At 41.0% G+C, this 288,358-nt stretch overlaps 3 protein-coding genes, 1 long non-coding RNA gene, 1 other non-coding gene and 4 pseudogenes across 9 annotated transcripts in view; 2 read left to right on the top strand and 7 right to left on the bottom strand.

Annotated features, from left to right (window-relative positions):
* LOC114692011 (zinc finger protein 431-like) overlaps positions 1–9,044 on the bottom strand; it is a 17,798-nt gene extending 8,754 nt beyond the window's left edge. Inside the window, exon 1 of the mRNA XM_028867629.2 lies at positions 8,931–9,044. Coding sequence (XP_028723462.1) covers positions 8,931–8,948 — 18 coding nt within the window. The 5' untranslated portion in view covers positions 8,949–9,044. The remainder of the gene's footprint in view (positions 1–8,930) is intronic.
* Positions 9,045–70,889: 61,845 nt separating this feature from the next.
* LOC114692012 (zinc finger protein 431-like) lies at positions 70,890–181,571 on the top strand. Of its 5 annotated transcripts, XM_037198145.1 has the most exons (6): positions 70,890–70,899; positions 73,330–73,449; positions 73,650–73,710; positions 74,872–74,955; positions 75,040–76,313; positions 180,158–181,571. In XM_037198145.1, the coding sequence occupies exons 1-6, from the start codon at positions 70,890–70,892 to the stop codon at positions 181,270–181,272; spliced, it is 2,664 nt and encodes an 887-aa protein (XP_037054040.1). In that variant the 3' UTR covers positions 181,273–181,571. The 5 variants fall into 5 exon arrangements, with proteins under 5 accessions (XP_037054040.1, XP_037054043.1, XP_028723467.1 ...); XM_037198148.1 differs by lacking the exon at positions 180,158–181,571 and having other exon boundaries at positions 74,872–74,942; positions 75,195–76,371; XM_028867634.2 differs by lacking the exon at positions 180,158–181,571 and having other exon boundaries at positions 74,872–74,942; positions 75,531–76,368.
* On the bottom strand, positions 85,486–86,781 carry LOC114692016 (annotated as a pseudogene).
* Positions 90,908–106,261, bottom strand: LOC114692018 (annotated as a pseudogene).
* LOC114692017 lies at positions 132,268–133,214 on the bottom strand (annotated as a pseudogene).
* On the bottom strand, positions 132,577–150,753 carry LOC114692015 (zinc finger protein 431-like). Its single transcript, XM_028867636.2, has 4 exons — positions 150,645–150,753; positions 138,622–138,748; positions 138,362–138,422; positions 132,577–134,412 (listed from the first exon to the last, which is right to left on the bottom strand). The coding sequence occupies exons 1-4, from the start codon at positions 150,660–150,662 to the stop codon at positions 133,212–133,214; spliced, it is 1,407 nt and encodes a 468-aa protein (XP_028723469.1). The 5' UTR covers positions 150,663–150,753; the 3' UTR covers positions 132,577–133,211.
* Positions 181,572–185,561: 3,990 nt separating the features above from the next.
* Positions 185,562–187,592, top strand: LOC114692043 (annotated as a pseudogene).
* An 18,538-nt stretch (positions 187,593–206,130) lies between these two features.
* LOC119086474 lies at positions 206,131–213,876 on the bottom strand. The gene is made up of 2 exons (XR_005089764.1): positions 213,552–213,876; positions 206,131–206,899 (listed from the first exon to the last, which is right to left on the bottom strand). It is a non-coding gene; the product is annotated as an uncharacterized LOC119086474 (long non-coding RNA).
* A 5,986-nt stretch (positions 213,877–219,862) lies between these two features.
* Trnaa-agc lies at positions 219,863–219,935 on the bottom strand. The gene has a single exon. It is a non-coding gene; the product is annotated as a tRNA-Ala (tRNA).
* Positions 219,936–288,358: the final 68,423 nt, after the last annotated feature.

Here is a 288,358-nt window from a genome sequence, read left to right as displayed (position 1 = left end):
AGACTGCTTATCTTGTTAATGTGAAGCCTTACCCCTTAAGATATTTAGGTAGAGAAGACTTACAGATTTATAGTCACCCATGCTTGCCATTTCTATAGTTATGTTAGTTAGGTTGTCCAGATTTACAGAAACATATGTCAGATGGACAGGTAATCTTCAAACACATCACAGACCTAGAGAATATGGCACTTAAATGTTTTGATAACTTAGAATTCTGTTGACAGAGACACAATAGCTCCTGACAGCACGAATCAGATCCTAAAAGAATGTTGGGCTTCTGAGACATTTCCATTTGGAAGTTTGTCTTCTTCTTGGCACAAAAGGGGCTGCCGAGCAAAGAACTGCCCTTGCCTTGACTGCCGACAGTATGAACACTTTCCTTTCCAGACAAGCAAAACATAAGGAAAAACAACTACTGAACCATGCCAACACAGGGAAAGATGTTCTTTCAAAATTCCTGATTCTGAAAATGGTCTGTCAGATATTCTAGGCCTGTAGCCTGTAGATGTAACCAACCATCTTATTAAATAAAAAACACAGAATCAATGCAAAGAAGAAAGCCAAGAGATCAGAGCTAAGAGCCTTACCCGCCTGCTACAGCTAGCCTCTTCAGCCAAGAGACCTCTCCAAAAGAGACCTACTTCCTGTCTGTTTATCTTTATATAGACTTTCTGTTCTGCCTTCTCATTGGTTGTAAACCCAACCACATGACTGCCTCATCACTGCCTATATGTACAGCCCTCCAGGTCTTCAATGGTATTGAGATTAAAGGCGTGTGTCTCCAATGCTGGCTGTATCCTTGAACACACAGAGATCTACCTAGCTCTGCCTACCAAGTGCTGGGATTAAAGGTGTGCACCACAAACACCAAGCTCTGCTATGGCTTGCTATTAGCTCTGACCCCCAGGCAACTTTATTTATTAACATACAAATAAAATCACATTTCAGTACAATTAAAATATCACCATAGTAGCCAAATTAGATGCCCCAACGATGCTGAGAAATTTTAGGTGACTGTCCAGGCTGCCAACTGTCTCTGTCTATTCTCACAAGAATTTTCAAAAATTGCTTGCTTGCATTTTCCATTTTCTCTGTTATTATTATGTTCCTTCTCAGGTCTTTGATGGAGTTGGAGACTAGATAATTACATTTACAATCTTCTCATATCTTAGCTAGAACATATTAAGTACTAGAGTTAGAATCTTCAGGAAAGGTCAGCTATTATAGTAATTTCAGTAATTTGTTATTTACCTATGATCTGGACATTCCTGAACATTTAGCATGTCTTTCTTGTTAGATGTTGTTCTTGTTGGTTGTAGTCCCATTTTTGTTTATATTACTACCCTTTGTTTTTCCAGGATAATACTTAATAATCATTCTTATTGCATATAGTTTGCATTAAGTTTACAACCTTCTTATTTAGACAAAAAGGGGAAATGTAGTGGTATCTGATCCACCCTTGACCTTGGGCTATAGGGCCTGAAGGAGGCGGTGCTTCTTGCCATTGTATGTGACCTTTTAAAAGAAAAGGGATGAGTCCCTTCTCCCTGCTGCCTGCCAGGTAGATTCATTCACTTCTGGTCAGTTCAGAGGACAACTTCAGCTGTCTACTCCATTCTGTCTTTGTGATTGTATTTCCTCAATTTACCCTAATAAATTTCCCTAATACTCCTTAACAGCCTCCCGTGGATTTATCACATTATCCAGAGCCCAACATGTGTGCTCCATTAGGAAACCTTCCTAGGCTTCAAATGCCGAGAGGGACCTTCTCTTTAATGGTGCTAAACTTCTCGAAATCTCCTGCCTCTGCTTCACCACAGGACTGCCATGTGAAAGAACCGAGTGCTGTTTCCCTCTACAAAACAAAATTTTCATTTCTTCCTGCACCACTTGTTTCTTTTCCATGGCAGACCCGAATGAATCCTCAGTAATAAACACCCAATAGAATCAATACTTTGTCCAAGAAATCAGCCAATCACTTTATAATTCTGCCTTACTCATTTTCTCAAGGAATGGAGAAAATAGGAATTATTCAGGGACAGAACACTATACAAATGCCCTCTAGCTACATTTTTCCTGGAGTCTATTTCCCACTGAAATCCCATGACCCTAAGCTCCACTGTCTACATTACTCTCAACACTTCCATATTCCTAGTCCCACAAGAAGAGCTGATTAAGCTCCGTGCGCAGCTTTCTATGGCTTTTGCCATCTAAAGTCCTAATATCTTCCACATTCCTCCAAAGACAACATTCCCACGTTCTACACAGCAACACAATCACTTTTGGTACCACGTGTTGTTTTAACTTTCTTGTTTCTGGCTGTGATTAAATTCTCTAACCAAAAGCATCTCAGGTAATGAACAGGTTTATTTGGCTGACATTTGCAGATCACAACCCACAATTGTGGGAGCTCAGGATAGAAACTCAAGCTAGGAACTGAAGGCAAAAATCAAAGGGAGACACTGTCATTGTTTCCTGGCTTTCTTTTTTCCCTGGTCTTATCCATCTCAGGCCCACTTGCTTCAGGTATTACAACCTCAGTGGAAGAGTCTTCCATACCAATCATCAAGCAACACAATTTTGCACAAACACAGTAACTAGTGATTCCGATCTGGGCATAGCCTCTACTGATATTCCCTCAGATGAGTGTAGGCTACACCATGGTGAAAGCTGAAGCTAATTAAGACAAAGAGACAATAATAATATAAGAGAAGATTTTAAAAATACAAAGTCAATATATTAAACATAACCATCTACCAAGCATCAAAAACACAAACATGAACATGGTAACAACTGGAAAACATAAATATGTCAAGAAATAAGGAGAAGCAAGCCTCTGAGATCAAGAAGAGAAAACTAAAACTGTCTCTCCACAGAAAGTTCCCAAACCAACAAAAGCTCAAGGAATTCACATGAAATTTTCTGAATACAAAGTTGGTGAAGGTCCATCATTTTCTAGAAAATGAACAGTATAATTAGATTACAATTAATAAAAATCAACAACATGGATGGTACAATTGACAAAACAAGACACAAAAACATACCTACATATATATATATATATATATATATATATATATATATATATATATATATATATATATAGGTGCCTCACACAAAAACGACAAGATTCTAATCAAAATCAAACTCCAAAAAGAAAAAAAAAACCACTGGCCATCACTCACCCTTTACCCACTCCAGTTCTCTACTTTATCAATAACAGAAAATGAGTTGGGTGAGGAGGGTGTTCCACCAAAATTGGAGAGATTCACATGAAATCTTCTGATGTTTTAACTTTATAGAAAATGGTTTTGATTGCTAAGAGGATCTCATTCTCTTATGGTAAAGAAAAGGATATCTGTAGGATCAGTGAGACACCATTTTGTATCCTATGATTGATAATTGCCTATAAGTCTGCATCAGAGTGAGTAAATGAAAACTTTTAATGAGGAAATGAAAACTTTTAAAAACAAAATGCAAGATAACAGATTTTTAAAGAATCAGTGTATGATTTGTATTAAATACCTAAGACAATTTGTTTTACTATAATTGCTTTATAAGTCACAGCAATTTTGAAAATGGGTTTATTGCTATTTTTTTGCATATGTTTGTGCATGATAGAATGTCTTCCATATGTATACAGGTGACACACAAAAAGAGGCTGTTAGAACCCTTGGATCTTAAATAGTAGACAGTTATGTGCCTCCCAACTTGAATGTTGGTATCTGAACTCATGTCATCCCACAAAAGAATATGTGCTGAGACACCTGCCAAGACCCATAATACCTTGTATCCAATAAACCAAAAGATCTGTCACAAATTAGCAACAACAAAGCCTAACTAAATAAAGAAGTAAAGAAATGACCCTTGGGTACATGAGGCATCAAAATTAAGATGTTGTAAATGATAAATCTGCAGAACAAATAGAATCCAATTATAATGCCCAACAATTTACAACAGGAAAGCTGATTCCAAAACTACACGCAAAGTGGAAACACTCAGGATATTCAATGGGATTATTAAAAAATAGTACACAGATTGAAATAATATGGCTTCTAAATTTAATACAATGATACAACAATCAAGAATGGGTACAATATTTGTAAAAGAATAAAGAGGAGAAAGAGAAAAAGCCAAGAACAAAAGAAGCCAACCTTTAATCAAAAACCAAAATAATAATAATAACGTAGCCAGTAAAAGTGTAATCTTGACCAATGTTACCCAGCTTCCTATGATTCAATGTGTATAGGAATTAAATAAACACAAACTTGACAACTTTCACAAAATTAACTCAAAGTGATCCTTATACTGTTGTTTCTGACCCTCCAGCTACTGATGGTTCATCCAAAGACAGAAGCCCCATGCTCTAGAGCTCTCTCTGAAAATGGAGGTGATCTCCTGCTATGGCTCTGCAGCCCCTTACGTCCCCTTGTGGTTTCAGGTAAACCCAGCCCCACTGATGCCAAATCCCAATACAACAAAGAAGAATAATTTATAAGCTCCTTCCTGCCACATTCATTATGGCACAAGATGTGGATTCTGCCCTATCAACCTGCCCAACACCATGCACAACTGAGAAATCTCTGCCGATCAGAAAGTCTTTAGTGCCCGAGAACTAAACTTTACTGAATCACAACACTGTGGCTGATGGTAACAGAAAGTTAAAAGCATTCTAAACATGTATTGAAGAAATATGATCCATATCACTACCTTTCTACCAGTTTCTAAACTGTTTGTAACATTCATAAGACAAACCTGAAAGAGGAATGCCATATTCAGAACTTCTAAAAGTCAGACCATCAGTTTCCAATCTCTCTTCCCACTGAACACCAAAAGCAGTGCCCTTGTGTGCACACCAGACAGTGATATTACCAGCATTATATCCTTCCATGCCAGGGCTGCAGTCTCCCCCTCCCCAGCAAGTTCAGACACAGGAAGGCTCAGAGGACAAAGGCCACTGCCCAGGTCACCACATGGATCAACAGATACACAGTCTTGCTCATGGTCCATCCAAATCCCAGCAGAAATGACAACACAGCAGACCTGCTCCAATACCCCATACTCACCATGGCATGGCTTGGGGTTCTTCCTAACAACTCCCCACAGAGGATGCAGAGAAGAATCCCAAAAAGTACCTGAAAGCTACTTGCTGCTGGTACTCCTGATAGATAAGCCTTCCCAGAGTGCCTCATTGGCTAGGGCCACCCAGCTGGGTCTCAGAATATTAGCAGCTCCCCTACTGGGTGATCTTAGGTCAAATGACTCAGACAGCACAAGGCTGCCTGCTCTGCCCTGCCAGCCCAGCAGGTAGAGCCCTACTCTAGAAAGTTTGTATTTTAGTAGACATTCTTCCACCCTCCAGAGCACCTCCTCTTCCTCATCCAAAGCACAGGGTCCTTTGTAGGCATATTCCATTACACACTCAATGTCCAGTGCCGCCAACCCATTGCCTCATAGCTGGGAAATCCTGCAGCCAAACACAGGTCACATTCACACAGTACATGTTTTACTGTGTAACTGCTGTTAAGGAAAAACAGGCCATGAGTTAGAAAACAATGAGGGGTCATGGCAGGGCTTGGTGGCAGGAAACAGAATGTGGATATGATGTAGTGATGATCTCAAAAAATTATTTTGAAAAATTGAAACAGGGTTTATGGCCACGTGCTCTAGAGACTAGGGATTTGTTTTAGAGCACATCTAAGATTTCTCATACCTCTTCTCTCAGGATGAACATCTTAAACTAGAAAATTAACAGTCCTGTTAGGCAGGGCCACAACATTTTACACAGACCTTCTATTGTGGTTGAACTACTATAACCATAGCAATTTGGTTTCATGATAAGGTTAGTCTTTTATCCAGATTCTAGATTGCCTTGGTCTGTGAAACCCAAGAAATGGCCAGTCAGGACATTATGGAGCATCTGAAATTGATGACCTAATTCCACATTGCTACTCTCAACTATTGTTGAAGTAGGAAAGCTCTCAGCCTCTGTCCTGCCTCTCCCTTTCTGCACTGTGACTCCACAAGCTCCACAGTTGGTCAATGAACTCAATTCTTGCACAGGTCCCTCCTCATTTATAAATCCTCACTAAAAGCCAGAGGTTGGAGGTCACTCATTAACTGGTCTATTTTTCCTCCTCACTGAATAGTCAAGGCCTGGATTCGAAGGAGCTGTAGGCCTGTCTTCCCAGCCCTGGGCAGCAGAGGCAGGATTAGGTGTTCAATGCAATTCTCAATAACACATCATGAAGGAAGCCTGGGCTACTGGAGGCCTTGCTCTACACAGAAATAAAAATCAACAGCACCTGAGAGAAAAGGATTGAAACTCTCCATTAGGCCTCAAAACTTCGGGGAACAGAAACCAATAGAGATAAGAGCAGTAATATAGAAAATATTAGAAAAATATTAACAATAAAAATATTAAAAATATTAACATTTAAAACATTAAGTGACTTATAAAATGATAAAAATAATGAATTTTTCAGATTAAAATAACTTAGCTATATTGACTTTGAAAAAGAGTAGGCCCTTCCCTAGCAGAGGGAATGTCATTAATAAGAGATAGATTGATTTTGCACAGATGCACATCTTGGCTGCTGAGTTCTGTTACCTGACATACAGTTACAGTCAATGGCCCGTTTCTCAAACCTCGGAGCTGACATAACTGTGTCAAGCAGAATTGACCATGTTTGCATAGGAGAGTTGACTAATTGCAAATTCAATATGCATTGGCTCAAGATAACCTTCCCAAACTGTACACCTACACAATCTGGTCAGTGTTCATCCACATGAGATGAATTAAAACATGCTGGGAAATAACAAAATTACTCCCACTCCCACAATCAGATCCTTTTTCATAACGGTGACTGCAGCAGCTGATTGCCTACCCTGTTTCCCCTGAGGTGTACCCAAGAACCTATTCCTCCTATCTGGTCTGAAGACAGAAGCAATGTTCCACATGTGGATCCTTCTCCTGTGACTACATTGTATAGTCCACTAAAATACTCAAATGAATAATTTTAGAACTCTGGACTTGTACAGTCATTTCATTTAAAAAAGAATAGTATAGAAGACAGCAAAGTCATTGCTCTGGAAATCAACAGACTGGAATCAAGGCCACCTGAGTCAACATAAGAGAGCTTGTCTCAGAAACACTTTTCTCAACAGGATGAAATGCAGGTGCTCTAGAATTAATATGCCTCCCAAGAAAAAAATCACTCCACACACTTAGGAGAATAATACAGAAAAATCTCTTTAAGGATAGTATGCCTCCATCTGTGGCTAATGCTCAAAGAGGAAACAGCCTAGACATATAGTGCATTCCACATATGCTGTCATCCTCAAGTGTCTTTTAGGTTCATGCTTCAGGTTAACTTTGAACAATCTAAACAGAGACAGCAAATTGTAAAAGTCTAGCTACTTAGACAGACGGGAGAGTTACACAGCAAAGATATTCCTAGAATTATTTCTTAAGAACACCAGTGACTTGAAATAGCAGACCCTTCTTCATAGACAGTGTCCTGAGGTGGAGGTGCCAGGGAAGAGAAAGCTAGGAAAAGTAGAAGGTTGAAAAGATAAAAGCTGTGGTGGGGAGGCCCTGCACGAGCTGTCTTATGCCAAGTAAGCTTCTTCTTAAGAAGAATAGCATCTTGTATACTACATTCAGGAGGGAAATGGAAGACAGTTGGAGACTTGTGTGAAGTCAACAGAAACTATCATAATATGAGACAAAATCAGGAGGAGACTAATTAAACAATACTGCACAAGAGGAACACAGGATATCTCAAGAACTTAACTGACAAAAGCCCACAGTGGCCTTGGAACTGATAACCATAGCTCCATGTGTTAGGAATAGTTGAGTTCTCAGCATTGCAGGAAATCCCTACACAAGGGCATTACCAGCATTGCCAAGCATATCACAGGCTTTGGGGAAGGAGCTCTGTTTTATTGCTAATACATGAGGCCCTTAGGAAAAGCTCCCAAGGCCTAGGCCCCAGGCCATTACTAGCTCTCCCAAGAATACTCCTCCTCCAAGGCTGAAGGTCTAAATGAAAGCCTTGCTTGATCAGGTAGGTCCTTAACACAACACTGATTGATATTTCAAACAGTGGCCGCCTGGTGTCATATTGGCCATTTTCCAGAACTACGCTTTTCTCAGGAAGAAAACTGGACCTTTCTGGCACACTGTGCCTTAAGGTTGGCTGTGACCCTGTAATGGCTCCTTGAGCAGCTTGTTAGAGGCCTGTTCTTTGATGTGGGCATGGGCCCAGTGGCTGGTAGTAAAATAGGGGTGGCTCCTTTGTAATAGTTTGGAGCCAAATGTCTGGACAGTCTTGGAAAACAAATGTGTATCCTACCATCCTTATCTCTAACAGGCCTGGTTAGCATACTTCTTATCTTTGGAGTGTTTCAGAGGCAGTCCTCCCTCAGCAAAGTTCTACTTTGAGTAATTGTTACATCCTAAATTTTTGTAAATGCTTTATATCACCAATTCTACTCTTCCACATGACAGCTTAGTAGTGCAGTGCTACCCAACACATGAGATGCCTTTTACAGCTTCCACAAAAACAACCATAAATGAGCTTTACATGTAAAAGTAAAATGCAAAATGCTGAATGTCTGGAAGCTACTGGAAAAACTATGCGTCTCTGAGTTTGGCAGCCTGCTTTCCAGGAATGTACCAAAAGCATGTTGAAGTTGACTACAAAGATCTTCCGTACTACGCACAGCTCCCTGCTCCCAGTGATCTGTGAGGATGCAGCCACAGAACAAAGTTATTCAGAGGCCTGCCCCTGCATCCAGGGAGTTGCAATGACCACTGGGACCTCACAGGACAGAGACTCTGGTTGCAAGATCCCACCTGGGACTGGAGAGGACCTGCTACACGGGCTCACAACCTCCCCATCTGGAGAGAGCAGACCCTCGCTCACCTGGTCACGGTTTCCCATGCTCTCCTCTCAGCTCCCCGCAGCAGCAGCACTCACAGCACAGCACACAGGACCTCTCCCGCCAGCTCCTCTTCAAAACAAAGCCTGAAGCCGGGAACCCGGAAGCGCCCTGCACAACTCATGACTGGCAGGTCGCCTGGAGGGCCTGATTGGCTAGTGAGTTCTGAGTGACAAGAGAACCTGCCATAGGGTTACACTATGCTTAAAGACACAGTACCATGGTTCCTGACCCTCCCTTCCACCTCAGACAAAGACATTTTCTAATTCAGTGGAGATATGCAATTTGATAGCATTTGCCTCCTGACTCCAATAGCCAACCCTGCTAACTTTTTGCTATCCATAGACACTTCCTCCTTTTCTCCTGGACACAATGTGGCTAGCTAGCTTGAGCAGCCCTTTGTACTATGTGGGAGAAGTGATTCCCTATCACAGAGGTGGAAGGGGGCCCATAATATTAACAACTAAAGGATTTATGGCCAAACACCCTAATAGTTGTGCCATAAACCCCATCCAAGGACTGAGGAATCTGGATGCAGACATCCACGGCTAGGCCCCTGGTGGAGCGCTGGGAGTCTAATTAGTGAGAAAGAGGAGGGTTTATATGAGCAAGAATTGTTGAAACCAAGGTTGGATAAAGCACAGGGACAAATAACCAAATGAATGGAAACACATGAACTATGAACCAAAGGCTAAGGGGCCCCCAACTGGATCAGGCCCTCTGAATAGTTGAGACAGTCGATTGGCTTGATCTGTTTGGGAGGCATCTAGGCAGTGGTACCAGGTCCTGGGCTCCTTGCATGAGTTAGCTGTTTGAAACCTGGGACTTATGCAGGGACGTTTGGCTCAATCTGGGAGGAGGGAACTGGACCGGCCTGGACTGAGTCTATCAGGTCGATCCCAGTACTCGGGGGAGACCTTGATCTGAAGGAGGTGGGAATGGGGGGTGGGCTGGGGGAAGGGGAGGAGGCAGGAAGGGAGAGAACAAGGGAATCTGTGGCTATTATGTAGAACTGAATAGTATTGTAAAATAAATACAAAAAAAAAAAAAAGAACACAAAAGGAGATGATGTTCAGTGGCTTCACACAGAGGTCAGGTGAAATGAAGGTACTTTTTACCTGGTTTTCACAGGGACTTCAGAGAACCAGGAAAGAAAAGCAGGGACCAGATCACAAACAAGATAATAGATCTTTCTCCCATCAGAAGGCTGGATGATGGTGCCATTAATTTAGGAGTTTTATTCCTGAACTTCAGAGCAAACTGTTGGCAAATGAGTAATAATAAAAAGAGTAGTCTTCATGGAAAGACAAATATTTAGGGAATAAAGGAGCTAGGAAGAAGGACTTTATGAGCACTATTGTTAGCCAGCTAATCGGGCAGGTTAAAAAAAAACAACAACAACAACAACCAGCTGCATTATTCAATGTTTTCCATATAAACATGACTAGTAGAATTAATTTCTAGATGTATGTATAAAGTCAAATTATTGGACTGTCTCACAAGCTGTGGCCCAGCTACTCCAACAGTGGCTGTCTACCAATGGAAATTTGAAGAAGACAGTAGTTGTTCAGTTCCTTTGACTGGATGTCTTAGCTCCTCTTCAGTATACAACAAAATTAAAAGGAAGTGGGCCCTAATGGTAGTAAAGGAGTGAACTTGGTAGCCAGAGCTAGGGCAAGCAAGCAAAGACTTCCTTCTTCAATATCCTTTATATATGTCAGCTGTTGCCAAAAGGTATGATCCAGATTAAAGGTGGATCTTATTCTTTGTTGATTGGTGTTTTGGTGTTTTCAAGACACGGTTTATCTGTGTAGCCCTAGAACTCATTCTGTAGACCAGGCTGGCCTCAAACTCAGAAAATCCAACTGTCTCTGCCTCCTGAGAGCTGTGGTTAATGGTGTGCACTGCCACCAAGCAGCTAAAGGTGGATCTTATCACCTCATATGATACAGAGTAAAGATAGCTTTTTAATTTCAAAACCTTTAAGGAACATTCTTCACAGATGTACTCACCTCTTTGGGTTTTAGTTAATTCCAAAGGTAGTCAGTCAGTTTGACTACCAAGAATGGCCAAGACAGAAAAATTAGAAAGATTTTTTACTTGAAGGAGGTAAAGAGAGCATGTGAGTTATTTCCAAAACAATGCCTTTCAACAAAGGAAGTATGTGGATTTTACTTAGGGAGTAAGAACATGCTCATGTAGAATTCTGAGTATTTATAAGCATGCGCGGTCAACAAATCTGCTTCTGAACATGATCACAATGTAAAAGCAGAGACATTCAGGGACATTCTTCTCTCAAAGTCATGTAAGAACATTCATAAATTATGAGAATGATGGAAAGAAATGCCTCTGGCAAGTTCATCTTGTACCACAAGGTCTTAGCTGAAAGTCAAGCAAATGACGCTGTGAAGGTAGACTGCTCTGGAGCCCATGGTGCCTGTCACTCTTGATGCTGGATCTAAAAGATAACTGTACCGATGCCACAGTTCTCACAGATACAAAAGACAGAGAACACACATAGAGAAAACATCCAGGAAAGTTCACCTAACAGCACTGTATACTCTGCTCTTAGATGAATGGTTATGATGAGCGCTATTAACCTCAGAACAAAGCTGCTTTTGCCTCTGAGCAGGCTGACTTGGCAATAGGCCACAACTGCTTCCCTGAAAGACCAGAAGGAGTTCATTTTAACTAGCCCTGGCTGCTGGCTGTCTCAGGCCTGTGACATCACTGTAGAGAATTCCATTCTTCCCTTTTTCTAACTTTTAAAAATAAATTTTAGTTATATCATGTTTTGCCTGCATGTTTCTGTGCATAGTACCAACAGAGGCCAAAAGAAAGCAAGAGATCCCTGGGAATGGAGTTACAGCAAATGGTTAGCTACCATGTGGGTTCTGGGAATGGAACCTGGGTCCTCTGTAACAACACCCAGTGCTCTCAATTGTGGAGCCATCTATCCAACCCCTGTTTTTTATTTAAAAGTTATTTCCATAAATGATTAATTAAAAGATATTGTATCACTGTCCCCTTTTATCTCTTCATTCTATCCCTTCCCAAATACCTTCCAAATTCTTCCCTGTTAAGTATCTTTGAATCAGTATGCTGAATACATGAATACAACCTGCTGTGTCCATTTGTGTTGTATATATTTCTGTTGTATATATATGGATAATGGGCTCACCACATAGTACTTGATAAACAATTAAGGAGCTCATCCTCAATTAACGGATTTCACAGAGGTGTGTATGCATGCTTCAGCTGCTAAGCCTGAAGTCATAAAATTGAAACACTAAAGCTTTAAAAGTATGGGTTCCTAATGAACTTAGAACCTGAAAAACAATACACACAGGACAGTTTGGGAGGGTTTTTTGGAAGTGAATGAATGAAGGAAATTTATTTGACATATCATTTTACTTTGAAAATATAAAGTAACTTAGACATCTTCAACACACAATCTCTACTGTGCTCTCCCTCTCACACAAAGCCTGTTATTTACTGGATACTTAATGATATTCACTTTCATTTTATGTTTGAAATATTTGCTAGGTTTCAGGGATTTTTGTGTGAGCATGAATTTGTAGGAGTTTTTTTTTGTTGGTTTGTTTGTTTACTCTTTGGGACCAACCACGCAGCTCCCAAATAAGTACACTGAGATTTATTCTTTTTTTTTCCCCCCTTTTGAGCTGAGGACCGAACCCAGGGCCTTGTGCTTGCAAGGCAAGTGCTCTACCACTGAGCTAAATCCCCAACCGAAATTTATTTTTAATTATGAATGTCTGGCATTAGCTTGGCTTGTTTCTAGTCAGCTTTCCTAACTTATATTATCCCATTTCTCTTTAAATACATTTTGCCTCTGGGCTTTTTACCTTTCCTTACTCTATATATCTTTATTTCCCTCTTACTCTGTAGCTGGCTGGGTGGCTGGATGGCTGGCCCCTGGTGTCCTCCTCTCCTTTTTTAGCTATCTCCTCCTCTTTATTCTCTCTGCCCATCAGCCCCACTCTTTTTCTCTCCTGTCTAGCTATTGGCCATTACTCTCCTTATTAGACCAATGAGGTGTTTTAGGCAGGCAAAGGAACACAGCTTTATAGAGTTAAACAAATGCAACATAAAAGAATGCAACACATCTTTCAGCATTAACAAATATTCCACAGCATAAGCACATGTAACATATGTTAAACTAATATTCCACAATATAGATTAGCCCATAACTTACTATAGATAAGACCTAAAATATGTGAAGTTTACTGTTTCTGAGCTATGTTATGTTAAGATGCATGTGTTATCTTTTGAGTTGTAGATCACAGTCTCAGGAAGAGTTGACTGTAACCGACTACTATCATTGATAAAGCATTATTGAGCCTAAAAAATAAATAATTGTAATGGCATTCTGTCTTTTGCTGATAAGCCAAATGTGTCTTGTAAATGGTCAATATGTTCTAAGTGGGATTTTAATGGCTTGCTGCAATGGTTAATAAGTACTGCAGAACTGTTTTGAGGGCCCAGGATCAACAGGTGGATAGAGCTGGTTCCCAGAGTGTATGTGAATTCAACCTGTGAGGAGCTCAGGCTTATCTCTGTAGTTATTTAATTAGAGTAAGTTAAAGTATCAGGTATGGTCTTGCTAACAAGTGCAGTATTTGGTAGGATAAGTAATATTGTGTCTTTTAATAAAATGTAAGCTCTCATGATTGAAAGCTTTTTGCATGACATATACATCAAGGATTACTTTGGGGATACATATGTATTTATTTAACAAGGACTCCTTCATCTGCTGGCTATTTGTTTTGTAATCATAATGTGTAATTTATATCAGTTTGAAAAAGTATTATTAAGTAGACAAGGGAGAAATATATTAACAAAGGTTGCATGCTTACTTACTGTTTAATTGGGGTTTTTTGTTCCTTATATTTCTGAGCTTTGGATAAAAATAAAATGGTAATATTTTTAAAATTAAATCATCCTTAAAACACAGCAAGGGAAACACCACTGACTTTTTATATTGGGTGTGTTGAAGTTACTTTCTGAAGATTTTTTTTCTGAGACAAATTTTACTCATATTAATTTCTTAAGACTCCGGTTAGTACATTATTGTATATTTAATAAAAAAAAAAAAAAACAAGAGTATTTTTTGATCGGCTTACTTATTTAAAGAGGTAAAAACTACCCAGATAAAATTTCTCTCCTTGAGAATTTTGGAGTTAGACTCTACAATGAGTGCTAATCAGTCCTACTTTTTTGTTTTGAGAATAGATTTCAGCATTCCCAAGCAAATGGGTGGACATTTGTTAGGTTAGAAAGAAAATAGTAAAAAGAACACCAGCCTGAATCTTTTGGGAAAGAAAATTCTTTGACACAGGGTCTCACAGGATACCTTAGCCTGCTTTAAAACTAGTGGTGATCCCCCTGCATCTGTTTGCTAAGTACTGAGTTGTGAGATGTGAGCTACCAAAATGGGCATTTATGATGTTTGTTTGCTTGTTTTGTTTTGAGACAGGTTCTTGCTAAGGAGACTAACCTGACCTGCAATGCAAAATCCTCTTGTCTCCATATTCAATGTGTTGGGATTACAGGTGTGGAACAGTGTGCCCCACTGAGATCTGGCTCCTTTGTCAACCTCTGATGGGTTTCAAAGCCCTCAGCCTTGCACTAGGAAGATGCTGAGAGAGGGAAATCACTTGCTGCCAAAAAGAGATGACCTCAGTTAAATCCCCTGTATCCATGTGGTTGAAAGGAGAATCAACTCCACTAAGTTGTGTTCTGACCTCCACACACATGCTGTTTTATCCTTATGCCCACAAACACAGACACACAGATACACATACGACACACACACACACACACACACACACACACACACACACACACACACACGGTGGGTAGGGGTAATAAATAAGAATTTAACAAATCTAAACAACATCAGTAAATCCTCTCCACATTGAGACCTGGTCTCACATGTCAGAAACTGGAGAAAACTACAGAAAACTCTGTTCTCAGAGAAGGGATGTTGAGACCTTAGGGCTCTGTTAGGATTCTTTCTTGTGAAATGTAGACTCTCTTTCACTCCAGAAATCCCTGAACTCTGCCTGGGTAAAGAGCTGCATTAGGGAATGACAGAATGTAAAGGTCCTGGCAGAGGTGAGAGGTGAAAGAGACAAGCTGTGGGCAGTCAGGCAGGCTCCTAGGCCTGAAATCCTAGTCAGGGAAAGGTGAGGCCTCAGCTCTCTTCTCCCCCATAGGCCCCAGAAAATACTTTAAACAACAGCACATCAGAAGCCCCCAGGTAGACTGGATGTCTGGGGTCCTCAGCTTGCTGAGAGGCTGGCAGCCTCTGGATTTATGAAGTGGTGTGTCCACCCTTAACTAACATGGAGGCAAGGAATGTAATGGAGGTCACATTCTTGGAGACTTAGGCAGGAAGCAGTAGTGAGGAATGGTCAGGAAATTCCCTTGGAAACCTAGCTGTCCCCCAGCAATCGGTTCCTTCTACAAGAGAGTTTTGCTCCCAGCACCATTCATCAATACACTGCCCTCCAGGGGACACTGGAAGGAGGACTTGAGATAGGAGGAGACCTGGGGAAAGCCAGGATGCTGACCCCTCTCCTATGCCTACCTAAGCTAGCATTGCCCAGTCACCCCTTCCCAACGTCAGGAGTCTAGATCTCCATGATGCTAAAAGCCCATCCTCTGCCTCTCAATGAAGACCCATGCCACAGTCTGACTTTCTTGGCTCATCAGGAACCTTGGATCCTCCTGGCTTCACCTCCTCTCTTCCTGCCTTGCTTGGTCTTGAAGAGGCCTAACTTAACATTAGTGCGGCCATGACAGGCTGCAGACTAATAATACTAGGATTAGGCTTCACCATTACAATAACCAGGAAAATCCACAAACTGTACCCTGCAGGGAACCAATCAGAATTGAGACAAACAAGTACTAAATGCTCTAGAACATAAAGGATCGCTTACATAATCTGTGTATAGATTTCCAATTTCCTTGCTGCAACGCCAGAACAATCCCTGTTTAACAAGACTTCTGTTACCTCACTCCTGCCCAATCAGGAGTTCAAGCTTCATCTGAATCTAGAATTCCCCAACAACCCTATCTTTTAGTCCTTAATACCCCTGCCATAACTGAGCTCAATGATCTCCCTAGTCCAACTGGTATGTCAGAATGGACCAGAGGCCCAAGACAGAGCTTGCAATAAAGGCTCTTTGTTTTTGCATACAGACTCGAACTCCTGGTGATCTCTAGTGGGCTCGTGATGAGAGCATTAACAGTCTATGCCTCCTTAGTGCGCTTCTCCCCAGTGCCATATTTGATCTTTCAGAAGCCCATGGACTACATTACGCCCGTGGCCTTCTCCAGGAGTTATCATTTCTCAGAACACAGACCACATTCCCTGCAAGAACTCTAAGAAGTATAACAGCTACTCCATGTCCTAACCCTTCTCTAATCCACAAATTCTGCAAAGAAGAATTCAACCATCCAGGGTTCAAAAGAAAAAGTGTATGTCTCTATTAAGCGTTGCACACACACACAGGCACACACACATCTTGGTAAATATTTTACATCATACTTGTATTGTAAATATGTAAAAACATATGATTTAAATTCTGTAATAGTGATTAACTACCCACACATATTCTACACTTTTTGTTCGTATTTTTGTATTTGTTTTGTGATAATCTAGAGATGCTATATACTTACCTGTAATCTGAGCTATTTAGAAAACCAAGGCAGAAAATCACAAATTGGAGGCATGCCTGGGTAATAGAGTGAAATATACTGTTTCAAACAGCAACCACTGCCTTGGTGCTCTTCTTTCTCTCCATGATCTGGAGTACACTGGTGAATTTAGCTTGTGTTTTGCCTCTTTCTTGTAGTATCTTAGTTTGAGTTCCCACTGACTCTACTGGACATAGTGAGATAACTGCTTGTATATGATTTGTCTGAAGACAATTTTCCCGTGAATAATTCATAACATTGGCTCCCAACGTGGGGCTGTTAAACTGATACCCTAGTCATCAAACAGCATCAGATATGAGAAGGATGAATTTGAGAAGTATTCATGTGTGGGGAACCGCCAGCTGTCCAAGCCTAGGTATCCCACGCTCGTGGGAAAACATGCTGGCATGCCTCTGTGGATGCAGCGGCAGTGGCGGGTGGACATTCACAACCCAGATGCTGCATGGAAATAAGTTTATTGTAATAGAGAGATGAAGGGAAAAATAGAAAAGAGTGGGAGAAGAGAGAGAGAAGAAGAAGAGAGAGAGAGTTCAAAGGTATGCACCTTCTGGGAGGAAAAGCAGAAGAGAGAGAGAGAAGAAAGGGCAGAGTTTTTTCTTAAAATGAGGATGCAGGGCAGCACCAAAGAGCAGGTCAGAATATTAACATCCTTTTTTAATTATTATTATAAAAAGGTGAGTTATGAATATTGAGTGGGGGAACATGGGCACTGAATTCCAGAGATTGCTTCAAGCTGACAAAGAGTGAAGTGGGGAGGGGGAAACCGGGAGTCCTGCCTGGCTGGAGATCTCAGGCACATCTGTTCCTAGAGGGAGCTTAGAAGGCAGGTTGCAGAAGTGATGTTCCAGGAGCTAAGGAGGAAATGGGAGGCCAAATCAGGAGTAGAGAAGTCATGGTATCTATTTTTCTGGAGGTTAGGCAGGAACAGTGATTCTGCTAAATGTGCTAAACAATTAGGTGGGGTCAAAATGGACTCTGGAGACTGTGAAGTTTTTATCAGACCAGGTTTCTTGATATAGTAGCAGAACCTTTCCCAGGAACCTGCAGGTATATGTAAAACAGGTGGAATAGATTTAGCAGGACTTTTTCTAGGAACCTGTAGGTATCTGTAAAACAGCTGGAATGAATTCACATCATAGAAGAAGGGTTAAAAGTACATAGAAATTTAAGAACTCTGTGTAGTGAACGTTCCATCAGTTTGTTAAAGCTGTATTTATGCCGGGCGGTGGTGGCGTATGCCTTTAATCCCAGCACTCGGGAGGCAGAGGCAGGTGGATCTCTGTGAGTTCAAGGCCAGCTTGGGCTACAGAGTGAGTTCCAGGAAAGGCGCAAAGCTACACAGAGAAACCCTCTTTCAAAAAACCAAAAAAAAAAAAAAAGCTGTATTTATGAGTATTAAAACTTTGAGCCTCTGGAGTTATATCTGAAACCAGTCTATCCTGTACCATGAAGTCTGGGGCTATTAAACTGATACCCTAGTCATCAAACATCATCAGATCCAACAAGGATACATTTAAGAAGAAGTGAGACAGCTTCCCAGCTACCTAGGCAGCAATCCCAAGTCTCTCTGTGGTTGTTGGGGGGGGGGCAGAGACCCCAAAGGCAGCACTTGCTCAGCTGATATGCACAGAAGATCTGACAGATTTTTTTCCTGTAAAGTAGAAATTTGAGGAGGTCATCCTACCTGTCTCGGTGGAGAGGACAACCTATCGCTATTGTTCCTTTTATTTACAATATGGACAGGATCTCAGCTTTTTGCTGTATGACCAACCTTGCCATATTCTTCTGCGGCCATCCATCTTCTTTGAGAAGATACAGGATGCTGCCAGGAGCCGATATGTCTCTTTATCATAAAAAGCTTTTATATTAAATGCCATATTCTCAGATCTCTACAGGTGCTTGAGGACTGGGGGACCAAAATCTCTTAGATGCATTTATAACTTTGAGAGCATATACATGACATAAATCTGAATATACAGGTTTCCCAGTTAGTTACAGCTTAATGAAGTTAGCAAGGACATGAAGACTCACATTCCTAAGCCTGAATAGACCTTAAGTAAGGAGAGACACTTTTTAAGCAGTTGGCAGTGATATCTGAATCTATTACATTTTAAGGACCTGTAGCTATAGTTCTGGTATTTGAGTACAGCCATATTATAATCCTGAATGACTTATATAGAAATAATTATTTCTTGGGGTTGGGGATTTAGTTCAGTGGTAGAGTGCTTGCCTAGCAAGTGCAAGGCCCTGGGTTCAGTCCTCAGCTCCAGAAAAAAATAAAAAAGAAAAAAAGAAAAGAAAAAAAAAATAATTATTTCTTAAGCTGTCTCCTGAGAAGGCAAAGAAGAGTGAGTGACAGGGGAAAGATCACAAGGCCAAGTGAGAACAGGAGAGAAGGAGCTTATGAGTCATGGTATGGTCCAACTTTGAGAAAAGAACCCTCTGAAGAAAGGAAAAAGACCTTCTTGGTGGACTCTTTGCCAGAGTTTCCATCCCTAACCTAGTCCTCCAGCCTGTCCTTGGAAGAGAGAGCACAGGACTAAGTATTCTCCACAGCTGCTTCAAGCTGAAACAGGGCACAGGTGGTCAGGAGGACTCTGGCTAGTTAAGAGTAAGGAGCTAACCCAGGCATGTGGTCATCAGACCTGGGTGTAGAGGCAAGGAACAATTACATTTGGATGGACTGGTCCTCATTACACAGACAAGAATCTCTGCTGGCATCCGTACCAGGGAAAGTACTGCAGGGTGTGGTCTACAACTACTGCTTTGATGTTTCTGCCAGCCTGCTGAAATATAGGCTGGAGACAAGAATTAAAATTTATGAAATCTTCAGGCCTGTAGTTTTGGTAATTGGAGACCAGGAAAGAAAAATGCCATCCTCAGGAACAGACAAGTGAGAAAGACTCCTGAACTGGATAAGGGATGGGACTTCTAAAAGCAGCAGTAGACTCATAAATATAGGTTTAAAATCTTGAGCTTATGACCCAAATAATATCAGAATTGTATTAATGTTAAAATCTGAAATTTAAAATCCTTTTTTTTTGGGGGGGGGAATGTTGAGACAGAGTTTCTCTGTGTTGCTTTGGAACCTGTCTGAAACTCACTCTGTAGACCAGGCTGGCCTCAAACTCACAGAGCTCCACCTGCCTCTCCCTCCCAAGTGCTGGGATTAAAGGTGTTCACCACTACCACCTGGCTTGAAATTTAAAATATTAAGCATTAGTGGTGCTACCCTATCCTGGCATAGAAGCATGGAGTCACTGCCCACATGAGTGGCCAGGGAGGAACGAAACAATGCACAGTAGGAGGCAATTCCCTAAATTCCCTCCATACTGAAGGCCTGAGCACCAGGAGCACTACCCATGCTGCCCTTAATAAAGATGGCAGCAAGGTCATATGACCTGTTTTGACCTTAGCCAAGATGGCGGCTAGACCACGTGGTTACCCTTATTTAAGATTGCTCCTTGATCATGTGGTTGCCCTTATTTGAGATGGTGCCACCTGATCACGTGACTGCCCCTATCAAATATGGCAGCTGACCATGAACAGATAAGGAATAGGTAAAGCGAAGCATCTAAAAGTTAGTCAGGCTGGGCGGTGGTGGCGCAAGCCTTTAACCCCAGCACTTGGGAGGCAGAGACAGGCAGATCTCTGTGAGTTCGAGGCCAGCCTGGGCTACAGAGTGAGTTCCAGGAAAGGTGCAAAATGACACAGAGAAACCCTGTCTCAAAACAACAACAACAACAACAACAAGTTAGTCAGAAATTAGTTAATGTGGCCATCTCTTAAGGCTCAGGAGCGGCAGCAGTAGTAGAGGAAAAACAGGCTGATGGAGGAAAGAGGGGTTTGGCTCTGAGCAGTGGTAGAGTAGACAGTGGGGTGGGGAAAGGCCCCTGCACCAAAGTCCCATGGGTGGAAGAGGAGGTCCCTTCAACAGTCAAGCAACAGAAAGAAAAGATTTAAGAGAGAGACTTATACACAGGGAGAGGAAGTAGAGACCAGGGCTGCACATGCCGCATAAAGAAACCTGGTGATAGGTGATAATGTAATTGCTTAGCAGAGGTTGGGGGGAGCTTGGGGGGGTAGGCAATGAGGAAAGAGCTGGAATGGGAGGGGTCGGTGCACTTTTTCCACAGTGAGATGTAAGACCCAACAGACTGACCTTCAGAGTCCCATAACGGCACACGATAGCCAACGGACCGTTGTCACAAAGGCGATGGGCCATGGGATTGAGTGGGCACAGGCTGTCTCTATACACCATCACATAGGCGTGGGGCTGAGGGGCTTAGAGCCCAAAAGACATGTGGTACCAGCAAGCAAAATGAGTCAAATCTGACCTTGCCACATCCTGCACAGCATGCCAGCATGTTTCCCCTCATGAGTGGGATACCCTAGCCCTGCCAGCTGGGGGTTCCCCATGCGTGAATTATTCATAACAGCTTCTACAAAACTCTGTAGCCTCAGCTGTGATCAAGCTTTCTGCATAATGAGAGCACTCTGTTCTAAGACTTCTTAGATCTTGAACACTTGAGCCATGTTGTGCAGATCCACAAGCAGTGGGAGATGTGCATGAAGGAGAGGAAGGACCTCCCTTCCCAAGACTTTCAGTAGGAATGTGTACTGTTTACCTTCTCACACTGACAGTTCAAATTCTCACTCTCTTGCTGTCTGCAGAACATGACTCCTGCTCCAGGCTTATCTCTTTCATACATGCAAATCCCTTTCTTTTTATCTTCTAAACCTAAATATGCAACTCTTCAATATGGTGAGCTCCCTTTCAAGAGAGGATATGATGAACTACCCTTGTGGATCTCTGCATCTGCTCCCATCTGTCACTGGAGAAAAGCTCTATGATGACAGTTAGGGTATTTACCGATCTGATAACTGGGGTAAGCCAGTTCAGTTCAGGCACCCTCCCCACTATTTCTAGTAGTCCAAGCTGGGGTCATCCTTGGGGATTACTGGGAACTTTCCTAGCACCCAGTTTCTCTCTGTCCCCATGATGTCTCCCTCTATCATGGTATCTCTTTCATTGCTTTCCTACTCCATCCCTGTTCCAGCTGGACCATTCTGTTTCCTTATGTTCTCATCCCCCATCCCCCATCCCCTACCCTCCATTGCCCACCCTTCATCCCCAGTTTACTCATGGAGATCTCATCTATTTCCCCTTCCCAGGGCGATCCATGCATCCCTCACTTTTGTATCTTTGTCAGCTAGTTACCAAAATACCATTGTTTTGAGTTTCAGAATGGAATGGACACTTGTTCTGCCCTACTTAATATTCATACGTTGACCACACAAAATGCCACTGACTGTATGCCTTAGACAGCAGGAATTCATTTTTTCCATAGCTCTGTAACAAGAAGGTCCAAGATCACATTTCCAGAGGGTTTTCTTCCTGTTTGAGAAGGGACTTCTCTGTCTCTGCTGCTTGTATTCACATGACTCTCTTGCTGCTAGCTTGCTAAGGGGGAGCTGGGGAAGGAATGCACTGATGTGTTTCTCTCTATAAGAACATTAATCCTACTGGATCAGGGCCCTACTCTCAAGATGTAATTTAATCTTAATTACTTCCTATGACCATTATTCCCAAATATAGCTACCCTGGACATTAGGGTTTCAGGTTGAGAACCACTGGTATATATCTATCTTGATTGCCAATCTTGTACTTTATGTGAAGTTAGCTGCATTTTAATCTCTCTTTACTGTTTCCTTCAGCCCAGTGTCTCTTCCTAATTCTGTATTGGATCCTAGGGTGACCAATTTTACAAATTCATTTAATATACATTTTCAGTGTTTATTTACCATATAGTAGGGTAAAGATTTCACTTTCCTTTTTATAATTGGAAAAAATTTATATATATATATATATATTATATTATATTATATAGATAGATGTAGGGTACAATTTATATGTGGAATATATTTCAATTAAGTTCTAAAATTAAGTGTATTTATATAAGGAGATTAAAAATTACCTTTAATTCTATTTCTATTTTTTAATTAGTCTTAATTTCCTGTGAGGTAAAGCCTGTTCATCTAAAAAAGTCCCTGATCCCTTGTGTGAGTATGGATCTGTCATGATTTTTGTTCAGCTAAGCTAAAGCCATATTGACTGTCACCAACAGGTCCAATGACAGTAGCGTTGATTAATCTCCATATGCACAGGCATCTGGTTTCAGAGCATTGCACATGGCACACTCAGTGCCAGCTCAGCCTTAGGGTGTTTAATGACTGATGAATACTGGATATGTGTAGCTAGAGTTTTCCTGCCTTGCCCACAGTCAGGACAAATCTGTCACCCGCCAGTCCCACAGCTGCTCAGACCCAACCAAGTAAACACAGAGACTTATATTGCTTACAAACTGTATGGCCATGGCAGGCTTCTTGCTAACTGTTCTTATAGCTTAAATTAATCCATTTCTATAAATCTATACCTTGCCACGTGCGTCGTGGCTTACCGGCATCTTCACATGCTGCTTGTCGTGGTGGCGGCTGGCAGTGTCTCTTCCTTCCTGTTCTTTCTTTTCTCCTCTCTGTTAGTCCCTCCTATACTTCCTGCCTGGCCACTGGCCAATCAGTGTTTTATTTATTGACCAATCAGAGCAACAGATTTGACATACAGACCATCCCACAGCACATATGCACATCCAGGATGGCCACAATGGAAGTACCCACTGTGGCCAGACATCTGGCTTTGCAGATAGACCTGATTTCTACACTTTGGTTCACCCAGCCCCCAGACCTGAGTTCTGCCCTGCAGTGAGCTGCTACATAGGCTGTTTCCAGGAGAGGAGGGGCAGGTGAGGGGCCGTGGCCCTTGCTGCTTCCTGAAATGACAGCAGGTGATACAGATAATTGTGCTGCACACACACTGTTTCTGCGGTTCTTGTTGACTGCTCTTACCCCCACCCTCTCCCTTTCTTCCCTGGGCTGACTTATTCCAAGTGTTCAGTGGTCTATCCTCATCTATATCACAATTTCAGAGGGAGGTTTTCTCCAGGAGTGTGTCACTATCATAACCTCTTTCCCCACATCTTCAGACCTGAGCCCCGGATATCACTGGGAATGAACAGGCCTGTTTCTTGCAGGGGTGTTGTATGTGATGCTCTTGAGTTGCTAACCTCACTTACCATCATCCCCATGCCTCCGGCATTCTGTGCCCAGGACTCACAAACATTAATGAGAGGGTTTACATAAATAATTTTCTCCTCAAGTTGAACAAGTCTTCTAAAACCCTCAAGTGGCATTTCATCAGTGCATGCATGCATAGAGTGGATACATTTTTATCAATTAGATAACTAGTTATTGAATAACTGGTACCAAATTCATTCACTGTTTGCTTTTCATTTAAAATTATTAGATAAATTCTAATACTAGCAAGGAGAAGATTTTTTTTTACCAAACTCAAATCTGTTCTCTGGAAATAGTTTACAAAACTGGTCCACAGTGGGGAAAGAAAAACTGAGATCCTTGGTGTTAAGTGATTTTATTCCACAGAACCTGACTGTGGATAATTGACATTTCTTTCTAAGATTACTTACTGAATGGAGCCTATTAATATGTGTCTTGCTTTGAAGTAATACCAGTAGGAATTAAATTAGCCTTATGTTGAGATGTTTATGGATTTTACCAGTTTTTAGGGGGAAAAAAGAGTTCACTGAAAATAGCAACTGCTTATAGGGAAGTTTTCACTGAATTTGAAAAGAGTCATAGACCAATTAGACATGGTTCCATCTTCTCAGTGTGCCTGGAACACTGTGTGATGTCAACACTCACATCCCTCCAGAAAGTTCCAAATTACAGTCCCCCCAAATTATGTCAAGACTTCCATATCATTTCTCAGCATCAGGGTAGCATTCAGCCTGGAAGACTTTTAGTTGATCATCTTTTATGCCTCTCACTCATTGGTTAAGAAATGATGATAAAATGATGAGCCATTAAAACTATAACTTAGCTTAAGGAAAGGACTGATATCACTTTAAAACATCTCATAAACCATCTACTTAGTTTAATAATAAAGTGAGAAAGCAATGAGCAAAAACAGAGAATAGAGTCTCGCAGAAGACAGGATTCTCAGCTTCAGTTTTACTGGATGGAGTCTATTTCCTACCTCCATTATAATGTAGTATAACTTGACAGGAAGAAGACATAAGTAGGTTCTAATGGTGTGTGTCCCCATGTAGTATGTGTACCTTGGGCAAGTCATTTTGAATAAGTGAAGGAAACAAATTATATCTTGGTTTCTGCTTCAGTACAATGAGAGCACACAGACCTGTTTCAGAAACGGACATGAAATAGCATATGTGATCCTTTCTGTTGTAATGCTCATCTCCTGTATTCTGAAGCATAATAGGTCATTAAAAATCCACCAATTTATTGGTCCAGGAGCTGGAGGAGGAGGCAGCCATTGGATTTCATGTAGAGAGACTGGCTTGGGTGATGCTTTTCTTATTTAAGGAACATGAAAATGTAGAACAGAAAGCCTATGTGCTAGGTTTGAGAAAATATCAGAGTGGATGCTAAAAAAAATGACTTCCCTTCTCTTTTGCATTAAGAAAATATACTCAGTCAAGGAGACTGGGATTTCTTGGCTTATTCATAAGACATTTTATTTCTAGTACGACTGTGTAGCATCTAGTGTATAAAGGTCAGAGAATCCTTTCCTAGGATGTGTGCATGTGTCATGTGGCTGTTATTTTTTCTGTTAAGATTGCAAATAAAATGAAATGGCCCATAGGTTTGGGAAGCCAACAATCAGAGTGTTCCAGAAACTGAATTTCATTGATTCTTGGAACAACCTTTTTTCAGCACAACAAGAAAATTGCAAACGCAGGAAAGCTAATTATGGATGATCATTGTGAAATTTATTTCTATTTTTACCAAAGCGAAGTGTTGAGTTCTGTATGTGCTTTGGTTGATTTTGTTTGGGGGCCAGAGATGGGGGTCTCATAGGGGAGTGTTTACAGCTGGGGAACCAATGCAGGCAGAACTTCTGACTGTTAACCCTTCCAATAAACCAGGCTCCCTCATGGAACATAATGATGAGAGGTGTATTTTTGGCAGACCCTCAATGGTTGGTGTTCCAGCATGCTACTGGGACCGCCATACCCTGGGACAAGAAGGAAAGGGTTGTGTTATCTTATATGGACTGTTCGTGCCTAAGCTTTTGGTACTTCTGTTATAGTTGCTGGGTTACATCTCTCATAAGTAAGAAGTGATGAGTTACATGGTAAGAAACGGGATATTTGTCCAAGCACATCAAAGAGATATTAAAGAAGATATTTGTTGGCACAATAAGAAATTTTTTTTTCAGTGACTGTCTTGCTTCTTAACCTCTTGTGGTATATCATTATCTTTTCCCACCTTAACTTCCCAGATGAGAAGATGCATGGGCTAGGTTCTAGACTTCAGCATCCTGAAGGGCTCCCATTGCTATTCAACCTCAAAATGCTCAGGACTTTTCTTTATCAGCTCTCTAGTGATAGGCCATTATGGTTTGCTCTCCAAGTACTGCTCAGGCTGAGCATCTGCGTTGACTACAGTCCCTCACATAGCCTGCTAGCTTATAGGAAGTCATTTCTCTCTCTTCTTTCAAATGTTCTACCTTCAAAGCCTGGAGATGACTTTGGCAGAGGCAAAGTGAGAGCTGTAGAGGTAACAGTGAAGGATAAAGTAAGAGCTCTTATCTATTGGTGAAATTAAGGCCATTCTACATAGTTAAAAGGGAGGTTTATTTAGTGGCATAACTTACAAATGAAGGGATAGGTAGGTTGCAGGGTCTGGGAAAGACACAGTGCAGTCCAGCGGTGCTCTCTAGAGAACTCTGCTCTGTCTACCTCCAGCGTCCAGGAACTAAGAGAGACAGCACATCCAGGTCTCGGGTCTTCAGGGTCCTCTCTTGGCCCCGCCTTGTAGGCGTGACAGTTACCGAAGCCTCAATGGGGGTTGGAACTTCTAGATCAAGATTGGAATGGCTACCTACTACACTTAATCAATTTGTGGAAAATGTTACTTTTACTATCACTCCCTGTGTATCTCCTTGGTCCAACTGGGATGGACCCATTGGTATACACACCTCCAATGAAGTTAGGGTGTCCTTGGGCTCAGTCTCTTGACTTCTGTTTTCCTGAATTGTGTTTGTACACATATCTTCATTTCTCTAATTGGTTATTTGTATCGATTCAAAGTGGTAGATTGTAAGAATAAATATTAGCTTATTAGCAAAAAAAAAGTAAGTGATTAATTTCTAGTTCTGAAGAGACTGGGCACTGGCTTTTCAGGGCGGGCAGTTTGCTATGCAATGCTACAGATAACAGCATTTCCTGTTGAACAGGCTCTCCTTAAGGAGGGGAGATTTGCTGGCTAGGAAACAGCCACTCATTCTAAGTAAGGACCGTGAAACCTCTTAGATTATAGAAGAACTATCTATGTGTGAATATTTATACACGTCTTCAGGGTCCTATGGGAAACAAGGCAAACAGGAATAAACTAAATAAATGCGTGGAGGTGTTTCAGGTTGATGTCTGGGATTCCTATGGCTGTCAGCTACGTGTAAAAGATCTCACTGAAGATTATTGAACCCACACCCATTCTTTCTCTTAGAAAAAAACCCATCATATTTAACACACTCCGATAGATACCATAGAAACACGGATGAGCACACTTCAAGTGGATTACTCATCATAGCTTTCTGGATTTAATGTTGCTTCTCCTTCAAAATCTGAATGTGCACACTGGTTTTCTTTTTCCTCTCACCATCTGTTTCCATAAGCTCATAGACAAAATATAGCTATAAATCAGAGTTATCAAATTTTACCCCTTTTGTCTCATGGGATCTATTCATGGGTGTATAATTTTGTGTGCTCATAAATTCTTAGTGTCTTGCATTCTCTGCATTTCTGCTAAATAAGAGGCAGACTAACCTCCTTTGGGTCATTATTACAAGCTTCAAACAAAGATAATGACTTTGAACTTCTGAAATAACCAGCGATCTTTAACTATCATAATTTTTTTTAAAGCAACACCTCTGTGATGCAGAGAAAGATGCATTTCTTTATCAGACTTCGTTTTCTTCTTTTTAGTAGAAGAGATCTGTCATTTCTGAGTAGACTTGTAGGAAAGGATAATTATGCACACTGACTGTGCTGACTCCTTGGAGGAGCGCATGTGCCTACTAAGTTGTTAACAGATATGTATCTTGGCCGTCAGTCTCCAAGAATGCTTATAACCTCATGTTTGTAAGGAGCTGTGTGAAAAAAAAAAATCAAAGTATTTTCCTATTCATTTAAACAGTTAACTCTTGATAAAGAACACTTTATCTCTGGTCACCAAAATGAATGTGGGGGAAAAAAATAATAACACTAGCAGATACCAACTGAGTATTGAATAATTTATTTAAATATTACCACTGAGCAATTGAAGATAACATCAGAACACACATTTTCATAAAACTTCCCACTCTCTGCAAACACTAACCCTTATCCTGATGTTAGCAAAAGTAGGATGTTTGTTAGCATTTCAGGCATCACCTAGCCAGCCCCAGGATCCTAAGGCAGCACGTGCGCTGTCAGTATTCAGATAAATGCTTAGTCAGCCCAGGGTCCTACTGTCCTAAGTCATTACATAATCTGTACTCATGCGCTGTGACTGAGTAGTCTCTGTGCGCATGCGCTAAATCCCTTTATTAAAGGCAAACCGGTACCCGTCTCTCTTTGTATGAGGCCGAGTCTGCACCTTCTCTTTCCCCCCTTTTCCAGTCTCTTCTTCCCTTCCTCTCTTCTTCCTCCTCTCTCCTCAGCACTACATCTCCAGAGGTACACTCTGCATCTCTTTCTACCCTCCCCCAATAAATTCTCCATATGAGTTCTTTTGTGTGGCATGACTTTCTAGGGTCCCCTGGCTCCAACCTGCCAAGGTCGCCTCCCAATGTTGTCACTAGAATTCTTTCCAATAGTCAGTAAATTGGAATTAATCAGTTTAACCACCGAACGACTCAAAGAAGTACATTTTCTAGTTTCTTTTTTCTTTTGGTTTTTCCAGACAGGATTTCTCTGTGTAGCTTTGGACCCTGTCCTGGAACTCGCTCTGTAGCCCAGGCTAGCCTCCAACTCACGGAGATCTGCCTGCCTCTGCCTCCCCATTGCTGGGATTAAAGGCGTGGGCCACCACCACCTGGCCATTTTCTGGTTTCTTAGAGAACCTATCAAAGGGATTGAGATAATGAGGCAGCTGAAGAGTTGGATGGAGTAAGGTAGGGTCTGGGGGTGGAGCTTCAATACACTCTATGCTGATACCCTTAAGCATTTCCACAGGTCAAGCTACTTACTAGAAGATCTCCAAGCTAGTCATTTCGGATTTCATGAAGGATTTGTTATTTAGACGTAATTTATTAAATCATTGGCCATTGGTGATCTCTTCAACCTTCAACCACAAGTCATATGTTAATGAAGACTTTTAAGTGCCAGCCTTTAAAAGCCTTCTCTTCAGGGTTCTAAAAAGGCACTAGAAGAAGCAAGGGGCAAGTAAGTAGTATCTGAGGGCAAAAGAATGAATCTGCTCACGTCATACATTGCTGTGTATCTCCTTATTCTGCTCTGTCTCCTTGCTCTTCTCTCTCTTTGTTCTTCCCCAAGTCTCTACAGTTTTCCGTTTTTATGCACTACACACAACCAGCAATTTTCTGACCAAAGCAAGGTCACAAGGCTTGAATTCTTTCAGGGTCATAAAAGCAGATAAGAACTGCACCAGGCTGTGACTGTCAGGCTTTCTTTAGGACTCAAGGTGGGGGTGACTTGTAAAAACCACAGTGAACTCTTAAAGGGAACGGGGTCAAATGAGAGGGAGATAGACTTTAAATCAAATAGAGAAGTCTAAGAAAAGAAAAGGGGAATTCGTGTGTAATACTACATTGCTAAATGTGGCTAGATCAATAAACTAAGGTAAAAGGTAGAAAGAGTTAAGTTTTTTTTTTTTTTTTTTTTTTTTAGGTTAATGTGGCAAGGTTAGCCTGGAGCAATAATTCCCTTATCTGCTGGCAGAGTGAATCCGGGGCCCTCTGCTCTTCCTATCTCTGGGGGCTACCAAACTTAGACAATTTGTAATTTTGTCCTTGGGCCTGTCTTGTGAGGGCCCCAATTGTGATCTATTGGTAGAGAGACTTTTTCTGACCAAATGTTCTGCCATGAAGATAATTGCAGGGGGCAGACTTCTAAGTTTATAATGGAAAATGGAACAAAGACCCGGTGGTGGGAAACAAAGGTTTGCACTGTGTGGTTGCTTTCACACAGAGCTGAGGTGGGTCGTCCAAAATACACCAATATGTGGGGGAAACTGTGCTCAATAAATGATCAAGACTGCTAAACTGTGGGAATAAACCCCAAGGCTGTAACAGATGGGAAGCACTGTAGCTCACAGGAAATCTTGCAGCCAGAACAGCTATCCATTCAAAAGGCCAAAATGCCCTGTGTGATGGTTTCCTCCAACAGAATCCATGTTTCTGATGGGTTGGCTTCAAAATGACAGCTGAATTCCTGCTGCATAATTCCGTGGCATGCAGCAATCTTTCATCTTCTTAAGGTATCAAAAATTTCTTTATAGTTCCAGATAATTGGAATGAAAGAGATTTGATAGGAAACTAGAGAGGAGAACCTATTGTCTGTCTGTCTACCTATCTGTCTATCTATCTATCTATCTATCTATCTATCTATCTATCATCTATCCATCCATCCATCCATCCATCCATCCATCCATCCATCCATCCATCCATCCATCCAAGATCCATAATTGTAAAAGCCACAGCATCAGACTTTGCAGTATATGGTACACCAGAGAAGCAAAACAAATGATCAACAATGAAAACTATTCTAGAAATATTTTCTTAAATAAGATGTTTTTTGCCCCGTTGACTAAAATATTACATCAAATCAATAAAAAGAAAACATTCTTAGTACATCCTAATGCTTTGAACTCTAGTTCATACCTTAGAAATCCAAAACAGGATAGATATATCATGAATGTTCCAAAATGACTTAGACTTCGGCTCTCACTTATCTCTCAGCCTCTGTTGGGTTCTTTATCATCAACAAGGCAGAACATTGTGTTGTAAGAATTACGCATTTCAGCCTGGCGGTGGTGGTGCATGCCTTTAATCCCAACACTCGGGAGGCAGAGGCAGGCGGATCTCTATGAGTTCGAGGGCATCCTGGTCTACAAAGTGAGATCCAGGAAAGGTGCAAAACTACATAGAGAAACCCTGTCTTGGGGGGGGGAGGGGAGGAAGAATTACGTATTTCAGCTTGAGCAGTACTTGTGTTTTCCTTGTGAGGATGCTGACTAGCCCCCACAATTTGCCCCAGAGGTAATTTCTCATTTTCTCACTGGATTCTCCATGAGGAGGCAGTCTTTTTTTTTTTCTCACACCTGCAACATCTGCTCCACCTTAGCTGTGCTATGGAATTCAAAAATTTAAATTCCTCTGTTTGAATATACAATTGTGACCTTTCTTTTTTATAGGAGACCTATTCTATATTCATCTTTGCTTGACACCCAGCATCTTCAGAAAAAATGAGGCTGTGACTTTTAAAATGCCACCAGTGAAGGCCTGTCACTTAGCATCAACACAAGATAATACAGAAGGAGTCACCATTTGGTTTCAAAAAAGCCGTCAAGTGAAAACCTACTTAAACAATTTATTCATTTTATTTTAGGGCAGTAGAGATGCGTGTGTGTGTGTGTGTGTGTGTGTGTGTGTGTGTGTGTGTGTGTGTGTTTTCATATTGGGGATGATAGTTATTATACTTAATCTTTGCTTTACATACAAAGAGAAAAATATAAAAGGTTTAAATTAGACCAAAAAATTTGGAATCATAAGCCATGCGGTGGTGGTGCACGCCTTTAACCCCAGCACTTGGGAGGCAGAGGCAGGCAGATCTCTACGAGTTCAAGGCCAGCCTGGTCTCCAAAGCGAGTTCCAGGAAAGGTGCAAAGCTACACAGAGAAACCCTGACTCAAAAAAACCAAAAAAAAAAAAAAAAAAAAAAAAAAATAGGAATCATAAACAGGCTAATAGACAGCAACCATGTTAACATTCTGGCCTTTTGCTACCCATGTGCCCCAAGAAAAATCAACCTTTCTGGGTCATGATTTCTTATCAATAACCTAAAAATAGTAATATCTGCTGAGTTTTTCTGGGTTCTCATATGAGATCATATTCTTGGAATCTGAAGGACTGCACAAATATGAGATGAAGGTATTTGAAAACTGAGCTAAGATTATTTTGACTAGAGGTAAAACAATATTAAAATTGATGTTTCTATCAAATTACTTCTCTAGTAATAAAAAAAAAAAACTTATCCTAGCACATAAAGTTAAACAACAATAAATGAGGATTGCTTGAGATGTGCATTTTTCTGACTTTGAGGTTGCTGGTTGCTAAAGTTTGAGTACTGAAAGTCTCTGGAGGGCTGAGATATTAAAACATTGTTCCCCAGGGAAGCTCTCTGCGGAGGTGATGGAACTGTTAGGGGCCTAAGGAAGGCTTTTAGGTCACCGGGACAAGACTTTTTGTGTATCATTTAACAAGTTTCTCATGCAAATCTGAAAATTAAAAATGCATGTCATCTCACTTTATCATTTTTATACACTTACTTCAGCAGGATTGTCATTTCCTGATATGTAAATGATACTCTCCATGTGATTATAAAGGTAGGTGTCTGCATGACATGCATGAGGGAAATTTCACAATTAGCAGTAATCAACTCATGTGTACACAGAGTTGTGCCACCAAGAGACAATAAAACAAAAGTAATTTTAATACGATGGTGCTGATTTTTCTATAGTGGAATTTCTTGCTCAGATGTACACTTCATATTTAAAGAATGGAAGTAGTATAGTGACTGGAAAGATTGATCAGCTGTTACAAACACTTGCTGCGTTTACAGAAGACCTGAGTTTGATTCCTTTGTCAAAAATCAAGTGTGTGGGTTAATGTCAGGGTCTTCAATTAGATTCCACTGGTCCATATGTTGGTTTTTAGGCCAATACCAAGCTGTTTTTTATTACTATAGCTCTATAGTAGAGGTTGAGGTCAGGGATGGTGATGCCTCCAAAGGTTGCTTTATTATGCAGGATTCTTTTAGCTATCTTGGGTCTTTTGTTTTTCCATATGAAGTTGAGTAATGTTCTTTCCAGGTCTGTGAAGAATTGTATTGGGATTTTGATGGGAATTGCATTGAATCTGTAGATTGGTTTTGGTAAGATTACCATTTTTACTAAGTTAATTCTAACTATCCATGAGCATGGAAGATCATTCCATATTCTGATATCTTTTTCAATTTCTTTCTTCAGAGACTTAAGGCTTGTCATACAGGTTCTTCACTTGTTTAGTTAGAGTTACCCCAAGGTATTTTATATTATTAGTGGCTATTGTAAAGGGTGATGTTTCTCTGATTTCTTTCTCAGCCCATTTATCATTTGTACATAGGAGGGATACTGATTTTTTTTTAGTTAATCTTGTATCCTGCCACACTACTGAAGGTGTTTATCAACTGTAGGAGTTCCCTGGTAGAATTTTTGTGGTCACTTATGTATACTATCATGTCATCTGCAAATAGTGAAAGTTTCACTTCTTCCTTTCCAATTTGTATCCCCTTGATCTCCTTTTGTTGTCTTATTGCTCTAGCTAGGACTTCAAGTGCTATATTGAATAAATATGGGGCAAGTGGACAGCCTTGTCTTATTCCTGATTTTAGTGGAATCACTTTGAGTTTCTTTCCATTTAATTTTATGTTGACTGTGAGCTTGCTGTAAATTGCCTTTACTATGATTAGGTATGTTCCTTGTATTCCTGATCTCTCCAAAAATCTTTATCAGGAAGGGGTGTTAGATTTTGTTGAAGACCTTTTCAGCATCTAATGAGATGATCATGTGGTTTTTTTTTTCATTCAGTTTGTTTATATGGTATATTATATTGTTAGGTTTTCATATGTTAAACCATCCTTGCATCTCTAAGATGAAGCCTACTTGATCATAGTGGATAATTTTTTTTATCTGTTCTTGAATTTGGTTTGCCAGTACTTTGTTGAGTATTTTTGCATCAATTTTTATGAGGGAGACTGGTCTGTAATTCTCTTTCTTTGTTGCATCTTGGTGTGGTTTGGGTATCAGGGTGTGTTGGCTGTTTTGTGGACAATGCAGCCAAGAAAGGCCAGCATACTCTTGTTCAGTCCTCGCCCTGTGCAGACATCAAGTGGCTACATGGTCCTCCTTCTCAGACACAGGCTGAGCTATGACTGAGTGGGTGGCATCACATTTCCTGGGAGCTGAGATCAGTGACAAACACCAGAGAGAGCTGGCCCAGGGGTGGCTGTGAGCAGCATCCTGTTAGGCTGTGGTGGTCTGGGAGGGAGGTGCTCCAGGTTCTGGGGGCTGGTGGTAACAATCTGAGTGCGGTCTGTTGTTAGAGATCATGGTGGAATGGCAGAATTGGTAACCTCAGAGCTGAGATTAGAAACCTGAAGCCAAGGTTCAGAGAACCAGAGGGACAGGAGGAGTCAGAGGAGAGGAATAGCACGGGACACTGGAGCCAACTGTGGGACACTGGAGTAGCGCCCAGTGAGCTTAGGTAGTCAGGGTTCAGCTGCCACCACCACCATCAACGTTGTCCCCTCCAACAGGAACAACAGGGTGGTGGTCTGGTGTTATTGCATGCATACATGTATCTGTATATACATATATATATTCCTAGATATTACCTGTTCAGTTGGTATAATGTTATCTGCATGTATGATTTCTGGGATCCCTGTTTAGCACAGGACAACCAGTTGGTGTTCTCTCCCCGGAGAGGCTCAACTCCTCCCTTATATGTCTGTTTTGTTGTTGTTGTTGTTTTTGTTTTTGTCCTGGATCTCGCTCTGTAGACCAGGCTGGCCTCAAACTCACAGAGATGTGCCTGGCTCTGCCTCCTGAGTGCTGGGATTAAAGTTGTGCACCACCACTGCCTGACTATGTCTGTTTATAGTGTTTATATCATCTTGGTTTCTTTCACTTTGATAGGTCAAATATATCAGGAAATTCATCTTTTTTTTATGTCTTCCAGTTTTGCAAAAAACAAAATTTTAAAATATGTCCTTATGATTCTGTCAATTTCCTCAGAGTCTGCTGTAAAGTCACCCCTTTCATTTCTAACTTCATTAATTTACATAATATCTCTCATTCTGTTGACTTATTTTGGCCAAGGGCTTGTCATCTTATTGATTCCTTTGAGGAAACAACTTTGCTTTTCATTTATTCTTCTTTTGGTTTTTGCTGTTGCTGTTTGTTTCTCTCTTATCCCTAATTTTTATAGCCTGGACTTTTCAGCCCTATTATTTCTTTACATCTACTCTTTTCAAGTATTTTTTTCTGGAGATTTCAAGTGTGTAATGTAGTTATTAATGTGAAATCACTCCAGTATTTTTATGTTGGCATTCATTGCTTTGAACTTGCCTCTGAGAACTGCCTTCATTGTGACCCATAGTTTGGATATGCTGTGTTAACATTTTCCTTGATTGCTGTCTTGATGCACTGTTCGTTCGGGCATGAGTTGTTCAATTTCCATGAGTTTGTATATTTCCTGTTGGTATAGTTGATATCCAGCTTTAATTCATGGTGTTAGGACAGAGTCCAGAGCCTTTTTTCAATTTTCTTATAACTGTGGAGACTCTTTTATTGTTTATTCATGGTCAATTTTGGAGAAAGTTCCATGCATTGTTGGAAAAAAATGAATATTATTTAGTGTTTGGTTGTTATATTCCATAGATGGCTGTCATGCCCATCTGATTCATGAGGTTATCTATCTCTAGTGGTCCTCTGTTTAGATTATGTCTGGAAGACCAACTTATTTGTGTGATTAGGGTATTGAAGTCACCCACTGTCACTGTATTAGGACCAATTTTAGCAGTAGTACTGTTTCTTTTGCAAACTTTAGTACCCTAGTACTTGGTACAAACATGTTTAGAACTGTAATATGTTCTTATTGTAGTTTCCCTTTAATTAGTATATATTGTCCTTCTCAACCTCTTTAGTTTAGTTTTGGTTTGATGTTTATTTTGTCAGATAGAATACCTATACCTGCTTTTTCTTAGATAGATTTCCTTGCATATTTTTTAAACCTTTTTAAATTAAGCAATGACTGGCCTTCATGGTGAAGTGTGTATCTTGCAGGCATCAGAAAGATGCATTCTGTTTTCTAATCCAATTTGTTAGTCAGTATCTTTTTATAAGGCAGTAAGACCATTAATGTCGAGAGTTATTAATGGGCAGTGTTTATTGATTTCTGCTATTTTGTTGTGGTGGTGTGTTTTCTCACCCCCTTTTGATGAACTGTTACAGGATTATTTCTCATTTCTGTCCTCTTGCATGCAGTAAGTCTTATTTTCAGACTGATGTTTTCCTTTTGTAGGCCTAGGTTTCCTGACAGAAATTGCTTAAAGTTGATTTTATCGTAAAAAGTTTCTCTTCTTTGATGTAAATGATACTTTTGCTGGGGATAGCAGTCTATTTTGGCATCTGTGGTCTGTGACAACTTGTAGAACGTACACCTAGATACCTCTGTATTTTAGAGCATCCATTGGAAAGTGGGGCATTATTCTACTGTACACAGCTTTTGGATGTGATGTGGTCTCTTTCCTTTGCAGCTTTTAGTGCATTCTTTGCACTGTACATTTAGTGTTTTCATTATTTATGTGTCATGCATAAAATGTTTCTTTTCTTGTCTGCCTGTTTGGTGTCCTGTATGCCTCTTGTTCTTTAATAGAGATTCCCTTCTTTAGATTGGGAAAACTGTTTGCATCCAAATCATATACAAGCAGTCATCTCACTATGTCCAGTAGAGTCAGTGGAAACTCAAACTAAGATACTACAAGAAAGAGGCAAAACACAAGCTAAGTTCACCAGTGTACTCCAGATCATGGAGAGAAAGAAGAGCACCAAGGCAGTGGTTGCTGTTTGAAACAGTATATTTCACTCTATCACCCAGGCATGCCTCCAACTTGTGGTTTTCTGCTTTGGTTTTTTAAATAGCTCAGATTACAGGTAAGTATATAGCATCACTAAATTATCACAAAACAAATACAAGGATACGAACAAAAAGTGTAGAATATGTGTGGGTAGTTAATCATTATTACAGAATTTTTTAAAAAAGATTTATTTATTTACTATGTATACAGTATTCTGCCTGCATGTGTCCCAGCAGGCCAGAAGAGGGCATCTGCTCTCATTATAGATGGTTGTGAGTCACCATGTGGTTGCTGGGAATTGAACTCAGGACCTCTGAAATAGCAGTCAGTGCTCTAAGCCATCTCTCCAGCCCCCTTATTACAGAATTTAAATCATATGTTTTTACATATTTACAACACAAGTACAATGTAAAATATTTACCAAGATGTGTGTGTGCACGTGTGTGCGTGTGCGTGTGCGTGTGCGTGTGCGTGTGTGTGTGTGTGTGTGTGTGTGTGCAGTGCTTAATAGAGACATACACTTTTTCTTTTGAACCATGGATGGTTGAATCCTTCTTTGCAGAATCTGTGGATAAGAGGAAGGTTAGGACATGGAGCAGCTATTATACTTCTTAGAGTTCTTACAGGGAAGGTGGTCTGTGTTCTGAGAAATGATAACTCCTGGAGATGCCACAGCTATGATATAGTTCATGAGCTTCTAAAAGATCAAATATGGCACTGTGAAGAGCAATAGGGAGGTAAAGACTGTTAAGCACTCACTTCAGACTGTGGCATGGGTCTTCATTGAGAGGCAGAGGATGGGCTTTTAGCATCATGGAGATCTAGACTCCTCAGGTTGGGAAGGGGTGACTGGGCAATGCTAGCTTAGGTAGGCATAGGAGAGGGGTCAGCATCCTGGCTTTACCCAGGTCTCCTCCTATCTCAAGTCCTCCTTCCAGTGTCCCCTGGAGGGCAGTGTATTGATGAATGGTGCTGGGAGCAAAACTCTCTTGTAGAAGGAACCGATTGCTGGGGGACAGCTAGGTTTCCAAGGGAATTTCCTGCCCATGCCTCACTACTGCTTCCTGCCTAAGTCTCCAAGAATGTGACCTCCATTACATTCCTTGCCTCCATGTTAGTTAAGGGTGGACACGCCACTTCATAAATCCAGAGGCTGCCAGCCTCTCAGCAAGCTGAGGACCCCAGACATCCAGTCTACCTGGGGGCTTCTGATGTGCTGTTGTTTAAAGTATTTTCTGGGGCCTATGGGGGAGAAGAGAGCTGAGGCCTCACCTTTCCCTAGGAGCCTGCCTGACTGCCCACAGCTTGTCTCTTTCACCTCTCACCTCTGCCAGGACCTTTAGATTCTGTCATTCCCTGATGCAGCTCTTTTGCTGTCTTCCCAGGCAGAGCTCAGGGATTTCTGGAGTGAAAAGGAGTCTACATTTCACAAGAAAGAATCCTAACAGAGCCCTAAGGCCTCAACATCCCTTCTCTGAGAACAGAGTTTTCTGTAGTTTTCTCCAGTTTCTGACATGTGAGACCAGGTCTCAATGTGGAGAGGATTTACTGGTGTTGTTTAGATTTGTTAAATTCTTATTTATTACTCCTACCCACCCTCTGTGTGTGTGTGTGTGTGTGTGTGTGTGTGTCTGTGTGTGTGTGTGTGTGTTGTATGTGTATCTATGTGTCTGTGTTTGTGGGCATAAGGATAAAACAGCACGTGTGTGGAGGTCAGAACACAACTTAGTGGAGTTGATTCTCCTTCCAACCACATGGATACAGGGGATTTAACTGAGGTCATCTCTTTTTAGCAGCAAGTGATTTCCCTCTCTCAGCAATCTTCATAGCTCAAGGCTGAGTGGGGGCTTTGAAACCCATCAGAGGTTGACAAAGGATCCAGATCTCAGCTGGGCACACTGTTCCACACCTGTAATCCCAACACATTGAATATGGAGACAAGAGGATTTTGCATTTCAGGTCAGGTTAGTCTCCTTAGCAAGAACCTGTCTCAAAACAAAACAAGCAAACAAACATCATAAATGCCCATTTTGGTAGCTCACACCTCACAACTCAGTACTTAGCAAACAGATATAGCAGGATGACCACTAGTTTCAAACAGGCTAAGGTATCCTGTGAGACCCCATGTCAAAGAATTTTCCTTCCCATAGGTTCAGACTGGTGTTTTTCACTATTTTCTAAATCTAACAAATGTCCACCCATTTTCTTTGAATGCTAAACCAATTCCAAACAAAAGAGTAGGACTGATTGGCACTTATTGTAGAGCCTAACTCCAAAATTCTCAAGGGGAGAAATTTCATCTGAGCACTTTTTACCTCTTTAAATAAGTAGGCCTATAAAGAAAATACTCTTGAATTTTTTTTTTATTAAATACCCAATGATGTAGTAACCAGAGTCTTAAGAAACTAATATGAGTAAAATTTGTCTCAGAAAGAAATTTCAGAAAGTAACTTCCACACACCCAATACAAAAAGTCAGTAGTGTTTCCCTTGCTGTGTTTTGAGGATGATTTAATTTAAACAATGTTACCATTTTATTTTTGTCAAAAGCTCAGAAATATAAGGAACAACAAGAACAAAAAAGAATTAAACAGTAAGTAAACATGCTACCTTTGTTAATATATTTCTCCCTTGTCTACTTAATAATACTTTTTCAAATTGATATAAATTCCACATTATGATTACAAAACAAATAGCCAGCAGATGAAGGAGTCCTTGTTAAATAAATACACATGCACCCCCAAAGTAATCCTTGATATATAAGTCATGCAAAAGCTTTCACTCATGAGAGCTTACATTTTATTAAAAGACACAATATTACTTATCCTACCAAATACTACACTTATTAGCAAGACCATACCTGATACTTTAACTTACTCTAATTAAATAACTACAGAGATAAGCCTGAGCTCCTCACAGGTTGAATTCACACACACTCTGGGAACCAACTCCATTCCACCTGCTGATCCTGGGCCCTCAAAACAGTTCTTCTGCAGTGCTTATTAACCATTGCTGCAAGCCATTAAAATTTCACTTAGAACATATTGACCATTTACACTATACATTTGGCTTAGCAGCAAAAGACAGAATGCCATTACAATTATTTATTTTTTTAAGTTCATTAATGCTTTATCAATTATAGTATTCAGTTATAGCCAACTCTTCCTGAGACTGTGATCTACAACTCAAAGAATAACATATGTATCTTAACATAGCCTAGCTCAGTCATGATAAATTTCTAAATCCTATGTCTTGTCTATAGTAAGTTATGGGCTAATCTATATTGTGGAATATTAATTTAAGATATGTTACATTGCTTATTCTGTGGAATATTTGTTAATGCTGAAAGATGCGTTGCATTCTTTTATGTTGCATTTGTTTAACTCTATAAAGCTGTGTTCCTTTGCCTGCCTAAAACACCTCATTGGTCTAATAAGGAGCGTAATGGCCAATAGCTAGACAGGAGAGAAAAGAGTGGGGCTGGTGGGCAGAGAGAATAAAGAGGAGGAGATATCTAAAAAAGGAGAGGAGTGAGAAAAGAAGGAGGAGAGGAGGACACCAGGGGCCAGCCACCCAGCCTCCCAGCCAGCTACAGTGTAAGAAGGAAAGAAAGATATATAGAGTAAGGAAAGTTAAAAAGCCCAGAGGCAAAATGTAGTTAAAGGGAAATGGGATAATTTAAGTTAGGAAAGCTGGCTAGAAACAAGCCAAGCTAATGCCAGGCATTCATAACAAAGATTAAATCTCTTTGTATTTATTTGGGATCTGGGTGGTGGGTCCCCAAAGTGTAAACAAACAAACAAAAACCCTATAAATTCATGCTCACACAAAAATCCCTGAAACCTAGCAAATATTTCAAACATAAAATGAAAGTGAATATCATTATGTATCCATTAAATAACAGGCTTTGTGTGAGAGGGAGAGCACAGTAGAGATTGTGTGTTGAAGATGTTTAAGTTACTTTACATTTTCAAAGTAAAATGATATGTGAAACAAACTTCCTTCATCCATTCATTTCCAAAAGAACCCCCCAAACTTTCCTGTGCATATTATTTTGTAGGGTTTAACTTCATTATGAACCCATGCTTCCTCCCACCCACCCCCACCCCTGCTTTGGCTTTTTGAGATAGGGTTTTTCTGTGTAGTTTTGGTGCTTGTCCTGGATCTCACTTTGTAGAACAGGCTGGCCTTAGACTCATAGAGATCTGCCTGGCTCTGCTTCCCGAGTGCTGGAATTAAAGGCATGTACCACTACTGCCCAGCTGAACCCATACTTTTAAAGCTTTTGCATTCCAATTTTATGTCTTCAGGCTTAGCAACTGAAGTATACACACATACTTCTGGAAAATCCATTGTCAGGATGATACTAGAATAAAGATCCCTCCATTTAGAAAGGGCTGTTAAATTTCATTCAGTACTCTAAATTTATTAATTTTTTTATATGCATTGGTGTTTTGTCTGCATGTGTGTCTGTGAGAGGGTGTCCAGTCCCCTAGAACTGGAGCTACAGATAGTTGTGAAACACCATGTAGGTACTGAGAACTGAACTCAGGTCCTCTGGAAGGGCAGTCAGTGCTCTTAACTGCTGAGCCATCTTTCCAGCCCATCATTCAGTCCTTTGACTACAATTCTAAATGGTGGCTTTAGGACTGGAGACAGAGTTTCATTTCTCCTTCTTTGGTGTTTGGAGCTTTGATGATGGTGTTTCCTCTTAAGCATCAATTTACTTAATTTTTGAATTTTAATAGGTTTAAAGAAAGATTAAATTAATAAATAAGTAGCTTTCTATTAAGTAACAAGTACCTTATCAACTTGATCAAAGCAAATAACCAAATCTTGCCATGTATCTAATGGCTCATACTATTTTATAAATTTTTCATCAATTATAAGAACCAACCCTATGGTTCATTCTTTCCCATATTCTTTAGCTTTATACAACAGGAAAGGTTGATTTCCGAAAATGAAATAATGTGGTGCTGAGGTATTTGCTAAGAGTGTTTCAGTTGTGTAGTTAGTATATAAATCAAAAATTAGGACCTAACAGTATAGAAATCTCATTGACTGGAAATCCCAGGGTATTAGTCAGGGTCCTCTAGAGTCACAGAACTTATGGAATGAATCTATGTTTCTTTCTTTCTTTCTTTCTTTCTTTCTTTCTTTCTTTCTTTCTTTCTTTCTTTCTTTCTTTCTTTCTTTCTTTCTTTCTCTCTCTCTCTCTCTCTTTCTCTCTCTCTCACTTTCTTTCTTTCTTCTTTCTATCCATCCACCCACCCACCTACACACACACACACACACATATGGATTCCCATATGTATGAAGTTATTGGAATGCCTTATAGGCTGCAGTCTAAAAATGGCTAGCGATGAATTGAATGTCCACGAATCTAGTAGTTGCTCAGCCCCATGAGGCTGGGCTTCTCAGGTATTTTTTTTTTTTATATGCTGGAATCTCAAGGAAGTAGGTTTTAATGCCACAGAAGGAATGGATGTGCTGACAAGGTGAGGGAAAGCAGACAAAGAACTAACATACACCTTCCCTCTTCCGTCATCCTTCCAGCAGCAGGGGTGACCCAGATTAAAGGTGCACCTTCCAGCTTCAAGGTCTGGATTAAAGGCTTGAGTCCTGCAGCCTCAGGATCTGGATCAAAGGCATGTTGTCTTCTTGCCTCAAGGTCCAGAGCACACCATGCCCTCCATTTCTGAATTGCAGTTCATTCCGGATATAGCCAAATTGACAACCAAGAATAGCCATCACAATCCACCCCTTGTCAACTTGACACACAATCACATTGCCTAATATCATGATTAATTTCCAAATGAAAAACAATAACCAGGTCATAATTAGCCTAAACATAACATAACTATCCCATATACAATTGCAAATGCATTATATATTTAGAGTAGTGGCAATGTCCCTTGGGGGACATCTTTCTATTATCTCAAGCTTACATCTGATAACCAATGATATTCTCTTAATTGGTGTTGCAACATATGATAAGGAAATTGAAAGAAAACATAAATGATTGTACAAATGCATTATTAACAAAATACAACAGAAGCACTCTTGTCGGTTATAATCCTCATTTCTGCAACTGGTCATATAGCCTTTGATGTTATTTAGAACTAGCTTCCTCTACTACCCATTCTGTACTTCCTCCACCCTCTGCAAGGGCTTCAGCAGGTCTTGGGCCTTCTCCTAGAGAGATGACCCATACCTACGTTCCTGATGGGTCTGTTTCATTTGTCATCCTTCCTGAATTAAATTGTTACAGTTTCCCATTAACTTTAATAACAGGGCACAGTAGTACAAAGAGAATGCACTAAAGGATCTCTTGCCCATGAGACATAATCCTTCTTATCTCCATTGTAGAGAGGCAATCCGGTTCTTCCATGCCAATCTGTATATATCAGCCTTCCTAACGCTGTTATTCCTTTCTTAGTCTGTTGGTCTAAAGGCATTTGAAGCCCAAAATAGCTACGGGGAAGTCTGAGTTTCCAGTTCAATGGAATGCTTGTTGTTGTGGTTCCTGACAGGCGCATTCCCTTCTCTGGAACCAAAACTTCTAGGCCAGGAGATTTTAAGGTTGCAAAAACACGAAGCAAAAATTTTCCTAGTTGGTCAGTAGGGGTGATAGTGAGTGGAACTATTCCCTTCTCCACCCCTTGATTCCTGGACACGTGGGTGCTGGCTATAGGAGAAACAGTATCATATATTGGATGCTAATTCAGAGCATATACTGCCTTCTGGAGAACTCTGCCCCAGTGCTCAAGATGCTGACATCTAATGGATGCCATAACTGTGTCTTCAAAAGACCATTCCATCTTTCTACCAAGCCAGCTGCTTCTGGGGAACAAGGTAAAAACAGTGGATTCCATGATTGTGGACCCACTGACATGCTTCTCTGGATATGAAGTGAGTTCCCTGGTTAAAAGCAAGAGTGTGTAGAATACTATGTCAGTGGGTGAGACATTCTGTAAATCCATCAATGGTGGTTTTGGCAGAAGTATTACCTGTAGGAAAGGCAAATCCCTAACCAGAATAAGTAACTACTTCAGTAAGGACAAAGAGTTTTCCTTTCCATGGAGGAAGTGGTCCAATGTAGTCACACTGCCAATAGATTGCTGGCTGGTCACCCCAGGGAATGGTGTCATATCTGCAGCTCAGTGTTGGTCTCTGCTATTGGCTGATCTGGCACTCAGTGTTATCTATAGCCAGGTCAACCATGGTGAGTGGATGTCCATGTTGTTGAACCCATGAAGAACCCCCATCTTCTCCAATATGGCCACTTTGTTCATGGGCCATTGGGCAATGGCATGAATGGCTGGGAAAAGAGGCTGACTGTCCACAGACAGTGTCACCCTATCTACCTGATTATTGAACTCCTTCTCAGTTGGAGTCACCTTTTGGTGAGCATTTATATGGGATACAAGTATCTGCATACTCTTTGCCCATTTGGAGAGATCTATCTGCATACTTCTTTTCCTAATGTATTTTCTCACTAATTTTTCAGTCATGTTTTTTCTAAGTCCCTGACCATCCAGCCAATCCATTGTCTACAGCCCATCAATCAGTGTTCAGTTGCACATTTGGCCATTCCTGCTTCCAAACAAACTGTATGACCATGTGTACTGTCCAAACTCCTGCCCACTGTGATGATTTCCCTTCACCAGTATCTTTCAGGGTTGTCCCAGAATGGGGTTGTAAAGTTGCAGCTATCCACTTCTGGGTGGTACCTACATGGTAGACAGGACCATCAGTAAACCCAGCCCTGGTCATCTCTTCCTCAAACAATCATCAAAAACACTCCATGTAACTATAGGTAGATGTTTGGCAGAAGAAGTATTATAACAGGAGAAGAAACCATAGGCAATTGGGCAACTTCTTCATGGAGCTTGCTTGTGCCTTCAGGACCTGCTTCAGCCTGATATCTTATATACCACTATCATTTTGATAACAGTTGCTGCTGTGTATGGCCTACTTTATGACTTGGAGGGTCTGATAACACCCAGCTCATGATGGGCAGTTCAGGTGGCATGGTAACTTGGTGGACCATTGTCAAATGTTCAGTTTCTCCCAGTGGCTGGAATTAATGATATGTGTTCACATGCTTAGCCATATTTACTTTTGAAAATGATTCTTTGGGCACCAGTGGCAGACACTTGAACTGTCTTTAAGAAGTATTATATTGTCCCAATTCTCCAGTGCTCCTTTTCTTTGTATATTATTTAGTTTTGTTCTTATTCTGTGTGTGTGTGTGTGTGTGTGTGTGTGTGTCTGTCTGTCTGTCTTTCTGTCTATGTCTGTGTCTGTGTGTGTATAGACTATTTAGCATAGGCTCTAAAACTGACAGTGATCTTCCTACCTCTGTGCCCATATTTCTGGTACTAAAAGAATGCACTATCACACACAGCTTGAAAAATAATTTTTATGGTGTAAGTATTCTTTTCTTATGGGGGCCAGGGAGACCAGGAGATGATGTCAGACCCCTGATACTGGAGTTACAGATAGTAGTGAGCTCCTATATGTACTGAGAATAGAAGCTAGATGCCCTGAAGGAATCTTCAGTGCTCATAACTGCTAAGGTATTTTCCAATCTAAGTGTTCTGTTTTTGATTCTGCTTCTTGTCCAAGCAAGGTCAGACACCTGATGCTCATTACAAAGTGGAATTCTCCTCTAGTTGAGAGAATTAGCCTCAGCCAGGGATGACCTCCCTAATTGGTTATCCAGTACAAGGTAGTCAGCCCATTATCCATATATGTACAACAGATATGTATACAACACAAATGGACACAGCAGGTTGTATTCATGTATTCAGCATACTGATTCACCCATACTTAACAGGGAAGAATTTGGAAGGTATTTGGGAAGGGATGGAATGAAGAGATAAAAGGGGACAGTGATGTAATATCTTTTTGTTTTGTTTTGTTTTTGTTTTTAGTAATTATTTTCATGTTTTTTATTTGTAGCTCTATCATACATGTGTATGTTCTTTTTTTTTCCTTTTATTTTATTTTACAATGCCATTCAGTTCTACATATCAGCCACGGATTCCCTTGTTCTCCCCCCTCCTGCCCCCCTCCCCTTCCCCCCAGCCCACCCCCATTCCCACCTCTTCCAGGGCAAAGCCTCCCCCAGGATTGAGATCAACCTGGTAGACACAGTCCAGGCAGGTCCAGTCCCCTCCTCCCAGACTGAGCCAAGCGTCCCTGCATAAGCCCCAGGTTTCAGACAGCCAGCTCATGCACTGAGCACAGGACCCAGTCCCACTGCCTGGATGCCTCCCAAACAGATCAAGCCGATGTAATATCTTTTAATGAACCATTTAATGAAATAAATTTTAAATAAAAAACAGGGGCTAGATAGATGGCCCAGCAATTGAGAGCACTGGATATTGTTACAGAGGACCCAGGTTCCATTCCCAGAACCCACACGGTAGCTAACCATTTTCTGTAACTCCAGTCCCAGGCATCTCCTGCCTTCTTCTGACCTCTGTAGGTACTGTGTACAGACACATGCAGGCAAAACACCATATAACTAACTTTTTTTTAAGTTGGAAAAAGGGAAGAATGGCCAAGCAGTGGTGGCACATGCCTTTAATCCCATCCTGGGCCGGGGGTGGGGGGTGGGGGGGTGGGGGGTGGGGGGTAGCCAGGAGGATCTCTTTGAGTTAAAGACCAGCCTGGTGTACAGAGTGAGATGCAGGACAGGCACCAAAACTACACAGGAAAACCCTGTCTCAAAAAAACCAAAAAAAAAGGAAAGAAAGAATTCTCTACAGTGATGTCACAGGCCTGAGACAGACAGCAGCCAGGGCTAGTTAAAATGAACTCCTTCTGGTCTTGCATGGAAGCAACTGTGGCCTTCTCCTGAGCCAGGCTGCTCAGAGGCAAAAGCTGTTTTGTTCTGAGGTTAATAGAGCTCATCATGACCGTTCATGTAAAAGCAGAGTATACTGTGCTGTTAGGTGAACTTTCCTGGATGTTTTCTCTATTTGTGTTCTCTGTCTTTTGTATCTGTGAGAACTGTGGCATTGGTACAGTTATCTTTTAGGTCCAACATCAAGAGTGCCAGGCACCATGGGCTCCAGAGCAGTCTACCTTCACAGCGTCATTTGCTTGACTTTGAGCTAAGACCTTGTGGTACAAGATGAACTTGCCAGAGGCATTTCTTTCCATCATTCTTATAATTTATGTATGTTCTTACATGACTTTGAGGTAAGAATGTCTCTGAATGTCTCTGCTTTTACATTGTGATCATACTCAGAATTGGATTTGTTGACTGAGCATGCTTAGGAATATGCAGAACTCTATGAGAACATGTCAAGATTCCCTAAGTAAAATCTGCATCCTTCCTTTGTTTAGGAAAGATTGTTTAGAAAATAACTCCCATGCTCTATTTGCCTCCTTCACATAAGAAATCTTTCTAATTTTTTTCTGTCTTGGCTGTTGTGATGGCTATTCTTGGTAGTCAAAATGACCACCTCTGGAATTAACTAAAATCTGAAGAGCTGGGTACATCTGTGAGGAATGTTTCTTAAAGGTTTTGAAATTAAAGACTAATCTGAATCATATGAGGTGATAAGATCCACCTTTAGCTGCTTGGTGGCAGTGCACACCATTAGCCACAGCACTGAGGGGACAGAGGCAGTTGGATTTTCTGAGTTTGAGGTCAACCTGGTCTACAGAATGAGTTCCAGGGCTACACAGATAAACCGTGCCTCAAAAACACCAAAAAAAAAAAAAAAACAAAAAAAAAACCCAATCAAACAAACAAGTTCTACCTTTAATCTGGGTCACACCTTTTGGCAGCAGCTGACATATATAAAGGATATTGAAGAAGGAAGCCCTCTGTCTTTGCCTGCTTGCCCTAGCTCTGGCTACCAAGTTCACTCCTTTACTAGCATTAAAACATAAGTTTTGGTAATTTTGTTGTATACTGAAGAGAAGCTGAGACATCCAGTCAAAGGAACTGAACAACTACTGTCTTATTCAAATTTCCATTGGTAGATGTTGTGCCCAGATCGTAACCCCCAGAGAGACCACCAAGGATGAGCATACCAGAATGAATGCAAAAGCAAAGTTTATCTGTTACAAATCATGACAGGGAACTCATCTCAAGCCATCTCAAGTGAGGCAGGGAAGAGTTACTCTTTTTTGGGGAAGTTAGTTTTTATAGGCAAAACCCATAAAATTTCTTAGAGGGGAGGGGGTTAGTACAGGTCCATCCTTGATTGGTCCAGTTTTTCCAGGGCCTGGACTTTACCTTTTTTTTTTTTTTGGTTTTTCAAGACAGGGTTTCTCTGTGTAGCTTTGCACCTTTCCTGGGACTTACTTGGTAGTCCAGGCTGGCCTTGAACTCACAGAGATCCGCCTGCCTCTGCCTCCGGAGTGCTGGGTGGACTTTATCTTATTCTAGCTTATCTGTTTGCCCTATCAGGAGTTTTACAACTCCTCTCCGGGGTCTGGTCATGTTATCTCCGGAGAGGGGCATCTCACGGTTAATTGGTTACCATCAGACATTCTGACTCTGTTCTTTTGTTCCTGGGGCTGGCACCATCATTTCTGGGGACTTGAAACTGGCCTGGGTCTATCTATATTGAGATAGCTTTGTCTAAGGCCCCCTCTTTGAGACAATAGAGTGAGGGTCTTGTTGTGCCTAGATCATGTCCCCAAATCCGCCACTGGAGACTTTAGGTACTGTGAGACCAAAATGAGCCATCTTAGAAATAAGACCAAAATGCTTTCACCCTAAAATTAAGGCCTAAGATTTCTCCTTTTGGGAATAGGCCATTAGTTACTAAAACCAGTCGGTTCAGATTCCAGAAACCAGGAAGTGTAAAAGTACAGAGTCACAAGATAGTCACGAGGTAATGCCTGCCAGACTATGGAATGTCCTCTCCCTGGTTTCCAGGGTAACTGACCACAGAAATGCCCCCACCTGAGGGCAGCCAATGAGAAATGGTGGCGGGCAACCACTCCCTTAGAAGTAATTTCTAGAAGTCCCTAGAAGTGAACCAATCAGAATTGTACCTGTACTAGCACCCCTAAATGATGTAACCTTGTGACTTTTCCCTTTAAAAACTGAACTTGCAGACAGGTGGGCACTTCCTCCAGCCTCCACTGCGTTGGATGTATTGGACAAAGTCCCTGCCTAGGCTTGTATTGCTTTTGGATATCCAGAATTAAACCTTGCTTTTGCATTCCAGCATGCTCGTCTTTAGTGGTCTCTCTGGGGGTCACGCTCTGGGCACAACAGTACAGAATACAAAAGTAAGGTGTTTCCTAAGTTTACAAGCCCCCAGGGAGGCTCTTCCAAATCTCTCACTCACAGCAGGGAGGTTGGAAGGAGAGCTCCCCTTTCTTTGTGAGGCTAGTTCTTAAAGGCACAGACCATATAATTTATTTTAACCCGCCTCCCTTTTTAGTCTTTTGGTCAAATATCCTAACTGTGTTTTCCAGAGTCCCTGTTGCAGATACAGCCACCTGGGGAAAAGGGGTCTAAGTTCTTATCTACACTTAGGAATCCTGGTTTAAGCTTCTCTTTGTCTGTAGGGGAGAGAGTGGGGGGTTTTTACTGAGGTATTGTTATGCCCAGATTTTGACCCCCCAAAGAGACCACCGTAGACCTTTGGATTTCCAGAATGCAACAGCAAGGTTTATTCTGCAGATACAAGTCTAGACAGGGACTCATTCCTACACCCAATACAGTGAGGCAGGGAGGAGTGCCTCTTTCTTGGGGAAGTTAGTTTTTATAGGCAAAACCCATAAAATTTCTTAGAGGGGAGGGGGTTAGTACGGGTCCATCCTTGATTGGTCAAGTTTATCCCGGGCCTGGACTTTACCTTATTTTATCTTATCTGTTTGCCCTGTCAGGAGTTTTACAACTCATCTCCGGGGTCTGGTCTTGTTATCTCTGGAGAGGGGCATCTCGTGGTTAGTTGGTTACCATCAGACATCCTGACTCTGTTCTTTTGTTCCTGGGGCTGGCGCCATCATTTCTGGGGACTTGAAACTGGCCTGGCCTGGATCACAGTCTCAAAGCTGCCACTGAATACTTTAGGTACAGAATGCAAAAGTAAGGTGTTTTCTAAGTCTCCAGGGAGGCTCTTCCAAATCTCTCACTCACAGCAGGGAGGTGGGGAGAAGGAGCCTCCCCTTTCTTTATGAGGCTAGTTCTTAAAGGCACAGACCATATAATTTATTTTAACCCACCTCCCTTTTTAGTCTTTTGGTCAAATATCCTGACTCTTTTCCAAAGTCCCTGTAGCAGATACAGCCACCTGGGGAAAAGGGGTCTAAGTTCTTATCTACACTTAGGAATCCTGGTTTAAGCTTCTCTTTGTCTGTAGGGGATAGAGTGGGGGGTTTTACTGAGGTATCACAGTATCACAGTAGACAGCCACTGTTGGAGTAGCTGGGCCTCAGCTTGTGAGACAGTCCAATAATCTGACTTTATACATACATGTAGAGATTCATTTTACTGGTCATGTTCATGTAGGGAACCTTGAATAATGCAGCTGGTTTTTTCTTTTTAACCTGCCCACTGAGGAAGATGTGCTGGCTAACAATAGTGCTCATAAAGACACTCTTCATAGCTCCATTATTCTCTAAGTATTCAACTTTACATAAAGACTACTCTTTTTATTACTCATTTGCTAACAGTTTGCTCTAAATTTCAGGAACAAAACTCCTAAATGAATGGGGCCATCATCCAGCTTTCTGATGGGAGAAAGATCTATTATCTTGTTTCTGATCTGCTTCCTACTTTTCTTTCCTGGTTGTCTGAAGTCCCTGTGTCGACAAGGTAAAAAATACCTTCAGTTCACGTAACCCCAGTGTGAAACCACAGAATAAACATCTCCTTTTGTGTCCTTAAATCCCTCTCTAGTTGTTAATATTCCAGGCCCCCTTTTACCTGAGTGATAGGGAATCACTCCACCCACAGAGCTAGCCACATTGTGTCCAGGAGGAAGAAGGGGAAGTGCCTGTGGAGAGCAGGAAGATGGCAGAGTCTGCTACTAGAGCCAGGGGCAAGTGCTATTGAAATGCATGTGTCTTGCTGATTTAGAAAAGGACTTTGTCTGAGGGGGAAGGCAAGGTCAGGAACCATTATGCATGTCACCCTATGGGAGGTGCTCTTGTCACTCAGAACTCACTAGCCAATCAGGCCCTCTAGGCAACCTGCCAGATGTAAGTTGTGTAGGGCACTTCTGGGCTACAGGCTTCTGTGGATGCTTTGAAGAGGAGCTGGCTGGAGAGGTCTTGTGTGCTGTGCTGTGAGTGCTGCTGCTGCGGGGAGCTGAGAGGAGAGCATGGGAAACCGTGACCAGGTGAGCGAGGGTCTGCTCTCTCCAGATGGCGAGGTTGCAGGAACCAGTGTGGTGGGTCCTCCCCAGTTCTGGGTGGGAACCTGTAGCCAGATTCCTTTGTGCTGTGAGGTCCCATGAGGTTCTTACAACTCCCTGGACTCAGGGGCAGGCCTCTGAATAACTTTGCTCTGTGGACTGCATCTTCACAGATCACTGGGAGCAGGGAGCTGTGTGTAGAAAGATCATTGTAGTGAACTTCAACGTGCTTTTGGTGCATTCATGGAAAGCAGGCTGTCAAACTCAGAGACGCATAGTTTTTCCAGTAGCTTCCAGACATTCAGCACTTTGCATTTTACCTTCATGTGTAAGACCATTTCTAGTTAGTTGTTTTTGCAGAAGTTATAAAAGGCATCTCAAATGTTGGGTAGCACTGTACTACTAAGCTGTCATGTAGAAGAGTAGAATTGGTGATATAAAGCATTTACCAATAATTAGGAGGTAGTAATTACTCAAAGTAGAATTTAGCTGAGGGAGGACTGCCTCTGAAACACCCCAAAGATAAGTAAGTATATGATATCCAGGCCTGTTAGAGATTAGGATGCTAGGATACACATTTGTTCACCAGGATTGTCCAGACATTTGGTTCCAAATCATTACAGAGGAGCCACCCCTATTTTACTACCAGCCACTGGGCCCATCCCCACATCAAAGAACAGGCCTCTAACAAGCTGCTCAAGGAGGCATTACAGGGTCATAGCCAACCTTAAGGCCTGATGTGCCACAAAATTCCAGTGTTCTTCCTGAGAAAAGCATTGTTCTAGCAAATGGGCAATCTGAAACCAGGTGGCAACTATTTGAATGTAAAGTAGTGTTGTTTATCTGATCAAGCAAGGCTTACCTTTAGGCCTTCAGGCAGGGAGGGGGAGCATTCTTGAGAGAGCTAGTTATGGCCTGGAGCCTAGGCCTTGAGAGCTTTCCCTAAGATCCTGATATATTTACAGTAAAACAGAGCTGCTTCTTTAAAACCAGTAATGTGTTTGGAAGAGCTGGTAATGGTATGGGCTCATGACCTTTGTGGAGAACTTGCTTCAGATCCTGAGAGCCCAACACTTCCCTCTATCTACATGGAGCTATGGTTAGCAGCCCCAAGACAGCTGTGGGCTTAGTAACGTTCTTGAGATACCCTGTGTTCCCCTTATGCAGCAGTGTCTGATTAGTCTTTTCCCTGGGTTGGTCCCATTGTATTATAGTTTCTGCTGATTTCATAGATGTTTCCCATTGCCTTCCATTTCCCCCTAGATGTAAGATACAATATGAATCTATTCTTAAGAAGCTTACTTGGCATCAGCAATAGCTCGTGCAGGACCTCCCCACCACAGCTTTTATCTTTTCTACCTTCTACTTTTCCTAGCTTTCTCTTCCCTGGCACCTCCCCCTCAGGACACTGTCACTGAAGAAGGTTCTGCTGTTTCAACTCAATGGTGTACTCAAGAAATAATGCTGGGAACGTCTTTGCTGTGTAACTCTCCCGTCTGTCTAAGCAGCTGGACTTTTACAAGTTGCCTGTCTCTGTTTAGATTGTTCAAAGTTAGCCTGAGGCATGAACCTAAAAGACACTTGAGGCTGACAGCATATGTGTACTACAGTATATGTCTAGGCTGTCCCTCTTTGAGCATTAGCCAGAGATGGAGGCATACTCTCCTTAAAGAGATTGTTCTTTATTATTCTCCTAGTGTGTTGAGTGATTTGCTCTTGGGAAGAGGTGTTAATTCTACAACAGCTGCATTTCCATCCTGTTAGAAAAGTGTTTCTGAGACAAGCTCTCTTATGTTGACTCAGGTGGCATTGATTCCAGTCTGTTGATTTCCAGGGCAGTGATCTTCTGTCTTCTATACTACACCTTCAAAATTCTTAAATGACTGTACCTGCCCAGAGTTCTAAAATTACCCATTTGAGTCAATTAGTCAATCATCCAATGCAGTCAGAGGAGAAAGATCCACATGTGGAACATTGCTTCTGTCTTCAGACCAGATAGAAGGAATAGGTTCCTGGGTACACAGCAGGGGAAACAGGGTAGGCAATCAGCTGCTGCAGTCACCATTATGAAAAAGGATCTGATTGTGGGAGTGGGAGTGATTTTTGTAATTTCCCAGCATGTTTTAATTCATCTCATATGAATGAAAACAGACCAGGTTGTGTAGGTGTACAGTTTGGGAAGGTTATCTTGAGCCAATGCATATTGAATTTGCAACTAGGCAACTCTCCTATGCAGATATGGTCAATTCTGCTTGACACAGTTATGTCAGCTCAGAGGGTTGAGAAACAGGCCATTGACTGTAACTGTGTGTCAGGTAACAGAACTCAGCAGCCAACATGTGCATATGTGCAAGATCAATCTATCTCTTATTAATGACATTCCTTCTACTGGGAGAAGGCCTACTCTTCTTCAAAGTCAAGATAGCTAAGGGTGTTTTTTTTTGGGGGGGGGTTCAAAATAAGTTTTCTCTGTGTAGCTTTGTGCCTTTCCTAGAACTCACTCTGTAGACCAGGCTGCCCTCAAACTCACAGAGATCCACTTGGCTCTGCCTCACGAGTGCTGGGATTAAAGGTGTGTGCCGTCACCACCCGGCCTTTTTTTTTTTTTTTTAAGATTTATTTATTTATAATGTATACAATATTCTGCCTGTATATGTCCCTGCAGGCCAGAAGAGGGCACCAGATCTCATTACAAGTGGTTGTGAGCCACCCTGTGGTTGCTGGGAATTGAACTCAGGATCTTTTTTTTTTTTTTTTTTAAAGATGGCAAATGAAAAGGATTCAACATTTATTGTATCTCTCCCTAAGTAACTCAGGGGTTTCTTTCTTTTTTTTTTTTTTTTTGTGATATATATTTTTTATTTTACAATATCATTCAGTTCTACATATCAGCCATGGGTTCCCCTATTCTCCCCCCTTCCACGCCCTCCCCTTACCCCCAGCCCACCCTCCATTCCCACCTCCTCCAGGACAAGTCCTCCCCCGAGGACTGTGATCAACTTGGTAGACTCAGTCCAGGGAGGTCCAGTCCCTTCCTCCCAGACTAAGCCAAGTGTCCCTGCATAAGTTCCAGGTTTCAGACAGCCAACTCATGCAATGAGCACAGGACTTGGTCCCACTGCCTAGATGCCTCCCAAACTGATCAAGCCAATCAACTGTCTCACCTATTCAGAGGGCCTGATCCAGCTGGGAGCCCCTCAGCCTTTGTGAACTCAGGATCTTTCTAAGAGCAGTCTGTGTTCTTAACCACTGAGCCATCTCTCCAGCCCAACTTTTTTTTTTTTTTTGGTTTTTCAAGACAGGTTTTCTCTCTGTGTAGCTTTGCGCCTTTCCTGGAACTCACCCTGTAGCCCAGGCTGGCCTCAAACTCACAGAGATCCATCTGCCTCTGCCTCCCGAGTGCTGGGATAAAAGGCGTGCACCACCACCACCACCACCACCACCACCACCACCACCACCACCTGGTTGCTAAGTGTTTTTTTTTTTCCTTTTATTTTATTTTACAATACCATTCAGTTCTACATACCAGCCACGGATTCCCTTGTTCTTTCCCCTCCTGCCCCCCCCTTCACTAAGTGTTTTTTTAATCTTAAATATACATTATTTTTATCACTTTATAAATCTCTTATTGCTTTAAGTGTTACATGTTAAAATTTTTAGAATATTTTCTTCAAGTGCATTACTGCTTTTATATCTATTGATTTCTGTTCCCCACTATTTCTAGGCCTAATGTTAAATTCACCCTTTTTTTCTCAAGAGCTGTTGATTATTTATTTCTGTGTAGAGCGATGTCTCATATATAGCCCAGGCTTCCTTCATGATATGTTTTGAGAATTGCTTTGAACACCTAATCCTGCCTCTGCTGCCCAGGGCTGGTAAGACAGTTCTTTAGCTCTTTCCATTCTGAGCCTTGACTGTTCAGTAAGAAGGAAAAATAGACCAGTTAATGAGTGACCTCCAATCTCCCTGCTTTTAGAGGTGACTTATAAATGAAGAGGGACCTGTGCAAGAATTAAGTTCATAAACCAACCTTGAAGTTGGTAGAGTCACAGTGCAGAAAGGGAGAGGCAGGACAGGTTGAGAGCTTTCCTACTTCAACAGTAGTTGAGATTAGCAATGTGAAATTAAGTAATCAATACTAGATACTCCATAATGTCCTAATTGGCTATTTCTTGGGGTCCACAGACCAGGGCAATCTAGAATCTGCATGAAGGACTGACCTTATCATGAAACCAAATTGCTATAGTTATAGTAGTTCAAAAAAAATAGATCTGTGTCAAAAAAAAAAATAGATCTGTGTAAAATGTTGTGGCCCTACCTAACAGGACTTAATTTTCTGGTTTAAGATGTTCATCCTGAGAGAAGAGGTGTGAGAAACCTCAGATGTGCTCTAAAACAAATCCCTAGTCTCTGGAGCATGTGGCCATAAACCCTGTTTCAACTTTTCAAAATAATTTTTGAGATCATCACTACATCATATCCACATTCTGTTTCCTGCCACCAAGCCCTGCCATGACCCCTCATTGTTTTCTAACTCATGGCCTGTTTTTCCTTAACAGCAGTTACACAGTAAAACATGTGCTGTGTGAATGTGACCTGTGTTTGGCTGCAGGATTTCCCACCTATGAGGCAATGGGTTGGCGGCACTGGACATTGAGTGTGTAATGGAATGTGCACACAAAGGATCCTGTGCTTTGGATGAGGAACAGGAGGTGCTCTGGAGGGTGGAAGAATGTCTACTAAAATACAAACTTTCTAGACTAGGGCCCTGCCTGCTGGGCAGAAACTGTGCTGTCTGAGTCATTTGACCTAAGATCACCCAGTAGGGAAGCTGTTAATATTCTGAGGCCCAGCTGGGTGGCCCTAGCAACAGAAAGGCTTATCAATCAGAAGTACCAGCAGCAGGTAGCTTTCAGGTACTTTTTGACATTCTCCTCTGCTTCCTCTGTAGGGAGTTGTAAGGAAGACCACAAGCCATGCCATGGTGAATATAGGGTATTGGAACAGGTCTGCTGTGTTGTCATTTCTGCTGGAATTTGGATGGACCATGAGCAAGACTGTGGTTCTGTTGGTCCATGTGGTGACCTGGACAGTGGCCTTTGTCCTCTGAGCCTTCTTGTGTCTGAACTTCCTGGGGAGGGGGAGACTGCAGCCCTGGCATGGAGGGATATAATGCTGGTAATATCACTGTCTAGTGTGCACACAAGGGCACTGCTTTTGGTGTTCAGTGGGAAGACAGATTGGAAACTGATGGTCTGGTTTTTAGAAGTTCTGAATATGGCATTCCTCTTTCAGGTTTGTCTTATGAATGTTACAAACAGTTTAGAAACTGGTAGATGGTGATGTGGATCATCTTTCCACAATACGTGTTTTGAATGCTTTTAACTTTCTGCTGCAATGGTTTGCTATAGTGAGGTTTAGCTCTAGGGGACAAAAGAAGTTTCTGATCGGCAGAGATTTCTCAGTTGTGCATGGTGTTGGGCAGGTCGATAGGGCAGAATCCACATCTTGTGTCTTAATCCACTTGGCAGGCAGCAGGTTTTAAATCATTCTATGTTGTTTTGGGATTTGGCATCAGTGGGGCTGGGTTTATCTTGAACCACAAGGGGGTGTAAGGTGCTGCAGAGCCATAGCAGGAGATCACCTCCATTTTCAGAGAGAGCTCTAGAGCATGGGGCTTCTGTCTTTGGATGAACCATCAGTAGCTGGAGGGTCAGAAACAACAGTATAAGGGTCACTTTGATTTAAAATTTTGTGAAAGCTGTGAAGTCTGTGTTTATTTAATTCCTATACACATTGAATCATAGGTAGGTGGGTAACATTGGTCAAGATTACACTTTTCCTGGCTGATTTCCTTTTGTCTTTTGATTAAAAGTTGAGTATATTTTCCTATCGAGGACTATGGGGGTCCAGCCCCTCGATAGTCCCCTCCCAGGGTCCGGGAAGAATCTACAACCAGCTGATAAATAATCTTTGATGAAAACAAATGAATCTATGTACATGAAACTCCTTAGTCCATATACTTTATTATTCTGTGACAGTTATAAGCTTATATTCTGCTCTCATATTTAGGTCATCTTTAGCCTGATTTCTCTCTACCCTTGTCTGCGATCCCCTCTAAGTTCTATCTTAATTCCTTCATCTAGTTCTGCCCCTTCTAGGTTCTCATCCATCTTGTTCCTTCCCATATCATTTCCTCTCCTGTCTCCTTCTCTCTCATCTGGCTCTTCCTCATCTTCCATCTCGTTCCTCTAGTACTCTTCTGTAGCCCTTCAATCTACTTCTTCCCTATCTCAGTTTGTTCCTCTCAAGTTCTTACCCATCTAGTTCTTCCATTCTCTTCTCTCTTCTCTGTCCTGTCGTGTCCTGGAAGTCCTGGTATATATACACTTACGAGCAGTATTCCCTTAGCAGTGCAAAGCCAGGCTTCCAGGGTCAAATGGATGGGTGATAAGAATCACACAGGGAGGCAATAACCGTTAATTATCATTTGCAACCCCAAAGGGAAGTGACCAATGGGAAATGGATTAACTAAAGGCTAAATTCAGGTAATATCTAAGAAGGGGGCTCTTATGTGCTCAACTATAATCTTAGAAAGTGTTAAGAATCTATAAGTTGCTAGGTCAATGGGAGAAAATAAAACTGTCTTCCTTTTTCCTGTGGCTCCTATCTGTCCAAGCTATCTGCCATTTTTCTGCAGGGTGGGGGAAAGTGTGCTCAGTCGCTAGGCAACCTGTGTACAGCTAGATGCCTCTGGTGATAGTTAAAGGGAGATCTGGAACTGGAGGTAAGGTTTGGGAAAGGAGGAAGTAAGGCTTAATTGGCACATCCGCCAGGCCTTCTCAAACAGGTAGCTTGGATGTTTGTCTATTCTTAGAAAGTATGGAGGTATCTCTGATAAGGTACTTTCCTCCATCTGGGGATGGACCTGGCCGGATGCTGCCAATGATGATAATTACAGGGAGGCTTGAACTGGGGTTCTGGCTGAGCATAGCTGTTAGCACAGAAGGTTATCTAAATATTCCTAGAAGTGGCTAGGTAAGTAGTTAGAGGTCTATAAAGTTAGTAAGGCTGTAAGAAAGGAGGGGTCTGAGCTAAATTGTATAAAGCTATTACTTAATGTCTACCTGACCTAGGTAGTGTCCCCTTGTGGAATTTACCTTAAGTCAGGAGATTCGCCTGTGGGTTGTTATCACTGTTAATCCTCGGAAATTGGGTGACCACCTGGGTGATGTCTCCTTTAGTCCTTGAAAGTGGCTAGGGGAGATATCTGATTCCAGAGAAAGCCTTTCCTGAGGCTGTTCTCCAAATGCCTGGAATGTGTATGTCTAGAGAGTGATCAGTCCACATTGTTAGCCCTTCTTAGGGAAAAATCAATTGGGAAAGCGATGAAGGCACACATGATTTTCATAACAGAAGACAGCTGATATATAACAAGCCAAGTAACACCAAAAACTCCTTGGGATTTGGCTTCCTCTGGAGGAATTCCCTGATTCCTCCAGGTAGTGACTTTGCCATAACCAGCTGAGTTCTTATGATATATTCCTGCGGCCCGCAGCATTTTCCTGCCTTTATTCTTGGCTTTTTCTCTCCATCCCCTTTTATCATTCACAAACATTGTACCCAGTCTTGATTGTTGAATCTATGTGGTAAGTATAGAAGTCATATTATGTCAGTCTGTGTACTGTTTTTTCCCAATCCCATTGAGCCTTCTGGGTGTTGCACTCTTATTGTAGCTTCATAATCAACCTTCCAGTTATAAATTGTTGGGCTGATTGGATGGTATTCATTTTATGGTGCAAATTTACCATACACAACATCTTAGTTTTGATGCAGCATGTTCCCAAGGATCATCTCTTCACTTCTTTATTTAGTTAGATTTTGTTGTTCTTATTGTTGTTAATCTATGAAAAACTTTAGGTTTACTAGATAAAAGGCATTATGGGTCTTGGCAGGTGGCAGAGCATATATTCTTTTGGGGGATGACCTGAGTTCAGATACCAACACTCAATTGGGAGGCTTATAATTATCTACTATTTCAGATCCAAGGGATCTAACAGCTTCTTTTTGTATGTCACCTGTATACATATAAGACATTCTCTTTTATGCACAAACATATGCAAAATATAGCAATAAACTTGTTTTAAAAAGTACTGTGACTTGAGCCAGGCGGTGGTGGCGCACGCCTGTAATCCCAGCACTTGGGAGGCAGAGGCAGGCAGATCTCTGTGAGTCTGAGGCCAGCCTGGTCTACAAAGGGAGTTCCAGGAAAGGCACAAAGCTACACAGAAAAACCCTGTCTCAAAAAACAAAACAAAACAAAACAAAACAAAACAAAACAAAACTACTGTGACTTATAAAGTAATTAGAGGAAAACAAGGTGCTAAAGAGATACACTGATTCATTAAAAATCTGTTACGTTGCATTTTATTTTAAAAAGTTTTTATTTCTTCACTCTGATGCAGACTTGCAGGCAATCATCAATCATAGGAAACAAAATGCTGTCTAAATGATCTTAACAGACTTCCTTCTCTTGACCATAAGAGCATGAGATCCTTTTAGTAGTCAAAACCATTTTGTATAAAGTTAAAACTTAGAAGGTTCCTAGTGAATCTCTCATATTTTAGCAGAAAAGCCCTCCTCGCCCAACTCATTTTCTAATTTTGGCAAAGGAGATAAACTGAGTGCATAGGATGAATGACAGCCAGTGAGTTCTTGAAGTTTGATTTTGATTAGAATCTTGTCCTTCTTGTTTAAGGGACCCTAGTATATATTGTAGGTCTGTCTTTCCGCCTTGTTGTAAGTGGTACCATCTGTAGATGTAACCAACTGTCTTATTAAATAAGAAACACAGAACCAACGCAATGATGAAAGCCAAGAGATCAGAGCTAAGAGCCTTACCCTGCACCTAGCCTCTTCAGCCAAGAGACCTCTCCAAAAGAGACCTACTTCCTGTCTGTCTTTATATAGACTTTCTGTTCTGCCTTCTCATTGGTTGTAAACCCAACCACATGACTGCCTCATCACTGCCTGTTTGTACAGCCCTCCAGGTCTTCTATGATATTGAGATTAAAGGTGTGTGTCTCCAATGCTGGCTGTATCCTTGACCACACAGAGATCTACCTAGCTCTGCCTACCAAGTGCTGGGATTAAAGGCGTGCGCCACGAACACCCAGCTCTGCTGTGGCTTGCTATTAGCTCTGACCCCCAGGCAACTTTACTTATTAACATACAAATAAAATCACATTTCAGTACAATTTAAATATCACCATATTTCCCCTTTTCTATCTTAATAAAAAGAGAAAAGGAAAAAGGTTATAACTAACATAAGAAAAACTATATACAAAAGTACAATAACTATATACAATATATACAAGTAATAAATACCTAAACAATGTCTAGTCCATTTGTATTTGACAAATTCAGAGAAAACAATTCCATTATCTATCCTATTTTGGTAAATCCAAAATGTACCTAATTCACTTTCTATCCTAACTAGTCTTCAACTATAACTAACTAATCTTCAACAATAACTAACTAATCTTCAACTCCCTCAGAGACCCAAGAAGGGAATAATATTAGCTAACAAAAATAAAAACAGGAAGTGCATGCAAGCAACTTCCAAAAATTTGTGAGTTGACAGAAACAGCCAGCTGCCGGGACAGTCATCTGAGGTTTCTCTGCAGTGTTGGGGCATCATCTTCAGCCTATAGGCTTAGCGTTACTGACAGACTCATTTGTGAAGTAGGATGTATCCAAGGTCAACAGTTCAACCTCACATTGGGTGAGAGCGGTCCATGTACCAGAAGCACCTGAATTCCACTAGTGTCATGTCATGATTCAGAATTTTAAATTCTGGAAATTGTTGATGTTTTTTTAATTCAGCTGTCCATTTCTCTTGGCTGTGTATATATGGCTTCATCTCAGCATCCCATTCTTCTCCACATCCCGCTATTAAATGCCAGTCTACTATTGAGAGGCGTGAGCTTAGTTACTCTTCAAGAATAACTGTTTTAGCAGCTGTTCCATTGCACATCAGAAGCCATCGGCCCACTGCCTGTTCAGCTGCCTTCAAGAAAAGGGCACTGTGCCGGGCGGTGGTGGCGCACGCCTTTAATCCCAGCACTCGGGAGGCAGAGGCAGGCGGATCTCTGTGAGTTCGAGGCCAGCCTGGGCTACCAAGTGAGCTCCAGGAAAGGCGCAAAGCTACACAGAGAAACCCTGTCTTGAAAAACCAAAAAAAAAAAAAAAGAAAGAAAGAAAAAAAAGAAAAGGGCACTGTGCCTTTTCTGGATTGAGAAGGCCACTTCAGGGATGGTGCCATATTGTCCTGGCCTCAGAAGATGCCTTTTGATAAAGCCATAACCACACTTGTTTTGGCAAGAATCAGTAGTCCTTTGTTTTGTGTCCTGTCTGTCCTGTTTGTCAACAGTTGGTTCCAGGATACTTTGTTGTCCAGTGGCTAACTTTTGCCACAATGCAAGTTAACTCCATATGCAGTTTCTTCAATGCCCATATTTTCTCTGAAGTAGATTGGTACTGCCAGGAACCGACATGTCTTATAGTCATAACAAAATAGAAAAATTTTCTAGGTTATTAAAACATTTTAAATGCCATATTCTGTAGATCTCTGAAGGGTTTGAAGATGACCTGTCTATCTAAAATATATCTGTTCAATTTTTAAAACATATCTAATATGACTACAAGTTCTATTGTAATGTCTAACTACTAACTTTTATTTCTTTATATCCTAATAGTTGGTAATAATAACATTCAAGGATCAGAAAATTGCATTACATTGTTAAATGAATGGTATAAGTACAATTAGAAATATACATATAGCATTTTCTAACAATATCAATTTTGTTAAATGAATGGTATAAGTACAATTAGAAATATACATATAGCATTTTCTAACAATATCAATTTCAAATTTGTATACAATATAAAACCAATCCAATGTCAAGTATTTATAACTAGTAATTGTCTTTTTCTTTTCTTTTTTTTTTTTAAACAAGAACCTTTAATCTAATCTCCTTTGCTTAGCCTTTTTCCTAACCCTTGACAACAACTTGTAACCAGCCCCCCTAAACAATAAAAATTATCCCAGACCCAAAACCCATTAAAAAGACCAAAAAAACACCAGCCCTACACCACCTCTTTGGGAATGTGGGCGTCGTATTCTTAACATTACTTACTGCTGGGTATGGGCGAAGTTGTCTTTATCCTGAAAGAAAAATTTTAGGCTAATTGTCAAATTCTAGGAAAGGCAACTATATGTTGTTGATTTTATTAATTATAATCTCATTACATTCATTTTTCTGAGAAATGGTGGACCTTCATCAATTTTGTGTTTCAAAAATTTCTTCTGAGCTCCCTGGGTTTTGTTGGTTTGGGAACTTCTTGTGGAGAGATGGTTTTAGATTCCTCTTCTTGATCTTAGAGGCTTGCTTCTCCTCATTTCTTGACATATCTGTTTTCCAACTGTTAACATCTTCGTGTTTGTGTTTTTGATGCTTAAATGATTGATATGGTTAGTATACAGATTTTGTATTTTAAAAATTGTCTCATAATATTGTCTCTTTGTCTTAATTGGCTTCAGCTGTCAACATGATGTGGCCTAGACTCACCTAAGGGAACATCAATAGAGGCTATGCCCAGATCAGAATCGCTAGTTACTGTGTTTGTATGAAATTGTGCTGATTGATGATTGGTGTGGGAAAGCTCCTCCACTGAGGTTGCAAAACCCTAAGCAAGTGGGCCTGAGGTGGATAAGAGAGCTAGCTGAGCACAAGAGAGTGACCAGGCAAGAAAGAAAGCCAGGAAACAACGACAGTGTTTCCCTGTGGTTTTTGTCTTCAGTTCCTAGCTTGAGTTTCTATCCTAAGCTCCCACAATTGTGGGTCGTGATCTGGAAATGTCATCCAAATAAACCTGTTCATTACCTGAGATGCTTTTGGTTAGAGAATTTAATCGCAACAAGAAACAAGGAAGTTAGAACAACATATGGTACGCCTAAAGTGGTCTTATTGCCATGTAGAATGTGGGAATGTTGTCTTTCGGAGAAATATGGAAGATTTTAGGACTTTAGATGGCAAAAGCCATAGAAAGCTGTACACAGAACTTAATCAGCTCTTCTTGTAAGAGTAGGAATATGGAAGTGTTGAGAGTAATGCAGACAGTGGAGCTTAGCGTCATAGGATTTCAGTGGGAAATAGACTCCAGGAAAAATTCAAATAAGTTCACTTGTATGATATTTTGTGCCCAAGTCATTCCTATTTTGTTCATGACCTGCGAAATTGAGTAAGGCAGAATTAAAAAGTTATTGACTGATTTCTTGGTCTACAGTGGAAAAGAAACAAGCAGTTCAGAAAGAAATTAAAGTCAGCTCCTTAGGGAAAAAAACAAGTGCACTAGGTAGTTTCACATGACAGTCCTGTGGTGAAACAGAGGCAGAAAACTTCAAGATGTTTAGCACCATTAAAGAGAAGCCTCCTCTCCGCATTTGAAGCCTAAGAAGGCACCCTAAGGATAAGACTCTATCCATCTCAGCATTCAGTTTATTCAAGGAATAGGCAACTTGATTCCTAAATCCCAAGGAGCAACTTCCTACAGAACATGCTGCAATTCTGGTCCAAGGTGGTACCATAAAGCACAACTTAGAAGACAAATTTTGGGGGGCTGGAATAACCCATGTTGATCTGGTTCTAGAAACTAGAAAGATGCAAAATGTATAGCTCATAGATTCTTCCTCTGATTTACACTTCAGCAATGGTGCACCCATCTATGTTTGGCAGAGTCAGAACCCAGTGAGGAGACTGAGAGCTCATTCCATGAAGCTGTGAAGATGAAGGCAGTGTTGTACTTTGAGATGATAGGATGTTGAAATACACAAATCATGAGACATCTGCCATGGTGAGCTGTGTACAAGGAGTGGAAATAGCAAAGGAGAGACATGTAGGAACATTTTCAGGCATAGAGCTATGGGAGACCTTGGAGAGTGAAGCCCTACTTGTCTTGTCTGAGTTGGAGCTACAGGATTTGTTGTTTGCCCTGCTGAGTTTCAGTCTTGCCTTGGTCCAATCTTGCCTCACTGTGTCCACATTCCTTTTTTTTTTTTCTTTTCTTTTTTTAAAAAATTTCTTCTTTGTTGGCCAAAGAATTAAAGAATCCCAGCACTCAGGAGGCAGAGGCAGGTGTTGGAATATTCAGGGATTGCTGTGGTAGGATAGCTGAATCTGGTGGTGACACATTGCTCTGGCTGTTGTTGATTGTGTTCTTATACTGGTGTCCAGGTATCTGAGTTTGCAGTGATTTATTTATTTATTTATTTATTTATTTATTTATTTATTTATTTTGTCTAGGTGCCAATTTCTCAGTTTAACCTTTTTGGATGAGAGTTTTGTTCCTTGGTGTCTATTTGCTCTGGTCTTCTGGTCTGTGTGTCCTATAATTGAACATGGGTTCTTCTTTTTTTTTTTTTTTCAACATGCGAATAAATTTATTTAGAAAACCAGAAAGACAAGGAAATACATTTTCATCTGTAGGGCAAGTTCTAGTTTGAAACAGCAATGAATGATAGTCAGGGAAGTGGTCAGCTGGGCACAGTGAGGGCTCCTGCAGTGTAGTGTTTGGGGGCAGAAGACGAGGCTTGCATAGCAAGTTCAAGGCCAGCCTGACCTAAGAAGTGAGAGAAAAGACAAAAGATACAAAGAAGCTTTCCTCATGTGTCACCGATCTGTACTGGCCTCTCCTGTGGCTCAAGGTAGACCACATTAGGAGGAGAAGGAGGCCAGGCCTCAGCAAGATATTGAACTTGGGTTCTTACCCCAAGTTGGGAAATATAAGTCTGGCATTAGGTGTGGCCTTTGTTCCAGCATGGAGTTTCTGCCCAAGTTCTGGGCTGAAATGAGAAAAGAAGAGGTAGCTTGGGGATCATGTTGAGAGGACACTGGAGAGTGGGAGAGATTTGAAGGCAGGTGGACTTCTAGCACCTTGTGTGTCCTTTGTTTGAGCAAGGGGTCCCAGCCTAAGTTGGAGGCTTTGACACAGATGAGGAAGGAAGTGGGATTGAGGATAGTGTTAGGGTTACTGAAAGAATGGAGGAGGACTGTAAGTGAGCTGCCTATGTGGAATTCTGATTAATGGCATGGCCTTTGGTCCAGCAGGGAGTCTTCACCTCAGTTTGCCTACTTGGCCTTGTGGCTGGTGTGTCCTGTACTTGAGCAGACGATATCCATCCAACTTGGGAGTGGGAACATGGATTTGGGGGTAACAGCTGTAGAGTTGTTGGGGGATCATGTCTGTGAGGATGTAAGGTGTGTGGAAGTTTTTGGGCTGGTGCCCTGCTTACCTTTCTTCTGACTGGTGTGACATGCACATCAGCAGAGAATATCTGCCTGAGGTGGAGGCTAGAACATGGCCATATTCTTCTTTTTCAGAATGAGAACATATCCTGTGCCATTGTATGTTGGAAATCCTTAATTTGTTTCTTGATTTTACAAGACGTGACAGTCAAGAGATTGTCTTGAGTGTTAGAAGAGACTTAGGACATTTGTACTGTTTGGGCTATTACATATTATGAGGATCATTGAAATTAGACTAAATGCATTTTCATTTTTTCCTTTTTTATTTATATTGATTCTTCTCTTATATGCATCCTGACAGCAGCCTCCTCTTCCACCACACCTTCTAGCTGCCCCCTCCAATCCCCATTCCCCCAGATACTGTTTCCCTTCAGAGAAAAGCAGGCCTCCCAAGGATATCAACCAAACACACCATAACAAGGTACAATAAGACTAGACACAAACCCTTATATCAAGGCTGGACAAGGTAACCCAATAAGGAGGAAAAGGGTCACAAGAAGAGGCAAAAAGTCAAGAGATACCGTGACTCCAACAGTTAGGAGTCCCACAAACACCCCAAGCTAAACAACCATATCATGTATGCGGAGGACCTGGCACAGAGCCTTGCAGGCTCCATGACTGCCACTTCATTTTTTTGTGAGCCCCTATGAGCCCTGCTTAGTTGATTCTGTGGGCCATGTTCTGGTTTCCTTAACACCTCTGGCTCCTACAAGCCTCACCCCTTCCTTCCACAGGATTCCTAGAGCTCAAGCTAATATTTGAGTAGGGAATCTGTGCGTGTGTTCCCATTAGGTGACAGAAGAAGCCTCTCTGATGACAACTGGGCTAGGCACACACACACACACACACACACACACACACACACACACACATATATATATGATTATAGCAGAAAATATTGACAAATCATTTCACTTTTTCTTCCTTGGTGAGTTGTATTTGGTTCTCTCCTAGTTCTCTAAGCCATTGAAGTTCTGGTTCCTGGTCATGTACACACCATCAAGCATGGGTTTTTTCTCACAGCTTGGGCTTAAAGTTAGACCAGTCATTGGTTGGCCATTACAGAAGCTTGAGCCACCAAGGCCCCAGCATGTCTTGCAGGCAGGACAAGTGTGGGTCAAAGGTTTGTAGTTTGGTGTCAAAGTCCCACCATTGGGAGCCTTATGTGGTTACAGATGTTGCCTGGTTCAGCCTTCATATTCTTGATTGCTAGGAGTCCTCAAGAGTGTCATCCTTCTTGGTTCCAGGAAGTTTGCACTCACTGTTACCGCACCCCACATGAAAGCTCCCCTATTCCAGCCATCTATCTCCTTCTCTCCCTCTGTCCCTTCCTTTTTCACCCAATCCTTCCTGTTCCCCCAACCTGCCTCCAGTACACCCACAACATCTATTCCATTTCCTCTTCCCAGGGAGAGCCATTCATCACCCCTATTACTGTTCTTGATACTGGGCCTCTCAGCATCTCTGGATTGTATGTACTGTGATTAACTGTGATGACTGTGACTGTGCTTCACTTAACTACTAATATCCACTTATAAGTGAGTATGTACTGTGTTTGTCTTTGTGCTTCTCGGTTGCCTCACTCAGGATAATAAAGAACTCAAGAAACTAGACAACAACAAACAAAATAATCCGATTAAAATGGGGTACACCTCTAAATAGAATTCTCAGCAGAAGAATCTAAAGTGGCTGAGGAACACTTGAAGAAATGTTCACCATCCTTTGCCATCAGGGAAATGCCTATGAAAACTACTTTGGGATTTCATCTTTCACCTGTCAGAATGGTTCAGATCAATAACAAATAACACAGGTGACATCTACTCCTGGCAAGGGCATAGATCAAGGGAATTCATTGTTTTGCAAGTGCAAACCTGTACAACCACTATGGAAATCAATATGCAATCCTCGAAAAATTGGGAGTCAACCTCCCTCAAGACCTAGCTATACCACTCTTGGGCATATACCCAAAAGATGTTTTTCCATCCTACCACAAGGACACTTGCTCAACTATGTTCATCAAGGCATTATTCATAATAGCCAGGAGCTGCTATGTCTGTGAGAGTCTGTGCTGGTTGATGTGGAAGGCTGATGTGGGAAGGCTCCTCCACTGAGGGTGGAATTTTCCCCAAGAAAGTGGGCCTAGGCTGAAAAGAGAGCTATCTGAGCATGAGAAGTGACTGGGCAAGAGAAAAAGCCAGGAAACAATCTTTGCCCATGGGTTTTGCCTTCAATTGTTAGCTTGAGTTTCTATCCTAAGCTCCCAAAATGGTGGCATGTGATCTGACAGAATCAGCCAAATAAACCTGTTCATTGCCTGAGATGCTTTTGGTTAGAGGATTTAATCCCAGCAGCATAAAATCACATTAGAACAAAAAATGGAACAGGAAACATGTTGTTGTTGCTAGGTAGAACCTGGGATGTTGTCCTTTGGAGGAATGTGGAAGATATCAGGACTTTAGGTAGCAAAAGCCATAGAAAGTTGTACATAGAACTTAATTGTCTGTTCTTGTAGGACCAGGAAGATGGGAATGTTGAGAGTAATGTCAGAAAGTGGAGGTTGAGATCACAGGATTTCAGTCAGAAATGGAGACTCCATAAAAAATTAAGCTGAAGGTCATTTGTGTGGTGTTTTGGCTCCAATTTTGTTCTTATTCTGCCTATACCCTGGAAATTTAGTAAGGCAGAATTAAAACATTATGGGCTAATTTCTTAAACAGATCATTGAATCTGTTGGTTGGTTATTACTGGTGACTCATTCAGGCCCACAGTAGAAAAAAAATAAAATCAGGCCGAAATAAATGAAAATGAAAAGGTAGTTTCAGATAGCAGTCAAGTGCTAAAACTGTCAGGAATTTTTAAGGAGTTTATCACCTTTATAGAGAACACCCTTGCTCTTGAATGGAAGCCTAGCAAGGTACCCTAAGGGTAAGCTCCCACGCAACAAAACCTTTAATTTATGGAAGGAGTAAGCAAAGTGATTTCTAGTCCCAGGAAGCAACTTCATACAAAACCTGCTTCACGAGGCCAGCCTGGTCTACAGAGCGAGATCCAGGAAAGGCACAAAGCTACACAGAGAAACCCTGTCTCGGAAAAAAAAAAAAAGATTACATTAAAAAAAAAAAAACCTGCTTCACCTGTGGTCCAAGTATGTTAGTGACCATCCCAATTAAGAAGTCAAATTTTGCATAATCACCTATCATGTGCTGGTCCTGGAAACAAGAAAGAATCAAAATTTAAGGGCATGGATTCTTAGTCGTAGAGTAACAGTTTACAGTTCAGCATTGTTACAGGCATCTCTGTTTGGCAGAGTCAGAAACCCAGTGAGGAGACTGTGAGAATGTTCATTCCATAAAGTTCTGGGGATTAATCTGGTATTATGGGTTGTTCTTTTTTTTTTTATTCTTTTGTGGGCCTGCAACCCAGCTCCCAAATAAATTACTTACATGGATGCTTATTCTTTCTTATAAATGCACAGTCTTAGCTTGGCTTGTTTCTAGCCAGCTTTTCTTAAATTATCCCATCTACTTTTGGCTTCTGGGATTTTATCTTTTCCTGTTCTGTGTACCTCTCTTTACTTTTTACTCCACGGCTTGCTGAGTAGCTGGTTGGCTAGCCCCTGGTATTCTCTCCCTCTTTTGACCCTCCTTCCTTTTTTCCCTCCCAGATTTATCCTCCCACATAATTCTGTCTGCTAGCCCCAGCTATCCTTTCCTGCCAAGCTATTGGCTGTTTATTATTAACAATTGGGCATTTTAGACAAGCAAAGTATCACAGCTTCACAGAGTTAGACAAATGTAACATAAAAAAGTAACACATCTTTGCATCATTAAAACATATGATCCACAGCATAAACAAGTAATCTTAAACTATTTCACAATATTTCCCCATTTTTGTCTAAACAAAAATGAAAGGTTTTAACTTTGACATAGTAAAACTATATATAAAAATATTATCAAATAAGAATTACAATTACAACATTCAGTTCATTTTTATTTTTTTATTTTTTATTTTTTTGGTTTTTTGAGACAGGGTTTCTCTGTGTAGCTTTGCGCCTTTCCTGGAACTCACTTGGTAGCCCAGGCTGGCCTCGAACTCGCAGAGATCCGCCTGGCTCTGCCTCCCGAGTGCTGGGATTAAAGGCGTGCGTCACCACCGCCCGGCACAGTTCATTTTTATTAAGAAAATTCATAGGAAACACTCCATCAACAATCTGGTCTTAGTGACTCTAAAGTTTAATACTTAATTTACTTTCATAACAATGTGAATCTGAAATTCTAATTATTTAGTCTTTAACTCCATCAACGATTGCAGATGGGATTAATATTATATAACAATAGAGGCATCTGCCCAGAGAGTCACCCAAAGTTTCTCTGCAACATGGCCATTTTCAGCCTACAGAGTATCTCGTAGACATTTTAGTAAAGGTGGAAATTTAAAGAATTGTCCTGCCTTGTATTGGGAAAGTTCAGCAGTCCTTTCCTTTTCCAGTCCTTTTCCTACGGCTGCTGCATGTCCAGTCTGCACAGCACACTGTCAAGCAGTTAAGGCTTAAGCAGTTTCTTGCCCAAATGGCTAACCTTGCCACATTGAAAGCAAACCTCTATGGAGTTTCTTCGATGCCCATCATCCTTTTATGAAGTAAAGTGGTCCTGCCAGGAGCAGATGTGTCTCATTGTCATAAAAAACTGTTAACAAAACATTTTAAGTGCCATATTCTTTAGGTCTTTGAAGCGATTGAAGACCATTTATCTATCTGAAATATACCTACTTAACCTTGAAAAATAACTAACATGACTACAAATTTAATTATTATAGATTAGCTACTAATCTCATTTCTTAATTATACATTGCATTTTTAACTGAGCTGCATAAGCTCCAAACAGTACTCCAAACTAGAAATATACATAAAGTATAACAAAATTAAGTTTAAATTTGTATGAATATACCAATGCAAGATTTCTGAGGTCAATAGTTGTTTTTTTAAATCTTATCTTCCCATATTCCCCTAAATGATAACACATGTCCATAACTCCCACACCTCTTTTGAGAATGTAGGCATCATGCTCTCCAAACTGCTGCCTCTTGTCGTTAGTGTCCCAGAAAGAAAATTTGAGATAATGGCCAAATCCTGGGAAGACCAGCTATAATCTCGGTTGGTAGAGATCACTGGTTAAGATTCTGGAGGTCTCCCCTGATCAAATCTGATGCATATCAACCTGGAAAGAATCCACAGCATCTTCTTTCCTGTGATAATAAACAAAGCAAAAAACTGTTCTTCTGAGCATTTTTGATTTTTCACTTGCCAGTTATATTTTTTGAGTTCCATTTTAAAGTTAAGATAGCCCTAAAGTATCTAGGTTGGTTCAATTTTGCAATCCTGTTCACAATCCCATGTCAGTCACCAGTTGTTTGCTCATCAGCATTCAAAAACTTCAAGCCGGGCGGTGGTAGCGCACGCCTTTAATCCCAGCACTCGGGAGGCAGAGGCAGATGGATCTCTGTGAGTTCGAGGCCAGCCTGGGCTATCGAGTGAGTTCCAGGAAAGGTGCAAAGCTACACAAGAGAAACCCTGTCTCGAAAAACCAAAAAAAAAAAAAAAAAAAAAAAAATCAAAATCAACACAATTGTATATAAGATCCAGACTCCCTGTGTATTTCCCATCTTTATGTGCATTTTCTTTATATTGCTTTTAGTGTCCCTTTAAACTGTCTCTTTTACTTTATTTTTTAAATCTATTTACTTCTCTCTATGACTATCTCTATTCATTTTCTTTTCTTTATTAAGCTTATACACATTGTAAAAAACACACTGCAACCTGTTTACAGGTTGTGGGTTTTTGTTTTGTTTTTTCTTGTTTGTTTGTTTGTTTTTTACTGCATGTCATTTAGGCTTTTTTAACCATGTGAGCAGACTAGCTCTGCCTCTGGCTTCTGTGGCTAGCTCTGCCCATTTCCCAAGTCATGAAAGCCAAGCCTAAAATTTTTTTTAATGTACCGACTGCCCAAGGGCTTGCTGTAAGACAGAAACTCCTAAAGGAGTCTTGAAACTTGAGCCTCACTTTGGTAGGCCAAAATGTTGTTGATTGTTATCATTCTCAGCTTTTTTGGTGTTTAATATTTTGGGGGGCCCATCACCCAGCTCCCCAAAACTATACAGCATTTTTTTTATTATTATGAATGTCCAGCCTTAGCTTGGCTTGTTTCTAACCAGTTTTGTTTAACTTAAACTATCCAATCTACCTTTTGCCAATGGGCTTGTATCTTTCTCTACTCTGTATACCATCCTTTACTACTTAGTCCATAGCTTGCTGTGTAGTGGGGTCTCTAGACACTGGTGTCCCCTCCTTTTCTTTTTTTTTCCCCCGAGAGAGGGTTTCTCTGTGTAGCTTTGCACTTTTCCTGGATCTCACTCTGTAGATCAGGCTGGCCTCAAACTCAGAGATCCACCTGCCTCTGCCTCCTGAGTGCTAGGATTAAAGGCATGTGTGCCACCACCGCCCAGCTCCCTCCTTTTCTTGCTCTGAGTTCTTTCTACCTTTTTTCTTTTTCTCCCCCCCTCCCAGGGTTTCTCTGTGTAGCTTTGCGCCTTTCCTGGAACTCACTTTGGGGACCAGGCAGGCCTCAAACTCACAGAGATCCACCTGCCTCTGCCTCCTGTGTGCTGGGATTAAAGCTGTGCACCGCCACCACCCGCCCATTTTTTTGTTTTTGTTTTTCTGAGACAGGGTTTCTCTGTGTAGCTTTGTGCCTTTCCTGGATCTCGCTCTGTAGACCAGGCTGGCCTTGAACTCATAAAATTTGCCTGCCTCTGCCTCCCGAGTGCTGGGATTAAAGGCGTGTGCCACCACCACCCAGCATTTCTACCTTTTTTCTTTGTTTGACTAATTTGTGCATGGGAGACAACATCATAATGTCTACTTCTGTGTGTCCTGGAAGCAATTGCATAGAGTAGGCTGGCAGTTTACAAGAAGCACACATGCCTGCTTCTGCCTTTTGAGTGCTGGGGTTAAAGGTACGAGCCAATGTACCCACCTTGCCCATCTTAGTCATGTAACATGAATCTTCAATGGTCTTATTAATAAAAAACAAACCCACAGCCAGGAATTGAGGTGAACACTGAAAGATCAGAGAGAAGCAGAACCAGCCGCTGCTTAACCTCACCTCGCCAACAACTTAGCCAATCCTGTTTCCTCAAACTGGAAGCCTCTGAGTCTTCATCCAAATGGATCACAGCTGAACTGCTGCTAGAAGCTTAAGAGCCTCTAGTTCCTGGTCCTCATGCCTTATGTACCTTTCTGCTTTCTGTCATCACTTCCTGGGATTAGAGGCATGTGTCTTTCCCACGCAAAGACATGAGATCTCAAGTGCTGGGATTAAGGTGTGTGTGTCACTGTTTCTGTTTCCAGTGTGGCCTTGCACTCATAGAGATCCAGATGGAGTTTTGCATTCCAAGTGATAGGAATAAAGGCCAGTGTACCACTATTTTCTGGCCTCTATGTCTAATCTAGTGGCTGTTCTGTTCTCTGACCCTCAGATAAGTTTATTAGGGTACACAATAAATCAATCACAAGGTTTCTTTTTTGTAGTTAGTAATCATTCATACAATTTCTCTCATTGTTTCCCACTGCTGATTTGGTTACTTGTCTCTCTATGTTTGTTAACAGGCATTTCTCTTGTAAGGTGATATGCCATTCATAGGATATGGAAATTGCAGAGGTGAACCTCCTATTCAGTTTCCTTTTTGAGTGACTTGTTGATTACATTATATATTATATAAAAGTGCATATATGTATATATGTATATGTATGTCATGGAATGAGTGTGGGGAGCACAAGAATTATATGACTGTGTTGTTAAAGAAGTATACATTTGCAATGTCATTAGTATCATACTTTCTGTTGTACATGTGTATGGGATATTTTAGAATACAGTGACCTATGATGATGTGCATGTTGACTTCACTTGCGAAGAGTGGACTTTACTGGATCCTTCCCAAAAGATTCTTTACAAAGATGTGATGCTGGAGACCTACAGGAACCTCACTGCTATAGGTAAGACTGAGTTTTCCTTTATGTTTAAAATAAGGAGAGAAATGTTCCTTGGTTAGTGATGCTCTTCTGTTGTTTGATTGAGAAAGAAGAAGATTGAGGTGAATAATTCAGGCATGGTTCTCAGGTTCACTGAAGATATTAAGTTAAATTTTGTCCAATTTTCAATAATATACCATATATTTTCTGGTACTACATTTTAGGATACAGTTGGGAAGACCATAATGTTGAAGAACACCATCAAAGTTCTAGAAGGCATAAAAGGTAATTTGCATATGCAAGCTGATACAAATATGCCTCTGAAGAAACTGTAATATGTTGTGGAAGTTTTAAACAAAAGCAGCAGTGTAAATAAGCACAGCTTAAAGTGCATGAATGACTATTAAATTCTCCCAAAGCCATATACCTCAATTTCAGGAAGGTGAATTGCATTTGCAAGACAGTCCTTTAAGAAAGAACACAAAAAACAATGCCTTAATAGATATCACCATTTGAGTCATTGTACCATGAGAGCTATGCTGTAGAAACTGCCAATCCATTTATTTCATACTACTCATATTATAAAAGGTAGACACATTGAAGAGGTCATTAGTATATTTCCAAAACCCTCTAATAAGCAAATAGTGCATAGTAAAGCTAGTGTTACTCATGAATTTGTTACTACAAAGTTTAGTGAGAGGCGCACTGAGAGTCAAGAGTCAAGGGGCAATTGTGGGAGAGAAACATTAATCCCTATATCTGTTCCTATGTCTATGAGGAACAGAAAGTCACACTCTGTGAATTCAATGTGGAAACACTTTTAGTTGTTATTCTTCCTTTACTAGGAATGTCATTTGTCACTCTAGATACAAGACATATGAGCATAGGGTTAAGGAGAGACGTAACATACTTTTCTCTCAGAACAATTAGAAGATATGGAGGAGTGCCCATGTTGAGTATACTTGTTGAATTTGATTCAAGTATACAAGTAATTGGTTTTCCAGCTTTATTGTTAATATATCAAAAAAGTGACAACTGCAAAAAAGCCCTGTGAGTATTAGGACTTTGTAAACACTTCTCTGCCCTATTTTACTTAGCACATTTAGTATGATTCACTGTTAAAGAAAAATTTATGATTGTAGGAAACATGGTAAAGCTCTGAGGTATTCCAGTTCTCTTGATATATATATGAAAAATCATATAGAAAACAGATTCTGTATATGTGAACCTTGTAAGAAAGGATCTTAACATCATAGGTATCTTCAAAGATGCAAAACAACCCTTCATGAAAGGAAAAAACATGAGTGCAAACTCTGTGATTAAAACGTTATGGTGTGATTCCTCTTTACAATTGGACCAAACTGCAAAATCACTTCATAGAGATGTAAAGATTCAATAGTGTACTGAATGTGCTAATGCTTTTACATGTGCTAATTTTCTTTGCAGGCATAAAAGAAGTCATACTAGAGAGAAACCTTCTCAATATACTCAATGTGTTAAAGTCTTTGCATTCGACAGTCATCTTCAAAAGCACGGAAGAACACATACTGTAGAGAAACCCTATGAATGTAATCAGTGTGCTAAAGCCTTTGTATGTTCCAGTAGTCTTCAAAGACATAAAAGAACCCATACTGGAGAGAAACCCTATAACTGTAATCAATGTGGTAAAACCTATGGAAAACAGGGTCATCTTCAAATACATAAAAGAACACATACTGGAGAGAAACCCTATGAATGTAATCATTGTGGTAAAGCCTTCTCTACACCAGGTATTCTCAAGTCACATAGAAGAACACACACTGGAGAGAAACCCTATAAATGTAATCAATGTGGTAAAACCTATGGACAACAGGGTCATCTTCAAATACATAAAAGAACACATACTGGAGAGAAACCCTATGAATGTAATCATTGTGGTAAAGCCTTCTCTACACCAGGTATTCTCAAGAAACATAGAAGAACACACACTGGAGAGAAACCCTATAAATGTAATCAATGTGGTAAAACCTATGGACAACAGGGTCATCTTCAAATACATAAAAGATCACATACTGGAGAGAAACCCTATGAATGTAATCATTGTGGTAAAGCCTTCTCTACACCAGGTATTCTCAAGAAACATAGAAGAACACACACTGGAGAGAAACCCTATAAATGTAATATGTGTGGTAAAGCCTTTGGACTAAATGGTTCTCTCCAAATACATAAAAGATCACATACTGGAGAGAAACCCTATAAATGTAATATGTGTGGTAAAGCTTTTACACAACAGGGTTCTCTTCAAATACATAAAAGAACACATACTGGAGAGAAACCCTATGAATGTAATCTGTGTGGTAAAGCATTTGGATATCAGAGTTCTCTTCAAATGCATGAAAGAACACATACTGGAGAGAAACCCTATGAATGTAATCTGTGTGGTAAAGCCTTTGGACAAAAAGATTATCTTAAAATGCATAAAAGAATGCATACTGGAGAGAAACCCTATGAATGTAATCTGTGTGGTAAAGCTTTTACACATCAGGGTTCTCTTCAAATGCATAAAAGAACACATACTGGAGAGAAACCCTATGAATGTAATCAGTGTGGTAAAGCCTTTACACGACAGGGTTCTCTTCAAATGCATAAAAGAACACATACTGGAGAGAAACCCTATGAATGTAATCAGTGTGGTAAAGCCTTTACACGACAGGGTTGTCTTCAAGTGCATAAAAGAACCCATACTGGAGAGAAACCCTATAATTGTAATCAATGTGGTAAAGCATTTGGATATCAGCAGTCTCTTCAAAAGCATGAAAGAACACATACTGGAGAGAAACCCTATGAATGTAATCTATGTGGCAAAGCCTTCTCTAGACAGAGTAGGCTCCAAGCACACAGAAGAACCCATACTTGAGAGAAACCATATGAATGTAATCAGTTTGGTAAAGCCTTTGTCTATGCTAGTAGTCTTCAAAGACATTTGAAAACATCATACTGCAAAGAAACCTTATAAATGTAGACAGTGTTGCAAAGCACTCTATACAGAAATAAACTTTTTGTATGCAATCAATGCATTAAAGCCTTTGATTATTACAATAGTATTAGGGGACCTGAGAAAAATACTGAGGGCTCCTTAATATAAAGTATTTGTTTAGATGTTTAGTCAACACACTTACATTCAGTTATACAACAGTATTTTGTAGAAAAAATGACAGTGTCAATCTGTTCAAGCTTTATGATATCAACTTTAATATTGTCTGCACCTGCAAACTCATGGAAAAAATAAATTTGTGAATTTATGAAGCCCTATATTTAGGGTAAAAGGGCCAGCCAAAGAAACAGACCCTGATGCTGATACCGGAGCCAGTGAAACACACACTTTGGTCCTGAAACCAGAGCCAAAGAAAAACACATGAGTAGCATGAAACCAACCAATCCTTGAGCAGGAAAGTCAGCCAATCCCTAACATGAAATCCAGCCAATCTCTAAGATTTTCCAAACTCAGAGTTTGAAATGAGACCAATTCCCACCCTGAAAGTCTTTTCAGTGGAAAAACTGCACCCCTAAGAAGCCCCATAGCCATGTGCATGTTCTTTGGCAGCTGCCCTTTTTTTTCAGCCACTCTCCTAGATTCCCTACACCCCCATGCCCCCCCCCATAAATACCTTGATGTGGTGGTATTGTGTTCCCCCAAATATTGTGAACCCGAATAAACTTATCTGGGGTCAGAGACACAACAGCCACAATATTAAATAAAGAAGTTAGGCTGTGGTAGCACATGCCTTTAATCCTAGCATTCCAGAGACAGAAATCCCTCTGAATCTCTGTGAGTTCAAAGCCACATTGGAAGCAGCCAGGCATGGTGACACACGCCTTTAATCCCAGAAAGCTGGCCTTTAATCCCAGGGAGTGATGGTAGAAGGCAGAAAGATAATATAAGGCGTGAGGACCAGGAACTAGAAGCATTTGGCTGGTTAAGCTTTCAGGCTTTGGAGCAGCACAGTTCAGGTGAGGTTCATTCTGGATGAAGATTCAGAGGCTTCCAGTCTGAGGAAACAGGACCAGGTGAGGAATTGGCAAGGTGAGATAGCTGTGGCTTGTTTTGTCTCTCTGATTTTCCAGTGTTCACCCCAATAACTGGCCCTGGGTTTGATTTTATTAATAAGAACTTTTAAGATTCCTGCTACACCTTGAATCAGTTTTGGGTGAGGACCTTCTTTCGCCATCATGGAGTTTAGTCTCTACTGGGAAACTCCCTAGTGGATCCAGGCAGAGAAGCAGTAGAACCCTCTGCAAGGAAACTCCCAAAGGGGAGCAGAGCAAAAGTAACAACTTCTTGCTAAAGCTGCCGCAGACTGTTACATTTCTGCAAGGGGTCTCCCCTTTGTTGTGTAAAGCAGAGAAGTAACAATTTGGGCAGTAATAAGAAACCATCATCTGTGCCGGGAAACTCCCTAATGGAACCGAGCAGAGAAGCAATGCACACCTCTGCTGGCAAAGTATTAGAAGAATATTGCAAAGTGTTAATTAACAGAGTGGAGGGGAGCAGAGCTGTGTTACAGGAATAAATGCTTTCAACAAAACTTTCAAATTTGCTTTTCTTTAAATGCACCACTGTTCTATCTCTTATTTGTTCCTATTCCACCATTGTTTCCAGGTCATTAAGAGGAAGCGGGTTCTGTCCTCTAACATCTTTCTGTGGTATAATTCTCACACTGGGAGTTTACTAAAACGCCTGGCCTCATGACAAGGCTCGGGTCGTTTATAGCTGATACTAGTTTCTGCCCAGGCCAGTGTGCTCACAGCAGTGTAGTTTCCATGCCAGATACTCTCAGCTCTGTTTACAGAGAACTTAAAGACTGCTTTTGACTCTGGAGCTCCAGAGAATACAGCTGAGCAGGATACTATTAAGTGTTAGGCAGAATGGGGGATTTAAATGGAAGATTTTCAATGTGAGAAATTCTCAGAATGGGGATTGATTCCATAGAGATTTTTAATTGGAGATGTCTAAAGTCGGGTGTAGGGAATTTCCATGTGTCAACAGTTTATTTTGGAGTTCCCAGGAGACCCTAGATTAGGGGCAGGAGGTGAACAGGTATAATGGTTGTGCCTTCAAATAGCTTGGGGCCTGGCCTAACTCCTCTCTCACCACCTGCTCCTTCACCAAGAGACACAAGAGCTTCCGGGAACCAGGGGCTGTGGTTGGGGCAGGTGTGGGAGTGGGTCAAGGACAGATTAGGGTCAGGTGTAGGATCAGGTCCATACCGCTGAGCTCTATGCTTTAGGCCAATAGCCTTAGACTCCAGCCAGAACGCTGGACAGTGAGCCGAGAGGCAGTAGGCAGAGGCCTCAGTTGGGAAGGCTGATGGGATGGGTGGAGCTCCTACAGCCATTGGGAGCCCAGCGACTTTTCCTCAACAGTGAGCAAAGTGTGGGCAGAAGCTGTGCTCAGAGGCAGAGTGGGAGAGCCTGTAGATCAGTTGAGGCTGCTATCCCAAGTCCGCCGCCACCTTCTCTTCTTTATCATCCTCTTCCGGTCTGTCTACCACACCCCAGCTTGGCTATGTCCAGGAGGCAGGTGCTGAGAGACACACAAATACTGGAGCCCCAGGTGCCCAGGCTCCAGTCATTGGGAAGGGAAAATCTATCATTACTGCTTTTCCAGAGAGAAGACTGCCTTGCAGGGGTTAAAATTCTTAGGCAAGATGGAAAGCCAAGGGTGTTGATTTATTGCCAGTTGCTTTATTTAACACATCCAGAGCCTGGAAACAACACAAGTGTCTTAGGTAGGTCCTACCTTTGTTCAAAGTGAATTAATAGACAGAACAAAATGAATAAAAACGTGTGTAAAAGGAGAGAGGGTGAAGAAACCTGGGGAAAAACAAACAAAATGTCCTTAGCAACCTGTAGACCTCAGATTGAAGAGACCGTTTACTGTGGCTGATAAAAGCCACAAATCTTGTGGAAAGATTTTAGTGTCCTTGGTGGAGGCTGTCATCTTCAGGCGCTGTCTCTACCCTACTTCCTCTAGCTGCAGGAAACTGACATACAGAAAGGCTAAACTGCCAGCCAGCCACATAGTAGAGAATCAGCGGGTGCCACTGCCACCTCCCTCTCAGACTTGTGGCTTTGGAACTCGGTTCCTCAGACCTACACCCCATCCTGTAAATGTGGTTGCTAGAAGTCCTAGGCAAAGCTGGTAATCTCCTTGATTAGCCCTTTGACATTGTTCATAAAGGACCGGCACCAGCAGCTACAATGATAAGGACTTCATCACATGACTTTTCCATTCTAATTGCTTCTATATATATTCTTTAAGGAAGAAATATGTTAAAGATCAGTTTCCAAAAGTCTTTCTGAAGAAGCACAGAACTTAGAGGGCAGCCTAGACCTAAAGAGACTAGTGGACACATTGCCACTTATTATGTCCACCCGCCATATCTGGCAGGTAAAGTGCTTGCCTGGTTTGACCTTTAAGGAGCATCTCCTGACCTCCAAGGAAGAATACACCATAAGGTGGAGATTCATCTTTAGGGCTGTGATTCCAAATCCCCAAATTTCAAAATTCTTAGAGTCAGTAAATCCACAGAGAAATAATTGCCAGTAAAGTGAAGCTTGTTTTATTTAATAGATTAGAGGAAATTGGGAATAGATAGAGGAAATTGGGATAGCACTTGTTATGGCAAGATAGCACGCAGAGGGACTTGTGGGCAGGATGACATGCTGTGTGGGTCCATGGGTGTCTGTGTCTCTGTAATATAGTGATGGGGCACACGGGGTTGGGCTCAGAAGGAAGCAGGAGCTCCCGCTCTGGGACTGATGTGCTGCTGCTGGGCATGGTATTCACAACTCACGTCTCTCTGCCTTGTGGCAACCCCAGTGTCACAGAGCGGGGTCTTAGCATCTTCATTACATCCAGGCCCCAGGGCCAGCATCGTACGAGAGGAAGAATTGATTTTAATGCACATTTCCAGGTTATAGTCCATCTTGGGGAAATCAAGGCAGAAACTCAGTCAGCTAGTCACATCACATCCATTGTCAAGAGGAGAGATTCGGAGGCTCCCATGCTGCCTGCTTGACTCTTCTTATGTACCAGGATTTTCCACTGATAAAGAGTTCAGGTCCCAGGTAATGAAACGATTCTGTCCATCTCAGTTAACAATCTATAAAACCCACAGCCATGCCCAGAGTCAACCTGATCAAAATGGTTCCTCATTTTGAGTCCCTCTTCCCAGCTGACTCTAGTCTGGCTCAATCTGATAATAAAATCTAACAAGCACACTGCCCCAGCATGGTTTCCAGGCTTAGAGCAGATTTGTGCCTAGACTCTGGAGTCTCCAATTGGACTGTAGACTGGATGGTCTTCTGCATGGAAAGACCTGCAAAATAATGTCCTGAACATCTTCTGCCCATAAGGAAACTCTTGTTATGTATGGCAGATTCCAGGTCTCTGGTCAGTACACAGCAAGAACAGATACTATGAACGACACCAAACAGTGGACACCCACCCAGTACACACAAGCTGACCACACAGATTTTAGTCACACTGACCATCTCACTCTTCTTGTTCTTGACTGTGCCAGCCTCTTCCTCTGACACAAATGCCTGGGCCATTGCTATATCCATCGTAAACCCAACAAGATCTATATATTTCCTTTTAAGAGGCAATAACCTGAAGTCTGTTCCTAGCATTTCTGATGGACTTTTCCTTGGTGCATTATATCCTTTTCTGTGCCCTTTCTTCTAGGACACAGATGGAGTCAGGCTCTGCAGTGGGTGCCCTTTGTGCAGAGTCTTGGTGAGCCAGGCACTGAGATGGCCCTGAAGACTTTCTACTTTACAGGAGTAGCCTCCATGATCATCACTGTGGATGTGCCTCTGATCCAAGACATCATGCACACTTCCACGGCCATCAGGTAGCTTCTCTCTGACTTGTTTCTAGAGGACCAGTAGTGCTTGTGCTCATGAATGCCTATGATATGTTACCTGGGCAATATGTGGTGTTCAGAGGGCAGGTTTGCTGTGTTGATCAGTGTTTGCATTTTTAGAAAGTTGTTAAAGTCAAACTGAATATAAGAAAAAGGAAATGTATGTTTTGGTTTTGGGGGGAGGGGCTACAATAACACGAAAGAGAAAATACTAAATGGGCTAGCAATATTGAGCAGTAACTGCTTCACAGACATTTCACCCTTGGTGTCATTACTCCATGACCAAATAGCCCTGAATCCTATTTCTCCTGCTTGGTTGGTGGCCATGCTCTGTAAGCACCTAGTGATTTAGTGCCCCAGGCAGCGGGGTGTCAATGGGGGCAAACCACCTGTGGGAGAGAATGAAAGGGACAGGGAGACATGAAGGAAGACAGCAAGACAGGGTTCTGATCAAGCTGCAAATTTTATTCTCCTCAGCAAGGCTTATATAGCATGGGAGGGGCAGGGGGCAGGAAGGAGGGAAGGGGTGCACGATGACATGCAGGTGAAGGAGGACGTGCAGCTGAGGGGGTCATGCAGGTCGTGAGGCTGCAGGAGGTTGTGCTAGGTGATCAGGTCACTGGTCAGGGCCCATTGTTCTGTTGCTATGCTACCTGACCACGGGATGTTCTTTATCTTTGAGGGCACCTGGTTTAGGGCCTGTGGCTTGTTCTCTGGCCTAGCTTGTACTTTTCCATGGTTCATGTTCGGTCCCTGACAATTTAGTCAGGTTTTCAAGAGACCTGTGATTAGAAGAACTAGAGATACAACAAATTGCTTTAGGGGTAACAATCATTTTACCTTTTCTTTTAAGTCTTGTGAAAGAAATGACATTAAATTAAAAATAGATGTTCTTTGTTATAGACCTGCAACTGTGAACATCCAGGGTTTTGGAAGCCTGCTGGCATCCTCCTGGTTAGTCAGATTAGCCCCAAAGGCCTGTGTTGAGAGGATGCTGTCCATTGAAGACAGAAGATGATAGAGGTGATCAGAGGGCAGGGGCAGAGCTGGCAAGGGGCAGAGGGAGGTCAAATGCACAGGAGAGGGTTCCCTGTGGAGAAGGATGTCAGCAAATGTTTTCAGGTCCAATGAGGATGAAGAAGGGCTCCCTCTGTCAGAAAAATTTTCCTTAAAATCTTCTCACTGCTGGAATGGGCACCTGGGGTCTCCTAACACCAGTTAGCCTCACTGAAAGCTCTGGAAGTCCTCTGTTGGAGGACTCACTCAGGGAGTAAAGTAGTCATAGCTGTGAGTAGCACTGATCTAATAAAGCAGTGCACTGCACACAGTCTTGGTCCTTGCCTGTGTGCTCATTGTTTCTACTTCTTGCATCACTCCAGTTATCACAGCACAGAACAACAAGGGAAACACATACACACACACACACACACACACACACACACACACACACACACACACACGGGAGTGTAAGCAAAAGCTGCTGTAGGTGTTCAATTCCTCTCCATACAATAGTGCATCAGCTTTTCCTGACCCTTTCCTGATCAGCCAATACTATAGTGAAGGACATTTAGAAACCAGAGGTGTGTTATAGAGGTAGAACAAGGTCGTGATAAATATCCCCAAGATCTTGCCTCACTTCTAGCACCAAAACATAAACTAGACCGTGTATGACAGTAGGAACCTTGAGGATAGGTATTAAAAGTGTAATCTTCTGGTCTGAATTTTTTAAAATGCACATGCCATTTCATGTATCTGCCATACAGGTCTAATTTCTATTTGTTTGTGTCTCTGCATGTGAGTGCAGAATTGTGTGAGTGCCCCTCCATGTGTGCTCAGGCATGAGGTCAACCTCACGAGCCATTGAAAAAATTTTTTATAAATGTGTCTGTTGTGATACATTAATTATGCACAACATGGATTTCATTATGATGCTTTTATGTAAGTATAAAATGTGCTTTGGTCATATCCATGTCCTGTTATCTTCTTGTCCACTTTCCCCTTAAATTTATATAAGATTTAAGCAATAGGATAAAAGCTTGGATGAACACGTTCCTTTGAAATTTCATTTTGTTCTGCTTAAGTTTACCCACAAGCTCTTTACTCACTTATATACATGAAATCTTACCTTTATGCAGTTTCCATGAAATTAAGAGTTACATATATTTATAACACTTAATAACTCATATTAAGTCAGAGTATTATTTTGCAAGGCCTTTTCTTTTCATTATTATTACTAGTTACAACAATTTTGATAAATTCTCTCAGGAAATATGTCTATAGAAAACATTAATATATACTTGCTTATATTCATCAGTTGTAATTTACTAAGTGAAGAGTCTTATGCACATAGTATATTTAACAGCAATTTATACTTTTTTTTTTTTCAGTATTCCAAGACAGGGTTTTCACACTGGAGCCCTGGAACTAGCTCTGTATACAAGACCATCCTCAAACTCAGAGATCCACGTGTCTCTGCCTCCTAAGTGCTGGGATTTCACATATGCATCAGTATTGCCTAACAAAATTTTGTACTTTTTAGTATAAGAACTTTGCTGTTTTTAATTACTATTAGTCATAGAACTAAAGACATGTGTTATTTTCAGTACACTAAAATTAATGACTGATTTTATATCATTTACCTTCAGATAGTCTACTAATGTCACTAAAGAGAACGTCTGAAGAACATGGTTTATTCTTATTTGGTGTAATGGGGTTGCTCGGGTGTAGGTACTATGTCCAAATGCATCACTATACTCACACTAAATATGTGCAATTTTATAACAAATATTCCAATGCAACATGCTTTTTACTAATTTTAGTTGGTATCTATGGAAAATCACAACCTACTGCTATCAGAGATTATTTTGCACACCATTACACAATCCCATGTCACATTCAGTTCATTGTGAAATTCTGGATCATGTTTTACTATTTTTTGCTTCCATAATTATATTACACTTAATGCGACACCTTTCATGTGAACACAATGTATTCTGTCACTTAACTATGTCATCTTCTTTGTATGTCTTTGTACATTATTTCAAATCAGTTTCACACATTTCCTATATTTGCTAAAAGTGATTATAGAGACTAGTATAATTTACCCTTATATACTTTTGCAAATAACACTATTAAAATTATGTATTTTCAACAAGAAGATGATGTTAAGCATGTTCGATTTACAACACAAATTCAATATAATCCACAGAAAATTCACACAAAAAAAAATTATGACAGGAAAGCTGAATCCAAAGCTATGTGCCATGTGGGAAAACTCAAAATTCTTTCTTTTAATGACTCCTTTTATTAAAAGGTTGGGTTTATAGCATGGTTTATTGTATTATACTTACACATTTTAACTTCAGATGGAGGAAACAGTTGGAATGACTTAGCTTCACCATGTATTCCACATATTAACATGCAGTTACCACTGTGACTGAAATTAGATCCGATGGTATCATCTTAGAAATCAACCAACCCACAGACATCTTAGGCTGGGGATGTAGTGACTGTTTTCATGAAGTGCCAAGTTCCACAAAGCAGAGCCTGACATTTTAAGACCAGAGGTGATCAAACCCTGAACCACCTCAGCTGACATACAGATAAATCCAGACTGGTATAAATCACAGAAGACAATTTTTACTTCTTGTGGAATGAAGAGCTATTTCTTAAAAGGCATAAATTGTATCACCTAGTTCTTTCCCTTGTAAATTCAAGGTTTAGTATTTGACCCTTCCAATTTATTTTCTTATGTATATTCAGGTCTGATACATATCTTTCAACAGCTGTGTAAAATGAAAACTAGAAAAGCCCCAACCCTTTTGGCTCAAATTGTTGTCTGTGAAGTTCATTGTCATTCAACTGCATTGTCAAGGATCTGTTGCTTACCAGATTTGACAACCTAAAGGATAGTGACTCCTTCCAGGAAGACTAGAAACCCAAGAGCTCTCCTGGAGTCATGTAAGATGGCTTTTTCTGGGGGGGGGGGAGGCTAAGCTTGTTTTGTGGGAGGAAAAACTTCTCAGCCAGGTGTGGTGTTACTTGCCCTTAATCCCAGCAAAGGCAAGTGGATCTCAGCTCCACTCCTTGGCTTTCATGCCTTCATGCTATCCCCTATGGTTTCATAATAACAGCTTAACCAACACAGAAATGGCTGCTTAGTCAATAAGTTTATTATCTTTATGAAAAAATCTTCATAGAAAATTGCTTTAGCTCTCAGCAGCCCTTTCCTGAGCTCTGAGGAAGCTTGCCTTCTTTTGAGCAACCTGATCACTCTTCTGGGGAAGAGACATTTTGGGTCGGTTCCACCTCTTCTTCTTCACTTCTCTCTTGGGCTTCTTCTCATAGACTGGATTCTCTCGGATAGCAGCATGAGCTTTCCTATACATCTCCTGCACGTCTGGAGTCACATTGTTCTTGAGGTACTGAGAGAACTGTTTCTTATAAGCATCTTCATCTTCCCCCATCAGGGAGCGCATGTAGTATCCGACATTCTGACCCATGATGTGCTTACAGTGTACCTCTGCGTTGAACTCCTTGCTTTCAGAATCATAACCAGAGAATCATTTGGTACTATGAGAAATAGACAAGCCTCCATCCACAGCTCCCTTCAGGGCCCCAAGAACTTTATTGGCAGTTGTAGTTCGGGCAAGACCTGCAACCAACCAGCTAGTGAAGGCACCAGGCTGACCATCAATGCTTTCCACATTGTATTCAACTCCAGTCACCTCCACTTGCCCTACACAGATCTTGTCCATGCCAAACCTACTGAGAAGCCTGCAGGCCAGTGCTATAGGCGGCAGCATAATCTGTCAGGCCAACTTTCACACCATACTTGCGCAGCTCGTGTGCATATGCTGCGCACACGATCATGTCCCCTTCTAAACGGGCATAGGCAATCTGGCAGATGATATTTCTGTTAGTTACAGGAACTATCATCCTGTATTTGGGTGTGTTGTACTTATTTTTGTCTTGGATCACCAATCGTTTCCGAGCATAGTAGTCAGGTTTACCCTCTCACCGCCTTCTAAATCTCACTTGGTATCTCTTAAAGTAGGCCTTATTCTTGACAACTTTCACAAACCCCGTACTACGGAACAGCAACCCGGGACTGCGGCTCCACAGACCTGCGGGCCCAGCGGCACCAGGGGGAAAACGCTCAAAATTCTTAATAGGATTAAGACGAACTAGTACACACATTGACATAATCGCATGTCACATTCAGTTCATTGTGAAATTCTGGAACATGTTTCACTACTTTTTACTTCTCAATTGTATTACACTTAATGCGATATCTTTTATGTGAACATTGTTTTCTCTGTTACTAAACTATACTGCAGTCCTCTTTCAATGTCTTTGTACATTATTTCAAATCAGCTTCAGATTCACACATTTCCTATTAGTTTGCTGAAAATGATTGTACAGAATAGCATAATTTACGCTTTTATACTTTTGCAAACAACACAATTAAAATTATGTATTTTCAACAAGAAGGTAATGTTGAGTATGTTCAATTTACAACACAAATTCAATATAATCCACGAAAATTCACAACAAATTATAAGAGGAAAGCTGAATCCAAAGCTTTGTGCCATGTGGGAAAACGCAAAATTCATAATAGCATTAAGACAAACTGGTACACACATTGACATAATGTGACTTTTGTACTTAAGTAAAATCCACAACTCCATGATAGCGCCCGTGCTACCACCACCCGTTCACCAAGTGAGGGGCTGTGAATCGAAAAACAGAGGCAAGAGACAAGGGTCCTTTGCCTCAGCAGAATGGGGAATGCAGTTTATTGAAAGAGGGAGGAAAGAGGGACTGCACAACTCACATAAAGATAACTCAAAATGACCCCTAAACTGATATATTTCTGACTCTTCAGCTACTACTGATCTCTCTTCCAATCAGAGAGCCCACCTGCTCTAGATCTCTCTGGAAATGAAGGTGATCAGAAAGATTAGCTATGGCTATCCATCGCCTCAGTCCACCTAGTGGTGTCAGGCAAACCCAGTCTGACTGATACCCCCAAAAAAACAATGTTGAAGAATAATGTCTGCTTCCTGCAACATGGATTATGGTACAAGATGTGGAATCTGCCTTATCCACCAGCTCAACACCATGGTCACCCAAGGAACCTCTGCAGCTCATAAATTCCTTTTGTTCCCTGGAATTGAATTTTTCTGAATCTTGCTATTGTGGCTGGTGGTAAAGGAAAGTTAAAAGGATTCTAATCAAGAATATCTGAAAGAAGCCAGGCAGTGGTGGCACTTCCCTTTAATGCCAGCACTTGGGAGGCATAGGCAGGTGGGTCTTTGTGAGTTCGAGGTCAGCCTGGTCGACAGAGCGAGATTCAGGACAGGCACAAAACTACAGAGAAACCCTGTCTCAAAAAACAAAAAAAAAATAATAATAATAAAAAGAATATCTGAAAGTTGACCCCATTACCTCCTTTCTGCCACTTTCTAAACTCTTTATAAAACTTACCACACAAACTGTGAAATTCAATGTTAAGAATTTCTACAAACCATGTCTTCATTTTTCCAATCTGTCTTCCCACTGCACACCAAAAGAAATGCCAAAGTGTTGACACAGGACAGTGATAATATACACACCGCATCTCCCTAGCCAGGCCTGCAGAGCCTCCCCATTCCTAGGCAATGCACAGAAAGGGAGGGTTAGAGAAGAAGGGCCACTGCCTGGGTCAACACATCCACCAACAGAACCAGACTGTCTCATGGTCTATCCAACTCCCAGATGACAGACAGCTCAGCGAACAAGCTCCTCCTGAGTGCAAGGCCATGTGCCCCCACTCACCCTGGCATTGCTTATGGTCTCCCTCACTGCTTCCTATAGTTACATTAGAGGAAAATGCTAGAAAAACCCACAATTGACCTCCCACTGGAGCTCCTGATTGCTAGGTCACATTCAAACAGTAACTGTTGTTAAAGCAAAAAGAGGCCATGAATTATAAAACAATGAAGTGTCTATGGAAGGCTTAGAGGCAGGAAAGAGATAATGGAAATGATGTAATTATAATCCCCAAAAATTATTTCAAAAAGTAGAAATAGACTTCAAGGCCACGTGCTCCAAAGACTAGGGATTTGTGATACAGCACATCAAGTATTAGTCACACATTTCTCTCAGGCTGTACATCTTAAACCTGTAAAATAACAGGTCTTTTAGGAGAAGCCACACCATTTTATCCAGTTCTTTTTTGCTTGAATTAGTGTTAACTACTATAATTTGGTTTCATGGTTAAGTTCAGTGTTTTATCCAGATTCTTGATTCCCTGGTCTGTGGACCCAAGTTGGCCAGTCAGGACATTTATTGATCATTTAAAGTTGATTACCTCACTTCTTATTTATAATGTGAGCTAGTCAAAGGAGGAGAGCTTTCTTGCTCCTTCTTGCCCATCCCTTTCTTTTCTGTGACTAACCTCCTTTAGAGTTGGTCAGTGAATCCAATTCTTACACAGGTCCCTCTTCATTTACAAGTTTGCAGTAAAATCCAGAGAATATGGAGGACACTCAATAACTGGTCTATTTTTCCATCTGACTCACCAGTTAAGGCTCAGCCTTGAAGTAGCTGTAGGACTATTGTTCCAGCATTGGGCAGCAGAAGTAGGATTAGGTATTCAGAAAAGGCTCAACTACATGGGGTGAGGCAAGCCTAAGCTACAGGAGACATTGCTCTAAACAGAAATAGATAAATTAAAGAATGTGAGAAAATGGAAAGAAACTCTTATTGACCTGGAAACAATGGGGAATAGGAACAAAAAAGAGACAGAACAGTGATGCATTTAAAGAAAAGCAAATGTGAAAGTTTTTCTTGAAAGCATTAACTCCTGTAATACAGGAGTTGAGGCATCTAATATCTTAGAGAGCTTTTCTTTACTATGAATTGGTTCATGTAAGAGACATCAAGCATGGAGGCCCCGAAGTCAGAGAAATCAACCTTTTTAAGTTTGTGTTATCATTTGACAAGATTTAGGAAATGCTGCTGTTCTGGAGGAGATATGTCACTGGGGGAAAATTTTGAGAATTTACAGCCACACATCATCTCCAGTTCCTACTCTTTGCTTCATGCTGCAGGTTAAGGATGTGAGTTCTTAGCCTCCTGCTTTAGCTGCCATGTCTGACACTTGTTCCCATGCCACTTTCATGATGGACCTATAGCCCTCTGGAACCAGGAGCCAAATTATATAAATACATTATATAAATACAACAGAATAGAAAGTAATACAAACCTATAAAGTTTTACAACTGAATTAGTTGTTTCCTGTAACTGAAGAGAACCATGAATCCAAAAAGGTTACATTATCATGCAAATTCATACTGTAAGTGAGACAGTTCTGGAGGGAAAGTTACCCTGGCTGTCAGAAATCAGGCTATTTCTACAGCTGTGAAAGGAAGGTCTCCTGGATACCTACAGCTGTGAGGAGAAAGAAATCTTGAGTGTGTGTGTGGGGGGGGGTGAGTCAGGCTATACCTGAAGCTGTGTTGCCATGTGGGATGGTCTCCACACAGGTTGTGGCAATCCTCCTGTCTCTGAGAGAGAGCCATTACAGCTCTGCTCCCCTCCACTCTGTTCCCACTTTGCAATATTCTTCTAATACTTTCCCAGCAGAGGTGTGCATTGCTTCTCTGCTCGGTTCCATTAGGGAGTTTCCCAGCACAGATGATGGTTTCTTCTCAGCTCCGGCCCAAATTGTTACTTCTCTGCTTCACACAACTAAGGGGAACCCCCTTGCAGAAATGGTGCACTCCCAAAACATTACTTTTGCTCTGCGCCCCTTTGGGAGTTTCCCTGCACAGGGTGCTACTGATTCTCTGCCAGACTCCACTAGGGAGTTTCCCAGTAGAGACTTTGCTCCATGATGGCAAAAGAAGGTCGTCACCCAAAACTCATTCAAGATATTCACTGGGGAGGGGAGAATCCAGGAGAGTGCTGGGAAAGGGCAGCTACCAACTGAACATGCACATGGCTATGGGGATTCTTAGGGGTGGAGTTTTTCCAGTGAAATGATTTTCAGGGTGGGAATTGGTCTTATTACAACTCTGAGCTTGGACAATCTTAGAGATTGGCTGGATTTCATGTTAGAGATTAGTTGACTTTCCTGCTCAAGGATTGGTTGCTCTCATGCTACTCAAGTGTTTTTCTTTGGCTCTGGCTTCAGCATCAGAGTCTGTTTCTTTGGCTGGCCCTTTTACCCTACACATAGGGCTTCATAAATTCACAAATTTATTTTTCCCATGAGTTTGCAGGTGCAAACAATATTAAAGTTGACATCATAAAGCTTGAAGAGGTTGTTGACACTGTCAATTTTTTTTTCTACAGAATACTGCTGTAAGTGTGTTGACTAAACATCTAAACAGATACTTTATATTAAGAAGCCATCACTGGGCAAGGGTGGCACTCGTTTTTAATCCCTTTAATCCCTTGGGAGGCAGAGCCAGGCAGATCTCTGTGTTTGCAGGCCAGCCTGGTCTACAGAGTGAGATCCAGTACAGGCACCAAAACTACACAGAGAAACTGTCTTGAAAAACCAAAAAAACAAACAAACAAACAAACAAAAAAACAAAAAAACATTAGTATTTTTTCAGGTCCCCAAATACTATTGTACTATACAAAGGCTTTAATAGATTGATTGCACACAAAAAGTTTATTTCTGTATAAAATGCAAATTTTACAACACTGACAACATTTATAAGGTTTTTTTGCAGTATGATTTTTTTCAAATGGTTTTGAAGACTACTAGCATAGACAAAGATTTTTCCACATTGATTACATTTATAGGGTTTCTCTCCAGTATGTGTTCTTTTATGTGCTTGGAGACTACTCTGTGTAGTGAAGGCTTTACCACATTGATTACATTCATAGGGTTTCTTTCCAGTATGTGTTCTTCTATGTTTTTGGAGCTTACTCTGTTTAGAGAAGGCTTTGCCACACTGATTACATTCATAGGGTTTCTCTCCAGTATGGGTTCTTTTATAAATTGAAAGACCACCCTGTTATACAAAGGCTTTACCACATCGATTACATTCATATGGTTTCTCCCCAGTATGTGTTCATCTATGTGCTTGGAGATTATTGTGTCTAGAGAAGGCTTTACCACATTGACTACATTCATAGGGTTTCTCTCCAGTATGTTTTATGTGTCTGAGGATTACACTGTTGTATAAAGGTTTTACCACATTGACTACATTGATAGGATTTCTCTCCACTATGGGTTCTCCTATGTAATTTGAGAACTTTCTCTGCAGAGAATGCTTTACTACATTGATTACAGTTATAGGGTTTCTCACCAGAATGTGTTCTTCTATGTGCCTGGAGACTACTATGCAATGCAAAGGCTTTACTACATTGATTACATTCATAAGGTTTCTCTCCAGTGTGTGACTTTTTTTTTTTAAGTAGTAGTGGTGTTTGCATGTGTGTGTGTTTGTGTATGTGCGCGGTATGTTATGATGGCAACTGGTTCTCTCCTTCTACCATGAGACCCAGGGATTGAATTTAGGCCATTGGGTTTGCATGGTGAACACTTTTATACTGAGCATCTTGCTGACCTTGGCCTTGAACTTTTTTTTTTAAAGATTTATTTATTTATTATGTATACAGTATTCTGTCTGCATATACACCTGCAGGTCAGAAGAAGGCAACAGATCTCATTATGGATGGTTGTGAGCCACCATGTGGTTGCTGGGAATTGAACTCATGACCTATGGAAGAACAGCCAGTGCTCTTAACCACTGAGCCATCTCTCCAGCCCCCAGTGTGTGACTTTTTATGCAATTGGAAATTATTGGGCAATGCAAAGGCTTTACCACTCTGATTACATTCATAGGGTTTCTCTCCAGTATGGGTTCTTCTGTGTAATTGGAGACTTTTCTGTGTAGAGAATGCTTTACCACATTGATTACATTCATAGGGTTTCTCTCCAGTATGTGTTCTTTTATGCATTTTAAGATACACTTTTTGTCCAAAGGCTTTACCACACTGATTACATTCATAGGGTTTCTCTCCAGTATGTGTTCTTTTATGTCTTTGAAGAGAACCCTGTTGTGTAAAGGCTTTACCACACAGATTACATTCATAGGGTTTCTCCTCAGTATGTGTACTTTTATGTTTTTGAAGATGACTCTTTTGTCCAAAGGCTCTACCACACTGATTACATTCATAGGGTTTCTCTCCAGTATGTGTTCTTTTATGCATTTGAAGAGAACCCTGTTGTGTAAAGGCTTTACCACACAGATTACATTCATAGGGTTTCTCTCCAGTATGTGTTCTTTTATGAATTTGAAGATAACTCTTTTGTGTAAAGGCTTTACCACACACATTACATTCATAGGGTTTCTCTCCAGTATGGGTTCTTCTATGTAATTGGAGAATTTTCTGTGTAGAGAATGCTTTACCACATTGATTACATTCATAAGGTTTCTCTCCAGTATGTTTTCTTTTATGTTTTTGAAGATGACTCTTTTGTCCAAAGGCTTTACCACACTGATTACATTCATAATGTTTCTCTTCTGTATGTGTTCTTTTATGTTTTTGAAGAAGATACTTTTGTCCAAAGGCTTTACCACACTGATTACATTCATAGGGTTTCTCTCCAGTATGTGTTCTTTTATGCTTTTGAAGAGAACCCTGTTGTCTAAAGGCTTTACCACACAGATTACACTCGTAGGGTTTCTCTCCAGTATGTGTTCTTGTATGCATTTGAAGAGAACCCTGTTGTGTAAAGGCTTTACCACACTGATTACATTCATAGGGTTTCTCTCCAGTATGCGTTCTTTTATGCATTTTAAGATACTCTTTTTGTCCAAAGGCTTTACCACATTGATTACATCCATAGGGTTTCTCTCCAGTATGTGTTCTTTTATGTCTTTGAAGAAGACGCTTTTGTGCAAAGGCTTTACAACATTCATTACATTCATAGGGTTTCTCTCCAGTATGTGTTCTTCTGTTCCTTTGAAGGTGACTGTCATATGCAAAGACTTTACTATATTGAGTATGTACAGAAGGTTCCTCTCCAATATGGCTTCTTTCATATCTGCTAGGAGAATCAGCACATGTAAGAGCTTTAGCACATTCAATACACTATTGAATCTTTATATCTGTAATAATTGATTTTGCAGTTTGTTTCAACTATAAAGAGGAATCACATATTAAAGTTTTATCACAGTGTTTGCACTCATGTGCTCGCCTTCTTGAAGGGTTGTTTGAAGTATCTTTGAAGATACCTATCATGGTAAGATCCCTTCTTACAAGGTTCACATTTACAGAATCTTTTCTCTATATTAATTTTTTTTAATTTATTTCAAGTAAACTGGTAAACCTCAGAGCTTTACAATTATGGTTGCTTCATAAATTTTTCTATAACTGTGAGTCAAACTACATTTGCTAAGTGAAATAGGACAAAGAGAAGTATTTATACAGTCCTAGTACTCATAAAGTGTTTCTGCACTGTGAGTTTGCTGATGTATTAACAATGAACCTAGAAAACTTATATTCCTGAATCAAATTCAACAAGTATACTTAACATGTGCAGTCCTACATATATTCTAATTGTTCTGAGAGAGAAGTATGTTACATCTTTCCTTATTCCTATGCACATATGTCTTGTATACAGAGTGACATATGATATACCAGTAAAGGAAGAATAACAAATAAAAAGGTTTCCACATTGTAATCATGCAATTCGACTTCCTGTTCCTTACAGACATGTGATGTAAGAATTAAGGTTTCTCCACCACAACTGCCCCTTTACTTTTGACTCTATCAGCCCCCTCACTAAATTTAGTAGTCGTCACAATAATATATGCATAAAGACTTATTTACCATGGGCTATAAGCTTATTAGGGGGTTGGCAATATACTTATGACCTCTTCAATGTGCATTCCTATTTTAATATGAGTAGTATGAAATAAATGGATTGGCAGCCTCTCATGGTGCTAGGATTCAAATGGTGATATCTGTTAAAGCATTGTTTCCTTGTCTTCTTTCTTAAAAGACTGCCTTCCAACTGGGCGGTGGTGGTGCATGCCTTTAATCCCAGCACTTGGGAGGCAGAGGCAGGCAGATCTCTGTGAGTTTGAGGCCAGCCTGGGCTACCAAGTGAGTTCCAGGAAAGACGCAAAGCTATGCAGAGAAACCCTGTCTCGAAAAACCAAACCAAAAAAAAAAAAAAAAAAAAAAAAAAAAGACTGCCTTCCAAGTGAAATTCACCTACCTAAAATTGAGGTATATGGTTTTATGAGAAGTTAATTATCATCAATGCACTTTAAGCTGTGCTTATGTGCACTGTTGCTTTCATTTAAAAATTTCAGGACACATTACAGTTTCTCCAGAGGAATATTTGTATCAGCTTGCACAAGAATATTACCTTTTATGTCTTGTAGAATGTTGATGGTGTTTTTCAATAGTATGGTCTTCCCAACTGTATCCTAAAATATAGTACCAGAAAATGTATGTATATTATTGAAAATTGGACAAAATTTAACTTAATATCTTCAGTGAACCTTAGAACCATGCCTGAATTATTCACCTCGCTCCTCTTCTTTCTCAATAAAACTATGGAAGAGCATCAATAACCAAGGAAGAGTTCTCCCCTTAATTTAAACGTGAAGGAAAATTCAGTCTTACCTATAGCAGTGAGGTTACTGTAGGTCTCCAGCATCACATCTTTATATAGAGTCTTCTGAGATGGATCCAGCAAAGTCCACTCTTCCCAATTGAAGTCAACATGTATATCATCATAAGTCACTGTATTCTAAAATATCCCATACATGTGTACAACAGAAAGCATGATATGGACAACATTGTAAGTGTATACATCTTTGACAGTATAGTCATATAATTCTGGTGCTCCCCACACTTATTTCATGACATAGACATTATAAAGTAATTTCCAAGTCACTTTAGATGACATATCACCTTGCAAGAGAAATGTCTATTAACAAACATAGAGAGACAAGTCAAAAGATCACCAGTCCAGAGTACACATGAGAGAAATTGTATGAACAATTACTAACTACATAAAAGAAAAATAAGATGGACAAGCTGAGTGTATTGGCTATGACTTTAAACCCAGCACTCAAAGGGCAGAGGCAGGTGTATTTGCCTCTGACTTAAATGCCAGCCTAGTCAATGCAATCTGTTCCAGGACAGGCAGAAATATATGTTAAGATACTCACTCCCATGCTAAAATCAGTCAAACAAACAAAAAAGATAGACAGAATTGCCAGGTGGTGATGACACATGACTTTAATGCTAGAAGTTGTGAGGCAGAGGCAGGTGTATTTCTGTGAGACTGAGTCTATCCTGGTCTACAGAGGGAGATCCAGAATAGCCAGGACTGTCTCACAGAGAAACCCTGAGTCAAAAAAAAAAAAAAAAAAAAACCCAAACAAAAGAAGAACTCAGAAGTTCTTACTAAGTTCCTACAAAGTGTTATGCATTCACTCCAGTTCTGTACTCATCTTCCAGTAACCTGAAGTGTCAAAATTTATGCTGTAAAATCAATAAAATTTTACTGAAAGATGCTGCATGTTTAAACAGTTACAATTGGACAGATAAAAACATTAGCAATATACATTTTGACCATACATAATCAACAGAGGGTTCAGTAGTAGTGGTAGTAGTAGTAGAAATAGTAGTAGTAATAGTAGTAGTAGTAGTAGTAGTAGTAGTAGTAGTAGTAGTAGTGCTGGTCTTGCAGATAGGTGGACTCAATTGCCAGTACTTGCATGGGAGAATCAAAACTCTCTATTACTCCAAATTCAGGGTTTCTCAGAGCAGCTTTTGATCACTATGAGAACCAGGTACCCACATGGTGCATAGACATGTATACAGGTAAAACAATTGTATTCATTTAAAAATTTCAAAACAAATACAACACAAGGAAGAGAGTCCTGTACCTACAATCAAATGACTAAGAAGGCTCAGGCAGTATTGATGTCATAAATATATGCCATCTTGGGAAACAGAATGATACCATCTGCCAAGTTTAAATTCTATATATGGGTGAACTTCAGTACAACAGCATATGTCTGATGTACAAAAACTAATAATCCAGGCCTATCACCGAATATTATAAAAACAAAACAAACAAACAAACAAAAAAAACCCAGTAATGTTTATCTACCATTAATGCTAGCACTAGGGAGCTACAGTCAGGGGGATCTCTGAGTTCGAGGCCAGCCTGTTGATCAGAACTATTTTTAGAATAGCCAGGGCTAGAAAGACAAACCTTGTCTTCAAAACAAACAAAGGAACAACAACAACAACAAAGAAAACATATTAAAACAGCAGTCTACCAAACTGACTCAGCAACGAATAGCAATGGCTTCTACTGTATCTTATGCAATTTAGAAGCAGAGACTATTATGGTGGTAAAGGCATGACAGCACAAGAGGGAAGCAGGCTGATTAGATTCAATCACAACACAGTAGATACAAAGAACAGTCAATGGGTTGACATTATCTCATCCCCAATGAGAAATTTCATCCAGAAAGGCTCTTCTTACTAAAGGTGTCACAAGCAATCAAAAGAAAATCACCAAGGAGATGCGCATGTTCAAATATATCATCCTATCTGGGAAGTTTTCATTCAACCAACTGCTATGTGACCCAGTCACATTAGACTGGGTCTAATGTCACTATAGACTCATAGTCATCCATGAAGAAAAGGCATTTAGTCACTTCAATGATCCTCATAGTCTGCAACAGACCCTGAGTTGTTCAAATGTCCAAAGTCTCTTCTGACAAGACAAACTCTTGACAGTGACACATAAAATCAGAAAGCAAGTCATATCTTTCCAACATACTATGGCACATTCACATTCCAAAACAGAAATGGAGACATACTGAGGGAAGATTGGACCAAGACAAGAATGAAGCACAGCAGAACAAACATCATATCCTGTAGTTCTGTCTCAGATGCATGGAACTTCAGGTTCAAAGGGCTTGGATGGCCCTGCAACTTCTTATACATCTCTCTCTTTAGTTACTTCCATTCACTATATGCAGATAGGTCTCCATGGAAGATGTCTCATAGCTTAGGTATCTCAACATCTTGTGGTCTCAAAATGAAACCCAGGCTGTTGTGAAATATTATGCTAAGATATGTTATATTTGTTTATGCTGTGGAACATTTGTTTTAATGATGCAACAATGTCTTGCATTATTTATGTTGCCTTTCTTTAACTCTGTGAATTTGCAATACTTTGCCTGTCTAAAAACCCAAACTGGTTTAATAAAGAGCTGAATGGCCAATAGCTTGGCAGATAAGAATAGGCTGGGCTGGCAAGCAGAGAGAATAAATGGGAACAGAATTCTGGGAGGAAAAAAGAAGGAGGAACAAGAAAAGAAGAGGACACCAGGTGCCAGCCACCCAGCTACTCAGCAAGCCAGGCAGTAAGTGGTAAAGAAAGGTATACAGAATAGAGGAAGATAAAAGGCCAGAGGCAAAAGGTAGATGGGATAATGTAAGTTAAGCAACACTGGCTAGAAACAAGCCAAGCTAAGACAGGGTATTTATAAAGAAACAATAAGCCTCCATCTGAGTAATTTATTTGAAAGCTAGGTGGCTGGCCCACAAAAGAGTGGGAAAAACAAAAACAAAAACAAAAAACCAACACCAGGTTCATCCTCACAGCTTCATGCAATGACCTCTCAAAGTCTCTTAACTAGGTTTCTAACTCTGCTAAACCTTGATACCTGCAACAATGCTGAACTGTAACCTGTAACAGGAAGACTAAGAATCCATGACCTTAATTTTTGATTCTTTCTTGTTTCCAGGACCAGCACATGATAAGTGATTCTGTAAAATTTGACTTCTTAATTGGGATGGACACTAACACACTTGGACCAGAGGTGCAGCAGGTTTTGTATGAAGTTGCTTCCTGGGACTAAAAATCACTTTGTTTACTCCTTCCATAAATTAAAGGTTGAGCTGGATATGGTCTTATCCTTAGGGTACCTTACTAGGATTCCATTCCAGAGCAACGGTCTTCTCTATAAAGGTGATTAACTCCTTGAAAATTCCTGACTGTTTCAGCACTTGACTGCTATCTGAAACTACCGTTTCATTTTCATTTCTTTCTTTTTTTTTTCAGAACTGAGGACCGAACCCAGGACCTTGCGCTTGCTAGGCAAGTGCTCTACCACTGAGTGAAATACTCAACCCCATTTTCATTTATTTCTGCCCAACTCCTTGGTTGTTGTTTTTTTTAACTGTAGGTCTGAATGAGTCACCGGTAATAACCAACCAACCAAGATTCAATGTTCCATTTAAGAAATTATCTCATTATTTTGCAATTCAGCCACACTTAATTTCTAGGGCATAGGCAGAATAAGAAAGATATTGGAGCCAAAATACCACACCAATGACGTCTACCTTAATTTTTCATTGAGTCTATTTCTGACTGAAATCCTGTGATCTCAACCTCCACTTTCTGCCATTACTCTCAACATCCCCATCTTCCTGGTCCCACAAAAACAGAAAATTAAGTTCTGTGTACAACTTTCTATGGCTTTTGCTACCTAAAGTCCTGATATCTTCCACATTCCTCCAAAGGACAACATCTCAGGTTCTATCTAGCAACAACATCATGTTTCCTGTTCCATTTTCTTATTCTAACATGCTTGTATGCTGCTGGGATTATATCTTCTAACAAAAAGAATCTCAGGCAATAAATGGGTTTATTTTGCTGATTCTGTCAGATCACACACCATGATTTTGGAAGCTTAGGATAGAAACTCAAGCTAACAATTGAAGGCAAAACCCATGGGCAAAGATTGTCTCCTGGCTTTTTCTCTTGCCCAGTTACTGTCTCATGCTCAGATAGCTTCCCTCTTCAGTCTAGGCACACTTTATTAGGGATAATTCCACCCTCAGTGAAGGAGCCTTCCCACATCAATCATTAATCAGCACAGACTCTCACAGACACAGCACTTTCTGGCTATTATGAATAATCAACTATGGAAATAGTTGAGCAAGTGTCCTTGTGGTAAGATAGAGGAACATCATTTAGGTACATGTCCAAGAGGGCTATAGCTAGGTCTTAAGGGAGGTTGACTCCCAATTTTCTGAGGATTGCATATTGATTTCCACACCCGCAACAGCAATGAATCCCCTTGCTCCATGTCCTGGCCAGCATTAGCTGTCACTTGTGTTATTGGACTTAACCATTCCCACAGGTATAAAGTGAAATCCCAAGGTAGGTTTAATATGCATTTGCCTAATGGCAAAGGATGTTGAACATTACTTCAAGTGTTTCTCAGCGACTTTAGATTCCCCTACTGAGAATTCTATTTAGAAGTGTATTCCATTTTAATTGGACTGTTTGGTTTGTTGTTGTCTAGTTTCTTGAGTTCTTTATTATCCTGAGTGAGGCAACCCAGAAGCACATAGACAAACACAGTACATACTCACTTATAAGTGGATATTATACTTAAGTGAAACACAGTCACAGTCATCACAGTTACTCATAGTACATACAATCCAGAGATGCTGAGAGGCCCAGTATCAAGAACAGTAATAGGGGTGATGCATGGCTCTCCCTGGGAAGAGGAAATGGAATAGATGTTGTGGCTGCACCAGAGACAGCTGGGGATGGGAAGAGGAAGGATGGGGTGTGTGAGGAAGGAAAGAGGGAGAGAAGTCAGGCAGAGATGACTGGAACAGCAAAGCTTTTAGTAGTGGCCATGGAAACAGTGCAGAGAAAACTTCCTGGAACCTAGAAAGGTGACCGTAATGAGGACTCCCAGCTATCAAGAATAGGAGGCTGAACCAGCCATCGTCTGTAACCACATAAAGATCCCAATGGAGGGTCTGTGACACCAAGCAAACCACAAACCTTTGATCCACACTTGTCCTGCCTGGAAGATATGGTGGCTCAAGCTTCTGTAGTGGCCAACCAATGACTGGTCTAACTTGAAGCCCAAGCTGTGAGAGGAAGCCCATGCTAACACTGCCTGGAAGGCCAGGAAGGGGAACTGGGATGCTCAGAACTAGGAGAGAACCAAATAGAACTCTCCAAGGGAGAAAAAGTGAGATGATTTGTAACTACATTCTGCTATAATCATATATTGGTGCCTAGCCCAACTGTCATCAGAGAGGCTTCTTCTGTCACCTAATGGGAACACATGCAGAGATCCCCTACCCATATATTAGCTTGAGCTCTAGGAATCCTGTGGGAGGAGAGGGTGAGGATTGTAGGAGCCAGAGAGGTTCAGGAAACCAGGAAAATATGGCCCACAGAATCAACTAAGCAGGGCTCATAGGGGTTCAGAGAAATGAATGTGGAAATCATGGAGCCTGCAAGGCTCTCCGCCCAGTCCTCTACATACATACTATGGCTGTTTAACTTGGGGTGTTTGAAGGACTCCTAACAGTTGGAGTCATGGTATCTCAGACTCTTTGCCTGCTCTTGGGGTCTTTTCCTCCTGTTGGGTTACCTTGTCCAGCATTGGTATGAGGGCTTGTGACTAGTCTTATGACACTTTATTATGGTGTATTTGTTTGCTATCCCTGGGAGGCCTGTCCTTTTCTGAAGAGAAACAGCAGCAGTGCATCTAAGAGAATGGGGTTTTGGGGTGGTGTGGGCAGATAGCTGGAAGGAGTGGAGGAAGGTGACGTTGCAGTCAGGATGTATTGTATGAGATAAGAATAATACAAAGAAAGAAGAATAAATGAAATTCATTTAGTCTAACTTCAATAATCCTCATAATCTGTAACAGCCCAAACAGCGCAAATATCCAAAGTCTTTTCTGACACTCAAGACAATCTCTTGACTCTCACATCTTGTAAAATCAAGAAAAAAAATTAAGGATTTCCACCATACAATGAAACAGGATATATTCTCATTAAGAAAAAGAACACAGCCAATGTTCCAGCCCCCAACACAGGCCGGCAACCCCTGCTCATGTGCCTCTCAAACATTCAGAAGAACAGGTAGGCAGGGCACTGATCCATGAAACTTCCACACTTTCTAACATTTGCACAGACAACAACCCCAACAACCCTACAGATGCCGGGCCCAAATCCATGTCTTCACTCCCAAATTGGATGGCTATCTGCTGCTAAAGTGCAGACCACACTAGCTGGAAGATTATGTAGGTAAAGTGAGGTGAAGTTTCCCTGATAGACCAAAGACCATGCCAGTAATCAGAACTCCACATAGGACCTCACCTATGCACCTCTTCCATTCTTTCCACAACCCCAACACCATCCCCAATCCCACTTCCTTCCTCATCTCTGTGATGTAGCCTCCAACTTAGGTGGAGACCCCTTGCTCAAACAAAGGACACACCACCTATCAGAAGTCCATGTATGCCACCTGTCCACAGACCTCCCTCACGCACTCTCTCAGTGTCCCCTCAACACAATCCCCAAGCTCCCTCCCCTCTTCTCTTGTTTCAGGCCAGAACTTGTACAGATACCACATGCTGGAATAAAGGCCACACCAACTACCAGATTTCCATCCCCCAACTTGGGGTGAGAACCCATGTTCAACCATAGGACATACAGACCAGAAGAACAGGAAAATAGAGCCCACAGAATCACCTAAGCAGGTTTCATAGGGGCTCACAGAAACTCACCCAGCAAAATTGGAACCTGCTTCACCACAGGGCTACCATGTGAAAGCACCTAGTGCTGTTTTTCTCTAAGAAACTGACTACATTTCTTTCTGCACCACATGTTTCTTTTCCACGGTAGACCTGAATGAGTCATCAGTAATAAACACCAAACAGAATCAATACTTTGTCTAAAAGATCAGCCAATTACGTTTTAATTCTGCCTTACTCAATTTTTCAGGGAATGGAGAAAATAGGAATTATTCGGGGACAAAACACTACAAATGCCCTCTAGCTACATTTTTCCTGGAGTCTATTTCCCACTGAAATCCTATGACCCTAAGCTCCTCTGTCTGCATTACTCTCAACACTTCCATATTCCTAGTCCCACAAGAAGAGCTGATTAAGTTCTGTGTAGAGCTTTCTATGGCTTTGCCATCTAAAGTCATAATATCTTTCACATTCTTCCAAAGACAACATATCCACATTCTACACAGCAACACAATCACTTTTGGTACCACGTGTTGTTCTAACTTTCTTGTTTCTCGCTGTGATTAAATTCTCTAACCAAAAGGATCTCAGATAATGAACAGGTTTAATTGGCTGATATTTGCAGATCACAACCCACAATTGTGGGAGTTTAGAATAGAAACTCAAGCTAGGAACTGAAGACAAAACCACAGGGAGACACTGTTTCCTGGCTTTCTTTCTTCCCTGGTCTTATCCATCTCAGGCCCACTTGCTTTGGGTATTACAACCTCAATGGAAGAGCCTTCCACACCAATCATAAAACAATTCAATTTTATTGTATTATATACAATCACAAACAGTAACTAGTGATTCTGATCTGGGCATAGACTCTATTGATATTCCCTCAGATGAGTGTCAGCTACATCATGTTGACAGCTGAAGCTAAATAAGACAAAGAGACAATATGAGAAGATTTTAAAAATACAAAACCATTATATAAACCACATCAATCACTTAAGCATCAAAAACACAAACATGAAGATTGTAACAAATGGAAAATATAAATATGTCAAAAAATGAGTAGAAGCAAGCCTCTAAGATCAAGAAAAGTAAAACTATCTCTCCAAAGAAAGTTCCCAAACCAACAAAAACGCAAGGAACTGATAACATAAGTAAGTTTCTCAATACAAAATTGGTGAAGGTCCATCATTTCCCAGAAAAGGAACAATGGATATAATTAGTTTACAGTTAATAAAATCAACAACATGGATGGGGTACCACTGACAAAAGAAGACACAGAGACAGACCAACAAATATACACTGTAGTCCCTTAAACAACAAGATTCTAATCAAAACCAAAATTCAAAAAAAAAAAAATCACTGGCCATCACTCATGCTGTACACACTCTGGTTCTCTTCTTTACCAATAACAGAAAAGGAGTTGGGTAAGGAGGGTGTTCCACAAAAATTGGAGAGATTCACTTGAAGCCTTCTGATGTTTTAACTTTATAGAAAATGGTTTGAATAATAAAAGGATCTCATTCTCTTATACTAAAAAGAAGGAAGTCTGTTAGGATCACTTAGACACCATTTTGTTTCCTATGATTGCCTATAAGTCTGCATCAGAGTGAGGAAATGAAAACTTTTTAAAACAAAATGTAAGATAAGAGATTTTTATATACTCAGTGTATGATTTGTATTATATAGCTAAGACAACTTGTTTTGTTCTAATTGCTTTTTAAGTCCCAGCACTTTTGAAAATAGGTTTATCGTTTTTTGTTTTTTTTTTTTTGGTTTTTTTACATGTTTATGCATGACAGAGAATGTCTTCCATATGTATACAGGTGACACACAAAAAAAGAGGCTGTTATTTCCCTTGGATATGTAACAGTAGATAGTTATGAGCCTCCCAACTTTAGTATTGTTATCTGAACTCAGGTCATCCCACAAAAGAATATGTGCTGAGCCACCTGCCAAGACCCATATTACCTTTTATCCAATAAACTAAAGATCTGTCACAAATTAACAACAACAAGAACAACAAAACCTAACTAAATAAACAAGTAAAGAAATAATCCTTGGGAACATGATGCATCAAAATTAATATCTTGTGTATGGCAAATCTGTAGAATAAATAGAATCCAATGACAATGCCCAACAATTTATAACAGGAAAGCTGATTCCAAAACTACATGCAAAGTAGAAACACTCAGAATGTTCAATGGGATTATTTAAAAAAAAAAAATAGTAAACAGATTGATATAATATGATTTCTATACTTACTACAAAGATACAACAATCAAAAATGGGTACAATATTTGTGAAAGAATAAAGGGGATGGAGAGAAAAACAATAAAGATAGGAAACTTTTACTTTAAAAAAAAGGAAACTTAGCCAGGAAAAGTGTGATCTTGACAAATGTTACTCATCTTCCTATGATTCAATGTATATAGAAATTAAATAAATGCAGACTTCACAGATTTCAGAAAATTAACTCAAAGTGACCCTTATACTGTTGTTTCTGACCCTCCAGCTACTGATGGTTCATCCAAAGACAGAAGCCCCATGCTCTAGAGCTCTCTCTGCAAATGGAAATGATCTGCTATGGCTCTGCAGCCCCTTACGCCCCCTTGTGGTTTCAGGTAAACCCAGACCCACTGATGCCAAATCCCAAACAACAATGAAGAATAATTTATAATCTCCTTGCTGCCACATTCACCATGGCACAAGATATGGATTCTACCCTATCTACCTGCCCAACAACATGCACACCTCAGAAATCTTTGCTATTCAGAAACTCCTTTAGTCTCTTAGAACTTTAGTGAATCACAACATTGTGGTTGATGGTAGCAGAAAGGAAGAAGCATTCTAAACATGTATTAATGAAAGATGATCCACATCACCATCTTTCTACCAGTTTCTAAACCATATGTAAAATTTATAACACAAACCTGAAGAGGAATGCCATATTCAGAACTTCTAAAAACCAGACATCAGTTTCCAATCTGTCTTCCCACTGAACACCAAAAGCAGTGCCCTTGTGTGCACGCCAGACAGTGATATTACCAGCATTATATCCCTCCATGCCAGGGCTGCAGTCTCCCCCTCCCCAGGAAGTTCAGACACAGGAAGGCTCAGAGGACAAAGGCTACTGCCCAGGTCACCAGATGGACCAGCAGAGCCACAGTCTTGCTCATGGTCCATCCAAATTCCAGCAGAAATGACAACACAGCAAACCTGTTCCAATACCCTATACTCACCATGGCATGGCTTGTGGTCTTCCTTACAACTCCCCACAGAGGATGCAGAGGAGAATCCCAAAGAGTATCTCAAAGCTCCTGTTGCTGGTACTCCTGATTGATAAGCCTCTCCAGAGTTCCTCATTGGCTAGGGCCATCCAGCTGAGCCTCAGAATATTAACAGCTTCCCTACTGGGTGATCTTAGATCAAATGACTCAGACAGCACAGTTTCTGCCCAGCAGCCAGGGCCCTACTCTAGAAGGTTTGTATTCTAGTAGACATTCTTCCACTTTCCAGAGCACCTCCAAAAACATGTTAAGTTGACTACAATGATCTTTCGACACACAGCTCCCTGCTCCCAATGATCTGTGAAGATGCAGCCACAGAGCAAAGTTATTAGGAGGCCTGCCGCTGGGTTCAAGGACCACATGGGACCTCAGAGGACAGAGAATCTAGCTGCATGTTTCCACCCAGACCTGGGGAGGAGCCGCCATACAGGCTCCTGCTGAGAGAACCCCATCCTAGTGACCCTACAGCCCCAAGAGCTGAGGAAACGGATATCTTGAAATAACCAGAACTGAGTCAGTTCCCCATTCCCAGACAGGGTGAAGTCAGAAGTTTTAAAATACAAAGTCAGGCTGTCTGGTGGTAACTAACCAGGAGACGCCCCCTCCCCGGAGATAACATGACCAGACTTCAGAGATGGGCCATAACACTCCTGACAGAGCAAACAGACAATCTAGATAGAATAAGATAAAGTCCAGGCTCCGGAAAACAGGACCAGCTAATGACGGACCAGTGCTCACCCCCTCCTCTCTAAAGAATTTTGTGATTTTTGCCTTTAACAGCTAACCTCCCCCCAAAAGACGAACTCTCCTCATAAGAGAGTCCCTTGCCAGCTGGTACTGAGCTGAAAAGTAAACCTTGCTGTTGCATTCGGGACATCCTCAGTCACCAGTCCCTTTGGGGGTCCTAAACTGGGCAGAACACCGCAACCTCGCCATCTGGAGAGAGCAGACCCTCGCTCACCTGGTCACGGTTTCCCATGCTCTCCTCTCAGCTCCCCGCAGCAGCAGCACTCACAGCACAGCACACAAGACCTCTCCCGCCAGCTCCTCTTCAAAGCAAAGCCTGAAGCCGGAACCCGGAAGCGCCCTGCACAACTTATGACTGGCAGGTCGCCTGGAGGGTCTGATTCGCTACTGGGTTCTGAGTGAAAAGAGCACCTCCCAGAGGGTTGCCCTGTGCTTAAAGACACAGTACCGTGGTTCCTGACCCTCCCTTCCAACTCAGACATATACCTTTTCTAAATCAGCAGACACATGCATTTCAACAGCACTTGCCCCTGGCTCTAATAGCAGACCCTGCTATCTTCCTGCTCTCCACAGGCACTTCCCCTTCTTCCTCCTGGACACAATGTGGCTAGCTAGATTGTACAGCCCTCTACACTCTATACATGGAGTGATTCCCTATCACATGGTGGAAGGGTGCCTGGAATATTAACAATTAAAGAGGGATTTAAGGTTGGGCGGTGGAGGTGCATGCCTGTAATCCCAGCACTCTGGAGGCGGAGACAGGTGGATCTATGTGAGTTCGAGGTCAGTCCTGGTCTACAGAGATAGTCCAGGACAGGATCCAAAGATACAGAGAAACCCTTTTACCATGAAACCAAATTACCATACCACCTGAACAGCCCATCATTAGCTAGGTATTATCAGACCCTCCAAGTCATAACGTAGGCCATAGACATCAGCAACTGTTATCAAATGGTTGTGGTATATAAGAGATCAGGTCAAAGCTGGTCCAGAAGAAACAAGCAAGCTACATGAAAGAACTGCTGGAATGCATGTCTGTTGGTGTCCCATTAGTCAGGTCCCTCCCTCCCATGTTCCTGGGACCAGTCCTAGTGCAGAGGCTGGGCACCTGCAGGGTTTTCATGGGTCACCTGTTCAGCCTGCTGAGGACCAATGCTAAGGGGCAGAAGACCAGGCAGCTAGATCTCACATCTGGATGCCCTGCTGACTGACTGGCCAATGTGAGCAGAGGCTGGGCGATAGGTCTGCTCTTCATGCCAGATCACCTTGTCATGTCAAGCAGACTGTGTGCAACAGTAATGCCCTGGCAGGTATACACACTTGGCCACTTGGTAACCTGCACTGTGACCGAGACCTGGTGGGCAATAGAGGATATAGGAGAAGGATTCCCCTGGGCTAGACCAGAACCCTGTGCATGTGGACTCTGCTGTGTTCTTGTTGATTTTCTCTGATTGTTCCTCCTACTCTATGACCTTTCTGAGAATGCTCAATTGGTTGCTGGACCAGATCTTCCAGGACAACTTCTCTGAGGATGAGAAAGTGTTGCTAGCTATAGAATACCTACAACAGGTGTCCCAGTTCATCCCCATCACCCCAAAGATGAGGCTGCAGATCCCCCACTCCTGGACTCCCAGCTCCTTACCTCAGGGCCCTTCCATCAGCATTCTAGAACTGTCCATTTGAGACCTTCAAATTCTTATCTCTGCAGGAGGCAGCTGGGATGACTAGAAGATGAATCCAGATCCCTGGGACACAGGCTGGGGCTCACTGCTGCTCCATGGGAGCCTGGGAAGGCTGGGGTCCTCCTGGGCTGCCCTTGCCTCCTGGGATGGTGAGGTAGAGAGTCTAGATGTTTTCTAGGGCAGGTGTGACCACACCTATCTGCCGTGACCCTTTGGAGAGAGCCTACTAGTCTTTGCCAATCAGGAATCTGAGCCCAGTAAAGGCCAACTCCAAGGCAGCCCCTGTGAGTCTGTAGTGGCCTGCTTACAGTGGGAAACTGTACTGGGCATGACCCATTAGGGTTTTTCCTAGTCAGAACCAGGAACATGTTCTGTATCACTGGGGCTTTGGACTCTTCAGGAAAAGCTTTACATACTTTGGCCTTAGTACACTACCTGCTCTGTAGATCCCTGCCGTACATCTATGGCTGGCTAACGGGTGGAGCCTTAGGCAAGAGCTAAGCTGTGTGGCTAAGCTGTTGGGCCCTTGCAAACCTGAAGCTCCATGCCAGGAGGGGAACTTGCAAGCCATGATTCTTCTGTTATGGGTACAGGGCTTAATATGTTGCTCATGTCTCAATCTGTTAACTGTCAGCTCCTCTCCCTCACTCTGGTTTCCATTCCTCACTCCACATCAACCTGAACATTCAGCTTCTTCTTTTTTTTTTTTTTTTCAGGAAAGCACTTTTGGCATTATGTTGTACAATATTCATTTTATTATTGCAAAATCTTCCAGAAGAATGAAGGAAACATTCTTGGCTTGGCCATTCATGTGCAAACTAGGCACAGAGGCGTAAGTGAGTATAGCACATGGGAGGCTGAGGCAGGAAGTTCATGAGTTTGAGGCTCAGGGGTGGCAGCTGAGGACTGTCAAAGAGCCACTGGTTAGCTTGGCTGCATCAGCCTCTCCTGGTGAGTTGGATATGCTGTGGACACTGAAGCCAAAAAAGGCCAGCATACTCTTGTTGCCCTGTGCAAACATCAATTGGCTACATGTGAGTAGGGGCCCCCAAACAGCTTGACCACACAGTTGCCATGACAGGTTTAGGGGCCTAGACACAGCTTCTGTTACTGGCTCACTGGCAGGCAACACCCAGATCCAGGAAAAGCTTTAAGCTGACACCACCCAGGGATTCAGCCAGGGATGAGGAAATACCTAACATAGCTAACACTCCAAGCATTAGATAAGGTGACCAGATGTCCAAGAGACTAGCACACACCTATTTCCCCTTCTTACCAAGATACCCCTAGAAAACTGTGAGCCAGTCAAGGTCTTGAACCCTAGAAATCACCTTACCCCAACCTCTGTTATGATAAAACCCCCATGCCACCTGGGCTCAGGGCTCTCTGCTCACTGCTTGGGAACGTCTTTGCAGTGTAACTCTCCTATCTGTCTAAGTAGCTAGACTTCTACAAGTTGCCTGTCTCTGTTTAGATTGTTCAAAGTTCAACCTGAAGCACTAAATAAATAAAAACTAAATAAATCTTTAATTTTTAAAGAAAAACTAGCGAGAGTAAAGTACATAGATCTTAACTATATACAAATCTAAACATTTGAGATTTTTTGGTAAATATAAACACCCTTGTTTTTAATATTATCACTTAAATAAAAATATAAAACATTTTTGTGACTTCAGAAACTTCTCTCGTCCTATCTTGTCCTCTTCCAGTCTGTTCACCACACCCCAGCTTGGCTTTGTCCAAAAGGCAGGTGCTGAGAGACACACAAATACTAGAGACCCAGGTGCCCAGGCTCCAGTCATTGGGAAGGGGAACTCTCTATTATTACCACTTGTCCAGAAAGAAAACTTGCTTGCAGGGGTTAAAACTCTTGTTATGCATGGCCAATTCCAGGTCTCTGGTCACCTTCAGTACACAGCAAGAACAGACATCTGTGAACTACTCCAAACATTGGACAATGACCCAGTACACACAAGCTGACCACACAGAATTTAGTCACACTGACCATCTCATTCTTCTATTAGAACTTATTCTTGGCTGTGCCAGCGTCTTCCTCTGACACAAATGATGCCTGGCAAGTGGCTGTCTCCATCCTAAAGCCAACAGAATCTACACATTTCCTTTAAAGAGGCAATAACTTGAAGTCTGTTCCAGCATTTTTGATGGACTTTTCTTTTGTGCATTATATCCTTTTCTGTGCCTATTCTTCTAGGACACAGATGGAGCCAGGCTCTGCAGTGGGTGCCCTCTGTGAAGAGCCTTGGTGAGCCAGGCACTGAGATGGCACTCAAGACTTTGTACTTTGCAGGAGTAGCCTCCATGATCATCACTGTGGATGTACCTCTGGTCAAAGACATCCACACTTCCAAGGCCATCAGGTAGCTTCTCTCTGACTTGTTTCTAGAGGTCCAATGGTGCTCATGAATGTCTATGATATGTTACCTTGGCAATATGTAGTGTTCAGGGGGCAGATTTCCTGTGTTGATCAGTGTTTGCATTTTTAGAATGCTGTTAAAGTCAAACTGAATATAGGAAAAAGGAAATGTATGTTTTGGTTTTAGGGGGAGGGGCTACAATAACATGAAAGAGAAAATACTAAATGGGCTAGCAATATTGAGCAGTAACTGATTCACAGACATTTCACCCCTTAGTGTCATTACTCCATGCCCAAATAGCCCTGAATCCTATTTCTCCTGCTTGGTTGGTGGCCATGCTCTGTAAGCACCTAGTGATTTAGTCAGGTTTCCAAGAGACCTATGATTAGAAAAACTAGAGATACAACAAATTGCTTTAGGGGTAACTGTGGTGGTATTCTAATTGTACTGAAATGTGATTTTGATTGTATGTTAATAAATAAAGTTGCCCGGGGGTCAGAGCTATTAGAGCCATAGCAAGAGTGTGGCGGTGGTGGCACACACCTTTAATCCCATAAGATCTCTGTGTGTTCAGGGATACAGCCAGCATTGGAGACATATGCCTTTAAGACCTAGGGGGCTGTACATTCAGACAGTGATGAGGCAGTCATGTGTTTGGGTTTACAACCAATGAGAAGGCAGAACAACATACTATAAAAAAAAAAAACGAACAGACAGGATATAGCTCTCTTTCGGGAAGCTGGGACAGCAGAAGGAAGGGTGAGATTTTTAGCTCTGAGTTCTGACCTCTTGGCTTTCTCTTTTACATTGTTTCTGTGTTTCTTATTTAATAAGATGGTTGGTTACATCAATAGGTAACAATCATTTTACCTATTCTTTTAAGTCTTGTTAAAGAAATGACATTAAATTAAAAAATAGCTGTTCCTTGTTATAGACCAGCAACTGTGAACATCCAGGGGTTTGGAAGCCTACCGGCATCCTCCTGGTTAGTCAGATTAGCCCCAAAGGCCTGTGTTGAGAGGATGCTGTCCACTGTGAAGACAGATGATAGAGGTGATCAGAGGGCAGGGCCAGAGCTGGCAAGGGGCAGAGGGAGGTCAAATGCACAGAAGAGGGTTCCCTGTAGAGAAGGATGTCAGCAAATGTTTTCCAGGTCCTATGAGGATGAAGAAGGGCTCCTTCTGTCAGAAAAACTTTCCTTAAAATCTCACTGCTGGAATGGGCACCTGGGGTCTCCTAACACCAGTTAGCCTCACTGAAAGCTCTGGAAGTCCTCTGTTGGAGGACTCACTCAGGGAGTAAAGAAGTCATGGCAGCGAGTAGTACTGATCTAATAAAGCAGTGCACTGCACACAGTCTTGGTCCTTGCCTGTGTGCTCATTGTTTCTACTTCTTGCATCACTCCTGTTATCATAGCACAGATCAACAAAGGAAACACACACACACACACACACACACACACACACACACACACACACACACACACACGAGTGTCAGCAAAAGCTGCTGTGGGTGTTTGATTCCTCACCATACAATAGTGCATCAGCTTTTCCTGACCCTTTCCTGATCAGCCAATACTATAATGAAGGACGTTTAGAAACCAGAGGTGTGAGAAAGATGGAACAAGGTCCTGATAAATATCCCTGAGATCTTGCCTCACTTCCAGCACCAAAACATAAACTAGACCGTGTATGACAGTAGGAACCCTGAGGATAGGTTTTAAAATTGTGTTCTTCTGGTTGGAATTTTTTTAAATGCACATGCCATTTCATGTATCTGCCATAAAGGTCTAATTTCTATTTGTTTGTGTCTCTGCATGTGAGTGCAGAATTGTGTGAGTGCCCCTCCATGTGTGCTGAGGCATGCGGTCAACCTCATGAGCCATTGAAAGTTTTTTAAAAAATATGTCTTTTGAGATACATTAATTATGCACAATATGGATTTCACTATGATGCTTTTATATAAGTATAAAATGTGCTTTGGTCATATCCACGTCCTGTTATCTTCTTGTCTGCTTTCCAATTAAATTTGTATAGAATTTCAGCAATAGGATAAAAGCTTGGATGATCACCTTCTTTTGAAGGATGAACACCTTCCTTTGAAATTTCATTTTGTTCTGCTTAAATTTACCCACAAGCTCTTTACTCACTTATGTACATGAAATCTTACCTTAATGCAATTTCCATGAAGTTTAAGTTACATATATTTATAACAGTTAATAAATTATATATAAATCAGAGTATTATTTTCCATGGCTTTCTCTTTTGATTATTATTATTCACAACATTTTTGATTAATTCTCTCAGGAAATATGTCAATAGAAAACCTTAATATATACTTGGTTATATTCTTTGGTTGCAATTTACTAAGTGAAGAGTCTTATGTACCTCATATAATTAACAGCAATTAATACATTTTTTTTCAGTATTCCAAGACAAGGTTTTCACTCTGGAACCTTGGAACTATCTCTGTATACAAGACCATCCTCAAACTCAGAGATCCACGAGTCTCTGCCTCCTAAGTGCTGGGATTTCATGTATGCATCACCATTGCCTGACAAAATTTGGTACTTTTTAGTATAAGAACTTTGCTCTGTTTTTAAGTATTATTAGTCATACAGCTGAAGACGTGTTATTTTCGGTACACTAAAATTAACCACTGATTTTATATCATTTACCTTCAGATAGTCTACTAATGTCACTAAAGACAACGTCTGAAGAATGTGGTTTACTCTTCTTTGGCGTAATGGGGTTGCTCGGGTGTAGGTACTATGTCCAAATGCATCACTACACTCACACTAAATAAGTGCAATTTTATAATAAGTATTCTAATGCAACATGCTTTGAACTAATTTTAGTTGGGATCTATGGAAAATCCCAACCTACTGCTTTCAGAGATTATTTTACACACCATTACACAATCCCATGTCACATTCAGTTCATTGTGAAATTCTGGAGCATGTTTTACTATTTTTTACTTCTCAATTGTATTACACTTAATGTGATATCTTTTATGTGAACATTGTTTTCTCTGTCACTAAACTATAGTGCAGTCCTCTTTCAATGTCTTTGTACATTATTTTAAATCAGCTTCAGATTCACACATTTCCTATTAGTTTGCTGAAAATGATTGTACAGTATAGCATAATTTATCCTTTTATAATTTTGCAAACAACACAATTAAAATTATGTATTTTCAACAAGAAGGTAATGTTGAGTATGTTCAATTTACAACACAAATTCAATATAATCTACAAAAATTAACAACAAATTATAAGAGGAAAGCTGAATCCAAAGCTTTGTGCCATGTGGGAAAATGCAAAATTCATAATAGCATTATGAAGACAAACTGGTACACACATTGACATAATGTGACTTTTGTACTTAAGTAAAATCCACAACTCCATGATAGCGCCCGTGCTACCACTACCCGTTCACCAAGTGAGGGGCTGTGAATCGAAAAACAGAGGCAAGAGACAAGGGTCCTTTGCCTCAGCAGAATGCAGAAAGCAGTTTATTGAAAGAGGGAGGAAAGAGGGACTGCACAACTCACATAAAAATAACTCAAAATGACCCCTAAACTGATATATTTCTGACTCTTCAGCTACTACTGATCTCTCTTCCAATCAGAGAGCCCACATGCTCCAGTGCCCTCTGGAAATGAAGGTGATCAGAAAGATTAGCTATGGCTATCCATCGCCTCAGTCCACCTAGTGGTTTCAGGCAAACCCAGTCTGATTGATACCCCCACACAAAACAATGTTGAAGAATAATGTCTGCTTCCCCCAACATGGATTATGGCACAAGATGTGAAATCTGCCTTATCCACCTGCCCAACAACATGGTCACCCAAGGAACCTCTACAGCTCAGAAATTCCTTTTGTTCCCAAGAATTGAATTTTTCTGAATCTTGCTATTGTGGTTGGTGATAAAGGAAAGTTAAAAGCATTCTAATCAAGAATATCTGAAAGAAGCCAGGCAGTGGTGGCACTTCCCTTTAATGCCAGCACTTGGGAGGCAGAGGCAAGTGGGTCTTTGTGAGTTCGAGGCCAGCCTGGTTGACAGAGCAAGATTCAGGACAGGCACAAAACTACAGAGAAACCCTGTCTCGAAAAAAATAAAATAAAATAAAATAAAAAGAATATCTGAAAGTTGACCCCATTACCTCCTTTCTTCTACTTTCTAAACTATTTATAAAACTTACCACATAAACTGTGAAATTCAATGTTAAGAATTTCTACAAACCATGTCTTCATTTTCCCAATCTCTATTCCCAGTGCACACCAAAAGCAATGCCAATGTGTTGACACAGGACAGTGATAATATACACACCACATCTCCCTAGCCAGGCCTGCAGAGCCTCCCCATTCCTAGGGAATGCACAGAAAGGGAGGCTTAGAGGAGAAGGGCCACTGTCTGGGTCAACACATCCACCAACAGAACCAGACTGTCTCATGGTCTACCCAACTCCCAGATGACAGACAGCTCAGCGAACAAGCTCCTCCTGAGTGCAAGGCCATGTGCCCCCACTCACCCTGGCATTGCTTATGGTCTCCCTCGCTGCTTCCTATAGTTACATTAGAGGAAAATGCTAGAAAAACCCCACAATTGACCTCCCACTGGAGCTCCCGATTGCTAGACTTGCTGGGAGTCCCTAAACAGACAGTATAGACACCTGGACCTCGGGACAGTGGGGACTCTCCCACTAGATGAGCAGAGATCAAATGACTAAGGCAGCACAGGCCTTCCCAGCTCTGCCCTTCTACCCTAGTGGCACACAGGACTCTAGTCCGGGATATCTGTATTGTAGGAGAAATTCTTCCAGTCTCTCCAAGCACTTCCTGTACTTCTCCCAAGATATGGTATCCCTTGTGTGCATATTCCATTCCACAGTCACTGACTAGTACAGCCAACCCTTTGCTTCATAGCTCACAAGCGCCAAACATAGTCATATTCAAATGATAACTGTTATGGTGATATTTTATTTGAATTGAAATGTGATTTTATTTGTATGTTAATAAATAAAGTTGCCAGGGAATCAGAGCTAATAACATTTAGCAGAAATCTGGCAGTGGTAGCACATGCCCATAATCTGATCACATGACAAAATCTATGTGTTCAAGGACATAGCCAGTATGGTGACATATGCCTTTAATACCAGTCACAACCATAGAGAGCTAGAGGTCTGTATAGACAGGCAGTGATGAAGAAGTCATGTGGTTGGGTTTATAACCAATGAGAAGGCAGAACAGGAAGTCAATAAAAAGAAGGGTCACATAGGAGAAGGTCTCTCTCTCTCAGGGGAAGGACAGCAGTGACTGGTTAACTAAAGGCTATTCCCTAGTGCTCTGACCTCTTGGGCTTTAACTCTTTATTCAGCTCTGTGTTTCTTATTTAATAAGACTATTTAGAATTACATCTACAAAATGTTGTTAAAGCAAAAAGAGGCCATGAATTAGAAAACAATGAAGTGTCTATGGAAGGCTTAGAGGCAGGAAAGAGAAAATGGAAATGATGTAATTATAATCCCCAAAAATTATTTCAAAAAGTCGAAATAGACTTTATGGCCACATGCTCCAAAGACTAGGGATTTGTGTTACAGCGCACCAAGTATTAGTCACACATTTTCTCTCAGGCTGTACATCTTAAACCTGTAAAATAACAGGTCTTTTAGGAGAAGCCACACCATTTAATCCAGTTCTGTTTTGCTTGAATTAGTGTTAACTACTATAATTTGGTTTCTAGATTAAGTTCAGTGTTTTATCCAGATTCTTGATTCCCTGGTCTGTGGACCCAAGATGGCCAGTCAGGACATTTATTTATCATCTAAAGTTGATTACCTCACTTCTTATTTCTAATGTGAGCTAGTCAAAGGAGGAGAGCTTTCATGGTCCTTTATTGGAGAAATTATTTTGGCCACTTCACGTAGTTAAAAGGATATTTATTTAATGGCATAACTCACAAATTAAGTAATGGGTAGGTCGCAGGGTCTGGGGAAGGTGTAACGCAGTCCAGCGGTGTTCTCCGGAGCTCTGCACAGTCAATCTCCACCGGTCAGCGTTCCAGCACCGAGCGAGCGCCCAGAGAGAGCACTGGCCCATCCAGCTCTTGGGTCCCCAGGCGCCTCCCCTCACCCCGCCTCGTAGGCATGACAGTTGCCAGAGTCTCAATGGGGGTTGGAACTTCCAGAACCAAGCTGGAATGGCTACCCACTACATCTCCCCCTTTTTGTCTAAATAAGAAGGTTCTAAACTAATACAAGACTATATACAAAGGAATGTTTATCAAATATTGTCCAGAAATAATGAGAGATAATGACCTAGATAAGATGTAACTACAACCAATGCAAACAATATCAAGCAAGAAACACATACTAAAATCCAGAGAAGTATAGAGCATAGGTAAACAGCATGTTATAAAGATCATTCAAAGGTGTCCTATCCTAAAGAACCTGAATCTAATACTTAATATGTTTTATCTAAGATATTATATATACTAAGTTGTAACTATAACTGCTAGTCTTCAATCCCATCAACGACCTGTGAAGGAACATAATGGTACCTGAGAAATGGTAGATGGATGCAAGCAACTTTTGGGAATCTTGCAAGAGTAGACCAAGACAGCTGGCAGCCTGGACAGTCACCTAATGTTTCTCAGCATTGTTGGTGCATTCAAATTGGCTACAGGCCTAGAGTACCTGACAGACCATTTTCAGAAGCAGGATTTCTGAAAGACCATCTTACCCTGTCTTGGCAGAGTACAGTGGTCACTTTCCTTGTGTCCCGCTTGTCCAGAAAGGAGAGCATTGCATTTGTACTGTCAGCCATCAAGGCAAGGGCAGTTCTTTGCCCAGTGGGCCATTTTGTGCCAAAAGACAAACTTCCAAATGGAAATGTCTTAGAAGCCCAACATTCTCTCGGGATCAATTGGTGCAGCCAGGAGCAATTGTGTCTCACGTGAACAGAATTCTAAGTTATTTAAATGCCATATTCTCCAGGTCTATGAAGTGTTTGAAGATTACCTGCCCATCTGACCTATGTATCTGTAAATCTGGATAACCTAACTAACATAACTATAGAGATGACAGTCATAGGCGACTATAAATCTATAAATCTTATCTATCGAAATAACCTAAGGACTAAGGCTTCACGTAAATAAGGTAAACAGTCTATAAGCAAATGTATGGTGAAGAACGATGACTTCAAAATTGTGACAATACACAAGATATTTATAACAGAGGTAGGAATATATAGTGCGATATGCAATATGACAATAATATTAAATATATATCAATATACCGAATATCCTACACAGAAGTAGAACATATATAAAGTATGACAAATATAAATTTACATTTGTATCAATATAAAAATGTTTCAAATAAGAGTAGAAATATATGTACATTATAACAAATATAGTTCTGTATTTGTATCAATATACAAATTATCTTAAACAGGAGTATAAAAATAGTTTACATTTATATCAACATATAAGATTCTATAACAGTACAAATTACAGTGCAAATTATCTAAGGTTGCTATTTTACTAAGTTTGTTTACTAGTATATACAATGATTTACCATCATATCTTATACCTATCCGTTCCATTTCTTCTCCCCCCACCCTTTTTTTTTTTTTTTACAATCCTGAGTTAATATTTTCTTCCACCCCCAACCCTATAACCATCATCCATAACCCTGAGAATTATGAAACCTAAGGGAGAAGGGGCGTCGTTTTCTTAGAATTGCTTCCTGCCGTTTAGGGGGTGATGTTATCTCTGTTGGGTACTGTGAGAAAGCTCAGATAGTTAAATCTCAGTTAGACTAACTGTAGGTTCTGTAGCAAGTTTTAGAATAATGGGTAAGATTGTCTGAAATTCTGGCAAGAAGTGTAGTATGATGATGATTACCATGGCATCATTCTGGATTGGGTAGAGTTGTTGTTGTTGGGGCCCCATCTTCCTTCTGGTGACTTCTGAGATTGCTATTGGAAAAACTTATTTGTTATCAAAAATGGGAGGTTTGGATTTAAAGAGGACATAGCATGTAAGAAAGGATTCTGAGAAATCAAGAGTAAGCATGGAGAGAATTAGAATTTAGAAGACAATGGTCCCTTTTTATTGGTTTCCTTCTGTCTCACACCAGAGGGCTCTTCTGATATGGGACTGAAGAATCTCTTAAACTTTTCTTTTAGCAATATGCTTGGGTTTAGAGAAGGAGTGAGCCAATTTCATCTCCAAAGCCAGCTTGGCTATAATTGAATTGGAACCACAACTTTTTTAGATTGATAGAGAGAAAGATGTTAGACAGTGAGATTTTACCTTGTGTAGATTGGTACCAATAGATTCTTCCTTTCTGTTGTAAACATCCAAATATCCAAGGCCTTATGAGTTTTGGAAGATGGGTATTTCCATTATCCTGGAAAGACAAAAACAGAACCCTACCCCACCCTTTGATTGTTAAATTTTTCTTACAACTTGTAGAGATGTCACATTGGTGGATGATCTTTTACTTCTCTTCATCAAGGGTTTTTTCCTGTTCAAATCGAATTTTTATTAATTTTGTTGGTATCCATAGCTTTTCTTCTCCTGCAGAAACAAAGGCAAAACCCCTTCCCCAACGTAGAACATATCCAGGTTTCCATTCTGAGGTCAGCACATCCTTGAAATAAACTGGTTGGTTTAGCTCAGGAGTTTTGTCTGTCGTCCAATGTCTCTCCGCAGCTGTTGCTCCTTTCTCATTAGCATTGAGAAAATTCAAGGTTAATAAAGCACTATGCAGTCTATTTCTAGGAGTCATTGTTACCTGTTGCTGTTTATTTAGCATATCCTTTAAAGTTCGATTGGATCTCTCTATGACTGCTTGGCCTGTGGGATTGTGTGGTATACCTGTAACATGCTTTATATTATAATAAGCAAAGAACTGTCTCATTTTATTGGAGACATATGCTGGGGCATTGTCTGTCTTAATTTGTACAGGTATTCCCATGATGGCCATAACTTCTAATAGGTGTGTAATCACAGAATCAGCCTTTTCAGAACTCATAGGAGTGGCCCATTGAAATCCTGAATAGGTGTCAATGGTATGATGTACATACTTTAATCTTTCAAATTCTGCAAAATGAAACACATACATCTGCCAAATTTCATTTCTTTGTATACCTTTTGGATTACTCCCTGTAGGTAATGGAGTTTGGTTATAGATGGAACAAGTAGGACATTTTTTCACAATATCCTTAGCCTGTTGCCAAGTGATGGAGAAATCCTTCTTCAAACCTTTGCTATTTATATGGTGTTTCTTATGATATTCTGAAGCTTCTAGCACATTACCTATTAGTAACTGATCAATCTCATCATTACCTTGTGCTAAAGGTCCTGGCAGACCTGTATGGGATCTGATATGTGTTATATATATAGGATGTTCCCTTTTTCTGATGATTTCCTGCAATTGTATGAATAATGAAGTTAATTCTGTATTATCAGGAATAAATTCAGCAGTTTCAATATGTAAAACAACTCTCTCTGCATATTGAGAGTCAGTGACTATATTGAGGGGTTCTGTGAAGTCCATCAGTACCATAAGAATGGCATACAGTTCTGCCTTTTGTACAGAGCTATATGGACTTTGCACCACTTTACTTAAGTCTCCTGATTTATATACTGCTTTCCCTGACTTATTTGCATCAGTATAGAATGTGAGGACTCCAGAAATTGGCTTTTGTCGTACAATGTGAGGAAGGACCCATTCAGTCTTCTTTATGAATTCTATTCTCTTGGTTTTGGGATAGTGGTTGTTAATCTCTCCCAAAAAGTTACTGCAGGCTCTCTGTCAGTATTCATTATCTTTCTATAGTGATGAAATTTCCTCATTAGTTAATGGTACTACAATTTCTGCTGGGTCCATTCCTGTCAACTGGCGAAGTCTTAATTTACCCTTTTGAATCAAATCAGAGATCTTTTTTATATAAGTCTTTAATTTTTTATTTGGTTTACGTGGTAGGAATATCCATTTCAATATAATATCTTCCCTCTGTATCAAAATACCTGTTGGGGAATGTCTGGAGGGGAATATGACAAGAATGCATTTAAGTTCTGGATCCACACGATCCACATGTGCTTCTCGAATTGTGTTTTCTACTAGAGCCAATTCCTTCTCAGCTTCGGCTGATAATTCTCTTGGACTATTTAATTCTTTGTCCCCTTCTAGAGTATTAGCCAAATTTTGTAGTCCATCTTTGGGTATTCCCATGATACCCAGTAAGTTGGAAATGCTTCCTAATAACTTTTGAAAATCATTAAGAGTCTTCAATCTATCTCTTCTTAGTTGTACCTTTTGGGGTCTAATTTTTTGTAGCTCTATCTTATATCCTAAGTAATTAATAGAATCTACTCTTTGTATTTTTTAAGGAGCAATTTGCAGTCCCCAGCGAGGCAAAACTTTTTTTACTTCTTCAAACATGCTTTCTAATGTATCTAACTTTGGATCAGCTAATAGGATATCATCCATATAGTGATAAATTATGGATTGTGGAAACTTTACACGAATTATCTCTAATGGTTTCTGTACAAAGTATTGACACAAAGTAGGGCTGTTTAACATTCCCTGTGGGAGGACCTTCCATTGATATCTCTTGAATGGCTGAGAATTATTATAATTAGGTACTGTGAAGGCAAATTTTTCTCTATCATTTTTCTGTAAGGGTATGGTAAAGAAACAGTCTTTTAAGTCAATAACTATTATAGGCCATTCTTTTGGTAGCATAGAGGGCAAGGGCATCCCAGTCTGTAGGGAGCCCATTGGCTGAATTACTTTATTAATAGCTCTCAGATCTGTCAGCATTCTCCAATTACCAGATTTTTTTTTTAATAACAAATACAGGAGAATTCCAAGGACTGGTAGATTCTTCAATGTGTTGAGCATTTAACTGCTCTTGAACCAGCTGTTCTAAAGCTTGTAGCTTCTCTTTTGTCAAAGGCCATTGTCCAACCCAGACAGGTTTATTAGTTAGCCATTTTAAAGGTAAGGCAGTTGGTACTTCTGAGAGTTCAACAACAGTCGTGCTCTGTTTGTGAACAGCCTGAATGGTTGGTGACTGATTTTTATAGCATGTTATGATATTATTCCTAGAAACATGCATTGGTCTGTATTCCTTTTCTGAAAGTGTAGGAATTTTAATCTGGGTATTCCACTGTTGTAACAGATCTCGGCCCCAAAGATTTACAGCAAGCAAGGAGGCCACGAAGTCAGAGAAATCAACCCTTTTAAGTTTGTGTTATCATTTGGCAAGATTTAGGAAATGATGCTGTTCTGGAGGAGATATGTCACTGGGGGAAAATTTTGAGAATTTACAGCCACACATCATCTCCAGTTCCTACTCTTTGCTTCATGCTGCAGGTTAAGGATGTGAGTTCTTAGCCTCCTGCTTTAGCTGCCATGTCTGACACTTGTTCCCATGCCACTTTCATGATGGAACCAGGAGCCAAATTATATAAATACATTATATAAATACAACAGAATAGAAAGTAATGCAAACCTATAAAGTTTTACAACTGAATTAGTTGTTTCCTGTAACTGAAGAGAACCATGAATCCAAAAAGGTTACATTATCAGGTAAATTCATACTGTAAGTGAGACAGTTCTGGAGGGAAAGTTACCCTGGCTGTCAGAAATCAGGCTATTTCTACAGCTGTGAAACGAAGGTCTCCTGGATAACTACAGCTGTGAGGAGAAAGAAATCCTGAGTGTGGGAGGGGGGGGGGTGAATCAGGCTATACCTGAAGCTGTGTTCCCATGTGGGATGGTCTCCACACACGTTGTGGCGATCCTCCTGTCTCTGAGAGAGAGCCATTACAGCTCTGCTCCCCTCCACTCTGTCTGTTCCCACTTTGCAATATTCTCCTAATTCTTTCCCAGCAGAGGTGTGCATTGCTTCTCTGCTCGGTTCCATTAGGGAGTTTCCCAGCACAGATGATGGTTTCTTCTCAGCTCCGGCCCAAATTGTTACTTCTCTGCTTCACACAACTAAGGCGAAACCCCTTGCAGAAATGGTGCTCTCCCAAAACATTACTTTTGCTCTGCTCCCCTTTGGGAGTTTCCCTGCAGAGGGTTCTACTGAATCTCTGCCAGGCTCCACTAGGGAGTTTCCCAGTAGAGACTATGCACCATGATGGTGAAAGAAGGTCTTCACCCAAAACTCATTCAAGATATTCATTGGGGAGGGGAGAATCCAGGAGAGTGGTGGGAAAGGGCAGCTACCAACTGAACACGCACATGGCTATGGGGATTCTTAGGGGTGGAGTTTTTCCAGTGAAATGATTTTCAGGGTGGGAATTGGTCTTATTACAACTCTGAGCTTGGACAATCTTAGAGATTGGCTGGATTTCATGTTAGAGATTAGTTGACTTTCCTGCTCAAGGATTGGTTGCTCTCATGCTACTCAAGTGTTTTTCTTTGGCTCTGGCTTCAGCATCAGAGTCTGTTTCTTTGGCTGGCCCTTTTACCCTACACATAGGGCTTCATAAATTCACAAATTTATTTTTTCCATGAGTTTGCAGGTGCAGACAATATTAAAGTTGACATCATAAAGTGTAAATGTAACCAACCGTCTTATTAAATAAGAAACACAGAAACAATGTAAAAGAGAAAGCCGAGAGGTCAGAGCTCAGAGCTAAAATCTCACCCTTCCTCCTGCTGTCCCAGCTTCCCGAAAGAGAGCTATTTCCTGTGTGTAAGTCAATTTTCCAGTCATTCTGCCTTCTCATTGGTTGTAAACCCAAACACGTGACTGCCTCGTCACTGTCTGAATGTACAGCCCCCTACGTCTTAAAGGCATATGTCTCCAATGCTGGCTGTATCCCTGAACACACAGAGATCTATGGGATTAAAGGCATGTGCCACCACTGCCACACTCTGTCTATGGCTCTAATAGCTCTGACCCCCGGGTAACTTTATTTATTAACATACAATCAAAATCACATTTCAGTACAATTAGAATACCACCACATTTCCCCTTTTCTATTTTAATAAAAAGAAAAAAAAGCAAAAGGTTATAACTAACAAAAGAAAAACTATATACAAAAGTACAATAACTATATACAATATATACACGTAATAAATACCTAAACAGGTATTTGACAAATCAGAGAAAATAATTCCATTATCTATCCTATTTTGGTAAATCCAAGATGTATCTAATGCACTTTCTATCTTAATTAATTTTCAACTATAACTAACTAATCTTCAACCATAACTAACTAATCTTCAACTCCCTCAGAGACCCAAGAAAGGAATAATATTAGCTAACAAAAATAAAAAACAGGAAGTACATGCAAGCAACTTCCAAAAAATTTGTGAGTTGACAGAAACAGCCAGCTGCCTGGGCAGTCACCTGAGGTTTCTCCGCAGTGTTGGGGCATCATCTTCAGCCTACAGGCTTAGTGTATCTGACAGACTCATTTGTGAAGTAGGATGTACACAAGGTCAACAGTTCAACCTCACATTGGGTGAGAGCAGTCCATGTACCAGAAACACCTGAATTCCACTAGTGTCCTGTCATGATTCAGGATTTTAAATTCTGGAAATTGTTGACAGTTTTTTAATTCAGCTGTTCATTCTTCTTGGCTGTGTATATATGGCTTCATCTCAGCATCCCCTTCTTCTCCACACCCCTCTATTAAATGCCAGTCTACTTTCGAGAGGCATGAGCTTTCAGCTGCTGTTCCATTGTACAACAGAAGCCATCGGCCTCTGCCTGTTAAGCTGCCTTCGAAGAAAAGGGCACCGTACCTTTTCCGGATGCGAAGGCCACTTCAGGGATGGGGCCATATTGTCCTGGCCTCAGAAGATGCCTTTTGATAAAGCCATAAACACACTTGTTTTGGCAAGAATCAGTAGTCCCTTGTTTCGTGTTCTGTCTGTCCATTTTGTCCTGTTAATTCGAGGATACTTTGTTGTCCAGTGGCTAACTTTTGCCACAATGAAAGTTGACTCCATATGCAGTTTCTTCAATGCCCATATTTTCTCTGAAGTAGATTGGTACTGCCAGGAGCCGACATGTCTCAAAAAAGAAAAATTTTCTAAGTTATTAAAACATTTTAAATGCCATATTCTGTAGATCTCTGAAGGGTTTGAAGATGACCTGTCTAAAACATCTCTCCTCAATTTTTAAAACATATCTAATATGACTACAAGTTCTATTGTAATGTCTAACTACAAACTTTCATTTCTTTATATCCTAATAGTTGGTAATAATAACATTCAAGGATCAGAAAATTGCATTACATTGTTAAATGAATGCTATAAATACAATTAGAAATATACATATAGCATTTTCTAACAATATCAGTTTCAAATTTGTATACAATATAAAACAATCCAACCCAATGTAAAGTATTTAAAACTAGTAATTGTCTTTTTCTTTTCTTTCTTTTTTTTTTTAAACAAGAACCTTAAATCTAATCTCTTTTGCTTAGCCTTTTTCCTAACCCTTGACAATAACTTGTAACCAACCCCCCTAAATACTTAAAATTATCCCAGACCCAAAACCCATTAAAAAGACCAAAAAACCACCCGCCCCACACCACCTCTTTGGGAATGTGGGTGTTGTTTTCTTAAAATTGCTTCCTGCTGGGTATGGGCGAAGTTTTCTTTATCCTGAAAGAAAAAGTTTAGGTTAATTGTCAAATTCTAGGAAAGGTAACTATATCCTTCATTATCCAGCCTGTGTATAATGCCAAAGTTCAGGGTTTATCTCAAGTCCTTATTCAAGTAGTCTTGAGACTGGATCATCTCAGCTAGTCATCTCAAAATTGCTCTGAGTACCTTGTAGTTCAAAGCTGATCTGTGGATGATGTTTGTCAGCTTAATGATATTATTATTGTCCACGTGGAATTGTTGTTGTTGTGGGGCCCCATCTTCTTTCTGGAGACTTCAGTTGATGTTAGGCCTGGCCGTGATTTCCTGCAGAAAACTGATAAGAGACTCGAACACAAAAACATATATATGCAGCTAGCCTTTTTTCTAGAATTAGTTAGTACTCTATATGACCATTCATATCTTAACAAAGTTTTATATATATATCTTATAAATTTTGATATAAAATTTATACTTTAAGAAAAGTTTAAAGAATCAGAATAGAATCAAAGAGTTGAGATTAGTAATAGAATAGTCCCTGAATTAATTTTGCTTTTGTCCTGTACCATAGCAGAAGATGGCTCTTTTATTCTGGCATGATACAGGGAGTTTGCATTTTCCTTTTAACAACATGCTTGAATTTAAAGAAGGAGAGAGCCATTCTCCAACTCCAAAGTCAGCTTTAAATTATAATTGAACTGGGACTATTAGAAGATCAATAGTATTAAATCTTTAGAGAAAAGCAGAAACAAACATTTAGGAAGACATAAAATTTTTTAGATAATATATACCCATACACCGTTTCATTCTGTTTCTTGGGATAGATGATTTGTCCCTTTTCTTCAGTTGTCTCATTTGTCCAGTGTTCTTCAGATTCCTTAACCTCCATTCTCCTAAAAGACAAAAACAAAAACCTTTCCCCAAGACTAATTTTGGGGATGTTCCTTTTTGGCAAATTATTATCTGATTAAATGAAAAGGCATGTGTTATTGATAAAAGTTAGTTTAAATTGGATGTTCATGCTGGTTGATGAACTATCACCTCCTCTAATTAAGAGGTCTCTCTTGTTCAAATCGAACCTTTATCAATTTTGATGGTACCCACAGCTTATCTTCTCCTGTAGAAACAAAAGCAAAACCTCATCCCCAATGTAATACATACCCTGGTGTCCATTCTGAGTTCAGCACATCCTTAAAGTATATAGGCTGATTTAATTCTGTAGTTTTTTCTATTATCCAATGTCTCTCTGCAGCTGTTGTTCCTTTCTCATCGGCATTCAGAAAATTCAAAGTTAGAAGAGCATTATGCAGTCTATTTCTGGGGTTTTTGTTACCCATTTCTGTTTATTTAGCATATCCTTTAGAGTTCTGTTTGATCTTCCTATAACTGCTTTACCTGTAGGATTATGTGGTATGCCTGTAATATGCTTTATATTGTAATAAGCAAAAAACTGTTTCATTTTAACAGAGACATATGATGGAGCATTGTCAGTTTTGATTTGTGCAGGTATACCCATGATGGCCATAACTTCTAGCAAATGAGTGATTACAGAATCAGCTTTTTCAGAACTCAAAGCAGTTGCCCATTGAAATCCTGAATAAGTATCGATAGTGTGGTGTACATATTTCAGTTTTCCAAATTCTGCAAAGTGAAACACGTCCATCTGCCAGATTTCATTTCTCTGAGTACCCTTTGGGTTACATCCTGCTGGTAATGGCGTTTGATTGTAGAAGGAACAAGTAGGACATTTCTTTACTATTTCTTTGGCTTGTTGCCAGGTTATGGAAAAATCCTTTTTTAAACCTTTACTATTGACATGATGTTTTTTATGAAATTCTGAGGCCTCCAGCACATTTCCTATCAATAATTTATCAATCTCATCATTGCCTTGTGCTAGAGGGCCTGGCAGACCAGTATGGGATCGAATGTGAGTTATATATAAAGGATGATTCCTTTTCCTGATTGTGTCTTGTAATTGAATAAATAGTGAAGTTAATTCTGAAGCATCAGGGATAAATTCTGCAGTCTCAATATGTAACACCACTCTTTCAGCATACTGAGAGTCAGTTACTATGTTGAGAGGTTCTGAAAAATCCATTAATACCAACAGAATAGCATACAATTCTGATTTTTGAACTGAATTATACGGACTTTGAACCACTTTACTTAAATTTTCTGATTTGTAACCTGCCTTTCCTTCTTTGTTGGCATCTGTATAAAATGTACGAACTCCAGATATGGGTTTTTGCCGTACAATTCGAGGCAAGATCCAATCAGCTCTCTTTATAAGATCAACTCTATTGCTTTTGGGATATTTGCTGTTAATTTCTCCCAAAAAATTACTGCAAGCTCTTTGCCAAGGTTCACTTTCTGTCCATAATTTTTCAATGTCCTCCTTAGTTAATGGTACGACAATTTCTGCTGGGTCTATGCCTGCTAATTGACGAAGTCTCAATTTTCCTTTGTAAATCAAGTCAGAGATTTTTTTCCACATAAGTTTTTAATTTTTTATTTGGTTTATTTGGTAAAAATATCCATTCCAATATAATATCTTCCCTCTGCATTAATATTCCAGTAGGAGAACGCCTAGAAGGTAAAATAACCAAAATGCAATCCAGCTTTGGATCAATACGATCCACGTGTCCTTCATGCACTTTCTTTTCTACCAAGGCCAATTCTTTCTCAGCTTCAGGTGATAATTCTCTTGGACTATTTAAGTCCTTGTCACCTTCTAAGGTTTTGAACAAATTAGTCAGTTCATCATTTTTTACCCCAACAATAGTTCGTAGATGAGAAATGTCTCCAAATAATCTTTGAAAGTCATTAAGAGTCTGTAGTCTATCTCTCCTAATTTGCACCTTTTGGGGTCTAATTTTTTGTAGCTCTATTTTATATTCTAAATAATTAATAGAATCTCCTCTTTGTATCTTTTCAGGAGCAATTTGTAATCCCCAGCAAGGTAAAATTTTCTTTACTTCTTCAAACATTATTTCTAAAGTATCTGCATTTGAGTCAGCTAGTAAAATATCGTCCATATAATGATAAATTATAGATTTAGGAAATTTTTTACATATCACTTCCAATGGCTGTTGTACAAAATATTGACACAGAGTTGGGCTATTCAACATTCCCTGTGGGAGGACCCTCCATTGAAATCTTTTAACTGGTTGAGAATTATTATAAGTAGGTACTGTAAAAGCAAATCTTTCTTTGTCTTTTTCTTGTAAGGGTATTGAAAAGAAACAGTCTTTTAAATCAATAACTATGAGAGGCCATTCTTTTGGTAACAGAGTAGGCAAAGGCATCCCAGATTGTAGAGAGCCCATTGGCTGAATTACTTTGTTAATTGCTCTAAGGTCTGTTACCATTCTCCATTTACCAGATTTCTTTTTAACAACAAATACAGGAGAATTCCAAGGGCTACTTGATTCTTCAATATGCTGAGCATTTAACTGTTCTTCTACCAGCTCTTCTAAAGCCTGGAGTTTCTCTGTTGTTAAAGGCCATTGCTGGACCCATACAGGCTTGTCTGTTAACCATTTTAAAGGTAGAGCTGTTGGTGTCTTTGGAAGATCATCAACTATTGTGCCCTGTTCTTGTATAATATGGATGGTTGGTGACCACTCATTAGAACAATATCTTCTAATATTTCTCTCAGTAACATGTGCTAGTTTATGATTTGTTTCTGAGATTGGAGGGATGTTAATCTGAGTATTCCATTGTTGCAACAAGTCTCAACCCCACAGGTTCATAGTTATGTTAGCCACATATGGTTTTAATTTTCCTCTCTGTCCTTCTGGACCTATACATTCGAGCCATCTTGCACTCTGTTTCACCTGAGATAATGTCCCAATTCCTAACAGTTGAACATTTACCTCCTGAAGAGGCCAAGTTGGATGCCAAAATTCTGGTGCAATTATGGTAACGTCCGCACCTGTGTCTACCAGACCAGACAACAAAACACCATTTATTTTTATCGTTAATTTTGGTCTTTGTTCATTAATAGAAGTTTGCCAAAAAATTTTCTTTATGTTTTCTCCTGAATTTTCTATTCTCTCTGTTTCATCAACCTGACCAGCATGATTTATTCCAATAGGCATTTGGTTATTTAATCGCTCTCCAGAGCAGGGATTTCCTCTATGGCTGCAGGAAAGGTTTGAACTGGATTTGCACTGGGGGCCTGCGCGAGGCCCCTCTGGGAGTTTCCTGAAGACTGAGGCAAAGGATTACCCTGTCTGTCCTTTGTTGATCAACATTCATTGGTCCAGTGTTTTCCCTTACCACACCTTCTGCATACTCCAGAAGGAAGGGGCATTCTGTTGCCATTGTTCCTTGAAGAAACATTGTTTCTGGGAATGACCTGTCTACAGTCCCTTTTCAAATGTCCTTGCTTTCCACATCCAAAATATCTAACACTCCTCAAACCTTTTGAAATTACTTCTCCTACCCATGTATCATCATGCTCATAAGCTTCAACATTAATTGTTTCTCTAATCCAATCTTCCATAGGTGCAGATCTTGCCCTTAATGGCCTGATTATTCTTTTGCGTGCTGCATTCACATTCTCAAAGGCCAAAGATTCAATTATTGCCTTACCAGCTTCTGAATCCGAGACCATTCTCTTTACTGCTGAAGCCAGTCTTTGTAAAAAAATCTGTAAAAGACTCTTTAGGGCCTTGCATCACCTTTGTAAATGACTCAGATTTTTTTCCTGGTTCCTCAATTCTGTCCCATTCATTCAAGGCTGCCGTTCGACATAAAATTAGGGTTTGGACATTATCTAAACATTGTGTTTGTACTGAAGCATATTGGGCTTCTCCAATAAGCTAATCCTGGCAAACTTGTATTCCTTTATCCCTCCATTGTTTTTCTATGTTTTTAGCCTCCTCCTTAAACCAGGTCAGAAATTGAAGTCTCTGGCTGGGTTCCAGAACACCTTGTGCAAGGTCCTGCCAGTCCTGTGGTACTATCCTATTATATGTTGACCAAGAGTTTAACATTTGCTTTACATATGGGGAATGCATGCCATAAGATACTATTGCCTCCTTAAACCTTTTTAAATACAACATTTCAATTGGAGCCCAAATATTATGTGTAGCCATTTGATCAGGCATCTGCTGTACGGTTACAGGATAAATTAAGGGTGACTGTGTGAAAACAGGCTTTCTTTCTGTAACCTTATGATTCAGACTTGAAACAACTTCACTGTTAATTTCTTCTGTCTGAATTTTTACAGGTTTAACAAGTTCTTCTAAAGCTGTTATCCTGGCACTTAAATTGACTATCTTTTTAAATATTAAAATGATGATTAGCATAGTGATAAGCTGCATAATTCCACCAATACTAATATTATATAGTTGTTCCATTGTCAGACTGCCTAAAATTTCAAACAAAAACCAATTTTCTTCCAATGTACACATAAAACCCATTTTTTTTAATGTGGAAAAAAATTCTCTTTTAGATAGTTTCCTTTAAAATATCTGGTATGTTATGACTTACCAAATCTGCATAGAACAGTAGAAATCCGAGGGGATTTTCAAAACAGCCACTTAGTGTCCCAGGTGTAAATCCAGAGAGAGAGAGAGAGAGAGAGAGAGAGAGAGAGAGAGAGAGAGAACGCACAAGAAAGTGTAGCCGGCTAAAGCTTAAATCCAGCCACGTGTTCCCTCTTGTGCCTAGTCAAGGCTTGGGTCTGGCTTCCTTAAGCTCCGACCATGTGCGTTGGCTTTACAGGCAGGGCCCTGTTCAGCAGGGCAGGTCTGAGTTGTTTGTAGCACTGTCTTTAAGCAAGCTGCTCACAGACCTAGGCCCGGGCTAAGCCGCCGCTTGGACTAGGAAGCCGACCGCCGCCTGCCGCCGCCACCTGCCACCGCCTGCCGCTTTTGCAGGAAAGCGGACCTGCCGCCAAGCCAAGCGGTTTTTAATGGATTCTTGTCACGTTGGGCGCCAGATGTTGATGTAACCAACCGTCTTATTAAATAAGAAACACAGAAACAATGTAAAAGAGAAAGTCGTGAGGTCAGAGCTCAGAGCTAAAATCTCACCCTTCCTCCTGCTGTCCCAGCTTCCTGAAAGAGAGCTATTTCCTGTGTGTAAGTCGATTTTCCAGTCATTCTGCCTTCTCATTGGTTGTAAACCCAAGCATGTGACTGCCTCGTCACTGTCTGAATGTACAGCCCCCTACTTCTTAAAGGCATATGTCTCCAATGCTGGCTGTATCCCTGAACACACAGAGATCTATGGGATTAAAGGCATGTGCCACCACTGCCACACTCTGTCTATGGCTCTAATAGCTCTGACCCCCGGGCAACTTTATTGATTAACATACAATCAAAATCACATTTCAGTACAATTAGAATACCACCACATTTCCCCTTTTCTATTTTAATAAAAAGAAAAAAAAAGCAAAAGGTTATAACTAACAAAAGAAAAATAACTATATACAATATATACACGTAATAAATACCTAAACAGGTATTTGACAAATCAGAGAAAATAATTCCTTGCATCCATCTACCATTTCTCAGGTACCATTATGTTCCTTCTCAGGTCTTTGATGTGGTTGAAAACTAGATAGTTGTAATTTCCTCAGTTATGATAAAAGATAAGTTAGATATAAAACATTAAACTCACAAATATAAGATAGATAGGACATCTTCTTTAATATTGTAACTATAATTCTTGCTCGGTAATTGTTTTGTTATATGTAATTTTACCATGTTAAAGTTAAAACCTTCCTTTTTAAAAAAAGAAGAGCCGGGCGGTGGTGGCGCACGCCTTTAATCCCAGCACTCGGGAGGCAGAGGCAGGTGGATCTCTGTGAGTTCGAGGCCAGCCTGGTCTACAGAGTGAGTGAGTTCCAGGAAAGGCACAAAGCTACACAAAGAAACCCTGTCTTGAAAAACCAAAGAAAAAATAAAAAATAAAAAATAAATAAAAAAAGAAGAAAAGGGGAAGTGCTGTGGATATTGCTTTATATAAATAAAACACTGATGTCCAGTGACCAGGCAGGAAGTAGGGTGCCAGGCAGGAAGTAGGTGGGACAAGGAGAGAGGAGAATTCTGGGAAGCGGAAGGCTGACGGGGGGGGGGGGGGGAGACACTGCAGCCACCGCCAGGACAAGCAGCATGTGAAGATGCTGGTAAGCCACCATCCACGTGGCAAGGTATAGATTTATAAAAATGGGTTAATTTAAGATAAAAGAACAGTTAGCAAGAAGCCTGCCATGGCCATACAGTTTATAAATGATATAAGCGTCTGAGTGATTATTTTATATGTGGATTGTGGGACTGCGGGCCTTGGGGAACCTGGAGAGAAGCTCTCCAGCAACAATAAAGCTTGAAGAGATTGTTGACATTGTCAATTTTTTTTCCTACAGAATACTGCTGTAAGTGTGTTGACTAAACATCTAAACAGATACTTTATATTAAGAAGCCATCACCGGGCAAGGGTAGTACTAGCCTTTAATCCCTTTAATCCCTTGGGAGGCAGAGCCAGGCAGATCTCTGTGTTTGCAGGCCAGCCTGGTCTACAGAGTGAGATCCAGTACAGGCACCAAAACTACACAGAGAAACTGTCTTGAAAAACCAACCAAACAAACAAACAAACAAAAAACCAAAAAACCATTAGCATTTTTTCAGATCCCCAAATACTATTGTACTATACAAAGGCTTTAATGGATTGATTGCACACAAAAAGTTTATTTCTGTATAAAATGCAAATTTTACAACACTGACAACATTTATAAGGTTTTTTGCAGTATGATTTTTTCAAATGGTTTTGAAGACTACTAGCATAGACAAAGATTTTACCACATTGATTACATTCATAGGGTTTCTCTTCAGTATGTGTTCTTTTATGTGCTTGGAGACTACTCTGTGTAGTGAAGGCTTTACCACATTGATTACATTCATAGGGTTTCTTTCCAGTATGTGTTCTTCTATGTTTTGGGGGCTTACTCTGTTTGGAGAAGGCTTTGCCACACTGATTACATTCATAGGGTTTCTCTCCAGTATGAGCTCTTTTATGAATTTAAAGACCACCCTGTTATACAAAGACTTAACCACATTGATTACATTCATATAGTTTCTCTCCAGTATGTGTTCTTCTATGTGCTTGGAGATTATTGTGTCTAGAGAAGCTTTACCACATTGACTACATTCATAGGGTTTCTCTCCAGTATGTTTTATGTGTCTGAGGATTACACTGTTGCATAAAGGTTTTACCACATTGATTACATTCATAGGATTTCTCTCCACTATGGGTTCTCCTGTGTAATTTGAGAACTTTCTCTGCAGAGAATGCTTTACTACATTGATTACAGTTATAGGGTTTCTCACCAGAATGTGTTCTTCTATGTGGCTGGAGACTACTATGCAATACAAAGGCTTTACCACATTGATTACATTCGTAAGGTTTCTCTCCAGTAAGTGACTTTTTATGCAATTGGAAATTATTGGGCAATGCAAAGATTTTACCACGCTGATTACATTCATAGGGTTTCTCTCCAGTATGGGTTCTTCTATGTAATTGGAGACTTCTGTGTAGAGAATGCTTTACCACATTGATTACATTCATAATGTTTCTATCCAGTATGTGTTCTTTTATGCATTTTAAGATACACTTTTTGTCCAAAGGCTTTACCACATTGGTTACATTCATAGGGTTTCTCTCCAGTATGTGTTTTTTTATGTCTTTGAAGAAGACGTTTTTGTCCAAAGGCTTTACCACATTCATTACATTCATAGGGTTTCTCTCCAGTATGTGTTCTTTCATGCATTTGAAGATAAGCCTGTTGTCCAAAAGCTTTACCACATTGATTACATTCATAGGGTTTCTCCTCAGTATGTGTACGTTTATGTTTTTGAAGATGACTCTTTTGTCCAAAGGCTTTACCACACTGATTACATTCATAGGGTTTCTCTCCAGTATGTGTTCTTTTATGCATTTGAAGAGAACCCTGTTGTGTAAAGGCTTTACCACACAGATTACATTCATAGGGTTTCTCTCCAGTATGGGTTCTTTTATGAATTTGAAGATAACCCTTTTGTGTAAAGGCTTTACCACACACATTACATTCATAGGGTTTCTCACCAGTATGGGTTCTCCTATGTAATTGGAGACTTTTCTGTGTAGAGAATGCTTTACCACATTGATTACATTCATAAGGTTTTTCTCCAGTATGTTTTCTTTTGTGTTTTTGAAAATGACTCTTTTGTCCAAAGGCTTTACCACACTGATTACATTCATAATGTTTCTCTTCTGTATGTGTTCTTTTATGTTTTTGAAGAAGACACTTTTGTCCAAAGGCTTTACCACATTCATTACATTCATAGGGTTTCTCTCCAGTATGTGTTCTTTTATGCATTTGAAGAGAACCCTGCTGTCTAAAGGCTTTACCACACAGATTACATTCATAGGGTTTCTCTCCAGTATGCGTCCTTTTATGCATTTTAAGATACTCTTTTTGTCCAAAGGCTTTACCACATTGATTACATTCATAGGGTTTCTCTCCAGTATGTGTTCTTTTATGTCTTTGAAGAAGACGCTTTTGTCCAAAGGCTTTACAACATTCATTACATTCATAGGGTTTCTCTCCAGTATGTGTTCTTGTATGTAATCTCAGATTTCTGTGAGATGCAAAGGCTTTACCACACTGATTACATTCATAGGGTTTCTCTCCTGTATGTGTTCTTCCGTGCCTTTGAAGATGACTGTCATATGCAAAGACTTTACTATATTGAGTATGTACAGAAGGTTCCTCTCCAATATGGCTTCTTTCATGTCTGCAAGGAGAATCAGCACATGTAAGAGCTTTAGCACATTCAATACACTATTGAATCTTTACATCTATATTAATTGATTTTGCAGTTTGTTTCAACTATAAAGAGGAATCACATATTAAAGTTTCATCACAGTGTTTGCACTCATGTGTTCACCTTCATGAAGGGTTGTTTGAATTATCTTTAAAGATATGATAATGGTAAGATCCTTTCTTACAAGGTTCACATTTACAGAATCTTTTCTCTATATGAATTTTTTTTATTTATTTCAAGAAAACTGGAAAACCTCAGAGCTTTACAATTATGGTTGCTTCATAAATTTTTCTATAACTGTGAGTCAAACTACATTTGCTAAGTGAAATAGGACAAAGAGAAGTATTTATACAGTCCTAGTAATCATAGAGTTTTTCTGCACTGTGAGTTTGCTCATGTATTAACAATGAACCTAGAAAACTTATATACCTGAATCAAATTCAACAAGTATACTTAACATGTGCAGTCCTATATATCTTCTAATTGTTCTGAGAGAGAAGTATGTTACATCTTTCCTTATTCCTATGCACATATGTCTTGTATACAGAGTGACATATGAAATACCTAGTAAAGGAAAAATAACAAATAAAAAGGTTTCCACATTGTAATCATGCAGTTTGACTTCCTGTTCCTTACAGACATGTGATATAAGAATTAAGATTTTGACAGGCCCGGAGGCAGCCCACAGAGGTTGACGGGCCCAGCGGTGGCCCGCAGAGGTACACGGGCCCGGCAGCAGTGACAAGCAGAGGCAGCTAGGCCCGCTGCAGCAGCCAGCAGAGACATACAGGTAGACAGGCACCGCAGCGGGTGACAGGCAGAGGCAGGTAGGTCCGAGGCAGCAGCCGGCAGAGACATACAGGCCCGGCGGTGGCCCGCAGAGGTAGATGGGTCCAGCAGAGGGAGGCAGGCCCAGGGTGGAGGCAGGCAGGCACAGCAGGTGATGACCGAAACAGAGTTGCAATAAAGACCAGAAACAGAGCTATTACCCTCTGAAGAGCTAGTGAAAACAAACTCTTAATCAAAAGCTTGGAACAGAGGGATACCTCTAACCCCAACACCTGGGGAAGAAGCTATCTCCGTGGGAAGGAATCAGAACACATCTGAACACTCCATCTGAGGACAACCCAGGGCCCAGCTGCTGATCCTGCAAAACCCAACAACTTGGAGGTGTTGGTGAGGCTACCCCACTCAACTGAAACCCATCTGGGAGAGGATTCAGATGCCTACAGTTTGAAGTCTGAAAAAACAAGATCAGCTGAGGAGTTTACAAATGAACAAAACGTGACCTGGGAACACAGAAGAAGGCGCTGCCCAGCCACCAAACCAGATCACCAGAATCATAAGTATATAATTCACCAACTGAGATCAGCTACCCCTGAAGAAACAGTCCAATAGCACCAATTTAACCAAGAACTCCTACTAAACCAAGACTAAAAATTAGAACAAGGGAGGCACTCTCAGACACAGATACCACCTGCATTGAGCAGAGGAAAAGATGAGTAGACGCCAGTGCAAAAATACAGGCAACAACATAAAGACCTATATGGCAACATCAGAACCTAGTGATTCTACACCTGCAAGACCTGAACATACCAAGACAGAAGAAATCAACCCTAAAAACGACTTTAGAAGATGATAGAGGCCCTTAAAGAAGAAATAAAACATTCCCTTAAAGAGGAAATATAAAAAATTCCCTTAAAGAGGAAATGAAAAACTCCATTAAAGAGGAAATAAAAAACTCCCTTAAAGAAATGGAAGAAAAAACGAAAAAAAAAAAAATGGGAAGAAATCAAAGAAAGCCAAGAAAAAGCAATTAAACAGATGAAAGAAACATTCCAAGATCTGAAAAATGAATTTGAGAAAATAAAGAAAACACATGATAAGGGAATGCTGGAAATAAAAATCCTGACTAAACAAACAGGAACTACAGAAACAAGCATAACCAACCAATTGCAAGAGATGGAACAGAGAATCTCTGACACTGAAGACACAATAGAGAAAATAGATTCACCAGTCAAAGAAAACACTAAAGACAAAAAAGTCGTAACACGAAACGTCCAGGAAATTTGGGACACCATAAAAAGACCAAACCTAAGAATGATAGGGATAGAAGAAGGAGAAGAATACCAACTCAAAGGCACAGAAAATATATTCAACAAAATCATAGAAGAAAACTTTCCTAACCTAAAGAAAGAAATACCTATGAAGATACAAGAAGCTTACAGTACACTGAATAGGAAAATTAGGAATCGAACTACCTCAAGACCCAGCCATCCCACTCTTGGGCATATACCCAAGGAATATTGATTCATACCATAAAGATACATGCTCAGCTATGTTCATAGCAGCACTACTTGTAATAGCCAGAACCTGGAAACAACGTAGATGCCCGTCAACGTAAGAATGGATGAAAAGAAAATGTGGCTGGGAGTTGGTGGCACACGCCTTTAATCCCAGCACTCAGGAGGCAGAGCCAGGTGGATCTCTGTGAGTTTGAGGCCAGCCTGGGCTACCAAGTGAGCTCCAGGAAAGGCACAAAGCTACACAGAGAAACCCTGTCTCGAAAAACCAAAAAAAAAAAAAAAATGTGGTGCATACACACAATGGATTACTACTCAGCAGAGAAAAACAATGAAAGCATGAAATTTGCAGGCAAATGGATGGAACTAGAAAAAATCATCCTGAGTGAGGTAACCCAAATCCAGAAAGACAGTCATGGTATGTATTCACTCATAAGTGGATTCTAGATATAAAATAAAGAACAATCAGACCACAACCCATAGAACCATGGAGGCTATATATATATAGCATGGAGGTTCCTAGGACGACTGTGGCTTATAATAAATTTTGATTTTATTCAATTATTGAAAAAAAATAGCCAAATGAATGGAAACACATGAACTATGAGCCAAAGGCTGAGGGGCCCCCAGCTGGATCAGGCCCTCTGAATCAGTGAGACAGTTGATTGGCTTGATCAGTTTGGGAGGCAACTAGGCAGTGGGACCAAGTCCTGTGCTCATTGCATGAGTTGGCTGTTTGAAACCTGGAGCTTATGCAGGGACACTTGGCTCAGTCTGGGAGGAAGGGACTGGACCTGCCTGGACTGAGTCTAACAGGTTGATTGCAGTCCTCGGGGGAGGCTTTGCCCTGGAGGAGGTGGGAATGGGAGGTGGGCTGGTGGTAAGGGGAGGGGGTAGGAGGGGGGAGAATAGGGGAACCCGTGGCTGATATGTAGAACTGAATGGTATTGTAAAATAAAATAAGATAAAATAAAATAAAAGAATTAAGGTTTCTCCACCACAACTGCCCCTTTACTCTTGACTCTAACAGCCCCCTCACTAAACTTAGTAGTCGTCACAACTATATATGCATAAAGATTCATTTACCATGGGCTATAAGCTTAATAGGGCGTTGGAAGTATACTTATGACCTCTTCAATGTATATTCTTATTTTAATATGGGTAGTATGAAATAAATTGATTGGCAGTCTCTCATGGTGCTAGGATTCAAATGGTGATATCTGTTAAGGCATTGTTTCCTTGTCTTCTTTCTTAAAAGACTGCCTTCCAGCCGGGCGGTGGTGGTGCATGCCTTTAATCCCAGCACTTGGGAGGCAGAGGCAGGCAGATCTCTGTGAGTTCCAGGCCAGCCTGGGCTACCAAATGAGTTCTAGGAAAGGCGCAGAGCTACACAGAGAAACCCTGTCTCTAAAAACCAAAAAAAAAAAAAAAAAAAGACTGCCTTCCAAGTGAAATTCACCTACCTACAATTGAGGTATATGGTTTTATGAGAACTTAATTATCATCAATGCACTTTAAGCTGTGCTTATGTGCACTGTTGCTTTCATTTAAAACTTTCAGGACACATCACATTTTCTTCAGAGGTATATTTGTATCAACTTACACATGAAAATTACCTTTTATGTCTTGTAGTACTTTGATGGTGTTTTTCAATAGTATGGTCTTCCCAACTGTATCCTGAAATATAGTACCAGAAAATGTATGTATATTATTGAAAATGGGACAAAATTTAACTTAATATCTTCAGTGAACCTTAGAACCATGCCTGAATTATTCACCTCATTCCTCTTCTTTCTCAATAAAACTACAGAAGAGCATCACTAACCAAGGAACAGTTCTCCCCTTAATTTAAATGTGAAGGAAAATTCAGTCTTACCTATAGCAGTGAGGTTACTGTAGGTCTCCAGCATCACATCTTTATATAGAGTCTTCTGAGATGGATCCAGCAAAGTCCACTCTTCCCAAGTGAAGTCAACATGTACATCATCATAGGTCACTGTATTCTAAAATATCCCATACATGTGTACAACAGAAAGCATGATATGGACAACATTGTAAATGTATACAACTTTGACAGTATAGTCATATAATTCTGGTGCTCCCCACACTTATTTCATGATATAGACATTATAATGTAAATTCCAAGTCACTTTAGGTGGCATATCACCTTGCAAGAGAAATGTCTTTTAACAAACATAGAGAGACAAGTAAAAAGATCACCAGTCCAGAGTACACATGAGAGAAATTGTATGAACAATTACTAACTACATAAAAGAAAAATAAGATGGACAAGCTGAGTGTATTGGCTCATGCCTTTAACCCCATTACTCAAAGGGCAGAAGCAGGTGTATTTGCCTCTGACTTAAATGCCAGCCTAGTTTATGCAATCTGTTCCAGGACAGGCAGAAATACATGTTAAGATACTCACTCCCATGCTAAAATCAGTCAAACAAACAAAAAAGATAGACAGAATTGCCAGGTGGTGGTGACAGGTGCCTTTAATGCCAGCACTTGTGAGGCAGAGGCAGGCGTATTTCTGTGAGACTGAGGCCATCCTGGTCTACAAAGGGAGATCCAGAATAGCCAGGACTGTCTCACAGAGAAACCCTGAGTCAAAAAACAAACAAACAAAAAAAACAAACAAACAAAAGAAGAACTCAGAAGTTCTTATTAAGTTCCTACAAAGTGTTATGCATTCACTCCAGTTCTGTACTCATCTTCCAGAAACCTGAAGTGTCCAAATTTATACTGTAAAATCAATAAAATTTTACTGAAAGACGCTGCATGTTTAAACAGTTACAATTGGACAGATAAAAACATTAGCAATATACATTTTGACCATAAATAATCAACAGAGGGTTCAGTAGTAGTAATAGTAATAGTAGTAGTAGTGGTAGTAGTAGTAGTAATAGTAGTAGTGCTGGTCTTGCACATAGGTGGACTCAATTGCCAGTACTTGCATGGGAGAATCAAAACTCTCTATTACTCCAAATTCAGGGTTTCTCAGAGCAGCTTTTGATCACTATGAGAACCAGGTACCCACATGGTGCATGGCCATGTATACAGGTAAAATGCTTGTATTCATTTAAAAAATTCAAAACAAATACAACACAAGGAAGAAAGTCCTGTGCCTACAATCTAATGACTAAGAAGGCTCAGACAGTATTGATGTCATAAATATATGCCATCTTGGGAAACAGAATGATACCATCTGCCAAGTTTAAATTCTACATATGGGTGAACTTCAGCAACAGTGTATGTTTGACATGTACAAAAACCTATATTCCAGGCCCATCACTTGTTAATATAAAAACAAACAAACAAAAAAAACCCAGTAATGTTGATCCACCATTAATCCTAGCACTAGGGAGAGAGTCAGGGAAATCTCTGAGTTCCAGGCCAGCCTGTTGATCAGAACTACTTTCAGGACAGCCAGGGCTAGAAAGACAAACCTTGTCTTCAGAACAAACAAAGGAACAACAACAACAACAAAAAGAAAAAAAAAACATATTAAAACAACAGTCTACCAAACTAACTCAGCACTGAACAGCAATGGCTTCTACTGTAGTATCTTATGTAATTTAGGGGTAGAGACTATTATGGTGGTAAAGGCATGACAGCACAAGAGGGAAGCAGGCTAATTAGATTCAATCACAACACAGTAGATACAAAGAACAGTCAATGGGTTGACATTATCTCATCCCCAATGAGAAATTTCATCCAGAAAGGCTCTTCTTACTAAAGGTGTCACAAGCAATCAAAAAAAAAAAAAAATCACCAAGGAGATGCACATTTTCAAATATATCATCCTATCTGGGAAGTTTTCATTCAACCAACTACTATGTGACCCAGTCACATTAGACAGGGTCTAATGACACTATAGAATCATAGTCATCCATGAAGGAAAGGCATTTAGTCACTTCAATGATCCTCATAGTCTGCAACAGACCCTGAGCTGTTCTATGTTCAAAGTCTCTTCTGACATTCAAGACAATCTCTTGAGAGTGACACATAAAATCAGAAAGCAAGTCATATCTTTCCAACATACAATGGCACATTCACATTCCAAAAAAGAAATGGAGACATACTGAGGGAAGATTGGACCAAGACAAGAATGAAGCACAGCAGAACAAACATCACATCCTGTAGTTCTGTCTCAGATGCATGGAACTTCAGGTTCAAAGGGCTTGGATGGCCCTATCCCTGCAACTTCTTATACATCTCTCCTTTAGTTACTTCCATTCACTATATGCAGATAGGTCTCCATGGAAGATGTCTCATAGCTTAGGTATCTCAACATCTTGTGGTCTCAAAATGAAACCCAGGCTGTTGTGGAATATTATGCTAAGATGTGTTATATTTGTTTATACTGTGGGACATTTGTTTTAATGATGCAATGATGTGTTGCATTATTTATGTTGCCTTTCTTTAACTCTGTGGATTTGCAATACTTTGCCTATCTAAAATCCCGAACTGGTCTAATAAAGAGCTAAATGGCCAATAGCTTGGCAGCAAAGAATAGGCTGGGCTGCAAGCAGAGAGAATAAATGGGAAGAGAAGTCTGGGAGGAAAAAAGGAGGAACAAGAAAAGAAGAGGACACCAGGTGCCAGCCACCCAGCTACTCAGCAAGCCAGGCAGTAAGAGGTAAAGAAAGGTATACAGAATAGACAAAGATAAAAGGCCAGAGGCAAAAGGTAGATGGGATAATGTAAGTTAAGCAACACTGGCTAGAAACAAGCCAAGCTAAGACAGGGTATTTATAAAAAACAGTAAGCCTCCATCTGAGTAATTTATTTGAGAGCTAGGTGGCTGGCCCACAAAAGAGTGGAAAAACAAATACAAAAACAAAAACAAAACAAAAAACCAACACCAGGTTCATCCTCACAGCTTCATGCAATGACCTCTCAAAGTCTCTTAACTAGGTTTCTAACTCTGCTAAACATTGATGCCTGCAACAATGCTGAACTGTAACCTGTAACAGGAAGACTAAGAATCCATGACCTTAATTTTTGATTCTTTCTTGTTTCCAGGACTAGCACATGATAAGTGATTCTGTAAAATCTGACTTCTTAATTGGGATGGACACTAACACACTTGGACCAGAATGCAGCAGGTTTTGTATGAAGTTGCTTCCTGGGACTAGAAATCACTTTGTTTACTCCTTCCATAATTAAAGGTTGAGCTGGATGTGGTCTTATCCTTAGGGTACCTTACTAGGATTCCATTCCAGAGCAAGGGCCTTTTCTATAAAGGTGATAAACTCCTTGAAAATTCCTGACTGTTTCAGCACTTGACAGCTATCTGAAACTACCATTTTATTTTCATTTCTTTCTTTTTTTTTCAGAACTGAGGACCGAACCCAGGACCTTGTGCTTGCTAGGCAAGTGCTCTACCACTGAGTGAAATAGCCAACCCATTTTCATTTATTTCTGCCCAACTCCTTGGTTGTTGTTTTTTTTAACTGTAGGTCTGAATGAGTCACCAGTAATAACCAACCAACCAAGATTCAATGTTCCATTTAAGAAATTATCTCATTATTTTTCATTTCAGCCATACTTAATTTCAAGGGCATAGGGAGAATAAGAAAGATATTGGAGCCAAAATACCACACAAATGACGTCTACCTTAATTTTTCATTGAGTCTATTTCTGACTGAAATCCTGTGATCTCAACCTCCATTTTCTGACATTACTCTCAACATCCCCATCTTCCTGGTCCTACAAGAACAGACAATTAAGTTCTGTGTACAACTTTCTATGGCTTTTGCTATCTAAAGTCCTGATATCTTCCACATTTCTCGAAAAGAAAACATCCAGGTTCTACCTAGCAACATCATGTTTCCTGTCCCATTTATTTATTCTAGGCCCACTTTCTTAGGGATAATTCCTCCCTCAGTGGAGGAGCCTTCCCACATCAATCATTAATCAGCACAGACTCTCAATGACACAGCACTTTCTAGCTATTATGAATAATCCACTATGGAAATAGTTGAGCAAGTGTCCTTGTGGTAGGATGGAGGAGCATCAAGAGGGCTATAGCTAGGTCTTAAGGGAGGTTGACTCCCAATTTTCTGAGGATTGCATATTGATTTCCACACCCGCAACAGCAATGAATCCCCTTGCTCAATGTCCTTGCCGCCATTAGCTGTCACTTGTGTTACTGGACTTAACCATTCCCACAGGTATAAAGTGAAATCCCAAAGTAGGTTTAATATGCATTTGCCTGATGGCAAAGGATGTTGAACATTTCTTCAAGTGTTTCTCTGCCACTTTAGAATCCTCTACTGAGAATTCTATTTAGACATGTACTCCATTTTAATTGGACTGATTGGTTTGTTGTTGTCTAGTTTCTTGAGTTCTTTATTATCCTGAGTGAGGCAACCAAGAAGCACATAGACAAACACGGTACATACTCACTTATAAGTGGATATTATACTTAAGTGAAGCACAGTCACAGTTATCACAGTTAATCACAGTACATATAATCCAGAGATGCTGAGAGACTTAGTATCAAGAATGGCAATAGGGGTGATACATGGCTTTTCATGGAAAGAGAAAATGGAATAGATGTTGTGGGTGCACCAGAGACAGCTGGGATGGGAAGAGGAAGGATGGGGTGTGTGAGGAAGGAAAGAGGGAGAGAAGTCAGGCAGAGATGACTGGAACAGCAAAGCTTTTAGTAGTGGCTATGGAAACAGTGCAGAGCAAACTTCCTGGAACCTAGAAGGGTGACCCTAATGAGGACTCCCAGCAATCAAGAATATGGATGCTGAACCAGCCATCTTCTGTAACCACATAAAGATTCCAATGGCAGGACTGTGATACCAAGCAAACCACAAGCCTTTGATCCACACTTGTCCTGCCTGGAAGATATGCTGGGGCAATGGTGGCTCTTTGCTTCTGTAGTGGCCAACCAATGACTGGTCTAACCTGAAGCCCAAGCTGTGAGAGGAAGCCCATGCTAACACTGCCTGCACAGCCAGGAAGGGGAACCAAAATGGCTCAGAGAACTAGGGGAAAACCAAATACAACTCACCAAGGGAGAAAAAGTAAGATGATTTGTAACTATATTCTGCTATAATCATATATATTGGTGCCTAATTCAATTGTCATCAGAGAGGCTTCTTCTGTCAGCTGATGGAAACACATGCAGAGATCCCCTATCCATATATTAGCTTGAGCTCTAGGAATCCTGTGGAAGGAGAAGGTGAGGATTGTAGGAGCCAGAGTGGTTGAGGAAACCAGGAAAATATGGCCCACAAATTCAACTAAGCAGGGCCCATAGGGGTTCAGAGAAATGAATGTGGAAATCATGGAGCCTGCAAGGCTCTGTGCCCACTCCTCTACACAAATGCTATGGCTGTTTAACTTGGGGTGTTTGTGGGACTCCTAACAGTTGGAGTCATGGTGTCTCAGACTCTTTGCCTGCTCTTGGGGCCTTTTTCTCCTGTTGGGTTACCTTGTCCAGCATTGATATGAGGGTTTGTGACTAGTCTTATGACACTTTATTATGGTGTATTTGTTTGCTATCCCTGGGAGGCCTGTCCTTTTCTGAAGAGAAACAGTAGCATTGCATCTGGGAAAATGGGGTTTTGGGGTGGTGTGGGCAGATAGCTGGAAGGAGTGGAGGAAGTTGACGTTGCAGTCAGGATGTATTGTATGAGAATAGAATAATACAAAGAAAGAAGAATAAATGAATTTCACTTAGTCTAACTTCAATAATCCTCATAATCTGTAACAGCCCAAACAGCGCAAATATCCAAAGTCTCTTCTGACACTCAAGACAATCTCTTGACTCTCACATCTTGTAAAATCAAGAAACAAATTAAGCATTTCCAACATACAATGAAACAGGATATATTCCCATTTAGAACAAGAACACACCCAATGTTCCAGCCCCCATCACAGGCCGGCAACCCCTGCTCATGTACCTGTCAAACAGTCAGAAGAAGAAGTAGGCATGACACTTGTCCATGAAACTTCCACACTTTCTAACATTTGCACAGACACAAAACCCAACAAGCCTATAGCGGCTGAGCCTAAATACATGTCCTCACTCCCAAATTGGATGGCTATCTGCTGCTCAAGTACAGACCACACCAGCTGGAAGACCATGTAGGTAAACTGAGGTGAAGTTTCCCTGATGGACCAAAGACCATGCCAGTAATCAGAACTCCACATAGGACCTCACCTATGCACCTCTTCCATTCTTTCAACAACCCCAACACCATCCCCAATCCCACTTCCTTCCTCATCTCTGTGATGTAGCCTCCAACTTAGGTGGAGACCCCTTGCTCAAACAAAGGACACACCACCTATCAGAAGTCCATGTATGCCACCTGCCCACAGACCTCCCTCACTCTCTCAGTGTCCCCTCAACACAATCCCCAAGCTCCCTCCCCTCTTCTCTTGTTTCAGGACAGAACTTGTACAGATACCACATGCTGGAATAAAGGCCACACCAACTACCAGATTTTCATCCCCCAACTTGGGGTGAGAACCCATGTTCAAACATAGGACATACAGACCAGAAGAACAGAGCAAATAAAAACTAAAGAACAAAACACCTATCCAACAAGGATAAACTGAGAAATCAGCACCTAGACAAAAAAAAATCATAGCAAACCCGTATACCTGGACACCAGCATAAGAACACAATCAACAACAGCCAGAGCAATGTGTCACCACCAGATTCAGCTATTCTACTAAAGTAAGCCCTGAATATTCCAACACAGTTGAAGCACAAGAGACTTAAGACCAACTTTATAAGGATGATAGAAGTCCTTAAAGGGAAGTGAATAAATCCCTTAAAGAAAGCCAACCAACAAACAGTTGAATGTAATGAATTTATTCAAGACCTGAAAATGGGAATAGAAGCAATTTTTAAAAATGCTAACTGGCCGGGCGGTGGTGGCGCACGCCTTTAATCCCAGCACTTGGGAGGCAGAGGCAGGTGGATCTCTGTGAGTTCGAGGCCAGCCTGGGCTACCAAGTGAGTTCCAGGAAAGGCGCAAAGCTACACAGAGAAACCCTGTCTCGAAAAACCAAAAAAAAAAAAAAAAAAAAAAAATGCTAACTGAAGGAATTCTAGATATGAAAATCTAAGTAACTGAACAGGCCCTGCAGAGGCAAGCTTCGCCAATAGAATACAATTCATGGAACAGAGAATTTCATGCTTTGAAGATATGATAGAAGAAATTGATAAATTGATCAAAGGAAATGTTAAATCTAATATTTCCCTGAACTATAACATCCAGGATATCTGGAACACTATGAAAAGACAAAAATTAAGAATAATAAGAATAGAAGAAGAATATCAGCTCAGAAAATACTTTCAAACAAATTCACAGTTGAAAGTTTTCCTAACTTGAAGGACATAGGAAAATAGAGACTACAGAATCACCTAAGCAGGTTTCATAGGGGCTCACAGAAACTGGCCCAGCAAAATTGGAACCTGCTTCACCACAGGGCTACCATGTGAAAGCACCTAGTGCTGTTTTTCTCTAAGAACCTACTTCATCTCTTTATGCAGCACGTTTCTTTTCCATGGTAGACATGAATGAGTCATAAGTAATAAACACCCAACAGAATCAATACTTTGTCCAAAAAATCAGCCAATTATATTTTAATCCTGCCTTACTCAATTTTTCAGGGAATGGAGAAAATAGGAATTATCTGGGCACAAAACACTATACAAATACCCTCTAGCTACATTTTTCCTGGAGTCTATTTCCCACTGAAATCCTGACCCTAAGCTCCACTGTCTGCATTACTCTCAACACTTCCATATTCCTAGTCCCACTAGAAGAGCTGATTAAGGTCTGTGGAGCTTTCTATGGCTTTGCCATCTAAAGTCATAATATCTTCCACATTCCTCCAAAAGACAACATATCCACATTCTACACAGCAACACAATCACTTTTGGTGTACCATATGTTGTTCTAACTCTCTTGTTTCTTGATGTGATTAAATTCTCTAACCAAAAGCATCTCAGGTAATGAACAGGTTTAATTGGCTGATATTTGCAGATCACAACCTACAATTGTGGGAGCTTAGAATAGAAACTCAAGCTAAGAACTGAAGACAAAACCACAGGGAACCATTGTTTCCTGGCTTTCTTTCTTCCCTGGTCTTACCCATCTCAGGCCCACTTGCTTTGGGTATTACAACCTCAATGGAAGAGCCTTCCACTCTAATCATCAGACAATTCAATTTTATTGTATTGTATACAATCACAAAGAATAAATAGTGATTTTGATCAGGGCATAGCCTCTATCGATATTCCCTCTGATGAGTGTAGGCTACATCATGTTGACAGCTGAAGCTAATTAAGACAAAGAGACAATAATAATAATATATGAGAATATTTTAAAAATACAAAACCATTATCACTCACTTAAGCATCAAACATCACAAACATCAATCACTTAAGCATCAAAAACACAAACATGAAGATCGTAACAAATGGAAAATATAAATATGTCAAAAAATGAGGAAAGCAAGCTTCTAAGATCAAGAAAAGTAAAACTGTCTCTCCAAAGAAAGTTCCTAAACCAACAAAAACTCAAGGAACTGATAACATAAGTAATTTTCTCAATACAAAATTGGTGAAGGTCCATCATTTCCCAGAAAATGAACAATGAATATAATTAGTTTACAGTTAATAAAATCAACATGGATGGGGTACCACTGACAAAAGAGGACACAGAGACAGACCAACAAATATATACTATGGTCCCTTAAACAACAGCAAGATTCTAATCAAAACCAAAATCCAAAAAAATCACTGGCCATCACTCATGTTGTACACACTCTACTTCTCTTTTTACCAATAACAGAAAAGAAGGGTGTTCCACAAAAATTGGAGAGATTCACTTGAAGCCTTCTGATGTTTTAACTTTATAGAAAATGGTTTGACTAATAAAAGGATCTCATTCTCTGATACTAAAAAGAAGGAAGTCTGTTAGGATCACTTAGACACCATTTTATTTCCTATAATTAATGATTGCCTATGAGTCTGCATTAGAGTGAGGAAATGAAAACTTTTTAAAACAAAATGTAAGATAACAGATTTTTATATAATCAGTGTATGATTTGTATTATATAGCTAAGAAAAATTGTTTTGCTCTAATTGCTTTGTAAGTCCCAGCACTTTTGAAAACATGTTTTTTTTTTTTTTCATGTTTGTGAATGACAGAATGTTTTCCATATGTATACAGGTGACACACACACAAAAAGGCTGTTATTTCCCTTGGATATGAAACAGTATATAGTTATGAACCTCCCAACTTGAGTATTGGTATCTGAACTCAGGTCATACCACAAAAGAATATGTGCTGAGCCACCAGCCAAGATCTATATTACCTTTTATCCAATAAACCAAAGATCTGTCACAAATTAACAACAACAAGAACAACAAAACCTAACTAAATAAAGAAGTAAAGAAATGATCCTGGGGAACATGATGCATCAAAATTAAGATCTTGTGTATGGTAAATCTGTAGAATAAATAGAATCCAATGACAATGCCCAACAATTTATAACAGGAAAGCTGATTCCAAAACTACATGCAAAGTGGAAACACTCAGAATGTTCAATGGGATTATTTAAAAAAAAAAAAATAGTAAACAGATTGACATAATATGACTTCTATACTTACTATAAAGATACAACAATTAAGAATGGGTAAAATATTTGTGAAAGGGACTGGAGATATGGCTCAGAGGTTAAGAGCACTGCCTGCTCTTCCAGAGGTCCTGAGTTCAATTCCCAGCAACCACATGGTGGTTCACAACCATCTATAATAAGCTCTGGTGCCCTCTTCTGGCCTGCAGGCATACATGCAGACAGAACACTGTACACATAATAATAAATAAATCTTAAAAAAATATAAAAAAAATTGTGAAAGAATAAAGGGAATAGAGAGAAAAAGCCAACAATAAAGGCAGGAAAATATAGTCAACTTTTAATTTAAAAAATAAAAAGGAAACTTAGCCAGGAAAAGTGTGATCTTGACCAATGTTACCCAGCTTCCTATGATTCAATGTGTATAGAAATTAAATAAACACAGACTTCACAACTTTCACAAAATTAACTCAAAGTGACCCTTAAACTGTTGTTTCTGACCCTCCAGCTACTGATGGTTCATCCAAAGACAGAAGCCCTATGCTCTAGAGCTTCTCTGCAAATGGAGGTGATTTCCTGCTATGGCGCTGCAGCCCCTTACGCCCCCTTGTGGTTTTAGGTAAACCCAGCCCCACTGATGCCAAATCCCAATACAACATAGAAGAATAATTTATAACCTCCTTCCTGCCACATCCATTATGGCACAAGATATGGATTCTGCCCTATCAACCTGCCCAACACCATGCACACCTCACAAATCTCTACTGATCAGAAACTTCTTTAGTCCCTTGGAACTAAACTTTACTGAATCACAACATTGTGTCTGATGGTAGCAGAAAGTGAGAAGCATTCTAATCATGTATTGAAGAAAGATGATCCACATCACCATCCTTCTACCACTTTCTAAACTATTTGTAACAAATTATAAGAAATCTGAAAGAGGAATGCCATATTCAGAACTTCTAAAAGTCAGACCATCAGTTTCCAATCTGTCTTCCCACTGAACACCAAAAGCAGTGCCCTTGTGTGCACACTAGACAGTGATATTACCAGCATTATATCCTTCCATGCCAGGGCTGCAGTCTCCCTCTCCCCAGGAAGTTCAGACACAGGAAGGATCAGAGGACAAAGGCTACTGCCCAGGTCACCACATGGAGCAATAGAGCCACAGTCTTGCTCATGGTCCATCCAAATCCCAGCAGAAATGACAACACAGCAGACCTGCTCCAATACCCTATATTCACCATGGCATGGCTTGTGGTCTTCCTTACAATTCCCTACAGTGGAAGCAGAGGAGAATGCCAAAAAGTACCTGAAAACTACCTGCTGCTGGTACTCCTGATTGATAAGCCTCTCCAGAGTCCCTCATTGTCTAGGGCCACCCAGCTGGGCCTCAGAATATTAACAGCTTCCCTACTGGGTGATCTTAGATCAAATGACTCAGACAGCACAGTTTCTGTCCTTCCAGCCCAGCAGCCAGGGCCCTAGTCTAGAAAGTTTGTATTCTAGTAGACATTCTTCCACTTTCCAGAGCACCCCCCAAAACATGTTGAAGTTGACTACAATGATCTTTCGACACACAGCTCCCTGCTCCCAATGATCTGTGAAGATGCAGCCACAGAGCAAAGTTATTCAGAACCTGCCCCTAGGTCCAGGGAGTTGCAAGGACCACATGGGAACTCACAGGACAGAGAATCTGGCAGCATGTTTACACCCAGACCTGGGGAGGAGCTTCCATACTGGCTCCCGCTGAGAGAACCCCATCCCAGTGCCCCTAAAGCCCCCAGAGCTGAGGAAACGGAAATAACCGTTTGAAATAACCACAACTGAGTGAGTTCCCCATTCCCAGACAGGGTGAAGTCAGAAGTTTTAAAGTACAAAGTCAGGCTGTCTCATGGTAACTAACCACGAGATGCCCCCTCCATGGAGATAACATGACCAGACTTCAGAGATGGGCCATAACACTCCTGACAGAGCAAACAGACAATCTAGAATAAGACAAAGTCCAGGCTCGGGAAAACTGGACCAGTCAAGGACAGACCCGTGCTCACCCCCTCCTCTCTGAAGAATTTTGTGATTTTTGCCTTTAACAGCGAACCTCCCCCCAAAAGACGAACTCTCCTCATAAGAGAGTCCCTTGCCAGCTGGTACTGAGCTGAAAAGTAAACCTTGCTGTTGCATTCGGGACATCCTCAGTCACCAGTCCCTTTGGGGGTCCTAAACTGGGCAGAACACCGCAACCTCGCCATCTGGAGACAGCAGACCCTCGCTCACCTGGTCACGGTTTCCCATGCTCTCCTCTCAGCTCCCCGCAGCAGCAGCACTCACAGCACAGCACACAAGACCTCTCCCGCCAGCTCCTCTTCAAAGCAAAGCCTGAAGCCAGGAACCCGGAAGCGCCCTGCACAACTTATGACTGGCAGGTCGCCTGGAGGGCCTGATTGGCTAGTGAGTTCTGAGTGACAAGAGCACCTCCCATAGGGTTACCCTGTGCTTAAAGACACAGTACCATGGTTCCTGACTCTCCCTTCCAACTCAGACAAATGTCTTTTCTAAATCAGCAGACACATGCATTTCAACAGCACTTGCCCCTGGCTCTAATAGCAGACCCTGCTATCTTCCTGCTCTCCACAGGCACTTCCTCTTCTTCCTCCTGGACACAATGTGGCTAGCTAGATTGTACAGCCCTCTACACTATATACATGGAGTATATCACTTAGTTAGAAGGGTGCCTGAAATATTAACAACCAAAGAGTGATTTAAGACTGGGCAGTGGTGGCACATGCCTGTAATCCCAGCACTCCGGAGGCGGACACAGGTGGTTCTCTACTAGTTGGAGTCCAGCCTGGTCTACAGAGCTAGTCCAGGACAGGCTCCAAAGCTACAGAGAAACCCTGTCTCAAAAAACCAAAAAAAAAAAAAAAAAAAGATTTAAGGACACAAAAGGAGATATTTGTTCTGTGGCTTTACATTGGGGTCAGGTGAACTGAAGATACTTTTTTTTCTGGAGCTGAGGATCAAACCCAGGGCACTATGCTTGCTAAGCAAGCTCTCTACCATTGAGTTAAATTCCCACCCCCCTGAAGGTACTTTTCACCTGGTTGTCACAGGAACTTCTGAGATCCAGAAAAGAAAAGCAGGAAGTAGATCACAAACAAGATAATAGGTCTTTTTCCCATCAGAAGGCTGGATGATGGCTCCATTAATTTAGGAGTTTTATTTCTGAAATTCAGAGCAAATTGTTGGCCAATGAGTAATAATAAAAAGAGTACTCTTCATGGAAAGTTGCATACTTAGAGAATAATGGAGCTATGAAGAATGTCTTTAGCCAGCACATCTTCCTCAGTGGGCAGGTTAAAAAGAAAAAAACAGATGTATTATTCAAGGTTCCCTACATGAACATGACCAGTAAAATGAATTTCTACATGTATGCATAAAGTCAAATTATTGGACTGTCTCACAAGCTGTGGCCCAGCTACTCTAACAGTGGCTGTCTACCAATGGAAATTTGAAGAAGACAAGTACACTACCTGCTCTGCAGATCCCCTGCCCTACATCTATGGCTGGCTAAGGGGTGGAGCCTTAGGCAAGAGCTAAGCTGTGTGGCTAAGCTGTTGGACCCTTGCAAACCTGAAGCTCCATGCCAGGAGGGGAACTTGCAAGCCATGATTCCTCTGTTATGGGTACAGGGCTTAATATGTTGCTCATGTCTCAATCTGTCAACTGTCTGCTCCTCTCCCTCACTCTGGTTTCCATTCCTCACTCCACATCAACCTGAACACTCAGCTTCTTCTTTTTTTTTTTTTTTCAGGAAAGCACTTTTGGCATTATGTTGTACAATAGTTCGTTTTATTATTGCAAAATCTTCCAGAAGAATGAAGGAAACATTCTTGGCTTGGCCATTCATGTGCAAACTAGGCACAGAGGCGTAAGTGAGTATAGCACCTGGGAGGCTGAGGCAGGAAGTTCATGAATTTGAGGCTCAGGGGTGGCAGCTCAGGACTGTCAAAGAGCCACTGGTTAGTGTGGCTGCATCAGCCTCTCCTGGTGAGTTGGATATGCTGTGGACACTGAAGCCAAAAAAGGCCAGCATACTCTTGTTGCCCTGTGCAAACATCAATTGGCTACATGTGAGTAGGGGCCCCCAAACAGCTTGACCACACAGTTGCCATGACAGGTTTAGGGGCCTAGACACAGCTTCTGTTACTGGCTCACTGGCAGGCAACACCTAGATCCAAGAAAAGCTTTAAACTGACACCACCCAGGGATTCAGCCAGGGATGAGGAAATACCTAACATAGCTAACATTCCAGCCATTAGATAAGGTGACCAGATATCCAAGAAACTACACACCTATTTCCCCTTCTTACCAAGATACCCCTAGAAAATTGTCAGCCAGTCAAGGTCTTGAACCCTAGAAATCACCTCACCCCAACCTCTGTTATGATAAAAAAAAAAAAAAAAAAAAAAAAAAAAAAAAAAACCAATGCCACCTGGGCTCAGGACTCTCTGCTCACTGCTGCATTGGATGGACAGAAGGACCAAGCCCAGCACCTTAAAATAAAGGCTCCTTGCTTTTACTTACAGGATTAAGTCTCGAATTCGGTGGTATTTTGGGGGTCCCCTCAAACTGGGCATAACACATAGTCCTCCTTCTCAGGCACAGGCCGAGCTATGACTGAGTGGGTGACATCGCATTTTCTGGGAACTGAGATCAGTGACAAACACCAGAGAGAGCTGGCCCAGGGGTGGCTGTGAGTGGCATCCTGTTAGGCTGTGGTGGTCTGGGAGGGAGGTGCTGCAGGTTCTGGGGCTGGTGGTAACACCCTGAGTGTGGTCTGTTGTTGGAGTTCATTGTGGAATGGCAGAATTGGTAACCTGAGTTAGAGCTGAGATTAGAAACCTGAAGCCAAGGTTCAGAGAACCAGAGGGACAGGAAGAGTCAGAGGAGAGGAATAGCACGGGACACTGGAGCCAGCTGAGGGACACTGGAGTAGCGCCCAGTGAGCTTAGGTGGTCAGGGTTCAGCTGCCACCACCACCATCAACGTTGTCCCCTCCAACAGGAACAACAGGGTGGTGGTCTGGTGTTATTGCATGCATACATGTATCTGTATATACATATATATTCTTAAATGCTACCTGTTTAATTGGTATAATTTTTTAAAATAATTTATTAAGACTTATTTATTTTATGTATATGGTGGTCTATCTGCATATACACCTGCACACCAGAAGAGGACATCAGATCCCATTATAGGTGGCTGTGAGCCACCATGTGGTTGCTGGGAATTGAACTCAGGACCTTTAGAAGAGTTGACTATGCTCTTAACCACTGAGCCATCTCTCCAGCCCCAGTTGGTATAATGTTACCTGCATTTCTGGGCTACCTGTCTTGGCCAGGAGAGCCAGTTGCTGTTCTCTCCTCAGTGAAGCTCACCTCTTCCCTTATGTGTCTGTTTATAGTGTTTGCATCATCTTGGTTTCTTTCACTTTGATAGGTTGTATAAATCAAAAAATTCACCTTTTTTTATGTTTTCCAGTTTTGTTTGCATTTTTATTCTTTTCTTTCTTTCTTTTCTTTTTTTTTGTTTTTTGTTTTTTGTTTTGTTTTTTGTTTTTTGAGACAGGCTTTCTCCATGTAGTTTTGGTACCTATCCTGGATCTTGCTCTGTAGACCAGGATGACCTCAAACTCACAGAGATCTGTATGGCTCTGCCCCCCCACCCCCACGTAGATCATCAGGAATCTGAGTTCATATGTAAAAGAAAATAGGCCTTATTACAAGCTCTATCTTCGGCCTCTGGTCCATTCTGACACAGCAGTTGGATCAGGGAGAGCATTGAGCTCAGTTATGGCAGGGTTTTTAAAGAGTAAAGGATGGAAGTGTAAGGGGAATTCCAGATTCAGATGAAGGTTGAACTCCTGATTGGGCAGAAGTGAGGTAACAGAAGTCTTGTCAAACAGGAATTGTACTGGTGTTGGTGTAAGGAGATTGGAAATCTATACACAGATCATGTAAGCATTCCTTTATGTTCTAGAGCATTTAGTACTTGTTTGTCTTGTGAGACCAAAATGAGCCATCTTAGAAATAAGACCAAAATGCTTTCACCCTAAAATTAAGGCCTAAGATTTCTCCTTTTGGGAATAGGCCATTAGTTACTGAAACCAGTCAGTTTAGATTCCAGAAACCAGGAAGTGTAAAAGTACAGAGTCCAAGATAGTCACGAGGTAATGCCTGCCAGACTATGGAATGTCCTCTCCCTGGTTTCCAGGGTAACTGACCACAGAAATGCCCCCACCTGAGGGCAGCCAATGAGAAATGGTGGCGGGCAACCACTCCCTTAGAAGTAATTTCTAGAAGTCCCTAGAAGCGAACCAATCAGAATTGTATCCGTACTAGCACCCCTAAATGATGTAACCTTGTGACTTTTCCCTTTAAAAACTGAACTTGCAGACAGGTGTGCGCTTCCTCCAGCCTCCACTGCGTTGGATGTATTGGACGAAGTCCCTGCCTAGGCTTGTATTGCTTTTGGATATCCAGAATTAAACCTTGCTTTTGCATTCCGGCATGCTCGTCTTTGGTGGTCTCTCTGGGGGTCACGATCTGGGCACAACAGTCTCAATTCTGATTGGTTTCCTGCAGGGTACAGTTTGTGGCTTTTCCTGGTTATTGTAATGGTGAGGCCTAGTCCCAGTATTGTTAGTCTGCAGCCTGTCATGGCCGCACTAATGTTAAGTTAGGCCTCTTGAAGACCAAGGAAGAGAGGAGGTGAAGCCAGGAGGACCCAGGGTTCCTGATGAGCCAAGAAAGTCAGACTGTGGCATGGGTCTTCATTGAGAGGCAGAGGATGTGCTTTTAGCATCATGGAGATCTAGACTCCTGACGTTGGGAAGGGGTGACTGGGCAATGCTAGCTTAGGTAGGCATAGGAGAGGGGTCAGCATCCTGGCTTTCCCCAGGTCTCCTCCTATCTCAAGTCCTCCTTCCAGTGTCCCCTGGAGGGCAGTGTATTGATGAATGGTGCTGGGAGCAAAACTCTCTTGTAGAAGGAACCGATTGCTGGGGGACAGCTAGGTTCCCAAGGGAATTTCCTGCCCATGCCTCACTACTGCTTCCTGTCTAAGTCTCCAAGAATGTGACCTCCATTACATTCCTTGCTTCCATGTTAGTTAAGGGTGGACACACCACTTCATAAATCCAGAGGCTGCCAGCCTCTCAGCAAGCTGAGGACCCCAGACATCCAGTCTACCTGGGGACTTCTGATGTGCTGTTGTTCAAAGTATTTTCTGGGGCCTATGGGGGAGAAGAGAGCTGAGGCCTCACCTTACCCTGAATAGGACTTCAGCCCTAGGAGGCTGCCTGACTTCCCACAGCTTGTCTCTTTCACTTCTCACCTCTGCCAGGACTTTTAGTTTCCACCATTCACTCATGCAGCTCTTTACCCAAGCAGAGCTCAGGGACTTCTGGTGTGAAAGAGCATCTTTAAATTGCACAAGAAAACTAACAAGGTCCTAAGTCCTCCAACATCCCTTCTCTGACAATAGACTTTTCTTGTGTTTCTGATAGGTGAGACCAGTTCTTACTTTGAGAGGATTTCCTGGTGTTGTTTCAATTTGTTAAATTCTTACCTCTTTATTACTCCTACGCACCCACCCTCTGTGCGTGTGTGTGTGTGTGTGTGTGTGTGTGTGTGTGTGTGTGTGTGTGTTATGTGTATCTATGTGTCTGTATTTGTGGACATAAGGATAAAACAGCCCATGGGTGGAGGTCAGAACACAACTTAGTGGAGTTGATTCTCCTTCCAATCACATGGATACAGTGGATTTAACGGAAGTCATCTCTTTGGCAACAAGTGATTTTCTACCCTCAGCATCTTCCCAGTTCAAGGTTGATTGCTGTGAACCCATCAGAGGTTGACGAAGGAGTCAGATCTCAGTTGGCACAATGTTCCATACCAGTAATCCCAACACATTGACTATGGAGACAAGAAGATTTTGAGTTTCAGGTCAGGTTAGTCTCCTTAGCAAGAACCTGTCTCAAAACAAAACAAGCAAACAAACACCATACATGCCCATTTTGGTGGTTCACACCTTAGATCTTAGTACTTAGCAAACTGATGCAGGAGGATGGCCACTAGATTTAAACAGGCTAAGGTATCCTGTGAGATACCATGTCAAAAAAATTTCCCTTCCCAAAAAGGTTCAGATTGCATTCTTTTTACAATTTCCTAAACCTAATGAATTTTCACCCATGTGCTTGGGAATGCTAAAACCAATACCTAAAAATGAAAAGGTAGGACTGATTGACACTTATTTTATATTCTAACCCCAGAATTCTCAAGGGGAGATATTTTATCTGAGTACTATTTACTCCTTTATATAAGACAGCCTGAGCCGGGCAGTGGTGGCACACTCCTTTAATCTCAGCACTTGGCAGGCAGAGCCAGGTGGATCTCTGTGAGTCTGAAGCCAACCTGGGCTACAGATTAAGTTCCAGGAAAAGTGCAAAGCTACACAGAGAAACCCTGTCTTGAGGAAATAAATAAATAAATAAATAAATAAATAAATAAATAAATAAATAAATAAGCAAGACAGCCTGTTTTTTAAAAAAATACCCTTACATTTTTTTCTTAAGTACACAATGATATACTAACTAGAGCCTTGAAAAATTAACATGAGTAAAATCTATCACAGAAAAAAATTTCAAAAAGTAACTTCAACATACCCAATACAAAAAGTCCATGTTACCATTTTATTTTTTTGTCACAGTTTAGAAAAATAATGAATCAAAAACAGAATTTAACAGTGAGCAAGCATGTTGTCTTTGTAAATTTTTTTTCTTCCTTGTCTACCTAACAATATTTTTTCCAACTGTAAATTGGAAAAAAATGTAAATTTTAAATTATGATTAAAAACAAATAGCAGTAGAAGAAGGAGTCCTTGTTATCTAAATAAATATCTATCAGGCCAGCTACCTCAGGATGCAGGGGAACACTGTAAGACCAATGAAGTCCATGATTATGGACCCACTGTCATGCTTCGTGGATGGGAAATGAGTTCCCAGGTCAGAAGCAATACTGTATGGAATACCATGTTGGTGGATATGACTTTCTGTAAATCTGTTGATGATAGTTTTGGTAGAAGTTTTGCATGTAGAAAAGGCAAATCCCTAATCAGAATAAGTATGTACTCCAGTAAGGACAGAGTTGTTCTTTCCATGGGGGAAGTGGTCCAATATAGTCACCCTGCCACTAGGTTCCTGGTTGGTCACCATGGGGAATAGTGTTGGTCTCTGTCATTGATCTGGCAATCAGCATTATCTGTAGCCATGTCAGCCATGGTGAGTGGATGTCCATGTTGTTGAACCCATGAAGAACCCCCATCTCTTCCAATATGGCCACTTTGTTCATGGGCCATTGTGCAATAACATGAGTGCCTGGGAAAAGAGGCTGACTGTCCACAGAAAGTCATACTTTCTACTTGATTATTGAACTACTCCTCAGCTGGATTTCACTGTTTGGCGAACATTTACATGGGATACAAGTATTTTCACACTCTTTGCCCATCTGGAGAGGTCTATCCCCAGATGTCTTTCTCACCTTCTCACCAATTTTCCAGTCATGTTTTTTCTAAGTCCCTGAACATCCAGCCAACCCATTGTCTACAGCCCATCAATCAGTGATCAGTTGTGCATTTGGCCATTCCTGCTTCCAAACAAACTGTGTGACCATGTGTACTGCCCAAACTTCTGCCAACTTCGATGATTTCCCTTCACCAGTATCTTTCAGGGTTGTCCCAGAATGGGGTTGTAACGCTACAGCTATCCACTTCTGGGTGGTACCTGCATGGTGGACAGGACCATCAGTAAACCCAGCCCTGGTCATCTCTTCCCCAGTCAAACAATCATCAAGAACACTCCATGTAACTATAGGTGCATGTTTGGCAGCAAAAGGTATTATAACAAGAGAAGAAACCATAGGCAATCGGGCAACTTCTTCATGGAGCTTGCTTGTGCCTTCAGGACCTGCTTCGGCCTGATCTCTTATATATCACTATCATTTGATAACCGTTGCTGCTGTGTATGGCCTACTTTATGACTTGGAGGGTCTGATAACACTCAGCTCATGATGGGCAGTTCACGTGGCATGGTAACTTGGTGGACCATTGTCAAATGTTCAGTTTCTCCCAGTGGCTGGGATTAATGACATGTGTTCACATGCTTAGCCATATTTACTTTTGAAAATGATTCTTTGGGCACCAGTGGCAGACACTTGAACTGTCTTTAAGAAGTATTGTATTGTCCCAATTCTCCAATGCTCCTTTTCTTGTGTATTATTCATTTTTGTCTTTTATAGTGTGTGTGTGTGTTTGTGTGTGTGTGTAGACTATGTAGCACAGGCTTTAAAACTCACAGTTGCTGGTATTAAAAGAATGCACTACCACTGGGCAGTGGTGGTGCATGCCTTAAATCCCAGAACTCGGGAGGCAGAGGCAGGCTAATCTCTGTGAGTTCAAGGCCAGCATGGTCTACAAAGTGAGTTCCAGGACAGGTTCCAAAGCTACACTATCAAACATGGTTTGAAAAAGAATTTTTATGGTACAAGTCCCCTGTTTTAATGGTGGCCAGGAAGGCCAGGAGATGTATCAGAACCCAATACTGGAGTTAGGGAGAGTAGTGAGCTTCTGTATATAATGGTAATCGTAGCAGGATGCTCTGAAAGTATCTTCAGTACTCTTAACTGCTAAGGTTTTTTTCTACTCTATGTTTTCTGTTTTTGATTATGCTTCTTGTCCAAGGAAGCCTAGTCAGGGTCAGATACCTGATGCTCATTACAAAGTGGAATTCTCCTCTAGTTGAGAGAATTACCTCAGCCAGGGATGACCTCCCTAATTGATTATCCAGTACAAGGTGGTCAGCCCATTATCCATATATGTACAACAGATATGTATACAACACAAATGGACACAGCAGGTTGTATTCATGTATTCAGCATACTGATTCACCCATACTTAACAAGGAAGAATTTGGAAGGTATTTTGGAAGGGATGGAATGAAGAGACAAAAGGGGACAGAGCTGTAATAGCTTTTGTTTTGTTTTTTGAGACAGGGTTTCTCTGTGTAGCTTTGTGCCTTTCCTCGATCTCACTCTGTAGACCAGGCTGGCCTCACAAAGATCCGCATGCCTCTACCTCCCAAGTGCTGGAATTAAAGGTGTGTGCCACCATCGCTCAGCAATGTAATATCTTTTAATGAACTATTTAATGAAATAAAATTTAAATAAAAAAACAGGGGCTACATAGATGGCTCAGCAATTGAGAGCACTGGGTGTTGTTATAGAGGACCCAGGTTCCATTCAAAATGGTAGCTAACCATTTGCTGTAACTCCAGTCCCAGCATCTCCTGCATTCTTCTGGCCTCTGTCGGCACTGTGCACAGACACATGCAGGCAAAACACCATATAACTAACTTTTATTTATTAAAGTTAGAAAAAGGGAAGAATGGAATTCTCTGTAGTGATGTCACAGGCCTGAGACAGACAGTAGCCAGGGCTAGTTAAAATGAACTCCTTCTGGTCTTTCAGGGAAGCAGTTGTGGCCTTCTCCTGAGTCAGCCTGCTCAGAGGCAAAAGCAGCTTTGTTCTGAGGTTAATAGAGCTCATCCTAACCATTCATCTAAGAGCAGAGTATACAGTGCTGTTAGGTGAACTTTCCTGGATGTTTTCTCTATTTGTGTTCTCTGTCTTTTGTATATGTGAGAACTGTGGCATTGGTACAGTTATCTTTTAGCTCCAACATCAAGAGTGCCAGGCACCATGGGCTCCAGAGCAGTCTACCTTCACAGCGTCATTTGCTTGACTTTGAGCTAAGACCTTGTGGTACAAGATGAACTTGCCAGAGGCATTTCTTTCCATCATTCTTATGATTTATGTATGTTCTTACATGACTTTGAGGTAAGAATGTCTCTGCTTTTACATTGTGATCATACTCAGAATTGGATTTGTTGACTGAGCATGCTTAGGAATATGCAGAACTCTATGAGAACATGTCAAGATTCCCTAAGTAAAATCCACATGCTTCCTTTGTTTAGGAAAAGCATTGTTTTGGAAATAACTCACATGCTCTCTTTACCTCCTTCAAGGAAGAAATCTTTCTAATTTTTTTCTGTCTTTGCTGTTGTGATGGCTATTCTTGGTAGTCAAACTGACTACCTCTAGAATTAACTAAAACCCAAAGACTTGGGTATATCTGTGAAGAATTTTTCTTAAAGATTTTGAAATTAAAGACTGATCTGCATCATATAAGGTGATAAGATCCTCGTTTAGCTTCTTGGTGGCAGTGCACACTGTTAGCCAAGCACTGAGGGGACAGAGGTAGTTGGATTTTTTGAGTTTGAGGTCAACCTGGTCTACTGAATGAGTTCCTGGGCTACACAGATAAACTATGCCTCAAAAACATCAAAAAACCCATCAAACAAACAATAAGATCCACCTTTAATCTGGATCACACCTTTTGGCAGCAGCTGACATATATAAAGGATATTGAAGAAGGAAGCCCTCTGTCTTTGCCTGCTTGCCCTAGCTCTGGCTACCAAGTTCACTCCTTTACTAGCATTAGAACATAAGTTTTGGTAATTTTGTTGTATACTGAAGAGGAGCTGAGACATCCAGTCAAAGGAACTGAACAACTACTGTCTTCTTCAAATTTCCATTGGTAGACAGCCACTGTTGGAGTAGCTGGGTCACAGCTTGAGAGACAGTCCAATAATCTGACTTTATACATACATGTAGAGATTCATTTTACTGGTCATGTTCATGTAGGGAACCTTGAATAATGCAGCTGGTTTTTTCTTTTTAACCTGCCCACTGAGGAAGATGTGCTGGCTAAAGACACTCTTCATAGCTCCATTATTCTCTAAGTATTCAACTTTCCATGAAGACTACTCTTTTTATTATTACTCATTTGCCAACAATTTACTCTGAATTTCAGGAATAAAACTCCTAAATTAATGGAGCCATTATCCAGCCTTCTGATGGGAAAAAGACCTATTATCTTGTTTGTGATCTAGTTCCTGCTTTTCTTTTCTGGATCTCGGAAGTCCCTGTGACAACCAGGTAAAAAGTACCTTCAGTTCACCTGACCCCAGTGTGAAGCCACAGAACAAACATCTCCTTTTGTGTCCTTAAATCCCTCTTTAGTCGTTAATATTCCAGGCACCTTTCCACCATGTGATAGGGAATCACTCCATGTATATAGTGTAGAGGGCTGTACAATCTAGCTAGCCACATTGTGTCCAGGAGGAAGAAGGGGAAGTGCCTGTGGAGAGCAGGAAGATAGCAGGGTCTGCTATTAGAGCCAGGGGCAAGTGCTGTTGAAATGCATGTGTCTGCTGATTTAGAAAAGGTATATGTCTGAGTTGGAAGGGAGGGTCAGGAGCCCTGGCACTGTGTCTTTAAGCACAGGGTAACCCTCTGGGAGGTGCTCTTGTCACTCAGAACTCACTAGCGAATCAGACCCTCCAGGCGGCCTGCCAGTCATGAGTTGTGCAGGGTGCTTCCGGGTTCCCGGCTTCAGGCTTTGCTTTGAAGAGGAGCTGGCGGGAGAGGTCTTGTGTGCTGTGCTGTGAGTGCTGCTGCTGCGGGGAGCTGAGAGGAGAGCATGGGAAACCATGACCTGGTGAGAGATGGACTGCTGTCTCCACTTGGGGAGGAGCAGATGGGGCGGTGCGGAAGTCAGTGTGGCGGTCTGGGTGAAAACCTGCTGCCGGAATCCCTGTCCTGTGAGTTCCCATGTGGTCCTTGCAACTCCCTGGATGCAGGGGCAGGTCTCTGAATAATTTTGCTCTGTGGGCTGCATCTTCACAGATCATTGGGAGCAGGGAGCTGTGTGTAGAAAGATCATTGCAGTCAACTTCAACATGCTTTTGGTTCATTCCTGGAAAGCAGGCTGCCCAACTCAGAGAGGCATAGTTTCTCCAGTAGCTCTTAGACATATAGAACTTTGAATTTTTACCTTTATGTGTAAGATTGATTTCTAGTTAGTTGTTTTTGCAGAAGTTATAAAAGGCATCTCATGTGTTGGGTAGCACTGCACTACTAAGCTGTCATGTGGAAGAGTAGAATTGGTGATATAAAGCATTTACCAAAGTTTAGGAGGAAGTAATTCCTCAAAATAGATTTTAGCTGAGGGGGGACTGCCTCTTAAACACCCCAAAGATAAGTAGTATGCTAACCAGGCCAGTTAGAGATTAAGATGCTAGGATACACATTTATTCCCCAGGATAGTGTGGCTCTAAACCACAACCACTTGGGTCCATGCCTGTATCAAAGATCAGGCCTCTAACAAGCTGCTCAAGGAGGCATTACAGGGTCACAGCTAACCTTAAGGCATGGTGTGCCATAAAGTTCCAGGCGTAGTTCTGCCAGATGTGAAAGAGGACACCAGGTGGCAAGTATTTTGTTATTTATCTGATCAAGCTAGGCTTTCCTTTAGGCATTCTCCATTCTCATAGGGAGGAGGAACATTCTTGGGAAAGCTAATTATGGCCTGGGTCCTGGGCCTTGGGAATTTACCCTAAGGGCCTGATAGATTGAAAATAAAACAGTGCTCCTTCTTTAAAACCAGGGATATGCTTGGAAGAGCTGGTAATGGTGTGGGCCCATCCTTTGTGGAGAGCTTGCTTCAGATCCTGAGAGCCCAACACTTCCCTCTATCTACATGGAGCTATGGTTATCAGTCCCAAGACAACTGTGGGCTTAGTAACATTCTTGAGATACCCTGTGTTCCCCTTATGCAGCATTGTCTGATTAGCCTTTTCCCTGGGTTGGTCCCATTGTATTATAGTTTCTGCTGACTTCATAGATGTTTCCCATTGCCTTCCATTTCCCCTCTGGAAGCGGGAGAGGATGATACTATTCTTAAGAAGAAGTTTACTTGGCATAAGACAGCTCGTGCAGGACCTCCCCACCACAGCTTTTATCTTTTCTACCTTCTACTTTTCCTATCTTTCTCTTCCCTGGCACCTCCACCTCAGGACACTGTCACTGAAGAAAATTCTGCTGTTTCAAGTCACTGGTGTTCTTAAGAAATAATGCTGGGAACGTCTTTGCTGTGTAACTCTCCCATCTGTCTAAGCAGCTGGATTTTTACAAGTTGCCTGTCCCTGTTTAGATTGTTCAAAGTTAACCTGAAGCATGAACCTAAAAGACACTTGAGGCTGACAGCATATGTGGAATGCAGTATATGTCTAGGTTGTCCCTCTTAGAACATTAGCCAGAGATGGAGGCATACTATTATTAAAGAGATTTTTCTTTATTATTGTAAGTGTATGGAGTGATTTGCTCTTGGGAAGAGGTGTTAATTCTACAACAGCTGCATTTCCATCCTGTTAGAAAAGTGTTTCTGAGACAAGCTCTCTTATGTTGATTTAGGTGGCATTGATTCCAGTCTGTTGATTTCCAGGGAAGTAATCTTTTGTCTTCTAAACTACACCTTGAAAATTCTTAGGTTAAATGACTGTACCTGCCCAAAGTTTTAAAATTATCCATTTGAGTCATGTAGTCGACCATCCAATGCAGTCACAGGAGAAAGATCCACATGTGGAACATTTCTTCTGTCTTCAGACCAGATAGGAGGAATGGTTTCTTGGGTACACAGCAGGGGAAACAGGGTTGGCAATCAGCTGCTGCAGTCACCATTATCAAAAAGGATCTGGCACACGCCTTTAATCCCAGCACTCAGGCAGAGACAGGTGGATCTCTGTGAATTCAAGGCCAGCCTGGGCTACAGAGTGAGGTCTAGGACAGGCTCCAAAACTACACAGAGAAACCCTGTCTCCAAAAAAACAGAGAGAGAGAGAGAGAGAGAGAGAGAGAGAGAGAGAGAGAGAGAGAGAGAGAAGAAAGGATCTGATTGTGGAAGTGGGAGTGACTTTGTAATTTCCCTGCATGTATTAATTCATCTCATGTGAGAAAACACAAACCAGATTGTGTAGGTGTACAGTTTGGGAAGGTTATCTTTTTTTTTTTTTTTTGTTTTTTCGAGACAGGGTTTCTCTGTGTAGCTTTGCGCCTTTCCTGGGACTCACTTAGTAGTCCAGGCTGGCCTCGAACTCACAGAGATCCGCCTGCCTCTGCCTCCCGAGTGCTGGGATTAAAGGCGTGCGCCACCAACGCCCGGCTGGAAGGTTATCTTGAGCCAATGAATATTGAATTTGCAACTAGGCAACTCTCCTATGCCGATATGGTCAATTCTGCTTGACACAGTTATGTCAGCTCAGAGGTTTGAGAAACAGTCCATTGACTGTAACTGTGTGTCAGGTAACAGAACTCAGCAGCCAACATGTGCATATGGACAGGATTAGTCTAGCTCTTATTAATGACATTTCTTCTTCTAGGAGAAGGCCTACTCTTCTTCAAAGTCAATATAGCTAAGTTTTTTGTTGTTGTTGTTTTTGTTGTCCCCCCCAGCTGTGGACCGAACCCAGGGCCTTGGGTTGCTAGGCAAGCACTCTACCACTGAGCTAAATCCCTAACCCCTAGCTAAGTTTTTTTTTTAAATCTTAAAAATACATTATTTTTATTATTTTATAAATCTCTTGTTTTAAGACCAGTTAATGAGTGACCTCCAATCTCCCTGCTCTTAAGGGGACTTATAAATGAAGAGGGACCTGTGAAAGAATTATTTTCATAAACCAACCTTGAAGTTGGTAAAGTCACAGTGCAGAAAGGGAGAGGCAGGACAGAGGTTGAGAGCTTTCCTACTTCAACAGTAGATGAGATTAACAATGTGGAATTAAGTAATTAATACTAGATACTTCATAATGTCCTGATTGGCCATTTCTTGGGTTCCACAGACCAGGGCAATCTAGAATCTGCATGAAGGACTGATCTTATTATTAAACCAAATTGCTATGGTTACAGTTGTTCAACCAAAATAGAAGATCTGTGTAAAATGTTGTGGCCCTACCTAACAGGACTGTTAATTTTCTGGTTTAAGATGTTCATCCTGAGAGAAGAGGTGTGAGAAATCTTAGATGTGCTCTAAAACAAATCCCTAGTCTCTGGAGCACATGCATAAAGCCTATTTCAACTTTTCAAAATAATTTTTGAGATCATCACTACATCATATCCACATTCTCTTTCCTGCCACCAAGCCCTGCCATGACCCCTCATTGTTTTCTAATTCATGGCCTGTTTTTCCTTAACAGCAGTTACACAGTAAAACATGTACTGTGTGAATGTGACCTGTGTTTGGCTGCAGGATTTCCCAGCTATGAGGCGATGGGTTGGCTGCACTGGACATTTAGTGTGTAATGGAATGTGCACACAAAGGACCCTGTGCTTTGGATGAGGAACAGGAGGTGCTCTGGAGGGTGGAAGAATGTCTACTAAAATACAAACTTTCTAGACTAGGGCCCTGGCTGCTGGGCAGAGACTGTGCTCTCTGAGTCATTTGATCTAAGATCACCCAGTAGGGAAGCTGTTAATATTCTGAGGCCCAGCTGGGTGGCCCTAGCAACAGAAAGGCTTATCAATCAGAAGTACCAGCAGCAGGTAGCTTTCAGGTACTTTTTGACATTCTCCTCTGCTTCCTCTGTAGGGAGTTGTAAGGAAGACCACAAGCCATGCCATGGTGAGTATAGGGTATTGGAACAGGTTTGCTGTGTTGTCATTTCTGCTGGGATTTGGATGGACCATGAGCAAGACTGTGGTTCTGTTGGTCCATGTGGTGACCTGGACAGTGGCCTTTGTCCTCTGAGCCTTCCTGTGTCTGAACTTCCTGGGGAGGGGGAGACTGCAGCCCTGGCATCGAAGGATATAATGCTGGTGATATCACTGTCTGGTGTGCACACAAGGGCACTGCTTTTGGTGTTCAGTGGGAAGAGAGATTGGAAACTGATGGTCTGACTTTTAGAAGTTTTGAATATGGCATTCCTCTTCAGGTTTGTGTTATGAATTTTACATATGGTTTAGAAACTGGTAGAAAGATGGTGATGTGGATCATCTTTCAGCAATACATGATTAGAATGCTTCTCACTTTCTCCTACCATTAGCCACAATGTTGTGATTCAGTAAAGTTCTAAGGGACTAAAGGAGTTTCTGATCAGCAGAGATTTGTGAGGTGTGCATGGTGTTGGGCAGGTTGATAGGGCAGAATCCACATCTTGTGCCATAGTGGATGTGACAGGAAGCAGATTATAAACTATTCTTATATGTTGTATTGGGATTTGGCATCAGTGGGGCTGGGTTTACCTGAAACCACAAGGGGGCGTAAGGGGCTGCAGAGCCATAGCAGGAGATCACCTCCATTTGCAGAGAGAGCTCTAGAGCATGGGGCTTCTGTCTTTGGATGAACCATCAGTAGCTGGAGGGTCAGAAACAACAGTATAAGGGTCACTTTGAGTTAATTTTCTGAAAGTTGTGATGTTTGTGTTTATTTAATTTCTATACACATTGAATCATAGGTAGCTGGGTAACATTGGTCAAGAATACACTTTTACTGGCTACGTTATTATTATTATTATTATTTGGTTTTTGATTAAAGGTTTTCTGCTTTTGTTCTTGGCCTTTTCTCTTCCTCCGCCTTATTCTTTTACAAATATTGTACTCATTCTTGATTGTTGTATCATTGTATTAAGTCTAGAAGCCATATTATTTCAATATTTTTTAATAATCCCATTGAACATCCTGAGTGTTTCCACTTTGCATGTAGTTTTGGAATCAGCTTTCCTGTTGTAAATTGTTGGGCATTGTCATTGGATTCTATTTATTCTGAAGATTTTTCATACACAACATCTTAATTTTGATGCATCATGTTCCCAAGGATCATTACTTTACTTCTTATTTAGTTAGGTTTTGTTGTTGTTGCTTGTTAATTTGTGACAGATCTTTGGTTTATTGGATAAAAGGTATTATGGGTCTTGGCAGGTGGCTCAGCACATATACTTTTTGGGGATGATCTGAGTTCAAATACCAATACTCAAGTTGGGAGGCTCATAACTATCTACTATTTCAGATCCAAGGGATCTAACAGCCTCTTTTTTGTGTGTCACCTGTATGCATATGGAAGACATTCTCTGTCATGCACAGCCATATGCCAAATAATAGCAATAAATGTGTTTTCAATAGTGCTGAAACTTACCAAGCAATTAGAACAAAACAAGTTGTCTTAGCTATATAATAAATCATACACTGATTCTCTAAAAATCTCTTATCTTGCATTTTGTTTTAAAAAGTTTTCATTTTGCTGGGCGGTGGTGGCGCACGCCTTTAATCCCAGCACTCGGGAGGCAGAGGCAGGTGGATCTCTGTGAGTTCAAGGCCTGTGAGTTCCAGAAAAGGTGCAAAGGTACACAGAGAAACCCTATCTTGAAAAACCAAAAAAAAAAAAAAAGTTTTCATTTCCTCACTCTGATGCAGACTTATAGGCAATCATCAATCATATAAAACAAAATGGTATCTAAGTGATCCTAACAGACTTTCTCCTCTTTAGTATAAGAAAATATCCCTTTAGTAGTCAATCCATTTTCTATCAAGTTAAAACATCAGAAGGCTTCAAGTGAATCTCTCCAATTTTTGTGGAACACCCTTCTTACCCAACTCCTTTTCTGTCATTGGTAAAGAAGAGAACCAGAGTGTGTACAGCATGAGTGGTGGCCACTGATTTTTTTGGACTTTGATTTTGATTAAAATCTTGTTGTTGTTGTTTAAGGGACCATAGTGTATATTTGTTGGTCTGTCTCTGTGTCTTCTTTTGTCAGTGGTACCCTATCCATGTTGTTGATTTTATTAACTATAAACTAATTATATCCATTGTTCATTTTCTGGGAAATGATGGACCTTCACCAATTTTGTATTGAGAAAATTATTTATGTGATCAGTTCTTTGAGTTTTTGTTGGCTTCTTGAACTTTCTTGGAAAGACAGTTTTATTTTTCTCTTCTTGATCTTAGAGGCTTGCATCTCCTTATTTCTTGACAGATCTGTGTTTTCCAGTTGTTGCTATCATCATGTTTGTGTTTTTGATGTTTAAGTGATTGATATGATTAATATATTGGTTTTGTATTTTTAAAATCTTCTCATATATTATTATTGTCTCTTTGTCTTAATTAGCTCCAGCTGTCAACATGATGTAGCCTACACTCATTTGAGGGAATATCACACAGATCAGAATCACTAGTTACTGTGTTTGTGCAAAATTGTGTTGCTTGATGATTGGTGTGGCAGGTTCTTCCACTGAGGTTGTAATACCTGAAACAAGTGGACCTGTGATGGATAAGACCAGGCAAGAAGGAAAGCCAGGAAACAATGTTTCCCTGTGGTTTTTGCCTTTAGTTCCTAGCTTAAATTTCTATCCTAAGCTCCCACAATTATGAGTTATGATCTGGAAATGTCAGCCAAATAAACCTAACCTGTTCATTACCTGAGATGCTTTTGGTTAGAGAATTTAATCACAGCAAGAAACAAGAAAATTAGAACAACATATGGTACACCAAAAATGATTCTGTTGCTGTATAGAGTGTAGAAATGTTGTTTTTTGAAGGAATGTGGAAGATATTATGACTTTAGATGGAAAAAGCCATAGAAAGCTGTGCACAGAGCTTAATCAGCTCTTCTTGTGGGACTAGGAATATGGAAGTGTTGAGAGTAATGCAGTCAGTGGAGCTTAGCGTCATAGGATTTCAGTGGAAAATAGACTCCAGGAAAAATGTAGCTAGAGGGCATTTGTAGTGTTTTGTCCCCGAATAATTTCTATTTTCTCCATTCCCTGAAATATTGAGTAAGGCAGAATTAAAACGTAATTGGCTGATTTCTTGGACAAAGTATTGATTCTGTTGGGTGTTTATTACTGATGACTCATTCATGTCTACCGTGGAAAAGAAACATGTGGTGCAGAAAGAAATGAAGTCAGTTTCTTAGAGAAAAACAGCACTAGGTATTTTCTCATGGCAGTCCTGTGGTGAAGCAGAGGCAGGAAATTTCAAGGTGTTTAGCACCGTTGAAGAGAAGGTCCCTCTTGGCATTTGAAACCTAGCAAGGTACCATAAAGGTAAGACTCCATCCATCTCAGCCTTCAGTTTATTCAAGGAATGGGCAACTTGATTTTTAATCTCAAGAAGCAACTTCATACAGAACCTGCTGCAACTCTGGTGCAAGGTTGGTAGCATCCTGAACAACATAGAAGCCAAATTTGGGGGTGGGGTGTGGAATAGCCTGTGTCATACTGGTCTGGAAACAAGAAAGATGCAAAATGTATAGATCATAGTTTCTTCCTCTGTGATTTTATTTCAGCACTATTGCATGCATCTATGTTTGGCAGAGTCAGAACCCAGTGAGGAGACTGAGAGCTCATTCCATGAAGCTGTGAAAATGAAGGCAGTGTTGTATTTTGAGGTGATAGGATGTTGAAATACCCAAACCATGAGACATCTGCCATGGCAAGCTGTATACAAGGAGTGGAAATAGCAAAGGAGAGACATGTATGAACATTTTCAGGCATAGAGCTGTGGAAGACCTTGGAGAATGAAGCCCCACTAGTCTGAGTTGGAGCTACAGGATTTGTTGTTTGCCCTGCTGAGTTTTAGGCTTGCCTTGGTCCAATCTTCCCTCAATGTGTCCACATTTCCTTTTTTTTTTTTCTTTTTTAAAAATTTATTCTTCTCACACACAATACATCCCAACTTGTTTCCCCTCCCTCCTCATTTCCCAGTCCTCTCCTCTGTTCCCCTCTCCACCAGAACTGCTCCTCCTCCATTTCCCTTCAGAATAGAGCAAATATCCCAGGGATAACAACACAACCCTGCATAGAAAGTTACAGTAAAACTAGGCACAAACCCTCATCAAGGCTGGGTGAGGCAATCCAATAGGAGGAAAAGGATTCCAAGAGCAGGCAAAAGAGTGAGAGACACCCCCCCATTCCCACTGTTAGGAGTCCCACAAAAATGCCAAGCTACACAACCATAACATATATGCAGAGGACTTGGTGCAGACTCCTGCAGGTTCTGTGATTGCTATCTCAGTTTCGGTGAGTCCCTATGAAACCTGCTTAGGTGATTCTGTGGGTTGTATTTTTCTATGCCCTTTAAGTCAGGAAAATTTTCAACTGTGAATTTGCTTGAAAATATTTTCTGAGCTGAGATTCTTCTCCTTCTATTCCTATTATTCTTAGTTTTGGTCTTTTCGTAGTGTTCCAGATTTCCTGGATGTTACAGTTCAGGGAAATTTTAGATTTAACATTTTTTTTTGATCAGTTTATCAATTTCTTCTCTCATATCTTCAAAGCATGAAATTCTCTGTTCCATGAACTGTATTCTTCTATCAAGCTTGCCTCTTCAGGTCCTGTTCAATTACCTAGATTTTCAAATCCTGAATTCCTTCAGTTAGCATTTTTAAAAAATTGCTTCTATTCCCATTTTCAGGTCTTGAATAAATTCATTACATTCAACTGTTGGTTGGTTGGTTTTCTTTAAGGGGTTTATTCACTTCCCTTTAAGGACTTCTATTGTCCTTATAAAGTTGGTCTTAAGTCTCTTGTGCTTCAACTGTGTTGGAATATTCAAGGCTTACTGTAGTAGGATAGTTGAATCTGGTGGTGACACATTGCTCTGGCTGTTGTTGATTGTGTTCTTATGCTGGCGTCCAGGTATACGGGTTTGCTATGATTTTTTTGGTCTAGGTGCTGATTTCTCAGTTTATCCTTGTTTGATGTGTATTTTGTTCCTTAGTTTTATTTGCTCTGGTCTTCTAGTCTGTATGTCCTATGGGTGAACATGGGTTCTCACTCCAAGTTGGGGGGTGAAAATCTGGCATTGGGTGTGACCTTTGTTCCAGCATGGAGTATCTGCACAAGTTCTGAGATGAAACAAGAAAGAGGAAAGGGAGCTTGGGGATTGTGTTGAGGGGACACTGAGAGAGTGGGGGGGTGTCTGTGGGCAGGTGGCATACATGGACTTATGACAGATGGTATGTCCTTTGTTTGAGCAAGGGGTCTCCACCTAAGTTGGAGGCTACATCACAGGGATGGGGAAGGAAGTGGGATTGGGGATAGTGTTGGGGTTGTTGAAAGAATGGAAGAGGTCCATAGGTGAGGTCCTATCTGGAGTTCTGCTTACTGGCATGGTCTTTGGTCCATCAGGGAGACTTCACCTCATTTTGCCACGTGATCTTCCAGCTGGTGTGGTCTGCACTTGAGGAGCAGAGAGCCATCCAATTTGAGAGTGGGAACATGGCTTTGGGGGCAGCAGCTAAGGGTTGTTGGGGGAGTGTGTCTGTGGGAATGTGGAAAGTCATCGCTTTTGGGGGTGGCAGCTGTAGGGGGGATAGTGTCTGTGGAAATGTTAGAAAGTGTGGAAGTTTCATGGGCTAGTGCCCTGCCTAGCTGTTCTTCTGACTGGTGTGACATGCACATGCGCAGGGGACATTTGCCTGAGATGGGGGCTAGAATTTGGGCATGTTCTTTTTTCTAATGGGAATATATCCTTTGCCATTATATGTTGGAAATCCGTAATTTCTTTCTTGATTTTTACAAGATGTGACAGTCAAGAGATTGTCCTGAGGTTCAGAAGAGACTTTGGATATTTGTGCTGTTACAGATTATGAGGATCATGGAAGTTAGACTAAATGTATTTCTTTTTTTTTTCTCTTTTTTCTTTGTATTGATTCTTATCTCATGCAATAAATCCCGACAGCAGCCTCACCTTCCTTCACTCCTTCCAGCCAATCCCCCTACCCCCAAGTCCCCATTCTCCCAGATGCACTGCTACTTTTTCTCTTCAGAAAAGGACAGGCCTCCCAGGGATAGCAAACAAATACACCATAACAAAGTGCCTTAAGACTAGTCACCAAGCCTTCATATCAATGCTGGACAAGGTAACCCAATAGAAGGAAACAGGTCCCAAGAACAGGCAAAAAGTCAGAGAAACCATGACTCCAACAGTTAGGAGTCCCACAAACACCCCAAGTTAAACAGCCATCTCATGTATGCAGAGGACCTGGCACAGAGTCTTGCAGGCTCCATGATTGCCACTTCAGTTTCTCTGAGCCCTTATGAGCCCTGCTTAGTTGATTCTGTGGGCCATGTTCTGGTTTCCTCAACATCTCTGGCTCCTACAATCCTCACCTTCTCCTCCCACAGGATTCCTAGAGCTCAAGCTAATATATGGGTAGGGGATCTCTGCATGTGTTCCTATCAGCTGACAGAAGAAGCCTTTCTGATGACAATTGGGCTAGGCACCAATATTTGACTATAGCAGAATATAGTTACAAATCATCTCACTTTTTCTCCCTTGGTGAGTTGTATTTGGTTCTCCCCTAGTTCTCTGAGCCATTTTAGTTCCCCTTCCTGGCCTTCCAGCTTGGGCTTCAGGTTAGACCAGTCATTGGTTGGCCACTACAGAAGCAAAGAGCCACCATTGCCCCAGCATATCTTCCAGGCAGGACAAGTGTGGGTCAAAGGTTTGTGGTTTGCTTGGTGTCACAGTCCCACCATTGGAATCTTTATGTGGTTACAGAAGATGGCTGGTTCAGCCTCCTATTCTTGATTGCTGGGAGTCCTCATTAGGGTCACCCTTCTAGGTTCCAGGAAGTTTGCTCTGCACTGTTTCCATAGCCACTACTAAAAGCTTTGCTGTTCCAGTCATCTCTGCCTGGCTTCTCTCTCTCTGTCCCTTCCTTACACACCCCATCCTTCCTCTTCCCGTCCCCCGCTGCCTCTGGTGCACCCACAACATCTATTCCATTTCCTCTTCCCAGGGAGAGCCATGTATCACCCCTATTGCCATTCTTGATACTAAGTCTCTCAGCATCTCTGGATTATATGTACTGTGATTAACTGTGATGACTGTGATTGTACTTCACTTAAGTATAATATCCACTTATAAGTGAGTATGTACCATGCTTGTCTATGTGCTTCTGGGTTGCCTCACTCAGGATAATAAAGAACTCAAGAAACTAGACAACAACAAACCAAACAGTCCAATTAAAATGGGGCACATGTCTAAATAGAATTCTCAGTAGAGGAATCTAAAGTGGCTGAGAAACACTTGAAGAAATGTTCAACATCCTTTGCCATCAGGCAAATGCATATCAAACCTACCTTGGGATTTCACTTTATACCTGTGGGAATGGTTAAGTCCAATAACACAAGTGACAGCTAATGCTGGCCAGGACTTGGAGCAAGGGGATTCATTGCTGTTGCAGGTGTGGAAATCAATATGCAATCCTCAGAAAATTGGGAGTCAATCTCCCTTAAGACCTAACTATAGCCCTCTTGATGCTCCTCCATCCTACCACAAGGACACTTGCTCAACTATTTTCATAGTTGATTATTCATAATAGCCAGAAAGTGCTGTGTCTGTGAGAGTCTGTGCTGATTAATGATTGATGTGGGAAGGCTCCTCCACTGAGGGAGGAATTATCCCTAAGAAAGTGGGCCTAGGTTTAGGGGAGCTATCTGATCATGAGACAGTAACTGGGCAAGAGAAAAAGCCAGGAGACAATCTTTGCCCATGGGTTTTGCCTTCAATTGTTAGCTGAGTTTCTATCCTAAGCTCCCAAAATGGTGGTGTGTGATCTGACAGAATCAGCCAAATAAACTCATTTATTGCCTGAGATGCTTTTTGTTAGAAGATATAATCCCAGCAGCATACAAGCATGTTAGAAAATAAATAAATAAATAAATAAATAAATAAATAAAAACGTTACAAGAAACATGATGTTGTTGTTAGGTAGAACCTGGGATGTTGTCCTTTGGAGGAATGTGGAAGATATCAGGACTTTAGGTAGCAAAAGCCATAGAAAGTTGTACACAGAACTTAATTGTCTGTTCTTGTAGGACCAGGAAGATGGGAATGTTGAGAGTAATGTCAGAAAGTGGAGGTTGAGATCACAGGATTTCAGTCAGAAATAGACTCAATGAAAAATTAAAGTAGATGTCATTGGTGTGATGTTTTGGCTCCAATATCTTTCTTATTCTGCCGATGCCCTAGAAATTAAGTATGACAGAATTAAAAAATAATGTGATAATTTGTTTTTTTAAAGATTTATTTATTTATTTATCATATATACCATGTTCTGTCTGCATGTATGCCTGCAGGACAGAAGAGGGCACCAGATCTCATTACCAGTGTGTATGAGCCACCATGTGGTTGCGCGGAGTTGAACTCAGGACCTCTTGAAGAGCAGCCAGTACTCTTAACCTCTGAGCTATCTCTCCAGCCCATGATAATTTCTAAAATGGAGCATTGAATCTTGGTTGCTTGGTTATTACTGGTGACTCATTGAGGCCTACAGTTAAAAAAATAAAAAATAAATAAATAAAAAGCCAACAAGTTGGGCAGAAAATAAATGAAAATGAAAAGGTAGTTTCAGATAGCAGTCAAGTGCTGAAACAGGCAAGAATTTTCAGGAGTTTATCACCATTATAAAGAAGGCCCTTGCTGGGCAGTGGTGACACACACCTTTAATCCCAGTACTCGGGAGGCAGAGGCAGGCTGATCTCTGTGAGTTCGAGGCCAGCCTGGTCACCAAAGTGAGTTCCAGGAAAGGTGCAAAGCTACACAGAGAAACCCTGTCTTGAAAAACAAAAACAAAACAAAATGTCTGTAGGAGCTGGATAGATGGCTCAGCAGTTAAGAGCACTGACTGCTCTCCCAGAGGTCCTGAGTTCAATTCCCAGCAACCACATGGTGGCTCACAACCATCTGTAATGGATCAGGTGACCTCTTCTGGCCTGCAGGGATACATGCAGACAGAACACTGTATACATAATAAATAAACAAATCTTAAAAAAGAAGAAGAAGAAGAAGAAGAAGAAGAAGAAGAAGAAGAAGAAGAAGAAGAAGAAGAAGAAGAAGAAGAAAGAAGGCCCATGCTCTGGAATGGAGTCCTAGTAAGGTACCCTAAAGGTAAGGCCACATCCAGCTAAACCTTTAATTATGGAAGGAATAAGCAAAGTGATTTCTAGTCCCAGGAAGCAACTTCATACAAAACCTGCTGTACCTGTGGTCCAAGTGTGTTAGTGTCCATCCCAATTAAGAAGTCAAATTTTGCAGAATCACTTATCATGTGCTGGTCCTGGAAACAAGAAAGAATAAAAAATTGAGGTCATGGATTCTTAGTCTTCCTGTTACAGGTTACAGTTCAGCATTGTTGCAGGAATCACTGTTTAGCAGAGTCAGTAATCTAGGTAAGAGACCTTGAGAGGTCATTGCATGAAGCTGTGAGGATGAACCTGATGTTTGTTTTTTTGTTTTTGTTTTGTTTTTTTACTCTTTTGTGGGTCTGCCACCTAGCTCTCAAATAAATTACTCAGATGGAGGCTTATTCTTTTTTATAAATGCCTGGTCTTATCATGGCTTATTTCTAGCCAGTTTTGCTTAACTTAAATTATCCCATCTACCTTTTGCCTCTGGGCTTTCTCTAGTCTGTATACCTTTCTTTACTTCTTACTGCCTGGCTTGCTGAGTAGCTAGGTGGCTGGCCCCTAGGGTCCTCTTCTTTTCTTGCTCCTCCTTCCTTTTTCCTCCCAGATTTCTCTTCCCATTTATTCTCTCTGCTTGCCAGCCCAGCCTATTCTTTCCTGCCAAGCTACTGGCCATTCAGCTCTTTATTAGACCAGTCAAATATTTTAGACAGGCAAAGTATCACAGCTTCACATAGTTAAACAAACACAACATAAAAGAATGCAACACATCTTTGCATCATTAAAACAAATGTTCCACAGTATAAACAAATACAACACATCTTAGCACAATATTCCACAACAGCCTGGGTTTCATTTTGAGATCACAAGACATTGAGATATCTAAGCTATGAGACATCTTCCATGCAGACCTATCTGCATATAGTGAATGGAAGTAACCAAAGAGAAAGAGATGTATGAGAAGTTGCAGGGATAGGGCCATCCAAGCCCTTTGAAACTGAAGTTCCATGCATCTGAGACAGAACTACAGGATGTGATGTTTGCTCTGCTGTGCTTCATTCTTAACCTGGTCCAATCTTCACTCAGTAGGTCTCCATTTATCTTTTGGAATGTGAATGGTATTTTGTGTAATTGTTGGAAACACATGACTTGCTTTCTGATTTTATGTGTCACTGTCAAGAGTTTGTCTTGTCAGAAGAGACTTTGGACATTTGAACAACTCAGGGTCTGTTGCAGACTATGAGGATCATTGAAGTGACTAAATGCCTTTTCTTCATGGATGACTATGAGTCTATAGTGACATTAGACCCAGTCTAATGTGACTGGGTCACATTGTAGTTGGTTGAATGGAAACTTCCCAGATAGGATGATATATTTGAACATGCGCATCTCCTTGGTGATTTTCTTTTGATTGCTTGTGACACCTTTAGTAAGAAGAGCCTTTCTGGATGAAATTTCTCATTGGGGATGGGATAACCTCAACCCATTGCCTGTTCTTTGTATCTACTGTGTTGTGATTGAATCTAATCAGCCTGCTTCCCTCTTGTGCTGTCATGCCTTTACCACCACAATAGTCTCTATCCCTAAATTACATAAGATACAGTAGAAGCCATTGCTGTTCAGTGCTGAGTCAGTTTGTTAGACTGCTGTTTTAATGTTTTCTTTTCTTTTTTCTTTTTTTTTTTTTTTTTTTTTTTTTTTGTGAAGACAAGGTTTGTCTGTCTAGCCCTGGCTGTCCTGAAAGTAGTTCTGATCAACAGGCTGGCCTCGAACTCAGAGATCCCCCTGACTGTAGCTCCCTAGTGCTAGGATTAAAGGTGGATCAACATTACTGGGTTTTTTTGTTTTCATATTATTGGGTGATGGGCCTGGAATATTCATTTTTGTACATGTCAAACATATGCTGTTGTACCAAAGTTCACCCATATGTAGAATTTAAAATTTGGCAGAGGGTATCATTCTGTTTCCCTGGATGGCAAATATTCATGACATTGATACTGCATGAGCCTTCTGAGTTATTACGTACATCTAGGATGTCATGCAGGTACAGGACCTTCTTCCTGCCTGTTGTGTTTATTTTGATACTTTTTAAAATGAATATGAGTGTTTTACCTGTATGTATGGTTATGCACCACATGGTTACCTGGGCCTCACAGTGATCAAAAGCTGGCCTGAGAACCCCTGAACTTGGAGTAATAGATAGTTGTGATTTCCCCAAGTAAGTACTGGCAATTAAGCCCACCTATATGCAAGACCAGCAAGAGCTCTTTACTACTGAGCCATCTCCTGACCTGTGTTGATTATTTATGACCAACATTTATATTGCTAATGTTTTCATCTGTCCATTAAAAACAGTTTAAACATGCAGAGTCCTTCAGTAAAATTTTAATGATGTTAGAGTTTAAATTGGGGCACTTCAGGTTTCTGGAAGATGAGTACAGAACTGGAGTGAATGCATAACTCTTTAATAAGAAATGAGTAAAAAACTGAGTTCTTTCTTTTCTTTCTTTCTTTCTTTCTTTCTTTCTTTCTTTCTTTCTTTCTTTCTTTCTTTCTTTCTTTCTTTCTTTCTTCCTTCCTTCCTTCCTTCCTTCCTTCCTTTCTTTCTTTCTTTCTTTCTTTTTTCTTTGTGGTTTGTTTCAACTCCGGGTTTCTCTGTTAGATAGTCCTGGCTATTTGGAACTCACTTTGTAGACCAGGCTGGCCTCAAACTCAGAGATATCCGCCTGCCTCTGCCTCCCGAGTGCTGGGATTAAAGGCATGCGACACCACCGCTCGGCCCTGGCAATTCTTTCTATCTTTTTTGTTTGTTTGACTGATTTTAGCATGGGAGTGAGTATCTTAACATGTATTTCTGCCTGTCCTGGAACAGATTGCATAGACTAGGCTGGCATTTAAGTCAGAGGCAAATACACCTGCTTCTGCCCTTTGAGTGCTAGGGTTAAAGTCATAGCCAATACACTCAGCTTGTCCATCTTATTTTTCTTTTATGTAGTTAGTAATTGTTCATACAATTTCTCTCATGTGTACTCTGTATTGGTGATCTTTTTACTCGTCTCTCTATGTTTGTTAAAAGACATTTCTCTTGCAAGGTGATATGCCACCTAAAGTGACTTGGAAATTACTTTATAATGTCTATGCCATGAAATAAGTGTGGGGAGCACCAGAATCATATGACTATACTGTCAAAGATGTATACATTTACAATGTTGTCCATATCATGCTTTCTGTTGTACACATGTATGGGATATTTTAGAATACAGTGACCTATGATGATGTGCATGTTGACTTCACTTGGGAAGAGTGGACTTTGCTGGATCCATCTCAGAAGACTCTCTACAAAGATGTGATGCTGGAGACCTACAGTAACCTCACTGCTATAGGTAAGACTGAATTTTCCTTCATGTTTAAAATAAGGGGATAACTGTTTCTTGGTTATTGTGCTCTTCTGTAGTTTTATTGAGAAAGAAGAAGAATGAGGTGAATAATTGAGGCATGGTTCTAAGGTTCACTGAAGATATTAAGTTAAATTTTGTCCAATTTTCAATAATATACCATACATTTTCTGGTACTATATTTTAGGATACAGTTGGGAAGACCATAATATTGAAAAACACCATCAAAATTCTAGAAGACATGAAAGGTAATTTTCATGTGCAAGCTGATACAAATATGCCTCTGAAGAAAATGTAATGTGTCCTGAAAGTTTTAAATAAAAATAACAGTGTACATAAGCACAGATTAAAGTACATTGATGATTATTAGATTCACTTAAAACCATATACCTCAATTTTAGATGAATTTCACTTGGAAGGCAGTCTTTTAAGAAAGAAGACAAGGAAACAATGTCTCAACAGATATCACCATTTGAATCATAGCACCATGAGAGACTGCCAATCCATTTCTATCATACTACCCATATTATAAAACTTACACACATTGAAGAGGTCATTAGTATATCATCAACCCCCTAATAATCGTAATCCATAGTAAAGCTAGCTTTATGCATAAACTCTTTGTGACTGCTAAATGTAGTGAGGGGGCAGTTAGAGTCACGTGTCAAGGGGGAGTTGTGGTGGAGAAACCTTAATCACTCTATCACATATCTGTGAGGAACAGAAAGTCAAACTGTGAATTCGATGTGGAAACTTTTTTATTTGTTATTCTATTTTACTAGGTATATCTTATATCACTCTGGATATAAGACATATGAGCATAGGGATAAGAAAAGACATAACATACTTCTCTCTCAGAACAATTAGAAGATGTGTAGGATTGCCCATGTTGAGTATACTTGTTAAATTTGATTCAAGTATGCAAGTAATTGGTTTTTCAGCTTCTTTGTTAATACATCAACAGACTCACACAGTAGCAAAGCCGTATGAGTACTAGAGCTGTGTAAATACTTCTTTGTCCTATTTCACTTAGCAAATGTAGTATGACTCATACTTATAGAAAAATTTGAATAGTCATTGTAAAGCTCTGAGGTTTTCCAGTTTTCTGGAAATAATTTAAAAAAAGTTATACAGAAAAATGATTCTGTAAATGTGAACCTTGTAAAAAATAATCTAACCATCACAAGTATCTTCAAAGATGCAAAAAAAAAAAAAAACACTCATGAAGAGGAACAACATGAGTGCAAACACTGTGATAAAACCTTAAGATGGGATTCCTCTTTACAAATGTACCAAACTGCAAACTCTGTTCATACAGATGTAAAGATGAAATTGTGTACTGAATGTACTAAAGCTTTTACATGTGTTGATTCTCCTTGCAGGCATGAAAAAAACCATACTGGAGAGGAACCTTCTGTATATACTCAATGTGTTAAAGTCTTTGAATACGACAGTCATTTTCATGGAAGAACACATATTGGAGAGAAACCCTATGAATGTAATCAGTGTGGAAAAGCCTTTGTATGTTCCAGTAGTCTTCAAAGACATAAAACAACACATACGGGACAGAAACCCTACGAATGTAATGAATGTTGTAAAGCCTTTGGACAAAAACGTCATCTTCAAAGACATAAAAAAACACATACTGGAGAGAAACCCTATGAATGTAATCAATGTGGTAAAGCCTTTGGACAAAAAGAGTATCTTCAAATGCATAAAAGAACACATACTGGAGAGAAACCCTATAACTGTAATCACTGTGGTAAAGCATTAGCTACAAAGAAAAATCTCCAATTACATATAAGAACCCATACTGGAGAGAGACCCTATGAATGTAATGTGTGTGGTAAAGCCTTTACCCAACAGGGTTATCTTCAAATGCATAAAAGAACACATACTGGAGAGAAACCTTATGAATGTAATCTTTGTGGTAAAGCCTTTGCATTTCCCAATAACTTCCAAATGCATATAAAAACACACACAGGAGAAAAACCTTATCAATGTAATCAATGTGGTAAAGCCTTTGTACAACAGGGTGGTCTTCAAATTCATAAAAGAACACATACTGGAGAGAAACCCTATGAATGTAATCTATGTGGTAGAGCATTCTCTACACAGAAAATTCTCAAATTACATACAAGAACCCATACTGGAGAGAAACCATATGAATGTAATCAATGTGGTAAAACCTTCTCTACACAGAGTAGTCTCCAAGCACATGGAAGAACCCATACTGGAGAGAAACCCTATGAATGTAATCAGTGTGGTAAAGCCTTTGCATTACGTAGTAGTCTCCAAGGACATAGAAAAACACATACTGGAGAGAAACCGTATGAATGTAATCAGTGTGGCAAAGCCTTTGCATTTCACAATAAACTCCGAATACATGAAAGAACACACACTGGAGAGAAACCTTATGAATGTAATCAATGTAGTAAAACCTTCTCTACACAGAGAAGTCTGCAAGCACATAGAAGATCACATACTGGAGAGAAACCCTATGAATGTAATCAGTGTGGTAAAGACTTTGTCTATGCTAGTAGTCTTCGAAAACATTTGAAAAAACCATACTGCAAAGAAATCCGATAAATATAGTCAGTGTTGTAAAGTTTGCATTTTATACAGAAATAAACTTTTTGTGTGCAATTAATCCATTAAAGCCTTTGCATAGTACAATAGTATTTGGGGACCTGAAAAAAAATACTGGGGAATTCTTAATATAAAGTATTTATTAGATGTTTAGTCAACACACTTACATTCAATTATACAACAGTATTCTGTAGAAAAAAATTGACAGTGTCAACAATCTGTTCAAGATTTATGATGTCAACTTTAATATTGTCTGCACCTGCAAACTCATGGAAAAAATAAATTTGTGAATTTATGAAGCCCTATGTGTGGGGTAAAAGGGCCAGCCAAAGAAACAGTCCGTGATGCTGAAACCAGAGCCACTGAGACACACACACTTTGGTCCTGAAACCAGAGCCAAAGAAAAACACATGAGTAGCATGAAATCCAGCCAGTCTCTAAGATTGTTCAAGCTCAGGGTTTGAAATGAGACCAATTCCCACCCTGAAAATCTTTTTAGTGGAAAAACTCCACCCCTAAGAATCCCTGTAGCCATGTGCCTGTTCCGTTGGAAGGTGCCCTTTTTCAGCCACTCTCCTGGATTCTCCCCTCCCCAATAAATATCTTGAATGAGTTTTGTGTGAAAACCTTTCTCCATCATGGAGCATAGTCTCTATGGGGAAAGTCCCTAGTGGAGCCCAGCAGAGAAGCAATAGAATCCCCTTAGTTGTGTGAAGCACAAGAAGTAACAATTTAGGCCAGCGCTGAGAAGAAACCATCATCTCTGCTGGGAAACTCCCTAATGGAACCGAGCAGAGAAGCAATGCACACCTCTGCTGGGAAAGTATTAGAAGAATATTGCAAAGTGGGAACAGCCAGAGTGGAGGGGAGCAGAGCTGTAATGGCTCTCTCTCAGAGACAGGAGGATTGCCACAACCTGTGGGGAGACCATCCCACATGGGAATACAGCTTCAGGTATAGCCCGACTCCCCCCCCCCCCCCCAGTCAGGATTTCTTTCTTCTCACAGCTATAGGTATCCAGGAGACCTTCCTTTCATAGCTGTACATAATACAGGTGTAAAACTTTATGGATTGGTGTTATGTTCTATTCTGTTGTATTCATATAATGTATTGATATAATTTGGCTCCTGTAGCTCCAGCGGACTACAGGTCCACCATGAAAGTGGCATGGGAACAAGTGTCAGACATGGCAGCTAAAGAAGGAGGCTAAGAAATCACATCCTTAACCTGCAACATGAAGCAAAGACTGGGAACTGAAGATGGTGTATGGGTGTAAATTCTCTAAACATACCCACTGTGAGATATCTCCTCCAGAGCGGCAGCATTTCCTAAATCTTCCCAAATGATAGCACCAACCTAAAAGGGTTGATTTCTCTGACTTTGGACCTCCATGCTTGCTTTCTCTTACATGAACCAATTCGTGATAAAGAAAAGCTCACTAAGTTAGATGTTAGATGGCTCAACTCCGGTATTACAGGAATGAATGCTTTCAAGAAAAATTTTCAAATTTGCTTTTCTTTTGTTTTCTTTTTTTTAATTATTATTTTAATCAAATTTGCTTTTCTTTAAATGTATCACTGTTCTATCTCTTATTTGTTCCTATTCCCCATTGTTTCCTGGCCATTAGGAGTTTCTCACCGGGCGGTGGTGGCACATACCTTTAATCCTAGCACTTGTTAGGCAGAGCCAGGTGGATCTCTGAGTTCAAGGCCAGCCTGGTCTCCAAAGCGAGTTCCAGGAAAGGCCAAACCTACATAGAGAAACCCTGTCTTGAACCCTCCCCCCCAAAAAAAGAGTTCCTGTCCCTTTTTCTCAAGTTCTGTTGCTTTCTGTAGCTTAGGCTTGCCTCACCCCATGTAGTTGAGCCTTTTCTGAATACCTAATCCTACTTCTGCTGCCCAATGCTGGAACGATAGTCCTACAACTACTTCAAGGCTGGGCCTTAACTGGTGAGTGAGAAGGAAATATAGACCAGTTATTGAGTGTCCTCAATTCTCTGGATTTTACTGCAAACTTGTAAATGAAGAGGGACCTGTGTAAGAATTAGGTTCACTGACCAACTCTAAAGGAGGTTAGTCACAGAAAAGAAAGGGATGGGAAAGAAGGAGCATGAGAGCTCTCCTCCTTTGACTAGCTCACATTAGAAACAAGAAGTGAGGTAATCAACTTTAGATGATCAATAAATGTCCTGACTGGCCATTTCTTGGGTCCACAGACCAAGGAATCAAGAATCTGGATAAAACACTGAATTTAACCATGAAACCAAATTATAGTAGTTAACACTAATTCAAGCAAAATAGAACTGGATTAAATGGTGTGGCTACCCCTAAAAGACCTGTTATTTTACAGGTTTAAGATGTACAGCCTGAGAGAAAATGTGTGACTAATACTTGGTGCACTGTAACACAAATCCCTAGTCTTTGGAGCATGTGGCCATAAAGTCTATTTCGACTTTTTGAAATAATTTTTAGGGATTATAATTACATCATTTCCATTAGCTCTTTCCTGCCTCTAAGCCTTCCATAGACACTTCATTGTTTTATAATTCATGGCCTCTTTTTGCTTTAACAACAGTTACTGTTTGAATGTGACCTAGCAATCAGGAGCTCCAGTGGGAGGTCAATTGTGGGGTTTTTCTAGCATTTTCCTCTAATGTAACTATAGGAAGCAGTGAGGGAGACAATAAGCAATGCCAGGGTGAGTGGGGGCACATGGCCTTCCACTCAGGAAGCGCTTGTTCGCTGAGCTGTCTGTCATCTGGGAGTTGGGTAGACCATGAGACAGTCTGGTTCTGTTGGTGGATGTGTTGACCCAGGCAGTGGCCCTTCTCCTCTAAGCCTCCCTTTCTGTGCATTCCCTAGGAATGGGGAGGCTCTGCAGGCCTGGCTAGGGAGATGCGGTGTGTATATTATCACTGTCCTGTGTCAACACTTTGGCATTGCTTTTGGTGTGCACTGGGAATAGAGATTGGGAAAATGAAGACATGGTTTGTAGAAATTCTTAACATTAATTTCACAGTTTGTGTGGTAAGTTTTATAAATAGTTCAGAAAGTGGCAGAAAGGAGGTAATGGGGTCAACTTTCAGAAATTCTTTTTTTTTTTTTTTTTTTTTTTTTTCAGTTTTTCGAGACAGGGTTTCTCTGTAGTTTTGTGCCTGTTCTGAATCTCGCTCTGTTTACCAGGCTGGCCTCGAACTCCCAAAGACCCACCTGCCTCTGCCTCCCAAGTGCTTGCATTAAAGGGAAGTGCCACCACCGCCCAGCTTCTTTCAGATATTCTTGATTAGAATCCTTTTAACTTTCCTTTATCACCAGCCACAATAGCAAGATTCAGAAAAATTCAATTCCAGGGAACAAAAGGAATTTCTGAGCTGCAGAGGTTCCTTGGGTGACCATGGTGTTGAGCTGGTGGATAAGGCAGATTCCACATCTTGTACCATAATCCATGTTGCAGGAAGCAGACATTATTCTTCAACATTGTTTTATTTGGGGTATCAGTCAGACTGGGTTTGCCTGACACCACTAGGTGGACTGAGGCGATGGATAACCATAGCTAATCTTTCTGATCACCTTCATTTCCAGAGAGCTCTAGAGCAGGTGGGCTCTCTGATTGGAAGAGAGATCAGTAGTAGCTGTAGAGTCAGAAATATATCAGTTTAGGGGTCATTTTTGTGTTATTTTTATGTGAGTTGTGCAGTCTGTTCTCACGTAGTTTCTATAGATGTACAGTCATAGGTAACTTATTTCAAGTTCACATTTTCCTGATTGGGTTCCCTTAGGTCTTTTGATGAAACCTTGACTATATTTTTGTGCTTTTGTTCTTGCTTTTTCTCTCTATTCCCTTATTCTTTCACAAATCTTGTACACATTCTTCATTGTTGTATGTAGGGCCCTGGCTTCCATTTTGGGTAGCTGTTGCCTTGCTTGCTGACCTTGACCGTGATGTTCTCTCTATGTTAATTCTCTGCCAGTTTCCACTCTCCTGAATGCTTAAGGGAAGTTCCTTGTTTGTGTATCCTGCATTTTTGGCGTTAACAGCTTAGATGCAAGATTGTTAATATTAGTAGCGAACTTCTGCCCTCCAGGGTTCTCCGACTGTTCTGTAAGCCTCTCTTTAAGGTTTTCTCCCTCTTTCAATAAACTGCATTCCACATTCTGCTGTGGCAAAGGACCCTTGTCTCTTGCCTATTGGAGAAATTATTTTGGCCACTCCACGTAGTTAAAAGGATATTTATTTAATGGCGTAACTCACAAATTAAGTGAAAGGTAGGTCGCAGGGTCTGGGGAAGGTGTAACGCAATCCAGCGGTGTTCTCCGGAGCTCTGCACAGTCAATCTTCACCATTCAGCTTCCCGGCACTAAGAGAGCCCTCCCCATCCAGCTCACGGGTCTCCAGGCGCCTCCCCTGGCCCCGCCTCGTAGGCGTGACAGTTGCCAGAGTCTCAGTGGGGGTTGGAATTTCCAGATCCAAGCTGGAATGGCTACCCACTACACTTGCCTCTGTTTTTCGATTCACAGCCCGTTGCTTGGTGAACGGGTGGCGGTAGCATGGGTGCTATCATAGAGTTGTGGATTTTACTTAAGTACAAAAGTCACATTATGTCAATGTGTGTACCAGTTTGTCATAATGCTATCATGAATTTTGCGTTTTTCCACATGGCACAAAGCTTTGGATTCAGCATTCCTCTTATAATTTGTTGTGAATTTTCATGGATTATATTGAATTTGTGTTGTAAATTGAACATAATCAACATTACCTTCTTGTTGAAAATACATAATTTTAATTGTGTTGTTTGCAAAAGTATAAAAGGGTAAATTATGCTATTCTGTACAATCATTTTCAGCAAACTAATAGGAAATGTGTGAATCTGAAGCTGATTTGAAATAATGTACAAAGACATTGAAGGAGGACTGCAGTATAGTTTCGTGACAGAGAAAACAATGTTTACATAAAAGATATCGCATTAAGTGTAATACAATTGAGGAAGTAAAAAGTAGTAAAACATGCTCCAGAATTTCACAATGAACTGAATGTGACATGGGATTATGTCAATGTGTGTACCAGTTTGTCTTAATCCTATTAAGAATTTTGAGCTTTTTCCCCCTGGTGCCACTGGACCCGCAGGTCTGTGGAGCCATGGTCCCGGGTTGCTGTTCTGTAGAATGGGGTTTGTGAAAGTTGTCAAGAATAAGGCCTACTTTAAGAGATACCAAGTGAGATTTAGAAGGCGGTGAGAGGGTAAAACTGACTACTATGCTCAGAAACGATTGGTGATCCAAGACAAAAATAAGTACAGCACACCCAAATACAAGATGATAGTTCATGTAACTAACAGAAATATCATCTGCCAGATTGCCTATGCCCGTTTAGAAGGGGACATGATCGTGTGCGCAGCATATGCACACGAGCTGCGCAAGTATGGTGTGAAAGTTGGCCTGACAGATTATGCTGCCGCCTATAGCACTGGCCTGCTGCTGGCCTGCAGGCTTCTCAGTAGGTTTGGCATGGACAAGATCTGTGTAGGGCACCTGTGGAGGTGACTGGAGATGAATACAATGTGGAAAGCATTGATGGTCAGCCTGGTGCCTTCACTAGCTGGTTGGATGCAGGTCTTGCCCGAACTACAACTGCCAATAAAGTTCTTGGGGCCCTGAAGGGAGCTGTGGATGGAGGTTTGTCTATTTCTCATAGTACCAAACGATTCTCTGGTTATGATTCTGAAAGCAAGGAGTTCAACGCAGAGGTACACCGTAAGCACATCATGGGTCAGAATGTGACAGACTACATGCGCTCCCTGATGGAGGAAGATGAAGATGCTTATAAGAAACAGTTCTCTCAGTACCTCAAGAACAACATGACTCCAGATGTGCAGGAGATGTATAGGAAAGCTCATGCTGCTATCTGAGAGAATCCAGTCTATGAGAAGAAGCCCAAGAGAGAAGTGAAGAAGAAGAGGTAGAACTGACCCAAAATGTCTCTTCCCCAGAAGAGTGATCGGGTTGCTCAAAAGAAGGCAAGCTTCCTCAGAGCTCAGGAAAGGGCTGCTGAGCTAAAGCAATTTTCTATGAAGATTTTTTTCAAAAAGATAATAAACTTATTGATTAAGCAGCCATTTCTGTGTTGGTTAAGCTGTTATTATGAAACCGTAGGGGATAGCATGAAGGCATGAAAGCCAAGGAGTGGAACTCAGATCCACTTGCCTTTGCTGGGATTAAGGGCAAGTAACACCACACCTGGCTGAGAAGTTTTTCCTCCCACAAAACAAGCTTAGCCCCATCCCGTCCTGTCCCGTCCCCCCACCCCCCGCCCCTAGAAAAAGCCATCTTCCATGACAGAGCTCTTGGGTTTCTAGTCTTCCTGGAAGGAGTCACTATCCTTTAGCTTGTCAAATCTGGTAAGCAACAGATCCTTGACAATGCAGTTGAATGACAATGAACTTCACAGACTTAACAATTTGAGCCAAAAGGGTTGGGGCTTTTCTAGTTTTCATTTTACACAGCTGTTGAAAGGTATGTGTCAGACCTGAATATACATAAGAAAATAAATTGGAAGGGTCAAATACTAAACCTTGAACTTACAAGGGAAAGAACTAGGTGATACAATTTATGCCTTTTAAGAAATAGCTCTTCATCCCACAAGAAGTAAAAATTGTCTTCCGTGATTTATACCAGTCTGGATTTATCTGTATGTCAGCTGAGGTGGTTCAGGGTTTGATCACCTCTGGTCTTAAAAAGTCAGGCTCTGCTTTGTGGAACTTGGCACTTCATGAAAACAGTCACTACACCCCAGCCTAAGATGTCTGTGGGTTGGTTGATTTCTAAGATGATACCATCGGATCTAATTTCAGTCACAGTGGTAACTGCATGTTAATATGTGGAATACATGGTGAAGCTAAGTCATTCCAACCGCTCCTCCGTCTGAAGTTAAAATGTATAAGTATAATACAATAAACCATGCTATAAACCCAACCTTTTAATAAAAGGAGTCATTTAAAAAAAAGAATTTTGAGTTTTTCCACATGGCACATAGCTTTGGATTCAGCTTTCCTGTCATAATTTTTTTGTGAATTTTCTGTGGATTATATTGAATTTGTGTTGTAAATCGAACATGCTTAACATCATCTTCTTGTTGAAAATACATAATTTTAATAGTGTTATTTGCAAAAGTATAAAAAGGTAAATTATACTATTCTCTATAATCACTTTTAGCAAATATAGGAAATGTGTGAAACTGATTTAAAATAATGTACAAAGACATAGAAAGTAGATGTCAGTATAGTTTAGTGACAGAATACATTGTGTTCACATGAAAGATATCGCATTAAGTGTAATATAGTTATGGAAGCAAAAATAGTAAAACATGATCCAGAATTTCACAATGAACTGAATGTGACATGGGATTGTGTAATGGTGTGCAAAATAATCTCTGATAGCAGTAGGTTGGGATTTTCCATAGATATCAACTAAAATTAGTTCAAAGCATGTTGCATTGGAATCGTTGTTATAAAATTGCACTTATTTAGTGTGAGTATAGTGATGCATTTGGACATAGTACCTACACCCGAGCAACCCCATTACACCAAATAAGAATAAACCATGTTCTTCAGACGTTCTCTTTAGTGACATTAGTAGACTATCTGAAGGTAAATGATATAAAATCAGTGGTTAATTTTAGTTTACTGAAAATAACATGTTTTCAGCTGTATGACTAATAATATTTAAAAACAGAGCAAAGTTCTTACACTAAAAAGTACCAAATTTTGTCAGGCAATGGTGATGCATACATGAAATCCCAGCACTTAGGAGGCAGAGACACGTGGATCTCTGAGTTTGAAGACAGCTTTGTCTACAGAGCTAGTTCCAGGGCTCCACAATGGAAATCCTGTCTTGGAATACTGAAAAAAAAAAAAAAAAGGAAAAAAATTGCTGTTAATTATACAACGTGCATAAGACTCTTCACATAGTAAATTACAACCGATGAATATAAGCAAGTATATATTAAGGTTTTCTACAGACATATTTCCTGAGAGAATTTATTAAAACTGTTGTAAGTAATAATAATGAAAAGAAAAGGCCTTGGAGAACAATATCCTGACTTCATATAATTTATTAAGTGTTATAAATGTATATAACTCTTAACTTCATGGAAATTGCATAAAGGTAAGATTTCATGTACATAAGTGAGTAAAGAGCTTGTGGGTAAACTTAAGCAGAACAAAATGAAATTTCAAAGGAACGTGTTCATCCAAGCTTTTATCCTATTGCTTAAATTCTATACAAATTTAAGGGGAAAGTGGACAAGAAGATAACAGAATGTGGATATGACCAAAGCACATTTTATACTTACATAAAAGCATCATAATGAAATCCATGTTGTACATAATTAATGTCTACCAACAGACACATTTAAAAAAAAAAAACTTTCAATGGCTCGTGAGGTTGACCTCACGCCTCAGCACACATGGAGGGGCACTCACACAATTCTGCACTCACATGCAGAGACACAAACAAATAGAAATTAAACCTGTATGGCAGATACATGAAATGGCATGTGCATTTAAAAAATTCAGACCAGAAGAATACACTCTTAAAACCTATCCTCAGGGTTCCTACTATCATACATGGTCTGGTTTTTGTTTTGGTGCTGGAAGTGAGGCAAGATCTCAGGGATATTTATCACGACCTTGTTCTACCTCTATAACACACCTCTGGTTTCTAAACGTCCTTCACTATAGTATTGGCTGATCAGGAAAGGGTCAGGAAAAGCTGATGCACTATTGTATGGTGAAGAATCGAACACCCACAGCAGCTTTTGCTTACACTCGTGTGTGTGTGTGTGTGTGTGTGTGTGTGTGTGTGTGTGTGTGTTTCCCTTGTTGTTGATCTGTGCTGTGATAACAGGAGTGATGCAAGAAGTAGAAACAATGAGCACACAGGCAAGGACCAAGACTGTGTGCAGTGCACTGCTTTATTAGATCAGTGCTACTCGCTGCCATGACTTCTTTACTCCCTGAGTGAGTCCTCCAACAGAGGACTTCCAGAGCTTTCAGTGAGGCTAACTGGTGTGAGGAGACTCCAGGTGCCCATTCCAGCAGTGAGAAGATTTTAAGGAAAATTTTTCTGACAGAGGGAGCCCTTCTTCATCCTCATAGAACCTAGAAAACATTTGCTGACATCCTTGTCCACAGGGAACCCTCTCCTGTGCATTTGACCTCCCTCTGCCCCTTGCCAGCTCTGCCCCTGCCCTCTGATCACCTTTATCAACTTCTTTCTTCACAGTGGACAGCATCCTCTCAACACAGGCCTTTGTGGCTAATCTGACTAACCAGGAGGATGCCGGTAGGCTTCCAAACCCCTGGATGTTCACAGTTGCAGGTCTATAACAAAGAACATCTATTTTTAATTTAATGTCATTTCTTTAACAAGACTTAAAAGAAAAGGTAAAATGATGGTTACCCCTAAAGCAATTTGTTGTATCTCTAGTTCTTCTAATCACAGGTCTCTTGAAAACCTGACTAAATTATCAGGGTCCGAACATGAACCATGGAAAAGTACAAGCTAGGCCAGAGAAAAAGCCACAGGCCCTAAACCAGGTGCCCTCAAAGATAAAGAACATCCTGTGGTCAGGTAGCATAGCAACAGAACAATGGGCCCTGACCAGTGACCTGATCACCTAGCACAACATCCTGCAGCCTCATGCCCTGCACGTCCCCCCTCAGCTGCACGTCCCCCTTCAGCTGCACCTCCAGTACACACTGCACCCCTTCCCTCCTTTCTGCCCCCTCCCCCTCCCATGCTATATAAGCCTTGCTGAGAATAAAATTTGCAGCTTGATCAGAACCCTGTCTTGCTGTCTTCCTTCATTTCTCCCCGTCCCTTTCATTCTCCCGCAGCTGGGTTGCCCCCATTGACAGCCCGCTGGCTTGGGCATTAAATCACTAGGTGCTTACAGAGCATGGCCACCAACCAAGCAGGAGAAATAGGATTCAGGGCTATTTGGGCATGGAGTAATGACACCAAGGGGTGAAATGTCTGTGAAGCAATTATTGCTCAATATTGCTAGCCCATTTAGTATTTTCTCTTTCGTGTTATTGTAGCCCCTCCCCCCAAAACCAAAACATACATTTCCTTTTTCCTATATTCAGTTTGACTTTAACAACTTTCTAAAAATGCAAACACTGATCAACACAGCAAACCTGCCCTCTAAACACTACATATTGCCCAGGTAACATATCATAGGCATTCATGAGCATCACTGGTCCTCTAGAAACAAGTCAGAGAGAAGCTTTCTGATGGCCTTGGAAGTGTGCATGATGTCTTTGATCAGAGGCACATCCACAGTGATGTTCATGGAGGCTACTCCTGCAAAGCAGAAAGTCTTCAGGGCCATCTCAGTGCCTGGCTCACCAAGGCTCTGCACAGAGGGCACCCACTGCAGAGCCTGGCTCCATCTGTGTCCTAGAAGAAAAGGCACAGAAAAGGACATGATGCACCAAGGAAAAGTCCATCAGAAATGCTAGGAACAGACTTCAGGTTATTGCCTCTTAAAAGGAAATATATAGATCTTGTTGGGTTTACGATGGATATAGCAATGGCCCAGGCATTTGTGTCAGAGGAAGAGGCTGGCACAGTCAAGAACAAGAAGAGTGAGATGGTCAGTGTGACTAAAATCTGTGTGTTCAGCTTGTGTGTACTGGGTGGGTGTCCACTGTTTGGTGTCGTTCACAGTATCTGTTCTTGCTGTGTACTGACCAGAGACCTGGAATCTGCCATACATAACAAGAGTTTCCTTATGGGCAGAAGATGTTCAGGACATTATTTTGCAGGTCTTTCCATGCAGAAGACCATCCAGTCTACAGTCCAATTGGAGACTCCAGAGTCAAGGCACAAATCTGCTCTAAGCCTGGAAACGATGCTGGGGCAGTGTGCTTGTTAGATTTTATTATCAGACGGAGCCAGACTAGAGTCAGCTGGGAAGAGGGACTCAAAATGAGGAACCATTTTGATCAGGTTGACTCTGGGCATGGCTGTGGGTTTTATAGATTGTTAACTGAGATGGACAGAATCGTTTCATTACCTGGGACCTGAACTCTTTATCAGTGGAAAATCCTGGTACATAAGAAGAGTCAAGCAGGGAGCATGGAAGTCTTCAAATCTCTGCTCTTGACAATGGATGTGATGTGACTAGCTGACTGAGTTTCTGCCTTGATTTCCCCAACATGGACTATACCTGGAAATGTGCATTAAAATCAATTCTTCCTCTCGTACGATGCTGGCCCTGGGGCCTGGATGTAATGAAGATGCTAAGACCCCACTCTGTGACACTGGGGTTGTCACAAGGCAGGGAGACGTGAGTTATGAATACCATGCCCAGCAGCAGCACATCAGTCCCAGAGCGGGAGCTCCTGCTTCCTTCTGAGCCCAACCCCGTGTGCCCCATCACTATATTACAGAGACACAGACACCCATGGACCCACACAGCATGTCATCCTGCCCACAAGTCCCTCTGCGTGCTGTCTTGCCATAACAAGTGCTACCCCAATTTCCTCTGATCTATTAAATAAAACAAGCTTCACTTCTCTGGAAATTATTTCTCTATGGATTTACTGACTCTAAGAATTTTGAAATACGGAAAAATGGATTTGGAATCACAGCCCTAAAAATTAATCTCCACCTTATGGTGTATTCTTTCTTGGGGGTCAAGAGATACTCCTTAAAGGTCAAACCAGGCAAGCACTTTACCTGCCAGATATGGCGGGTGGACATAATAAGTGGCCATGTGTCCACTAGTCTCTTTAGGTCTAGGCTGCCCTCTACGTTCTGTGCTTCTTCAGAAAGACTTCTGGAAACTCATCTTTAACATATTTCTTCCTTAAAGAATATATATAGAAGCAATTAGAATGGAAAAGTCATGTGATTAGGTCCTTATCATTGTAGCTGCTGGTGACAGTCCTTTATGAACAATGTCAAAGGGCTAATCATGGAGATTACCAGCTTTGCCTAGGACTTCTAGCAACCACATTTACAGGGATGGGGTGTAGGTCTGAGGAACAGAGTTCCAAAGCCACAAGTCCGAGAGGGAGATGGTAGTGGCACCCTGCTGATTCTCTACTATGTGGCTGGCTGGCAGTTTAGCCTTTCTGTATGTCAGTTTCCTGCAGCTAGAGGAAGTAGGGTAGAGACAGCGCCTAAAGATGACAGCCTCCACCAAGGACACTATAAAATCTTTCCACAAGATTTGTGGTGCTGTGGGATGTTCTGTATGTCCTGTGGGAGCCCTTCTTGGGTTCTTTGTGGCGTTACCCAGCAGGTCCGCATAGAGGATGATTAGGACCATGGGCCTGAGTGCAGGTGTTTGAGATGGTCTGCACTTGGCTGTGCTGGGGGATGGTCTGTATGTCAAGTTGTTCTGATTGGTCAATAAATAAAACCTGATTGGCTGTGGCTAGGCAGGAAGGATAGGCGGGACTAACAGAGAGGAGAAATAAAAGGACAGAAAGGCAGAAGGACTGGCTGCAGCCGCCGCCATGACCAGAGACACTGCAGCCGCCGCCATGACCAGCAGCATGTGAAGACGCCGATAAGCCACCAGCCACGTGCGAGGTATAGATTTGTAGAAATGGATTACTTTAAGATATAGATTTATGGAAATGAATTAATTTAAGATATAAGAATAGTTAATAAGAAGCCTGCCACGGCCATACAGTTTGAAAGCAATATAAGTCTCTGTGTTTACTTGGTTGGGTCTGAGCGGCTGTGGGACTGGCGGGTGACAGAGATTTGTCCTGACTGTGGGCAAGGCAGGAAAACTCAAGCTACATTGTGGCTTTTATCAGCCACAGTAAACGGTCTCTTCAATCTGAGGTCTACAGGTTGCTAAGGACATTTTGTTTGTTTTTCCCCAGGTTTCTTCACCCTCTCTCCTTTTACACACGTTTTTATTCATTTTGTTCTGTCTATTAATTCACTTTGAACAAAGGTAGGACCTACCCAAGACACTTGTGTTGTTTCCAGGCTCTGGATGTGTTAAATAAAGCAACTGGCAATAAATCCAAACCCTTTGCATTCCATCTTGCCTAAGCATTTTAACCCCTGCAAGGCAGTCTTCTCTCTGGAAAAGCAGTAATGATAGATTTTTCCTTCCCAATGACTGGAGCCTGGGCACCTGGGGCTCTAGTATTTGTGTGTCTCTCAGCACCTGCCTCCTGGACATAGCCAAGCTGGGGTGTGGTGGACAGACGGGAAGAGGACAAGATAGGACCAGAGAAGTTTCTGAAGTCACAAAAAATGTTTTATAATTTTATTTAAGTGATGATATTAAAAAAGGGGGGTGTTTATATTTACCAAATATTCTCAAATGTTTAGATTTGTATATAGTTAAGATCTGTGTACTTTACTCTTGCTAGTTTTTCTTTAAAAATTAAAGATTTATTTAGTTTAAAAAAAGTAGGTGCTCATCCCAGGGGACTTGCCTGTCCTGATGGAGGTCTGAGAGGCAGGGTCTTGTTCTGGCCATTCCATCTCCAGAAAGGAACAGGCATTCCCATCCCCTGCGCAACTTGCCAGAGCCCTTTGTTGAGGACAGAAAAGAGACCGCCAAGGCAAGAGAGACCACTATTTCCCAGAAAGGAGCCTCAGCGGACTCCTGAGCTTCTACAGCTGCAGCCATGGCATAAGGGCTCTCAGCCTGAGGAAATTTTGAGGTGCATGACTGTGTCGAACAGAGGGACCGCTCATCCAGGGAGCTCCCACCTGGGGGTGGGGTGATGGCCCTCAGGCTTGTAAGAGGACAAAGTCTTGTTCTTTGTCTCTTTTGAGAATCTTAGGGCTGTGGGTTTAGCTCAGTTGGTAGAGTGCTTGCCTAGCATGCAAAGCTCTGAGATTGATTCCCTCCTCCCCCCAAGCCTTGTATAAAGTGGCCATGGCAATACATCCCTGTAATTTTAGCATGCGGGTGATAGAGGCTGGAAGATCAGAAGTTCAAGGACATCCAGTTACTTACCAAGTTCAGGCCTAGCCTGGGCTAACGGGGACCCTGTCTCACTATCACCACCAAAAGGGGATCTCAGTTCACACTGAGAGAGGACAGGCTTCAAAGTCACAAAGATGCCGCCCCTGTTTTATTCCCATTCTCTAGCCACCACTGTTTTGTTTAGTTTTGTTTTTTCAAGACAGGGTTTCTCTGTGAGCCCTGGCTGCCCTAGAACTCTCTTTGTAGACCAGGCTGCCTCAAACTCAGAGATCCTCCTGCTTCTGCCTTCCTGAGTCCTAGAATTAGAGGCATGCATCACCACCTCCTGGCTTCCAGCTCCCACTGTTTATCTCTGTCCTATCTGGCCTTAGCTGACGCAGACATTGGACAAGAAGGGCAAAGACAAAAGAACCAGGCTGTCAATGAAGACCAACTATGTGTCAGACTGAATGCCCTGCGCTTTCCTGCTTTCAGCTAGGGAACTTGCAAATCTGCAGCCTGACATGTGTGTGCAGGATGGGGAATGGCGACTAATGACTTGATGATGGTTGGAAGAAGTGGTAGCTACTTGGAACCCTTCCCAAGTAGCAGAGAGGGGCCGAGCCTCAGGCCTTTGTTGTGGCCCTTGGAAATCTCAGGCCGCTGGACTGTCTCTGGCCTGACTCCACTCCCAGCTCCTGAGCTGCATCAGGCTGGTGTGTTCCTCAGAGCCCGCTTCTGCTCTTCCTACAACAGTAGCCCCGGGGCCTGAAGTATAACCAGCCAAGACACTGGAGGCACTGGCACAATACAGACTCTGCATTCCATGACTGTACACTGCAGTGAGTTCTGGGAAGTCAAGTCCGGGAGTCAGTGTGGCATCTGGGGAGCCCAAGGGAACTCACTGTCTCTGCTCTGGAACTCAAACAAAATGTTCTCACTCGTGTTCGTCACCTGACCCCAGTGCAGCCAGCAACAGGAGCCTGAATGAGCTGGCCTGAATGCAAGGTGTTCATGTTGCTCTTTCCTGGAGGCCAACATGGTACCAATCGACCAGCGCCAGGACTTCTCATTCATGTACAGGACCTGACTGCAGGATCAATCCATCTGGCACAAGCTCACCTGTGGCATGCTCATGGCTGGCTCGCCCTCTGCTGCCGTCGAATCTCCTGTGTTAGTATGCCCACCTCCATCCCCTCCCAGAAACCACCCTTCTGGCAGCTTTAGGAGAATAAGTACTACTGACTGACCTCAGATAGCAGGTGGTTTTATTGTTACCAGGAAAATGGAGGGCCTAGGAAGGTGGGAAATGTTCTACATCGGTACGCTAACCAGACACAGCAGGGGCCCATGTATAATCCTAGAATTTGGGAAGCTGAGGTAAGAAGATGGTGGACTGAAATCTAGATTCGGCAAGACACTGCCTCAAAAACTGAACAGGGAAAAAAGTGCAGGGTGCAGGCTCAGTGGACTGAGGAGGAAGCAAAAGACTGTTACAACCCAGATGCTGTGGAGTAGGGGGACAAGGCGCTCTCTCTTGTGCTGGACCTCTTACAGGGGCCTGGACAGAGATAGGTACCTAATAACGGTCAGTGAATGGCTGTGTCAAAGCTTTGCTGGGCCCATTATCCAAGGTGCTACAGAAATCGACTAAGTCTGGCAGTGGGAGCTGTCCAGAGCTTGTAACTCAGACACTTGGTCCTCAAGGCACTGGCCGAGCCGTGTCTGCCCGATGGTTCTACCATGGTCAATAAGTACTAGAGCTTGTCTTGCCTCAGTCTGCAAGGAAGGAAGTGCTGTCAGGTCTGAGGTTGGTTTAACACTCTCTGAGGTGTGTTGGAGTCGAAGGTGGGGCTGCAGGATTGGCAACCCCAGTTAGATCTGAGATGAGAAACCTGGAAGTGGGGAAAGAAACCAGAGAGGTACAAGTGGATCCTAGAAAACAGTACTGGCCGGAGGCACTGAAGCCAGTTGTGGAACATTGGTGTGGAGTCCAGTGAGCTTAGTCAGGGTTCAGCTGTCACAACCAGCATCAACATTGTCCCTTCCAACAGGAACAATAGGGTGGTCTGGCCCCGGCTCACCGCACTGCTCTGACCGGCAGGGGGCGCCAGGCTGCAGTCGGTGCAGGGCTCCAGGAAGCCTGCCAAGGCCATGATGTGTGAGATGCAGATCTGCTCCTGGACTCCAGTGTGCCTGCAGATTACACGGGAATATTGCCATGTCCTTGCCACCATGGGTCTCACCGTCCAAGGCCACAGCTGTCTGTTGATGATGGGGGGGGGGGGGAGACTGCCCGCAAATAAGGGGTGTTTAGAGCAGGAGGCCTCCACTTCATGAGCACGCTCAGCCCCACAACCCTTCTGAAATTACTGCTCTCTTCCTTAGTGACAATAGCCCCGACACTATTACGGAACCTGTGGCTGGGACGGTTGTCATATAGGATGGAGGTAAAGGATTGGCCATCCCGAGCCTGAAATAATACACTGGGTATAGTAAAATTTTCTTTGAAGCCAGCCATTGGCAGCATACAAGCCCAGGGATTTACAGCTGTGTTGCGGTAACGCCCGCGTTACCGATAACCGTTCACCTTGCCTGAGCGAAGGGCTGCGGATTAAAAAATAGAGACAAAAGACAGCGGGTCATCCGTACGATTGGATGTCGAATGCCGTTTATTGAAAGAGGGAAGAAACCTTAAATACGTACAGGCTTACAGCACAAATGGAGGAACCCCCGGAGGGCAGAAGTTCGCTGTCAATGGTCCACATTCCAGACTCAATGTTCTATATTCTTGCATCTAAGTAGTTAACGCCCAAAATGCAGGATACACAACAAGGAACTTCCCTTAAGCATCACTCCTGGAATTACTCTAATCCCTTGCATAAGAGTGCTGCTCCTGCCCAGAATCAGTCCTAAAGACCCTGCAGGTAGTGGACCCATAACTCCAGTACCGAGAGCCTGGGGACCCATCTGAGGTGTTAATACTGTTCTGGTGGAGGAACAGAGGTCCAATCCTGCGCTTCCAGGGGTGCCTCTGATAAGGTCTTGGACAAAAAGGGGTTCCTTCGAGGAACAAACTGGATGGGATGGTGGGAAACTGGGGATGGGGCAGGTGTATCCAGGGCTCCATACACCTGGCTTTGGGGGGTCCGGAGCGGACCCCGCTGCCCGTTTCCCGACGGTGGTAACATATTTCCCTGAGCATAAACCTTAGATCGGCACTCATTACTCCAGTGATGTCCCTTTTTACATCGCGGGCAAAGTCCCGGTGTCTTTGCCGTTGCTTGGGCTCCAGGACAATTATTCTTAATATGACCTTGCTTGCCGCATCCAAAACAGGTTTTTGGGTGGTTTCCTCCAGAATTAATCCCCCTCATGGCTGAGGCCATTACCTGTCCCATGATGTGATGCCCATCTATATCTCTACATAGTTTAAGATAATCATTTAAGCTCTTATTTTTATGAGGCCTAATGGCCTCCTTGCAATATTTATTGGCATTTTCAAAGGCCAGTTGCTTTACTATGGGCATGGCTTGATCAACATCCCCAAACACTCTCCCTGCTAGTTGAAGCAGGCGATCTACAAATTCTGCAAATGGTTCTGACGGCCCTTGAATGACTTTAGATAGTTGTTCACCAGCAGCTTTATTAGGTAGCCCTTTCCACGCTCTGGTAGCGGCCACACTAATCTGTGCATAAACTGCAGGATCATACAAAATCTGTGCTTGTAAAGTGGCATACTGCCCTGCACCCGTGAGCATCTCAAGATTACGAGCCGGGAAGCCTGCAGCAGCATTTCTATTAGCTGTAGTTTGACAATGTTCTTGAAACTCACTCCTCCAAATTAAATAATCCCCCCCAGAGAGAGCAGCGCGACACAGCTGCATCCAATCGCTAGGGGTGCAATTTAAGGCAGAAAAAGATTCAAGTATAGCGATGGTAAAAGGAGCATGGGGCCCATATGACATCACAGCTTCCTTGAGCTGTTTGATGCTTTTAAAATCTAGAGGATTGTGCTCTCTTTGTCTCTGCCCCTGAACATTTTGAGTCTCTATGACTGGGTAAGCAACTCCCCCCGTCAATCCCTCCATGGGTGCGGAAGGAAGGACCTCCGTGTTGCAAAAGTCAAGGTTATGGGCTGGAGGTCTATCCTTGCGAGAAATCTGTGATTTCCCTCTTAGGCATCTAGCATCCTTTTTTGATCTGATTTCTGCATCATCACCCTCTGAAGATGACTCTGCAGAATCGGAAGACGATTCTGCCGAATCAGAAACATCAGAAGTTTTAAGGGTTCTGAGAGCCTCCTCTATCTGAGACTCCTCCAACACAGCTTTAGCTTCATTTAAGTGTTCTTGGACTTCAATATCTTCACTAAGCAATGCATCCTTAACCAAGCGCCACAAAGAAAAAGTGGCTAAGGATATGGAATCAGGCCCTTCTTTATGCATATATTTTTGTAAGTCAACCTTGACCTGTTCCCAATCTGGTATATTAAATCCTCCGGAGACCAGAAACCAAGGACTAGCATTCTGGAGGATTTGAACAAAATCTTTAGCTGTCTTGCTCTTAATAATAGTGCCTTGCCGCCTCAACAGTCCAATTAACTGTTCCTCGAGGAGTGACTGTGAGCTAGCGGCCCCCATTCCAATCCACTCTTACCTTAAAATGCCGGCCGGCCTTCCAAGAGTGTCCGTCAGCTGGTCCTCCTTACTCAGACCTCGGTAGGAACCTCCATTTGTTGCGGTAACGCCCGCGTTACCGATAACCGTTCACCTTGCCTGAGCGAAGGGCTGCGGATTAAAAAATAGAGACAAAAGACAGCGGGTCATCCGTACGATTGGATGTCGAATGCCGTTTATTGAAAGAGGGAAGAAACCTTAAATACGTACAGGCTTACAGCACAAATGGAGGAACCCCCGGAGGGCAGAAGTTCGCTGTCAATGGTCCACATTCCAGACTCAATGTTCTATATTCTTGCATCTAAGTAGTTAACGCCCAAAATGCAGGATACACAACAAGGAACTTCCCTTAAGCATTCAGAAGGGTGGATACCGGCAGGGAATCCGAATAGGGAGGACACAAGGAACTTCCCTTAAGCATTCAGAAGGGTGGATACCGGTAGGGAATCCGAATAGGGAGGACATCTGATCAAGGTCAAGCAAGCAAGGCTGCAGCCACTCCCAGTCGGGGGCCGGGGGCCAGGGCCCATGGCGCCCACACAGCTGGACTGCCAAGTTCATGATTCACTGTCTGGAATGCAGAGGAGATTCAGAACTTGAAGTCCTTCATCTTTAGTCCTTTCCTCTTCATCTTCCTGATAGTTCTTTGTTTGACGTTATTTGTCTAATTGTTTTAGAAAGTCATAGAATCTACTGCGATAAGAACTGAGGTAAGTCTAGTGTCTGAGAGGAAATCTGTACTAAAGTAACGTATTTTTCACTCATCAGTGACTTTGGAGCAACCTTTAGACACGAGACCATTAAATGCCACAGTGTCCTGCACAAGGGACAGCTGGAGCAGCGTGTCTGAGGCCCCATCTGGATCACCTGTTTAGCTAGCTGTCCATGATTTTTTTTCGTTTGTTAGAGACTAGAATCCCGATAGCCACATATCATATCTTTCTTCATGTATTGTTATAGTATTCTTCTGTCAACTCTTTTTCAGAATGCTGGCTGGATTTTTTAGAACTTGGTTTATATTCTGCACAGAAATAATTGAATTCTTCAACAAAAGACTCAAAACACCAAGCATAAACTAAGAGAAGCATCTAAGGTGATGCCTCCTTCCATCTATTCACAACTGAGAAGAATTGACCCCCTCCCCCTCAAATATCTGTTTCTCTATTTTGTGATTTGGATTCTATTTAGTATATTATATGACCTAAATGTATTTGCTTATGGTATATTACACATCTTCTTTATTTTTGTTCATGCATGTTTTGTTCATGACTCACATGCTTCTTTGTAGGATGCTAAGCTGGGCAGTTGATCTGGTCTTAGCTGTGTGGCTCATGGATGCGCAGTAACAGGAGCTCACCTGGGGGTCACTGACATGTCAAAGTGCTGTGGATATCGTTCTATATAAATAAAACACTGATGGCTAGTGACCAGACAGGAAGTGTAGGTGGGACAAGGAGAGAGGAAAATTGGGGAAACAGGAAGAAGGGGGGAGAGACACTGAAGCCACCTCCAGGACAAGCAACATGTAAAGACGCCGGTAAGCCACCAGCCATGTGACAAGGTATAGATTTATAAAAATGGGTTAATTTAAGATGTAAAAACAGTTAACAAAAAGCCTGCCACGGCCATACAGTTTATAAATAATCTGAGCGTCTGAGTGATTATTTTATAGGTGGATTATGGGACTGCAGGGCTTGGTGGAACCTGGAGAGAAGCCCTCCAGCAACAAATGGCGCCTGTCTGTCACTTGAACTGGCTTGTGATTTGTTCTCAGTCTACCGCAAGTATGTCCAGCCTTCTTCGCACAGTAAAAGAATGGTTTTCAGCAGCTCGAGTGGTCAGTGTTACCTAATGGCCCATTTGTCAAAGATTACTATGCCAAGGTCCAATCTGAAGTTAATTTAGGAGATATCTATGAGATGCAATATATGACCAACTACAGGAGATAAGAAAAAAAGACCTTTATGGGCTGGGCAGTGGTGGTACATGCCTTTAAGCCCAGCATGTGGGAGGCAAAGGCAGGTAATCTCTATGAGTTCAAGGCCAGCCTTATCTACAGACAGAGTTCCAGGACAGCCAAGGCTAAACAGAGAAACTCCGTTTTGAGAAACCAAATTGAATAAATGAATAATTAAATAACTAGACCTTTATTTTTATGGGAGGCTCTTATTGGCTTGTGTTAACAAAAACTGAACATAAAATCACTAAAAAACACAATCTTCAGCTTTAGGCACTTTTTGAGTGCATTGAAAACAGTCCAAAGAATTGACAAGACACAAATTTGGGCAAATAATTTAATTATTTCAAATGGGTCAACACAACAAGACCAACAATGCAAAAGCATATTCAAATTTGATGTGATGTACACTCCTGTATTACAGAAAAAAAGTCCTAAAAAATTCTGAAGAATTCTGAACTTTGGGTGCTTTACAGAAACAGAAGCAGAGGATCCTGTAGGCATGGGCATAATTAAACTTATAAAAGCTCAAATCAAGATATATTTGTTACAAGTCCATATATTAAATGTAAAATAATAAAGCAAATATTCTCACTAGTGCATCTACACATCATATTTCCCCTTTCACAATCTGAAGCAGTAAGTTCTTAAATACAATCTTTAAAGGTGAATTTTTCTTAAGGATAAGCAATACAATCCACCTCAAATTCCAAATTTATAAAGGCTGATAAGAATACATATTACAATATTCAGGAAAAATAATGCAACACTTTTAAATGGCTGTTTAACGAAACTGGTCTTGAAACTGGTCTTGTAGCAGGGTGGTGGTGTCACATGCCATTACCATTAATCCCAGCACTTGGGAGGCAGAGGCAAGCAGATATGTAAGTTCAAGGCCAGCCTGGTCTACAGAGTGAGTTCCAGGACATCCAGGGCTATATAGAGAAACACTGTCTCAAAAAAGAAAAAGAAAGAAAGAAAGAAAGAAAGAAAGAAAGAAAGAAAGAAAGAAAGAAAGAAAGAAAGAAAGAAAGAAAGAAAGAAAGAAAGGAGAGGAAGGAGAAGAGGAGGAGGAAAAGGAAGAAAGGAAGGAAGGAAGAAAGAAAGAAAGGGAGAAAGAAAGAAGAGAAAAAAGGAAAGAAAAGAAAAGAAAGAGAAAAACTTGTCTTGTTTCCATACTATTGACTAAATTAACTTTGGCCTTCTCCATAAAACAATGGTGGTAGGGGATATAATTGGTCACTTCTCCACAAGACAGTAATGTTCATGCAACATCATCACATCCCAGAGGATTCAGCTTTTGCTTAGCACATTTTATGAAAATTTCATCTATGCGTCTCATAGTCATTAAAAATATGACATTCTAATCAAATTTCTTAAAGTACCAATCTCATATCTTTCATATGTTAGAAAAAGTTGGAACTTTCTATAGATTATCTTGACAACACTTAAAGATTCTAATTTCTTTTATAATACTCATGCATTTGAATATTAAACAGCATGGACCAATTCAAATCACAGTACAATCTCTGCTGCTTCATGCTTGTCTTACTAGGTTTTTTTTCTGTTGTGATTAAAACACCATGACCAAAAACAACTTGGGGATTAAAAGGTTTATTTTGCCTTAGAGTTGCAGACCGGGAAGTAGTACTGCAACTCACTAAATTCTATGGGGATCCTCCCAACCCAGAAGATAGAGGAAACAGCTTAGCTACCCACTTAGGAAACTGGACTTTTCAAGCCAGCACAATCAAGACAGTTTGACATTGTGTAGGCAAACTTCACTGGAATATTTAACTATATCAGGGTCAAAAAATTCAGAAATATCAGTTCTGCCCATAAAGCTCCCATCACATCCCCATAGCCTCCTTCTAGAAGCAAGGATTGTGTGTGGTGTGTATCTGTGTCCACATGAGCACAAACACTAATCCCTGCCACTTCCATGGTCCATGTTGTTCTCTGCCATTGTCACTCAGCATTTTGAAACTGGAATTCTGAGGAATGTTAACAAATGGTTAAGGATGGGGAGAGGGAAATATCAGAGAATTCCTGTTAAGATCCAAAGTATCTAAGTTACAAATAACAAAAAGAAGTTTATCTGTTTTAACTCAATATGTTTAAGGAAACACATGCAGCCATGCCATGAGTTATCTAGTTAATGTGTCCTGTACACAGAGAGCAGTATATCCCAAAGACCAGAAGTGAAAGACCACAGACCTCAATCAATATGATCAAATTAATTTTTTTCTTCTTTTTTTGGGGGGTGGGGGTGGGGGTCGAGACAGGGTTTCTCTGTGTAGTTTTGGTGCCTGTCCTGGATCTTACTCAGTAGACCAGGCTGGCCTTGAACTCCCAAGTGCTGGGATTAAAGGCGTGCGCCACCGCCTCCCAGCATGGCCAAATTAATTAAAGCAAGAGTTTTTATTAGTGTACATGGGTTGCTTTTTCTAAGGCAGGGTTCCAAAGGTCAGCATTGGATGTGAGAAAGACAAGACTGTTAGACTTTAGAGATCAGAGATAGGGGATTTACTAATGGGAGATTTGGCAGTCAAAATAGGCAGGGTTATAGGAGCAGAATGTAAGCCTAACAAGTTAGTCTCTCCTAGAAGAAAGGCATGGTTACAAGGTAACAAGGTAGTTGTATAACCTTTTTCAACAAAGGTAGGGTTGTAAAATGGTTATAAAAAACAAAGACATGATTCCCGTTCCTGGAACATGCAGAACAGAAGCATAGTTAAGGTCACAGGTGGCGCACAGCCCAATCCTTGAAAAACAGAGGTTTAATCATAAACAGGAATAAGCCAATTGTCTTTACTAGAAGATGACTTTTAAGCCCCAAATGGAGGCAGGCTGGTGCTTCAGAGCAACTACATAAATACTTGAATTGGTCTAAATTCCACAATTTTATATTCAAAGCAGGAAAAGGTCAAGAATGGAAGTAGGTTTATATTCAATTATACACCAGTAGATATTGTCTTATTTTACTGACTTTGCAGAAACATTTCAGACAGTATTCTAGGACACATCCCTCATTTCACTGTATTCTCAGAGGACCATGAATAAGATCCAGTTACTCTGTTCCCTTTCTTCATATTTACGACTTCCTGAATACAATTTCTTATTTTAAAATAATTTGTCTCTGTGTTCCGTCCTTTGGAGCAGCTGCCTAACCTCCACGTCCTTCTCTTTAGACTACTTTTCAGAGTGTTACACACCATTGCAAGAAATTCTGCAGCTAACAGGATGACAGCTTGTGGTTTATCTGTTTGCATGGCTCCTGGCATCCTATGTCTGCCTACGTCCTACAATCCTGGATTAGCAAATGATAGCTCCCAAAAGGTAATGAGACGTGGTCTGTATGCCTGGGGAAGTCAAGTCCTCACGGTGAGATGGGAATACAGGACAACCTGAGAGTCTTCTCAGTGGGTTTTTGAGCACAACGCTCAGTCACTTTGTCAATATCGTTTGACTGCTTCAGACAGCAAGGACTGTAAGATGACAGGAAACAACATCAGTGCTGGGCTCAGCAAGCAAGACTGACTCATGGTGTGGTGTCATCACTGAGGGATGTGTGCGTGTTTACTTGTTTTCAAAATGACTGCCCCATATAAACAAGGCCAATATGGATTGGTATTTTTTTTTTTTTTTTAAATCAGACACGGTTGTTCTGGGTCTTGGTTAATACGATTTTATAAAAGTCTCTTGCTGCTGTCTGTGGTGGGTGCCTTTCAAATAAATTACAAGTATTCAGTATAAAACTCATATGATTATTTAGACACCCAGACTTTGAGTTTCTGAATGATTATTGATTGGCTCATTGCATTTGGGCCTCTAAAGAGTACATTATAGGTACACGTGACTCCCCAAATCTTTTCCCTATGCAGCGAGGAATCCAACAGAGAAAAGAAGATAAGGCCAAGCCTCCTTCAGTTGAGACCCACACTTATCCAATTCTCTCCCACCAGCCCTTACTTCAGATGCCTCCCAATGTAATGAACCTGAGGATTAAGCGGTTAATATTGCAACTGCCCTGAGTGATCAGAGACAGATGAGTGCTATTATTGATCAGTTGGCTTTGCCCATCTGTCCCTTTTTATTCACCCTATGGAACTATCAATAAGATGGTGCCCACATTGAGAAAGAGTGTTCCCACCTTATTGTGTATTCCTATAAGTGTCCTTACAAACAAGCTCAGCCATGTATGTGATAAACGGAACCAAAGATAGTCAGGTAGACAATATAAATTAGCCATAATACTTATAACCCTGGAAATCATTCTCTTATATAGCATTTATTGTTAGGTGTTGATCACATTTTAACATCCGACCCCACAATAGGCTTCAAATTTCAAATGATTAGCCAGCTCCTATATTTTGTAACTGCTGACTTTTTCTCAGAATTTTGAATTACACATTTTTAATCTCCATGACTCATATATAAAATGTGATTTACAACTCTGTGAAATGACCGAGATCCTCTGTTTGCCCCATTTTTTTTTTCCATAGTTTTCTCTTGTAAAATTTCTCATTGAAAACTGTCAGAAAATATTTGGAGAAGACATGACTTTGCTTCAGGGTGAGAGCTCAATGCCTTGCCCCCATAGAGAGGTCTCTGGGTCCCTAAACAATTTAACTGACTTTGATGAGTTGAAGGACAAAGACCATGAAGACAACAGCTGTCCCAGTGAGAAGACATGCCCCCTGGACAGTGATGCAGTGCCCATGAGTCCAACTGTTCCTCCTCACAATGGAGGACTTATAGGTAAGGAAAGATACTCTATGGTTACAATATAAAAGAAGCATTTAACACCTCAAATTGTCATTTACAATAAGATTAGAAGATGCCACTGTTTTTATGGAAATAGTCCAAAGAGTTATAATAACATGGAAAAAGCTTCAGATTCCCTAAATAATTTTTGCTGAATCTGATGAAAAGATGGCTGCCAGCGATAACCACGGTGGCTGTCAAAATGAAAAGTCCTGTCCTCAGGGTAATGGTCAAGAATTCAAGAGTCCATCTTCTCCTCCTCAGGAGGAAGGTCCTACAGGGAAAGGAAAAATTTAAATAGTCATCAAATGAATGGCAGGATAATATCAATTTCCTAATTTCAGGAGGATGTAAATAACATCACAGCAGCAATGAAAAATGTCATGTTATTACAGGATGGGGGATGTATTTCAAACTGTTCTTTAATTGAACTCTATGTGCATATGTGTGTGTGTTCATAAACAGATACACATATAAACACATACATCATAGATGCATGTATAAGTATATTCATATATAACAGATATACTCCTACTGAAGGAATATCCCAGAATATTTCCTTATACATTTCTCACCTCCCTTTCCCCTGGTCAATGAGCCACATAAGATTTATTTGATATTTATTTATTTATTTATTTATTTATAAGTTTTATTGATAATATTACTTTTGAAAAGATCATTTAGAAACAAGGATTAATTTTAACATCCATCAAAGTTTCTGGAGGATGCAGCTCTGTGCCAGTATCTACAAACCATGCTACGTTTGTGCAACAATAGTGTTGGTTTGATCTCATATGACAGATAAGTCTTATCAAATGCTTAGCACTGGCGTAAATCTTAAATGACACAGGATTCACTGCAACAAATATGTTAAGAATGATAAAGGGGCTAGATTGTCCCTGAGTCCAACCATTAGCACCTTTCAAGGTTGGGAAAACAGTTAACATAAGCAATTCACTGTGCAGAGTGGAGATGAGGCTCATAGTTGACTTTTCTTGGTTTGGTAATATTTGTTTCATTGAATTGAGGCAGAGGGAGATAGCCCATTGTACCTGAATTGAGGGGAAACCATAATCTGAGGATGTTTGTGTCAATATGACATTTTATGTTTCATTTAGCAGTGAAAAGTGAAACGACCTCCTCATCCAGTACCATTAGGAGTCATAGTGTTCTACAGAACCAACAACTGGGGGATGGGGGATGGCTAAGGTAACATCTGGACTGGCTGAGCTATCTTCCTGCCTGTGATTTCCTTAGTAACTAGAAACTTCAATTCCCCAAACTACATTTGGCTTCTCTTTCTCCTTGCTTTTAAGATTATTATACTAAAAACTATTTTTACAAAGTATTTTTCCAGAATTTGAAAGAATTTGTTTGGATCTTCTGGTTTTGTCTAGAAATAAGAAAGTTCCTCAAAGATATTGAACATGCCACCATTGATCAATAGAGGCATCCCGGGGGATGCTTTTAGATTATGGACTGGAGCCTTGAGTAAGAACTGAGTTCTCAGGTCCCTGCTCGTTCCTTTTTTTTTTTTTTTTTTTTTTTTGGTTTTTCGAGACAGGGTTTCTCTGTGTAGCTTTGCGCCTTTCCTGGGACTCACTTGGTAGTCCAGGCTGGCCTCGAACTCACAGAGATTCGCCTGTCTCTGCCTCCCAAGTGCTGGGATTAAAGGCGTGCGCCACCACCGCCCGGCCCTGCTTGTTCCTTTTAAATGCTCCCTTCCTCCTCCCACTTATCCATGTTTCAGAAAAACTTATTATAAAACATTTCTTCTTTTTCATTTTCCCATATTATATTAATTACAAATAATTTTTCATTTATATTATTTTACCTTATTATACTTTATGTTGCCTAGTGCATATTATTTATTGCAACAATAAATATTATTCTATAATTTGATCACTATGTTTATTATTTTTTCATCGACTTTGGAGAATGCCGTTTCACAGTTCCCTTTCTCTCCCTGGCTTACTCAGGGACCAGTAGTCTCTAGGCAGATCTACTGCAACCAGTTTCTCTCCAGAGTCTTGTCATCCAAACTCCTATCAGAATGGCCTGTTACATTCTGCTTAATAAGGAAAAGTTAGGGATTCCAGATTCTTGCCACAGAACAGTGCCACTGGCTAAGAACGAACTGATCAGGTGTACCCTAACAACAGCTTTACTCCTAGCAACATGTTTCTTAATTTCTTTTCCTGTTGCTGTGAAAAGATGCTCTAGTATATTGTTTACACAAGAAAAGTTTTGCTTGGCTTAAGTTTGAGGGCTCAGGACAAAATTGTGGGGCAATTCTGTTAGGAGCTTGCCGCTAGTCGAGTTGCTTACCTAGTTACAAAAAAGACAAGAATGAATGCTCATACTCAGTGAACTGCATCTTTTTGTCCATTCTGGGAACCGTGCCAAAGGAATAGTACAGCCCAATTCTAATGTGAGTCTTCACTCCCCAGTGACCTAGTCCAGACAATTCCTCAGACACATGGACAGAGGCTAACATAGCTAAAATAACTCCTCACACTTGTGCCTAGAATCCTGGGTCGTAGATTGTTCTAGATGAAATTCCATTAACAATCAAAATTAACCATCTCACAGGATGATGGAAAATTGCATAAAATTTTGACAATGTGTACAAGGACCAGAGAAGATGGTTCAATGTCTATAGTATTTGATATCAAGCTTTGTGATGCAAGTTCGGATCGTCAAAATGTCCATAAAAACAAACAAACCAAAACCTGGGCAGAAGCGGCTCTAAACCAGAAGCCTCTTCTACCGCAGGTGGGAGCCGGAGACGGGGGAATCAGCAGAAGCTCCTTGGCCAGCTATTCCTGTCACGCTGTTCAGTAGTGAACAGAAGAGACCCTGTGTCACAGAAGATGGGAGGACTGCCATCCGATAAAGTCCTCTGAACTCTAACATAACTAAACATAATTCCTCACACGTAGTTTAGCTAACATAACTAAAATACTTACGTTAAATGTCTCCAGAGTGCAAGCATTTTCAGTGTTAATTTGAAGTTCCTGTCTCGTGATAAACTAAGAGCCACTGTCTACAACTTTCCCAACCCACAGTGCGAAGGGTGCTGGGATCGAAGCTGTCTTCTAGAAGGAGCCAGTCCTGGGAGGAGAGCTGGCGCTCCAACCACGTGCCCTGCTCATGCCTCGTTACTGCTTCCTGCCCAGATCCCCCAAAGTGTGACCCCCATTAAACTCCTTCCTTCTACAGCAGTTAGGTGAGGACTGTAGACTTCACAAGTCTAGGGGGTTCCAGCCCCGCAGCAACCAGCAGAATCCCAGATGGCCAGCCTACCTGGAGTCGTCTGTCGTGCTGACATTTGGACATAGCAACTCCTGTAGATCTGGGAGAAAAGTGCTCGTGCCGACCCCTGACCAGGATTTCAGCCCTACCAGGACAGTCTGACTTCCCCCACAGCTTCTCTCTCCCACCCCTCACCTCTGCCAGGACCTTCACATCCATTCTTTAACTGAGAAGCTCTTTCCCCACGCAGAACTTGGGGATTTCTACAGGGGAGGAGAGCCTTTACATCTAACAAGAAAGAATCCTTACAGAGTCCTGGGACCTCATACATCCCTTCTCTAAAAATAGAGATTTCTGCAATTTTCTAGTGTTAATGACATGTGAGACCGGATCCCAAGGTCCCGATGAGGTTTCAGGGTTCTTTGGATTTGTTAAACTTTTACTTATTTATTACTTATCCCCCCACCTCTGTGTGTGTGGGGGGGGGAGGGGGAATGACATGAGGATAAAACAGCACATGTCGGGTGGGGGCGGTTAGAGGACAACTTGCTAGAGTTGGGTCTCTCCTTGAAAGCTCATTGGAAGTTGACAAAAGGAGCCAGATCCCAGTCCGGCACACTGGCCCACACCTATAATCCCAGCACTTTGGATAGGCAGACAAAAGGATTTTGATTTCAGGACATAGTTCTTTATAAAGCAAGGACTCATCTCAAAACAAATAAATAAACAAACATTGTTAAGTGCTCATCATGGTGGTTCACACCTGAGATCTCAGTACTTGTCAAGCAGAGGCAGGAGGACCACGGCAAGTTTCAGATCAGCCTGTGGTATTTCGTGAGGCTCAGTGTTAAAAACGGTTCTCTTCCCCAAAGGAGCCAGATCATTCCTTTTCACTATTGCCTAAACCTAACCAATGTCTACCCACTTCCTTGTGTAGGGTAAACCCAATGAGAGGACCATGCCGAATAAGCCAGCCCATCCCTGAGCTCCTCAAGGCTGCCTGCTGTTCCACAGGGTCAGCTCTGCTCTTATTCCTGTCTTAAATTCTAAGAACCCCTTTGGAACATGCTCTCCACCATTCTGACTAAAGCTGTGCTGGGGGCTGATATTGCCTCAGGGAGGCAGAGTCAGGGAGGCAGAGTCCCTGTGCTTTGTCACACTCCTTTATTGTCAACAGCATCCCAGGGTCTTGCTCCAGTCCTCTGAAGGATCTTAAAGGCCCCGGGAGAATACCCTCCGCGGTAGGATCTCCTCTCCCAGCAGGGCATTTCATCTCTGTCCAAGGGGGAAAACAAGACCCTGGAGGTCTAGGCACCCTTCTCCTGGCCTGTGCAGTTCCTTCTGTGTCAAAGCCCCCCACCCCCTCTAGGGGATATAAGAATAAATGTCAGAGACTTGGAGAAAAGGAGGATGTAATGTGGGCTTGGAGAGCCATCTTGAGACGGGTCCTCTCTCTCTCCCTCAGCCATATGGACTGGGGTGAGCCTAAAAGGAGCCCTGTGATCCCACCTTCTGCTTTTCATTCTCCAAAGCTGGCTGGACCCTGGGAGGCCTTAGGACTCCAGCTCATCCCCTTTGGTTTATCTTCCAGCATATTCAAAACCTAGGCTAGATGGGAGAGGTGATGTCTCAGGAGAGAGGTGAATCTCAGCAGTGTGGGTACAGGAGGGTTGTTCCTCCAGCTTGAGAAATCCCAGTTTCCCTCCTCCCCTCTCACTTCCCTCCCTCAGAACAATTCATCCAGACTCACTATATTTTTAAAAGTAATAGGAATGTTTATGACAAAATCAATACATGCAAGAAATAATGTTTCACAAACTCCACTCCTGTTCATGAGAACAACATTTAGAAAACTGAAATGGAAGCATCATCTTATATTTGTTATTGGAATAAATCTCTCTGCCTTTGGGGTCTTGAGGGGAGGGGTTAGATCCTGAATATCCCTTTTAGATCTGGGGTAAATGCAAATTAGTGCTAATTTGAGATTCTATCTTACCAAAGACAGAATGCCTGAGATTAATAATACAAATGAGTGCAAATGATAGGAAGGATGATAAGAAAAGTGGAACACTTATTTGTTGTTGGTGACAGTGTACACTCAAGCAGTCACTATGGAATTCAATGTGGAGGCTCCTCAAAAGGTGAAATTAGGTATGCCCCAAGAACCGACTATACCACGTTGGGGCATAGACTCAAAAGACTCTATATTTTACTACAGAGATATTTATTCATCCATGTTCGTTTCTGTTCTACTTGTAATAGCCAGAAACTGGGACAGCCAAGAAGTATGACATATGGTGAATAGGTAATAAAATGTGGCAATTTACACAATCAAATATCATTTATCTACTGAGAAAACTGAAATCATGACATTTTCAGGTCAATAGATGGAGCCAGAAACAACCATCCTGAGTGAGGTACCTGCAACATTGCCTAGGTTTCTTGAGTGACTTTGCTTTAGACCGGATGGACACACCTTAAGTTTAACATTTACAGAATATGGACATGGAGGACAATTCTAGCCTGCTTCTGAGAGAACTTTCTTCCCATACCACCATGTAACACAATGTCATCGGTGAGTGGAATTGTTACTACCCAAGGGTAAAGCCATTATAATGAATGCACAAACATTGCAAAAGTATTGAATCAGTTACAGATTTAGGGGAATACGTTAATTATTTCAAACAGATAATGCAAAATTTACACAAAGAAGGTGTAATGTTCTATACGTATTGGAGAAGTAAAAGATTCAACATTCTGCAGGTTTTTGCACTGGGTGATTTACAGTAGCAGAGGCTCTTGTAGACCTAACGAAACCTAATAAAGCTCAAATCAAGAAATATCTGTGACAAATATATATTAAGTGTAAAAGTCTAAAGCAAAATATTCTCACTTATGCATATAGAAATTATAGTACCCCTTACATAATTTGGATTAAATTCCTTAAATATAATATCTACAAATAATGATTAAAGTGAGCAATACAATACATCACAAATTCCAAATTAGTAAAAGCTGATAAACATTGCAACATTCAGGCTAAATAATATTTCACTTTTAAATGGCTGTTGAAAGAAGATATTATTTCTCCACATTATTCTTTTTTTTTTTTTTTTTTTTTGGTTTTTCGAGTTCTCCACATTATTCTTAAAAAACCTCTTTGATCCTTTCCTTAAAGCAATTGGATATAATTAACCACTTCTCTATAGGACAGTGATGTTCATGTAACATCATGTCCCAAAGGAAATCAATCAGTTCAAGAGCATATTTTATACATATTTCCTCTGTACAGCTCAGTCATATAAAATTACATGATTTCATTCAAACTTTAAAAAGTGTCTATAAAATATCATTCATACACGATCTGTAAAAGTTAGAATAAGTTTGGCTTATAGTTGATTTGACACTCTGTAAATCCCATTTCTTTTACAGTACTCATGCATTTGAGTATTAACCTCATGAGCAAATGCAAATCATAAAACAATCTCTGCATCTTCCTGGTTGTCTTACTAGATTTCTATTATTATCAAACATCATGGCCAAAAACTACTCAGGAATTAAAGGCGTTATTTCAGCTGCAGTCCAGTAGGAAGGGAAGTCAAGGCAGGCACTCAAAGGCAGAAATCAGGAGGCAGGAACTGAAGCAGAGACCATGAAGTAATGCTGCTTACCGGAGTGCTCCTGACGTCTTGTTCAGGCTGCATTTTTAAAATTGAAGCACCAACAGCCTAGGATGGGCAGCACTTCAGTTATCTGGGCCTTCCAGCATCAATCATCAATAAAAAGAAATGTCCTCCATACTTGTCCACAGGCCAATCCAATGGAGGCATTTCCGCAGTTAAAATGACCTCTTCCAAAACATGCCTAAGTGTGGATAAGGTTGACAAACAAATAAAAAACAGTAGAACTGTCCCCATGTCGATTTGACACACAAATATCTTTCATTAAACCATAAAGGATACCCTTTCCTTTCTTCTTTCTTCCCCATATCTGATTTTTTGTTTGTTTGTTTGCTTGCTTTTGTTTCTCTTTTTGTTTTTCAATACAGGGTTTCTCTATGCAGACTTGGCTGTCCTGGAACTCGCTCTGTAGACCAGGCTGGCCTTGAACTCACAGAGATTCCCCTGCCTCTGCCTTCCGAGTGGTGGGATTAAAGGCGTGCGCCACCACTGTCTGGCTCCCAAATCTCATATTGACATCTGGATATCACAATATAAACAGTATAACATTGAGTGCCACAGTCCTTAAAATTTCAGTACTTTAAACGTCTAAGTTATTGTTGTATACCTCAGGGTTTTTTGTTTTTGTTTTTAAATTAAAGAGAAGGACTGATTAGCACACACTGCAGATTCTAACTCCAGAATTCTCAGGAGAGAAATTTATGTGAGTACTTTTTACTCCGTTAAATAAGTCATCCTGTTAAAAATACTCTTGTATTCTGTTTTTGAAATACACAGTGATAAACAAACTAGAGTGTGGTGATATATCATGTATCCCAATAAAGCTTGCCTGAGGATCAGAGGACAGAGCCAGCCACTAGATTAAACATAGAAGCCAGGCAATGGCGCCACACACCCTTAACCCTAAAATTCGGGAGGCAGAGATCCGTCTGGATCTCTGTGAATTCAAGACCACTCTGGAAACAGAGCCAGGCAGTGGTGGCACATGCCTTTAATCCCAGTACTGGGAAGCACACACGCCTTTAATCCCAGGAAGTGATGGCAGGGCAGAGAAAGGTGTATAAGGTGTGAGGGAACAGGAACTAAAGTAGTTCAGCTGAGGCCCTTTTGGGTGAAGATTCAGAGGATTTCAGTCAGAGGATTCATGGAGTTGGTGAGGTAATAGGTGGTGGCTGTGCCATGCTCTACTTCTCTGATCTTTCAGCTTTTACCCTAATATCCAGTTTTTGTTTTTGTTTTTGTTTTTAATAAAAGACCATCTAAGATTCGAACAACACTAGAGCCTTGAGAAATTAACATGAGTAAAATCTACCTCAGGAAAGAATTTTAGAAAAATAAATTCAACCCTCCCAATACAAAAATAAGTGGTGGTTATCTTGCTCTTCTTAAAGGAGAATTTAATTTATACAATGTTACCCTTTTATTTTAGTCACAAATTCAGAAAAATAAGGAATTAAAAAAAAACTAAATAGTAAGCAATCATGTTATCTTTGTAAGTATATTTCTCATATGTCTCCTTAATAATCTTATTTCAAACTGATATTAATTACACATTATGATTACAATGCGGGCAGTAGATGAAGGAGTCCTTGTTAACTAAATACATATGTACCCCCCCAAACTAATCCTTGATATATAAATCACGCAAAAAGGTTTCACTCACGAGTGCTTACATTTTATTAAAAGACAGAATATTAGTCATCCTACCAAATACTTCACTTACCAGCAAGAGCATACCCGATATTTTAACTTACTCTAACTAAATAACTATAGAGACAAACCTGAGCTCCTCACAGGTTGAATTCACACACTGGGAGCCAGCGCTTTTCACCTGCTGATCCAGTCACTAAAAACAGCACCTCCGCAGTACTTGCTACCCATTGGTGCAAGCCATTAAAATTATACTTAGAAAATACCAACAGTCTACAAGACACATTTGGCTTAGCAGCTAAATGCAGAAGGCTATTATAATTTCTTAAGTTCAATTATCAGTCATAACATTCAGTTGTAACTGAATGTAAGCTCTTCCTGAGACTGTGGTTTAAAACTCACACAATAAAGTGTGTATCTTAGCATGGGCATAGCTCAGTCACAGTAAATTTCACATAAACCCCAGGTCTTGTCTAAAGTAAGTTATGGGCTAAATTATGCATGCACAAAAATCCCTGAAACATGGCAAATATTTCAAACATAAAACAAAAGTGGATGTCAGTGAATACTCACTAAATAATAGTGTGTGTGTGTAATCATAGCAGAGATTGTGTGTTGAAGACTTTCAAGTTGCTTTATATTTTCAATGTAAAATAAAATGTGAGATCAATTTCATTAATCCATTCACTTCCAAAACACTTCAAAACTTCATTGTGCATGTTGTTTCTATTTTAATGTCATTGTGAACCCATACTGTTAAAACTTTAATGTTCCAATCTTCTGTCCTCAGGCTTAGCAACTGAAGCATACACACAAACTTCTGGGAAATCCATTAGTCAGGATGATCTTAGAATAAGATCCCTCCATTTAGAAAGGGATGTTAAATTCCACTCAGTTCCTTTAACTACAATTCTAAAGCCTGGCTTGAGAACTGGAGTTTACTTTCACCTTCAGTGGTGATTGGCACGTGAAGTGTGGTGATTTCCCCACAGGCTTTACAGCAGGCAGGGAGAAAAAAACAAAAAACAAAACAAAACAAAACAAACGATCCACAAAGAGATAAGAATGAAACTCGGTTCAGCCTGATTTGATTGTAACTGGATGCTGGGCCAGGTCTTCTAGAGTCTGGCCCAGATCATTTTACTTTATCCATATTCAAGCACAGCACAATTTTGAAAAAAAAAAAAAAAGTATTCAGATAACAATTAACTCAGTTGCAAGTGCACAACAATTTAAGACACGTTTACACTGAGATTCCTTAGAAAGTACATCTGGCTTCTTTCACAAGAATGGGTACTGTTGACTCAGAAATAGTGCCCAAGATTTAGGGTCTAGGGAGTTTGACTGAGGTAAACATATTGCCTGTGGGTGCTGGGATTGGCCTGGCCCTAAGATAACGTAGAGAGGTTGTTGTAAGGCACAATTGACCTCATAAGAGTGGGTTTTGTGCTTTAAAAGCGATGCTCAAGATTTAGGGGGAAAGGGCTGGGATAAGTAAAAACAAATTCTGAGAGACAAGGCAGAGCCTTTCTTATAGACAGCATTGTAATCACCAGGTTGTAAAATGACATCCTTCTCAGCATTCCAGGAAGAGCAGCTTTCCACCTCATTCCTTTGAAGGGGTAGCTGTGTGCTTTACTCTGCTGGCTTTTCCGGTGCTTTATCTGTGTGCGCAGGGCTCTTCTCTACATTGGAGGATAGTGTTTCCCTTTTAAGCATTCATTTACTATTACTTATTTTCTTGATTTAGTAGGTTTAAAGAATGAATTCTGACATTATTAAATTAATAAATAAGTGGCTTTCCACTAAGTAACAACTACCTGCCAACATGATCAAAACAAATACCCAAATCTTGCCATGGAACTATCTAATGGCTCATACTATTTTCAAAATATTTAATCAGAAATAACACCTGAACTGTTTGCCATATTCTTTGACTTTATACAATAAAAAAGTTATTTTTTTACAATGCATATAATGTGGTACTGAGATATTTGCCTTTCAGATGTGTAGTTGGAGTGCAATTAGAAAATTATGACCTAAAAGCATAGAAATTTGATTGACTGGAAATCAAAGTGTGGAAAAGAAAAATAAATATCTTCCGGCAGATAATGCATTCAGGTAACCCATATACTGGTACTCACTGCAGAAGGTCTCAGGTTCTGTACTTTTTAAGTCTCACTAGAATACTCATGTCTGCATGTGTATGTGACAAGCTGAGATGAAATGGCATATCTGTTCTTCTTTAGACAGGTGACATTTTTTTTCAGTGTCACTAATTGACTTTCCTTTGCTGTGGTTGATGTTTTAATTCTGAATAATAAAGAAAACCAGCAGAGGGCAGAATTGATGACCAACCTGCCCAACTAATTCAACAGGGGACCTAAGGTCAAATGCAAATTGTTTGATGTTTATAGTTATCCTTGAAGAAATCAAAATGAATCAACATAAGCAGCCTAAATCACTGGGAAAAAATTCGAATTGAATCCCACTGTGGCCTTAGGGTCACCAGTGCTCATCACAGACAAAATGAGACTCTGCCTGTGCCTGGGGAGGTGTGAAATCCCCAAGCATCAGAGCCAAGGTCAGAGCTGAGCCTCCTGAAGGTCTAACTCTCTTTAGTGAGTGCTCAGATCTGGGCATCAAGACCAATGGCCAGGCTCAGGTAGCTAGTAAACCTGAGCATTCAGAGTTGGGTTGGTAGTTTTTCTGTCTCTTTTCTCCTCTCCTTTCCCCTCCCCAAACTGGTTTTTTTCCCCCACCTCCCCAAACCTTTTTTCCCTTACCTCATCTGAACTTTCTGGCTTGGAAGAGGAGGGTCCAGGTTAGGGTTGCGATGGTGAGATCCTCGACCCACCATTTCGTCTTCCGCCTGGACCACAGCTCCAAGCCTGGTGTTCACAACTGTGAACCCACGAAATTGCCACTGTGGACTAACTTCTGTCACCACAGCATAAGGAAGGAGGTAGGGGAAGCCCCCCGTTTTTTTCTTCTTCTTTTCAGTTTGACGGTTTGCTTTTTTCCTGTCTCCCGTCCTCTTCCTGTGCAGAGCCCCACAGAACGGGACCTTGCTATCTTTCCTCCGCCTGGTCCTGCCTTCAGACTGAGGGAGTTTCAACAAAAAAGCTGAAAGCACTGAGCCCCCCTGAAGGCTTAATGCTTAGCTGGGCAGGAGGAGAGGCTCTGGCAGTGACCTCCCTGCCCACTCCCCTCCCTGCCCCCACCACCAGTTAAGGTGGTTCAACTGACAAAAGAGCGAAGGTGTCACCCAGTCACAGGCCCTCTCCCAAACCCCAACTGCCCAGACTTCTGCAGGTCCAGTCCACTGGCCACCTCCATCTTCCGTCGTCTCCTCCGGCTCCTTCCCAAGCCAAACTCCCAAAAAGAAATGGAAGTTGGATGTGCCTGTGTTTGGCTCCTGTATTTTGGGAATGAAAACCCCGGAGCACAAGTAGTGTTCAATTAGCTCTTGTACTCAATAAAAATCAGCTACGTCTCTGCTTCCATTGATCTGGCAGGAGACCCTCATTCTATGGGGAAAAAGAGGGCTTGTAGGGGAGGAAGGGAGAAGGACAGCTTTTCACTGGCCTCAGAGCTGAAGTCCTGGGCTAGAAGCCTTATTCTGCTAAAACCATATTTCCTAAGGAAGGCAAAGAATCAGTGGGGTCTGTGCTGCCTGCTCCCCAAAGTATTTTTGTTATTCTATTTCACCAGAGACTAAGGAAGGAAAGAAGATGGCATGGACCAACCCTAGAGATCAAAATCCTCATCTTGTCCATAAATTCCCGTTGACAAGCTGAAAGTGAGAGGCTTCCCAAGCTTGCGCAGGCTGCTAAGAGCTCACACAGAGGGACTTGCTTCTTCCAGAGCAGAGTTGTAGGGTGAGGAAGGAGGAGAGGGAGAAAGTGTGGTCCCTGAAACAAAGAGACCAGTCACCTACTTTGCGAGCAGAGTCAACCCTGACACTGGATGGAAAGGGCAGAGCAGGGGGTAGAAGAGAAAAGGAAAGTTACTGGCGGAATTCTCCAACTGGCAGAGACCACAGTTGGGCCTGGCCTTGGGACTGAGGGCTGACAATGTGGTCACTCCACGGGGAAAGACGAAGAGGAGGGGCATGTTTCTAAGAAACCTCTCACCTCCTCAGGGTAGTCCTCTTACTTAACCTATTCTGTTGGAGCTATTGCTCACTATTGGGGAGAAATATTTCAGAAAATAATACAAATAGAAAGGATCAGTCAAGAGGATGGAATAATTCAAATATGACCATGTTTTCTATCCACTGCCCTGTCCTGGAACACACTTTGTAGACCAGGCTGGTCTTGAACTCACAGAAATTCACCTGCCTCTGCCTCCCCAGTTCTGGGATTATAGACATGTGTCACCAGTGCCTGTTGCTTTTTTTTTTTTTTTTTTTTTTTTTTTTTGAGACAGGGTTTCTCTGTGTAGCTTTGTGCCTTTCCTGGAACTCACTCTGTATCTCAAGCTAGCCTCGAACTCAGAGATCCGCCTGCCTCTGCCTCCCAAGTACTGGGATTAAAGGCAAGCACCACCACCGCCCAGCTACCTGCTGCTTTTTCTTCTTTCAACATTTAATGTGTAACTCACAGAGGCATGCAATCTATGTTCTTTTTTTTTTTTTTTTTTTTTTTTTTTTTGGAGCTGAGGATTGAACCCAGGGCCTTGTGCTTGCTAGGCAAGCGCTCTACCACTGAGCTAAATCCCCAAGCCTCCTTTGGTCTCTTAAGTGCAGATTGGAGAGCACCACACTCAACCTGAGGGCTTTTTCTTTTGGTGGCTCCACTATTCCAGTTACTTCTGCCAACAGTTCATTACAGCATCCTCATGGGTATATTGTCTATCTGCTGAGGCACCTCTGGGGCAGTTTTCAATAGCTAGGCATGTAGCTTCTCTGAGTGTACCCCATTACCCAAATCCAACATTGTAGCCAGCCCTACAGATTCCATGCTTCTGTATCTTTTCTTCTTCCTATTCATATGATGTAATTTCCTAGTAGTATTTCTTTCTCAATATGATGAAAGAATATTTTGATTTTGATGAAAGAATGAGATATTCCTGTGCAGCGTTTGGAAAACAAACACTCAGTTCCCCACATAGAAAATACATCCAAGAGGCCTAGCTTGTGCCTGGTGTACTGAATGCCCCTAGCAGATATCAGAAATAAAATGACCTAGGATAGCACTCTGGGTTTTACTCCCAATGGCAGTAACAGGGTTGAGGGAATGTCTCAGCTGCAGAATCCCTTGAATCCTTCAAGAATAGCAAAGGCAGAAGAAGGTGGTTGCCATCAAGAATTGATGGAGATGACCAGAAAACAGAGGTAAGACTAAAGAAGAAGAAAAATCTATGAGGAGCAGAGGAGGGGATCTAAAAGTCTTGGACATTGTAAGAGTTCAAATGCACTGACCTAGATCAAGAGTCTCAGAGCCCAGGATGAGGTCTGTAACATGGGGTATGGTCAAGTCCATGTGATAAATCCCATAAAGTTCCTGATCCATTAGGTCTCATGAGAATGAGAAATATAACACTGGCAGGAATGACATGCCATTGTCCTTGCCTAGTCACTCTCCCTACAGATGCTCCCAACAGGGAAAAGAGCAGAAGTTGCTAGAAACCAGCATTTGAAGTTTCTCCTTGCCTACCCATGATTTGGGTCTGGTAGAGCAAATGGGTCCTTCGCCATCTGAAACTTCACAAAAGCATCATTTATTCTCTTTCTGAATTATATACATTAACTTTCAATAGAGAGAATCATTATTGCAGTACTCATCAGGAGGATGATCCTAGATAGGTAACTTCAAAATTAGACCTGTGAGGTTATAGGGAACACAAATTGCATTATGAAGAGGGAATGCTGCTTACTTACTAAGTAGTTAAATTACTATGATGAAAACATCTGTTTTAGCTGACACCATTAACTGGCACATGCTTAGCATGTCTTGGAATTGATCAATGAACACGGGTATATGATCATCTCTTGTGCTGAGAAAATGGAGTAATGGGGTACTGGCAAGAGTTTCATCAACTCAGGATACTCCCTCCATTGTCTCTCTAATGCTTGGTTTGCAGGTGTGCCTATAAGCTTGATAGGAGTGATATAAGCACTGGGAAACTGTCCTACCCAATAAGACAATACTGCTTCTATTTCCCCAGAAATAGAAGACACACCAACGAGGAGGAAAGGGATATGAAAACCCGCCACTTTTCCCAGTATATTTGCCCCTCCTCTCTCCTTTTCTCCATTTGTTAAATGGAGTGATCTTTCCCTTTAAGTTAGATTGGCAACATCGTTAAGCTGTGAAGACAAACTCTAGGCTAACACTACAGTGCTAATCTTCTTCCCATAGGCACAGTTGGTCTGAACTACTGGCACAAGGTCAATGGTTCTTACCAAACTAACAGCTGGACCTGAGAAATAGAAATGATAGTTTCTTTAAAACAAAGTAGACATTCATGACTTTTATGAGGGCAGGATTCAGAATTTCATATCTCTAAAGTTAAGGGGCAGATTCCCTTTTGGCTATGGTAAAAACTATGATCTAAAAAGGTGATTTTTTTTCCATTATTTTAAACATGAATTATTTCTTTAGTCTGTCATTTTAAAATAAGCTTTCATAGGATGAATATATGGAAATCTGATGGGTACATTAAAAAAAGAATATCTACTTATTTACTTATTTAGAGAGAGGGTGAAGATAGACAGACAGATAGAGAACATACAATCCATGCCATACCAGTCTGTCATTCTGTTCATGTGGAGGCCAAGGAACAAATTGGGAGGAGGAAGTTCTCCCTTCCACCCACCTAGCCATCTCAGGGGCCCTTCCCTGGTACTTTTCATGGCCAACTTGTGGATTTGCCTTAGAGCATTTTCTCATGGTTCTGAAATTTAGAGAATATTGTACATAGTGTATTGTGAGTGATTTATGCAGACATTTGTTTCAAATGACTGATGCTCTTAATCAAAGCTAACCCCGGGGGTAAGAATTCTTGATGGAAGGATTGTTGTCTGTCTAGCTTGAAGAAACTGCTTGTCTAAAGTGGGACATGGGACAAGGCAAAAGTGAAGTTTACAATGTAGGTGAGTTCATAATGGAAACTGCCACTGAATATGAAAAAGCATCAAGGAAGATTCCAGGGTGAGGTATTGAAATGTCATGTTCCTTCTTGTCATTGTGCCTCTGAGAATCTGTCCTTTGTTCCTGGTGTACTTCTCTGTTCTGAAGCTATTGAGTGTGGTACATGTCCCTGAGGACAGTCCAGATTTTATCATTTAATCAGTTATAGAAATCTCCACACATCTAAATATAACATTATTACAAGTGCCAAAGTAAAATAAATCTCCAAGGCACTTCAGAAGTTACCCTTCTGAACAGTAAAGTCTCAAAGACATAGTGAAAAATTTATTACAGTAAGATGAATTAAATTGTATATTTCAGTCTCTAGACACTTTTTAAATAAGAATTACTGAAAAGATAATGCAAAATGATGTGCACAGAACAGGGTATACTAAGGTTAATGTTTTAATCCTTCCTAGATGGTGTCTAGAATCTCTGTCACATGTTAAGTCCATATGATAACATTTGACACTAAGCACATGTATGTTTTCATTTCCTTCCTCCTCCACTGCACTTTCAGATTATGGTAAATGACCACCACCAAGGAAGTCCAAATACACTTACTGGCTATCCAGGACTCCTGTTACCCAAAATCTTCTTCAGGAATGATGCCTTGCTGTTGCTTTCCCAAATTCTCTCTGTAAGGAAAGAAGAAAGACTGGGTCATAACCTTCTACCCAACAAAAACAATGAGTCACTAATGTGTCATTTTCAGGAAAAAAACAAAGTTTTCTGTGAACTATAAGATAACTTAGAATGAGATAGAAACAGGCTTGACTGTGAATACCACTCTCTCCGCCTCCCAATATAAGTGACAGGAGACATTAACAATGGCCCGAAGGCTCTTAAATCATCAGATTCTATAAAAACTTGAAAGGGGGCTGGATCGGTGGCTCAGTGGTTAGAAGCTCTAGCTGCTTTTCCAGAGGACCTGGATTTGATATCCAGCATCCATATGGCACCTCACTACTATCTCTAACTTCAGGTCCAGGGGATCTGATGCCTCTTTTTGATCTCTGTAGGCACCATGAATGCATATGTACATATCCACACATGCTGGCAAAATAAATAAAGTAGAAAAGAAGACATAATAGGGAAATGAGTGACTTGTAAAAAAGTCAACCCCGCTGGCATTGGTGGCATATACCTTTAGTTGCAGCATTTAGCAGAGGGAAGCAGAGGCAGGGAAATCTGAGTTTGAGGCCAGCTTGATCTCCACAGAGAGTTCTAGGCCAGCCAGGGTTACAACATCAGAGCACAAGAGGCCAAAGGGAATTCAGACTGAAAGCTTAGATGCATGCTTATGTCTAAACCAAGGAGCAGTAAGAACCAACGTGTTTTCAGAACTCAAGTGAACCCGGAGCAAAACTTTAAAAATGAATAGAAAACCCAAACTCAAACAGAATCCAATGCCAAATTCATACTTGTTGGCAATATTATGTGACAAACAGCATATTACCTCTTACAGGAAAATAATGCCATGAGAAAAGTCAATAGATAGGACTAGAAATGAGAGCCTACTGCTTAGAAGAGCCGACCAACACAGGCCTTATGTCAAGAAAGAGAACAAACTTCATACTGACAATAAAGAAAAATACTTCTTTTTAGTTACTCTTGTGACAGGGTCTCATTGTGCAGCAATGGTTGGCCCGGAACTCACTATGTAGAGCAGGCTGGCCTTGAATCTGCCTTTCTGAGACCTGGGATTAAAATTCTGCACTATTAGGGTAAGAATTTATACTGTATCAAGCCGATAATAGAAAAATAAATAAAAATAGAAAAAAAAGAAAGACAGGATCTCTCTGTGTAGCCCTGGCTGTCCTCGAACTCACTCTGTAGACCAGGCTGGCCTTGAACTCACAGAGATCCACCTGCCTCTGTCTCCTGAGTGCTGGGATTAAAGTCGTGCGCCACCACTGCCTGGCTAGGATTGAATTTAAATCCCAACCCCCCTAATTTTTTTTTAATCTAACAAACAATCAAACAAAACTAAAAAAAAATTGCTATATATACAAACATTATGCTCTTAAGAATTATACAAAATAAGTAAAACTCTATGTTTATTAGAATCATTGCATGTGAATGTTCATAATTGTGTATTTCTAACACACCATCTAGACATGATACCAAGGCCATCAGTAGGAGTTCTAGGATATTCTTAGCTACACAACACATTCAAGGCCACCCTGGACTATATGAGTCCTGTCTCAAAAAGAAAAAAAAAAAAAGAACACCACTAAACTATTAATACATGCAAAACAGGCATGTATGAATATCAAGTGGGCTGCAAGTGGACATACTACATGATTCCATTCATATAAAGCACTTTTTCTGGTTGAGTGTGGTGTGTACCTTGAATCCCAATATAAACCTAGGAGAATTGACAGAATAGGACCAATAGGTTGAGACCATTACACATTACGACACATATACAGAACTTAGAAGGCCTGTTTTTTTTTCTACAAATGCTGTTTTTGTGCAGTACATTGCACCCAAAGATCTATGCATAGCCATTAAGAAACTCAAATAAACCCCTGCTCATCCCCAAAAGAAACCTGAAGGTTTAACAAAAATTCACAATTAATTTAGTTAGGAGCTAAGCTATTAAGGTTGTGGGACTTTTTCGTTGCTTTGTTTTATCATTTTGTTCTTTAAAAAAATGCCCCAAGACTCTTTATATGGGAGAGGATTTGATTCCAAAATTACATTATTAATCCTTTCCCTACAGATATTACTGTTCACAGATAAACTGGGCAGTGGTGGCACACACCTTTAATCCCAGCACCTGGGAAGCAGACTCAGGAGGATCTCTGTGAGTTCGAGGCCAGCTTGGTCTATAGAATAAGTTCCACAATAGCCAGGACTATGCACCAAGAAACCTTGTCTTAAAAAAAAAGAAAGAAAGAAAGTACTACAGATAAACTGACTTCCAGTTACAGAATTAAAATCTTTCATTTCTGTCGCTTTGTTTTTACAGTGCTTTCTCATAGATCCACTTGCACAGATGCACAAGAATTTTAGCAATAGGATACGTACCTAACACCTTATCAAAAATTTCCTGGATTTCACCTAACATTGATGGGAATGTCCAAGAGCAGCGCACAATCTGCTGAACCAACCACGTGAGATCACTGCAAGGCTACTCAGCTGGAGCCGGGACTCAGATGAGGAGCATCCACATCGTTTGGCCCAGAATCAAGCTGGAGGAAAAGAGCTTCTCCAAGTTCAAGCCCAGCTGATCTCCCAGCTCTACCCCTCAACCTGGAAAGAAAAAGCAAAAGTAGTAAGTCCCCTTGGAGCCCGAGTCCAGCACTTTGCTCTAGGGACCACCAGCAGGTGAGGATTTCTCAACAGGTGTTATCCCTCTCCTCTTAGGGACAAACCTCAGAACTTGTCCCCACGGGTAGTGAGGGTACAGCTGCCCAGGTCCCAGAACACAAGGTAAGAGGCACAGGTGGTAACCAGAACTCGTTATCTCTTTTTTTTTTTTGGGAAAATCATTTGGCTACATCAGCAAAAGTACGTCTGCCAGGGAGGGGCTGATAAACCATGTGCTGGGCTCCAAGGAAAGTCACCCTGAGCCCTGCCATGGCCCTGCCAGCTGACAGGCAAGAGAGAGCCACCAAAGTCTAGGGCCCAGCAATAGTACAAAAAATACCAAATTGAATTCACTGCCCTTTCTCTCAAGTTTTGAAACATAGAGGTCCAACCTGTAAAATGAGGAAGCATCGCACAAGAAGTGTTACACCTACAGCAAATACAAATTGTAAAGTCTCAACAAATTATATATACTTGGATACAAACTTCTAACATCTATTAATATCTGAGCCTTCGGGCTGGAGTGATGGCTCAGTGGTTAAGAGCACTAACTGCTCTTCCAGAGGTCCTGAGTTCAATTCCAAGCAACCACATTGTGGCTCACAGCCATCTGTAATGAGATCTGATGCCCTCTTCTGGCCTGCAGGCACACATGCAGACAGAACACTATATACATAATAAACAAATAAATCTTTAAAAAATATATATCTGAGCCTTCATGCAAGGTGGGTCCCTCCCTGGGCACAGACTCCTGCCTATAATACATAGCAATTAGAATAATCTAAGTGCAAATACCCGCTAACCTTGAAATTAAAAAGATAAATTTCCTCAAGAAAGATATATCGATATATAAGAAATCCTATAGAAATCTAGTAAACTGACTTTCAAGTGGATGGTTCACAACACTTCTGTGAGAATGGGACAAGCCAATACAGAAGTCAACAGCGAAGTTCACAAGGCTACAGTGAATCTGTAAGCTGCAATCTGTGTGCTGACTGCTTTCTTCCCTTCCACAGTATGGATGATGGACAGTGGCTTCCGGGGGCCATGGGCATCAGAGCAGTATCAAGGCTCCACCCTGTCACTCATGGGTGGGCAGACTGAACAGAGGGACTAGGCAACCAGCTGTGGTGGGAGTGCCCATCCAGGAGCTGTCATGGGGTGGCCTTCTCAGCCATTGTTGGGGGGCTAAAATGGCTATTTATAGCAGGACTATGCAGAAACTTAATTATAAACTCAAAAAAATCTAGGAGTGAAATAGTTTGCCTTTTAGCAGCTTGAATTCCATCAGAACTTGGTGTTGAAATGACCTGTTTGTGCTATTTCACTGAAAGTCCTGATGTGAGAGGTGACAGACGGGGGCATAGTAGACGTCTTCAGACAAGTGCACAGGGCTCTTCGTTCAAGTGCTGTTCTTAGTGGTGCCTTGGGTTAGATGTGGAACCCTTATCAGGGTTAAGGTTAGAGACTGAGCCCTGATCACCCTTAACCAAACAGGTTTGGCCAGCCAGCCTCAATAAGCCAATTACACATGTAATAGCAAAAAAGCAGAAACATTAATTTTATTCAATGATTAAAAAAAAAAATCCAGTGGAATCTCCTCCACAAGTCTATCTCTAAGATCCTAACATCCTGATTAGATTTTAAAGATTTATTTTTATGTTTGATTGTGTGTGTGTGTGTGTGTGTGTGTGTGTGTGTGTGTGTGTGTGTGTGGTGTGGGTGGGAGGTGCTCATAAGCTAGCTACTTTTGAGGAGAGTGTTGTATCCTATGTGGCTAGAGTTACAGGAGGTTGCAAGCCCATCTCCTCCCCGTGGGTGCTGGGAACCAAACTCAGGTCCTCCGAGAGAGCAGTAAATGCTCTTGGCCCCGAGTTATCTCCAGCCTGAGGTTTGGCTTTGAATAGAAGACCAGAAGTATGCATAGAAAAGCTGTGCCTGTCAAGATATGGTAACACCCATCCTCATCCCGAGGCTCTCCTATGACGTTGTCTGACAAATCATCAGAAATTCGTGCAATCTTTTTCCAGGAGTTAAGCACCCCTTCTGGCTGGTCCAAAGACCTCAGCCTTCCCTTCTCCCAGCAAGTTTCCTGTGGACACACCAATTTCTTGGCGTTCGTTGTTCTGATAGTCTGATAGCCATGAGGAGGATACAGGTGTCTCATTAGAATATCTTCATTCCTGCCAGCATGGCCACAGGACCGTTGTTTTAAAAGGACCAAATATGCTTTCATTCTGCGTAACACAGAGGGAACTTTCTGGTCATCAGAGCTGCCTGACTAAAATTGGCTCCAGTGTAGTAGGAAAGCTTCTTTTTTGGATGTGTCCTGATTGTTTTTTTGGGACCACACAGGGACCAGCTAGGTCTTCATGGAACTCTACAACTCTCTTGTGTTACTCAGGGGGCTGTGCCTTCTACAACTTCCGGCCCAGAATTTCTGATCTGTAGGTCCTGAGTGGCGAACTGCCAAAACCTCAAAGCTAATTTCTCACCTGTAATTTCTTTCCCAATTCATACATCCTCATGTCTGCCTGCTGAGAGCAGTGCTTTTATAAGGCAATGGAAAAGCATTTCCAGAGTCGTGTTTTCTTCTCAAATCTATTTATTCAGCCTCCCTTTGGTGAACAACCTTGTGTTTTGTTTATTTTTTTTCAATATTCAGTCTGTTTCAGCTCAGTGTGTTTCACAGTGTACTAGTCATTATTCTTTTTACTAACTGTTAAATTACCCCAAATCCCTGGGTTTTGCTAAATGGAAGATTGATCAAGATTTTTATTGGAAAGCTATCTTCTTTAAACTTCAGTAACTGTGTAAGTGTGTTTCTACAGGGGTGAGGCTTTTGAGGTTTTTAGTAAATGTGATGCTCCCTTCTTCCTCACCACAGCTTAGAGTTTTACTCATTACACTTTGGAACTGCATAATTGTGCAATTAATCTCAAGGATGTCAGAATGCATATTATTAAAAGTAATTTTCTTAGGGAAATAATACATATCTCATTACTTTTTACTGTAATTGGTATTCATGGTCCCTTAGTTTATAGGTTTAAACTCTGCCAGGGATGGCCAGTCTCAGGGCCATATATTATTAAAATGGATTAATTTTTCAAACACATATTCCATTCAATTTCTCATTAAACGAGGCATTGTAAATTCTGCTGTCAGGGGATACAAATAACATGATTATACAATACTTGAATTATTCAAAGTCTTCTCTACTGGAATGGGTCCTAGACATAGGCAATGGGCTCAGTTTTTATGGAAGAGAGTCTCAAGATATAGATACCCAAACTAACTATTCCAGTTTCCTGTTTATTGCTATAACTAATGCCATGATCACAAGCGATTTATGGAGGAAGTAATGTGTTTGAGTTATACTTCCAGGTCACAGTCTGTCATTGAGGGAAGTTGGGACAGGAGCTCCAGCAGGAACTCGAGGCAGAAACCATAAGGAATGTTCCTTACTGGCTTTCTCATTCATAGGTTCAATATGTAGCTAGGTTTCTTAGATAGCTCAGACCCACCTGCATAGAGAGGGTGCCAACCATGGCAGGCTGTGCTCTCCTGCATCAAACTGATGATAAATATGGCCATGTACAAATATGCCTGCAGACTAATCTGATAAGGGCAATGACTCAATTGCGATGTCTTGTGATTCCAGGCTGGGACAAGTTGACAGTTAACCACTAGCTAGAACATTAACCAAGGATCAACTGTGGTCCACATTGACTTCATGAAAGATGTTGATCATAACACTCAGCTGGGAGTTGCAAACAGGGTAAGACCTAAAGGCAGAGTCAAATTTACCTTGCCTGTGATTTCTGAAATACTAAAGTGACTTGTTGAAGGACCACTATTCTTTGTCTAACACAAATATGAAGAAATACACGAATGGATGAATGAATCATAATGGAGAGAGAAGAATGATGTATGGCAGCACTGACCTGGGTAATGGGTAAAAATGTGTGCATTGACAGGATTCCTGTGTGGTCCCATGCACTCATATCATGTAGGCAGAATTCTGCTCTACACAGAAGTACACTGTTCCTTGTCAAAGGCATTCAACTCAACAATAAATCAAAGGCATCCCCAACAATTTAATGGAAATCTTGGAGCATTAATATTCCATAAATGCCAGGCATAGGACCTGATGGTTGACTGTGACAGGCCCTCACTGTTAAGAAGTTCATGGTAGGGCTGGAGAGGTGGCTCAGTAATTAAGAGCACTGGCTATTCATCTTGAGGACTTGGGTTTGATTCTCAGCACCTACATGGTGGCTAACAACCATCTGTAACTCCAGTTCCTGGCAATATCCTCTTCTGGCCTCAATGGGCACTGTTTAGTCATATGTGGTGCACAGATATACATGCACACAAATATACATAAAAGAAATTTAAAATTTTTTTAAAAGGAAGTTCATGATGTTCTAGATTAGACACATGTTTTATTATAATGATTTCAACTTGGTGTCCTTGTAACATCTAGAAAAATTTTCTGTGCACCTCCCAAAAGACATCTCAACCTTGCAAGGTGTAAAGGGCTGTGGGTATGTTCCCCAGAAGAGGAAAGAACTGTGCTGTGTATTGGAGGGTAGAGAGAACTGTGCCTGTAGAAGGAAGGAAAACCGTTAGGACTACCAGACCCAGTAGATATAAAAGTACCAGATGAACACAGATCTAGCATTTGCAAGAACCACTATGAAGTTCCATGGACTGGAGTGTGGGAGATGGAGGGAAGTTTGAAGGATAACAGGGGTAGAATGAGGAATCCTTGTCCCACAGTGCCAGGAAACCCAAATGAGCAGGTTGGCTTGAGGGAAATAAACAAAATCAAATGCTGTGAATGATTGATTGATAAATAAAATGCTGATTGGCTAGTAGCCAGCCAGGAAGTATAGGCAGGACAAAGAGAGAGGAGAAGTCTGGGAAGTGGAAGGCTGAGGCAGAGAGTCTCAGGCAGCCAATTGCCATGATAAGCGAGATGTAAGGTACCGGTAAGCCATGAGCTACATGGCAACTTATAGACTAATAAATAAGTGTTAATTTGAGATATAGAAAGTAGATAGCAAGACACCTGAGCCATTAGGTCAAACAGTTTAAATAATGTAAACATCTGTGTGTTTATTTTATAAGTGGGCTTCGGGACTGCCAGGGCTTGGTGGGACAAAGAGAGAGGAGAAGTATGGGCAGTGGAAGGCTGAGAGGGGGAGACACCAGCCTGCTGTCCAGGGAGCAGCATGTAAAGGCAGCAGGTAAAGCCATGGAACATGTGGCGACATATAGATTAACAGAAATGGACTAAGTTTAAGTGTTAGAGCTAGACAGTGGTAGGCCTGAGCTAATAGCCGAGCAGTTTAATTAATATGAGCTTCTGAGTGATTGTTTTATAAGCGGTTGTGGGGTCTGTGGGTCTGGGCAGGACTGGAGAAAACTCCAGCTACAATCAAATCCAATCGGATATTGTGCTGGAAAGTCTCGGATGTAAAGGAGGGAGAACTGATGTTTGGCCACTAGCACAGATCACAAATTTAAAGGTGGTAGAGGCATCCTATGAAGAATTTCAGTGTAGGGTATGCCAGATTGAAATCACTATGGAGCTTAGGAATAAGCACATGATTTAGAGGTACCTGGTAAGCACTTTAATGTTTTTCTTAATTATATTGAATTTGTTAAAGGGAAGTTCTTGATTTATGACAAAATTTAGGTGAAATAATGTGAAGTTACCTTATACTTCTTGTCCCCCATACACAGAACCTCTCCCACTTTCTACTTACTCCAGAGTAAGTCATTTTATAATTGAGGAATCTACAGCGCCAAACTGGCACCTAAGGGTTATAGTTCACACTAGGCTTTACTTGTGGGCAAGCATATGATACATAGCCCCCACTGCAGTATCATAGTGGTCACGTCCACTGTCTCCCAAATCCTTCATGTTCTGCCTAGTCATCCCTTGGTCTCCCTTATTCTCTGGCAACCATTTAAAAAATAGCCACATGTTTTGTTTCAAAACGGTTATAGAGTTGTAATCATATAATATGTAACACTGTTTCAGATTGACTTCTTTCGTTTCCCATGTTTTCTTGTGGTTTGGTAACTCTTTTTTTTTTTTTTTTTTTTTTAGTGTTATGTAACATTCCGTTGTCTTGTTGTACCACAGTAGAGTTTTCCTTTCATCTGTAGAGGATATGTTGGATCTTTTCAGATTTTATCAATTATGAATAAAACAGTCAAAATGTGCATGTGTGTTTTTAGGTAGGCTTAAATATCTAGCTCATTTAGGTAGAAATAAAGAGGTGTGATTATTGGATCACATGGTAGGGATGTGTTTAATTTTATAAGAAACTTTAAAATGTCCCCAAGAGTGATTGGACCATTATATGCTCCTACCAGCAATGAAAGAGCATACTATATCCCTGCTGGTCTTTGTTGTGAATCTGGGCCATTTGATTAGGTACCTGGTGAAGTCCCACGGCTGCTTTAATTTGCACCTGAGCAATTTTTCACATGTTTCGTTGTCATACATGTGTTAATATGCTCATTGCTTAAATGTCTGTGTGAGTTTGTTTTGCCCAGTGTGAAATCAAATTGATTATTCCCAGTGTTTACTTTAAGAGTTTTTTGTGTAGAAGGAACCTTAAAAGTTCTTATTAATAAAATCAAACCTGAGGCGAGTTATTGGGGTCCATGCTGGTAGATCAGAGAGACAGAACAAGCCACAGCTATCTCACCTCGCTGGATCCTCAGCTGGTCTTGTCTCCTCAGACTGGAGGCCTCTGAGTCCTCATCCGGAATGGGTCTCAGCTCAATTACTGCTCAAAAGCCTGAACGCTTAACCAGCCAAAATCTCCTAGTTTCTCGTCCTCACGCCTTATATATATCTTTCTGCTTTCTACCACCACTCCCTGGGATTAAAGGCTGACTTTCTGGGATTAAAGGCTGGCTTTCTGGGATTAAAGGCGTGTGTCACCATGCTTGGCTATTTCCAGTGTGGCCTTGAACTCACAGAGATCCAGAGGGATTTCTATCTCTGGAATGCTAGGATTAAAGGTGTGAGTGCCATCATTTTCTAGCCTTTGTTTCTAGTGGCTGTCTGTTCTCTGACCCCAGATAAATTTATTAGAGTACACAATATTTTGGGGAACACAATACCACCACATTTTTGTATATTTTGGATAGCAGTTTACTATCAGATCTGTTACAAGTACTAGCTTCCAATCCATATCAATAATTTTCTTCCATTCATTTTCTTGAACTAACAGCAGATGGAAGAATAATCCAAATTACCTACCAAGACTAATTTAAACCTTTAAGTTTGAAATAACTTTGGATTTATAGAATAATTATAAAGAGAATAGGGTTTGGTGTGCGTCAGTAATGTCATATGCAGGATGAACAGTCTATCAGGACGGCATTGTCAAGATAGTGACATTAATCACCAGGTTAAACTGGTACTTGCCAGGGTTTTCAGTAAGTGCTGGTATGCTATAGTTTGTCCCCTTTTCATATTAGGTATGAGACACTAAATCCTATCTCTTCCAGGAAAGGAAAGTAAGCCCCACTCATCATCATGAAAGGCAAACATCAATCTAGTTGTTAATAAAAATGATCAAAATTATTATTTTCCTATAAATATCTCAAAGATGTTATCAATAAGAAGAAGACTCCCAAAGAATTCAGCCCAAGATGAACGTTTCTGCCAGTTACTTAAAGCACCTAGAAAATAATCTTTCCTGGGGGTATTCTGTCATATTCTGTAAACTGTCCATCAGCTAAGGGACATGCCACCAAGCAATAATGCTATAACAAGAAATGTGACCTCAATACAAGGTAACTACCATATGTCATATATTGACCATATCCTTTTGGCTGTGGCAACTGACTTCAAAACCCCCCAGAACTCCATGTATCCTAAAGCACCCATCAGGATCATGTATCTAGACAGTCTCCTTCCCTTAGAGATGCTGAAGCATAGCAATAAAAAGCAATAACCAATAAAACTAACTTTCTGGTGAGGGCTACTTAGAATAAGTGGATTCTTATCTCAATATTTATTCATCCACAAAGAGTACTCTGTGTTTAGAATAAATATTTTATGAGCCATGGCATATGTTCCAAATAAAAAAATAGAATAATAAAAACTGAATTTTAAAAGCTTGATGTAAATACAACTATAGGGAGAATAAACATCCATGTGTTTTTTTTAGGTACCATGTATGGTTAATAGTGTTTAAATATCTGGGATGTCCTCTCTCTGATTTTAAGAGCTGAAGGACTTTCGTCCTTCTCTTAGAATTTTTGAATATTGTGACTTGTTGGCATCTCACTAGAGTCAAACAGGCATTTTCCAAACAAACTTGGCCATGCTATGCTCAGCAGTGAATGACAATGCCACCCAAGTCTCCACCACTCATAAGTACCAATGAAAGAAACAGAAAAACTGGGTAGTGTTGGGACCTGTCTCCCCACAGGCTCATGCTTCTTGGAGTTCAAGAGCAAGGAACACTATTCCCATAGACTTAGAAGCCCATGGCATAATCGGGCTGATTCATTAGTCTTTCCAGGGCACCCATGTCTTTCACTTTCTAATGAATAAGTGAATTAGCCCAGTTTGAATTGAAAAAAAAAAAAATGACATGTTGAATGAACCTCTGTCTTCACATGCTTTCCTCTGTTTTTCAGCATAGCAATTACTGGATAGTAATAAGCACCTCCCTCCCAATAGAATAACTTGATCCCAATGTGTCATCTGCTAATCTGATCAACATTTTCTTCAATAAATGCATTTTTTAAAAAAGAGTGTGACCTTTGCTACTTGAGGTTCAAGTTTTAAAAGTCAAAAATGCCACTTAAAGGTAATCGTTGAACATCAAAAAGAATATAGAGCCTGAAAGTTTCTATAGTCACATAATGGCTTCTGAATTTGGAAGCTATAGGCAGATCCTAAAGGAAATGAAGTAGGAGGTGATGTTTGTGTTGGGCTCCAAAAGACAATTGAAGAAAGAGCAATGGATAAAAAAAATATTACTGTGGCTTTTGTGTGTCCCCTAAGTTTCGTGTGTTTTAAACTTAATCTCCAGATGGTGATTAGAGGTGGGACCTTCCAGGAAGGATGACTGCCTGGTGAAGGTTCTTCCCTCATAAATAGATTAACCTATTCATCAGTTAAATATATTGTTTATTGAGAAACTTCTTTGTTATGAAAGGTATTGGTTACTTTTCTATTGTTGTGATAAAACACCATGACCAAGATAGACAGCTTATGGGACTGGAGTATGATGGCTCAGAGGTTAAGAGCACTGATTGTTCTTCCAGAGGTCCCGAGTTCAATTCCTAGCAACCACATGGTGGCTCACAACCATCTGTCATGAGATCTGGCGCCCTCTTCTGACCCACAGGGACACATACAGGCAGAACACTGTATACATAATAAACAAATAAATCTAAAAAAAAAGATAGACAACTTATGGAAAGAAGGTATATTTCCATTGCTGTATTAAAACACCATGACCAAGACAACTTATATGGAAAGAAGATATATTTGGGCGTATGGTTCTAGAAGGTCAGTCCATGATGATGGAGCAGAGGCAGTAGTGGCAGAAATGACAGCTGAAGAGGCAGCTGAGAGCTCAAGTCACATCTTGAACTGCAAGCATGAAACAGAGAGATCAAACTAGAAATGGCATGTCTTTAAATCCTGAAAGCCCATCCCCAGTGACAGACTTTCTGCAGCAATGCCACACCTTCCGAGTCTCCCTGAACAGTGCTACCAACTTGGAACCAGGCATTCAAATGCCTGAGACTATGGGGACATTTTAGTTAACCCACCAGAGCAGGTGGCACTCTTGCCCTGCTTCATGGGAGACCTTTTGCTGTACCATGACCCATCAGGAAGGACCTCACCAGGTTCTGAGCTTGAGCCAGACACTACGTTCCCCAACATCCCAGTCATGAAAATCATGACAAATAACCCTCTTGTTCTATAAATTACTGTGTCTTGGGCATTCTATTATAGCAACAGAAAACAAGCTAAGGCAGGTATAGAGCATGAAATTCTGGTATGTACCTACAGGTACAAGCGGTACTAGGTAAAAATAATAAAAGCATTGTGACTAGGTTTAAAGGAGTGCTAGGTGTTATGTTAAGAAGTTTGAGAATTAACTAAAGGACATAGTAAGGCAATTAGTCTCCAATTAGTTTCAGAAGGATGGTACTGTAAGGATCAACAAGAAGCAAGATGGATGCCAAAGATGTCCAACTGAAGGATGTTTCAATAGCTCACCCAAAGGGATGCCCCACAGGAAGGAAATGGCAAAATTAACCTCATTACTTCATGGCTGTATTAGAGAGACACAGGTTATATAATTATGGACACTACAAGAGTCAGGGAAGGGAAGTCATGCTGAAAGATAGATGGCACACAATGATCAATTCGGGATAATGAAGTAAATGTGAGGGGAAGATGAGGAGGGATTAGATGCTAAGAAGACTTCAGGTCCCTGGACCAATCATGAAGCGGAATATGAGAACAAGTGTGATAAATTGTGTAACACTGAAGATCTGGGTGAAAGATGAAAACTGTGCAAGTAATGTGGATCCTTGGTGTTGGTCAGCTGGAAGAGAAAGGGAGCTCTTTTCTTCATTCCCGGGATGCTGGGGCTCGTGGTTTCCGTGGCCCTCCTGGTAATGGTATTTATACAGATCCTGATTTCTGCTGAGGTTCTGTGAAAGCCGTTGTCCTCTGAGGCTCTCAAGGGCTGTAAAAACATTCTACCGCTGATGGATTATTTCAGACTCAGCAGTAATCATCTTTTGTAACCGTTTCCCTTTTAAAACATCTATTTTGCATGTTTGTGTGGAAAGAGGGGGACACACACCACAGTGTGTGGAGGTCAGAGAACATGTAGTAGCAGTTGATTTTCTTCTTCCCCAGTGTGGGTCTGGAGAATGAAGTTTGGGTTTTCAGGCTTGGCTGCGAGTGCTTTTCTCACTGAACCATCCTCCTGGCCCTTGCTGATGAGCTCCTACAAGTGTTTGGTGAAATTTCTTTTACACACTGAGAAAGGTGTTACACGAAAGAGAAAACAACCACCCACTTTGGAGAATGTAATGAAGAAACTTGAATGTTTGCAGCTCACAGCTTTTTATAGGCTATGAATAAGTAAACACAGGATGAAATGGAAGAGAATAAACATATGCTTTGCTGTAGAAATATTTGCTTTGTGAGGCATCCACTGGCACCACTCACATTTATTCTGTAGAAAGAGGATGCTGGGGGATGCAGTGGGACTAAAATATGACCTGCCTCTTCCACCATTCAGGTCTCACTATTAGTCATCCTATTTATTTATGCTTTCATATATCAAGCATTTACTGAACATCAATGATATGTCAGATACAGAGATACCCAGCTAAAATGTTCAAGAATTCCAAGTGTCCCAGGTGAGGAGGGCTCATGCAGTGAATTGCGATTGTGTTTGGTGGATCTGCAGATAGACTCACTTTCTCAGCACTTGGCTTACAGGCATCTCTGTGTAGGGGTGACTGTATATATCCTTTTCCATGGGGGCTTTTCTTGGGCTGAGGGACAGTATAAAAGACTGAAACATCTGGTATATCTACAGTATGTTTCTATAATGTTTCAAATAGTACTCTCCAAATGTAATGTCTAAGGCAGAGAGAGGATGAGTGATGTTCCTCAGATCACAGTAGTGAGCAGTAAGATCTATATCTTAGCTAGGGTTTCTATTGCTGTGAAGAGACACCATGACCACAGCAACTCTTATGAAGGAAAACATTTAACTGGGGCCTGGCTTACAGTTCAGAGGTCTAGTTCATTATTGTCATGGCGGGAAGCATTGCTGCATGCAGGCCAACGTGGTTCTAAAGAGGTAGTTGAGAGTTCTACATCTGGATCCATAGACATCAAGAAGAGAGAGTGAGCCATTGAGCCTGGCTTGAGCTTCTGAAACCTCCAAGTCCACCTCCAGGGACATGCTTCCTCCAACAAGGCCACACCTACTCCCACAAGGCCACTCCCATTGAGCCTATGGGGGCCATCTTCATTCCACCCACCACAGTCTGGTATGACCAAATGTCAGTCTCCATAGTATGAGCAGTTTTCTCCTTTACTGCATCATTTGAAGAAATGGTCTGAGAACCATGCTGTACCTAGCCCATATAGCAGGGGTGGTTTTTGACCCCAACATTGTTCACGAACTACCTTGCCACATCCTTGATTTCTCCTGTACCATTGTGGGTCTGTGCTGATGAGCCATTCTCATAATAGCAAATAGAAATGGCAGGTCTTGCTGTGTGGTCGCAACTGTAAGTTGTAATTATTTAATATGCTAGATTTGCGATTACTTAAAATTCCCAGAGTGAGGAACTCAAGCCAGTTCAACCTGGATGTGTCACAAAGAGGACACTGAAAATCAGCCTCCTTGCTTCTGCTGCCTGTCTCTGTCCATCAGAGAAGTTGGTGATAGATTTCTCCCTGTGCCCTAGTCTGAGATGCTTCATGTACGCAGGCGTGTATGTTACAGCAGGGAGCTGAAAGAACAGAGTCCGATTCGTGTGAAACTGTGAACTCTGGGCAATCAAAGTCTCAGCTCTGTGCTTGATTCCGCTTCCATTGATCGTGCTCACCCCAACCCCAGCAGCTTTCTGTGGGCTTCCGTTATTCTGTCTTTCTTTCTTGATGCCCTTTATCACAGATGACTTAGCAGAGCATTTGTGGTCAGTAGGAGGGGAGTAAGTTGTCTGGCATATTCTTGGTATCGTATGGGTGATCTGTAGAGGACAGTTTCTTTTGGAATACCATGATATTTATTATGAATTAGAAGTGATTGAATTACTAGTTACATTCTATACTAGGGTCATTTTTCATCTTTGTAAGGAATGTTTCCTTTATAGTCAGGGCTATTTTCAGGACCTTGGGGAGGCCTGGAAGCATGTGGGTCAGGATGATCATTCCTCTGGCTCTTGAGAGGCAATAGTTCAAGGAAATGCTCGATTGTTCCTACACCCGATACCTTTCCACCAATGTTCTCGTGCTGAACAACTGAGTAGCCATAGAAGAACAGGTGATTCTGCCTTGGTTTTGTCTGTTCTTCTTTCCGTCTCCCATCAGCGATGATGTCACACCTCTTTTTTGCCTGTGTGCTGGTGAGTTTTTGTCAACTCGACACAAACGAGAGTTCACTTGGGAAGAGGGAAACCTCAGTTGATGAATTACCTCCATTAGACTGGTTCATGGGGCATTTGCTTGATTAATGGTTAATGTGGGAGGGCCCAACCCACTCTGGGTGGTGACATCCCTGGGCAGGTGGTCAAGGGTTGCATAAGCTAAGCAAGCCATGGAAGCATGCTCGTAAGCAGCACTCCATGTCCTCTGCACCAATTCCCACCCCCAGGTTTCTGCTTTGATTACTGGCAGCATCACTCAAGGATGAACTGTAATCTCCAAGGGAACTCTTTCCTCCCTGAGTTGCTTTTGGTCACAGTGTTGGTCATAGCAACCAAAAGTAACGAATACAGCCTGTTTCTCCTCTAATAGGCAGCAGAAATTGGAATGCAGGGAAGAGTAAGAAAGATGCCCTCTAAATACTCCATCACAACCATGTGATGACTAAAGAGAGTCTGGCCTCTGAAGGATCGACTGGAAGACATTCAGTGAATGCTCCTTTGCTGAATATGATGAGCATTTCCTGTTCACTCACACGGCAAGCATTTTCTTTTGAGCCTTTCGTGTCGGGTTTAATTAACCCAGACAGGTGGATGGAGAAAAAGTCAGCTGTCGTCTCTGCCCCTGAGCAGCTTGCTGTCTCTTTGCAAGAGGGAGATAAATTAAAAGACACGTGAAATGTTGTCGTGGTTTTCCAGGCAGGATTATGCACAGCATGTCAATGTCATATGCCAGCGGGAAGTGATCTTCCAACTCAGACTTTCCCTGGACGTGGTGAGACCCATGGTACATGAAATGTGATTTCCCTCCACTGTCTTAGAGCACTGCAGGGAGAAAATAATACCGAAAAGCTGATGGAGGCCAGATGAATATGATACATGGGGCTCAAGGACTATTAATGAATACTAAGAGGTGAGGCCTCAAGAGTAAGCGTGCAAAGGTTTTATGCTTGATATCCAGTCTGATTATTGGATGGCAGGATTGCAGAGTTTAATGCATTTATAAATTTGAACCTTCCTTCCCTCCATTTGCCAACATCTGTTGATCACTATATGTAGATTTGATTTAGGGTAAGGGGTAAAGAACATGTCTCTGCATCCATTGCCCATTATCCATGGACCACTTTTCAAACTGGAGATAATAATCACACTAGCACAATACAGTTATTTAAAGAGTAAGTTGAGGCTGGGCGGCGCACACCTTTAATCCCAGCACTCAGGAGGCAGAGCCAGGCAGATCTCTGTGAGTTCGAGGCCAGCCTGGTCTACAGAGTGAGATCAAAGAGAGGCACAAAGCTACATGGAGAAACCCTGCCTCAAAAAAAAAAACAAAAAAAAAAACAAAACAAAACAAAAAAAAAAAAAGAGAGAAAGAGAGTAAGTTGAGACAATATACAGAAGACATAGCATGTAAACAGTCCCAGACCCTTGATCATCCACTGCTGGCTACACCCACAGGTCTAAGAGATTCTGTGGACAAGCACAGAAGAATTCCACCTCTGCTCTCCAGTAATATGAACTGGAAGAGGAGGAAACCACTGTGGCATATCTAGTGCTGTGGCACATGTGGCATGGTTAGAGGAAACATCTGGATTAGAATGAGGGCAATGACAGACAACTATAGGGAGGAAGGGCTGTGTCAGTTAAGAGCTGAGTCGAAACTATCCAGAAAACTCTGTGTGTGTGTGTGTGTGTGTGTGTGTGTGTGTGTGTGTGTGTGTGTATCAAATAGCATGGACAAGGGATGGGAAGCAGGACATGGGGGAATACTTCCTCTTACACTGTATGTGGGGAGCACCAGAAACGGAAGAGGAACCATGAGTGACTCTCTATAAAGAATGCTCACATCTTACAGGGCAGGTGAGCCAGAGGGTTGTCATCCCAATTTCAGACGAGCAAGATGAACTCCAGCAGTTTCTTACGGTGTCCCAGTGAGAAACCGACCCAGAGTTAGACACTACCCACTGTGTTACTATTTCACATTTCTCAAATGCCCCAAAGAGGTTCAACCCCCTATGACATACATAGAGTCAGGAAAGCATGAATGACTAAGTGTTGGAGTCCACTGCTCCTTGGATGTCTTTCCTTCACATGCTCTGTGCTTGTGACTGTGCTGGCTCCCTGTTTCACAGAACAGTTCACGTGATTATAATGTCATGCGCGCGTGACCTCCCATGGACCCAAGCTGCAGAATAAGACTCCCTGGTAGCCACAGGGCTGCAATATTTTGAAAATGAAGTCCCAAGTGTCGCTTTAAGGTCCCCACCAGCCAAGAAGCTTCCTCCTTCTTACCTTCCATCCTGCCGTGTTTGGCACCAAGGTTTTGGTTGGTGGGTGGGGCCTGAAATTGATCCGACACAGGTGTTCAGTAAAATCCAAACATCTTTGGGAACATGCCCCAGGAAGTAGCAAGGTAGCATCAAATGCATCCTGTCTACATGCTTCTAAAGGTCTTTTTAAAAATAGCCTAGAGCCCTGAGGATTAGGACCCTGACTTTGCTGTGTTCCATCATAAACTTACTGAGGCTACCTGCCTTGTCAGCAGCCCCAGGGAGAGGGGACAGGGCACTTTTGTGTGCCTCCTTCTGTTGATCATCAACAGAACATTCTTGTTTCACTTGTTTGAAACGGAAACTACCTGTCTTCAGGTGAAGAGAACACATTTGTTTCAAATCATGGGGATTTGTTAATTCCCTCATGTTATATTGTTTGACTTCAAGGTACAAGCTTCTCAGAAATGGAGAGTTTCTGAATTAGCATTCTGGTGTCTTAAAATATTCCATGGATTCTCCCAGGAATTTAGGCAATTTTTCCCCCCTTTTAAATCAGTACAAGTTTGGTTCGGGCTTATAAATCAGTAATGTTCTGAGCCTAAGAGAAAGCTAAACCAAGTTTAAATGTTACCCGTAAAAACAAACAGGACCTAGAGAGATGGCTCCATGGTTAAGACCACCTGCTGCTCCTACAGAGGACTTGGGCTTGGTTCCCAGCACCCACACCGTGGCTCAAAACCATCCGTAACTCCAGTTTCAGGAGATCGAATTCTCTCCTCTGGCCTCCGTGAGCGCCTGCCAGACATGCGCGGGAGCAACATACGTGCAGGCCAACAGGAGTGGTAGTTGCCCTCCCTGTCAGCTTCCTGACGTGACTGAACAGGCCAACAGGAGTGGTAACTGCCCTCCCTGTCAGCTTCCTGACGTGACTGAACAGGCCAACAGGAGTGGTAACTGCCCTCCCTGTCAGCTTCCTGACGTGACCGAACACACGGATCAACGGATCAGCTAGAAGTCATTCCCAGCAGCTGGGAATGCTGCTTCTGCCGCTCTTGGTCCAGGGCGATGTGCTAGTGGGCGGGGCTACTGGCAAAACCACCAATGACAGATAACCACATATCCCATTCCCTTTGTTTTTCAGTTAACAGGGCTAGAAGGGTGGGAGGAGGGCTTGTCCAAGGCACAGTGTCTCTCTGCTTAAAAGGCTTCTTGCCAAAGACTGACACAGCCACCTAGAAACTAAAAGATATATTTTCTTTCTACCTCCGTTTACTTCTCTGTGAGATGGATGCACATTAAGAAGATTAATAGAGATATTGAATTTAAGCACTTGGAACAGTATATTCAATGAATGTTACTATCACAATCAAGATTTCGTTAAGTAAGCTGTGTGTGTGTGTGTGTGTGAGAGAGAGAGAGAGAGAGGGGGGGGGAGGAGAGAGAGACCCTGCAACTGATGCTTCCCATTATCATAAATGAGAAACTGAGGCACAGATAGGAAAGTGATTTACTTAAAGATGGAACACTAATATAGAGCACACCTATTATGCTGCCTACACTTTTTATAGAACTGGCTTTATTTTGTCATCTATTCCTGATATTTGTAAAAAAAAAATGAGAAATGAAGGATGAACAAGTTCATTGAGTGCCCATGTGCTTTAGAATTCGTAAAACCTTGCTATAAAAACATTTAATCACTCTCTAAATTTGCCATCTGTTATTCTACATAAGTGAGTTAAAAATGAAATGACTTGTCTTGAACTGTCGCTATGGAATTTGTCGACAGAGTGTTTTAATTAATCTTGCAGTGGGAGAGGCCCACGGCAAGCTTTCATGGCACTTCCACTGGGGCCATCTGTCAACTCAGAAACCCCGAATTCTGCAGGGGCCTATGCTCTCACTGGTGTGGGGGAAGATGCAGCCTTCACCATCCAGGTTAGTGGGCAGCCGTGCTCACAAGTCCTGTACTAGCAATGTATCTGTGATATGTAGATGAAATTCGAAACAGTCTTAGTAAATAAGAAACACAGAGCCAAATACAGAGGTAATAGCCGAAGAGATCAGAGAGCCATGACTACCTTCCCTTGAGAAGTCGCTTCCCTAGAGAGAGCTTCTTCCTGTCTGATTTGTGTTTTTATTGCCTTTCTGTTCTGCTTTCTCATTGGCTCTAAGCCCAGCCACATGACTTCCTCGTCACTGCCTGTCTATACAGACCTCCAGGTCTCTATGGTTGGTACTGGGATTAAAGGCTCATGTCATCATGCTTGGCTGTGTCCTTAACCACACAGAGACTCTGCATGCCATGTGATTGGATTAAGGGTGTGTGCTACCACCACCAGACTTCTGCTTATGGCTTGCTTTGTGACCTCTGATCTCCAGGCAAACTTTATTTATTAACATACAAATAAAATCACATTTCAGCACAATTAAAAAAATCACCACAGTGATAACCTCGTACAATCTTTGTAGCCCCAGCAGCATCCTGCCAGCGACTGCCCCTTGCCCCCCAACCAGAACTCAGCAAGTAGCAGCTCTAACTAGGAGCCAACAGATCCTTTTGAAAACTATTATTTATTCACAGTAGTTCTTTTCTCATCATTGTGACAAAATACATAACAAAAGCCATTTAATTAAAGAAGAGTTTGTTTTGTCTCAAGGGTTGAGGGTACAGTCTGTCACACTTCAGAAAGTATGGTGGTAAGAGTGTTTCCCACTGTGGTAGCAGGATTGTGAATGGAAGGCCACATTTTTTTTTCCAGTTAGAAAGCAGAGAGGTGCATGCTGGTACTCACCTCACTGTCTCCTTTTTACTCAATCCAGCATCTCAGCCCATGCCTTCATGCCATTACACTCAGGATGGTACTAATCCCACAGATTGGAGGAAAAAGACCATTGACCCAAATCATGGCCAAATTAATTAAAGAAAGCAATTAATTAAAGCAAGCTTTTAAAAGATTTGTGTACATGGACTGACTCCCACGAATGGCAAGATTCAAGAGATCAGCATTGGATATGGGGAAAATCAGGAGTTTTTAGGTCAGGGCAGGGGGCTTCCAAATGGGGGGATTTGGCAGGCAAATAAGTGATGTTACAGAAACAGAACATAAGCCATAAAAATTTGGTCATAACAACCTTCTGAAACAAAGTCATGGTTGCAAGGTGGTCATAACAAGGTGGTCACAACAAGATGATCATAACAAGATAGTCACAACAAGGGAGTCATAGCAAGATGGTCATAACAAGGAGGTCATAAGTAGGTAGTCACAGCAAGGTGGTCACAAGGTAGTTGCAGCAAGATGGTCACAACAAAGTGGTCATAACATAATAGGTGGTCCCAATAACCTTTTTGTTATGCCCAGATCCCCACCCCCAGAGAGACCGCCAAAGACAGGCATTCCAGAATGCAAAAGCAAGGCTTTATTGGGGAGCAATATAAGCCTAGGCAGGGACCCTGTTAAGCAATCCAACACAGTAAAGTGTGGAGGAGGTGCCCAGCCTGAATTGTGCACAGCTTTTAAAGGCAAAAAACACAAGATTATAATAGCAGGGGATTTCCATACATGTACATTTTTGACTGGCTCATTTCTAGGTACTTTCCAGAAATCGTGGTTTAATCTTACTTCTAAGGGGGTGGTTGCCCATCACCATTTCTCATTGGATGCCCTCAGGTAGGGGCATTCTGTGGTTAAACAATCACCATGGAGACCAGGATTGGGACAGTCCATGGTCACACAGTCCCCATCACATGATTAACTTGTTATTCTGTAAAAATGGAGGAGTTTTGGTCTCACACTTTTCAAACAGAGGCATGTTGCCATTTCCTAGAACAGGTAGTTCATAACTATTTGCAGTTAAGCATATGGGTAGGGCTTATAGCAAAATCCTTGAAAAATAGGTTTTTATCATAAATAGGAATGAATCTAGCTTGTTTTTACTATAAAGTGGCTTTCAAGCCTAAGATGGAGGCAGGCTGGTTTATCAGTGGGTCATCCTTCCTCAGTTGAGGACCTCTGGAAACCTCCCATAGATAGCCCACACGTATGTCTTCTAGGTGATTCTAAATCTAGTCATTTTGACTATGAAAATTAGCTACACGATCAATGTGCGTTCTTCTCTACCTACAAATGTTCCTTCAATAACATTGCCTAAACTCTTGGGAATTCCTCTGCATTCTATCTTGTAACAGTTAACTGTGAGACCCTCAAGTGGTCTGGGTATTTGGTTTTAGAAATCTTTACCTAGTGGGGGTTGAAGAATTAGGCAGGTTAGAGCAGGACACCATGATTGAAAGGACATTTAGAATATTTGTGTTTGCAAGGCCTGAACTTAAATACAGGTGCTGAAGACAAGGGTGATCATGATGATTCAGGGATGCTTAGTTGATGGAGCCAATGGTCTTTCAATACCTATTACATGAGAAGAGTAAGAAGAGGGAACCAGAGAACTCTCACAGGGCCCGATATGCAGCAAGGTGATGGTGAGTCTAGTTTGTGAATAGGCGATGTGACATGCAGAAGCAGGGAAAGGGTGGGGTAAATGAAGGATGTGAATCAGGAAGAAGAATGGGAGGAGAAGGAACAGGAAAAGGAACAAAGAGAGGAGATGTTCAAGGAAGCAGTGAGGGAATGTTTACACGTGTATCCAAATGTTGCAAAGTGTTGCGGCACAGGTGTGGAGGCTCAGGTGTGTGGGATCATTTACGGGGATCCATGGAAAGAAAACTTTAAGAATGATTTTAGCCTTTTGAGGCTGCAGGGGCATCCAGTCTCTAAGGACTGAAAATTTTCCCTTCACCCAGGGCATTTTAATTTTTCTCTGTAGTTACAGTTTGGCCGGTTGATTTCCATATGTTCAAAACAACCTGAAAGAAGCTCCCTGAAATACAATGCCAAGTGCAAATTCCTTGACTCATCAGGTACCATGGTTTTCCGGGTTCCCTGAACCAAATTTTGCATAGGCCTTTGTATCCTTGGGAGACTCTTGAGACAAGAGAAACAAAAGATGGATTAGAGCTAGGTGCTACTCTCTGGAGCCCAGGCCAGGTGTATCCCAGTGGGAGTGCAGCCATATTGGAAACTTTTGAGATGATGCCTAGTAAGCATGTGTAAGAGGCCTGAAATGGAGGTAAACTTTACCTGGTCGTCAATGCGCAAATGAGAAGTAACCCATGTGAGTGCATACAATTATCTTGGGAGTCAGAAAGAAGTGAACAAATACTGAACATCTATAGCTGCTCACATTCAGGTAAGGAATTTCATAAACTAACTGGAGCTGTTTAGCTTATTATGAGAGAGAAGTTAGGCAATTGTAGAGATTTCTGAATAATCATAAAAGCTTTGTGAATTAATTTACAGAATAACTAGCTACCTTATTCATGGGCCTTATAAATGGAGCCACAGTGAAGTTATTACAGAGGTGCTCAATTGTCTGGAAGAAGCAGTTTGTTGTGTTCAGGACAGAGGATCAGAACTCCATGCTGGCAGTGACTTCTCCGCCACACATCTGCTCACACAAAGGCTAACAACTGTCTACCAAGGAAGCCAGAGAACAGCAGGTCCTAAACTTCGTTGTGTACAAGAACTTTAATAAAGTGTTCGATCTTTCCAAGAACTTGTGTCCAACTGTTGGACCAGGAATATGCTACTATGTATTTTGAACAGTTTAATATTTATATTGTCAGACTGATGGAAGTTTATGAAACAATGTCAGAAATCACATGGAAAAAATGTCGTATATGAGTGTATGCCTGTGAATGTGAATGTGTGTGTATGTATGTGAAAGAGAGAGAGAGAGAGAGAGAGAGAGAGAGAGAGAGAGAGAGAGAGTTCATATACAAGTATATGTGAGTCAGTCATGAATTAGAAATAATTCAACTTTTTAATGCTAGTTTGTTGTTTGCCGTGGGCAGAGGCAATATCTAAAAACTCAAGGGAGTAGGGCTGCCCCAAAGACCCCAGATCTATGAGATTCCAAACCAAGAGAACTGAAATATATGCTAAGGCCAGCAAAACAACATCTGTGGGTCTGTTTGAGGTCTTGGGGGCTTAACTGCTGCCTTAGTGTGCACAAGGTTGTAAGTATGGAATATTTTAAGGTTTAAGAGTCTAAGGTTGGCATGGTGGCCCACGCTTCTCATTTCAGCACTTGGGAGGCCAAGTCAGGAGGATCAGGAGTTAGGGTCATTTTCAGCTACATAGTCAGTTCAAGGCCAGTTTGGGTTATGGGAGAACCTGTCTCAAAAACAACAGAAAGATTGAAATGTCTGTACAAAGGGTTTCAAATTGCTTTGGGGGGAATTAGTTACTCTTCCTTACTTCCTATTTATCCCATTTGCAATGTACTGTGCTTCCCATCTGCCCGTATATTTTGTATGTTAGATTGAGGTGATTCGAGAAAATGGGGAAAATGGGAAGGGCCTCTGATTATGGGGGCAATGAGAGATAAATACAGGAGAAGGTAAAATTACAGCAAGGAGGAGAGACACTGCAGCCACCGCCAGGAGGAGAAGCATGTAAAGACTCTGGTAAGCCACCAGCCACGTGGCAAGGTATAGATTTATAAAAATGGGTTAATTTAAGATATAAGAACAGTTAGCAAGAAGCCTGCCATGGCCATACAGTTTATAAGTGATATAAGTGTCTGAGTGATTATTTTATAAGTGGATTGTGGGACTGTGGGGCTTGGGCAACCTGGAGAGAAGCCCTCCAGCAACAAATGGCACCCAACGGCTCGAGTTTCCACCTTAAACCTGAGAATATTTAATAACCAATTCTAAACAGAGCCCAAAACAGGTTCCTGCTTCTTGTCTCATACGGGCAGCTAGATGCTGCAAAATGCAGGTTTGAACACTGGCGGGTTCCTGGCGTGTGCATTTGACCAGCAGTATGGCGGAAATGAGGAGTCTGCCAGTGGCACATTATGCTGTGTGGTAGATTTAGTCTTTACTATTATTTTAAAAAAAAATTTTTTTTAAAAAAAAAGGGTTCTGGGCTACACGATACTTTGATAAAAGCTTAGACCCACTTTTTCTGAGACTTGACTCACAGAACTGGCGGAAAACGCTATGTTGGTAAGCTGAAATGGGCGGAGCCAGCAGCCACAGCACCGTTTCAGTCTTAGAATGGTGCAATTTAAAGCAACAGAGTCACAATATGTAGGCTTGAAAGAGACAAAAAAAAAAAAAAAAAGATAAATTAATATAAAAAAAGTCACATAAAGATGGCTACCACACAGAGAATCTGGATTATGTTGTCTTTGATATTCATAACTGAAGAAAAACATTTGATTACAAAAGCTGTTGAGTTATGCCAAAATGTATATTTTAAAGGTACCTTGACTTCAAAATTTGGATTTAAGGATATGTTGCTTTGGAAAAGAGGTTCTGCTTTTGTTTCCACAGAAAGCCAGAGGCTGTGGATTTGTTCCAGATTAAGATACATCAGGTTTCACCAGCCAAGAACCCCTGAAAGGTCTCCGATGACACCATGGCCCAGATGATCCAACATCCAGAGCGGTTTCAAGGCAACTGGTTCACACAATACAGCCTCACGGACTACCCCACAGGCCTAAAATTTTCTTTGCGTCCCCATAAGATACAGCGCCCCCCTCCAGCAGGAAGTAGTAAGAGATGCTACGCCCAAATTCCTAAATATACCAAGCTGGCTTTAGAGGTGGAATTGGCTCACTCCCCCTCTAAACCCAGACATATTGCTTTAAAAAAAATGGTTAAGAGATTCTTGTGTCCCAAATCAGAAGAGCCCTCTGGTGTGGGACAGAGAAAAACCAATATTTTTATTTAAAACAGGTTGATTATAAATGTGATCTCTTTCTAAAAAAGAAAAGGGGATATGATATAGATATATAGGATATGGAGATGATAAGATAAAAGGGTAGATTAATGAACCTACTTTTAAAGAACAACTTGTTTAAAATGTTTTACATTGGTATAGATTTTAGTTTATGTTTAAAATGTTTTACATTGGTATAAATTTTAGTTTATTGATACAAACTTGAAGTTAATTTTGTTATACTGTATATATATTTCTATTCTTGTTTGAGGTATTATGTTTATGTAACTCATTTAAAATTGTAATGGATAATTAAGAAATAGATTAATAATTAGTCATCTATGATAATCATATCTGTAGCCATGTTAGTTAAGTCTTCTAGGTATACATAGATATATTTCAGATAGATAGGTAATCTTCAAACACTTCATAGACCTAGAGAATATGGCATTTAAATAACTTAAAATTCTGTTGACGTGAGACACAATTGCTCCTGGCTGCACCAATTGATCCCAAGAGAATGTTGGGCTTCTAAGACATTTCCATTTGGAAGTTTGTCTTTTTGGCACAAAATGGCCTACTGGGCAAAGAACTGCCCTTGCCTTGATGGCTGACAGTACAAATATAATGCTGTCCTTTCTGGACAAGCGGGACACAAGGAAAGCGACCACTGTACTCTGCCAAGACAGGGTAAGATGGTCTCTCAGAATTCCTGCTTCTGAAAATGGTCTGTCAGATACTCTAGGCCTGTAGCCAATTTGAATGCACCAACAATGCTGAGAAACATTAGGTGACTGTCCAGGCTGCCAGCTGTCTTGGTCTACTTTTGCAAGATTCCCAAAAGTTGCTTGCATCCATCTACCATTTCTCAGATACCATTATGTTCCTTTCCAGGTCTTTGATGTGGTTGAAAACTAGATAGTTGTAATTTCCTCAGTTATGATAAAAGATAAGTTAGATATAAAACCTTAAATTCACAAATATAAGATAGATAGGACATCTTCTTTAATATTGTAACTGTAATTCTTGCTTGATAATTGTTTTGTTATATGTAATTTTACCATGTTAAAGTTAAAACCTTCCTTTTTAAAAAAAGAAGAAAAGGGGAAGTGCTGTGGATATTACTCTATATAAATAAAACACTGATGGCCAGTGACCAGGCAGGAAGTATAGGCGGGACAAGGAGAGAGGAGAATTGGGGAAACAGGAAGAAGGAGAGAGAGACACTGCAGCCACCGCCAGGACAAGCAACATGTAAAGACACCGGTAAGCCACCAGCCACGTGGCAAGGTATAGATTTATAGAAATGGGTTAATTTAAGATATAAGAACAGTTAGCAAGAAGCCTGCCATGGCCATACAGTTTATAAGTGAAAAAAAAATTACAGCAAGGACATTTAAAATATTCATAATCATATTATTGACTAACTAAAAATAACCTTATAATGTGCATAGGTCTGTGTAGAAATGAAGTTTACTCACCTGGGTTGACAATGCTTCCTCCAAGAGCCAAAGACCATCTAACAAAATCTCCAGCATCTGGTGTTAGAAGCCCTCTTTTTCAGTTGTTGGTCAGGGTTGTTCAAGGGACTCCCAAACATTACAAGCTGTGGATATTGCTCCTGGTTGCCCCCACCCCAGCCCCCAATTGGTAAAGACACCAGCACTTTGGATGCAGGGCCTTGAGGCTTTTTAATCTTATGTGCTCACAGCATATAAATTTGCCTCAAGTCGCAAATGAATCTTTGGACTTTGTATTCTAGAATTAATACTAGAGCTTTGAGGCTATTTGTATGGCTTGATTAAATTTTGTCTGAGAAGGACATGACTTTCAGGGAGCCAGACTAGGCTATTATGGTTTGAATGTGTTTTGTCTTTTCACTTGTAGGAATTTACTTCCCACTATCATGTGCTAAAAGGTAGATGCTTTAAGAGCTAAGATTGCTTCGTGAATGAGCTTATCTACTCATGTCATGAATGAACTAACAGGTACATAGGTTAGCTAAAGAGTGATCTGCTATAACAGCTAGCTCAGCAAGGTCTCTCACAAGCTCCCTGTCACTGATGCAATGCCTTGTGCCAGCCCAGGACACTGCACACCACCAGCAAGAAGGCTATTGTTCCTCATCCCTGAACTAGAAGTAATGGCAGCACTATGATTTATGGATTTCAAAGTCCTGGTTCACAAGAAACCTATTTTCACTGCACAATCTATGATATTATTCTAGTAGCAATAGAAACAGCTCAAAACATCCTTTAAGGGAAAATAGCGTTAGATATTCAAGGCTCCAGGTGTGAACAAATTGTGGCCTGTTTGTGTGGGACCAAGGATGGTTGCTCAACACAAAACTATGCAGTTACTTAAAGTATTATGAGATTTTTGTGCAAGCATACAGGTGTGTGTGTGTGTGTGTGTGTGTGTGTGTGTGTGTGTGTGTGTATGTGTGTGTGTGTGAGTGAGAGAGAGAGAGAGAGAGAGAGAGAGAGAGAGAGAGAGAGATGGATATTCAATTATTGTGCAATTCTTAAGCATGAACCTTGCCAATGACCATGTTGCACCATAGAATCAAAAGATTAGACAGACCTAGAGCCTCACTCTTCTTGTATTCTTACACAGTGAGCACTTTTTCTGGTCAAGCAATAGCATCTCCTGAGTAGAAGAAAGTAGGCACATCATATGGGAGCAGGCTTTGAAAGACTTGCATGGGCTTCTTTGAACCGCGCCCACTTGCCCCTGGAGATGATGTCCCTCTGCTTCCTGTGACTTGTAAATAAGATCTAGCTTAAACTTTTCATATTTATCAGGACTGGCTAGCTCAAATGCCTCTTCTGAAGTGGTCCCTTTTGTTCATCTGGCTTCTCTTGTAAGTTTTCTTGGTGACATCATACTTGCACACTGTGGTCATACTCACCCCCTACTACTGCTCACTCTGTGATGTTTCCTAGGCCTCAGAGGGGGTGATATTGATGCCTTGTTTAGTGCTGACCACTCAGGTCACTTATTCTCAGCATGTTTGTCTGTTATTAATCCCCTCTTAGGCTTTTGCCCATGGCCAAGAGGTTTCTCTGATCAAGATTGAGAGCTGCACTAGTCTGTGGATATGAGCATTGATGTTTTGTAAGGCAGTCTAACTGGTTGCCCATTTGCTACAATGTTAGTAGCAGGTTTCCCCTATGACCGCCCTAGTAAGATGCTTTCAATCAGTTCTACAGTGCCAGCATTCTTTCCCTTACAGCCAGCTTCACGTATTTTAATCAGGAAGTGGTTGGTACATCTAGAACATTCATGCCACTATTGTCTAGTGGGAACATTTTGCTAGGCATTTTAGTATTGTAGTTTACATGGTTCATAGCTGAATGTGCTTGTTGATGACTTAACCTTCCCAATTAGCCTGGGTAGCACCTTCCAGCACTGTGAATATTAACCAGCAGGGAGGGAGCTTCCAGCTTCTAGCTTGGTTTCTGTGTGTCTTGTATCCAACTTTTTAGAAAAGATTATCTTTTCTTTGTTCTCTTAGTCATGGATACTGTGTGTCAGGGGTGAATCTTAGTGAGAGTCTTCGCTGCTTATCCTAATTGTTGGCTCCTGAATGGCACAGGCAGGCTCACACATTCCCTTCTGTAGTAATCATGATAACTGGCATGGAACTAATTACAGAACAACAGCTAGAAATTTTTTATTGACTGGTTCTAAATACTGATTTTACCCATACAGATAATATATGGGAAAATGTTCCTTTAGGTTCTAAAATTGATAGAAGTTGCTGTTACTTACTGATTTTGCAAACCTGAAAGAGTTTTTTTCATATTCCCAATAGCAGCTTTAGTTCAACAAAACAGGTAAGTAACCACATATAAAAGTGAGCCACCTTTTTTTTTTTTTTATTGAACGCACGTTTTCACATTAAACATCTTTAGTACTTAACATGCATTCCTGCTCGCTTTAGAAATCAAACTTGGTTTATGGATCCAATTAAACACCTTTTGTTGAAAGGAAATCTATTTTTAATTTTCATTTTTATCACTTAAATATTTAAAGATGTTGCTTTTGTTCTTTGAGCTTCCTGCATAGGAACTTGAGAGAGACAATGGACATCTTTATTAATAAGCTGCTGTAAAAATTCAGTTTTCAATCCAGAAAGCATGCTTTTTACCTTTTAGTTTTGCTTTTGAAATCTATCAGAGGTATAAATAATTCTGTGGTATTGTGCTCATAATAGGCCCAGCTACTGCTGGGGTAGAAAAAGCAAGAGGCAAATACTCTAATTTTTAACATTTGGTAATAGCATTGGAAGAGCCCTGTCCCAGCTTTTTACTTCTCCTCAGACTCCCCGCCTGAGGAGAATTGTATAAATTGTATGGAATTTCCCACTCTCACAATTAATAAATAGTCTTCTGAATTCTTTTATCAATGAGTGGGATTGATTAGGTATCTTTTCTTCTGTACTGGTGAAGGTTCCTGGGTCACTTGTTATAGGCACAATAGACTTGGATTCCAGATTTAGTTCTATTATTAGCTTTTTGAGTTGAGCAGTTTACTACCCCTCCCAGTTTTCTCATCTAAAATATGATCTATTCCACAGGATTGATGAATGCATTACAGACAACACATGCATAGCTCATCAAAAGGGCCTTATCAAAATCATACCCTTGAATATGTTACTGGTTTGTATGAGACTGGGGACCAGAAGCTTCTGAGTATATGTGAGGAGCTTCGGAGTATATGTGGAAATTAATTTTAGTTTGTCTTCCAGATAATTCATTTCTTTGTGTTAAAATATAATGCCCAGATTGTATCTAACAGCACAGCTCTACAGTCTTCTGTAGAGGATGGTGATTTTTATTGTGATTTTTTTTTTTTTGGTTTTTCGAGACAGGGTTTCTCTGTGTAGCTTTGCGCCTTTCCTGGAGCTCACTTGGTAGCCCAGGCTGGCCTCGAACTCACAGAGATCCGCCTGGCTCTGCCTCCCGAGTGCTGGGATTAAAGGCGTGCGCCACCAACGCCCGGCTATTGTGATTTTTATTTCATGTATTTCATTCTATTAAAGGGGCTTACCCTTGCTTTCAAGAGATCATGTAGTGCAAAGAGATGTCATGAGTTGCAGGTGTCAATATGGCCTCTTTCAGCCCTTGGATAGATAAAGCACACTGAGCTATTTGCATAGCCTGACCAAGTCCAGCCTCAAGATAGAGAAGTTCAGAAGTATGGTGATGTCAGGGGTCTGGGGAAGGCCCTCTGACACCTATACTATCACCCTAGCTACTCTGTCCATTGCCTTTAATGCCACCCAATCACCTTTAAAAGAACAGGTTTTTATTTCCCTAGCAAGAGAGAATGATGTAATGGTCCCATCTAATTCCATCCAATAAGGAATGCTGGCCCAATCCCAGCTTGTTCTTGGGATGTCCACTCTTCTAAGGAGCTAGAGAGTTATTCATAGGTGTTTCTTCTACCACCTTGGTGGATTACTTCTGATGTTAATTGTCTTCACTAGTCTCCATTTTGTTAACTGAAAAGTTTAGGGGATGGATCTTTACTAAAGGTTACTTCAGCTGTTGTTTAGGCATGACATATTCTTGACCTAATTCAATCCCCATTCTATCCTCTTATATATGAAGTATAAGCTACATTTTTATATCCAAGGAAGGTGAACACAGGCGTCTTTGAGACCTATGCCAAGATGATTGAGAGAAGAACAAAACTGAGATTTGAAACTATACCAGTGTGGCTACAAAATCTGTTTGTTTGTTTTTTTTCTCGTGACATGATGATGTCGTTTCACTTTTAGGAAGCGTGGAGGCTCTTGTTCACTATTCTACCCCAACTCATGAAGACATGCTCTTTTGAAAATTATCCAGTAACTCAGCATCTCAGAAAGCTTTACTGTGTGGTCTCAAAATTGCTAGATCATTGGAGTTTTCAGTTTTAACTATAAAACTAGCTTATAATTTATCATTGACAATGTCCGTGGAAAGGTTGGAAATAAAGCATTAAGAAAGCATCCCAAAAGCACAATATAATAGAAAGATTACTCTATTCAGTGCAATAGAAAGATACATCAACTCCATACATTATCTGATTAATCATAAGCAAATTGTATATCTTTCCAGTTTCGTGTTCTTTATTTATAAGATGAGGATGATAGAAATATTTTACATAGCCATTATAAGAATTAGTTGGGATAGAGAACATAATGCCATCCAATCTGAAATATTAAGACATTAATTGCACAATAGATCTTATTATTGGAGACATCACTGATATATTACCAAGATCAGTGTGTATAATGTATGTAGATAGTGTTCAAATTCTAGCCCAGCTGTCCATGATTCCCCCTAGACCCTTGATAAAGGGGTGATACTGGATTGAATACTGCTGTATTCTCAGTCGTTAGCACAGGATCCAGCATACAATTAGCAAATGAAAAATGTTGGTTGAACTGTGGATAAAACAGTAATTGTGGGTCCATGGTCTAGGGCTGGATCAGGTTGCTTGTATTTTCAAATGTATAAATAAAAATAAGGGTCAAGATAATACATAAGGTTCTTAATACCTTAAGATAAACACATTTGAAAATCCTTGAGAGGAAACTCATATGGTATCTTTGAGCATCAGTTAGATGCCATTAAAGACAAGCAAGAGACAAGAGTTTTTCCCTTGATTATCCTTTTAATGAGGAGAGAAAGCATGATGACTTTTTTTTGGAGTGAATTTGAGGTCACCAACTATATTAACGGGGGGGGGGGGCAGTCCTGGCTAACTGATAGATGTATAATGAAATGCACATTATATATGCTTCTAAAAGAAATGATCCAAGATGCTGAGAAGGAATATTCCGATTCATTAACCATCTCTAATGAGATGTGGAGAGGATGAATTGGTTGGTCAGCACTATTGAGTAGACACATCTTCCCTGACAGGTCTGGGATGGATTTTGCTGACTCATAAATTAATGAAGATCTGCACAATAGACATATTTATTGGCCTCCATTTATGTTGTATGCTCCAGAAACTTATTCTTGATTTTACTTTTTAATTAAAATGTGTACCATTGTCACACTATTATTGCATATGTGCTCTGAGACCAGGAACTATATGGAGAGTTTCATTCTTTTTAAGTCAATATAGTCAAAATGAGATAGAATTTACATAAAATGGGTATAACAACTGCTACATTAAGCTATATTTTTGAGGTTTAAATGATCCTGAAAGCTCAGTAAATAAAATGTTATTTTTGTGACATAATTATTAATAAGCTGACTCTCTACTTATGGTTTAGTTTCTTCAGTTCATTATCTTTATTGGCTTAACAAAGTAGGGAGCAAAGTGGTGCAAGCTGAAGAAAACTAAGAATCAAACACCCCCACTAACAGTTTTCTCATATTTATCTTACTTGTTAATGCTTTAAACATTAGTGATATCAATCTGGGGATGAAAGGCCTTTAGTTAGCCTCTTCTGAAAAAAAGTTTCCCCCCAATTTGAGTCTTTGTGTGTTCAAATCTTCCTGATATTATTTTTGAAGAGGACGATGCTTAATACTCAACCAGTGGTTGAGTACCACTCTTCTGTGGATATCACTCTATATAAATTAAACACTGATGGCCAGTGACCAGGCAGGAAGTATAGGCAGGACAAGGAGAGAGGAGAATTGGGGAAACAGGAAGAAGGAGGAGAGACACTGCAGCCACCACCAGGACAAGCAGCATGTAAAGACACCGGTAAGCCACCAGCCACGTGGCAAGGTATAGATTTATAGAAATGGGTTAATTTAAGATAAAAGAACAGTTAGCAAGAAGCCTGCCACGGCCATACAGTTTATAAGTAATATGAGCATCTGAGTGATTATTTTATACGTAGATTGTGGGACTGCGGGGCTTGGTGAAACCTGGAGAGAAGCCCTCCAGCAACACCACTCCCCCAACTTAGCCCAGCCCTGGTGGTTCTGACACCATGGGGCCAATTCTTTCCTAACAGATATTTCTCAATTTTTGTTTATGGGATTGTTTTTCCTCTGAGTTCTGAAACTTAGGTGTGTAATAACAAAATAACCCTGCTAGTAAAAGATGAATATTTAGAGCTTGTGTGTTTGTAACTCAATTTGATTCAGCTTTAACACGAGTGTTTCAGAGAAGGTGGTACTGATGCGATTTTGTCATTCTTGTTTTATTTAAGAGTGCACACATTTCAGCATTTAAAACTATTAAGAGGAGATGCACGTATAAAAAGAAAGACATAAAATGGATTATACAAAAACATTTTGCTGGAAAAGTACAGGCATAAAACCAGATGAAAACCATATGGATACAGCACTTCTTCAATTATTTTTGCTTATCTTATATAATTTGATGTTCATGTTACACAAAGGATTTAGCAACATTTGTTTGACAGGTAAGTGCTCTGTCTATCACAGAGCATCTATTTCTTCCTTTTTCCTAGTATATTTGGTACCATGGCAACAGACAACCATGCCTGGTCTAGACTCTCACAGGAGAATTCGTTGCTCCTTTAACTGTTTAAGGGTTGATCCAGGCTCAAGAAAAGCAATCTAAATTCCAAGCCAACCATCTTTGTGCTGTGTAAGCTATAGAGTGTTTTCCCCAACCAAGCAAGGACATTTCCAACCAGCTCTTCCTGGGGTCATCTGTAAATGGAAAGGAGGAAGCAATGGAAGATGTTGAGCATTAATGGAAAGGTTTTTCCTTACAGGACTTTGAACAGGACCTTATGGCTCCAGGAACTGAACCCTTGTGAAGGTGGAGTCCCCTTGGAAAAGGTCTGTTCTGTCCTTCCAAAATGTCACCCTGAGTGGCTTCAATTTGTTCTTCTGGCACAGCCTCAAGTTTGATGTGCATCTAGGAATGGCCATAGAAAGGCAGCATTGGGGGTCTGTGGACATGCAGGCATGTCTGGTGTTTCTGATACTGATAGGATAGTCCTCCATACTCAGTTTATTAAAATCCTTTTAAGGCTCCTTTATACTTTATAGAAAATCTGGCATACAGTTCTCAGCTTAACTTCTGGACCAATCTTGTTGTAAACATTAATTCTCATCACACAAGACAGTGGCAGGCAGATTTTTGGAACGACAAAGCAATTCATGAATTGCATGCTTGAATACCTTTCCTGTCTTCCAGAACAAATATTCCATAGGTCACATCTGCCTCCTGAGCTCACAGAAGGCTCCACAACCAGTACTGTCACCTGCGATTAGCTTTCAGCTAGCACTAAGGCAAAACCTTTATTAATGTCACAATATTTACTTTTCCTGAATCTGGTATCCACTGTGTAGCTTGGAGGTCTAATCAGGTTTGTTAGATTGTAAAGAATAAAGGTCTTCAAATAGCCCAAATTGTAAACATAACAGTGAACTGTAGGAAGTCATCAATCATGGGAAACCACATCAACTTCAAGAGCCAGCCACCCTCCCCAGTTCTTTATCTAATATCTCTGCTTCTATTTATCAATCTGTTTTGCAGACTTGCTTTGGAACTGTCTCTGAGCACCCTTCTTCCTCCTCTTCTCCTCCTCTTCTCTCTCCTTCTTCCTCCTCCTAGTCTTGTTTTTTATTCTTCTCTTATATTTTTGGTAAGTATGTGTGTATGGTCTGTGTCTGTATACATGCATGTGTGTTCTCATGTATATGGAGGCCAGAGGTTAATGTCAGATGTCTTCCTTGATCAGCATCCTCCTTATATCATGAGGCAGGTTCTCTCCATTGAGTCCAGAGTTTACTGATTTGTAGCCTACCTAGACAGCTTTGGACACTTCATGATTTTTGCCTTCTGAATGCTGGGGTTACAGGCAGGCGTCATGTCCATCCTGCACTTCCATGGATACTGGGGGATCTGGACTCAGGAACCAAATGCTTTACATTCATTACTTGATGCAAAGGATTCATATTTTAACAGATGGAGAAGAGGTGTTGTGAGACCAGCAGTGGTGTGAATTAACCCCTTTCTGTCCTTTAGTAGGAAGAGATGGAGTGGCCATTCCTCCAGAATGGCCAGCGTGTGGTCAGCAGTAGGAAGTACACAATCATACAGCAAAGATTTGAATGCCTACTCTTGTGGATTTGACTGGTTGGATATTAATTTCTTCATTTATAAGGAGAGTAAATAGAGTCTGTTAGAACTCTGATAAAGATTACAAAGGTGAATGAGTTGCACAATGTTTTTAAATCAAGGATGCTTTGCATAGATGCTTTAACAATATTACCATTAACAATAGTTATGTGATCATGCAATTTTTTTAGTAAAAATTGCAAAGATAATTGTCTATTTTGGTGTTCTGAGATCAAGCTAAGAGGTCTTGAGCACACTGGGTCAATGCTCCACCACTGAGCTGCATCTCCAGCTCCAACAATGCTGTTAACAGATATAGTTGTAGTGTAAATTTTAATTGGTCTTAATAATAATATCCCAGAGTCAGATATCAGGGTGAAAGCTGAAAGATAAGAGAAGCAGAGCAGCCAGTCACTAGAAAAACTTCTTACCTCTATGAATCCTCAGACCAAAAAGGTAAAGCTTTTGTCTCCATCCTGCCTTATCATTTCCTCTCTTTGCCCAGCCATATCACTTCCTTTTTCTTCCTTTCAAGTGCTGGGATTAAAGGTGTGTGCCACCACTGCCTGGCCTCTGGTGGCTAGCCTGTCCTCTGATCTCCAGGTAAGCTTTATTTGTTAGAGCATGAACAAAATATCACCACACAGAGTTACAGTATTCGTAGTGCCAAGAGTAAGAATCAGAATAGCTAAAAACCATTCAGGTAGTGGTCAGGAAGAGGAAGTGTCCAGCTTTGCATTTTTTATTGTTTGCTTGCTTTTAATGCTGCTGAATCCCTGACTCAAAGACCTGGTCAGAATTTCAGTTCATGACACTAGATTTTCAAGATACAGAAATATATCTTAAGCAAAACCCAAAGGAGAGAATGAGAGGGAAATAGTCTATTTGTTTAATGGCTGTACAGTCAAGCATGGTGAGACTTTTGCATGGTTACATCTAGGAGATAAACAGTGCTGTTGGTGGGTCTATTCATTAGAACTCTTTCATCTTTTGGCTGAGCTTCCTTATGGGCTGACTAGATTCTCAGTCAGACCTTCCAGTGGCCATTTGAAGATCTAGTTTGATTTTGTCCTTCTACCCATCAGGGCACCCAAATACCCATGGAAGACATTTTTCCTGGATGGGTACTGTAACCTCCCACAAATATGTCATTGGGGTCAAGAGAATTGGGGGTGGGGGTGGTCACATACTCTGGTCTGATTCTGATCCTTTTCCAGGTCTAAAAGTGGGTTATGGGAAGTTGGTTCCATCCAAATCACATGTAGTTGAAAGAAGTAGGTGAGAGTCTCCCTAGCACGGTGATTCTCAACCTTCCTAATTCTGCAAGCCTTCAACACAGTTCCGAATGTTGTAGTGACCCCCAACCAACCATAAAATTATTTTTGTTGCTACTTCATAACTGTTATTTTGTTACTGTTATGACTCCTGATGTAAACATCTGATATATAGGGTATTTGATAGATGACCCATGTGGGGGTCATGACCCACAGGTTGAGAACCCCTTTAGTAACAGCCGACCAGTAACAGTAAAGAGTAGTAGACTGCTTCCCATGCCTCCCAGTTGCTCTGGAACTCAGATCGGGTGACACACACACACACACACACACACACACACACACACACACACACACACACACACAGCTAAGTAAAGTGCCTCATGGACAGACTGGCAGTCAATACCCACTCTGATCTTCCACACCGGTATAACAATTGTCTCCAACCTTCTTTCTCAAATAAAAACTGCCTCACCCATATGGACAGCACAGTGCTTGCTTACATGGCCACCTGCTAATAGGTACTTGAGCTGATCATAGTTTGAGGCTGTAATAAACAAGCTGCTATGAATTTTAATGCGCAAGTATTTTTTGAAGACTTGTACTTTCATTTCTTTTGAGTAAATTCCCAGGAGTGCGATGTCTAGATCATACAGGCAATGTATGTTTTAATTTTTAAGAGCCTCCAAAACTACTTTCCAAAGTGATTGCTGCAAGTTTACATTCCCAGCATCGATGTGGAATAACTCTCTTCCATCAGTATCTCATGGCTGGTCTTCAGTCTCAGCCACTTTAACTGATGCACCGTAGAACCTCATTGTGGTTTCAATGTGCATTTCTACCTTGACTATTGAAGAAGGCTATATTTTAAAAGTGCTTCCTTTCCATCCGTAAATCATCTTCAGCAAAATTTTTATTCAAATATTTTGCTTTTGTTCTGAGACAGCTACCGTTGAACTGACTGTGTAGCTGAAGATAACCTTGAATCCCTGCCTGCCTCCACTTCCTAAGTGCTGGAATTCAGGGTGTGTGCCACCCCACCGGACTTTTTTTTGCTTATTTTCAAAGGTCATTTTACTAGTATCAGATACATGATTTGTAGCTATTTCTTCTTCTCTGTGGATCTTCTTAGTGACTTTCCAAGAGTACAGGTGCTTGATTTTAATGAAGTACAACTTAACTGAAAATTCCCGGGCTCTCTCTTTGTGAAGCTAGTCACTGTCTCTGTGCCCTGTGGCTCCAGCTGAGTCCTCCCCTCTAGGATTCCAGCTTGCTCCTCTCTCCCTTCAGGGAGTTCCTGAATGCCTCCTCAAAACAGATGCTCAGGCATCAATGGGAATCACTTTTTGTGTTTCCCACCTCCATAGTCCTTTCACTGCGTATTACCTGTGTCCAGACAATCCATTATGCCATATTGTTTTGGTCTTGGGATTGTGTCAGGCATGAAAGGGAATCCAGCCCATGTTCTCTGCCTTGGTAGGAAATGATAAGAAATTCTGGCATGTAAACTTCCTGGGGCAGAGAACAGGTCTTTCTTTTTATTGATGTCTTCCATCTTCTGGGCAAAATGCCCTGGGCATGGGAAATGAACCAAGCAAAAGAAATGTTCCCTTGCAGGTTAGATTTTCTTAAAAATGGAAAACTAAGATAAATTAGTCCCAGCTTCTGTGTTTATAGCCCGATTCTCTTAAGAATAGTGTACAAACGGCATGGTGGTGGAGTATGCCTTTTATCCCAGCACTTGGGAGGCAGACACAGGTGGATCTCTGTGAGTCTGAGGCCAGCCTGGTTTACAGAGTGAGTTCCAGGACAGCCAGCAAGGCTACACAGAGAAACTCTGTCTTCAAATTATGAAGTGAAATTTAGTTTTCTTCAAAGCCTAGAGTAAGTGGAGCTTAGCAAACTGAGCTTTGTAATTCAACCTCAAGGAAGATGTATGTAGCTACAGGACATCTAGAATTTTGTTCAGTATTGAATGAATAAATATGATTATGTATTTCATATATAAAATGAACAACCAACTTGCATACAAAGTTATGTAGCTAGTGATAAAAATGTCTCTTGCATAAGCCTGAGTATTCTGTCAGCAGTTATTGTGTTATTTTATTAACTTTTTAGTATGAAGACTACAAATATATATATATATATATATATATATATATTTACTTTTAAAAATTCATATGTTCAACCACATTGATCTGTCTGCTTAGTCAAATTAGTTTTATTTTCATGAAACATATTTGAGATTCTACACAGCATATTTAAGCAAGCAGTTCCCAAATTTCCTAAAGCTGTGACCCTTTAATACAGTTTACTCACATTGATGTGAACCCCAACCATAAAATTATTTTATTACTACTACATAACTGTAATTTTGCTACTATTATGTATTGTATTGTAGATATTTGTGTTTTCCGATGGTCTTAGGTGACCCCGTGATAGGGTCATTTGACCCACAAAGGGGTCTTGACCTACAGATGGAGAACCACTGTTCTAGACAGATCATCGTCGTCGTCATCATCATCATCATCAAGACTAAGGGTAGAAAATCTAATACTGATATCTCCTTTTGTGAATTTTGGGAAAGAATAGTATGACACAATGTAATACTTAAAACACATATATTCATTTCAGGTCAGTTTGTTTAATAAACAGGATGTATTTCAATTTTCAACACAGCAGAATAACATCCAGCATGTAATGGGCACAGAAAGATGGCAGCAATAAGTTCTGATGACACTAAGCTTTCAGTACATTGCCCCCTCACTGGGTGGTGGTAGAGTCTGTAACCATGCACTTTTAGAACTTTGAAAAGTCCTAGTCTTTTAGAAACAGTCTTAAAAGTCTTTAAGTCTCATAACCTGCTCATCTTGTCCACTGACTCTAGCTACTTCCTTCTCTAATAGGCTGATGCATGTTCCTCCCTCACCTCCTGTATCTTGGCTTCTAAGGCACCCAGAATGCAGCGTCTGAGTAGAATGTTTTTAAGGGATGAGTTCTTTGGTGCAGACTGAGCAAGAGAAACAGCTCTTATCATTACACTGAAAAGAATTCCTAAGTTCGGGGCTGGAGAGGTGGCTCAGCGGTTAAGAGCACTGGCTGCTCTTCTAGAGGTCCTGAGTTCAAGTCCCAGCAACCACATGGTGGCTCACAACCATCTGTCATGAGATCTGGTGCCCTCTTCTGGCCTGCAGGGATACATGCAGGCAGAACACTGTATACATAATAAATAAATAAACCTTAAAAAAAAAAAAATTCTAAGTTCACTCTTCCATCCTGGACTAAACTGATAACTGTAAGTCTAGGACAAGGAAGTTGTGAGAAAAAAAGATCTAGAGTGTGTATGATAAGCTCTTCAAAAGCAATGTGTCCTTTGTGTGGAGAGTGAGTCAGGGAAGATGCCATCAAGGAAGGAGACCCACTCCATAGGAGGAGCCGTCGCCTCTTCTTTCCTTGGTTTTTCTTCAAGTCCATTGAGAACAGAGTATCTGTGGAGAACATGATCCCATTAGGGAGGCTCTACAGAGGAGGCATCTACAACAGGGAGGCTCTGTAGAGCCTCCCCATGCCTCTTCCCTGTTGCTGATTCCTTTCTTTGAGAGAGGCCAGTTAGCCTTCCTGATGAGAGCGTGAATGATTGACATCCCTTTCAGCATGTATACATGTCGATGAAACTGCCTTCCCTCTGCATATGTAAAACGGGATGTACCTGGAACTCTCTGTTCTATTCTCTGTTCGGCTTCTTGCCTCTGGCTTTCATGGAGTGAGCATTTAAGGGGCTAGCACTTGGAGCCTGAGGTCAAGGGAGAAAGAAGCAGTTTACCAGTCTCCTGTAGCTTTGTTTGAAAACAACTGGGGTCAAGACTCAGACTTGCCAGGAATATGTTAAACAATGGGCTCTGTGTAAATTCTGCATGTGAAATTAGGAGGAAGGAGAATAAAGTCTTCCTTAGTTTAGTTTGGGCATCTCCCTCAATACATCTTATATTTAGACTCTCACTTGGTTGTGTCTGTTCAGTTGACTGCTACCAAGTTGGAGAGGGACTAGAGAATGATAAATAATTGAACCCTAAGCATCTGACAGATTCTTCATCAAAAAATGTCAGTTATTTCCTACTGTGTCCAGTATAGAGACATGACTTAAGCAGGACACTTAAAGTCTGAGTAGATTATAACTCATCCACTGAGCATTCCCTTTAACCAGTAAGTCAGATTTCATCACACGGTTGATGTTTGAGCCTTTGTAATTTCATTGACTTAGTTTTCTCTGTCTATGACGTATTTTGTTTTAGCCTTGCTCCATATAGTCTTTTCTTAGATAATTTTTGTAAGAATCGTAACATTTAAATCGTAAAGGATAGTATTACTCTCTGTAAAGTCTTTCTCTTCGAAGAATGTTTTCTGGCTTTCTTACCCCCACTGCGGCCCGATGACCACCTCAGCTCTGATGAACCCATTGTTCCATGAGCAGACTTCTGTGATGCACCTGTATCTTCCACTGCACTCACTAATTAACACAAATGTCTAATTCTAAACATGCATCCATGTTGCCCAAAATTGAAGCAGAATAAATACATGCTTGAGAGGAGCCTGGAACACCAAGAATGATTTTGCCTTGTGGTTAAAAGGTGGTGACACCCCCAAATAAAAAGAGAACACATATGTGAGAGGTGGCACCTTCGTGTTCAGGGAATGAAAAGCTGAAGAGTGAATACCTGCCCTTAATACTTAGATAGAGGCATTAAGAATTTTTCATTATGTGGATAGTAGAGAGTCAATCACAAGGAGACCAAAATAAAGTGTCCACACTAATGAGCATTGGTTATGGTGATGATGGCTGGCAGCTAGCAAGCACTTAGAATGTCCTAAACCTTGTGCTAGCTCGCAGATCTTCTGAAATTCATTGCTGTCCCTATATCCATATGAAATTGGCTGTTATAATGACTCATATTTTAAAAGCAAAACTGAGATTTCAAAATATTCATTGATTGCCTTCAGCCACACAACCAATTAATAGCAAAGAAGCAGCTTACTACTTCCAATGTAGTGTTTAACTCTTAAAAAATCACTTACCCTCATCATAACACTTTGAAAGGCAATGTAGTGAAAAAGATATGGAATGCATTTCGTTTGTGTTTGGGTAGTCTAAATAGCTTGGATCTTTGGCAGTAACCATTCCCTTGAGCTGTCTTCACTTTGTTTTCAATTAGAAAAGACTACAGAAGGAAACTTCCATGAAATGTGTGACAAGTCCTCCCAAAATTAAGACCATTTTATTATAAATACTTACACAAAATTTGTAGGCAAGCAAGTGGCTATTTTAGAGCTAGTTTAAGATACCAGAATTAGTTATTAACTAATAAATAGGAATAGGCTTAGAGGTCCTATTCCCCTAACCACTGCCATAAGGATTCAACCATAATTTGTGAAAATGAAAGACAACTTCAGGCTGGTTTGTAGGAATGAAGTGAAGAAATAGCAGCCAAGTGGAGTCACATGCTCATAATCTCAGCACTTGGGAGGCTGAAATAGAAGTCTAGTGAGTTCCAGGCCAGTCTGGACTACCTATTGGATTGCAATCCAGAAAAGAGCTCAACAACATAGGAGATCACATTGACAAGAGTTGAAAAACTCTTTTTAATTGAAGAAAGTGAATATTCACAAACTCCGCTTCAGTAATTGCAACCACAATGGATTATCACAGCTGCATAGGGAATAAACAAATACCTAGAAAATGATTAAATTTTCATCGATAGGGGTCAAGTCAATAAAGTATTACTGTTAATGAAAATAATTCACATTAAAATATTGTTGTACACCTGAAAAGATCGACTTTAAAAAGTTAATGATATATAATTAAGTGAAAAAAATTATACAATTATGCTAACTTACTTAGATTGGATATTTTATGTTAAACAATTTTTTTTGCTATACAATATATTGGCAGTGGCTGCCTCTATTGGAAATGGAGATTGGGATAGGCTTTGTTTATTTTCTTTTATATTGTTTGGTATCATTTGATGTTTTAAATAACAAGAACGTATTTGTAATAAAACCCTCAAAACTTAATTTTCCACCAAGAAAAAAACAACACCAGTTTCTTTGGCATTTTCCACAATTTTAAGATAAAGATTTGAAGGAAGCCAAGAAATGTTTTCAACATCTTGCTCAAATATTTCCAGATTCCATCTGAGACAGAAGCAGTATAAACACTTAGAAATAAAAGTCCTCAGTTATGGAGGAAAAGACTATTTGCTTTGTGACTCACTTTGAATTATTGAAAGCATAATGTAGGCCTTCTATACAATCCTCAGAGAAATAAGAAAAAGCCATAGGAATGTGTCTTTATTGTAATCTTAGAATGGTGACATTACTGTGGAAAATCAGAGGACCTTCTACAGCAGCAGTTTAATTTAGCCCCCTTAAAGCAGCTGTAAAGTTCTTCAAGAAACTCGGGAAATGCTTTTTAGTTTAGACCTCATACAGAGTTCACTGACATATTGATGAAGATCCAAGACTCACTCAAAATGAGAGGCAAACTTTCCCTATGCAGCTGCGATAATCCATTGTGCTTGCAATTACTGAAGCGGAGTTTGTGAATATTCACTTTCTTCAATTAAAAACAGTTTTCCAAAAAATTTGAGCACGGCTAATTAACTTCGAAATGGAAGCTATTGTTTGGAGGAAATTTCTGTTCAGTGCTGCTAAGTGTCCAAGACAGGATCTCCCACAATTTCTAATTTATGATAATGCTGGAGGAATTCAGGTTTCTCAGATTTCTTATAAAACAACCGAAGGCTCCTTTCATGGTACAAATATGTTTCATGGTTAATGATGACTTCAGTATGTGATGGCTTGAGTTCATTTTGATAACACACACATTTATCTTAATATTATGAATATGTAAATCACATTGCTGTATTGCGCTGCTCAACTCCCCATCTTCTCTCTTGAGATTCTTCTAGCTTGCAGGTGCAGAGAAAACAGAAATTGACTCTATAGCTTAACCATAACCTCCTCCTACTGCCAGATGTCAGGAAACGTGGGAAGCATAGAGAACAGTGCCATAGTGGACATTCTTTGGTCTCGTTAGGGGCGGTAGGGTCTCATTCTGTCATCTAAGCTGGACTAGAACCCACTGTGAAACCCAGACTGCCCTTAGCATGTGACACTTCTGTTGCCCTGGCCTCCTGGTGCTGGGATCACAGGCATGGATCACTCATCTGGATCCTCCAGAATAAACTTTAGGAGACTAGAAAGGATAAGCCAGGTTAAGTGCTTCTGATGCTCTTGTAAAAGACCAGGGTTTGGTTCCCAGCATTAACTGAAGATAGTTCACAACTAACCACAACTCCAGCTCTAGGGAATACAACATCTTTAGGCCTCTAGGCACATACATACATACATACATACATACATACATACATACACACATACATAGAGACACATAAGTAAAATTTAAAAATCTCTGGAAAAGAATAGGATTTATGTTGAGTGATTTATCTTTGCTTTCTTGCTAAATTCCTCTAACAAACATATGAGATGCTGTTCTTAATGTTCATCATTATAGACCTGTTTCTTGCTTTCAATTGTAGCCCGCGAGTGGAACTTAAGGCTACTGGTTGGATGTATGCACAAAGCAGTGAGGGACTGCTTCCTGTTTATTTGTGAGAGAAAAAAATCACAAGTCTTCTCATCTGCTAGACAAGAGAGAACACAAAACATACATGAGTTTTCACAGAGATCTGCAAGGTGGTAGGGCTGGACATTGAGATTAGATCTCCATGTTCTGAGGTGGGGCTCTTCTGAGATAGCAGTTTTCTGTCGTCTATTTGTTCCATCAGTTGCTGTTTGTACATGTTAATTGTGAGTCTTCTATGGGTCAGCAGCATTGCAGAAGGTGAAGACATACAAAGGTTACTGTCACCAAATGCTTCCATCTGTTCGCAGACATTCCTCTGAATTATGGCACTGGGATTTAGCTTTTCCAATAGTTCACATGTTCCTGTATATTCCTAAATCTGTGCATGGTGAGTTCAGGGGCTTGTGGCTGATGATGAATGGAGCAGTGATCTGTGTCCCAGCTGATGGCATTGAAAGCTAGCATATATATATATATATATATATATATATATATATATATATATATATATATATATATATATATAATTCCTTGAGAATGCCATGCAATATATTTTAGACATATTCACATCCCCAACTTCTCCCCATACTACCCACTCGACCCTTGTACCCCTTCTCAATCAATTTTGAGATCGCTTCTTTTTTCATCAAATCCAGTTCATGCTGCCCAGTTAGTCTTGGGACTTGTTCATCCATATTCATTGATGCTCTATTTACAATAGCCAAGAACTAGAAACAACCCAGATGTCCATCAACTGATGAATTGATAATGAAATCCATTGTGTACAATTACCCAATGGAAAGTTATTCAGCTGCTAAAAATTAAATTATGAAATTTGTAGGCAAATGGATGGAGCTGGAGGCAGTGGGGACTTTTGTAGTCATTATTTATTTTCCAAATTATGCATTATTTATAGGATTTTTCTAATTAGAAGATTCTAAATTACTAAACAAATATAAAACATAAAGGAATTAGGGATAGTTAAACAATTTTAAATTTTCTTTCACAGAAAGAGTGAGGAAGAACTAGTCATTACTAAATGTATTTCAAAAGAAGAATAGACAGTGAAATATTAAGAGAAAATCTAAAAGCATAAAAATGAAATGTAATATCCCAATGAACAGAGGGAGAGTGGGCAAATAGAAGCATTTTAATTCAAGAACACCCAGGAAATGGAGAAATACAGAAAAGCAGGATACAGTGCACAAAATGAGATATATACTCATTGATATAATTACTTGTCAACTAAAAGATACTAATTACCAGTTAAGAACTAAAATGAATATATTATATAAGTGCCAAACTAAAACATATGGACACAGGTTGTAAGAATTTGCAGGAAGTAAGCCAGTGGGAAAACATATGCCACAAAAATCCTAACCAAACCAAACACAGCAACACCATTATTAATTACATAAAACAGATGTGACAGGCTGCAGTTTTAATCAGGGATACAGGTAATTCTGAGGAAATACCAAAAGGAATAATTCAGAAGAAAGATAAATTCTAAACCTAAAATGTACCTCGCTCTCTTAAAAACTTGGTGAATTAATCATGGAATTTCCAATACTCTTGTCTAATAAAGCATAACGTTAGTATCTTTTATTTAATAGGCCTCATTTAAATGTTGCATCTTTTTAAAGCTGATAGAAGCAACTTGAGAGAAGAATGAAATAAACAGTCATTGATACAATTGCTTGTCAACTAAAAGATACTAATTACCAGTTAAGAACTCACAGCTTAGAGGGCTCAGTCCTTCATGGTGGAATGGAAAGGCATTCCAGTGAAAGCTTGGAAGAGCTCAGGCCATAGTAATGGACATCTTGTAAAGACCGTCATAGTACAGTAGATGAGGAAGAAGAGAGGGAGGCAGGCACCAGGGGCCCAGTGTAACCTTAAAAGACTCAACAAGTCATCTATTCACCAGCTAGACACCACCCACCAAGGGTTTCATACTTTCCCCCAAAGTATTCACAACATAAGCTTGTGTGGGCAATACAATAACCCCAGATAATCAGATTTATTTTTGACATAATTAGGAATTAATATTAACAAGTTCACATCACTGAGTTTCAAACCCTAGAGTAAACAGAAGTTTTCTAGAAAACTCTGACCTAAAATGAATCCAAAGGCAAATTTAAAAATTGAGAAAACCTGTGTGTATTAAGTTGAATCCATTATTACAAATAATACCCACAAAAATTCTTTATGTTCACAAAAAGGCATTAAACTAGGGTTTTGGCGACTACAAACATTTAGCTTGCCGTATACAGTGGTAGAGAATAGGAGACAAGGAAGTATATGTCTGTCTTTCTGAATGACTGCTGTAGTATTGATTTTAAAACTGACTGAAAAATGTATAGGGAAGAAATAATACATGATGTTGTTTAAGAGTGGTAGCACACTAATCTGAGAAATACATTAAGTAGGATTCAAAAATGAATATACCCTAGGAGTATTATAATAACTCAACAACCTGTTAATATCATTCAATAATTTAGGTTATTGATATTAGGTTACATGATATTAAACTAAAGTTGATTTAAAACATGTTGAACTTTATTGCAATAGTTCATCATTCGTCTTTCTTAAGACTAAATGGAAGGTGGGAGGCAATTTCTCTGCAGGTGAGATTAGATTGAGGTGAAATCAGGAGAAAACAGTGTCTAAGACAGAGGTGAGCAAATCCCATTGATTGGAAATGAACTCTCTCATACTTGGAGGCTCACTGGTGTTGCAGACCTTATAGTGAAGCCTAGAAAGTGGACGGATTGTTCAGGTGTTTTCTTGAGGTCAATATCTGTGGGATGTAAAGGAAGAAGGGCTGGGGTAGGGTGTGGTGATATTATGTTCCCTAGAATTTTGTGCACCCTTATAAACTTATCTGGGGTCAGAGAACAGAACAACCACTAGATATAGAGGCCAGAAAATGGTGGCACACACGCCTTTAATCCTATCACTTGGGAGGCAAAGATCCATCTGGATCTCTGTGAGTTTAAAGCTCATGCCTTTAATCCCAGGAAGTGATGGCAGAAAGCAGAAAGGTATATAAGGCGTGAGGACCAGGAACTAGAAGCATTTGGCTGGTTAAGCTTTTAGGCTTTTGAGCAGCAGTTCAGCTGAGATCCATTTGGATGAAGACTCAGAAGCTTCCAGTCTGAGGAAACAGGATCAGCTGAGGAATTAGCAAGGTGAGGTGGCTGTGGCTTGTTCTGCTTCTCTGATCTTCCAGCATTCACCCCAATACCTGGCTTCAGGTTTGATTTTATTAATAAGACTTTCTAAGATTCTTGGCCGGGCAGTGGTGGCGCACGCCTTTAATCCCAGCACTTGGGAGGCAGAGGCAGGCGGATCTCTGTGAGTTTGAGGCCAGCCTGGGCTACCAAGTGAGTTCCAGGAAAGGCGCAAAGCTACACAAGAGAAACCCTGTCTTGGAAAAACCAAAAACCAAAAACCAAAAAAAAAAAAAAAAAAAAAAAAAAAAAAAAAAAAAATTCTTGCTACAGTACGGAGGAAATGTGGAAGCAATAAAAACAAAGGTAAAACATTCACTGGTGCACTCTAAAGCCAGGATGGACATTGAACGCTGTCACCTTGGTCATTAAATTCTCCATGCTTTAGTTATTGGATGCTAGTTGTCCACGTAGATAGGCGCTTCTCATGGGTTAGAGAAATCTTAGAAAGGGCTGATGACTGAAATCTATCAGTCATTAGTGTTCATACCAGCCGGATATGGATGAGCTGCAAGGTGAGGCAAGTAGAATGGGGTGGACAGAGTATCTGTGACCAGTTGACTTGGAGAGGAAAGGAGAAAAAAGGATGAACCATGGCAGAAGGATGGTGATTATATCCAAAATGGTATCAGTTTGGTAATAAATCCAGTTATATGCATGAACACTAAAACCATTGTGATCACCATATACTACTTATAGATTAAGAATCTTGTGGGGCTCATGCGAGATTAGTCTCAGAGTCATTCATATAAATTCCATGTATAAGTGCTGGACACATTAAAGTGCACAGGATCTAATAAAGATTTCTGAACCAAGACTATGCAAATGTTGCATGACTGAATCTGAATAGCAGCCACTATTAATTTAGTTTCTCTAAGAAGATCTTGTCCTTTTTAAGTTATACAACTGCCTTATGATTACTGTTTTACTAATTATACAGAGGAAGCAATTGATATTCCTGTTCTTTGTCCAAGGACACACAAGGATAAACAAGTGTATTAAAACTCTGCTCCCAATCAAGTGATTTGTCATGCATCTTTATGTGCTATCATTGTACCTGAAGAATGCTGATGTCCTATCTAAAACACTCCTGATACTCTGTTATTCATTTCTGGGGGAACAATTCAATCAGTTGCACCTCATAACTATAGACTCTTCTTGAGAACTTACATAGCCTCCTGCAGTAGAAGCCTGGAATGATCCCTGGTAGGTGATGACATATCGCCCATCAATCCAAATTCAATATAAACAAAACGGGGACTTGTTTTATAATGCACACTGTGCTGGCAGTCTAAGTGGTGGTGTTTATATTCGCAGCTGCAGTGATTGTAATCCTTAAATCAAGACGGTATTATTTGGTCTATAAATCAAAGATTGGATTTTAAATTACCGATTCACTAAGTAAGAAGTCAGGAAGAATAAACGGCACTTTTACAAAGCTATAATTTTTTTCCCTACAAAATTTTCCATGAGCACTAGACCTTAACGTTCTTTCCCAATGTAAGATTTGTATGAGAGACAAGTCCTAACCCAACAATGTGTAGGGAATATATTTAAGTCCCTAGGTCCTGTTAACCTCAAAGAAATTTCTAGCATTGGCCTGCCTGACTGATTACATGAATAAGTTATTGATTGTTTCTTTAGCTGTATAGAAGTTCTTTTAGTTTTATGAGGTCCCACTTGTCAATTGTTGACTTTAATTCCTGGGCAAATGGATTCCGGTACAGAAAATCCTTTCCTGCATCTGTATTTTGTAGGGTACTGCCTAATGTTTTCTTCAGGAAGTGTCAGCATTTCAGGTTTCAAACTGAGGTCCTTGATTCAATTGTTGTTACTTTTTTATGCAACAGGATAGATACAGGTATAATTTCATTTTTGTTCACACTGGACATCCAGTTTCCTCAGAAGCATTTGTGGAAAATGCTGTCTGTTCTTCACCACTGCAAGATTTTGGCATCTTGGTTAAATATCAGATGGCTGTAGTTGTGCCTACTTAGGTTTGGGCCTTCTCTTTTGTTAGAGTGGTCCACATGTCTGTTTTTTGTGCCTGGACCATACTCTTTTAATTACCATAGCACTATAATATACCTTGAAGTCTAGAGTGGTGATCCTTATAGCATTGTTCTTTTGCTCAAGGTTGTTCTGGCTTTCTGGAGTCTTTTTTGGTTTTATATGAATTTTAGGATATTCTTTTCTATTTCTGTGAGTAATGTTGTAGGTATTTTCAGGGTAATTGCATTAAATCTGTAAATTGCTTTGGGTGGAATGATCATTTTCACAATATTAACTCAACCAATCCATAAGCCTGGGAAGTCCCCTCATTTTCTAGATCTTCTTCCAATTCTTTCTTCAGAAGTTTAAAGCTTTTATTTTACAAATATTTCACTTCCTGTATGTTTTATTTTCTTTGAGGTCCAGCCTGGTTTGTCTGTCCTCTCAACCCTAAGCCTCTTGTACCTACTCAAATCTTCAGACAGAGCCTGGATCCGATTGCCAGAAAGATTTTGAATTAGCTAGCCATGAGTCTACAATCAAGAGTCAGAGAACAATGAATACACACTGTTGCCTACCTCCCCTTCTCCACTTATTGAGTCCATCATCCCAACCAAGGAATAATTCCACCAACAGTGGGTACATCTTCTCATCTCAGTTAAATTGGTCAAGCTAATCCCCAAGAGGCCCATCTATATTCTGTCAGGTTGACGACATCAACCATTACTTGGAGAATACTGCCACCTTCCTGAGTTTGTCTTATAGAAATTAATGAAGAATAATGAGTGCCATTGACAAAAATTTTAGTTCTTTTTTTTGAGACAGAGAAAAAGTGGCAGGAAGAGGGTATGGACTACTCATAAACATTCATTCATGTACTCATCAATTCATTCAAGAGTGTTGTAGTCTACTTCCAGCCAGAAACTCTTTCAGATGAGGAAGGTACCATGGTGAACAAGAAAAGTGATTCCTCTCCTCATGAGGCTTACATTTTAGCAATATATTTAGAAGGGAAGTCCAGGTACATCTTGATGCCCTAAGAGAATAAGAATGCCCATTATTCTACCCCTCTCTTTGTAGTAGGGTCTTCATAGACAGTGCCAATGGTGACTATTCTTGGGCAAATGGATTGTGTGGGATAGCTCTTATATCAACTTGACACAAGCTAAAGTCATCTAAGAGGAGGGAACCTCAATTAAGAAAATGCCTCCACAAGATCAGACTGTAGGCAGGCCTGTGAGGCATTTTCTTAATTGGTTATTGATGAAGGAGTGCCCAGGCCATTGTGGGTAGTGTCATTCATGGGCTGGTGGTCCTGAGTTTTATGTGAAAGAGGGCTGAGCAAGCCATGGAGAACAAGTCAGTAAGCAGTACCCCTCCATGGCCTCTGCATTAGCTCCTGCTTCCAGGTTCCTGCCTTGTATGAGTTCCTGTCCTTGCTGCTTTTGATGATGAACCATCACATGGGACTGTGAGTGAAATAAACCCTTTCCTCCCCAAGTTGTTTAGGCCATGGTGTTTCATCATAGCAATAGTGACCCTAACTAAGACAATAGGCAAGATAAAAATGGCACCACCCTTGCCATCAGGAAGCCCATATTCTATTTGATGAGTCAGGTGTGGTTTTAAAGCAACATTTGTTGCCAGGAATATAAGAAACCCATCTTGTGTATAGTGAGTACACACAGGAGGACACAGTCAATTCTGCAGGTGCAGGGGAGAGGGGAAGAGCATCTCAGAATGATTAGAATAGAGGAGCCATTATTAGATATGGCCTTGCATGCAGATGTTCTAACTTTTGTGTCTTTGCTTATCTACTTACACAAGGTATAAATAAATAAATTAAACATCATCATGACATTCTGTATACATATATCATTATACACATTCTTCAGCACGTGGTGCAATTTTGAGGACCCTTCTCACTTCCTGTGTCTAGCAGAATGGTGCTTTCATTACATTCACATTTGAGACAAGCCGTCTTATTGAATAGACACAAAGCTGGCAATGCCAATCACTTCTGTAAGCATCTTCTCGTGGAATACCTTCTCTGGGTGATCTTCATGTCCAAAAAAACCACTAACTTATAGAACTAGACAACCACTAAGTTCACCTCAGTTGTCTTTCAAAACATGAATTTGTCTTTATTTAGAAAGGAGTCCTATACACATAGCTTAGTTTAGGGAGCCTCTACTACTCATAAGAGACTAATGGGCAAAAAATATTCTTCTATGTTCTAAGCCTCCAGACAGCTCAATGATGATAGGACCATATCATGTAGAGGAGACTACTGCATTATTTTTAGATCCTTTCAGACAAGGCAAATGAATCAGCCCATCACAGAGGTAGGCTTTTTTAAATTTATTTATTTATTTTCACATGTGTAGATGTTTTACCTGTATGCATATATTTGTACTACATGTGGGCCTAGTACCTAGGGAAGCCAAAGGAAGATGTCAGATCCCCTGGGACTGGAGTTACAGACAGCTGTAAGTTGCCATGTGGTTGCTGGGATTGAATCTAGGTCTTCTGGAAGAAAATCAAGTGTTCTTAACCCCTGACCCATGTAGCACAAATCTTAAAAGGTCTTATTAGTAGAAACAAACCTGGAGCCAGGTATTGGGGTGAATGCTGGAAGATCAGAGAAGCAGAACAAGCCACAGCCACCTCACCTTGCCAATTCCTCAGCTGATCCTGTTTCCTCAGACTGGAAGCCTATGAGTCTTCATCCAAATGAATCTCAGCTGAACTGTGCTGCTCAAAAGCCTAAAAGCTTAACCAGCTCTAGTTCCTGGTTTTCACATCTTATATACCTTTCTGCTTTCTGCCATCACTTCCTGGGATTAAAGGCACGCGTCACCATGCCTGGCTATTTCCAGTGTGGCTTTGAACTCACAGAGATCCACATGGATCTCTGCCTCCAGAAAGCTAGGATTGAAGGTGTGAGTGCCACCATTTTCTGGCCTCTATTTCTGTCTAGTGGCTGTTCTGTTCTCTGACCCTAGATAAGTTTATTAGTGTTCACAATATATTAAGGAACATAATATCACCACAGACCTATCTCTTCATCTCCAAACTGATTTAGGTCTTATACTTCCTGGAGATTCAAGACTTGTTGTCCCCTGTAGGAACTTCATATGATGAAAAATAACCTCATTCTCCAGTTCCCTTCTGATTTAGTCCATGTTGAGAACTTCAAATAGCTACCCTTCCTTAAGGCCCTTGTTGCACTTGAGGTTTCTTTTGCTTCCTGCGACTTATAAAATTATCTACAGCACATATGTTTCCAGTATCACTGGGAATAAATCAGTTACAGAATAGTTTGGTGAAATCATATTTATTGGTGGTTTCTCCTGCTCCCTTTACCTGTTTGCTTTGGGCGAGAGCATCCATATCGTGGGGACAGTTAATCAGAGAAAGATATGACAACCCTATCCTGACATCAGCTAGTCAATTCGTTTTCCTAGTCCTCTTTCAGCCATGTTTTGTTTCTTAGGATACTTAGCACAGCCACGGGTGGCTAGGGATAGCTTCCAATATGATAAAGAATGTGGCCCGAGATCCAAAGGAAAACTGGCATCTTGCAGAGGGAGAGAAGAGGTGAGAGAGGCGACCACACACCTTACATTGCTCAGTGTAATCGGGTTTTTGCTGTGCTCATGACATGAAAGAAATGTGGCTCCAGTAAGGGATCATGGGGTGTCTGGAAGCATGGAGCATCCCTTCATACAGACATTAAACACCACCCTCTTCTCTTTTACATCGGCTCTGGGAGGTGAACTCAGGTCCTTGCGTTTACTTTAAAGACTGGCTGAGCTACTACTCATTATTCTCAAATCGACCCTAAATATTTTAATTTTTGCAATGAACAGTTTTTTCTGTTTGCCTTCATTTGTCTACCCTCCCCCACCATCATCACCTTGATTTTTGCCGCTTCCGTTTCAACTCCTCCCACTGTATCGTTATCTATTCCCTAACTCTGTGTGTTTTCCTCAGTGCAGTTGTTAAATACCAGCAATCGCTCTTGTTGAATTTTCCCTCTTTACAGCTATGAATATTGATCAGTCTCTCTAGTTGCCAGAAACAGAATTTAGGCCAGATGGTTCAAACAAAACTATTCATTAAAGGGTATTTGGAGGCTCACAAACCCTGCTGGAATGTTTGGGAACTCAGCTTAGATCTCCAGCGAGGGGCAGAGTAGCTAGAATGCCCAAGTCTGTGCTTTCACAGGTATCCATGGCTACTACTATCCTTGCTCAGCACCCAGGATGCTGAGGACCACTCAGTCAGCGCCACTATGGAGATCAGCATTGGCAGCCTGTGTTATTGCCTTTGCCAAAATTTGCTTGCTTGGCGTTCGTTGATTATTGCCTCAAATGGCAGGTGATAGTTTTGACTAGTGGATCCTTGTCATGGGCAAAGCCCCTAGATGACTGTCTGTAAATGATACTCATAATTTAGAAAAAAATAGAAATGATTGGATCTGATTTTGAATTACCCAGCCTATAGTTCATGACAACACAACACTTGAATGTAAGTATTTTCATTTTCTCTGTTTCAACTTTCATTTTTCTGGTACATTCTCTTACTTTTACATGGTTTTGTTTACTGGCTCTTTTGATTATCTTCTGCAGTAGCTTCTTCCTGGTCCAGTGTCTCTTGGAAGGCTTCCCTGGGTGAAGGAACAGCAAGGTACACAAGATGGGTAATAGTTCCACACACCGGCATTGTGTCTGTGACGTCATCTAGCTTGTAGCTCTTTTGACTTAGCAGAGACTGGAATCTGGAGGACTTTAAAAATGCAACATTCGTGTTTTCTTGCGCCCCTTTGTATGGCTTCATTTTCACTCCTACCTTCTATTTCTTGACTTGTGAGCATGTAAGCACCAGTAGTGGCCTTATTGACCTGGCTGTGCATCTTAGCATCTTTCCTACCCAGAAAAGTGCACTCTGCCTACCCTTCTGAGAGCTGCAATCCTGGGTTTCACCTTTCTGCTCCTGGCACAGGCTTCTTCGGGACTCTGCTGTTTTTGGATGCTGCTTCTCAGCTTGTGGTTAAACGTGTCTGAGAGTTCCATTAAATATGTGGCTTACAGCTTTCTTTTCATTCTCTTGTGGGTTTGTCTGATTTATGAGAAGTGTGTGTGTGGGGGGACAGATGATTTCACACAAACATTTTCAAAACCTCTGCTCTTCTAGAAATGATTTATGCAGTTCTTTGCGCACATCTGTTATTAGCTGCTGCCTCTCTTGGTAACCTTTGTCTGCTGGGATAGTCTAGGCTTCCATCCCATCCTGAGAATGTCTCTTGTCTATAATGTGCACATGAAGTCCCAGAGGGAGAGACTTACTGATGACTCAACCTTGCTTCTGCATTTCCAGGCTGTCTAGGACCAGTCCTTGCCATCTGCTTTGTCCCTTTGGTGCTTCGAATGAGAACTATATCTATAGGTTCACATAATTGAACACTTGTATGGTAGTGCTGTTTGAGGACATTCGGAAACTTCACGGAGCATAGCCTTGTTGGATGAAGCATGTCACTTAGGTGTGGCCATTGAGAATATGTGGGCCCCCACCACCCAGTTCTCTCCTGCTTTTTGTGTGTGGTTGAAGATGGAATTGCTCAGCTTCCCATTCTGTCCACCTGCTGCAATGCCTCCTATACCATTATGGAGTCCCCCTCTGGAACTGTAAGCCCAAATAATTATTTCTTTCTTAAATAACGGCCTTGGGTCATGGTATCTTGTCACAGCAACAGAAAGCAGCTAATACAGTCACTTAGGTATACACTAGGCATCTCAAAGTAATCATGTCCAAACTTACATCCCTCCCCATCACCACACATATAACAACACTGTTACAGGTCACTGGGGACTGGGTCTGATATTTTCAGGTTTTTGGCCTCTTATCTAAAGAACTGAAAATAAGGGCTCATGCAAATGAAGCAAGCTAACTGATTTATTTACTTTTCTCTTGCTATGAAAAGACACATGACCAAGGCAACTCAGAATGAAGAGTTTGTTGTGGGCTTCCAATAGTTACAGAGGGTTGTCATCCATGATGATCGTGGTGGGAAGCATGGCAGCAAGCAGGGATTCATGGACTGTAGCAGTGGCTAAGAGTTTACACCTTGAGAAGCAAGCACAAGGAAGAGAGAGGGAGGGAGGGAGAGAGGGAGGGAGGGAAGGAGAAACAGACAGAGACAGAGAGACAAATACAATGGGAATGATGTGGGCTTTTGGAATCTCCAAGCCATCTCCCAGTAACACATCTCCTACAACAAGGCCACACCTCCTAATCCTTCCAAACTAGTTCCACCAAGTAGGAACCAAGTATTCAAATAAATGAGCTTGTGGGAGTTATTCTCATTCAAACCATCATACTAACTTCATTCAGAATGAAGTTATTATACTGGACACAGTTTTGCATTACTGTGAATGCACCTCAAACTGGTTCAAGCAGGATCAGCCCAACTATTCTTCATATCTGCAAATGTTGGAAATTGAACTTGGATAGACCAGGTGCATGTGAACTTACACTATTATTCAGAGATGAGAGTATGTTTAACCCACTGCAGGTGTGTGGGGGCGGGGGAGCGGACTGAGAGAGGTCTCAGGTTGCTATATATATTGTTTGTAGGTGTGTGTGTGTGTGTGTGTGTGTGTGTGTGTGTGTGTGTGTAGTACATGCAGGTGAAGGAACTAGGCTGTCAAATGCATTACCACCAGAGGGAGTGTGGGTAACTAATAGCAATTGCAAGTCCCAGGATACTAAACTCCATCCTATTCTTGCTTAACTCAACAGCACTTTTTAATTCAGTTGCTCAGGTTCAACCCTGAAATAGCCATGCAGCCCTCTCCCTGTTCTTGCTACTTTACATTAATGCTTCCTAACTAGTCTGTCAGTTCTGTCTTCAGTAGGGATCCAGAATTCTGCCACTTCCTTCGGCTCCCTCACAGGGTCCCAGTCCATTCCACCATGTCTCCTCTTCTCCTGTGACTGTGACAAAGCTCTCTTCGGCGGGTTCCGTCAGTTCTGCTCCATGGTGGTCTAGTTTGCATTCTACCACATAGGCGCTGTTAGATGTTAAATCACGCTCTCTATTCTCTCTTTGCTCCAGTGGCTTCCCAGTACACGTGGGAACTAAATCCAGCTGGGGGTCACAGAAGCTCTTACTGCGCTGGTATCTTTCTCATTGATTCCTCTCCCTGTACCATCTAAGTACCCTCTAAGTACCACACTGGCCTCCGGGATGACACTGAAGTCACCCCTATACCTGCTTTAAGTCATTACGTCTGCTATTTCTTCATCCTGGAACACTCTTCCCCTAAACACTTGCCTGGTTTTCTCACTTATGTTCTTTAGAAGAGCCCCCCATTCCCATCCCACATAAATTTGCCATCCTAATTAAGCTGCCTTATCTGATTAAACTCTAATTGCTTCAGTTTTCTTCATAACATAAACCAACTTATATCACGAGGGCAACCATGTGCATTAATATGTTGCTTATGTTCCATGTCATCTCCAGAATTTGGGGAGCTTGACCCATCTTCCATTCTGATGGAAACCCTGCATTTAGGGCATTTCTGTACAATATTAAAATAAATGAATGACTAAAAGTGTCCATCCCATTTTCCTAACCTGTGAAGTATAAGGATGGATTATTAGACAAATCACTTTGTTTCTTGGTATGGAATAGTCATCCACCTGGAACAAAAGCCCATTTCCATGCCCTGAGATGTTTGTCTGGGAGTGTAGGGCATTGGTAGTTACCCTTTCGTCCTGGCCTCTGTGGCTGGCAGAATCTGGATTAGGACCCTAGTGATTAAGCAGAGGTCACATGCTGAACTACCACATATCCACAGGTCCTTGAGACATCAGCATCCCCTTCTTGGATTGCCTCATTCCCACAGCAGAACACTCTGTACATATCTGGTTTCCTACACCCAGAAATGGGGATCTTTCTGGCATTCAAATTTACTCATATCATTCTCTCCATTGAAGCCCCCGTGTGGAACTCATTCCACAGGGAACAAATGCCCATGTTTCTGTGGACTGCTTACACACTCTCTCTTGTTCATTCCAGGCCAGCTTTGAGGCATCCCTAAACTTACTAACTTTCAGCACCTCATTATTCACTCATGCACTTTTCTCTTGTATTTTCCTCCTCCCCAGGGACCTCGTATGTTTTTCTTCTGTTCCATCTGTACACAATGTTCTTCATGACACCAGTGGTATAAACCTCACACTTCCTTGAAGACTCAGCCTGGGTACTGTCTTTCCTACAAGACTTCCCTGGGTATTCTCCTATGCCAGTGTATGAAAAGAAAGAGGAGGGGAGAGGGAGAGAAGGAGAAGAAAGAGAAGATAGAGAAGACAGGAGAAAGAAAGGAGAAAAGAAAGAAAGAATGAAAGAAAAGAATAAAGGAAGAAGAAATACCCAAAGGACATTAGGCATGAGTAATAGAAGAAACCAGAGAAAATCAGAAAGTAAATGTAAATTGAGAAATAAAACACAATGGAGACAAGGCAAAGACAACTCAACTTACATGCTCCCATGGACTGCCCCTGGGATTTGCAGTTTGAGAAATTACTGTTCTGAACCAGCAACCATGCTACTTTCATACCACCATGCTAGCTTACTATGTGTGTCACCTCTTGCTGGAAACAGTGACCTCCTTGTAGACCTACTGTGGCAGCAAAGCAGAGTAACCACACAGCCTTGTGAACACTCCTTGTCCGGGTGGACAAAGTGTCTTATCCACAAAGTGGATAGAGGGATCAGAAAGAGAACGTCATCTATTCCATGTAGGGAGACTCGGAAAGGAACCCATGGAAGGCTGCTCAGAGGAAGGGCATTGTAGGTGTTTGTTGAGTACACAGGGCCACTCTGGAATGGAAGCGAGGATGTGGATACAACAAATGCCTGCTTGTTGAGCACAGCAGCACAGAGACTCTCTCAAGTGCTTCGTCTGAATTTTCTCATCAAATCTTGAACTATTGGGGATGACAGGTTTAACTGATTATCAGTTTCCCAGACCCAGGAATGTGAGAAGTTTCCCTAGTGCCCCCAAGGTCACACGACCAGGCACTAGCAGAAGAGGCTGCTGACACCAAGTTTCCCAGCACACACTTACTCAGTGTCCCTGTCCTTCTTGCAGAATTCTGTTCGATGAAAGGCTCAAAGCAGAGAAGTAAACGGAGTATTTGGGAAGACACGGACCCTATTATAATGAAATCAGGCTGAGAAACCGAACTTCAGTTTAGTCTCTAGGACATTGTTGTTTCTATTCCACTAGTCTGCCTCCAGCAAAGAACACAATATTTAAAAATCAATCAAAGACCCCAGCCAATAATGATTATACGAGCAAAGTGATTGATATTATTTACTCCAGCTAGATTAAAATGTTCCCTAGGAAAAAAAAATCCATAAAGACAACATGAGCCATTATGTAAAGCTATGTGGGAGCCTTCCAGATAATGAAATGGGTATCATAAATTATTTCTGCTTCTGTAGAGAGGGTAAATCCTTGTTATCAATTTAGCAGGTCTAGAAAACAGTGGAATTACAGGGGCCATCACACCAGACAGAATTCACCTTGTCCCAGACTCTAACGCCCTCTCATTGTCCTTCCTAAGTGAAGTCCTCCCAGAGTCCATTAAGCAAAGCCTGGATTGAAGAATTGCAGAGGAATGTGGGGGAAGGGGGAGCTCCTTTCTCTAATACTGACAGAGCTCCTCATGTGAAAGGAAAACTGCAGGGATCAGAGCCTGGGTGCCAGGATGGCACCTGTCAAACTTCGAGTGACAGACCGGTTGTTTATCATTATGTAACCTGTGGTGACCTTCCTTGTGTCACTCATCTGTGTGATTCATTCGTCCCATCACTGACACCCCAGATACCCAAGTCTTATTTCCCCGTTAGGTATGGCTTCATGTATCTGCATAGGTCAAAGAATGAGTGTTTTATTCCTCCAGCCCCAGAGGAGATGTAACTGTATTTGTCGATAACACATATGGCTCTTTCCTCGTTCTCCAGGGTAAGCATGTGATGTTGGATGGGTCATTTTTTGTGAGCCTAGTTTTTCTATCTACAAGAAGACGGTAACATTTCCCCTCCCATACAATTATTAATAAGATTTCCACAAGGCTCGGCTACTTAGTTTTTATGTCAACCTGACACAAACGAGAGCCACCTGGGAAGAGGGAGCCTCAGTGGAGGAATTGTCTCCATCAGGTTGGAATTTTCTTGGTTAATTTGTGTGGGAGAGCACAACTCACTGAGGTGATACCACCCTTGGGGTGATGGTTATAAGGTGTATAAGAAAGCCGGCTGGGCAAGCCGTGAAAGCAAGTCAGTAAGCAGTGGTCCTTTGTGGGCTCTACTCCGGTTCCTGCCTCTAGATTCCTGCTTGAGTTTCTTCCCAAACTTCCCTCAATGATGGACTATAAGCTATAAGATGTCACCAACCCTTTCTTCCTCATGTTACTTTTGGTGATGACGTTTATCACAACAATAGAAAGAAAATTAATCCACTAACCTTTCATTTTTGTACCAGTACAGGATAGATATGTCATCAGCATTAATTACTACGGTAACTTTAAGATGCACGCGTTGCACTCTATATTCAGTATTGTTTGAGTGAAGAAAAATATGGAAGACTATGGACAGCAAACTTCACGAATTACTCCTACCAACCTAGGTTCTGTTTTTGGAGCTTTGTCCAAATCATCTGTTACATGTTACACTTGGAACAGCCCCTCTAAGCTCACATGTTGAAGGCTTTGCCTGAGCTGGTGACACCATTGGAAGGTGCAAGAAGTTAGGAGCCTAGCTGGAGAATGCAGGTTATTGTGTTGTGTCCTTGAAAGACCTGCTGGGACTCCATTCTCTTCTTCTCACTCTCCCCCTAGTGTTCATGAATTCTCAACATCTTTTCTTCATCATACACTGTTGCCATGATGCACTGCCTTCCTAAGGATGCAAAATTAACTGAGCCACAGAACTATGAACTAATACCTCTGAAACTGTGAGTCAAAAAGAAGTCTCTTCTCCTTTTTGCTTATTTATCCTGGGTACGCTGTCATAGCAACACAAAGCTGGTTAACATGGCATCCAAAAGGAAGCAAACAGTGGTACCACAACAACTTTATTAGAAGTCATCCATAAAGCAAAAGGAGCTTATGATATTTGCCAGTAACTGGAAAAAAATATTTCCCAGATCATTAAATGTTATTATTGAAAGTCACAATGAAATGATGTGAACCCTGAAGCATGAGACGTCATAAAACTCTCACAAAAACTTAAAGGGACCACTTCCCCTTTGAAGAGTCATTCATGACCATGAAATGAGAATATGCCTCCCTGGAAGGCACAGCTAGTTGACTTTGATTTGAGAAGGGTTAAATTAGTAATTCTTATGTTAAAACCATTCAAGGGAGCTCCTGGTGTGTGTGTGTGTGTGTGTGTGTGTGTGTGTGTGTGTGTGTGTGTGTGTGTAGTGAGAACACATTAGATAACTGACAACCTGGCCCTAATTACACCTCCTTTTTACTCTTTTATACAGGACCACTCTAGTATCTTTATTTCCCAGCATCTAAAGCTGTGCACTGAGGAAGTCATAGAAGAGCTTGGGTGATGCTTGCAACCTAGATAGCCAGGGTATCTTTGAAGTGAAGAAAGACTCAAGGGCAGGTGGAATCCGTGTGATTTATTTGTTACTGAATGTCCTTAATTAGACAAATCTTACCCAAGGAGTATCTGAAGCCAGGTCTCTTGCCCATGCAGTGAGAGGTCAGATTCCAAGTTTGCAGTGAGAATCACTAATCAATATATAATGTGAAACATTGGCTGGCTCTCCATCTTAAAATGTTCGCTCTATTCCTATTTCTATACCTTGAATTTTCCCTCCATAAAGAGAAATTTTCAAGTGAAGGGACAGTCTGTATGATAAGCATGAGTGCCTCTATTTCAGCTGACGTAAGCTATAAGAGCTGCCAATGGCTGTGAGGTATATTTGGTCTCTCTTGAGTGCCTCTGAGGATGAAAGCATTAAAATAACACTTCAATGAGAGAAATATTCTGCTCTTTGGAATATTAAATTGGAACCTGAGACCCTGTGTTGACTCCATAAGCCTTTTCCTTTTGTACCAGGAACCTGAAGTCCACAGAAAGAAAGGAATGTGTCTCAGACCCTGGAACTGGCTGGGAAATGCAGCCACCTTTATCATGCTCTTGCTATGTACATTTTCTGTAGCAGTCACAATAATTGGACTGCGTAATGGCAACAGCCCTATTTTAACAGGAGGGTAACAGCGAGGACACAGGGAGATAGTATAAGACTTGAAGCCAGACAACCCATGAAAGGATGAACTTGAAGGGCTGAGAACTGGTCACATACACCAGTAGGATTACTAAAGGTAATACCTCTTTCTAAAGTTGTGTCCAAGTGTCCAAATGATGCAGAGGCTGTGAACACACATCACATTACTCTCCAAATATCCCACTGTAAGCCTTTGTCAGACAGGTCCACTGTCACCTCCATACCTGAATCCTCCCTCTGTTTCTTAATGGCTATTTGTTTTCTGAAATATTGCTTAAGCTCGGCTTGCTCAGTTGTCTCCCATGACTACAGCATCTGCCTGCTTGGAACTCTCAACTTTTTCATGAAGACAAACGTCATCAGAAAACGTAGGCAACTGCTAAAGTGGGTTGGCAGATGCATGCCTGCTTGACCAATGGGAGCTGTAGGTCAAGTGATACATTAAGGTCCAGCTACAACACAGTACGAGTGTGAAGTTCCACATCTACAATGGACTAGCTGCAGATACTGGACAACAGTCATTGCCTACGTTTTCTGATGATATTTGTCTTTTTTTGTAGCTTTTTTTTGTTTTTCTTTTCATTTTTTTATTAAGAAATTTTCTACTCACTCCACATACTATCCTCAGATTCCCCCCTCCTCCCTCCTCCCACCCCGCAGCCCTCTTTCCCAAGCCACCCCACATCCCCACATTCCCTAAATTGAGGTCTCCCAAGAGGAGTCAGCAGAGCCCAGCACACTGAGCCTAGGCAGGTCCAAGCCCCTTCCCACTGCACCAAGGCTGTGCAAGGTGTCACATCACAGGCACCGGGTTCCAGAAGCCTGCCCATAGACCAGGGACAGATCCTGATCCCCCTGCCTGGGTGCCCCCCAAACAGTTTGAGCCAAACAACTGTCTTCTGTGTCCAGAAGGCCTAGTCTAGTCCCATGGGGGCTGATGATATTTGTCTTAATGGAAAAGTTCACAGCACCAAGCAGGCATGCATCTTCCAACCCACTTTAGTTAGTGGCTTAGAAGGTAAATTCTATACCTCTTTAATATTTTTTCTACATTCCCCTACTTTTTATGAGGAAACCAGAAAGGGTTGGAGGTGGCAGTGGACCTGTCTGATAAAGGCTTACAGTGGGATATTTGGAGAGTAATGTGATGTGTGTTCACAGCCTCTGCATCATTTGGACACTTGGACACAACTTTAGAAAGAGGTGTTACCTTTAGTAATCCTACTAGTTTATGTGACCAGTTCTCAGCCCTTCAAGTTCAGCCCTTCATAGTTGATCTGGCTTATGGAGGCTGACTCATCCCGGAAAAACCTGCAGGAAAATATTTTATAAGATATAAAAACCAGTATATACATGTATGGAATTCTCAATGAATTAATAATGAAAGGGACCCCCGTTTTACATATAGTATATTTTATTCTGAACTTGCAGCAGGAAAAGGGATGTAATCATAGTAAAATAACTGTAGTAATTACAAAGCCTAAGTATATTTTTATATTCTATATATGCAAGTACCGTGTGTATGTGCCACATATACTGTGGTGGTTTGAGTGAGAAATGTCTTTCATAGGCTCATGTATAGGTCCCTAGTTGCTGGTGCTATGTGGGGAGGTGAGAAGTTGCTGGAGGAAGCTGGGGGTTGGCTTTGAGTTTTATAGCCTGACCCCACTTCCTGTTCTCACCCTTTGCTTCATGTATGTGGGTGAAAAGTGATCTCTTTACTTCCTGATCACCAGTCAGGCCTTTCGTTCCTCCTGCCATTCCCTCCCTGATGTGATCAATTAACTGTGCCCCCTCTGGAACAGTAAGCTAAAGTAAACCCTATTCTCCTATAAGTTGCTTTTGATCATGTTATTTTATCACAGCGAGAGAAAATGACTAATACATATACTGATCATGCTCACTTGGTCTCAGCAACGTTTCTAAGTACTTCATGTATGCTTTTCCTCTTGGTTTTTATGTCATCCCTATAAAGTCATTGCTATCCCTGTCTAGTTTTCAAATGAATAACCTGAGTGGAATGGGTGAAGGAATACTCTCTCCTTTAAAGAAATGATAGCCTATGGCTGGTAGGCAAAGCACACGAGCACTAAGTGATCCCATATAGTGCTGTGAAGTCACAGAGAAGGCTGAAATCTGATGCTCCAAGAACACAGCCCAGGGCCAAAGGGTCATGGGAAATGATGTTCACACAGAAAACTTAAAAACCAACAAGAAACTTCTAGAAGAGAAGGAATGAGATGCTACTATGAGGGAATACAGGCATTTGTGCAATGAAATGGAAGATCATCTCACAAGGGGAAATGGGTTTAATAGTCTGAAAAGAATGCGGAATGGGCAGGAGAAACCTTCTAAAGGTTCTGTGGCGTTTGGATTTTATACTGAGTGTAATGGGGAGCCATTGAAGGCAGGAAAACAACATAAATTTCATGATTCAGACAGATCATTCTGCTTTAGTGCATAGGATGGCTGGAAGGGGGATGGAGGCTGGGGAAGCTGGTGAACAGGAGCTCCCCAGGGAGCAATTCTGAGGGCATGAGCTGCAGTGGTGGAGGAAATAAGAAGGTAGCAGAAGGTAGCAGAAGTTCTTTAGAAGGCAGAACTCTTAGATTAGTGTGTGCCTTTGTGTTTGGAGTTTATCTCATGTAATGGTGAATCTTCATTGTCAACTTGGGGAGTTAATAAAGGCTCATGGCATTGATGAAACACACTTCTGGGAGGGCATTTCCTGAAGTGTTAACTTGGCAGAAGAAACCAATTTGAGCATGCATGGCACCACCTCATGTGTTGGGGTCCAGGACTAAATAGGAAAATGGAGGCAGCCAGCTGAGGACCAGCATTCACCTGTCTCTGCTTGCTGGTCGCAGATACAGAGTAAGGTGTTTCACATTCTTGTTGCCATGCCTCCTCCAGCACGATTGACTGC

The sequence above is a fragment of the Peromyscus leucopus genome, chromosome 22, assembly GCF_004664715.2.
Source record: "Peromyscus leucopus breed LL Stock chromosome 22, UCI_PerLeu_2.1, whole genome shotgun sequence".
Taxonomy (NCBI): domain Eukaryota; kingdom Metazoa; phylum Chordata; class Mammalia; order Rodentia; family Cricetidae; genus Peromyscus; species Peromyscus leucopus.
The sequence above is the reverse complement of the archived record's forward strand: the minus strand, read 5'-3'. Positions and strand labels throughout refer to the sequence as shown.

Bases quoted from the DNA above. Each gene is read 5' to 3' on its own strand.
- LOC114692012 (XM_037198145.1), top strand. The intron at 74,956-75,039 runs GCACGGAAGAAC...TAGTCTTCAAAG, and splicing joins TTCGACAGTCATCTTCAAAA to ACATAAAAGAACCCATACTG. The intron at 76,314-180,157 runs ATACTTGAGAGA...ATGGAAGAACAC, and splicing joins CCAAGCACACAGAAGAACCC to ATATTGGAGAGAAACCCTAT.
- LOC114692015 (XM_028867636.2), bottom strand. The intron at 138,423-138,621 runs GTAAGACTGAAT...ACTATATTTCAG, and splicing joins CAGTAACCTCACTGCTATAG to GATACAGTTGGGAAGACCAT. The intron at 134,413-138,361 runs GTAATTTTCATG...TTCTCCTTGCAG, and splicing joins AGTACTACAAGACATAAAAG to ACATGAAAGAAGCCATATTG.